General features: G+C 37.4%; 2 protein-coding genes and 3 long non-coding RNA genes across 14 annotated transcripts in view; 2 read left to right on the forward strand and 3 right to left on the reverse strand.

Annotated features, from left to right (window-relative positions):
- The window catches only part of LOC125184590 (uncharacterized), a 6321-nt gene extending 2681 nt beyond the window's left edge, over positions 1-3640 (forward strand). Inside the window, exons 2-3 of the long non-coding RNA XR_007168859.2 lie at positions 996-1070; positions 2352-3640. This is a non-coding gene — a long non-coding RNA (uncharacterized lncRNA). The remainder of the gene's footprint in view (positions 1-995; positions 1071-2351) is intronic.
- Positions 3641-32241: 28601 nt separating this feature from the next.
- MTNR1A (melatonin receptor 1A) lies at positions 32242-77444 on the reverse strand. Of its 2 annotated transcripts, XM_048078350.2 has the most exons (3): positions 74476-75589; positions 72472-72640; positions 32242-33171 (listed from the first exon to the last, which is right to left on the reverse strand). In XM_048078350.2, the coding sequence occupies exon 3, from the start codon at positions 33035-33037 to the stop codon at positions 32303-32305; it is 735 nt and encodes a 244-aa protein (XP_047934307.1). In that variant the 5' UTR covers positions 33038-33171; positions 72472-72640; positions 74476-75589; the 3' UTR covers positions 32242-32302. The 2 variants fall into 2 exon arrangements, with proteins under 2 accessions (XP_047934307.1, XP_066852367.1); XM_066996266.1 differs by lacking the exons at positions 72472-72640; positions 74476-75589 and adding an exon at positions 77067-77444.
- A 552-nt stretch (positions 77445-77996) lies between these two features.
- Positions 77997-120717, forward strand: LOC106035181 (uncharacterized). The gene is made up of 4 exons (XR_010831214.1): positions 77997-78734; positions 80195-80315; positions 94452-94537; positions 120526-120717. It is a non-coding gene; the product is annotated as an uncharacterized lncRNA (long non-coding RNA).
- LOC136790733 (uncharacterized) lies at positions 96939-104852 on the reverse strand. The gene is made up of 3 exons (XR_010831213.1): positions 104713-104852; positions 103678-103838; positions 96939-97494 (listed from the first exon to the last, which is right to left on the reverse strand). It is a non-coding gene; the product is annotated as an uncharacterized lncRNA (long non-coding RNA).
- FAT1 (FAT atypical cadherin 1) lies at positions 108303-217378 on the reverse strand. Of its 9 annotated transcripts, XR_007168856.2 has the most exons (31): positions 216935-217378; positions 206110-209399; positions 181350-181664; positions 160235-160296; positions 156360-156689; positions 155626-155836; positions 153394-153462; positions 151302-151441; positions 143421-143696; positions 142994-143204; positions 136840-140907; positions 136020-136216; positions 134474-134627; positions 132955-133188; positions 131233-131622; positions 128827-129041; positions 128279-128416; positions 127797-127940; positions 125516-125713; positions 120416-121217; positions 119631-119762; positions 119356-119519; positions 118329-118791; positions 117689-117842; positions 117327-117437; positions 116476-117107; positions 116073-116210; positions 115536-115589; positions 113985-114044; positions 110747-110782; positions 109733-109773 (listed from the first exon to the last, which is right to left on the reverse strand). XR_007168856.2 is itself a non-coding variant. In XM_048078311.2 (30 exons), exons 2-30 carry the CDS (start codon positions 209375-209377, stop codon positions 109148-109150), a joined length of 13938 nt encoding a protein of 4645 aa, XP_047934268.2. In that variant the 5' UTR covers positions 209378-209399; positions 216935-217378; the 3' UTR covers positions 108303-109147. The 9 variants fall into 9 exon arrangements, 8 of the variants coding, with proteins under 8 accessions (XP_047934268.2, XP_047934273.2, XP_047934271.2 ...); XM_048078311.2 differs by lacking the exon at positions 115536-115589 and having other exon boundaries at positions 108303-109773; XM_048078316.2 differs by lacking the exons at positions 115536-115589; positions 216935-217378 and adding an exon at positions 215663-215851 and having other exon boundaries at positions 108303-109773.
- Positions 217379-288358: the final 70980 nt, after the last annotated feature.

Genomic DNA, 288358 nt, shown 5'->3' on the forward strand with positions numbered 1-288358 from the left:
GGCTCAAAAGCAGTCCGTAAAATGAAAACTCTAGTGGGCAAATCTTCCAAACAGAGGCACAGGCAAGAATGAAGTACTACAATCACCATAATAAAAGGAACAAAGATTCCATTACAGTACCACAGAAGGATACAAGGAAGAGAGCCAGAGGGCAGCTAGATGGAAATTTTAACATAAATTTTAACACAAGGTGGGAATATCTGCCAAGAAAGGCAAGACAAGGCAAGATTATGATCTAGCCTTGCAAAAGGCAAATGCCTTTTTGCCTTGCAAAATTATGATCTTACCTTGCAAGGTAAAAAGGTAAAATATGTAGCCAATACAATTAGTCAGAAATTCATAAGTAAAGAACGGTGGAACTATAGCTGAACAGAAATGTTGCTGTTTACCAACACATGCAGAAATGAATAACTTCTGAGGGTCTGAACAAGCTGCTGAGAAGAACAGAGAATATAATGATAAACACTGAAATAAAAGGAAATTGATAAATTCAGATATTTGAAGAAATGTCATTAGCCTAAAATATTTACTTGTTATTTGAATTAAAACACTAATATAAGTGTGATCTAGACATCTGTGTGCAGGGTTAGGGTCCCTAATATGTGACTGCTTATTGCAGAAAGTATAAGATGTTCTTCTTTAATTCCTTTTATATCACCAATATGCAATGATTCTTTTAACTGAAAAATGAAAACTGTCTTAGCATCTTTTCAGCTTATAAAAACACAGCAATAAATGTGAATTTGTCCAAGACAGTGAAGCAAAACAATTATTGTCTACCTAACAGTAATTAGCCCTGGTTGTAATTGGGATTGAGGGTTCTTCCGAAACTAGAGATATTGTAATCATACTATTTAAATCAGCCTTAGAGAAACTTAATATCTACTACAAAAAAAAAAAACTTTTAAAAAAAGATACAATATTTTCATCTGAATGAATAATTCATAATGAATACTATAATTAGCTAACTTGCTTATTTCTTTTTTCTGCTCAAGGTTTGTCCAGGAACAGATTGTCACTTTCACACATTTGGTTTTTATTCAGAATGATTTTTCTTAATTAATCCTTGGGTGAGTAGTTGTTTGTGAAAAGTTATCATGAATATACATTTCTCATGAATTCAAATTACTTTTCTTTAATGCTTTTTTTTGTGTGTGTGTGTGTGTGTGTGTGTGTGGTAAAAGCATTTGGTTTCTTTTTGGGTGAGTAATTTTGTGGGGTTTGTATTGATAAGGATTTTAGGAAAAGTTTTAGGTACCTGTTTCAACACTATATGTATTGCACATACTTATAATTAGCATAATAATATTATATTACTATATTAATAATTATTAATAACAAACAATAACAAACGTATGATTATACTTATTTCACATAGTTATAATACAGTAACTGCATAGGAATAGATGCCTAAATAACTAGACATCAGTGATGAAAAATAAGAAATCTGAGTCAAAGAAAGTTGCTTTGATCACAATTACATTGCAAATAAAGAAAGATGCCTTCTGATTTTGATTATTACAGTTTCTGACCTGCATCCACCATTTTAAACACAATTTGTTCTCTATAAATAGATGGGATGGGTGAATAGATAAATAGAAGCATCCCCGTGCAATCACAGCTGACCTGTGATTTTCTAACACCTTCCCAACCCTACTGCCTTGTTTGTGTATTAATGTGAGATGACAAGACTTCACAGGCAGATTAGAGATTAATATTTTGTGGGCATGTAGATACAGATTCACCATATGAACTGCCCAGTATCTACATCAGTGTTTTGTAACTAGTCATCCAGACCTTTTCTTGCTATTGGAAATTCCGTGATAAACTGGGGTGTAACGTTGTCACAAAACACTCAACACCGCAGAATCAATGTTAACTACATTGCAGTACATGACTGCAGCACACTCTGGGTGATTCAGAGGTCCTGCATTTACATAAAAGTAAGTCAATGAAGTTGTCATGAATATTAGTGTAGGCAATGTTAGATGTATATAAATATATATGCAGGATGAGAAACATATCCTGGAAAACTGCTTAGTTTGGTGAAAAGTCCTGGAAATCATGTAACTACAATGCAGACCACTTCCATCTTCACCAGCAGTAATCTTACACTGAGCTCACTAAATAAGGTTGGACCTTTGCCTGTAAATTTAACAGGATTACTTCATTATTTTTACATAGGGGAATATATTTTTCCAGAAATACAAACTCAAAAGAAGTGGAAACAGTTCCATGACTACAAATGAGTGAATGAAAGTTTTCGTAAACCATGACATTTTAAAGGTAGCCTGTCTCTTCTTGTTTGTCCTTCCCTTCCCTTTTTTATTTTTAAATTCTTATTTACAAAGGTGTTCAGTGTCCTGCTAGCTGTGAGAACAAGACAGGCTGGCAGAGCATGATGCTTTTGAAAGTTGTAAGTACTAAATACGCTCTCATAAGTCTAGAAAATCAATTTATATGTGATTCCAAATGAAAGCATAAGACTTGGTAGATTTAACTAACAGAGCTATCAGAAATAAAACATTCACTTTTTAAATGTACTTGATTTAAGAGATATAGCCTGTGTTTACTTTGTAGCAGCAATTAAAATAAGCCTTAAAATAAGACTGCAAACAATTTTCCAATAGATCTAAGTATAACTTTTTTTCTATGTGTAATCATGAAGTCAGTAGATATTATATTTTTCTACTGTGCTGCAATGTTTTCTTACACAGTACAAGAGAGACCAAAAGTAAATGTGTAGCTTTAAACCCTGAACTATGTCCGGTAGAAACAGTGAAACAGTGGAAATACCATGTATTTCTTCAGTAAAATAGCATTTTTTTTAAGCTTCACGTTACATAAATCACCGGGGATGCTTCTGCAGTGCAAAAACACCATATGCCATTAATTCATCTCAAAAAAAAACCTCAGGAGCATTTAGATTACAATGTGGAATTAAGTTACCTTGGATGTAGCATCCAGCTGGAAGACAAAACTGAGACTGAAGCTTCAGAAAGTGACGTCCCACCTACAGGGTCTGACAAAGGCCTCCCTGGTTCAGCATCTAGGCTGTAATAAGGGCTACATCAAACAATTCCTGGTACTGAAAGTTCCTGACTGATCCCAATGTGCACTCTGATGGCCAGAGAACTGAATGTGGTGGACTGGAAAAGAAACAACTGCTAAAACACAGCTATACAATGACAGCACTGAGATGACAGCTCCAATTAAGACTGCTGCCAAAATAGTCCTCCGGAGGTTGGATAATTTGCTAGAACTGTTGCTACCCTGCTAGCAAGATCAGTTCAATCTTCTTTTACAATACTGAAACAAAGGCACATTAACATATGGTGCAGATCTGTATTATCTGTGCAATTCTCAGCTTTAAAAAAAATTAAGTGGACTGGCTTTTGCAATGACTAGGAAATAATGACCTTCAAGGATGAGCTTCCCTTTACTGCAAGATTACCTGGTTTAGGTCTGACACACTCTTCAGAACTACAATGATCAAAAGCCACATCTAAAATACTTCTTTTTCTTCTCTGGAAGAGAACCTTCTCATTCTCATTTGCTAGTACAGGCACAGCTGAGCAGGCTAGTATATAAAGCAGTTGAAGAAACAAACAGAAAACCTTCAAAAATCTAAAAGAACACATCTCTCACTTTATCCCCCCCAACAACTGCATGTCTAAATACCACAGATGTAAGGAGCTTCTACTTAATTGGCGTAACTTAAGACCCATGAAAAATTTGCTAGTAGTGTTTCCTTCTTTCCTTCTCTTTTTTTTTTAGTAGCTGCACAAATTAATTAAAACCCATCCTGATTGGCATTGACTTTTTTTAACTCCTCAGGTTAAAAGAAGTCTGTGGCCACATCTCCCTCACAATCTTTTATCTAGCTGAAGTTTTGCTGTGCATGGCTAATAACTTCCTCCAATGTTAGGAAGACAGCTTTATGTTGTCTCTTTTTGTGAAAGAAGGAACAATTTCTTTATTTAAAATAGTCCCCATAAGCAACATCCTATACCTTCAGAAATTTTCATGTTTATACAATCCCAAGGCTAGCAAGATGACTTGTGAGGGCTGTGTCTGTATGTCTTTATAAATACAAGCAACATATCAGACTCTGTGGGTTCCAAAATATCTCGACATTTTAGAAATTACTTTGCAGCAGCACTTTTTACTTTAATATTAATTTCAGAACTGTGAAAACCATGTTCCTTAACAAGGGGCCTGGTGACTGGTTCAAAAAATTTATCCAAGTGAGTTGGCATTGTTTGTATTACTTTTTCTTCAGTAAAAATACTTGTCAGGGAACATCCTCTCCCATTTAGTCTTTTATACTTAAGGCTTGGGCAAATTTGGCTAGAATTGGTATCATTATAAGGATATCCTTAAATCCACACATACATCTGGAGAACTATTCTACATTTACCAACCTACTGTGAATAGGATAGCTGAAAGTTTTGTTTCTTTGGAAAGTTATTTGCACTTATTTCTCTAGATATCATATGCTAACACCTGTCACATTATCAGGTTTGTTTGGTTTTTGCAGCCTCCTAAAAGCCTCAGAAAGCAAACAATATTCTTTTGATTGCAGAGGCTGCACAGACTTTTTTCCATCTCTCAGCTTTGTGCAAAATCTCAGTACCCCAATTTCTTTCTGATAGTGAGGATATGAAGAGCAGATGGCAGCCTGCCCTTTTCTCATGGCACCGGACCTGCACATCTGAAAACTAGCTGCGTGTGTGCAGAATATCGTGAAAAATTCTGTTCATATCTCCCCTCTGTACAGGGGATGCTATATATGGACAGCATTTGTTTAGTTGACTCCTGCTGACCTGTATAGCACTGCAGGCAAGAAAAGCTTTTGCCAGCTTGTGGTGAGATGGTAAATTCCCAGTGTGGACATATCTCCTTAAAAACTGTATAATTGTGGGGGGGCAGTAGCTCAACCTTAGTGCAATTATAAGAAGGCATCTGCCCCCTACGGCATGAGAGACTGACTACCATTTCTCACTCCCAGTAAGAGTGTCATGTTTGAAGAGTTCTCTGACCCTCAATTCAGGACTCATGTCAGAGGAGCAATGTACATCACAACTGCCAGCCTTGGGATTTTGGTTGACATTTCCATCTTAACACTATTAATACATATTACATACATATTAATTACATACATATTAATACACTGAGCTTCAAAAGTCTAGGAGCAGGCCTGCGATCCAGACTGCAACCTAGCCCTTTTCTGAGACTGGCACAAGGATTATGTTTTGCAGCACTAATTAAGAATATCTTGGGTGGTTAACTCAAAGCACTGCTATGCAACAAAATATCAGTGTAACAAATATCTTTCGTTATATTTGAAACTAGCATGTTGTGCATCATAGCATGTTAACAATCCCCCCCCGGTGTCTGTAACAGCCATGCCAATACAAAAGCGTGGTGTGTAGGGGAGGTTGTGTTGCTGTGGCAGCTGGAAAGGTTCTCCTGGCAGCCTATGCTGCATCTCCAGCAGGAGCTATGCCAGCGTGGCTATACTAGGAGCAGCTTTGTAATGCAGATGTGTTCTGAAGTATCAGTGGAGCATAATGCCTGGAAATCGAAAACCTTCTGAAGTTGGTACTGTTGCTGGCAGAAGAGGGATGCTTTATGTTTTAAATAATATTAATTCTTTGCCAGAAAATGTGGAGCCATGGAAATGACATTGCAGGGCATGCTGGTACAAGCCTCTCGGGCATTGTGCAATTCCATCCAGATACCATACCTGCTGCAGGACAAGTTCACTTTGCAGGGTATGTATGGGGGTGTATATTTGTTTAGGTGCCTTCTGTTTTGAACCCAAGGCAGGGATATTTGCACCATATGGTCTTCTGAAGTCCTCAGTAAGACTACAATTTGGCAGCTGTCCCTTTCTCATTTCCAGAGCTCTTTAAAAACTTTAAAGGAACCTGATACTATATTTCAGATGGTGACAAGGAAAAAAAAAAAAAGAGTAAGGAAAGAGTTCATCATATTTCATGATAAACATGGGGAAACCACATCCGAATGTTGTTCACTAGAAGGCTGAAAAGCAGATTAGCAAATCTGCAAGTTAGCACTGATGTTGAAAACACTGATAAAAAAATCATTCAGAAAATTATCTACCAATATGGATCAAAGACTTAAAACCTTTACAGCCACAATATGAAACATATGCATGCCGAAAAGATATATTTGAAATGACAGTACTTATGACGTTCCTGCCTCAGTCCTAAGACACAGACCTGGAAGATGGGCAAACATAGGTAACAATGCAAAGCCTTTAGCTTCTTTTCAAAAGGGGTAATCTGCAGTTTCATCTAAAGATTAATTTACAACAAATAAACACCACAATTTCTGAGACAAGATGGGAGGATAGGAAAAATTATTTTCTTTCATCTAGGCTTCTTTCCCATCTTCAGCACGCAGGGCAAATCCCCAACAATCTACGTAACATAGTTCACACTACTAAGAGCCAGTTAAATTTTTACAGGGTATATGAAGAGCATGGAAAACTGGAGGCCTATTTCAGACTAAAGGCATTGAAAGGTTGAGAGCTGACAGCCACCTTGCGTGGTGTACTTGTGATGAAGTGGAGCAGGTGCATGGCCTAGCCTCAGCTCAGACATAAGGGATGAAGTAGCAATGTTCCACATACAGGAAGGAAAACCACCTCAGTTGAGTGTACACTAGGGAATATACTCTGTTATCATTTGACATAATTTACTGTCTCCAAATAGAGAAATCCCTTTGCTCTTGCAAATCCCACCTCTTAGCTCATATACAGAACAGATTCAATATGGGAAATAATATGGGGTCATAGAAAAGATGTTGCAACTTGCCTGCTTTACCTTGTATATAACATACAGGCTGGAAGAGCAAATTAAATTATTGTTATGAGATTTCTTACCACTGTGCATAGTTTGATTGGCTTTATTGCCTCCTCCATTATGATTCTGTATGTCTTGCTTTGCTACAGTGTATTGTACGTTCCCAACATACAGGTGAGGCAATTTATTTGGGGAGGGCCAGGACATGGACATGTCAGATGGGACATGTCAGCTAGGAGTACCAAGATTTGTGGGGTCCACAGACACAGCAACTGAAATAAATGCCATTCAGATCCCTGACTAGTAAAATACCCATTTCTTTCAGCTAATTACATAGTGTATATAAATACAAGAAAGAGACTTGATTAAAAAGAAAATTGTACTCCCACTTCTACTTACAGATGTGAAATAAAAATAAATTATTTTAGTCATTTCTCCATGAGTGCCCAAGACACCACACTTCTAACATATGTAGACTTGCAACGAGCACATGTAACTTGCAACCCACATATTGCCACTAAAATCCTTTTCTTTGTACCTGCTGTTATAGCTGTAGAAGCCCAAGAGGACAACGGACACCGTAGAATATGGCTGTCTGAAGATAAGCATTTCTAAAACTGTTTAGGAAGTTTAAGATATTCTTCTATCAGGTGATTTTTTTAAGTTAGTGAATGAATACACAGTATTTAGCACTTTATAAACTACACATACATTAACGATCTATTTGATACAAGGCTATTATTTCTACGCATCAGAATTACATGCTGAAGAAACAGGCTGTGAAATATTGTCAAGGATTTTGTTGTTTGGGTTTTCAGATGAAAAACAGAAGTACATAGTCTTTTTCTCGACTATGGCTTTTTTGCACCAGTATCTAGCTGAAAAATCTAGAACAGCATTTTTCCAACTGCTGCATGTGATTTTCTAGAGCTGCTTTGGTCCACATTTTGACATCCAGAGTCTTAAGAGGAGGATGAGTGTGAGCGTAGGTCTCAGCAATACTGGAAATTGGTGCCATTCTTGCCACAGATCACTTGCAAAAAAATCCAGTTTGGACAGCAGCATGATGTTGGAGTTCAAGTGCTGGTGAGGGTGAAAGAATGTACAAAAAACATTGTCATAATCTCAAAAATAAGAATTTGAAAAACAGTGAAAGAAATGTAAATTATTTTCCAAAGAATGAGATGTCATGATTTTAAAACAGCAGGTTACCAACAACCTCTGACTGAAAAAGTAATATTCTAATCTGTAAATAGCTAGGAAGAATAATAAATCTATTCTGCCTGTTCATGCTTGTCTGGAGTAGTTCTCAGCAGCCCCAACAAAAGGGATAATGTTCTCTAATGATTTCTGGATCCCTGTCTTCATCTTTGCAGAGGTGCTTCACTGTTTTGCTGTAGGAGCCCACACTTTGGCTTCTGCTAGTAACTCAATGCCTGACCTGTGTTTTATTAAAAACAAAAACAAAAACAAAAACCAGAAAAAATGTGTTAAAAACCTGTATGTTTTTTTTAGAAAAAAATGTTTTATTAAAAAAAAAAAAAAGTGTCAAATCAGATCCTGTGAGGCAAAGTCTTGGCAAGATCTATCAAATTATCTTGTCACCTCATTCTTCACTGTTAAGAAAGTTCCAAGTGGAACACCTGGAGGGTCTTCAATCCTTTGCAAGGGATTTCTATTCACTGTGTCAACTCAGAATATATGTAACTGGTTTCTGAGTCTGCCTATAGAGCAATTGGTAGCACTTCAGAACTTCTGATCTTGTAGACAAAGGAGAGAGTAAAAGGATGAGGTAACACTGGTATCCTGTTCGGCCCTGTCTGTGCACAAGGACAGTATGTTTCGCTCTCTATTCATATCAAGCCTAATAATCATGTCTAATTACAAAGAAAAATAACTGTGTAACTGTCCTTAGACCACAGCTAATCTTTGCTTCTGTATGATTCAGTATAACAACAATTTAGCTTTAGTAGTCATTGCCAAATCTGCAATCCTATGTATTCTAGCTGTCAGTCTTTGAGCGAGTCTTGCCCTTTGAGCACTACCACCACTCTATGGTCTGCTGCTACTAGGCAGTCATTTCTTATCTTAGCCAGACTGTATAACAGCCTGAAAAAGTTATCAGATCAGATAAATAAGAAAGTTCAAAAGTAGTTGAAAACTACATGAAATACATCGCACAAAGGCATTGGTAATGCCAATGTTCTTTGTGCATTTATAGATGACTTAATGCTAAATCTGCTGAAATGAAATATTGAAGTTCTTGTGTACCCAGAGAAAAACTACAAGATCCCAGGGGAAGGAGAAAAAAGCCAAGCAATTCCATTATTGTCTGACATGGGACAAGATCTTAATAGAGTTGGAGAAACTACAAAGAAATCCTGCTTTTTGTTGTTGTTTTGCTTTATTTTTCTAAAAAAAAAACCTTTGATCAAGTCAAGGAAATACTTTGTTTCTCTTTGAAAGGGCTCTTATGCAGAGAGGTACAGAAGTCATATAATGTAAACCAAGACTGCATTTTACATGTAGGAAATATAAATTAAGCTAAATCCATGTTATAAAAACAAAAATCTCAGAAAAAAATCTCTGGGTGAAACCTTGCAACACTGAAGATGATGATGAATAAGTGCTGATGTTTCCATGGAGGTGATAATGTCTTTCTAGTTCTTCAGTGTTGTTTTGTTTTGTGTTTTTGCTATTTCCCTGCTGGATACATTAAATTGGTATAAAACAGTATATTGTGAAGAACATAATTACCATCTTTATCAAATGAGATGCTCTTTATGCAGAATTAGCAATATGCATAATTTATGTTCTTTCCTTCTTGTGTTTCTTTTTTATTTTTTTTTTCCAAATGCTGAAAAAGTACTATTTAGTTGTGATAAAAGATTTAAAGCTAAATGTTCCAGATTTACTTTGTTTTTCTGGTTTCCTATGTGGATTTCCCTCTCCCCCTAAATTTCTAGATGAACTTTATTTAGGATAAGTTATTCAGTAGGAAGACGACCTATTCTCCTTAATCACCAGTGATAGGACTCGTGGGAATGGCGTCAAGCTGAGGCAGGGGAGGTTTAGGGAAGTGATTGTCCCCCTGTACTCGGCTCTGGTGAGGCCGCACCTCGAGTACTATGTTCAGTTTTGGGCCTCTTGCTATAAGAAGGACATCGAGGTGCTCGAGCAAGTCCAGAGAAGGGGAATGAAGCTGGTGAGGGGTCTGGAGAACAAGTCTTACGAGGAGCGGCTGAGGGAGCTGGGATTGTTCAGCCTGGAGAAGAGGAGGCTCAGGGGCGACCTTATCGCTCTCTACAGGTACCTTAAAGGAGGCTGTAGTGAGGTGGGGATTGGTCTATTCTCCCACGTGCCTGGTGACAGGACGAGGGGGAATGGGCTAAAGTTGCTCCAGGGGAGGTTTAGGTTGGATATTAGGAAGAACTTCTTTATGGAAAGGGTTGTTAGGCATTGGAATAGGCTGCCCAGGGAAGTGGTTGAGTCACCATCCCTGGATGTCTTTAAAAGACATTTAGATGTAGAGCTTAGTGATATGGTTTAGTGGAGGACTTGTTAGTGTTAGGTCAGCGGTTGGACTCAGTGATCTTGGAGGTCTCTTCCAACCTAGATGATTCTGTGATTGCTGTTTCCTGGCAGGTCATGGGAAGAAGATCGGCTGGCTTGGGGGAGCTTATGTACACGTGGCTTTTAGGCTGCAGCCAAAGTGTTCCTCTAGATCTGGAAGTCTGAAAAGCGTTGCAGTCTCCAAGCTCAGATACAACTACATTAGTCTATTGCTGTCTTGCTATACATATTGCTATCTATGCTATACATATTAGTCTATTGCTATATTAGACTAATTGCTATTAGTCTAAATTGCTATCATAGTTTTTCATCTGTCTAGTCACGATAGATAAAGAATATAGCAATCAGAATTACTTTTATTGACATTAATGTTATTTAAATTTGCTTTTCTGAGATCTCTTCTTTATGTAGGACTTTTCAAAATCTAGCCCCATGACCTCTGACTACACTATTTACTTCAGCTGTGTATAAACTATCACGTATAAATGCCAGGATCCGGATCCTCACTCACTATTCAGGTCAAGGACTGGGCTGAAGGTTTGGGCTTTAATTTGGTTACATGCCTACATTGAGAACTGGCAGAAGAGCTGGCCAAGCTGCTTTCCATCATTTATCAGCAGTCCTGGCTATCGGGGGAGGTCCCAGTCGACTGGAGGCTAGCAAATGTGATGCCTATCTATAAGAAGGGCCGGAAGCTTGACCCGGGAAACTATAGGCCTCTTAGTTTGACCTCAGTGCCAGGGAAGCTCATGGAGCAGATTATCTTGAGGGTCATCACGCGGCACTTTCAGGGCAAGTAGGCGATCAGGCCCAGTCAGCATGGGTTTATGAAAGGCAGGTCCTGCTTGACAAACCTGATCTCCTTCTATGACCAAGTGACGCGCTTGGTGGATGAGGGAAAGGCTGTGGATGTGGTCTACCTTGACTTCAGTAAGGCTTTTGACACCGTTTCCCACAGCATTCTCCTTGAGAAACTGGCTGCTCTTGGCTTGGACTGGCATACGCTTTGTTGGGTTAGAAACTGGCTGGGTAGCCGTGCCCAAAGAGTCCTGGTGAATGGAGTTAAATCCAGTTAGAGGCTGGTCACTAGTGGAGTCCCCCAGGGCTCAGTACTGGGGCCAGTTCTCTTTAATATCTTTATCGATGATCTGGATGAGGGGATCAAGTGCACCCGCAGAAAGTTTGCAGATGACACCAAGTTAGGTGCGTGTGTTGATCTGCTCGAGGGTAGGAAGGCTCTGCAGGAAGATCTGGATAGGGGGGAAGACGTATGAGGAGCGGCTGAGGTCACTTGGCCTGTTCAGCCTGGAGAAGAGGAGGCTGAGGGGAGACCTCATCGCGGTCTACAGCTTCCTCGTGAGGGGGAGAGGAGGGGTAGGTGCCAATCTATTCTCTTTAGTCACCAGTGATAGGACCCGTGCGAACGGTGTCAAGCTGAGGCAGGGGAGGTTTAAGCTAGACATCAGGAAGAGGTTCTTCACTGAGTGGGTGGTCGCACACTGGAACAGGCTCCCCAGTGAAGTAGTCACTGCACCAAGCCTGTCTGAATTTAAGAAGCGTTTGGACTGTGCACTTAGTCACATGGTCTAAACTTTTGGGTAGACCTGTGTGGTGTCAGGAGTTGGACTTGATGGTCCTTATGGGTCCCTTCCAACTCGGGATATTCTATGATTCTAAGACTCGAATGTGAGGAATTAGTTCACCTATGTTCCACTTCTAGATGTCCATATGAATATTTGTTACTTTGAGCCATTCTTGACTGGACATTTTTTGTAATACTTAGGTTATATGATTTTTTGCTAATAGCAGCAGCTTTAGGGAATACCTGTTTGCTAAAAACTGGCTGTATGATTTAATGAGTACTTGTTCAGTTGATTAATTTTACATTTTTAAAGTGAAAGAGAAAAGATGGCATAGATAGAAATTATTACTATAGTTTTATTTACTGCATTTAAGCTGTTTCCATCTGCAGTGTGTTGCAGGGTTTCTCATCTCCCAGTATGAATAATTACGGGAAGACAGAAGTTGAAAAATAAAATGAAATCATGCCAGGTTGCAGGCTACAGCTCTTACCAGTGCTAGAGGGAACTTGGATCTTAGGGCTGGGACCGAGCCTCAGGAAGAGGAGATGAAGAACTACTCAACAGTAATGAGCCACTTTAAGTATTATGATTTGAACACATCTTCTGGAAAGATTCAGAACATCATTTTATACTATCTTTGATGTGCGTGCACATTGTTAAGCCACACGAGAATTGTCCATCAGAAGATGGAGACATACACTCAGCACCACTGTCACTGTCAGAGAAACCAAAGTCTATGGAAGAAAGGAATTGTGTCAAAAGCCCTGAGATCCTCAAGCACAAAAAGGATCTTTTACACTACTGTAATGGATGAAAGATTTGTCATACCTCAGATAACATACCTGCCTCTCAGCATAGTAAAGTGCATTATTCCTAGGCCATAGGAGAAAACTGTAAGGTATGACTACTTTGGGGGCCCCTTTTTTTCTTCATAACGTACATGGTAATACAAGAAATGTTAAATGTAAACTTCAACTTCTCAGAAAGTAGTAAATTATTATTTTTCTTTTTAAGAAGACCATGGTCCATACCACTGATATGCATGAGCTTTACACTATCAACTACTTGTATCTAGACTGTACTCAAATACTTAAGGACATCTAAGATACTCCAGTTGTGGAATTCCTGTGAAAGCCCATCCTTGGTATTCCAGTTTAGCCTCTGTTTCAAAACCAGGTAGGCAAGTTTGAGAAGCACATTTTCATTCTGAATGTCCTGATCCAAATAAAAAGAAATTAATAGTAAATTCTAAACAACACTAAAAATGGGGTCTACAATGATAGTGTTAACTCTAGACACCAAATATAGAGAACAAATTTTAAGAGCAAGCATTTGTTACAGTGATAACATCTGGAAAGTATGCTAGATATTTCAAATAAATGCCATCACGCAAACTCTAAATACAAATCTCCTTATACAATAATAATTCCTGTTTTTATGTAACTTTAGTCTAAATATACATGCACATTTTCAAGTGTTTTCTAATTTTGAACATTTGTAAGGAACCTAATACATTGATACTAAAGGATATGCAGGCAGGCGCATCACGATCCCTTATCCAAGGAGGCCAAATATGCATAATGAACACTGGACCTTTAACTTCTATTAGCCTTAAAATATCCAGTCAGAGTTGGGATTTTTGACAGTTGGAGTGCACTTTCTTTTTGGATTAAAATTGGCAGTACAAAGGTGATCTTCCCAAGGAGATTTTAGGGGTGCTCAATTCCTCAAGCTTTTAAGATCTGATGCTAAAAACAAATGGCAGAGCACAGAGGGTGTTATATACCACAGCACACAATTTAAGAATCACTGGTACTGGGGCTACATTTACCTTTTGAAATTTAGCAATGCCACAGCTTTGAGGAGGTGCACTAGAAGCTATGAAATTTTAAATATAAAACAATCATAAAATCATAGAATCCTTCAGGTTGGAAAAGACCTCTAAGATCATCTGTTCTAACCTTTAACCTAGGACTGCCAAGTCCACCACTAAACCATAAATCATAACATATTACAGACTAAATTTGTGTATACACATCTGCAATATTCTCACAAATGGAACCTGACATAATTTAATGTCTGAAGGTCTATGAAAAAAAGAGAATCAACAGCACATCTGAATCAAATTGCAATATTGATTTTTCTGAACACAGCCACACATCTATTCTCTTAGTATGACATCAGATAAAGACATGACACTTGCACTTAAAGTTTATATTTGATACTCTCCATACGGAAAACATTTTGCAGAAAACATTTTGAAAAAATACCATGTGGCCTTCAAAATGCTGATACTTTTTCCACTGATCCTTTTTTTCTTCACTAAATACAAAGGGTTTGGATTAAAAAAATGACTTGGCAGTCCTTTCTTCAAGAGATTGTTGGTTATATACTTTTGTCTATTTTGGTCAAGGTAACTGTTCAGAAAGTGCAGATGCTCAAAGAGTGATTAATAGAAAATCTGGTATTCTGGTCACGTTCTCAGTAAATGATATGGCACAACTGAGATCCCATAAATTCAGGCTTCATCTTGCATCTAGATTATGAGAGACCTAACTTGAGCAAACCAGAAACTCATAAAATGGGGCAAGACAGCTCCGCTGAACCAGACTTTTCAGCTTAGAAGTCAAGTGGAAAAAACTTTATTAGGTCAACACATAGCAGCTGCGTCTGTAAAGTAGGACAACTGATAAAGCTGTAGGCAAAAGCAAAACTAAGAGAGTTGGGTCTTTTCAAGACTGAGAAGAAGTGTGGTATGTCTGTTAGCACAAACTGTGAACTAGGAAGACCTGGACTGATACAATTACTAAGAATCAAATTTAGAAGTGCTGAACTTGAGATGGAGAAATGGTGCCTTTTCTACATCACAATTTTCTCCTTCTGTTACGTTCCATATCTTTGACAGCATTCCTATTTTTATGTGGATATATGTGATTCTGGACTTTGATCACTCTAATTAAACTCAGACTTTGAATTTCAAGGATTTATGTGCTATTTTCAGGCACCACTGGTATTCATCACAAACCACTCAGCAACCAAAGAACTTTTGCTCAAAACATAAATAACAAACCTACATTCAGTTCTACCTAAAGAGGCAACAGTTTGACTTTCTCTCAAAGAGTGCTGTAGTAATCATCTGACCTCCAAAAACTAAACCTGGGCTGATTTTTTGAGATTAAATGCAGAACCTGCAGAAGCATAAGTGGCCATTTTGCAATATTTGGGAAAGCTCAGTTTGGCTGCTTTGGGACGCTTGGCTAGTTTGAGAAGTGGACCAGGAAGGTAGAGACTAAATGTCTTAACTCTTATGACAGTGCAGGGTTAGAGAAGGTTAGTCTGAGAGTAATGGAGAGGATAGAAGAGGCAAGATGAAAATGACCCCTTGGAGTTTAAGAGGGAAGCTGTACTCTTTTGAAGATAAGGAGAACAGGAAAATAAAATTCTGCTTTAGGGTTTTTGAGTGAAATGGAAGAAAATTTAACACTATACAATTTGTATGTGTTTGGTTCCTGCTGTCTGATTCATAAGACATTTGCAGTATGATTCTCCCCCTTTTGATGGAGAATACAAAGACTCTTTCAGAACTACAGAACAGAAACACTGTCAGACTCAGTGCTGGAAGCTGTCCAAAGAACCTGTGATAACACTCTGGAACAAAGACATGACTGAATCACTAAATACAACAAAGAGCAAGAGGAAACTTAGCATTCCTGGAAACAAATGGCTTTTTTTTTTTTTTTTTTTAATATTTCTGTTATTCATTAACTTTCAGTACATCGATAGATAACTACCTTTGCAGTTCCTTTAAGACAAAAAAGCTACTATAAGTAGTGTTATATTTCTAAACTATAGCAAGCAAAAAGCATCCAACTGAGTATTGATTTTATTGGACATCAGGACTAAAACCTGCTTTCAGATGGAAGTAAGGAATGTGAGCTTGGAGTCACATGCATGGGCTGTTTGACAGAATGACGCGATGGATACGTCCTTTGGTTGCTATGGTGATGGCTCATCTGCTTATATGTCCAAGAAATAGGGCTTTTCATTATTTTTTCTAAGAAGAAGTGCTGCTAGCGCATAACACCAACGTGATTTGTTTTTGCACTACAGCATAGCTACTGCAAACACCATTGCTTGGTTTTAATTTGGGCATTAAATTAATATCCTAAAGCAAATATATGAACAAATAACTTTTTTTATCCTCTACTATTTACTCCTGTAGTGCTTTTCACCACGGCAACTGTTTATCTCTTCAGTGAACCTGCAATAAATTGGATTTCTGGAATAACTGGCACAAGGTCCCAGTGTACTATGGTAACTTTAATAAATTTTATTTCAAAGTGGGATCTGTTTTTTTTTCTAACTCAGATAATCCAGATATTAGAGCTGAACAGATTTTACCAGGGTTTTCTATTTACAGTTTCTATTTATATAGTTTCCTGAATATTTAAGTGAATTCAGTTGTGGTCTATTCTATATCTATCTATTTTCTTCAAGTGCTCTGTGACAAGTCTCTATTAGTGGCAATGTTTACAAGAAGCTCATATGAAAAATGTACATTTGAAGTTCCTGAAAATAGCATTTTTTTTAGAGTACACAAGGAATATTTTCATTAGAAATGCTGCATTCATAATCCAGGACCAGCAATACCAACATGTGACTAATCAGATCAATTTCACATTCAGAAACAACTGCTTGGTAGCACTTGATATATTAAATATTCCATTTGAAATGCAATACTATGTTTACTTAAGAAGTAGCAAAAGCAGTGGAAGAATTTTAAACAATAAAGCCAGAGGAAATTGTGTTCTCTCTGCATGTGTTCCAGAAATTAAAAAATATATATATTAAAAAATCCTCAGTTAAAATTCTTTGTAGATATGTCATACATACTGTAATTAAATTGGGAGTCATAGCACTTTTAATACTCCTCATACTGTTTCAGAAATCAAAATAAAACAAATAGCATGAACAACATGATATGGAAAGTGTTACAGAAATTAGACATATCTGTGGGGCATTGGAGCCATGCTCTCATTCAACTCATTCAAAATCAGAATGCATGACCATGTGATTGTATAAAATTCAGTAGAGGACTCCATAAACTCCAAAAGGTAATTTTTTAGATTAGGATATCAATAATTGCATTATGACACTTATTTCTAGATGTCCCCTTGATAGGTATACCAGATAGAAAAACTAAGATATCTGAAAATACCTGCAAGCCAGCAAGTAGCCTCACACCTGGAGGTACCTGATGTAGGATAAGCCTGTTTGCTTTGTATTAATTATGATATTTGTTTTGAATGATTTGTCCCCCAACTATATTGCATTATAAAGCATGCTATAAATAGCCTTTGTTACAATAATGCATAGCTACATGCTTTAAATAGCAAAATTATTCCTTGATATCACAAGATTTATTTTTTTTTTTAATGAAAAGTGAATGCATGAATTCTTGCAAAGGCCTGTGAACATTAATCTCCTAGTCATCATCTTAAATACTGAGATACTTCATCATGTGATTTCTACAGATGGTCCATTTTATTATAAAGATGGTTCTGAGGTAGCAGAAGATACGACAGCTTTGTGAAAATAGTAATGGTAATGTCACACAGAATAAAGCAATTACTAGGATTTTTAAGAGCAACTAAGGATATTCTGCCAGAGCCATTCCCACAGCAATGCATCTGTGCAAATTCTATAATGTGGTAGGCTGTCCTAGGCGTTGGATAACTTCTTAGTCTTACTTCCTAGTTTATCAGTTATGTTTAAGATAAATTAGTCTGTTGATAAATTTAGGCTTTGCTTTCCTTTTCACCCCAGATTTCTAAGTGCTGGCATAAGGTTTATAATATAAGACTGCTAAGAGCATGCTCTTTCTGCAGAATCTAAATTAACCACAGGTGAATTAATCATCTACTGAATACTTAAAGCAACCATGTCCCACACTACAGTTCCTACCAACTCACTCATCTTCACATCACACTAACTTAACATCTAAATTTACGTGAGTAAATTTAGCTGCTTAAATGTCCCTTGCCATTTAAACTGTCTATCTCATGCAGACTAAGGACTCTGCCAATATAGACGTCTAGTCTGAGTTGAACCATCTTTTGTGTCATCATTGTCTAAATTTCACCTGGTAGTCTAGAAGCAAAGTTTACAATCTGACAGGCAGGCTCTCCTAAGCGAACAAAATATCAACACACTCACCTTGTTTGCTGATGTAGCAGGTGTTGCTGATGCATCAGGTACCTGAGGGTCATCTGCAGTATTGCTTGCCAGTGCTCAGAGGATTCATGCCTGATTCCCAGTGGTGACATTTTGGTTTCTAATCTCACCTCGCTTCCTGCTTTAGCTGAGGTGAAGTCAGTCACTGCTGTCTCATCACAGTGCCTCTGGGCTGCAGCAGGAGCAGGTGTGCTGCTTGGCCTGCCATGTTTTGCCTGAAAGAAAATGCTGGACTTTAATTGAAAATTGCCTTCCTATTTGTCTTCCATAACAGACTGATCTTATCCATTTTTTTTGTGATCCACATGCTTGTCAAGCAGCAGCCCTCCCCTCAGACCTCACAGAAAATTTCAGTAAATAAGCCACTGCCAAGCCTGTGGTTTGATCATGCTTATGCACTTCTCCATGGGCTGCTCTCCTTACTTACCACTGCTCTTCAGCAGATGCTCGTGAATGCACACCACACTTTCCTGCTCCAGCACTCTGGAAAAAAACCTTAGCCTTCATTTTTAACATGTCCTGATATTTTTCTGTTTTGTGCAAACAGCGACTCTACCGGAAACCACCTGGGAACATTTCTGCAACCATCTTAGTCAAGGTAAAAGGTAATGGCTCAGAAAAATGGCAGAGCCATCTGACATGCAGGTGTATGGGATAATAGTGGAATCAGGCATCTGGACAGAGGGCACTGAATTCCTCTTAAAAGACAGAGAGTGTTGAAGTATTATTATTAAAAGATAGTCATCTGGCAGGGGGCTATCAAGGTAGGTCTGGGCCCAAGCCCCTGAGGTCAGCCATTTTGTTGGCCATAGTGACAGAGGCTCCTGGCTGCAGAGGCTGAGCCATTTATCCCTTCCAGGAACTCCAGTTAGGTAAAGCCGGCCCTCCTGAATACCCTCAAACTTTCAGGACTTTCTGAGGGCCTGAAGCAGCTTGTACACTCACCATATGTGGCTGGCATGGGTTGTGGTTGGAGCTGGTGCCATGTAGCTGAGGCACCAGTTGTCATCCAGAAACGTGGTGAGAGACTTCCAGGGGTGGAGATCTGCACCCAGAGCTTGCTCAGAGCACACAGTGTTAAAACACCCAGGTGAGTCATCCCCTGGGGGGTTGCAAAAGTGAAAACAGCCTTCATAATGCTAAATACGTTTACTGGTTCCTGTGTTCTGCTCTATATGTACTTATATTGTCATGGCGTGCATGTGCTGGAGTAGGTAACTGTATTTATCTAGTGGTTCACTCCACAAAAGTAGAGAGACGTTAATGTAGTGGTGGGAAAGCTTAGTTAGATAAAGACCAAAATTTCATTCTCTGCTGGGTGCAAAGAGCTAAGAATACCTACAAAATGGCTGCATTTAGACTTCGAGTCTGTTTCATCATTCTCTTGCCTCAATGTTGTGTTGAAGTAAAAGCAGGGGATGGTTCAAGATAGGATGCTTGAAAAGCAGTCCTTCATACTGTATTGTATTACAGTCCTTCCTCAGGTTTTTTTGTGTGCTTCACCTTATGAATGAAATAAATAAGCTTCCATGAGTTCTTACCAAATTCTGGTTTCCTTGAGAGGATGAAGCCCATGAAACATTATAGTCATATGCGTTTCAGTTCCTGAAGCAAATTTGCACAGTGTAGGCAAACTGACAATGGCAACATGTTCAGTGGTCTTTGAGACCTTCTATGAGAAGGTATACTGATTTTGGTTTTGTTTTTAATTCTTTCTTTAGTTCTAACGTGCTTCTATATTTTTAAAGCCACTTATTTTATGTGTATATGGAAATGTATATTTTTTAGGTTTGCAAAAGTTTAGCTAGCAAGCTAACAATTGTTATGCATATTTTAAATTATTTTCCTGGGCTGCTTTGGTTTTAATTTCAAATCTATAATTTGGAGACAATGTAAAGGCAGTTATAATACAATCCAAATTAAAACTGATAGTTTTAAAACATACTGAAACTTTCAGAGATGGTTCCTAATCCTGGGACTCTTATGTAAGCAGAGTACAGATAAACTTTGTCAGAGTTATAGAATGTTGTAAAATCCTGAATAATATTACAAAAGCAAATTGACAAGATTCTCATGCTGTACTGGCAAACAGGCCTTCTCTACTAGTTGCTACCCAGGGCTGTCCCCGTGAGTCTTCTTGAAGCACGCTCATGCTTCCAATAGTAGTAAATACTTCCTGAAAGGAAATTTCACCATCTCTGTCTAGCAGCTGCTCTGTATTTTGTACTAAAGGCTGTACAGAGCTGTATAGAAGGGGTGTTTCCTCACTGTTTTGCCCATCCGGATTTGCACATGCCTAGTCATGTGCTGGAAGTGATGTATGAGCTGAACTTAAGTCTTTTCTCCAGGCCTTCCAACTGGCATGTGCTCATGACGACCTGTATGCCTTTTAGGATCTATAGGATCCATGATCAAAACCTGTCAATTCTGTTGTACAATCCTATCTATTTTAATATTACAGATATCCCAGGTGAAAAAACAAACAAACAAAAAACAGGATTTGAAATTATCTAAGGGTTAAAAAAAAAAAAAAAGTTGTTGGGATAACATCCTGGGTTTGTTTTTTTATGAGAAGATAAATATATTTCTATAACTAATATAGATGATTTAGGTGAATATTTCAGTAATAATGTTAGTTTTATTGTGTTAGTATTTTATTTTATTTATTTTAAATGCATTTTATTATTCAAATTTCACTTAGTACTGGATAGCAATAAAATTCTCAGTAAAGTTGGTAAACATAGCATGCAATTCATTCCTCAAACTGCTTCATCCTCCCTAGGATTATTTGCAAATGCTAGGTGAAAGGAATGACCAAGTGGATGTGTTAAAAGATAGAGGGATAGATTCATCCACCTGACTGTTCACAAGCTATTTTACATTCAGATAATAAAGCAACAGTGTAGTTTAGTGAAGCTCATCATTGTGTTGAGTATGGGGGAAGTAGATGGAGGGTGCTTTTTCCTGATTTTCAAATATTTATCTCAGTATAGGTCTTCAAATTTCGGTAGGATTGTGATGCGTTTGTTTGTTTTAACAAACAAACCATTACAGAAGAATATCACTCAAGAAAAAGTAAATGTCTAGTCTTAAGGGTTTTAAGAAAAGATTGAATATATGAGCATAATTGCATCTTAAAGACCTAAAAATGGAAGTCAAATAAAACTACTCTGAAATCATATGTATTTTTAATGACGTTCTCAGGCTTCTGTATGCTATTTCATGGTTTCTGAAGAATTAGGCTAGCAATCATGACTTTCCATGACCCAGGAGACAAGTTGCAGTCTATTACTTTGAACTCTGATTAAGTCTCACTGTTTTTTCCAGAAAGAAATTAAATTCATGGAGTGGATTTGATTAGGGAGAATTTATCCTACAACATTTTAATGTAAAAGCATATTGTATTCGATGACTGGTAAGAGGAACAATTTGTGCTGGTCGTGCCATTTGCTATTGAAGTATAGCCATCTTGGGACTGTAATGCAGCAGTAATGCGTATCAACATTAAACAAATTTGAAAGTACGTGAAAGAAAAGATGTACTGGGTTAGCCCTAAAACAGAGGAGGAACTTTTGATCAGGGAAAATATATTTTCTCAGTCTTGAATTAGCACATAACTTACCTATTCCTTTCATGATGTATCCTTTAAGAAGGAAGACAAATGGTGGTGTTCTGATGATACATTCCATCTGAATGAGACCACACAAAGTCCTCTACTCTTCCAAAATAAAATTAGCCTAGTATTGACTATTGTGACTGGAAGAAAATCATTTAGTAACTCTTGACAAGTTTTCATTGCTTTCTTTTGCTTCTTCTGCAAGATCTGCTGACATGAGAGGTAGTATATTTAAAGAAAAGTAATGGTGCTGTTTGGTATAATTTACTTGCATTATATTTCAGTTCATCTCCAGTGTTAAAGTACTTCCTTTTTAAAGCAGAAAAACAGAAAATTCTAAATTTCCACCTCTGAAATTAGATTCACTCTCCATTGTTGCAAGCCTTGAAAATAAGAAAAACTTTACAGAATCTACTGTCATGACTCAGTTGAAATCTATTAATACCTTGATCCCTAGTATTAGCAGTTTAAATTTGCACTCTCTGTTACCTAGGAAAGAAAATGATTAGGACTACCAGTAAAATGAAACAGGGATGGCTGTTACTAGGGAGGTAGTATGCTCCATGCTCACCAGAAATAATCAGAAAAAATAAAGACCATAAAAATCCTTCTGAGTAATCTTCATTGCCCTAAGTGTAGATGGTGCTTCTGCTAGCACCCAGCCCAGCACAACAAGGTGCCAGAACAGGCAGTATTATACCCCGGAGCAGGAGTCTGCTGGGTCTGCAGAGTAGCCACAGCTGTGGTTACTCAAGCTGGCAGGGACGAGCGTGTAGAAAATCAGGCTGAGATAGAAGGGAAACCCACTGCAGGGTGATTTTCAAGGTAGCAGCCATTCTCTTCTGTTTTTCTACATAGAGCAGCTTGTTGTCTTTGGGGTAACAATGAGTGACATTACTGGTTTAGTTTGTAAGTACTGTTCTCTCCCACATCCATAGAGCACACATGTATATACACACATGCAAAATCCAATGCAAAATTTTCCATTAAGATTTCTACCAGCTAGAAAACATTAGTGCTGCCCATGAAATGAAAGGTAGGATAATATGGGAAATGCAAGTCAAATACTTCAGTGTAGTCCAGTTTATTGTTTGGTGTTGACAAAATAAATATAATTCATATGCTTTTCAAATGCCTTCATCGTTCCCTGTGGCTGTTACTTACTCTTTACTGAAAGCAAACTTAATTTTTATAGCTGCCTTCAATTATATATACCCAGCTGTATCCAAACATACTTGGAATGTATTATCAGGGTTCTCTTTGAACATTTTCTTCTGTCAAAGTAGAAGGAAGAATTGAAATCAAGACCGTCACAGACATATGCTAAATTGTATTTTTCATTGTCATGGAACTTTGTCCAAAGGTTGTGTATGAGGTGAGTATGAACGACAACAACAACAAATAGAAGAGAAGAGAATAGTTCAGTTGGAAGAGACCTATAAAGATCATTGAGTCCAACTGCCTGATCTCTTCAGATCTAAGCAGAAGTTAAAGCATATTCATGAGGGCATTGTCCAAATGTCTTTTGAACACTGACAGGTGTGGGGCATCAACTACCTCTCTAGGAAGCCTGTCCCAGTATCTGACCACCTTCACAGTAGAGAAATGTTTCCTAGTGTCCAGTGTGAACCTCCCCTCGCCTAGCTTTGTGCCGTTCCTGCACATCCTGTCATCAGTTCCTAGGGAGCAGAGGCTGGCACCTCCCTCTCCGCTTCCCATCTCAGAAAGTTGCAGAGAGCAATGAGTTGCCTCTCAGCCTGCCTTTCTCCAGACTGGACAATCCAAATGTCCTCAGCCTCTCCTCACAGGACATGCCTTCCAGCCCTTTTGCCAGCTTTGTTGCCCTTTTTATATTGTGGAGTGCAGAACTGCACACAGTATTCAAGGTGAGGCTGCACCAATGTGAAATGTAGTTGGATAATCACACCTTTTGACTGGCTGGCTAGGCTGAGTTTAATGCATTCCAAAATGCCGTTTGCCCTCTTGGCTGCCAGGTGAGGCTGAAATACAACTCTTTCAAGGGGCTACAGATGCTGCTCTGAATCCCATTATCTTCCCATGCTATCATCATTCTGCCCTTAACTATGCTTACATGATCAGTTTGTAGTAACTAATCTTTATCTTCAGATGTGACCCAATGACACTCTGATGAGTTATTTATGAGAACGCTCAAGAGTCTCTTGGCTTGCCTTCCTAAACATACATACCCATCTGTGCAAAACAGTGACAGTTGGCTTCTTTGATGAGTGTGTTGCTGTTTATATGCAAGCTAGGTCCTAAGTAAGAAAAGTGTGATAAATTACTCTCGTTATTTGAAAGTTATTCTGGAGATTTGATCATATTTTATTTCAAGTTTCAATGCAAGTGTGACTCAACTGTTACTTTGACAACCAGTTGATTTTTTTTTATTTTGAATTCTGCTAGTTGATGAGAAATAATTCATTTGATAGTATTAGCTGTATTATGAAAACATTTCTTTGACATTAAGAAAACATTCTGAGAAGAAAAATTAGAAAAAAAAAAAAGAATTGCTGCTTTTCTGTATTACTAAGGAAAGTTCCGAATTATCTAATTCCTTCAGGATGCTGTACTAATTACTCTGAAAACACTTAATTCGTAACGGCAGTGAAATTATTGTGTGAGACAGATTCTGTCTTTTGATTACTGTTTTCCCAGACAACAGTTTCCTAACAATATGTGAATCGAATGCAAGATCTGTCCTGAAGACATAAAACAGAAACAATAAAAGAAAAAAAATAGGAGAACCCTATTTAGTACCAGACTCAGTGCCTTGCCCTTAGCTTCCCCACTAAGAGCAGATACCTGTGTCATATACCTCTAAATCCATTTGGGATTACAAAATACCTCCTCTGTATCTTCATTGTTCCCTAGGCTTCCCATGACAAAAGATGTCCCAATAACATAGGATGTTTCACTATGGGCTATTACTGTTGTGTTTCAGATGCTTTCTCCTGTAGAATGAGGGAGTGACTATTCCACTACTTCCATCAGACATGCTGTTAAATATGAAAACAAAAGAGGGTTATAAACAAATTTACACAAACAGAAGCAGCACCCATTGTGGTCTTTTCCTTCAGGTTTGGAGGTTTCAGTGGCTTTAAGGGTTGCAACAAAACTTTATAACCTCTTCTTCATTCCAACAGAGAGGAGTGTAGAAACAACCCAGAGGTGCTTTGGAAGGATGGGCACAATAACAAGAAAAAGGGTAGATAGTAGGAAGATTTATGTATAATGACTTGAATCATATTGTCAGTGAGGCTTTTCTACAATAATTAGTTGATCTGGACTTGAAGTTAGTGTGGTTGCAACTGGATTAAGAATGACTGTGGCAGTTTTTATTAGACCATTAAAACATTAATTAGACTAGCAATAAAATCTCAGTTTCATATATAAAATGGGCTCCCTTTTTCTCATAAAAAGCTTTTGATGGTAACATAAGGGATGCTTCCTTACTAACTTAACTATTCCTTTTTTTCTGAGCATTTCCTGAAACAAGGTCTAATTTCTTTCCTTAAAAACTTAGGTAACAGTTACTTATCTTCTGTCAAATGATTCAATATTCAGTGGAATATTTAGTGAATTTTATTTCTCTTCCTGTCACAGATCACATGAGACTTCAAATGCTCCCCTTCTTCTAGTGACTATTTATTTTCTAAGTACAATAGCTTGGTTCCTGATGTGGAGTTAAAAATGGGGGCAATAATGGGATCCATGAGGATTTCAAAGAAATAAAATTATTTTGAAGATTGTACAGCAAGGCTTATATGTAGTGAAGAGAGCCTAGTGGGGTTTTATTCATTTTATAAATTAAAATGCATGTATAAATTATTGATTCCTGAGGGTGTCTATTACTGAAACTGTCGTATTTAGTTTGTCTACAAGAAGGTCTTCAATTGATATCAAACTCCTTGTAAAAGCACAAGTGGACATAATGGATCCTTATGGGGCAGGGACATTCTGGGGTCAAGAATTATGGCATACATTCACTGGTACAGACAGATGGTATAGGGACGGCTGTATGGACATCTAAGCTGTTAGTGCATTCAGAACTGAGGAATGAATGCCCAAGGTCTGAGATAGAAAAGGAGGACAGGCTAATTTTTGAAGGCGGTGAATTGCCAGGAGCTGTCCTGGAATATTGCATTAACATCAAAATTGGCTGCAAAAGATGATCTGTGTGAACATAAATATGAAGGAAACTGTTCATATCCTGTAATATCTCTATCTGTCAGGCTAAGCAAAATTTATGATGAGAGAGACATTGCATGTTATTAAACTACTGGGAAAGTCTAGAAGATAGTGGAAAAAATATTGGCATACTAGCCTTTCCTCCAGTCTGAAACAGAATTTTGGGCTTCTAAGTGCATTACAGTTGGTTTAATGTACCTGTAGCTGCTACGTTTCAGTATGTTGGATGTGAACATCTACTTGCATACAGTATCTGTGGGAAGTGTCTTTTTACTTGAAGGTGGTAAGGCACGCATGTGTTATCCATAGATCTATATAACATTTTTATTTAACTTTTTCAAAGTAATGACAGAGGCCTTAATGGAGTTTTTTCCATTTTCACACTTTCCACTGTGAATTTTTAAGCCTCCAATACTGTCTTATTAAAAAGTGATCAAAAGTATCTTTCCTCTTAGTGCAAGTTAATTATGATGCTTTGATTTTCTTCTGGCCCACGTTTTTTCTGTTGTTATGAAGCCTACTCAGATTTAGTAATTTGCTATTTGAGTGGCTGTCCTGTCCTACTCTACCCTATCCTACTTTCCTAGGATCTGACCATACCATGTTTTTAAAACAGAATTTTTATTGTATTAGCAGTTACTGGTTAGTAGCAAACATTATGAGCAGGCATTTTGTCAAAGTGCACTATGTTCGATTAGTTTTGTTGTTTATAGATCATGCATATTAAATCAGATCAAAGGTCCATCTACCTCAGTATCTTTACTGAGGAAGAGTATGTGGACTGAGGAAGAACAGGGCAATACCACAGTGATGCTTGCTCCAGATAGCATTCCAGTAGTCCTTGCTTTAGGGATTTCCTGGTGCTGACATTGTATTTTGGTGCTTGATAGCTCTATTGAGTCTTCTTCCTGTAAATCAGTGCAATTGTTTTTTTGTATGTCTGCTTAGGGATCATATAGGTAGTGCTTTGTGCAAAACATTCCACAGCCTAAGTTGTTTGCAGAACCAGTTTGGTTTGAACCATAAACTCGATAATCTCATTGTATCACCCAGACTTTAGCATACAGTATGAAAACTGAATATTTGTACATACTGACTGAGTGAAGAGTATGTATTTGAGTAAAACCTTTTTTAGAATCTGGAAGCAGACATGCAAAGTAAAATTCGTGTTGCTATTAAATGAAACTGTTGTGCATATATATACAGTGTAAGCAAAGAATACTTGCAGGTACACCTCCTGTGTCTGTACTGAACATGTCTCTTGGTGCAATTTTCTAGGTATCTGCTAAATAGATACTATTAATAGAATTAACAGTGAAGCAGAATAAAAGACTGCTGACTTTATATATTTACTTAGAAAATGACAAATAATGAGGAGAGTTCCACTGGATGAGGAGGTTTATTTTACAGATATTTAGTAGGCAAATTCATATTCTTCCACAACCTGTGCAGCCAACAATAATGGGTTCCTTAGAAATGAAACAAATACTGCTTGTGTAATACTGTAAAATAGCTATTCTCCATATTAATGAAATCTAATATGCCAAAATCCCCAGCTGACACAAATCAGAGAAGCTGTGCTGGTTTATGTGAGCTGAAAATGAGACCTGTTCATTGTCCCATGCCACTGTTTGGTAGTATCTTCTGGAATACCTGGTTTATATATCCATTAATAACATACTTCTCAAAATATGTATATTTTGGTCAGTGTTTGGTAATAGGGATTGCTTGGTGACTAGTATGTTAGTGATTTTGGAAAATATATTTGGTGATCACCATTATTAATATGTGTATTTCTTTGCTGAATTTATTTTTATTAAAAAATAATAATAATCTAAAGGCTATTGACTTGTACTCTGAGTCTTTTCCACCTTACTCTTCACTGTAGTGTGTTAGACATATTTGAGGTAGGAATAACATTTTTAATGAGTAAATTCATGAAACTACGTAATGGAATTCTTACAGGCAAAAGTTGGAAATGCAGTTTATGGGTTATGAGCTAGGCCACTACTTGATTTTCATTTTATTTTTTCAAGAAATTTGGCTTTTGCACTTGCAATTTCCCAAGCCTCAGTGACAAGATGACAGACATTTGTAGTTCTTAATCATTTGTAAACCGTATTAATGATACTTAGAAAGTGCAGTCATTGGAAAAGAATTAAAAAATAACAGTCGATGTATTACTCCAGTTTGTGAACAAGATGTTTATCTGAGTTTCTATTTTAAATTTGGTTACCACATATACTCATGTGCTTGTGTATTATATTTTAAGGAGTTTTTTAATGATTGTTTTTTAAAGTGCAGTTTAAGGTAAGTAACAGTTCCCTTCAACATGTCAGAATTTATCAGATTTAATATTGTATTGTTTCAAAAGTGGTCCAAAAGAAGAAAAAGGTGTGATATTAATTGATTATAGAATGGTGTGTTATACAGTGCAGTAGAGATTGACTACAATAGTATGTTTATTATGGATGATTCAAAGACTTAATTAGCTTCTAAAATATATAAGAAGAAAAAGAAAAATAGTAAAATCATTGCTGTATCTTATGCCTATTAAAATTACATGTATTTGGTTCATATCTATGTGCTTCCATTAGCTCAGTGGAAGAAGAAAATGTGCAAAGCACTCTCCTGTGAGCTATCCCAAATGAAATAACATTGTTGCTTACACTCACAGTTTAACTACAATAAATACCCTGTTAAATAATATTAATATATTCATTAATATTCTCTCTGCTGATGAAAATGAAATAATGTTTCCTTGTCTATAGGAAGTTTGCAATGAAGATGACGACCAATAAAACCATCTGTCTGTAAGGGTTCAGTTTGTGGTGATATAAGATGACATACGGACTGCCAACGTAGTCAAGGCTGTGATTTAAGAAAAATTCTTGTAGGATAAGCCAAGGTCAATCAGGCTGTAAGTCTTCAGTGTCTTGCATACAGGGGGCTCAAAGATCCTTCACAGAGGTCCTTTGGCTTCATTGGGGCTCAGAACAGAGGTGGATAGGAAGCAGTGAAAGGATGGGTCCCTGTGTGCATGGCAGACTGCCGGGACTTGTGGTTTAGGTTTAAATCTCTCCAGGGCTTATGGCTGCAATGGGACAACTACGCTCTCTACCAGACAGAGCTCTAAGCATTGTACGTGTGCTATGCTAGCCTTACATACAGGGGAAAATTTTGTGACTTGGAATGTAAAAAACACGTCATGGCTCATTCACTTGCACAGAAGCAACTAAATTTGGATAAGTTTCTAGCTCCGTCTCACGATAGTGGAAGGAAAACACAATTATCTTCATCAGTCATTTTTATGTTGACCGTAGGGTCTGATCTGGTGAGGGGCTGACTTACACTGCCTTGTACAACAATGACCTGGCAAGGCTGCTCACTGTCTTACATGAATCACATTGACCCCTTTGAGGGAATAGAAGCCGACTGAAAGAAATCATTGCTACATCAGTGTTCCTTCCCTTTTGCAGTGAGTAGTTTTGCATACCCTGACTGAACCGTATTTCAGAATGGCAGTAAATGAAGAATTAATCTGAAGATGGCATCAGGTATTTCCTTTTTTTTTCATTCAGTTTTATTAATTTAAACTACTTTCTAAAGACTAACCCGCTTCTCTCACCCAAAGAAGAACAAGAGATTAATTTCTTAAAATTATTGCTATATTTAGCAGCGCATAACATCACCAACATGCACATTTCTGTGATTTAGATTAAATACAAATATTTCAAAATGTCAGATCTGAAAAAATCTCTCCATTTTTATTACAGGCCTATTCAATAAAATATATACCTTTGGTATAATAGGTTTTATTGCATATAGCAAACCATTTTCATTATCATCAAAAATATACTTTAGCACTTGTGAATTACAGGGGACTTTAATTCCTCAGATAACCCACAATGTTGGATACAGTATATGAATTGGCTCATACATATGTAGACATGATAAGCATGTACATTTTCTGTTGCCAATGGCAAGTGGAAAATCTTTGAGAATTCTAAATTTACTGATGATTAAGCTACTTTAACTATCTGTATGCTACTTTATTAGATGCATCATAAGACATTATTTTCATTGAAAATATGCTTTAAATAAGGCAAGTTTTGTAAGAATTTAGTGTTTTTTCTTACATGAAGAATGTCTTTTCTGATAAGGTGGTCATGCCTCCCTTCCTATTCTGAAATCAGTTCACACAAAGCGATAAAATTACAGAGCTAAGCATCCTCTGAGGATGAAATCACAGTGAAGAAAGCTGTGATATAATTTATGCTGTTAATCAAGTTGTATCATACCACATCATATGATGATACCACTATAGAAGAGAGCTGGTTATTTACACAGTGGTTCTGACTGGCAAATGTAAACAAAGATGTGTCAAACACCTGGGCAATGCACTGACTGGCGAGTTCAGCTCCAGGTTTTTATGATGTTGTTTGCTAGTTCCATTGTCAACTTGACACGACCACGTGAGAACATGAGGCACCTATTTTTAAGGTAAGAAGCTGGTCATTGACAAAGTGTCAGTGGGGTTTTCAAGTAAATACGAAAGTGTTCCTTTCTAGTTCATTATTAAGTCACAGGGATGCAAATCTATGATCAAAGAAAGAAGAGATACTGTTAGATCTGTAGAGTGTTTAAGGAATTAAATAATATAGAGTGACTGTTGGTTTCTAAGCCATATAAGATCAGGAAAATCTCCAGTACCGCAAGTAATAATTCCAATGAATTACTTAGTCCACTTTTAAATATAGATTAACAGACGTATGACAGGCTATACAGAAACTCTAAGTCCAGTTATCCAGAGCTAAATGCTCCTTCTCTTTAAAGTCAGTTTGAAGGTGAATCCTATTGTTGTCAATTGCTTTCCTCCCCCAGAGGAATTTGTTATAAACACAGATTCATTGTCTCAGGAGTCAGCCTGTCTAGCTGTGCTTCCTCCTTTCACAGTGTGCTTCCTCTCATTGAAAAGGCCCCTGCTGTCTGTGGAAAGTCCACGTAGCAGGTCCTGTCCTAGGAGTCATGTGTTCCTCCTTGTTCCAGTGCCATAAGTATCATCTTCTATTATTTAAATGTGTCCAATTGTTCTAGGTTATTAGACTATTTTCATGATTGTGGTAAACACCTAATGATTATTTTGAAAAGCATATCTATGGCAGATAACATAATAATGTACATGTCTCAGGCTATGCTCAGGAGATTGAGTTGAGAAATATGTCACATGCTTGTTCTGTAAATATTTGTCATTTCCCAGTGTTTAATGAGATTAAGATTCCACTAACCAGACAAACTGTCATCCTCACCCACAGTCCCTCTTAAAAACATTGATCTTCTTGCAGAGATTCAGATATTCCATACTGTACATAAGTGAGAAACAATGGCCCTTCCTTGCTTATGTTTCTAGGAGGTTTGTCCCCAGAATCCCTTCTGGGGAACTTCCCAGTTTTGTGAATTTCTCTCTTCAGAAAGAACGGTATTTTGTATTTCTCTCTCCACTCCTCCTACACCTTTTTTCTTCCCCAAATGGCTTAAGCTGACAAATCACGTCTCTTTTCTTTCCTTCCTGTTTAGCCTCCTGCCTCTGTAGCTTTGAAGACAGTGAGTCAGTCATATTTCTCCACCTAAAAACTGTTTTAAAATTGAGAAGTCAATTGGGAATGCCATTCCGAGGAGGGCTGATGAGGTTTAGCCTCCACAAAATGTATAATCATGTCCATTTTAGGAGCAAAGCAATATAGGTAGAGGTACTTATAAAAAAATCCTGATGACTTTTCAACTAGCTTGATTTCTTACTGCACATTTCCTAATACGCTTCCTAATGGCCTGATTTCATCTTTCAAAATAAGTTCTCAGTGGCTTTAGAATCAGGACCATAGCTTGGCCAGAAGAAGCATGCAGAGAGCAGTGGGAATAATTTTGTGGCTTCTTTTATAGAGCCAGGCAATGTGGATATTTCTGTTTCAATCTATGTCTAGTTCTTTGTCTCCATTTACGAAAAGAAAGAAGTATCCATGCATAATTTGTAATGCCGTTAAGGATGTCACTGTGTTATATGAAAGATACAGCAATGTAGAATCAGGTCTGCTTGTCACGGCTCTGTAACTTGGGTTCCCAGATACCATGCAAAGGATTCAATAAAAGTGCCTTCAGTGTAGAATAGATACTTCACTATGATGTTTAACAGTAGTTCCACTAAAACAGATACTTTATTTGGATGCTGTGGAGGGACAATAACAGGGTTCCAGTTTTCACACAGAGTCCACCTTCACTTGATTGTTGTTTGTAAGCAGCGGAGAAGGTTTACTTTTCACCCTGTCTGCTGCATCATTAGAACTGTCCTGGAAAAAAACTTTTGCTGTACAAAAACTGACAATAATTCTCTTGTATTCTCTTCTGAAGTTCTGATTCAGGAGTCCGTATATGATAGCGTTAAGGCAGCTGTTGAAGTATGCCATGTAATAGCTCGACACAAACAACCACTCTGGAATCTTAGGGATTACAGTTTCTGGGTTGACCGCCACAGCAAGGCCTATAAAGTTCAAGGGAGCCCAGCAGACTGCGAACAGTACAAATACCACAAACATGGTTAGAAAGTTTCTGAAGTCGTGTGGTCTCAGTCTGGGGTTGTTGTCTGGTTTAACCCTTCGTCTCACCTGAATAACAAGGATCCATATTCTCAAGTAACAGAAAGTAACTATGGCCATGGGAAGCAGGAAGTGGAAAAACACGACTGCTATTGTATATGCAGAGCTCACTGACTGTGCAAACGTGCATGAGTAAATCCTGGGGTCATACTGGAGAGACCCCACAAACAGGTTGGGCACGATAGCAACAACTGTTAGGATCCAGATAAGAACAACGTAGCACAAAGAATTCTTGTCACTGTACAGCTTGTCATATCTGAGGCTGTGGCAGATATAGCAGTATCGATTGATAGCGATGCCGGTAATATTGAAAATTGATCCAATGACACTTAGACCCATCAAGAAGCCGCTAATCTGGCAGTGAAGGTATCCCAGGTTCCATCCATTGTGAAACACAGATGTGAGGACCAGTGGATATGGATAGATTGCTACGACCAAGTCTGCAATTGCCAGGCTTACCACAAATATATTTCCTGCAAAATAAATATAAAAAGAGAAGTGTTAGCTTCTCATTTGCTCTCTTCAATCACTTCTGCTCTCAAAACATTAACAACCACCCTTAGTGGAACACTTTAATTAATTTCTAGTTTCCAGGTTGAAGTTAATTTTTGCATATCAGAAATGACACTCATTTTTAATCTAAAGAAGATGCTGAATTTAAACATGCACCATCTAAAAGAGAACTGTCTATGGGTTTAATTACCATGACCTACTATTTTTATCATCTCATTTATTTGGATTCTCCTAATCACAGAGACCCAGAATTCAGATCATATTAAAATATTCATAACTTTAAGATTTAGTTTGGCTTTAAATAGATAGTCTCTCTTGAAAAATCAGCATAAATAAAATGATTGCTAATACATTTCAAAACTCACATTTACCTTCCATATTTAACTTAATTCTTTTTCCTTACATTATCTCTTAGTTTTTCCAGTTCTGAAGTATTGTATTTCAAACTTCCACTAAAGTGACATCTTCTTTTTGTATCTACTGGATAGCACTTAACTAAACCATTGCAATTCATACTTTGGGAAGTAGCGTCATAGGAATTTAAAGTAAGAATTTCTAAGTGTCTTGCTGGACACAAACTAAGTTGTCTTTTCTAAATTGAGAGACATACTCTTCAGTAAAACAACTTATGCCAGGCAATGATCAAGACAGTTCCCACAGACTGCCACATTCTTCTTTGTCTCCTAACTGAAAAATTAAGCAATCATCCATTCTCTTAGTTCATTTGTGAATTAAAGCACAGGGAAATTATTTTAGGTTTTCTTATTTTTTTAGACGCCTCTCTGTTCTTCAAAGACAACAGAACCCATCATAATTACATTCAGTTTGAATAGATTTTTTGAGCATAGATAATATATTTTCTTTTTTTTTTTTTTTAAATACTTTAACAATAATCCACCTGAATACCTCCCAACCATTCTAGTTCCTAAGGAGAAAGTCACAAGATACACTGATACAGCTTTTCTTCATTTTTTTAAAAATAACTACTACATGTATATGTCTATTTATTTGCATCCATATCAACAGAAAGCTATAAATGTGTATATATATATATATAGGTATAGGTATACAAACGGATATATGTGTGTATATAAGTATGCTTGTGTTTGGAATCATATTTTGGAGCTCTGAGATTATTCACTAAAGATGAAATATGAGCTCCTATTGCAACCTCTAAGAAAATATATTGCTAGCTTTAGATGACACAGAATTTCATTAATAATCCAAATTAGCTTTGGTGAACTGTGTTATACATTTATCTTAAGCAGACACAATACAAATAAATTAGAATAGACTTTTAAAAAAGGCAAAAATACCTATGAACTAATAGTGCATTTTAGCTGCTATAATTCTCAAAAATAGATTTTTGTATTTTATCTGGAAATTTAATATTTTAAAATATATATTCTCACACTATACTTATACTGTACATGGTCAGGGAGGAATATTAAATCTGCAAACACCTTCAGACAAAAATATAGCAATTATTTGTCTCAGGATGATAGTTGCCCCCCCCCCCCTTTTTTTTTTTAAATTTTGATACAAGCATGAAATACCATGTATGACATTTATACTTGTGGCAGTTAGGATAAATGGCCTCAGCTAAAAGACTGCTACACTAGTTTTCATAGATGTTGTATCTGTATTTATAAATCTCTCTCTATGGTGTCTGTAGTTGTTTCTTCTTTTTTCCTGCAAATTCACTGCCAGACTGAAATATGCTTATCCTAAAGGCTTTGGCAGAATTCCAGATCATTTCAGCACAAACATCAGAGCTCCTTTAAGCAGAAGAGGACAAGGAAAAAAAACATTGTTTTCAGAATTTACCCTTGACATACTGGCAAGTGATACAAGGATGAATCAAGAGACAAGATGAAACTCAAGAGCTCTGTGTTTAGCTTGTGAATTGAGAAGTGGAAAGTGAATGAAAAGTTGCTGTTGGTGAGTTTCCTAAAATCCCTCTCCTCTGCCTCAAATGCTGCAGATTTCAAGAAATGACACTGTATAAACTCTAGATGAGACCCTTATTAAAGAATACTTGAAGAATACAGTTTACATTTGCTTTTAGATTTTCCACTTAGCTGGAAATTTACCACACCAGGCTTTTCTCTGTGACATTCACTGCAAATTCTGTTGGTACTCTTCATTAATATTGCCATTATTATCATTATTAATACACTTGAGACAAAAAGTTCAGCTATTGATAAGCAAAAAGATAAAAAGTGTGTGGTTTTTTCCCCCTCTGTTAAAAGAAGAAAGGTGTCGTGCTTTTCTTTGAATTGTTTAAGCTACCCTATGCTTTGGCAAACAACTGAGTCTCAGAATAGGCACTCTACCTCTGAAACAGCCAAATTTTAGGCTTCTACAAAGCAGGGATCCCAGCTTATCTTTTCAGTAGGCTGCCAGAGAGCCTCAAACCCTCAAGGCCTTGGAAATTCAAGCTGTTTCATAAGGAAGTTGCAGGCTATGCTGGGAGCCTGTCTTAAAAAATCATGAGCAGGGAGACCAAACTCCCTGTCTGTCAGCTCATGGTTAACGTGTCAGGTGGATGACCAAAGTGTTGGGCTAAAAGTCTTGCTGGAAACCAGATACCTGCTTGCAGAGTGGGCTTTTAACTTGCCTTTCAGGAAAGGTTATCTTTAAACTTGAGTTCTGATACATTTCCCTTGTGAACATGGAAACTTTGCCATTAAGACATAACAGAAAATTCAAGTAAAAATTATTTGGGTTTCATATGTTTGCTGTGTGTTTTGAAGGTTGTTGTTTCAGACTCTGAAGTCAGATCTAAAATAGTGTTGAGCTTTCACATGTTTTCTAGTACGTGTTCTAAAATGTGATTCCAGATTTAGGTATCCACTATTAATGGTAAATATTGATATTATATTAAATTCTCATATACTTAATGGCATATTGTGAAAATACAATAATCTCTTATGTTTGTGGAGCACTTGGCATTGTAGTGGTAAATACCATAAAAAAGATTTAGGAATAAATTAGCTTTTATCCTCGGAGTTGGGTTTGAACAGAATGCTACAAATGAAGGCTGAAGCTCCATATTGAACTTTTCCAAAAAAAAACCAAAAAACCCAAACCACCAAAATCTTCAATAACTCTTCCTTGAACAAAAAGTATTCATCCTCTACAGAGAATGAGATTATGTTGCTATGAGAAAATGTGATTTATGTAACTAGAATGCATTACAGTGCATTAACACCAGTTGGCTGAACTGTGAAGGTAGAGGTTGAATTTCTCGACTTTGCCATTTAATAAACTTAAGCAGCTGCTGTGATATGGATGTGTGGGGGAAGAAAGGTAATCTCGTGGTTACCAGCTGTAGCAGGCTCTGCTTTTGGATGCAATCTAAAGCAATGTTCCATTAAATATTTTCACCGCTGTTACTGAAAAGACACCTTTCTGCTCAGCAAACACGTAGCAACATCAGACCTGTCTGCTGAATAAAAAACGGCTTTAAAACAAAAGAAAATAAACAAGTGCTCTCCCAGACAACTCAACTTTTCCAAGAGCAAAAAACAACACAAATTGAATATAAAAACTGTGACCATGGCAGATTATAAAAAGATGTTTGGCTTTAATCGTTGGAATGTCAAAATGAAAATAGCGACATGAAATGAGAACTACATGATGTTTTATCACTGACAGCTAGTATCTGTGTAACATATACAATTTACTATGCAGGTTGTTATTCCCTAGGTATAATGTTAAATAGGTCTTTGTGAATGGGAATTCAAACGTTTCCAGAAATTTCCAGAAACTAAAATAAGTGCAGAATATTAATGGGAAAAAAATATAATTACTTAGTCTAAATGACGCTATGTGCCTCCCATAGACTTAGACTGGAAGGCTGAGCACATTGCCAGATTAAAAAGAAGGACAAAGTTTTTCTTCAATTTCAGGAGCAGAACTGAGGGAAATGAGGTCTGCAGAGCTATTTCCTAAAGTGTTGAGGCTGTGAAGTATTTTGACTCTAAACATTTTTAGCCTGGAGAAAAGTGTATTGTGGAAAGGGAACAAAATAGGATATTTACCTAAGAAACAAAATAGCAACATTGTAAAGCCATTAGTAACTTCAGCCAGAATTTCTCGGTACTAAGTAAATCTGAATGAATTGTAGAGATGTCATTTTGGTGGCAACAATGGTAAAGCTATTATTTCTCCTCCTTTTTTTCAAAGATATTTCTGTACCTTTAAATTTTGGTTGCTAGGTCATTATTTCTGTTTACCTATTTTAAATTATTTCCCATAATAAATAATGTATTGGCTTCTTTTTACAAATGCTTTCCGGACATAGACATCATGTTTTCAATTTGCAGCTACATTTTGCAGTATAAATGTTACATTTCCTGTTCATGCATTAGTTCCTCCCATTGTACCAAATGTAGCTAAGAGATATAGAGTCTTTTTACATACTGGGAATGCTTTTGCTTTTAGGCAAAACTAAACAGTACATGTATCTGTCATTGAAGTCATGTATGTACAACACTTTTGTTTCAGTGGCCATTGACTCAGCTCTCTAATGTTTACTTGTTAAATGTATCTTTATACAATGAGGATAGTAAAAACATTTGCAATGATGGACCACCTATGAGATCAAACTTAATTTCCAACTACCAGTTCCATACCATTCTTAATGACTGTCTTTTTTATTAGCTATGAGATAACTGCCAGATGTGCTAAGTCACCTCCAATTGTTCCATAACTGGGCTTGATTAACAGGATGCTTAGCTATAAATTTAGATCAGGTTTACTAGAAGTTGCAATTTGTTCAAATATTGTGTTGCCAAGAGTTTTATGTCCGTAGTTTCTATATATTTAATGGTACCAAGCTTTAATTTTCATCTTAAAGCACCCACTGGTCACTCTAATACTTTTACTGATTTTCTTCAAGGATAGCTTACAGATTTCACAGCATTTTGAAATGTTTCTCATTAATCCAACCCTGGCTAAGAATGTGAAGCTGAGGCTGTGTGCTGCTAGGTGAACACAAGACTAACAGTAGGTGCATGCTAATGAATACATACAGCAGGAAGGAGGAAATTCAAACATGGTACCTCACAGCCATGACTGAACAGAGCACCATTCTGACAAGTTCACATCTAGCAAAAGTGACAGCACTGATAAAGAGCTGGCAAAATACCTAGCTCAGGAAACTTGTAGCTCCCTTACACCACAGGATGATAGAAGGCGGTGATTCTAGAATACAAGGCATCACAGGAAGTGAGGCAACAGGCTGGTTTATGAAGAAAGTAAAATCAGATGTCTAAGTGTAATATTCAGTGCAATTTGCCATGTTTTGCTCCTAAGAGATGGATTTTCTTCCCTGGAAAGGCATTTTGTTAGGCATACCTGTTGCTCATGCCTCTGCTTCTCTTACATGGCTGTTTCCATGCACAAAATGGTGTCACAATGTCAGATGTCAACACTAGATTCGTCTCATAATCTGTGAACATTTTTGCCCTGAACGTTGTTCCATTAGCACTAGTGTTTCACTTTTAAAGACATTAGAACCAAATACAAAATCAAGGAGTGAAAGCTGTTCTTGTGAGTACCTAATGCAAATTTAATAAAATACTCGTGTTCACTTATCTGGAAACAGAACTTAGTTCTACAGGCACAGCAATGCTTCTCCCTGCGATCTTAACCAGTCATGACCTTAACCAATCATACGGGTTCAAGAAAAGAAAGATCTGTCCAGAATCTTTCTAGGATCAATTCAATATCAGAAATTTGCTGTACATGGCAACACAGTCTGGGATTTCACAAAGGTCATGTGCAATAAAGCTATCAAGTAAAAATATCTGTAAGTGGGGCCAGTGACCCCTGCTTCTTTGGCACAATCTCAAAGCCAAGTAAGGTTACCTAGGCAAGCAAGTGTGCAGACAGTCCCAGCTTCACTGGATTTTAAAGGTTTGAGAAACTAAGAGTCCTTGCAGCTCAGCATCAAAATGGCACAAAACAGCTGAGCAGAAATGTAGGAATAAATATTACATAAGCTCCAGTTACTCCTGGGAGCTTCATTCACTTTACAGATCATAATATCAACTCCCTTAGATCTGAAAAGCCTATTTTTAAACTAAAGATGCTATTTATAAACTTGCCCTAAATCAAGAAGTCCACGTGTACATTAAATTTAAATAGCGTGATGGGCCTGTGGGTTTTTGCTTCTGATTAGCAACTTAACCCACATGCTGCAGGTGGCGATGCAATGAAATATGAATGGCTTAAAGCCCACAATGCACGTTTTAGCTTTAAATGCAGGGAGGAAAACCTCCCTTTCTCTTTCCTTTTAAACTGAAAAAAGACCCTGTGTTATTTAGCAATTTTCGTAAATCCTCTTTCAAAAGTCTCTCATAATGGAAGGGATTTTCAGATCCACTGTAATCTAGTTGGAATACTAATGAAGCCAACTGTGTAATTATAGACAGAACAATTGCCTATAGCTGTAACGATATTGGGATGGTAGCTTGATAGCACTGAAGTGAAAGAATTAAATATTTACAGTTCAGACTCATTAACAGTCTTGCTAAGGTAGAGATTCTGAGTGTCACAGAACTTCAGATGCTGCAAGGACCTAAGTAGCCTCAACTTTTAACTTTAGCTGATAGAAATCCAGGGTGCTGAATGTTACAGGTCTGAACAGCTGGCAAACTGTGTAACAGTATATTTGAAAGATAGGATTTAATTATTATTATTTTTTAATCCATGTTATCAGAACTACCTGTAATACTTTATTCCAATGTGCTATAGGTTGAAGAAAATCTGACATAATCAGCACAGCATGAATGAAAGATCACACTGATGCACTCTGAAAAGAAAATGTTATACTGTATTTAGATTATACTAATTACCATACAGAAACTTCCAGGGAAGCTACAGCAGGTATTTAATTTGAAATGCCTATGCCATCTTCTGGCCAAGAAAATTAGATGCATGGAAGAGTAATTGGCAGAAAATGGCAGTGAGGAATTACATAATGCTCAGCATAAAGGAATGGAGGATTTGGGTGTCAGGTCTGTACTGGCTGTAGCCAAACAGTACGTAGATGTGATTACGTAGTTCTGCAGATATGCAGATGACACAGTTTTCTGTGACTTTATCACCTGCTATCACACCTTTTTCTGTGGTTCCATGGCCCACATGTGAGTGAGATAGCTACTACACTCCTTCTTGCAGTCTAAAAGAATTTGTCAGTGCTATTCTTGGTGCTTCAGTCATGAGAGAAAAGTGATGTGAGTTTTACTGTCAGGCAGAGAAAGGAATTGAGTACATATGCTGGGCGACTGCTACAGACTTGGGGATGTACCTTGCCTCTGGCAGTTCTGTGTGACATGTCAGGGCTGCTTGGAAAATGTCTCTTGTATTGGACCACTCATAGGATAGGAGTGCTTAGCTTGTACTAAGCAGATTTAGTAGGTGCATGGGACATTGAACACAGCAGTGGCGAGACTGAGGTATTGCTGGGTGTGCTGAGAAGGGCAATGTTAGCCACTGGATGAATTCGTGAGCCATGAAATATAAAGCACCCAAGAAAAGAAAAGCAGCAGTAAAGAAAAGCCTGGGCTACCATTGTACATTTAAGCACCTAATGCAGCAGTAGACGGGACTTGACTGAAGTCCTCTTGTGGGTCTAATCCTAAAGATCTAGTGGTGGTCAGGGTTTGGGTCTTTTGAAGAATTTTTATGAAGTGCAGGCTGAAAAAGGATTTTAAATACTAGCAGTCTGAGCTAATACTGAACCTTAAGATACACTCGTCATTCAGTTAAATTATGCAGTGCCATGAAATATTTTGCCTTGGGAGTCTACATAGTACATTCATATCCAAGATACTTTGCTTTAGAAGCAGCAGCAAACTGAACATTACTTTCTGTTCTTATATCTATTCTATCAGAATAACATCTAGCTAATACGCATTTTCTTTGGTATGAAGATTGCATTACACTGCCATTGTCATACACATTTTTAGTTTTATAATCTAGAAGTAACAGTTGAAAGTGATTCTTGTTTTTAGTTTTTTAAACACTTCATTGACAAATCTCCAGTAGATGTTGATAAAATAAACACAGTTTAATTGCTATTTGACATAAGTTTGAAGTGCTGTATGCATATTTCCTGATACTCAGATATCACTGTAGTTCTGTGCTTCATTCAGTGAGTAAACGTGTACTTTGCCAGTTCTAAGGGTGTTCTTCACCTAAATGCATAACTCATGACAATTAATCCAGTCAGATGCAATTCTGTTTAAATCATTCTTAACATAAATTTTGTTCTGCCTACCCAAGCTAGGGAAGAGGATGAGCATAACAAAATATCCAGAAGTCTGGTACAGACATTTAAGAGAATAAACAAACCCTTCTGTCTCACAGGTGGAAGTGAGAAACCAGGGCAAGAAGACATAGTGGTGGAGGTCTCAAGTTCTTCAACCCTGGTTTTGTCACTGTTATCTGCCTGGACTATTTCTTCTGCACTTCATTGGGCTGGTGTGATTTCAAGGTCATGGCATCTATTCCCTTTGAACATGAGCCCCCTTCCCATGATGACAGTATTTCAGAAACCAAATAGATTTGCCTGAGTAACTTATCCACTTTTACAGAAGGGATATTCCTGCTTCTGATCTGATCTTTTCTCTCTCTCATTTTCATGATTCATTTGGGAGGAAAAAAAATCCGACAGAACAGCCTGTTTTCCAACAATGTATTGCCTAGATGTTACAGAACACTGAGGCTGTCATCCCAGTTCAGCGAGCTGTATGAAGCCGATTACAATAACAATACTGCTGATGTCAGAGGATCACACTACTGAACAGCATCGCAGCACCGTAAGGACAGGAGTACATCTTCCCCCTTCAGTTCTATTTGCACTGAAGACTGGAAATAAATGGAAGGACAATAAAATGGTGCTATCACAGCTTAGATAAACAAAACTAATAATGCATTTCAGAGACTAAAACAAAGGGAAAGGAAGAAGCAGAAAATGGCAGAGATGGATGCATGTGAAATATAGTGATGGTTTTTATTTGTACAAAATCTCATAGATCTGTCAGGATAATTGCTAGAAAATGGAATGACACAGCCTTTTCCCATCCAAGTTCATATTTTGAGAAAGTAAGTAGGAAAAAACAAGGTGAAGACAGCCACACAGCTGACAGCAGGCTTCCATACTGTAAATATGAAATCACTTTCCTGAGTCACTTTTGAAAGTCACAGTCTTATGCAACAGGGTTTTATAGCTGAATTTGTAAAAAAAAAAAAAAAAAAATACTATTCATGGGAAGAAAAAGAAGTTAAAAAACCCTGAAGAGTACAAAATAATCCATCTTCTTTCTGTTATGACTAATAACAGTATAGGTGGTCATTCAATCAATCCCATGTTTAACTGAGAGTCCACAGTAGAGAGCAATGCCAATTAAATGAGGTCATAAAACAGTCTTCCCAGTTCTTTCTCCAAAAATCAGCAATGGTGGGACATCTGTCAGGAAACTGGAAAATAGTGTGGAAAATTTGACTTAGACATAGTTAGACTTATGTGTATTTACTATCAGTCCTCTATCCCTTCCCTATTTCTCTGTTGTTTTTCTTCCTTCTCTTATCATCTTCTCTCCTTACCTCCTTAACACAAAATGTACATTCCCAACATAAATCTTTTTCCTCTCTTCTTTCCCCTCCCTTCTTTGTTTTCAAAAGTTTCTTAGAAAAGTTGAGAAGACACAGAAAACTCCTGTATTACTCTAGGCTTAGTGGTTCTAGGCAAGTGGTTTTGGTATAATTACCAAATGACACAATTACAATGCAAATACAAATTACAATGCAAAAATGCAGCTGCCTCCAGCTCTTCCTGCCTCCCTTTCATATCTTCTTTCTGTACTGTGCTACAGTAAAAAGCCAGGAGTGGAATGGTCCCAGACTACATGGGGCAAGTGCAATGGTGTCAGGTATCATTGGAAATTCACTAGAATTAGAATAACCGCTATTTTAATTGCAACAGTAGTGGGGTTTGTTGGTGAAAGTAATTCACAGTAGCAAGAGGATAACTCTTGTATAGCATGGGACATTCATTTAGCACTGGAAACTGAAAGAAAGACCGTGAAGTGGAACTTAGACATGCATGGCAGCAAGGCCAAGGCTATTAACATCTGTCTTCTCTATTGCTTGTCCATTCCTCTTTATGAAAACAAAATGGGAAAACGACAACTCTAGATTATGGGAGAGTGAAGACACCATGATGAGTAGTTCCCTTCCTCTGTAAAGACTTATCACTGAGAAATGTACTCTATAGACCAGCTAGTAGACTGTTCTAATCCAGCACTGAAATACCTACACTATCCTCCTGTGTATGGCCATAGCTTGCCAGAAGAATCCCTTTCTTAGCTTGTGCCTTTGTAATTTGGTGACCATCCACACCCGCTGTAGAGCTCTGCACCTGCCACACTGCGGTGAAAATAGGGTGAGAAATACAAATTAAACCTAAAGTATTTAAACTGAGTGTCAATCAAATTCAAAATATGACAAGGCAACAATTCAGGTTTCAGACAGCTTTCTTAGAAAGAACGTGTTGGTGGGAGAAATCTGTGCAGGATTGCTGCAGCAAGCAATTAAAATGATAGCCCTGACAATTTAAGTGTGTCAAAAGCTTATAAGCAGGGGTATATTTTAGCCCTTTGTATAATTTAAAATACCATGGATTTATATATATGATACAAGATAGGCTTATGAGAAATTGATGGAATTAGGTAGTTTATTCACTATTGCCCTTATTCGTACAGGTGATTAATTACCAGATTTTTAGCACCTCTATAGTATAATTGACTCAGAAACAATGTTTGTTTGCCTATATGAGATGTATTTTTTAAAATAGCTTGTTGATAAAACCTCAGGCAATAGTTGATATTTTACATTGGAGGAGGGGGAATGAAGGCATTGCACTATCTGAAGTAAAATATATTTAAAAAAAATAGGGCAAATAGGAAATTTCTCTGCACCTAAACTTTATTTATTTATTTAGTTTTTGCTAAATATCTAATTTCTAGGGCTCTTACAGAACAAAAATTGATTAAAAGAAAACTTTTTCTCAGTATTCTAATACTATCCCCAGTACTTTTGGTATTAGTCTGCTGAATTTGACAGGTCTTTCCGCAACATAGCATGATGAGCTTATATAATTGAGGTCTGCCTCTTAAAGGGACTTTCCTTCTCTTTGGTAAATACTGCCATACAACTAAAATTTTTCAATAACCTCTTGGTTAGTTAATTAGAAAATACATGACTTTAATGCATATTAGAAATGAAACGGAGTTAGAATTTATGCCATTTATCCTATGAATATTACATGAAATTCTTTACTAAGTGCTCACTTACATGGGGGCAAGCAGGTTGGTGTGATGATGAATTTGCCAAAAATTATATCCTTAGTAGTAAGCTTATGACTAGATACAATTAGCTAAAATGATTTAGCTACTTCTTGTACTGACTTCAGACAAGTTGAACTAGTGTGACTGAGGAAAAAGAAGGTTCTGGTTACTGAATATATCTCATAATTTGACTATTGAATTATTATTCCTCTCCAACTTGTTTTAGTTACTCCCATGTTGTACAGGTTGTTGTATAGTTTTTTTCCTTTTTTTTTTTTTTTCTCTCTGTTGGTTTCATGAATTATAGTGTGGATTCATGAATAATAGTGTGGACTTTTTCAGAAAGCATTTTATTTTTCTGTTGTTTAAGTCTAAACCATCTCTTTATCAAGGGATGTAGTCAAAGGACAATGCGGCCAGGACACAGCTAAATATAGAGAAATTTATAAATATTTCTGAGTGTACCTGTGTATGTCTTTAGAACGTATCACTCAGGATTCCTGCTTAACCTGTAGCGCCTGTCAAGTACAATGAAACACATAGCTGAAACTAATACTTGCTGTCAAAAGTACTGGATTTTGTATTATGGTAATTTCAGTACAGTAGCATATAAAAGCTGTGCTATGATACCTCATCTGAAGTATTGGTACCCTGTGATTATTATTATGACTCAGAAATATCTGCATTTTAGAGAGTCCAAACACAATTTTTAACTGCAATGTAAAAAATATGAACCCTTCCTCTGTGGGAAAATAAAATATATCGGTGGTATAGTTTTCCAAAGCTAATCTTAGTGTCATAATACTATAGGTATAACAACTTGGCTGTTGGAGATCCTTTGCTTTGTTAACGACGATTTGTTCTCGTCTAAGCCTTCCTATCTTTGTTTAACTATGTTAGAGAGAATCTTACAAAAAAAGCTTTTAAGCAAACCGAGCAGCTAAATATAGACAGCTAAAGATAGTATATTTTAATTATTCAGTAAAAACTGAACATGTTCTCTCTCTGAACCTTACTCCTGAGTTCTCCGTCTTTTTTTAGGTACAGGTTTTCAGTGTGCCAACATACTTCATTATTTAACAAAATTTTAAAAAGCAGAAGACAACACTGTTACTTAGGAAGCTTAAAAAAAAAAAAAGGAACACAAGAAAGGTGGGATAATTATTTCAATTTATACTAAAAAAAATAATAATAAGGTTCTGTACAATCTGGATATCAACGATACAGTCTATTTATACTATGTTACAAAACTTGACATGAAGCTTAGTATGAAAAGAATAATAAAAGTAGTGAGCAAGTGGTAAGGCAGCTTTATCTTCAGGCAACACTGAATGGTCTCCTTTTTTTCTTTTCTTTTCTTTTATTGTTTTATTGTTTTATTGTTTTATTTTTTTATTGTTTTATTGTTTTATTGTTTTATTGTTTTATTGTTTTATTGTTTTATTGTTTTATTGTTTTATTGTTTTATTGTTTTACTGTTTTATTCTTTTTTCCTCTCCTCTCCTCTCCTCTCCTCTCCTCTCCTCTCCTCTCCTCTCCTCTCCTCTCCTCTCCTCTCCTCTCCTCTCCTCTCCTCTCCTCTCCTCTCCTCTCCTCTCCTCTCCTCTCCTCTCCTCTCCTCTCCTCTCCTCTCCTCTCCTCTCCTCTCCTCTCCTCTCCTCTCCTCTCCTCTCCTCTCCTCTCCTCTCCTCTCCTCTCCTCTCCTCTCCTCTCCTCTCCTCTCCTCTCCTCTCCTCTCCTCTCCTCTCCTCTCCTCTCCTCTCCTCTCCTCTCCTCTCCTCTCCTCTCCTCTCCTCTCCTCTCCTCTCCTCTCCTCTCCCCTCCCCTCCTCTCCCCTCCCCTCCCCTCCCCTCCCCTCCCCTCCTATCCCCTCCCCTCCCCTCCCCTCCCCTCCCCTCCCCTCCCCTCCCCTCCCCTCCCCTCCCCTCCCCTCCCCTCCCCTCCCCTCCCCTCCCCTCCCCTCCCCTCCCCTCCCCTCCCCTCCCCTCCCCTCCTCTCCTCTCCTCTCCTCCTCTCTTTTGTCTATTAGGGAATAATCACCTCATTTTTTAAAGATTATCCCTGTAAAATATTTTACAAGTGGCTGAATGCGAAAAGACATCAGCAATCAAATTTAAATAAGAGACAGTGAGCATTACAAAGAAAAAAAAAAAGTCTATCTTCCACATCTCATCCAAAGCCTCCTAGATTTTCTTCCTTTATTTTCAGAAACATCTGTATTTAGCTTTGTAGGTGAAAAGATTGGAAAGTGAAAGACAGCTTGAGCTCCTCAAAGCGCCACTACAGACGTTTCCATGTATGAACAGACGTTTCCATGTATGAGCACAAAAATGTGTGCATTAGCAGATTAATGTATTTTTGGAAAGTAAAGGCAGAAAGGCTTCCCCAAAAGATTCTTCACTCTTTCAAAAATTATGTATACCAAGACTAACAGTCTTAATTTGTGTGAAGGAAAACTGGTCAGTGCACGATGCAGGAGGAAATATTTTAGTACCTTTTGAAAAATCCCCTTACAAACTTTTATTGAACTTCTGCATGTCAGCTACAACCACTGATGAGAAATAATAATACTTGCTGTCATTATATTCATTTCCTAATAGACTTGAATTCATATTTTAGGAAAGGCCTGGGGGATTTTTTTATAGGAATTCCAATATCTGAAATACTCAGGACAATGTGAGTTCTTTATGATATTTTAATATTTTATTAACAAGATCAACCTTTCTGTAAACCTGGTAAGGCGGGATGTTGAGCTGGTCAGAGATTAAAAATCTATTTACCTTCTCCTTACAGTGAGCTCAATAAAGAAAACAATTTAAGACAAGGAGGGATAAAAAGAAACCAGGTTCTCTCTGCTTTTTTTCATACTTTCAAGGTGGATCTCTCCTTCCAGGACTGATTTCAGTCAGAACATTTTAACATAATAAGGCTATTGTTCATACATAAAATGGTTTCACTGAAAAGACCAGTTCCTATTTTATAATCTTTTGGCACTTTCTAAATCACCTTGCTCACTGAGACTGTTAATGTTCATAAAAATGAGGAGAGAGAATCCCAATAACCAAAAAGGCAATGGCAGAAGCCTAGTGAAATTCTCAACCAACACATCCCAGATTTTGTATTTCTCACATTCGTTATTGCACACAATTTCTACACAAGACACCTGCAAATTTCCATTAGCAACACTTGCTTCATTTTTTATTTTAGTCACTTCATCCCAAGAAAAAACAACCAGACTAATGATTTCAAAGCAATGCTTTTACAGAAGGTATTCCTGAGAGGCAACAGAACTAAAATATTAGCTGTTGCCTACTTAAAACTTTCAATTCTATAACCTGAACAGATGTTCCTTTTATGAAACATTGAGCTTTTAGAGGTTTACTTATTTTAGGTACTCATAAATCCTATGCTACTGGGAGTTGCAGCAGTACAACAGCTATGAAATTTCTGGCCAATTGTTTTAGCTGCATGTCTGTGAAGTAATCATTTTTATTTATTTGCTATGCACATAAAAATACTATAGTATTTGGGAATGTATTTAAGTTCTATCAAGAGTTGGAATTCTGTTTGTTAGCAAAATTTTATATTGGCCCAGGTTTTATTCTGTATATTAAAAAAAAAAAAAAAAAAAAAAAAAAAAAGAGAGATCCTTTATATAATAATTTAGGAAAAATTCTTTATTTTCTTAGCTATTACTGCTAGTTTGGAATAATTTTACTTTAGCTTCTAAACACTTTCTTTTCATTAAGCTAGAAATGATACAGATAAAAGCTTTGGTTTGGGTCCAGATCTGGATCATATCTAGATACATCTAGATGTGAAATGTGTCTCTAGAATTAATCGCACCAAAGGAAGACTCACAGAATCTTCAGGATTTGCAGTCAGTTTTAAGTTTTTCTGAGACAAAATCATCAAATCAGTCTGAATTTGCATATCTGACAGCAGAGTTATGCCCACTGGTGTTGGCTACTTTTTCACTGCTTGTGAAGAGTTCTGCAAAGAGCCAGCCAGAACCATCATTAGAAATCTGTTTGGTTTAATTCAAGGATGTCATTAATTCAGTACATCATTTTGCCATATGGAAGATATCTGTTGCTTCACAAAGCTTAACGTAAGAAAACATTTTCTTATTGTAAAAGTGATCAGCCACTGGCACAGGTTGCCCAGAGTTGTGGAGACAACCAAAACATGGCTGGACACAGCACAGCAACCAGCTCTTGCTGACCTTGCTCACGCGGGGAGGGGGCAGGCGACTAATGTAAATAAAAAAATTATAGAAAGGAACTGAATTTTTCTGTTTCACGATCTTAATTGTTATAAAATTAATGTCATGCCTTACCTGAGATGGCTTAAAGAATTATGGTCCCAAAATAATGAAAAGATTTTGAAATGAAATGAGCATATGAATATATGCTGAAATATAATGAATCTTTTCATATAATGAAAAGAGCATAAAGTTCTAGGATCTTGGTAACCAAGTGGGTTTGTGCCATATCTATTCACAAGTGAGACATTCTTGAAAAATGAGATTGACTAGACTCAAAATAAACTTCCTGAAAATATCAAGAACCCGCTTTCCTTATAGAAGTACTTCTTTGTAGGAAGTGTTAAAAACAGACAAAGAGAAATAGATTATTTCTATATAAATAGAAAGTCTATGTGACACATTGCTGATTCAGAAAAGAAAGGAATACAGTAGTAGCAATATGAAGAAACTAAGATTGTGGCCAGATCTTTCCTTAATACTTCTGTACTGATCCTCAGCAACAGTACTACCAATTCTCTCAGTAATATTTTGTGCCATTAGGGATTAGCAGCAGTAGTATGAAACCGGAGGCCTAACCCTGAGTCCAGCAGAGTTCAATTTTGTGGAATGCAGGTTAATCCAGCTTGCATTGCACTTAATCTTTATTAGTAGATTAACAAAATATATTTTCGTGTTTCTTCTAGATTACATAGAAATGTTTGTAGAGATTAAGAATTGACATAGCTTAGAGCTCCATAACAAAAGCTTTATTGGTTATGATTTCAGCATAGGGAAAAACACTAATTGCAACTGACAAACTGTCTAGGAAATTGGAAGACACAGCAAATTGGAAGTTACAGAAAAAAAGGAAAAAGAAGGTTTTCCTGAATGTGTACATTTTTCCATAGGGACTTCCCTTTGTTCCCTTCTAGGTCAATGATTTTACAATTTCTCTATATAATGATGCAGCTGCAGGAGAAAAACTTTACACATATATGTAGTCATGCTTACACACAAATATATAGTAAAATATACAGGTACATGATGCCAAATTGACCCTGGTATAAATATAGCAGCAAGAAATAAACTGCAGGTGGCTGTGATAAAGACCTCTATGAATATTAGAGAAGTGTATGTCCATATCAAGTTTATGTCAGAAGCCTGTTTCTATTATAGACCAGCAAACTCTGGTAACTTTTTGAGGTGCATTTACATGACTAAAACTTATAGTGTGGCCAAAATTGTTGAATAATGTTAGAAGACAAAGTGAAAGGATTGTACAAAATTAAGCTATTTAACATATTCAAAATCTTAGTGACAAGTCTCATGCATTAGGGATGCTTTTTGCCCTTGTTGAGCACACATCAGCTTCATTAATATTAACTGGAGTGATTTATGTGTGTTTAAAACTGAAGATGACATTTAATAATTGCATCAGCAATTGCATGGATATGCATTCAGATTACTACTCATTTCTAGAAATCATTGTCTGGAACATTTTAGTCTTGCTAAGTAGTCATGTTTTCTTTATATTATGCGTATTATATATCTGTCCAAAACATATTAAATGCCCCCTTTTATTCAGCATTCCATGGTAACTAAATTACTTTCACATATGTGGTACTTTGGTTCCTCTGATTACTTACACAAGTTGATTAATAGTCAAACCCTTATTTTGTGAGAGGTACTGGAATTTTATTGCCAAGAGAATTGTCAGAAAAATATCTATAAAGTCATGTTTGTAAAAGGTTAAATAATAAAAAAAAAATCTTCCAAATTATTTATAGTAGCTTTATAGAATCCTATATGAACTCTTTATTTGTCTCTCTATATACATGATCTACTTCCAGATGACTAAACCAACTGATTGATCTGTTTGTAGTGCTCTTCTCCTTCATGTTCAGACATGTTTACACTTTAGAATATAACCTCATCAAGAATTTCGAGACTTCTGAAATGTTTGCTGTTCTTTCCTTTATTAAAAAAAAAAAAAAAGGAAAGATGTCAGTCTTCTGCTTGTTATGGTTGTGACATCTTTTTCTCTCCCCCAGCCCAACTCCAAATGTAGTTGCATCCTTGTCTTCTCACATACAAAATGAGTATCAAACAGAAGTTCATATTCTACTTATTAATTCATCTTTCATTAAGTCACCTAGTAGAACCAGCACAGCATCACCTCTCACTGTACAGTAGCACTCAGGCAAGGGGTAACCAATTATGTTAAATAATTCTCCTGGTGAACATTTCTCTTTATCTATCCTCCCTTTTACTCTGTTGCTTGCACTTGTCAAAAAACAGATTAACATGCATCTCTGCCCTACACAGAGCATTCCTATACCTTTTTCTGAAACTAACTCACCAAGATTCTGTCAACTGAAGCAAAGAAATCAATAAGGTAGCAGATGTCTTCATAGCTTGGACTGAGGTTTTAAAATGGGCCTCAGGGACCTGGATGCCCAGATCTCAGTGAAGTTCATTAGGAACCAGAAATCTAGTTTCCTTGGTCTTCTTTGGAAATCTCAGTTACATTTTTCAGCAGTGCAAACAGCAGGTTGTATAAAGCAGTTATGATAGAAGAAAAATATAAAAGTGCTTTTAATACTGTAGCAATTATAATGAATGAGCAAAGAAATAACTAGCTAATATGATTAAACATGTATGGTTCTGAAAACTGGAGATAACGGAACTTAAACTTACAATACCTAGAGACAGAAAGCAGATAACATCCCACTGTTTTTACCACTGTCCTAAAATGCCATATGCCTTTTAGTGTTGGAGACATTCCAACATCTGTGTTAGAATGGGTTTTTGGCATAGTTTCAGGAGTACACTTTCATATCGGTTGTGCTCCCTGTTATCCATGAATACACACATTTGCTTTTTGTAGCTGTCTAGGAGAAAATACCATTGGAATTTTTAAAATCTTCCTATTATTTCAAGTAAATATGTGGATTCTGCAAGGGTCTAATTTTGGCAAATTTCCTTTTCTTCTTCTTTTTTTGAGGGAGGTGGGGGAGCAGAATATAAGGAGTATGTTGTTTGTGAAAAAAGCTGGAGAGCTTGCTGGGAAAAAGGCAATCACACACTTAAAAGAATACTTTGAGCTCATTAAAATTAAGCTATGTTTCCTAGCAAAGATGAACTGCAGTTTCTGTGAATGAATATGTACCTATAAAACATTCATGAGAATTCCATGCATTGAAGAGAATGAAATGAACCCTCGGTCATTACCTGGACAAAATTATTACTGTATTTTAATGGATTCCAGCTTCTGTAAGGATTACAAAATGAGCCTTTATCACACCTTAATACCAGCTGACTGCTCAGTAAAGAATGCTGTTAAAATCCCATGTTCTCTCAGAGCTGAGCTCTAATTCAGTGACTCTACAACAGTACAATCAGCATGTTGATCCTGACAAGGGATGCATAAAATGGAATGCATTACAGTTGGGTTTGCATCTTAATGGTCTAAAAACATGGAACATTTTTTCCCTCTAGTGTCTGGTAGTAGAAATTACAGCTAGTTGAATGGATTTTTGAACAATTACAATATTTAATTTAATTTATAAATAATTTTCTTTAAATTAAAAGCACGTTAAAGTCTTAGTTAGACCTAATGGGATATTTTGAAATTATCTCCTAGTGAAGAATTAATATAAAGCCCAATTCTTATACTGAAATTAAGGAAAGTTTTCTTGTTGAGGTCAATGGGCCTTGAATTTATTTAAATGAGAAATAGTGGAAATGACATATCTCAAGACAAATTTTGGATGAGTTAACATTACACAACTGAGTTAGAGTGGTTATAGCAAATGTACACTGGAACTCATTGCAAATGTGGTTATTTAGTAGAAGACAATCTATACATTTAGGTGTATCAGTAACATCTACGCTATAGGGCAGTTGTTTCGGGGAATGGCCAGCATCTGTTAACTTGCAGTCAGGGCCTCATCTGCTCCATCTGAGCTTGTCTCTGTAGGCTCTATAATCTTAATAGAGGGGAGCCGGAGGTTGATACTGGCACCCATTAGAGCAGCTAAATTCAAGAGACTGAAGAGCAATCCAGAGTGCCTGCCATCTGTATCTGTCGTCAGTCCTTTGTCCAGCAGAGAAAAGCAGGCATGTAAGGTAGGAACTTCCACGTTTCGCATATGGCGCTCTCCAGTCTGTGTAGGGCACTTTGGAGAATGGATGATCAGAAGCTTAATTGCTGCTTTGAATGTCACCACTGCGACCTGATTTTGTCATTCAGTCTGCTCTCTAAATACACCCAGTAAGTAACAAAAAAGAAATCAGACTAAACAATAGCATGTTTCTAGTCATCTACATGAAGCATATACATTCCCACAGAATTTACAATCTATTATATAATTACATTAAACTACAACTTACTGTGTGTAAATTGGACTTAGCTTGGATTTTGCTGCTGCTTGTGAGATTTGGTGAGAAGAGTCTAGTCTTGAACATCTGACCAGTTTTTCCAGGCACTGCTTTAGTGAAATTTATTATATCTTTCCTTTTAATAAAGATAGAACAGGCTCATATAGAAAGTAACAATGAAGAAATTCTGCTATATTTTCACTTGGTATCAAATCAGAAGTGTGTTGACAAAAAAATACACTATACAATAACTAGAAGTCAAAGAGGACTAATGTGTGGTAAATTCTGTAGTCCTAATTAAAAAAAAAGGCTTGGTGTTGCAACAAAGTGTTCAAACTTGATGTGAGTAATTTGAAAGAAAGTCATCAGTCATTTAAAAATTTAAAGTCTGACTATAGAATAAGATTCCCCATAGCTATGATGTTGCTTTATGGTAATGAATTACTTAAAAAAAGTCTGCAGTAATGGAAAATGACTGTCTGTTTGGAGATGCCAACCCCCCTGTAGCTGCTAAGAGTAAGAGTGGAAGGAACTTACTCCAGTTCCAGTTACTTAAGAGCTGGGGGATCTGGGTGGAGTTCCCAAAATAATTTTAAGGAGATCAAAAATAAATAAATAAATAAATAAAAATCAGAAATTGAAAAAGAAGAAAACTACAGATTCTACCTAGCTGCTGAAAAATGCATGGCCTACCAAAAATGCTCTCTATATGCTCACAAGTTACTGGAAAAAAAAAAAAAAAAAAAAAAAAAGAGACCTTTACTCATAAGTAGTTTAGGTATTTTTAAGTGTTATCCATTGTGCTTTCATCTTGTAGATATTTATTTGCAGGTGTACACTATTTCACAAATAGACTGGAGTTTCGTTTTGAATGTTTTACAGTCTGGTCTTCTGTCCAGGTCTTTTACATCTCTGCTGAACTAATCAGTTACTTGGACATTATCATTCCATAAATCTGGCGTTCTGTTCCTGATGAGAAGAGCACATGCACAGCACTAATGTAATACCTGCCTATGGAAGAGAAAAGGCTTTCCACATATACTTCTGCAAGTTAAATTTATTTTAAACTACATGTTTGCTGAAAATATCATTGTACACAGAAATCAAACCAGGGGAGGATGATTTACTACACTTGTGAAATTCATGTACACATTTTATATGGTCAATTTGATCAAAAGCTAATATATCATCTATGAGATTCACAGTACTTCATCGTGAGATGAATAAAGCACTTCTTTTACAGCAGTTAAATATTTGGCCATGGATCACTCAAATTTAATTGTGTGCTTATACCTCTGAAATAAATATAGTGAACTATACTCCCATACACATTCACATTAACAATCTTATGTACTTTAGATGGAGAAAGGAATGTCTGTGAATCTGAGGCATACTGATAACAGTCTGGGGACAGTCTTGGTTTTGCTATGGTTAACACATGAACTGTTAGAAGCCCTCTTATCTTTACATAGAAGAAAAAAAAACAAACAAGCCAAGTGTAACATATCTTTGGAAGACTGAAGTTGGAAGTAACGGACACTACCTTTATCATGCGTCTGCTAAGTATATTCAAACCATTGTTAAAGCTATTTCAAAACTGAAGGATTATTTCAGAGATTCTACAAGCTCAGATTCAATTTATCATATAGTATAAAAGTGACAGGAAAAAAACATTAAGGAAAAGTCCCATGAAATAAATATCCTCATTTATTCCTTAACAGTTTGCATTAACACTGTAGACTTTCAAGCAATGGCAAGAGCAGCAGGAGATACAATTTTCCACATGAATAAACACTAGGATATTTTTTTTTTTTAAAAAGCTAACTACCAAGAAACATACGGTTATCTCCTATTACTCATCTCCTTTTACTTTTCTGCTTTTATTTTCAATATAAAATGTAATCAATTATCAGTAAAGAGCACACAATTGTGTTCACCCTATTTATGAACTATTTGTTGCATGTGATGTGAGAAGAACATTATCAAAAATGATGATTAATTTAAAATGCATATTCTACAGCCAGAAACATTTCTTTATAAACTGGAAGCTCTGAAAAGTCTGAAAGCCTGTAAAGTTTGCACACAGGATTCTAGAGGTGAAAAATAAGAGAGTGCCAGCTTCAAATTTTTTTTCGATCACATAAAGAAATAGTAAGAGCAAAAAGAAGCAAATTATGTCGATTTCCTAAGTTTCTGTCACATCTTCATTCTGCTTTGAATGAAGCAAGCAATTACTCTTCTGGAGTTTATTTTATTTTATTTCATTGTTATTAACCTGTTTGTCTTTCATGACTGTCTTTCATCTAGCGCTTTAGTCTCTTTCTACATTTTGTTACAGGTCGTATGTCTTTGAGAAGAAATAAATGATCTCCTAAAAGTTCCTTATTTTCTTTTTCCAGATCTAGTTTTATTCTTCTTAACTCCATATTCTTCTCTGAGGTTTACTTTCCAGGTTGCATACCTTTCCATTGCTTCCTACCTGTTGAAGAGAAAGTGCTGATACCTTCTTTTAAAAGAAATATTTTCTTTAGCTGCATCCATTGATTTTATAGAGGCCTCTGATAGCGTACTCCTGTACTCCTAACTGAAGTAGTTTAGCTGGTACCCTACAGCAGAAGACTGCGTGGAATGACATTCTAAAAATGTATAACATATCTATGACATAAATCATAGATACAAGAAAATAAGTGCCAAATGCTATCCATTCTTAGTTAAAAAGCAGAGATAGTAGAGTTTGAAGTTGAAAACAAAACAAAAATACCAGTAAATAGAATGTAAGATTAAGATTTTTACCCTGATGTTCAATCTCCCCAACATATTACTCATGTTCCAAATGCATGTAGCTGCCACAGTTTTGGTGTCTATTCCCTTGACGCAATTCTCTATTTCCTCTGTTCACACAACTACCTAAGTATTTGTGGCCTGAAAACATTTGTGAAAGAGGATATAGTCAGGAGAAGGAACTCCTACATATGACAGATTAATTTTATAGTGACTCTTCTATATAGGCAACAAGAAAAAGTGTACAATTTGTACTTATAACTAAACTTAAATACAATTCTGAAGATTATTATTGTTTAAAATGTGTGGCATTGCAGTATAAAGATGAAATCAAATAGCACTTTTCAGTTGAAGAGGATATTGGTCATCCCGGGAGAGGCAGTCTAACAAAAAAACAATCAGGCTTAACAAAAATGAAGAAATTATATTCCAAGAGAAGGTTTCAATGCCCTGTAGCAATTTCAGAAAAATATGCTGTACATACATCAAGGAATGTCTGTTACTGAACTTGTAAACTGAAAGATGCTCCATCATATTATTTTTAGTGTGTTTTAATAAAGATAATTGCCCTAAAGGGAAAAAAGTACTAAAGAGTGTTCGATGCAGTAATCACAAAAGATTTTTATCGTGGTATTTACCCACTGCCAAAATCACTGTGAACGGATTACTTTCAAAATCCCGAGAAGCATGAAATCTTAGCAACCTTGGGTGAGCTGTAAAAATCTGACGTTCATTGAACCTTTGGCTAAATGGTGCCAAAGGAAGTATAAATCAAATACTTTGCTTAAAATGGCTCTTTAACAAAATCCCTCAGAGTTTGCTGAAGATGAATTAACAAGCAATTGGTTGTAGAGGGAATTCTCCGTAGATGGCAAGCTAATGAATTCTGACAGGTTGAATGGTGCAAGGATAATGGGCTGAGCTGTCCACTGACTGTAAAGCAGAAGCTGATTAAGGTTAAGACTTCAGGAAAACACCCCAACTAAACCGGATCAAAAAGAATGATTTAATTGATTTAGGGGTTGAATTGCAGTGGTTCTGCTTCTTTTCTAACCCAGATGTGTTATTTCAATTCAAACATTTGAAGTTTAACACTGATATCACGACTTGCTGCTACATAATTAGTGGTTGTTCTAATATTACCACTCACTCCTCTTTTCCAAATATGAAGGGTCACACATACAATTTATGTCATCATCTCAATAGCACCTTTGAAATAATTTCTGATTCAATTAGATATTGAGTTATGATTGTATAATTTGATAGAAAACTTTTTAAAAACATTGTGCCTACAATCAGACTTAAGGAAATGAATCACAGGATGGTTTGGGTTGGAAGGGACCTTAAAGACCACCTAGTTCCAACCCCCCTGCCACGGGTGGAGATGCCACCCACTAGACCAGGTTGGCCAGGGCCCCATGCTACTTGACCTTGAACACCTCCAGGGATGGGGCATCCACAACTTCTCTGGGCAACCTGTTCCAGTGCCTCACCACCCTCTGAGTAAAGAACTTCTTCCTAACATCCAATCGAAATCTCCCCTCTTTCAGTTTAAAACCATTCGCCCTTGCCCCATCATTATCTACACAAGTAAAGAGTCCCTCTCTATCCTTTTTATAAGAATCCTTTAAGTACTGAAAGGCTGCAATGAGGTCTCTCTGGAGCCTTCTCTTCTCCAGGCTGAACATCCCCAGCACTCTTAGCCTTCCTTCATAGGAGAGGTTCTCCAGCCCTCTTGGTCATGTTTGTGGCCCTCCTCTGGACCTGTTCCAACAGGCCCATGTCCTTCCTCTGCTGAGGCGTCAGAGCTGGATGGAGTACCCCAGGTGGGGTCTCACAAGAGTAGAACAGAGATGGAGAATCACCTTCCACAACAAAATAGCACTCCTGGAGATGCCAGGGATCAAACCCAGGCCCTCCTGCATTTAAAGCAGGCACTCTTCCACAGTGCTACACCCCTTGCCATTAGAAATGCCATGGGAAACAACACTTCCTGAAGAGAATGAGTAGTTACTGCACACATAGATGAAGAGTCAGTCTTTACTCCATAACTTTGTGCACAGCTGCAAGCAAGCAGATTCTGAAATACAGTAATGAATTGACCAGGGAGTTACTTTTTCAGGGTCACTTTGATGGAGCTGATCCTATGGTATGTAGGAAGAGACAGACTTCTTGAAATTCCTAGCACAGGTTCATATCCCACTAGAATTTGATGCTTCCAGTATGTTGAGAGCTATTAACACTTTATTCTGAAGGCATAAGAGACTAAAGTTGAAGGAAAATAAAGGTAGAACAGATCAAAATTTCCAACTAGAAACAAAGTCTCTATATATTTTAAGCTCCTAATCACTTTAAATTATTTGTCTTAAGGTCCTTTTCATGTGTCCCATTCAGAGTTCAAGTGGCACCATAATGTAGGAGATCATTTCTCAGCCACTGCAATCTGACAGGTAAAAAGATCTAACAGCAATCACTGTGGCTACATATTTCCCAAACTGAAAAATACAGATGGGAGATGTTTAGCCATTCTGGATAACTGCAACGTAGCTGCAATATTAGCTAAATAAACTGCAATATTATCTAAAAAGGCTTTCTGCTTCATGCAGGTGTTAATGGTAATCATTGGCAAAGCATACCTGTCAAGCAGATTTGATGTGACCATCCAACAGGTAATAACCCCATCTCTTTTCTGAAAAGAGATTATGTTCTCTTTTGAAAGTCATGCTCCTGAAAATTACAGGAGGAAAAAAATCTGCAAAAAATGCCACTTAGCTTAAAAGACACTATAAGGAAAGGAATCACTGGCACAAAACAGTGAAGCCATTTGTTTGCTGGAAATGGTCAAATTTGACTTTTGCAAACCTTCTATTTGCCTTTAGAAAACAAAAAAATCTATGGCTGATTAATAACATCAATAAGAACTCTCATATGAAAAATACTCAAAGATGGAGCAAAACATATACTAACATCATGTAGAAAGATCATCTGGAATTTTTGAAACAAATAAACCTCAGAAAATTTAGCAATTATGGGTTCTTCTCAACTTTGATTGAGGTTGCTTTGCACAGCTTTGGCTTGTCAGTACTCAAAGAACAGCATCACAAACTTTATTTTGATGAAATGCAGCTGCCTCTATTAATATGACTTTTGTGACAACTCAAGCAGTTAAAGATAAGCCAAAGGGGAATTCAATGTGTTGGAACTGATTTTTATTTTAGATAAAAACTATGGATTTGAGTGACTGGAACATGGGCATACTAGGCATGACGATACAGTGACAAAAGAAATCTTCCAGTTACCATTGCTAAAAACATGTGTCTAAGGAACTTCATTTTGAATAGCTTGTTTATCAGAAGAAGAATCATTTGAGCAGAAAGTGCCTTCAGCATTCGGATAGAAAATAAAATTTCTCTTCTTCTCAAGTGTAACTGGCACTGAAGCTAAATTTTTTTTCTTTCCCTAGATGTTTAATACATCAATCATGCTCTGCTTTTGTGGAGGTGTTGCAACAAGATGAAGACAAAACTATCTGAAGTAACCGAAGTATTTTGGGGACTTCTAAACTTGTGAGAGCATTTTGAGTTTCCTGGATATCTTCCACTCTCAAAAACATTTGACTTCTAAGTTCAGTGGAGACAGGAAAAAAGAAGGGAGACAAAAAAAATCTGTATAATGGCTTTTAGTTCCAAGCATTCCAACATTGACATTCACAGCTGAGCCCCAGATCTGCAGAGCATTTAAAAATAAGCCAGCTGCAGGGGTAAGTACTATATTCTGAGTGAGGCATCCACATCTTTAAAATGTAACATTTCACCATTTTCATGTTGAAATGGAACAGCACCAAAACCAAACCAAACAAAAAAACAACAACAAAAATCTGTCAAAAACAAACAAGCAAAAAGCAGCAGTGGAAACTTCATTTGGGTCCCCTGTGAGGTGACTATATTTGAAAGACAAAGGAACCTAACTTCAGAAAAGTCTTTGCCAAAGTGTGGGTAACACTTTCAAAGTTCCAGCTCTTGGTACATGCCTTTGCCTCTTCCATTTAGCACTGTCACGTGCATATCTTACTGTGGGTGATTCTTGTTTAGAGCTTGCAGCTCTAAACAAAGTTGTCTAGAGAACTGCTTGGCCAAATCTACTGTCCTTTCTGAAGCCTCTGCAATGATCTGAAGTATATTGAAAGTGCGTGAGGAGTTTAAAATTGCACGCTATGCAAATGCTTGAAATACTTCTAGAAGGGAGACCTATCTCCTGATAGATTCCAATCAATTTCTGTTTTGGCTTGAGTCAGCAGATGTCTTATTGTTTAAGAAAATATCATATCATTCTTATGTCTTGACCTTGAATTTCAATAGTCAAAGAACATTACACGGGTGTACAGGGGGTATGTAACATCAGCTACAGCTATCACAGCTGTAGAAGCTGAGAACACTTGCATCAGTTAAAGGTTTGCTTATTTAAAAGAGGTTAAGGAGGAAATGACCAAACTCTGCAAGTGGCACAGACACACTGATGTCGACAAAATGTGGGCAAAATGTAACCAGAGGCTATCAATTCAGTATAAAAATTCAGCATAGCTGAATTCAATGGGGCAAATGACTGGATTTTCATCTGATAGATGAAATATGACACTGAATTGGAAAGAACAGACTAAGATACCTAGGCTGTTTGAGACTGGGTTTGAAGACAAATGTATTGGGAAATGTATTCTCACACACTGAGAGGGAAGAAAATAAGAATCTGCAGCCTAAGGTAATGCAGGTGTTAAAAAATGAAATGGCTGTTGTAAGGTGTGCTGCTCCAGGCAATATGAGATGTTGCATAACAAAGATATATACTTTACGTAGTATGATATGCATAGTATGTATACATATGTATGTACACAAAACAGGCTTTCAGTCTGCCACATCTCTTACACAACTCTCATACAATTTATAGCTGTGACATCTGGAATGAATGACCAGCAGAGAATGAGAATACTGCTGTGATCAGACCTCAAATAATAAATAACCCAATGCATGAACCGAATTCCTAGTTACTTGATTGCAATCCTGTTAATAAGGACCACATTTTTTTTTTGGGTGTTTTTGCAATGCTTACTACATAGAAGCCCAGTCCGTGACAGGGGCAGTATAAATAAGCATGAAATTAGTAAATATTGTTCTTATTATAATTTCATTTCTGTTGTCACAAACATGTCTCATTTTTTTCCTATGGTTTAGAAAGCATTTTTTTAAATTAGTAGATTAGATTCATGGAAATGAAAACGAGACTCATCCTTTACACTGGCTTCCCCCTTACACTGGTCATGATAGCTTCACTATTGAAACCACTGCACATCAGAGGGACTACCCCTATGCTTTTTAGGGAACCTCAGTTTAAAGTTTACAGCTCTATTAACAAACATCTGAGTCAGGCTAGCAGCTCGATTTGTGGTTCACTGTGTGACTTCAGCTTTGTTCTTTGTTAAGAATTCTCAGGATTTCTGATTTGCTGTTAGTTTTAAGAGAATATTTGGCTGCTAATCAGAGATTGATATTTTAATGCAAAAAAAGTTAATTCTGTGATGATTACTTTTAAGCCAAAGTCAGCAGAAAAACTCCAGAAGGTTTTGATGTCTGCAGTTTTTGTGGCAAGACCATAACTAGCAAGCATCACTAGCTGTTGCTGTAGTGATTTTAAAAAGCTATGCCATGCCCTTATTTTATGACTACTCTAGAGCTGTCAGTAGACTTTTCACACATACATAGTTACAGTTGACTGGTATTTCAACCTGCTTAAAAGGACAATTTTATTAGAAGTTTAAAAATTCATAAGCTAGAGGAGACAAATATCTTACTATAAATGCAGTCATTCTGATGCATCTGTTCAGAAATAACCTGCAGTCAGTCATCTGAATGTGGTCATTAGACATGCTGGTCTTACCAGAAAAGAGAGAAAGCTGTATGTAAATAAGCAGCACTGTAGACGTTCCCACCAAGTACAGCAATGAGTTTTTTTTTGCTAAACTGAGGGGCTAATCATTGATTTCAAATATGTACATTTTAAAGTAATAGTAAGTTCCTTGGTATAAGCAGTCTTGGCAAGGAGAAGAATACAGCTTAAGGCTACCTCCTGCTTTCATTAGCATCCAGTACCTTCAGTAAAGTTTCTGATTTCAACAATATCGAAATACAGTGGAAGACATGACAACATTTATTTCACCTTGTAAAATAGAATTTAGGGCAAGCCTTGTAAGTAACCTCAAACTTCAGACACTGGAACAAGAAATGAGAGAAGATGCATTCTAGTGAATATTAGACATTATTTGAACTATCCTTTGAGACAAATAATGGAAATATCCAAAAGCTACTTTTATTGATGCTAGGCAATATAAGGCAAGGAAAGTAAATTAGACATTGTTTTTTGTTTTGCTTTTTTTTTGGGGGGGGGGGGGGGGGGGTTACCCTTAGGGAACCCAGGAGGTGGACTCGATCTTCATGGGTCCCTTCCAACTCAGCTTTTCTATGATTCTGTGGTTAAAGGGACTGACAGATCTAAAAGAATTCACATGAGCATTTGAACTTCGCTTCACTAGTGATTAACTGATATATTTCATTCAATGATCTCCATGATGTACCTAGATTAAAAGAGAAGTAAATGGAGATAAGATCTTTAAAGAACTGAAAGGTCCCCAGAGCTATTATGTCATTTTCTTAACTATTTCTAATCTTTTTTCTAGTCTCATGAACTATTAGCTTTTCCACTTAATAGTTGCCTCTCAAAATGCTATGCTTTGAAACAATTCCAGAAAAAGAAACCCAACCTATTCTATTGTTTATCTTCATTGTATCATCTCATCCAAAAACAGCTGTGCAAACTTACGCAGGAAATTACCTCAGTACATGATCATGAAAGAACATCTAATTACACAGTTCATTTTCTTTCAAGCCAGTTTTTTGAAGGATTATTGGACATATGTTATCTGAACAACTTTTGTGAACAAATGGCATTTATAAGGAAGGTTATTTGAAGAAAATCTCAAGTGCTTTGTTTTGAAGTTATCATTCTTGCAACATATGAGGTACATTTTCAGAATTTTACAGGCTACACAAAAATAATTCAAAAAATGTGCAGGAAGATCAAGACGATCGTACACTGACAGACTCAAAGACCACTCACAAAAAAGCAGGGAGACTATCAATTTTGAATGTCAGAAATGAATATATATATCTACTGAATATATACACAACAATCCATACAAACAAGTCTCTGTACAGACACAGGATTTGAAGTAACAGGCCACAAATGTGAAAAACAAAATCACAATTTGCCACGTTCAGAATAAGTGACTCACCCAAAAGATAAATTCATAAATTTCTGCCTCAACTCTAGAGTGCTACAGAATAAAAAGTCACATATGATGCTTGGAGTTCAGAGACTTAGTATTCTACAGTGTATTTAGGGAATGTATTTCTCAAGCTTTATAAAGGGACTGAAGCTAATATATTGTATTATTTTACATAGTCATTTAACAGAGACAACAGTTCTCCCTCAGATAAAGTAGTCTGACATTATGCATATCATATATGTAATGTTTTCACATACTGTATGTGAATATTTCATAGTATGTGGATCAAAAAAGCCCAAAGTGAGATGACCTTAGTGGAACCAACAGTCTAGAATAAGGAAAATTCTTAATACTTTTTCTTGCACAGTTCTACAATGCCACCGAAGCTGAAAAGCTTCCTTTTTGCAAAGCCCAAATATGCTAAACTACGCATGTTCTGCACAAATGCATCCATCACTGATATCAATCCAACTGTGCAGTGTCTGAAATTCTTTGAGGGGCTAAGGGCATTCAAAAGCATAGTACATCTGTAATGATTCATATTCTCCTTTAAAATACGTAAGTTTCAGAACTACTGCTGCTTAAAGGAATTTATGGGATATCAGGCAAAAAAACAGTTTAGACCCAAACAGCAGCTGGCTGTATAAGTCATTGGTAACAGAGGAAACCTGTGATATTTACAATTTGATTCACAAAACTAACAAATGGGAATTTAATGTGCCTATGTGTTGCAGGTTCAAAATTATTCCACCATTTGCTCCACTGTGACTAATTTCAAGACTCATATTAATCGCTTTTTCCTACAGCCCCTCCTCTCAGAACAGTGCCAGGACACCATGAAAACTTGAAGGCAAAGCTGAGTCATTAAAATAAGTAATCTGTCTGGACAATTAACAAAGCATTAGGTGCTGCTTTAAACAGCTTAGCTTAAGCAGATTTGTTTCAGGACTATAATCCAAACAAGAACTTGAAAAAGCAAGAAGCAAAGAACACTGAACAGTAAGTCTTTAAGAAACTTGTGGAGTAATACTGTATTTAAGATAGTTCAAATTTATTTCTTTCTATATACCATAAAATTATATTTTGATTTTCTTTGACTGAAGTTATGTTCTTGCTGCACTTTTTCAGATATTATTTATTAATTGAAATGCTATCAAGCTTATCTATTTAGAAAAGAGTTCTCTGAATAGCTGAACATTCCTGGTATTTCACAGTGATTTCTAAACTGGAAGGATTTGATTTAGAGGCAGAATAAATGAAGTGCTAAACTGTAGTTTTAAAGTTGTTCCCTAACTGTAGCTAAGGTTTAAAATGATGTAGTGTTTGATGTGGAAAATGTAGGAAAAGATATCTAGGGACTGCAAAAAGCAATAGAAGCCAATGGATTTAGCTATTTTCTACACTGAGTACTTGAAAACCATGACATAAGTAGACAAGCAAGATATATGAGGGAGTCTAGAGAAATGTAATGAATTATAAGCTTTGACTAGGAATAAACATGAAAGGAATGACATGACAGATAGAAGGACCAAATAAGAAAACAGTGCTAAGGGCAAAAGTCCAGAGAACAAGAAATATAGGTCACATGTCCACACATGCTCAGAAATTTACTATTCAACATATTGACACAGACTGTGAAAGACAAAGGTCATTTCTGAACTTTGAAGATGGATACAGAATCAATGAAGTCTACAGAGAATTGGAAAGATGGTTCTGGAAAACAATAAGAAAAGGGCAACTGATGCCCTTTTGATAGAACTTCAATAGAATATTTTTTAAGTCTGATCTTCTGAAGGAACACGAATAAAACATTGGAGAGCTTGCTGCCATTTGTTGTTGAAGAGATGGAAAACAACCTAAAGCTGGTCAAAAACTCCAAATAAAGGCTAAGAAAGTGACAAAATCTGCGTCCAGTTGCATTTATTGTTCAGTACATTAGAGCATACTGGATAATGTGCAGTTTTGTTTTAGGTACAACATGCAAAACATTTCAGTATCCTTGTCGGATAGGGAAGATTCCCTTAATACTGTGATCTAAAATGGTTGGAGTGCTGCAACAGAAGCCTGGTGGAATCAAGACACCTTGAACAAAAAAGCAGGTCCTTCAGAAAGCCTCCTTATGACAAGGATCGTGATGGGCTGTAGCACCATGCATATTCAGTCACAGAGGTAGCCCTGAAGTAGCCATACTGTTCTGCATGGTGGCTGAGAACTCCAAATTGGAGCTAAATCTAAAGTTGAATAATTATTATAACCAGTAAATTAATTTCAGAGCAAGTGAGTCATGCTACTTATCAAAGTTAGGGTACTTATCAAACAACACCAGCTGCAAAAAAATCAACCCAAAATGTTCTGTGCTCTCAAAGGTCCAATTTCTCTTCTAGGAGGCAAGAGGAATCAAAAACAACGTGAGAAAATGACAGAAAAGCACTATTTTGATGCTGCTAGCTGAACGATGCTCTGTGAACTAAAACCACCTTAAACAACTGCAAGTTTGCAGTGATGCCCCTTCTATCCACTGTGAGTACTTCAATCACTGCGGGGGTGTGGAGTTATAATCCTGAGAACCATCTTCTTTAGGAGGACAGACACCAGCCCAAAGTAACCACAAAGTTACACATGCAAAGAGTCATAGCTAACTTCTAATAACTCTCCAGAGTTAAACCTTTGAGTGAAGGTTGGGTTGAGGCTTATTGCTTAATTATTGCCCTGCTACAATTGACATTAACTTTTCAAGTTATACTACTTTCCTTCTTTCCTTACTTGTCATGTCATCTGTCTTCCTAACTCAGTAACATCTTAGTTTTTGAATACAGAAGGTATTCTTTCAGTTTACAGATAGGTAATCATTAGATGGTTATTTCTAGTAACATTCTGATGTGCTAAAAATATCTTTTTTAGTATTTCTACAAGTAGTTGGTCACATACTACATTTCTACTTCTCATATAGATATGTAGAAATGCTACCACAATAAATTCTTAGTCATATCAATACATCTTCAGAATGGATTTCAGCTTAACTTAAGCATATACTGATGCTGCCATACAGTGTTACTACTGGAAATTTTGTTTCTTTGGTTTGAGTATACAAAAACGTGACATGAGTAAATTCATGATTTGGAGATTTGTTTGCAAGGCAAACAAGTTTCTTGTTTTTGAGTAAAGTAGGCAAACATTGAATTGTTGACCATTCCTTGTGATGAGTAGACAAAATGTAGAAAGTGTGACTCATCTTTGTGAGACCTGAATCTGATCTGAAGTTCTCTGAATAAATATGGATACAGAAGATAACGTGAATCTGAATATAAGCAGATCTTAGAAATCAGTTCACTGCTTTGATGATAGTCTATGAAGTTATCTTTGCACAAGAAAGAAGTGCTCAGGCAGCCTGCTGCTAGTCAGCATGCTGGTAGCAAAGCTCTGCCACTGTAAAAGCTTGAGGAAAGTATAGGGAAGACCTGCTCTAAAAGCTTACAGTGATGGGGTGGGTTACTGCTGTGACAATTGGGATACCCCAGTACAGACACTACCAACAAGCAGACTGCAAATTGTCTCCACTGGGATGGTTTCACTTAGCTTATTTGCCTTTTTTATGCATTCGTACCCCTGCACTTACATGTGTCAGAGGTAGCCATATCTTCAGGGCATGATCTAGATAGTGATCACTGCAGCAGTATTAACAGGGTGCAAGTGCAAGCTTCGCACAACTGTATTAGATTGTCATGAAGTATTCATTAGAAATTCTTACCAGGAATAATTACAAAGGAAGTACTCAACACCCTTTTAGAGTGCTAATATTCCTAAGTGCAAGCATACAATGAACAGAAGCAACACAAATTCCTAGGTGCATCCAAAAATAACAGAACAAAAGTGGGTATGCTAGGCAGACAAAATGCTGTTGAGGAGGGCATCTATGAACAAGATATTTATACCACACAAACAAGGAAACCCAAAGCAGGTTTCCAGCAACCAAATTGTTCATAATTGACATTATCAGGCACTGCAGAAATTCCTTGTAGCAGAGTACACTGAATGGGCAAGAGAAAAAGGTACAAGAAAAAATGCTGAGAAAAAACAGAAGTAAACAGTTTTCTAGGAGAAACTACAAAAAAATCCTCAATTATTTACCCAATTAATTCAAGACATGTTTGAAAACCTTTGCTGCAAGGAAGTAGAAGAAAATATGACTGCACTTTGAGCTCTACTTTAGGTATTTAACTAAAACTAATTTTAAACAAATTTGCTTTTAAGACAAATTTGGTTCTACTGTCTTCTGTATACAGAGACAAAAATCCAGTGTACCCTGACAGATGGAGATCACCGTGTTAACTATTATCCATAATGGTTACATGCAGAATAGTTAGAATAAACTTGGCTAGTGAAAACTGTATTCAAGTAGCACTCAGCAATATAAAAATCCCCGTGGGATCCATTTCAGTAAGCATGAATTACAGAAACATTGAAATTGTTCTAATTTATACCATTTATAGCCACCACCTGTGTCTAGGTGAAGGAAAGAAAGGAAAACAGTGCTGTCTTCCTGTCAGACATGCTGAATATTAACCTCCTGTATATGAGAGATCCTTATTTGTAGAGACAGTGTATATATTCACAAGCAATAAACATAAATGAGTTATATGCCGGGGATACTACAGCACTAGAAAAAGGAAAATGAAGATGTAATTTCTGTAAAAAAAAATACAAATAATTAGAGGAAATGCTGCTAAATACATTTATTTCTGCAAATGCATGAAACAAGTATACCATAAAATGGAACTATCTTTTGTACAAGTACCTTGTGCAGCATGGTAAAGAACCATAGGACTTACTTAAGCTTTATATAAAGTAATTCTATACATACCCAGTAGAAAAAGCCAATCCCAAGAAAATTATTAGCAACAGATGCTGAAACATGCTTCAGCATCAGGAAGGGAGAAAAAGGTGGGTTTATGATGCACTGCAGAGGTTCTCAACAGTGGGGTTCCTTAAGTTAGAATAAAAGGAAAGGGGAGAACTGAAAAGGTAGTGGTTAGAGATAGTCACATTGATAAGAAACTTCCAAAGGAATATCAAATATTGATGTAAACAGCAACAGAACCACCAATCTGTACAATAAGGCAACAACGCCCGAATTTTAAAATGTATTCTGCTTAATGAATGTGTTAAAGAATGAGTATTTAGAAAGCAGGGGACAAAATAGCATCAAGGATAAAATGATGTGATCTGACCGACAACTCTAGTACAAGCAAACTGTCCTTGACCTCAGTAACAAAATCCATTTGAGGAAAATAGGAGAGTACAGTATTGTGGTAGTAGATGGCCTTTTGTGTTCTTTATTCCCAGAGGGCTTCTTGAAGTACCAATTATCAGACTCCATAGCCTGCATACCAACTATACATGAAATTGCAACTGGCTTCACATCATGCACCCACATCAGGCTATACAAAAGTCAGGCACTTAAGAGTACAGTGACCCTGATTTGTAATCACCTTTATCACAAGGAAATCGGCAACCAACCAAAAATCCCCTTCTGATCCCATGGTTCTTAAAACATTTAACGAATCTCTGTATTAAGAATTTCGCTAGAGAACATACCTAAAGTTAACATTTAAAAAAATTTAAAGGTAGTCAGCTTACCACAGAGAACAGAGGTGAACATGCATCTTCAGCTTTGGTTTGATGCCAGGTATAGGAAGGGAAGTTATGTAAAAGACTTCACTGCTTACAGCACTTCAGGTTTAAGACTTAGCAGTATTGCAGCCTTCTTATCCCTTGGCAAGTATTGCAGCCAAAGTAGTGAGAGGAGGCCAGTAAGGACCATGGTAAGAGGTTTGCTAGTTGATTTCAGTACAACAAGCATTTTGCTTTTAGGGAAGGTATATTCTGGAGATGAGGCGCATGCCTGGGGGCAGTGCTCTCAAACAGAAGGGGAAAGGTTATTTTGCCAAGAGAAATAAAATTTGATATTTGACTTGGGCTAGAAAGTTAAAGAGCCAAGAGCTGTTTTTCTCACCCTTTATTACTGGAAGAGATGTTAAATATTAAGCACAGTACATTTAGTAAGCATGATACATTTACACAAAAAAACATTTCAGGTATTGACAGCACCCTTCTTGCAAGGGAATAAAAAAAGCTATAACTTAAGGTGAGGACTGACTGAAAGAATTTATATGAATGTCTAGTACACCTAGAATTTGGACTTCATAGTCTAGAAGTTCCCTTTTAATCCTTGTTCTAAGGGAGAACTGATTCAATAACCTAAATTTGGGAAAGGTTTGGAGATTTAATACGGCACAGAAATGAGGAAGAACTTTAATCTTGTAACAAATTAAAATTATGCAAACCTGCATGTTAGATAAATACTCAAACTACAGAAGGCAGACTCAGAATTATACAGCCAGAGATATCTGGAGACAATTAGTAATTATTTACATTAAAAGACAACATATGAATGCAAAATACACAAACCATTAATAAAAAATGATTTTATTTATAGGCCATCAGTTCTTCATCCAAAATGAAATAAAGCACTGAAACATCCAGTTCATTCACATATATGGAGACATTAGTTCTTCATAAAATGTACCTCCCAGATTTTCAACAATATGCAGTCCTTCAAGATAACTTCAAAATAAGTCTGTGGATGCTGTTACTCAAGAAAAAAATTATTCTCCTTCAGCACTCATAGAAAAGGCATTAACTCTTCACAAGTGGCTTTGTGATACTAATAAAGTGAGGGAAATTCACGCAAAAAGGTACCTTTCTTTCAAGGCCTCTAAAATGAAGTTGTCCATACCATGCCTGTATTGAGCTAAGAGCACTTTCATACCCAAGAATGAAATCCCTTCTTTGCTCCCCAACACAGGAAGAACAGGTCCTTAAGAATCAAGGCTAAGGAGCAGAAAACTCATCACTGAATCTGGTGAAGAGGTATACATCAAATGAAATCCATAGCTACTGATATGGGGAGAAAGATCACGATGCTTCCTCCAGCAGATATCATTGCACGCTTCTAGAACTTCTCTGGGCTGTGACTGGATACCAATTTTCAAGGATAATCCCTGTACTTGTGCCCATTCGTGCCTTTGGCCAATGGCTACAGAACTGGCCGTCTTCTCTAGGCAACTAACATAGTACTGACTGTTGCACTAAGCTGATACTCAGGTTCAGCCGAAGTGGCCTAACAAAAGCAATGTCATCACTTGACCTCACAATACCAAGCTACAAGGGAGGAGCTGACCACTGTCAGCACAGTGGCAGGGTGCCTCTGCTTGGTAGCCTCTCCTTCAAAGAGAATTAGTTTTGCTAGCCTTGTATCTGCACATCAAAAAACAAAGTTAAGGTGATAAGACAGAGCTTATATTTCAGCATCACACTGGAGGAAAGTGATCCATGTGAAGTGTACATCATGCAGAATGGGGTTTCTGTAGGCCTAAATGGAAAGGTATATATCCTTCCCAAACAACACAAAGGTAGCTAAAAGGCTGTCTAAGGGTGTAGACAAAAATAGAAGCCATCCACATACCTTTCCCACTATTTAGCATTTGAATTGAAAATTTCAATACTTGCTTATGCACAGCAGGGTTTGAAATTATTCTGTTTTAGACATGGGACCTTAGGAGTCAGGGGAGAGTAAAGAACGAGCAAAGTGTTAAAGGAGTTTCTTACAACTGTAAGAATTGAAGAGATCAAGTTCTCCATGATGAGAAAATGCCTAATTCAAGTATGGTACTATAATGGGACTATATAAGAATTTGATTACAAGTTTGATTATCGTTAAGGTAATAAATATCTTCTAGAATTAGATACATGACCTGGTATATTATTAGGTCATTTATAAAGTGAAGCATAAAGTGAAACAAATGAGCTAGGAATATTTTACTTCTTGTGCAAGGTGTTTCTTCAAGGAAGGGATATAAGTTGGCCTTCTCTTCAGGGATATCAGTGAATACTGTTTAAAAATATAGGACAAACCTTTGTACACTTATTGGTCATGACTACAAAGCTATTTAGAAGTAGCAGAAGTCACTATTTAAATAGTTAAACAGACTTGCTGATTACACCTTAGTTTCTGATCAACTTGAAAAGTACAAGGTTAAAACATGCAACATTCTTACCATATGAATTTAAGGATATCATTAAGGTTTTGTTCTTTTATATCATATCCATCCTCAAAACTATGGGAGGAAAAGATAGGTCTGACCTTTATTTTGACATGTAAGGTAGGAACCTGGATTATCCTACTCAGCTGCAATACTGCCTCTGACTTTGAGGGACAGATTTTGAAAGAGCACTTCTAATAGCAGCATTTGTATTACAATCTTGAGCATTTTTAACTACACATTAAATATGCAGACATTAAAACATTAGCAGTGTTCTCTTAACCTGAAGAATTCTTAGTAACTCATCCTCCTGAAACAGAACTTGGCAATCATTACTCAGGAGTGCAAAATTAATGTGGAATTTGAAGCAGCTCACTGATATGACAAGAAAAACTGCCAAGAGCAAGGGTGGCAAGGTTCTTGAGGTTGCAAAATTAGACTAATGCACAGCACTGAATTAACCCTGCTATAGCAATTGTTATTGCCCTAGGAAAGCAAGCATTATACAAATGGGTTGGACATTGTCCTATAGCATTGGATGCCCACTGTTGGTAGTACTTGGCACTAAACTAGACTTGCTGCTTATGTCATTTGCTAGAAACTCAAGAAGCATCCACAGCAGGATAGGAAAGTAAAGTAAAAAGAAATATAAAAAGGATGAGAGTAGAAGCAGATCAGAAATTGCTAAAAGATTAAAGATGAAAAGCCATCTTAATGAGAAAAGGGAGAACCACTCCAAGAACTACCAGAAGAGACTAGAAGCACTGCTGTGAAAAACTTCAAAAGGCAGAAACTTGCAGAAGGCATAAATAGCTGAATTTGGCAGACATATTAGTAAGAATGGAATGTTATTTGAAATACTTATCTATTGTTGTTCACTGACAGGACAATGTCATTTAAGTAGTTTTCTGAAAAACCCTCAGTTCAGTAAATTATTCATCAAAAACCAGTCTTTGGAACAGCTTTATTTAAACCAAATTTTTATGCTCAGTTCTGTTCAATTGTCCAAGTTCAGCATCTCCTCTAGACATTTTCCCCTCTCCCAGTCAGCTTACCATTTGTAATACCTGAAGTTATGTCTGAAATAATGTCATCAACATCTCAGCTTTCATCAGAACCCTGAATTTGTGCTACAACTTGATCTTCTGTTAGTTATCTCCCTTGAGTCAAATATTTGTCAGGCTACCCATTCTCTCTGGACACAAAAAGAAGTCCAAGGATCACCTGTAACAAAAACAATGATTACATTAGTCTGGATTTACAACAGGAATTTTTATTAAATACCATTACTCTACTAAAAATTGTCTGAACACTAAAAAAAAATCAAGAACAGTCATTCTGAAAAGTTCAATGAGATCTCCAATGGGATTATCAAAAGTTGGTTCCAATGTAAGCAGAAAACTCATACTCTAGAAAATGCACTGAGAAAACTCTTCGTGCAGATTCTTACACTGCTCAGAGTACACACGTTTAAAACAAAGCCAATTTGGAAAGCCTCCAAAATAATATTCTTACTGATGGATCGCACTCCCCAGTTCTGGGATGGCTGTACTATTTAGCAATTACTGTTTTTTGAAAAATAGTACAAAGCAGCTGTGTTCCTTAGTTCTTCCACCAGTGACTTAGTCATAGATAACTCTCAAGCTCAATTTCTTTGAGCACTCAGCTTCCTTTACAGAGCTGTTTGGACCTAATGCATGCTGAATCTGCCTCAGCTGCAAACATTGGTTTCTTCCTTTTCATTTGGCCAAGTAGTTAGCACACTTCAGATTAAGCATGCATGCAGTCCTAGTGAGTTAGCTACATATCACTTTTCTAGGGCCCTGGGGCCTCAGCAACATCAGACTTGCTCTGTGTTCTTCAACAGTACCAGAAGCTAGAGTTTTAGCAACAAAACATTTGTGCCATGAACATAGAAAACTGGGAAAAGCCAGCTACATCTAGCACAGAACAGGGATGGCTGAGAAGGAGAGTGGGGTGTGAATGCAGCTTTCTGCCCTGATACAGTAGGTGCTAGTTATCAGCTTGGCACCAATCCCTGTAATATCCAGCTTTTGTCAAGTGTTAGCCAACAAGACAGACACAGAAGAGTCAGGGTGAAACTACTGGAGCTAACTTCTTGCCTGCTGGAGGTTCCCTTCTGTCACAGAAGTTTGCTGGAGGGGTAATCAGGGTACAGTTGGACCTAGTACAAAAATACCCAGGAAAAGGCAACCCACTGGACCAAGAGACCAGTTTCAAAAGGAATACAAAGAAGAACAAGAGGGACAGTAGCACTTGAACTTTCTTCATTGACCTTAAGAATGACCCAGTCCTGTAATCACTGCATACCTAAGCCCCCCATGGCAAAAACATTGACATTTTAATACACTAAGCTTTAAATTAATCTTCAGAGTCAAAGACTTAGAACTGCTCCTTCACCTTGTTCTTGACGCATTGTTTTTCTTGGTATGGTTAACAGCGAAGGCATAAGGATACTAGCAGTCACTGATAGGAATCTGTACAATCCTACATAAACCACTTGGAATAATCTCTTCTCATTTTTCTGAGACGTTTAGCTCCAGTGCTTAGAGTTTCAAATAAAAATTTCACTTATCACAAAAACTACTAGTATTTCTTTAATCTACCTTTCCTAAAGCTGGTTATTCCATATTTCAGAGTAGAATTTATTGAATGACCTTATTTCTCATCTATGAATGTTTCATTTTCCATTGCTAATATTAAGATGATTTACAGCAAACTTGAAAATGAGCTATCCTCATTCTTTTTCAAATGAATTATTAAAGAAAGCATATAATTTTAAAGTTTAAGTTTCATGAACATACTGCCAAGATATGGGCACTAGAATCCTTATGCCTTGAATGTTCCTCTTGAAATTTCTTTCAAAGTTAAAAGATCAGACATTATAAACCAAATTCAATCCAGCATTAAATCACAACTATTCCCATCAGGACTGAATTGGTGTCAGGTGCTTGTTAGATTGGAAAGTTACCATTAAAGAAACAGACGAGAACTGTGAAACTTATAAGTCAAGTACATTAAATAAAAGAGGATCCTACCAGTTGCATCATCAGCTTCTGTGTCTAGAAGAGCATCTACTGAAGCCATGCTTGTGACTATGAAGGAGTCTGTAGTATCAGAAACTCCTCGCTTGCTGAGACAAACTTCTTTGATACTGACTCCTCTGTTTTGATCAGTGTCTTTTACTAACCTTCTGACTGTCAAGAAGGTTACACTTGTTGAGAAGGTTTTTCTATGCCTTCCTACTATTCCCCAGTGCATTTTTTTAATCATAAGTCCACTGGTTCAATTTGTAGTAATCTTCCAAAATACGTATATAATAGAGTGGGACAGAGATGTGAGATGTATTCCCCCACCAAATCCACCTTTTTGGCAAAGTATAAGTATTCCTCATTTCTGTTAGTCCTTTCTTGCAAAAAAGGAAAGTCTTCAATGACATTTTCTTCAGGAGGTATCTTCTGTTCCTCCCTGACCTTTTTCCAGTGCAATTTTCATCCTGTGTCCTTTTTTCCTCAGTAAAGGTGCCAGCAAAAGACTTAACATAGGCTTTTGTAAAAATCAGAAGTTTCTCTTATTATAGCTCTGTAAAAAGTTGTAACTGTCTTTATAACCAGCAAGTTATGTAATCTGATTTAAGCACAATTTGTATTTGCAATGTTCTCTCTTGCTGAATAACCTGAATTAGTATGAAAAATTAGGAAACTCTTCCTATTCAATAAATATTAGTCTTAAGTGTAACTATTTAGAAAACAGTGGCCTAAGTTTACTCACCTGAGTAAGCCTTCCTTATTTCAATGCCAAATTAATAGTAGCGTTCACTTAAGTGTAGTTATGCTCAGGTATGGGGTTTTACCAGATTAGTCATGAACAGTCTGCACACCTTTTTGAGGCTTATTTTCTTCCCAGAGTTTCCTTTTATCCATGTATATGAATCTTTCCTTTGAGGAAAAGGATTTTTTATCTGCCTCATCAGGAAACTTAAAACTTACTTTTCCTACTTATTTTTCCCTATAGCAGGCTATAAACAATTTCCTATCATATACCAAGTATCTACTTGTTTCCTACACTTTGAAATGAAGGATTTTTGGAAAGTATGTATCTAGTTCATATTCCAGGCTAAAATAACATGTTCAGGAAAATGCTCTGTTCCCCTAGCTGTAGGAGATAACTGTTGCCGGTTTGCTGCAGTTCACTGTGACAGAAAAGGCAAGAATGAGAAATACAGTAAGAGTGAGCAAGCAAGCATGTGCCTTGATTCAAGAGGAATATTGTGAAATGTACAGTACTGAATATGCACACAGAACCAAACAAGTGTGTTACATTTCCAGAAAATAGGCACTGTACTTATTTCAGGCTCATTACCAGAAATGTCTGTAGTGCAACACTCCCCTCCCCCCAAAGCACTGAAGTATGTCTGTATTAAGGGGGAGGAGAATATTACCCCTTTTCCCTGGAATAACCTCAGTAACATGGCCATCTCAACCCTCTCTCCATTAGAGCATCTCACAAGAAACAAAGTTAGTCAAGTGCTACCTTGGTGTTTTGGAGTCTGATTCTTATCTCGACCATACAGTATTGCACACTGTAGTACTGCCAGCTCTAGTGAAAGTAACTTAAAGTAACTTCTGTCAATGAAAGCAAGAAGACACAGCTTCAGGAATTTAGATCAATGGCATCAGGAAAAGTCAGATTGTCTTCATTTTCATACTGTGCTCTGGTATTCCACGATGGCTCAATAAAACTGTGTACCATCACTTGAATTGCCTGACTTAACCTCAGAAAGGTTAAGCATGCCACTGGTTGCCAGAGTCCAGCAGCAGCTACCTTCACTGTGCCAGCTTACAGCAAAGCCAGGGATCAAGTTCCCCCTCAGACGAATTTTAAACCACTAGCTACTAAATTTAGCAAAGTTATAACAAAGAATCTGGCAGCTAGTCATAAAAAAAGCAAAACTAGTATCTTAATTGCTATGGAGTGAGATTCTGCTTTCATTAACAGCCCAGCTCCCCTCACATACTCCTGTGTCCTCTCAATGAAAGATGCAGAGGGCTGGCTGCACAGATTTGGTACACGTGCACAGCAGCTGGCCTGCCATGATAAAGCTGAATGAATCTGAGGAAGTTGCTGCCTGTCGGAGCAATAGCACTTGAGCTAAGAGGGATTTACTTAACACAGACCATTGCAGAATTTATCCCATCAAAACTACAGATTAAGGATGTACCCCAAGCTGTCTCCATGTCCCAAAAGAAATAGCAAGTAGGAGATAAAGCATGTGAAACAAGTGTTTTTTTATTCTGAATCCTGCAGCATCTATAATTTAACGTGTGGCTGGCTCTGAAGCTCTCACCGCAGGTATTTATCACCTGAGACCTTTCTCTACCTGAAAGCAGCTCACCCAGAAGCCCAGCACCCATCACGCGAAGTCGCACCGTGCCCCAGCAGCACCTCTAGCACCGCTCTAAATGCCACCCTCGGAGACTCCCTTCTTCCTCCCTCCCGAGGTGGGAGCTAAGAATAGCACCACGAGGCGGCGGCGGGCGCTAAAAATACCCACAGCCACCCCGCCACCGCAGCGCGGGGGGAGCCCGAGGAGCTCCCGGAGCCAGCTCGTCGCCCCGGCGAGGCTTACCTGCGTTCCGCAGCTTCTTGTTGCGGTACACGGAGAGGACGACCAGCAGGTTCCCCAGCAGGTCCACCACGATGGTGAAGATGAGGATGGCGGCCAAGGTGGAGGTGACCCAGGGCGGGCGGCGCGGGGCGTCCTCGGCCGGCGGGTCCCGCGGCAGGACGGAGCCGTTCAGGACGGAGCCGTTCGCTCGCATCCTGCCCCGGGGCCGGGCCGGGCCGCGCGGGGCCGGCTCCCTCCCGCCGGCGCCGGGGGCTCCACGCAGGTGGCGGGAATGGTGGTGGCGGGAACGGTGGTGGCGGGAAACTGCTGCTAAACACGCGCGTGCCCTGGCGGGAAGCTTTCAGAGCGCCAGCCCCGCCCGGCCCCGCCCCGCCCCGCCCGGCCCCGCCCACTCACGCACGAACGCGGCCGGGGGCTGCCGGGCGGCGGCGTCACAGCGCCCCCCCGCGGCGCCCGGCCCTCCCGCCCCCGTTCATTCATTCATTGGTTCCTCGTCATTCATCGGCCGTCATTCACACGGCGCGCGTCCCGCCCGGCCCCGCTCCATTCAGCCCGGCGGCGCGGCGGGGAGGGGGTTCGGGGTGCTGCCCGCGGCTCGCAGCGCCTGCGGCCGTGTTCGGAGCCTGGGGAGCGGCCGGGGAGCAGCAGCCCCCGTCCCGGCAGCCCCCGTCCCGGCAGCCCCCGTCCAGGCGGCCCCCGTCCCGGCAGCCCCCGCCGGCCGGGCTCAGCCGCTCCCCAAGAGCAGCGCAGAGGAACGGGGGAGCCAGCGCCCAGCCGTGAGGAGGACCCGTGCCAAATATCTGAGCCAGCCGGCCGTGGGAATTACGCTCCCATTCAAGGCAGCAGCGGAGCTGGCTTCACGTCGTGCTCTGCCGAGCGCGGGTTGTGCGAGTGGCTCTGGCGGCCGCGGGGCATCAGCGGGTATCGAAACCCTGCTCCAAACATTTATCGGGCGGCTGGGGGCACCTGAAAACTCGGGGAGGGGGCTGGGGAGCCCGCAGTGGGGGCCCGGCTCCCGGGGAGGAGGGGGCTCCCCGGGGAGCCGGGGCGCTGCCGGGCTCAAGGAGCAGCTCTGCGGGGGTCCCCGGGGCTCTGCGGTGCTCCGCGGGGCTCTGCGCGTCTGCTGCCACCGCTACCGACTCAGGTACCGCGACCTGCGCTTAACCACCCGGCTTTTACAATTTCATAGCTCTAACGGCAGTTCTAGGTGGCGGCTAATTAAAGCCATCATCATGAGCGGTTAAAAAGCTCTATTGCGGGTTTTTCACCCCTCGGCCCTGCCCCTGCCCAGGAGACCTCGGCAGAAATAGCATCGGCTGGTGCAGCTCACACCTCGGGGCTGCCGGCGGCCGCGCTTCCCCCCCACAGGACTGACCCCTGCGTGCAGCGCCCGGAGACCATCAGCTTCTGCATGAGAGCATTTGGTTGCCGTGGGGGAGCGCTGATTTACTTCATCACTTTCTGACTTAAAATTCCCAATATTCCGGCATCCCCCGACCCCTCACGAACAGCAGACGCAGAGGGACATGTGGGCACTGCAGGCAGTCCCTCCAGTTGCTCCCAGGAGAACAAAACCCATCACTGGAAATAGAGAGCAGCCCTTGGCTGGGGAAGTGAGCACACACTGTGCCCCCCACCCCCTGCAGGTGTTCCAGCAGACAATGAAAAGTGAGTCTGTGTGTCCTTGTAGGCACAAGAAAATAGGTTATCAAGCTGGGGGAGAAGATTAAAATTAGGGGGAGCCAGTAGCAGGGGCCGTCAGGTCGAGGGCAGGCACACGTGGAAGCAGACAAAGCTACCTGGTTCTCAGCAGACCTCAATGGATGTTTCACAGGGCAGGGAGGGACAGCCCAGAGAGAGCTGGGAAGTTTCACAAGGTCAGATATTTTTAACCAGAAGGTAGAGTGAAGGTGAGGACCAGCCCAGGATTTAGCTACAAAAAAAGGGAATCTGGACCACGAGGGAGCTGCTGTCCTTTGTCTCGTTGCCGGGATGCTCGGCCACGTGTCTGCAGCTGAGACCCCCAGGGAGGCAGAGCCATCGCTCCCACTGGCTTGTGCCAGAAGAGCACACAGGGCCCAAGGGCCGCTTGTGCTGGTGAGAGCAGTGCTTAGGGAAGGTGGCACCCGAAAGGGAGCTGGGGAGGTCCTGTCAGAAAACTGTGTGGGAGCTAAGGGTGACACAAAGACACCCTGGGGACCCTTGTGCTGTTTATCCCATTTGGGGGCTATAGATCCCTCTGTGTGCTCACTTTGCTTCCAGAAGAGTGGGAACTGACCATGAGCGGGTCACACTCCAGCAAGGCTTCCCACTCTTCCTGGGCTGGCCTTCCCTCACCTTGACAGAGACGTCTTGTCCTAGAAACTGTGCTGCTCCTTGAGGTTGTACAGGTGTTTACTCGCACTTTAGAGAGTTAGACACTTCAAGGTGCCACCCAAGTGCTCAGGCTCTGAAAACTGCAGAGGAACAGATCTAGCACCGTCAGGCTAGTTCACACCAATCACTATTTCAGTCAGTCTTGGAGGCCATTCGTCTGGTACTGTCTGTGATATCCTCTGGGGCTAGTCTCTCTTTTCTCACATTTTCTATGCTTTTTTTTTTTTTTTTGTCCAATATGCATCTTTAAGGTATAAGTAAGTTAAATTATGTTTTACATTAACACAGCATGGAAATGATCAATGCATGAGAACAAGCAAGTTACTAGGACAGTCACCCCCTGTTATAATTGTATAAATCAGGATTAACTTCACAGTAAACAGCAAAGCAAACAACGATCAGAACCAGATTTTAGTGAATCAACCTTTTTCCCCCCTGCAGCAGCTTTAAGTCAGCATAACATAATAAAAGGAGGCCAAACACCATTCACCATATATTTACCTATTTGTTGCTTATAGTGGCTAGAAATGGCAAGAAGCTCCAAGGCAGCAGCAACCGTTCTCAGATTATTCATCTGGAATGGATGTGTTGGGAGAGCGGCACATGTTTGTGTTGCTCTCAGAGCAGGCACGTATGGGCATGGCAGAGCATCACTGAGTCTGGGTAATTGACCAAAAGATATAATATCTAGACATAAATAACCTTACAAAATTTTGTTTAACCTCCTAAAAATCTTCACTGCTATCTTCCAGAGACTCATGGAACTTGAGCAACATAAGCTTGTGCTGAGAATTGTACAGCCTGTTGAGGACGCACTCAGGGAGAAGTGAAATCGAGTTTGGAAGACGGATACAGTAGAAACATGGGGATCTGGTGAGTACAGTCTCTGCAAACATGCTGCAAACAGACAGGGCCAAAGGCTACCAGAATAAGACAGATGAAGAAAGGTACGAAAAAAAAACAAATGAAATCAGGAAGTAAGTTTGGTATTAGGATACAGCCAGTGCTTGGAAGAAGGGAGAGTTGGCGTACGGTGTGAAGCAGGTTTAAGTAGAGGATTGGGAGACTGTGGGCAGTTATTCCCTGACAAGGAATGTCAGGGCCCTGAGGGCACCCTGAGCCTCCACCTACACCCCCTGCCTATGGGCCAAGGAGCTCCAGCCTAGGCCCTTGGTCTCTGCCTGAGTTATGGGTTAGGTGTGCCTGCTGCCAGCCCTGCCTCTGGCCTTGTTTCCTGGCCAACCTTGGGACTGCGTTGTAGTCTTGATTTTGCTCTGTCTCCTGTTGATCCTATCTGATCCCTAACAACTGCTTTTGAGAGTTGATCAACTTAGATTGTTCCAAAATGTTAACAGCCCAGTGGGTAACAATCAGGGCTGCTAGGCACAGAGCAGTCTGTATCAGTGTGCACTTGTGTGCCGAGGAAACAGAGCTGTCTTATCATTTCTGACTGCCTTCTGCCTCCTGCAGTTCTTCATTTTAAATGTTAAGAATAGGGATTTCCATAACATTTTATAGTGTCATGACAACGTGTCACTCCGTTGCCGTGCCTTCTGGGCACAGTTCCAGACACATCCTGGTACGTACCATTTACTTGCGTTAACTGTAGAAGTTGAAAAACTCCTGTAATGCAGTTAAAGTTCTACCAAAAGCCAGAGCACACCTGCACATTCAGATTGTAAACTGGTACTCTTGTACTTCAAGGCTGTTGTCTGCTTATATATTTTGTATCAATGCTTCATTACTTAGCCAACTCTGAAATTCATGCTGATTCCAATTCACCCATTTCTCTGGTGTTCTCACTGTGCTGACCAAAATGCCAGCTGAAAACACATTGTTTTGTTTTGTTTTGTATTGTTTTCCCACACAGAAGTCATATTTCCTATAACAAGGAGGGAGATAGCAGATTCCCTTTAGTGGATCATGCAAAATAGTTTAAAATGGAAATAAAATTCTTTCCAGTTGCATATTTTTATACTTAGCTTTGAATATTCTACTGTTGTGTTTGTTGTTTTTCCTTCTCAGCAGCAATTTTATCATCCGTTTCCTTTAAGTCTCTGTGACTCTTTTCTCAGCCTGAGTCAACGGTTTCTTTGGCTTTCCTTTTGTTTAAAGTATGGCGAAGAGAGGATACATTAACTGACTTGAATTCACTGAACTGGAAAGGGACTGCAAAAAGCATTGACTGCAATAAAACTTCATATATCAAAATCCAGCCAGTGCAGTTCCCACCCAGTAACAGAAAGGCAGGAAGATACATTCAAGCTCAAGAAAATCGTTAAAAGTGAATGGGAAGAAAAGAAGGGACTGATAGTCTCTGCAATGAAGCTAGATGAGAATGAGCTGGCTGGGTGGGCTGCTAAGCGCAGGGAAAAGGAGGAGGTTAAAATACAGTGGAAAAACATGTGATTGTATGTGTGTAGTCAATATGCAGCATTAGGCTGTTAATACTCTACTGAACTCGGTGGAATAAAACTTGATAAAACAGTGGTAACAATTCCATGATGCAATGCTATGGAGCGCTTGGCAACAGGCCCTTGAAGAAATGTGGAAACACATGTGATTAGAATTGATGGAAAAACGCTAAGACAGCTTGATTTGAAATCATCAGAGGCTGTACTAAGTATTGAATGTTCTTGATAATACAGAACTTCACAAGAAAGGAATCAGCATGGTTACAAATACAGCAAATACAGGCTGAGCTGTTTTCTTGAATTAGAATGTCATCAGTAAAGCAAGGAAGAAAGAGGTCTTTAAACAATCTCCCTTCTATGCAGTGATTCTGAAAACATTTTCAGTCTTGAATCTACAAATAACTTCTTGGATTTGTGTTTGTGTTTGTTTTATTTTTTTATTTTTTTTATTTATTTTGTGTGGAGGTGGTGTGGTGGTGTTTTTCATTTGTTTGTTTGTTTTTCCCTCCAGTAAACACAGAGGAGTCTCAGACATAGTTCGTAGTTGAGGATAAAGGTCATGACATTGATTTAGTTTTCTCTCTCTGCCTGTGAAAATGACAAAACTTTTATTGAGTTGCTCTGGTTCTATACCACCGTGAGTGATACCTAAATTTTAATCCTAGAAGAAAGAATACATAAGAAGAAATGGAGGCTAGAGAATCCACATCATTTTGCTTGAGTTGGCAGTTGCTTACTGCTGAGTATTTGCTCATCTTCTCTTTATACTGATTTTTCTTCCTGCCTTCACATTTCACTTAATTTATTTGTCTTTGCTACTCCTTCACTAATAAGCAAAAAGAAATATCATGACAATTTCTGCTGTAACCCGTTAATCTCCTCCCAATGTGATGCACCAAACTACATCTTTATTAGTATCAGTAATTCCTCAGTTAGTTAAGAGTCAAGTATCAATATAAAACCTAGTCACACGGTAAGCCACGGGATCAGCAAAGATTGCTCAACCTTATAGGTGATCTCAAAGTCCACAAATGTGATGGTTTCGTCACATGACTAAACAACATCAGAAATCCTTTAGAAGAGATTCAACACATTTCAGATTGCTCAGTAATCAAACACTTTTCTTTTTCAAGCAAATTCAGTGTTCTTCAAAGAGACAGGTAAGAGCTCTGAGAAGTGTTTCCTATACCTGGGAAAGATGCAATGCAGGCAGGTAAAAGGAATGCTGTCTCTGCCACTAGTGTACCTGAATGTGCGAGAGGGCAATTCTGCCTTCACAGTAAGAGCACAACGTCTTTTCTGAAACTGTAAATCAGGATAGCCAGTGTGATGACAGCTATATTGTAGCTAATATTATTCTGGGCATGCAAGAAGAGACTCTTTCATTTACTATGGGTGTTTAGAGAAAAGCTGGGGTGGCAATAGGGGGCCATAAAACCCTACTGAAGTCAGTGGTCACCACTGCATCATTCTGTCACACTTGGTTCAGCCTGTTCCAAAAATTCAGATCATATGAACTGCATCTTGTGGTTTCTCACACATCCTCTTCAGGGTTAATTGTATTCGTCTGATCTACCAGCTTAGGCATCTTCATGGCAAAACGTATGCATGCATGTGTGCTTATCTAACAGGTAACATCTTGCAGCTTTATTTAGAATTGATGTTATCTGCACTGGCTGGACTTCAGGAAGAGGTTCTTCACTGAGAGGGTGGTTGCACACTGGAACAGGCTCCCCAGTGAAGTAGTCACTGCACCAAGCCTGTCTGAATTTAAGAAGCTTTTGGACTGTGCACTTGGTCACATGGTCTAAACTTTTGGGCAGACCTGTGTGGTGCCAGGAGTTGGACTTGATGATCCTTATGGGTCCCTTCCAACTCGGGATATTCTATGATTCTGTCTCCTTCTACGCATCTCTGTTCTCTTTCTGAGGAATCCAGTTTGCCCAACTTTGTTCCTATCCTCGTGCTTTCCCATGGAGAAGTTCTCTTCACTTTTGAATCAGTCTGACCCTACAATATAATTTCTGCACTTCAGTTGTTTCATTTCACTTCCATCCTTGAAGCCTCAGCCTGGGGTGAGAAAACAGAGGTATTTACTTACAAATGACCTCTACTTCTTCAGAGGATGCATTAGCATGTTTTTTTTTTTACAGCTGTAGAATTATTTCAGAGCTTTTGAAACTAAGTTATACAAAAACTTAAGAAATTGCTTGTTCATGGGATAAGTGTAACCAAATTGTTAATGGATATTTTCTTAATTATCTTTGGCTTTCACAGCACATATTAAACCTTTTTCATGTCTCAGCGAGAGGTGAGGGTTTCTCAGATTTAGGAGTTGCACTCTGTCTATGCATTTTCTTTGCTGCATACTATTGGGAAAAAGAAGAAACACTTAAATTAAAATCTCACACAATCCGTAGGCAATTTACTTTATAGCCCCCATTTTTATTCTTTTTTTTTTTTTTTTTAATCTCTCTCAAATGTTCAGGATGTATAAATAAGTTTGGGCTCAGAAACTGGAATTCTGAAGTTTGCACTGTACTCGTTACCAGACTCATTAAATTTTCCATGCTATAACACTTTAAATGCAAACTGTTCTGTTGGATTTGGTTAACATTTAAGGCAGTCATCTTCATTTTCTTTGTAATATCATTCATTTTTGTAGCTTTTCACTTCATATTTTCTTGCATTTGGAAAAATACCTATTCTGACTCCCAGTGTTTTTCTTCCTAGATCTATAGGAAAGATAGATGAACATTTTTGAAAGTCATTGTCACCATAAAAAAAAAAGGAGATGACACATCCAGAAAGACTTTCTCCCTGATCTCTGATAAACTCCATTAAAAACTGGAAGCACCCCCAAGACAACTTACTGAAATGAGTGAAACAGAAATCATTCTGTTTTCTCAAGGTGTTTAGTGCCCAAAGGATCAAGTTTTGCACGGATTTGCCTTCAGTATTCCTAGTGGGTCTTTTAGGCTTTGTTAGAGGGAATGATGAGCAAAACAGCAAGCTGGGGCCTTCTTCTAAACTCTGAAGTTCCAGTCCCAGGCTGATTGTCTTCCTGTTGAAGCCACTGACTTCTCAAAAACAGACAGTCTACCACATGCTACACAGTGGGCACATTGTGCCACAAATAGTGAATAGCAAGCAAGAGCATATCTGCACTGTGTAACACAAACGTTTCAGATCTTCATCAGTTTCATTAGCTGGGGAGATGGAAATAGTGACTTTGGGAAGTTAAAGTCATAATGGCAATACGGGAATTCTATGAATAATTAAGCCTAAATCGAGCAATTAATGCCTGCATTTTGTTTAATGCTTGGTATTTTTCTTCAAATGTAATATTCTTTCATGACTGAGCATTCGATTTAATTTTAGTTTGATTGATTTGGATAACTTGTAGTAAGCCCATTTTCTGTGGTAGCACTTTTTAAAATTAAGCTTTCTGAATTTTTGCTTATTTAGCATCCTATTATATGTAATTGTTGTAATTTTTTACCAATAACAATTACTACAAATGGATAGTAATTACTTTTTAATTAATGTTTTCAAGTACAATACACTTAGTTTCTTGGAGAGGAGGGGAATCCTGGTCTGAGGCCATTATTTAAAAGAATGACAACAGACCAAGTGTAATACGGATAACACATGACCAGCATGTAAATTTTGCAGAATTACAGTAGATTCTGGCTCCTCGTTATGTCACTGAGGAGAATAAGCAGGCCTCTTTCTTATGGGAAGAACTGAAAGAGATTATTAGTTCAAGGTAAAGACACAAACTTAGAAGCGTCTAAATATAAGAACAGCTTTGCTACACTTAGAATTAAAAAAAAAAAAAAGTAACTGAAGCAAAAGGATAGGATAAATGGAGAATATTTTGCCCATGCAAAGAATCCAGATGCAAAAGATCTATTGAATGGATATTATTTTAGAAGTAAAAGTCCACAAGTAGTCCCTTGTCATTGCCTGTGAAATCATAGATGCTTCAGTAAAAGCAATTCAGTCAAAACAATTCCATCCGAGTTTTGTTTGTAGGGTGTTTTTTTTCCAGCACCTAACTGTGCATAAAACATGCCATTTGTGACCAGAATTTTATTTTATTTTTATCAAGGAGAACTGGCTTAGGAGAATTGCTAAGAAATTATCTGATGTATTCCACTACCCTGTGACAGAGTAAACCTAATTGATTCCTGCATTACTTTCTAACTTACTCTTCCATATGGTGATGGATGCCTTGTAGTGTTCACATGGCATTGAATACAATACCCAATTATCCTTATTGTTGTGAAGATTTTCCTACACTAAATCTTCTTTGCTTTTGTGTGAATTTAAATGTGGACACTATTCAGAGATAGTATTGAATAAAAATCAAGCTATTACATGAGCAGCAAAACTAATGGAGCTTGGTTTCCCACAGACTTGTAAGTCCAATAAGCTTCCAGTAAGCTGTTCTCATCTTTCTTCTGTGCCCTGTGACACTCCAGATGGATAAGAAGCACTAGAGTTGTGGCTAATTGGAGGTCACGCATAAAACTGCAGGAAAACCAAGTATATTAATCATCTCCCTTTACGTATGCTGTCTTCCCAGCTTTTGTGTTGCTTAAAACTCATAGAAAGTGCCATTTTATTTGAAATTGGTAAAGGAGGTAATGTCAGGGAGAGATGTAATACATCTTTGCATAAGCCTTATTTCCTAAGGAAATAAGCTAAAAGTCCTCCCCCCCCCCCCCCCCCCCCGACTCCAGCCCTACATATTCCATTTGGTTTGTATTGCTATAAAGAACTGTTTCTCAAATGTGCTAATAATGAGTGCTAATATTTTATTTTGGCATACTATTGAATTCAGCATATCTCAAATTGGTGCTTGGGATGGGTTGAATATGCCAATATCAAAGAGGCTACAGCATCATACTAAGGATATAAAAAACCTTAGCTCAGGTCTTGTTTTAGCCTGACACTCTATTGTGCAGGACAAGTCACTCGGTCTCTGCATACCTCAGCCTTCCATTAGTAAAATGTAAATAATTATATATCTTCTCTATTACATTTTGAGATCTTTGTGTTTGACTGTGACACAAACAAGGTCAAACCAGGATGTTTAGTTGAGCTTTTAGTTATTCCTTCATCTTATTCAAAATCCAAAACATACAGCAAACCTTCAATTCAGTAAAAATTTAGCTTTAGTAAGGACTAGTAAAAATGTCAGTTTTGCCTGTACTTTGTGAAAAGTAATATATAATCACAACTTCCTTATTGCATCTATACCCTGTGAGACTCTTTTTCCCTTAACTGAGTTCTAATTTGATTTTACTCCTTGGGGATTAAGACCGTGCTTTCTTTGAGGACATGAAGCTCAAATGAAAAAAATACTAATCAGACAAATAAAAAACTTAACAACAACCCAAAATAAAGACAAACTACTTATTTTGATGATGAGATAAGTGGTTTCAGCTTACAGCAAAAACAAGCATAAGTGCTCACAGCTGCACTACTGGAAACTCAATTGTCTAGTGTGTTTTACTCCCCCATCTCTGAGGAAATGTCTGTTTCATCTCAAGAGTATCTGTATAATTTCTTCACCTTTTTTTTTTTAATATTACACTTAGATGCTGTGCACCTGCCTATCAGTAAAATTTTATGAACTATTTTAGTTTCAGATTACTGATGAATACTGAGCAAAGGAAGGCAAAATAAGAGAAGAGAAGCATCTGTAAAACGTCAAAGACAGGCTTTGAAACTGAGCTGCAAATAGCTAATCAGCAAGGGAAGGTGTGGTATTAGCTATGTGCAGGCACATTTCAATTAGCATTACAGCAGCATAAAGATGTATTGAAGCAAGTGTGTGCAGGCACAAAACATAAGCTTTTGAAGGACCTAGACTGTGCTGGTTAGCAGGTGCTACCGGCCTTGTTGAGTGCAAGTTTATGATGAAAGCAGTAGCTGGCTGCATTCATGGTTTACTTTACTCTATGCAAGATAAATCCTATATATCTCATTTGGCTCTTTTTTTTAATTATTATTATTATTTCCCCACCCCTATAAATAGTTGTTTCTCAAATGTGCTGATTGACTACTAATATATTATTTTGGCAAACTATTGAATTTAGCATATCTCAAATTGGTGTTTGGTATGTGTTTGAATATTGCAGTATCAAGGAGGCTGTGGGCACAATAATGACTATTATGTGACTACAGAACATGGACAAGATTCTGTTCTTGCAAATGTGACTAGATGACCTACAGTTAACTGCTGTTGTTCATGGTCACATCTGAAGTAGAAAAAGTGCTGTGGGCCTCTGTAAACTATGCCTAGAGGAAAGTGAGTAGAGCATGGGTTTCTCTTTTGCAAGCATAATTAATGCACTCAAATTATTTAAGAAGACAATGGCAAGAATGAAATGTGTTACAATCATGATATGACCTCTAAATGGGAAAGTCCTGAACTTTAATCCTCTGCAAGTAGATATTGGTCAGCAAATTTGTCTGGATTTCTCCTACCCAAAAAATGAGTCAGTCCCACTGAAGCTAAATTTCTAGAACAAGCTTCTTGGCAAGCCTGTTTTGGGTGATGAGTCCCTAACATCCTCTGTTTTCTGCCTTAGCAACATTTGCTACAGATGTAACACTCTTAGTCAAACGTGAGCAGCTCCAGTTGAAGTAGCAACAAGGATCTGAAAATATCTTCTTCCTAATTCTAACACCATTTCTAATTACTTTTCCTCTATTTCCCCTTTTGCCTCAGCTGATTTATTTAACATGTATACTTTAGCACATGTAGACACAAAGGAGCTTCTGAATTCAGCTTCTTCTATGACATTTAAAGGAGCCAAAACATGTATGCGTGACAAATCCCATTGTCCACCATGCTGCAATTCCTATGCCACTCCATCTGCTTCAAGCACAGCAGCAGCAACCTCACTAAAGTCATTAGTAAAGTCAAGTCAGAAAAATCCACTTAAAAGAAAGAAAATCATGATCTAGTCACTTTAATAAAATCTGTGCTGCAAACAAGAGCTTGTAATAGCTATGTTACATAGGACACTGTGAACTGGTTGGTATTAATGAAAATCTCAATAAAGCAAAATTCCCTAGGACATATGAATTTGTTTTAATGCTTCCCACCTTCAAAAACTTGTTTTTCTTTGTACCCTATTTTGTTATGAAGATTTACAGCCAGCCTTTTAGCTGATGTTAAGGATGTCCACCTGCTTTGCTCATCGGGTACAGCTGAGCTCTGCTTCTGTTGGCAGGTTCTGAAACTCTATATAGCCACCAAATGAGGGTCTCAAATATATTCTAGTTCCTTTTTGAGTAATTATAGTGTGTGTTAAAAATCTTCACACTGAGTATGTAACACTCAGTTATAGTATCTCACTTTTTGGTGACCAGCCTAATCAAAGGCGTATTGTTGTTAGTATTTATTCATCATCTATTTCAAGGAAGCTGGTGTGGCTTAGAGGCTTAAGACTACTCTAACATTTTGTATGAGCAGTATAAATTTGGTGAATTATTTGGTCATTTTTGTAATACCTCTTTCATCATATCCGAGTTTTGACTTTCTGAGTCTTCAGCTATGAAAAAATCTGCAGCAATAACTAAAATATGAAAATGAAGAGGTTTTATTCACAAATAATCTGTGCTGGGTTAAATTATATGCTAGGTAGTGTTCTTTTATCACCATCAATTTCAATTATGTTGATTATATCTACAGTTACTTCGTTGACATGACTGATTAATTTCAGTGGTGATGTACTACCAGGTCCACTGAAGGGATATTGTTCTCTAAAGCTGAAATCTTTTCCCATGTATCAATTCCCATATACTTTTGACTGTGTCTATGGAGGGATGTATTGCTTTTAGGTTTAATTTCATATCTAGAGTTAGGAAACCATCATGTAAAGTTGTCAAGTACTTTTTGTGTAGTCTGAGACATTGACTAAATGCTGTGGCTACGATACCACACATGACATGCATTGACTTTATGGACTATGCCTGAATTAGTACCGAAGGCAGTGTTGTGTTCACTTCCAGAGAATTTCATAGCACAGTTTTGTAGTAGTTATATCATTGTGATTTCTTAGCTGCAGAGGTTCTTTGGATTTATTTTTTGAACAAATTTGCAATTTCGTTGGTGCAAATGGGTGACTGACATTTGACTGATTCCTGTGACATCCTCATATTTATGTATGGGGAGCTGGTCTGTAGTACGACAGTGCAAGGAGTCAATACTAATGATTGGAGGCTGATTGTATTGTTTGTGTAAGAGATGAAGAAACTATATAGAGCCATCAGCAGAGAATGAGATTTCCAAAGTTACATTATGAATTTATTAGTAATATGGTATCAAAGAAAAGGGGGAAATACATAATAACACTTCAGTGGTATTAAACCCTGGAGCTTATTATAAACTGCAGTAGCTGTGGCATTGTATAAATATATCATCTTCTAAAAAGACTCATTTTGCTTATGCTCATTCCATCTGAGCCATTGATGAGTATTCACCATTCCATGTTTTATATGAAATAAATCAGTGCTTTTCTTCTAGTTAATGGAACAAAGCATGGTGTGTTATTTCCTCTATGAAAAAATGGATCAACAGGCTGACCCACCATATGGAGATATGTCAGTTGTTGTGCACTGACCATGCTTATGAAGAACTCATTCTTCTATCATACAAGATGAATTATTTGTTTGAATCTCTCACTTTGATTCTTTTCACACTGGGTCATTCAGGCTTTGGGGTCAGTGATATTACTTGGGACCAGCATATGCTTTATGAAGAGTTTTGTTTGACACAAAGTAACCCAGATAAGTAAAATAATGAAAACACAGTAATCTGTTTTAATTATCTGCAATGTCAGTACAAAGAAAATTGCTAGGAAGATCCATAGCTAGTAAAAAGATACTTTTTGTCTCTTACTGATTGGCTCCTTGAGATAAATTATTACCAGTTGAAAGTACACATCTTCCATGTCTGTTTTTGCTAAGATACAAAAATGTGCACTAATTTAGAGGCTAAGATTTTGCTATTGTTTACTAATGTTCATAATCCTCAGTTTGATGTATCTCTGTGGCACGGTTCACATAAAACAAGTGTCAGGCTTAGTTCACTCCGCGTTTGCCTTCTGCACCATTAGTAATCTTTTTGTCAGCACTGCTGATGTGCCAGCAATCACTAAGAAAGCTCACTGGGTAGCACTGAGCTACCTTAGTGTAGGGACCACCAGAACACTTGTGATATTTGGAAATTTTTAAGGAGAGAAACACAGCAATAGTTTAAATAGAGCAGTGTTTTGAATGACTGTCTCATAAGATACCTCAGCACCGTTATGAATACTGTTATTTAGTTGATGCATACCTTTTCCATGACTACAGGTATATTGAGAGTTGCAGAAAATTAAGCACAATCAATATCACAGTGCTTATGACTGTTTTGGTGGCTTTTATCATCTGTAATGTGATCTGCTCGTAAGAAAATTCCTTTCCAAATTTTGCTGTTACCCATTCAGTGATTGTCATCCTTTTACTTGCAGATAGATAAAACTGCCTGTAGGAAGTAATGGAGAAAAAGGAGTAAAACCTTTATTTTGTTTTGTTTTATTTTATTTTATTTATTTTATTTTATTTTAATATCCTGGAAACCAGAAGCCTGTGTGTGTTAAGTATAATCTCTGCTTCCAACCTAGTGAATTCAGTACACAGAATGCCAATAAGTCTGATGGAATTGGCTACCACATCATGGAACTGGGACTGAAATGTGAATAGCACATAGGTAAGAGAGCAGAGACTTTTTACTTTCTTCCCCATAAGGCTTTTGCAGTAGCAGCAATCGCTATCTGTAAGGACCACTCCTACCATGGAGTGCAGAAAGGCCAAACGGAAAATAGCCAGGCAAAACTGTTATGTTTTCCTTGTCCATCTACCCAGCAGTGGTGAGTACAGAGATTAACTGTGCCTTATTTTTGCTCTCTACATAGGAAAGACAACCTAGATTTAGATGATTAAATATCATAATTTATATATATCATAAATATGTGATATATATGGGATAAATGTGATCATATGTGATATCATAAACATACTTTTCCACTGGTGATAGGCAATTTCTAGTGCTGTTGGTGAAGCTGCACTCTTGAAAAGTCAGTCTTTCTCACTGAGTCACCAGATATTAAATATCTCTGCTCTGTGTAACTTTGTTCAGATTAACCTGCATTTGCATTATCGTGTCAGGTGTATATGTGCCACTGCCTTTAATGAGCATGCAGTGTGTACTTTAGTTTCACTAGTGATTTATTTCAGAGACAAGTTGGAGGAAGCAGCCCAGAAAATATGTTGTCATTGAAGCACAAGGTGAACTTCAGTGTAGCGGAATCAAAACTTATAATGAAGATGATAATGTGAATTTCCAGTCTCCTGGAGAAAGGAGAAAAAAAAAAAAAAGGAAGAGGAGGAAGAATACATAACCTACTGTCTGCACTAGATAATACAGCAGAGTGGGGGTAGGAAGAGATTTTTATTGTTTTGTGTGGTAGTTTTCCTTAAATTCCACCCAGAAGTGAAAGAATTTGAGCAAAAAGAACAGAGAGTGCAACAGAGTTTTGGATGTATACTTGAGGCTAGTAAGTAGAAGGAAAGCCCAGGGCTATACAGAGCAGGGTGTAGGGCCTGGCGCTTGCTGGGGACCTGGGTGTAAGAGGCGTTGTGAGAGAGAAGGTAGGAAGAGGAGAGATTGTTCGGGCTGAGCTCCTCACTTCATGCACTAGAAATGGGTTAGTTAAAGAGTATGGGAACTAGTTCTTCAAAGCAAAGGGTGGCAAATATTTTTGCTCTGCTGTCTTTCTTAGAGTACATTTCATCACCACATACATGTGTTATCTTTTATTTTCTACCACTGACCTCTGAACCTGTTTTTCTGCTCTTCTTCTTTTTTCAAGGGTGACTCATTTTTAATTTATTTTTTTTCTGTATAATCCTTAAAGGGCAACCATAGCTTCAGAATTGTCCTTTTGGAGACCCAGCAACAGAAAAGCACATCTTCTTTGACTGTGACATTGGAGATGAGAAATGAATACAATATACTGAGTATAGCATATAGAGAATAGTAAATGATATTTGAAAACACATTTTGGATGTTAGGCAGTTTAAATGCCAGAGACATTTAGGCATTTAATCCCAGACAGCTATTGTAGTTAGACATTACTGAGGTCCTGAAAAGAAAGAAAGAAAATGGATGACTCAAGGAACTGTGGATAAAGGACCTGATGGATCAGTTACGTGACTTAGCTGCCTAAAGTCACACAAACAGCAAAATCAGGGAGATGAATCTGGTATAAATGTATTTAATCAATAAGAGACCATTTCTATTCCTTATTACCCTGTATGTTATTAGGCTTACATTTTCCACCAGGGCTCGGGGAAATTGAAATGTACAGCAGATGAACCTAAAAGCTTAGATCAATAAGCGCTACAATGCTTAAGAAGAATCTTTAAACTGAGCCTTAACCTTATTGTGATATGTCCTAGAAAAAACACTGTTTCTGTTAGCAAGGTTGTTTGTATGCTTCTCTTAAATTGCTTTTTGTATAACGAGGTGTATGTTGCTATAGGTGACTGTTAACATGAATACTTTGAGGTCATAGGTATATTATTAACTGGACAACACCAGTACACTTTTTCTTTTTCAGTCTGCTTGCAGAACTGATGCGGTCTTAGCATTTATGAATGGCAGCTTGTAGTTATAAGAGTCCATAAAGACAAATAACTTGTATTGCCTTCTTAGTTTTTCAGTCCTCTTATAATGGAAATAAGGTTTTGTCTTCTGGTGAATACAATTGCCACACAGTAATTGGGTCTCAGAAAAAAATCATTATACATATTTATTAAAAATAGTACTGTTTCATTTATCTTGTGAAACACTCAGTTCCTTCTGATACCTTCCAGAACGTGTAGCTGTCTGCAAAGCAGACATAAGCTGATGTGAATTCACAATGGGAAGTGTTAATGCCCAGGTAGCAGAGGCTTAGGAGGGAAGGGTATCCAGGTCAGGTGCTTGTCTGTGAGAAGTGCCAAAGCCAGCAAATACACTCCTGAATCTTGTGGGGTCGATGCTGTTACTGTACCTGCTGCTCAGGTTGGATATCTGCATGTTACTGTGCCTGCTGCAGGTTGGATATCTGCATGTATAAAAAGACGGGCTAAGCAGGCAGCAGTAGTGGTGGAAGGAGCCTGGTGAGTAAGGAAAAGGATGTGGATGGACACGGCTGTGTGCTGGAAGGAATGAAGTCTGTAGGAGACATTCAGTCTATTTGCCTAGAGCGCCCTAATGTCTTGCTATAGTTAGGAGCAAATGACTGTATGAGGATCAAATGAAAAGAGGAACTGATGATCACCCTGTATGATGTTTTATAAACTGATCTTTCCTGTCATGGGCCTCATGTCACAGGATAGGGATCTATTATCTTGCAAAGAAAGTGCATGTAAATTCAGATTTGACTGTGGTGAAGCAACTGATATTTTGCAGATGTTATGTGCAAGGTGGAAGAATACATCTTTTCTTCCACAGTAGAAGAATGTGACAAAGACCTCTCATTAGTTACAGGTTTGAAGGAGGAAGAAGTGCTTGGAATGAGGTAGCGTTGAGAAGAGAATGCATCTCTGCTAATCAGATACATAAGAAAGGTAGGAAAATATTTCCAAAATCTTTGTGGGTTACAAGATGGGATAGCAATGTGTCACTGTTTTAGAGAGTGCCACAAAGATGATGATGTTCATCACAAGGGAAAACAGGAATTTCCCAATGGAAACTGAGTACTTTTTGTTGGTAAGTTCAACTACTGTCTCACATAAACTCCTTGGTCGTGTTCATCATGTTGCTGAAGGTTGTATGAGCACAAGGTAATGGAAAGGTCATGAGTTGGAATTAGCACTGAGAAGTAAGGGGAAGGGCAGCAGAGACAGTTTATGCTGGTGGAGGCTGACTGATGCTCTAGCATGGTGCACTGAGTACATTTGGTGGCAGGGTGACCCATGTGTTTTTGATGGCACATCCAGAGCTGTACTTGTGCTTTGTTTTTTGTTAGTTACCTGGTAGGGGGGCTGGAACTAGATGATCTTTAAGATCCACCCCCAGCTCAAACCATTCTGTGTTTCTATATCACGCTGTGATTCCTGTAAGTGGACCTTCTCTTCAGTATAGCCTTTCCTCCAGCTCTATCTTTGTATTTGCTTTTCAAGGTAATTTTCTGCCTTTACATATATATTCTCTGTGCACCCGTAAGGGTGCTATTGCAATACAGAAAATGGATATACTTCATGATGATACAGCACATTAGCAATTAAAGCAAAGAGCAAAGCACATCCTGAGATGCCTCTCACTGAGCAACAGAACATATTTAAAAATGAAATGAACAAAAAAGCTATTACAGACCAGCGAAATGGCATCATAAGTAAGAAATATTCACTTTTGGGGAGGTAAAAACAACAGAAATATGTTATGTAATATTTTATGTTTTATAAATGAAGCAACCACCTCAGAGAACATACTATCCAAATACTGCCTTTTTATAACTACTAGATTGCTATTTCAGGAAAACTGTTCTGCATTTGGTGTCATGTGGAATGGTACAATGTATTTGGTGCGAAAGAAAAAATATGTTGTTAAAACCAATGAACCATGTGTTTTAGAAGTTAAATCAGTTGTAAGAGAGTTGATACTAAGGTTGCTGAGATTTGTTAGCTGCCAGAGAACTAGAAAATGTTGAACTTTCAACCTGATGATAAAAGCCAGTGTATATGGTGGTGAGTCAGTGAGAAGGAAGGTGAACAATTTAAGGGAACTCTAAACAAACAAAAAATGTGTTGGAAAATGTAGTTATTGTTGTCCTAAATTCATACGAAGTAAATGTAGGAAGAGAATTTATTTAACAAGCTAGATGAGCCTAACAAGAGGATTTGCTGGGGGAAAAATGATAACTCTTCAAGGATAATGTAATGTTGCTCATTGTTCTGTGAAGACTACAAATATACAATGGCAAGAGGAACGCGTTCAACACGGATTAGCCAGGGTGGGAATTCAAACCATGGAATCATGGTTGAAGGAAGCGTATGGAGGCTTTAGGCAGACTGCAGCACATACATTTGGAAGAGGGAAATTAATCTGTCCCATTTTGACATAAACTTTTGTCTGGTCAGGTGACTAGTAAAACAGAGGACTGCACTTTGGATTTACAATTGCTTCTGAGCTGTTTTTGCACAGTCTTAGCGATAAAAGGACTGTTATGTCTTTCGTTTTAAACTTTTATCTACTGAACACACAAGACCCTGAAGGGTGTTGTTTTTTTTTTTTTCCTTCTTCATCAATGTTTCTTCAGATCCCTGGTGAATTTTTTTTTCTTCCTTGAAGGTATGTGCTAAATGCTGCTTATAGGTATGTAGGGGGTTAATAAGAGTTGGCATCTTAGGTGCTCTGGGCTGCACCTGAGGGCTGGGTAGGATTAAGGTTATGAGGCACAGCTGTGGGGAGGGTTGAGGCCTTGACTTAGAAACAGGTAGAGCAGAGGAAAAGGTCTGTTGGGGGGTAGGTCCTGCTGCAGAAGGGCTTTTTGTCTTGCTGTAGTTGTGTGTGATTTGGGAGTGCTGCAAGGCAAGGAGCTGAATGGCTTTGGGGCTTGACTTGAAGAAGCGAAGTGAGCCAGCAGTTATGTGGTGGAACGCAATGATGAACTCACCAAGAGGTAAATCTCTGTATCTCCTAAACCTTTTTTTTTTTTTGATTAGTATTATTATCCTGACAAGGAGGTAGGAAAGCAGATATGTATAAGCATGATTAAGGAATGGATAACAGTACTGGTCTCACTGTGACTTGTTCCTGTTGGGATGCTGTTGACCAAGTCTGGGACTAGGAGTGGATTCAGCCGCACCTAAGCTCCTTACCTCTTTGGTTCAAGGGGTTTAGAAAGCAAGGGGGTCCACTCTGAATCTCATGGTTCATGAACTCAATGGGAGGGTCTCCCAGACATGCCTGACTTACATGTCCTCAATGCAGTAAATAATCAAGTGTACCTTGTTACTTAATCGTAAGTTGCTGTCTTTTTTACAACTAAGCTTTGTTAGTTCACTACCTTATATCAATAAATATATTGCTGCTTCTCTCATACAAGTGAAGTATATAATTTCATGTGTGACAAATGTACTTATGCATTGTTTAATGAAGCTGAATCTGGACTGTGTGTTGTTCCGCCTGATGTCCAACTTCATTGAGTTTGTACTTCAGTCAGCACTGCGTGTGGCAGTTTTAAGACAGGCCTTTAACTTGCTTTCTTGTTTAGGTCTTTGTTACTCCAGAGGAACAGTGTGGTTGCTGTTTTGTGCCTTTTGGTGCCTGGTTCTCTTGGCTCCCTAAAATGGGAGGAGGGCCTCCTCTCTGCACCTGGGCCAGCCTTTGTTGGCATATGAGCAACAACTCGTGCTGAACTTCAGACAATTCTAGCCCTCATGAGTAGTGTGTCCTTCAAATGAAACCTATTTCTCCCACCCAAGCAATGCTGAGCACAATCAAACATGTAGGTGGAAAGGTCAGGTGCAGCTCCTTCAGTTTCTATCCTGAATGGCTGACAGCTCAGCTGGGCCAGCTCCTCCTAAATTGGTAGCACAAAAAACAACAACAAAAAAAAACAGAATAGCAGAAACATCTTTGAATTGATACCTCAAGCACAAGGAACTAGCTGGCTGCTGTGATTGGGAGTTGCAGGAGAAAATTCAGTCAGTTTAAAATGCATTCATACCTTAATTATAGCTAGGAATAAATACTTTTTAGATGCTTCAGAGAACATTTAAGAACCAGCTTCAGAGTACAATTCCTTTAGTGTCATGCTGCTTTGCTGGTATAAATAATCCTAAAAGCAGTATTGCTGTGGGTGTGTCAGACCAGATATGTGCAGTGATGGGTGATGAGCTCTCAGCTGTGGTGTCTGATGTCACCCTGGGAGCTGAAACCCAGTGGTCCCTTGGGTGTCTTTTGTCTGTCCAGTGCTGTTCAATGTCACAGCCAGTGTTTTGGCTGTGACTGCAGTTCTCATGCACATTGCTTTTGTTCCGAGTCTTCATGTGTTCGTTTTCCCCAGGGAAGATTTTTCCTTGCTAATTTGTGTACCAGGCAACCATGATGGTATTGCTGTGTAACACCCAGTTTCACTAATTCGGGCTGGCGTGCCATCTGCACTGTCTAAAGGTCAGTCCATAGTGGTACTTATCATTCTGTGGTTTCTTAATAAACAGTGTAGTAGTGGTACACTGATTCTTGTTCCCTGTAGCATTAAGCCAGATCCTGCACAAAACCCAAAAAAGTACCTTTTACCTGGAAGAAACCTGTATATATTACAGTTTAGCACTTCTCGTCACTCCATTTCATTGCTCTGATCTCGTGGATATTGCTTGATGTTAATGCATGCAGTACTTCACAAATCCACTTATCTTGCCCTAACAGTTAACAGCATCCCCTTGTTATATCAAGAAAAGCTTTTGGCTTTCAAGGTTTCCATGTAAGTAGCATTGGTTAAATTCAGCTATTGCTGAACGGAAGTATGAGTGCTGGAAGGTGGCTCTGCTTGCTACCCGTAAGGTCAACAGCTGTGTTAAGAGAGCAGCATTAGTCAGTGAATTGCAGAAGGAAGGAAAGAGAGAATCCCAAAAATCAGGCCTCTGGGATTTGAAGCAGCAAACTAACATTGTCAAAACTATGCGAGAGTTTTCAAGTGGCAGTGGCTTCTTCAAAGCTTTGTTTCTAGTGCAGGAAATAATCACTTCAGGGTTGTGGTGCCTTAGAAAATTGTAGAAGGAACTTCTCTGTCGGACATAACCAAAAGTATCATCACGTAATAATGGAGATGAAAAGCAAATTCAGGAACAGGGCAGTAAAAATAACTTCTCCCTGATCCAGACAGCAAACTGAAAACTTCATTCAGTACAACGGTGTGAAAGTTACTTTATCTTGCTGAATGAGCATATAATAAAATACTTTGGTGAATTGAATCTTTAGCTCTCTTTTCAAAGAAAAGCATTTTGTTTCTTTTATTTAACAAAATAGTGAGGGAACAAATTTGAAATAATTCACAAAAACAGGGAGAAGGCGCTAGCACAACTCCCTTCTATACCATTATTCAGTACTCCAAGCTGCTAAAACAATTGTCCTTTATGTGGGAAACCTTGGTGAAAACTCTGCTGTGGGGAAAAAAAAAAACTTGATCTATTTTTCACTTTCAAAGCCAGAGCTGGCTGTAGCATAAACCTGTTTTCAGAAAATGCTCATCTGGTTATCTTTGGGTAGTAATTTTAACCTAATATTTTTGCTGAACCTGCATTTCTGTCCCTGTTCTACCTGAACAACAGCAGCAATGTGCAGCTTTTGTCCCTTGATGCTGACTACAGTCCTACCGTCACAGTGCCAATGTGAGATCTGCTTTTACAACAGATAAAACGGAGTGGTTTAGATCCCATTTTGATAATGGGCACGTTGGCAGGTGCTCTTTTGTCTCTCACATGTAAGAACAAAACAAGCATGAAAGGATTGTACAGGGGATGTATAAACACCCATGTTGTTGCTGTGTGATTTGATTCAGCTGTCCTGGTACAAGCAGCAGACCAGACTGCCTGGTGCAACCATCTCAATTTACCTGTTCACTGGTGCTTCTGGTGTTAGTATTGACATTTTTTTCTTAAATACTACTGCTATGAGAACCTGGTGTTTGATTCATCTGGCTCAATACCATGTCTGTAGCCATTCGCGTGGTCCTGAGGCAGTTTTAGTTGGCTCTGTCCCAGGTAATATAGGCAACAGATATGTCAGTGCTTTAGAAGTCAGTACCATATTGTCTTTGATACTGTTTATTTTCTGTTGTTAATCTCCTTAAGACTGTGTGATACTTCAGGTTAATCAGAGAACTCTCACCCTTTTCCACAGTGGACATAGCTGCAGTGGGGAAGACGTTTGTTAGTCTTTAATTCTCTGAGGTTCCTTTTATGCCTTGATCACCCACTAGTTTTATATTTATAGACTCTCTGGCGGAGTTGTTTTTTGCTTTTAATGTGTTTTAAAAATAAACTAATTTTTTGACATCTGCAAACTGTTCCTCAGACATTCTTGGCTCATCTTGCTCTGCACTGTACTTGCCAGGGTTTGTTCTTTCTTACTTTCCTGTTTAAGACTTCAGCCTCCTGAAGGATTCCTTCTAGCTCTTCATAGCTTTCCTTGCTCTACTGCTTTACTACGCCAATCTCCTTTTTATCTTTTAAATCTTGTTAGGATAAATGATACGAGCTTGCTAATATGACATCTCTGTATAAAATCTGTGCTCCATGCAAAGAATTGCCTTTTATAGCTGCCTGTTCTAGCTCTCTTTAAAAAGCTTCCTCACTTTTATGTGATTTGGGTGCTTTTGATCACAGTGGTAGGAAATTTTAGCTTATGATGCTCCTATGAATTTTTTAAATTCAAGCTTCTGTTGTTAAAGACTGCATCTTCAACAGTATCATTACTCATTGGATACTGTGTACCACAAAGGACAAATTCAGGAGCTGCCTTAACTCTTAGGGGTTTGTGGGATGTTTTATGCAGTGACGGAGTCATTGACAAGGCCAGTTTAAAAGATGTTGCACATTGTGAGGATGTATGTGGAATGCCAACACGTGGGGATTAGGAAGAGGAAATGTATTTCCTGAGGTAAAGTGCTGTAGAGTTAACCTTGTGGTAAAGAACGATATGTTGGAAGGATGGAGCAATGAATAAATTAATTGTGAAATACTCAGTTCAACACAGGATCACTTCTGGATTGATTAGGGCCAGATTTTATCACCAAGTTCTGTTTTACTTCATGACTCCAGAAAACTCATTATTACCGTGAATCTCATTTTGCCTCTGTTTGTACATAAACAGCCCTGATTTGATTCACTAAGGTGGAAGACTCTTTCTTTCTGGTTTAATGGGAAGCAAGCTTAACAGCACTGCTCCTAAAAGAGTGGAGCATGGTTGTTTGTGATCCAGACTGATAGAGGCAAAGATCATGTCAACTGTCTCCGTTCTTCTTAATGACAAGGGCTTAAAGTTGTCTTCTTTGAGAATCTGTAGGTGTTTGGCTGTTAATGGTTGCTTGGTGTGCCTAGTTACTCTTAATGGCAAAGCCTAATTAAGCATGCTATAGAAGTGAGATGGTTTTGTCCTTGTACAGTAGTCCCCAGACAAGGGCTGAACTGTTCAAAATACCTTCCGTACACATCACGTCCTTTCTCAATAGCTCTACGGAGGCAGATAAAGCTTGTGTGTTACGAGCTTTCCTTAAGACTCTAAGGTTGTTGTGAGAGATCAGCCAAGTTGGATACTTGTGGTGGTTTTTTTGTTGTTTTGGCTGAAGACCTTCCTTTTCTATATAGGGTCTTAAAATGGATTGATTTAATTAAACAACTTTCTGGTACAGCAATTAAATATGAGTACAGGGGAAGATATTTCTGCATTTTTCTGAGGAATTTGACTAGTCATAGCCAAAGGGAGACAAAACCTTAAAGCTGCCTGAAATAGCATGCTTCACCCTAGATATGGGGAAATAATCCCCGGCATTTAAGGTACAGCATAGCTGATGCTTTTTCCCTGTTGGAGTGGTGACTTGGTAGTATCTGAATCCATGCACCATCTGAACTGAGTGTCAGCCCCTCCTGCGAGACCCTTTCTGCACTTGTTTAAAAGTACATGTGAACACTGACGGGTTCTGGGAACAGGTCAGCCCTCACCCTTGCGCACTGGTGCTGTGGGGTTAAGAAGGGAGGGACTGTGGCTAGTCTGCCAAGGGGCTGTGGGCAGATCAGCAGGGCTTCAGGAGCAGGATTTATTGACTTCAGCTAGAACGGAGGAAGTGGATGGGAAATGAATCTCAGTCCCAATGAGAGACCAAGGGAGCTTAAATGTCAGTCTGCCTCACTTCCTCATAATATTGAAATCCTGAGAGCAAGAATTTTACAATGACCAATGGGAAAATCATGGCAGCAATGCAGTGATACGTATTTATCCTAATAGCCCTGTCATTAAGGAGATTTTCCTTACAAGGAAGACTATCAAGGGCAGCCCAGAAAGCTTTACAACTGCTAAAGTAGGACAGGACTTCAACTTGAGGACCACAGCACCACATCTAGCTCTCAGAAAAGCTTGTGTGCTGAGCATGAATTAGTCCTTACTGAAGTAGAGGAAGCCTCAAGGATAAAAATTTGTGTCTAAATTAATACTTTAAGTATTTATACTTAAACGTTAAGTATAAATTAATACTTTAATATTAAAGTACTTATACTTAATTGTAAATAATTATATAAATATAAAAGATTTTGAAACTGTTGTTGCAATATACTTCCTTGGACTTAAAGTAAAACTTCTTCGTTAGCTGCCCTCTAGTTTCTGTGACTACCTTCCTCTCCTTCCAAAATTTCTCACATTTTGCTTCTGTGCTTGGCTGGCTCTGAACTATTTTTTTTCCCCTTGCTCTTTTTTTTCTTGCTCTTGTGAGCTCAGGACACAAAGTGCATCTCTTGTCTTTGGCTTTTCCCGTTGCCCCAGTTGGACAGCTTTCTGGCTCCCTCAGCCTGAGCTCTTGGGGTGGATGACCAGTGAAAACTGTGGCTTGAAACATTTTAAGACTCTAATCTAATTTGGGCAAAATAAACTTTTCTTCCACTTTCTAGATGTTTCTAAACAGCTACACTGGGTTTGTGGAGGAGAGATCTCTGAATAGCATTTGATTTTAAACAAAAAATTAAAACATACAGCCCCATGCCAGTTATCAGGCTGATTATATTTTTAGCCTTTTTCTCTGTGAGCTGAGGTCTTTTTCCCCCAGTGAAGCTCACAGCAGAAGGTCCTGTTATCTATGTGGCCATTGGAAGGTGCTCGTTGTTTAAATGAGACACATTTGAACTCATGCTAGCAGTGACTCCTGGTGATGGAAGTTCTCTAGAAAAAGATAAGAAACTAGAAAACTGAAACTTTTTGATGCAGCACGATCTTTCCTTTTGGAATTCTTCAAAGTTAAATGCAAACTCTGAAAGCAATTCAGACAGCTTAACATATTTTCAAATTGGTACCCTGGGGATTATGTGAGTGAGTCATGCGATCCTTAATTGGGCCTGTCAGTGCTCTTCCTCAGACTGTGAAAGTTTCTTCTCCAAATATATAAGAAAATATGAAGAAACTGAGAAATGATCTGCAGCACAAAAAGCTTGAAAAGTCCTTTCTTGAAATATGGCTCAGCTTTGATTACAAAGCCATTTGCTCTTGTTATAATGGTCATAATCCCATGTTTTTACTGATGGTCTCAGCTCCTGTGTGACTGCTGCAAAGACCAGATTTTTGTGTGGAGGTTTATTAAATGTGTCATGACTATGATGCTTTCATGGATCAGATTTAGCAATTGAACATTGGGCATTGGTAATTGATAAATTTTTGATTATCAGCAAGTCCAAAAATGTGCTTACCTTGCATGAGGGATCAAATAATTCTAATGAGCTTTCTCATAGGTTTGTGTCTCTAAGATCAAAGCAAAGAGTCCGTTTTCCTGCTTTGCTGTATAGTACTGTCTTGTGTCCTGTGCTTCACAGATTTTTCTCTTCTATCCTGGCTGTGGAAGGAATAATGCTGCCAAAAATGACAGCTATTTCAGCCTGCTCGGATTAATGGGTACTTCTTCATCTGATTAATATTTTCATGAAGGATTGTGGTGGCTTGGAGGCTGTTTAATCCTAAAAATTTACAAGAACTATGAAAGGTAACTGAAGCACCTAACTCTCACCTGTCTGACCCTTGTGCATGGAGTGCGGAGCTTTGCTGTGCAGCATGTGTGGTCTCCTTGTGCCAAGACGTGGGTATCTCAGCGTGGTGATCAGCAGCTGCTGCTTGGTGTGCAGGGCTGGCATCTGGGCAGAGCCGGTGAACGCCATGTCCTGAGCCATCCTAGGGATTTTAGTGACCCACACCTGGTCAGCGCATGTCTTGGGCTGCAGGCAGATATCAGCCGTGCCTGGCGGAGCACAGACTAATCCCTGCAACTGTTTTCAAAGGCTTTATGGGTTCGAGGTGGAGATCATGCATTCCCCCTCTCCAAAGCTCCCCCAGAAGCTGGAATATTTGCGTTTTGCATTTAGAGACTGATTTAATATCTTCTTTGGCTTGAGCTGATTCAGATCTATTCAGATCTATTGCTGCAGTGCAGGAACTCCCCTTCTACATGGGTGCTTGGGACAGCCTGTGCTGCATGGAGGCATTGGACAGAGCAAGAGAATGCAGGAAGCAGTCTGAGTATTTGGTACTTTAGCCTAAAATGCAACTGAATAAATATCCTTGGGCAGGGAGGGAGGCAAACCCTGATATTCCCTAGTCATGTTCCTGTATGTTTATGCATGCCCCCATCTAGAGTTCTCAGACAAGGTGAGAATATTGACTGTAGGAAGTTTTACAGGGCTGTCTGTTATTGTTTCTACCTCATACTGTCAGGTAGAATTTGTTTGTTCTCTGCTTCAAGGCAAAATGAGTGCTTCATGCAGTCCAAATAAAACATACATAGGACAGAATGGCAATAAGTTTCACCTAAATCTTTTCAATGAAGCTGTAATTCTACAAGCTCGTAACTATTTTTATAACAAAACAACAACAACAAATTCACTTCTATGTTCTCCTGTGCAAGAAAGACGAGGACTTAACTGGTGATAGTCCAGCAAAGGGCCAGTAAGGTCATCAAGGGACTGGGGATTCTCTCACATGAGGAAAGGCTGAGTGAGCTGGTACTCCTCAGCATGGAAGCAGTGAATTTACCAATGCTTAGAAATACCTGAGGGGAGGATATGGAGAAGATGGAGCCATGCACTTCTCAGTGGTGAACCATGACAGGGCAAGTGGCAGTCAGCACAACTGAGCTACAGGAGACCCCACTTGAACATAAAAATCTTGCTGGGGGGGGTGTTGGAATACTGAAATAGGTTGCTTAGAGAGGTCTTGGAGTCTCATTGTGATGCGATTGTGGTGCCTGCCAACCTCACCTGTTCTGTGACCAAGGATATTGTTTTAAATATGGACATGCCAACTACTGAAAAGCTGACAGATGAAGTTACTATTTATCTTTAACCACATAAAAATCTCTAAAAAAATCTTGTCTTACACTGTTACAAGATAAAAATGTTGAGTAATCACAGAACAGCTGAGGCTGGAGATGACCTCTAGAGATCATCTAGTCCAACTCCCTACATTTACCTAGTCTGTGTTTTGTTTGTGAACAAACCAGCTTATGAATTTACTGAAACTTTTGTCTAATAATTTCTGAACAGCCAATGTGAACCTTAATGTAATGCTGAATGTGCTGGAAGAGGCCATTTCTATTTCTAGGGTGTAGGTTCACTGTGTCAGTACTCATCATGGGCACAGCACGTGTGTCTTAGACTGCTTATTTTAATGTTTTATACTGGTCTTACCAGCATGCCTTGTGCCAGTTGGTATGCAGGGAATACAAGGATCCTGTAGGAAAAATAATTCTTAATAATTCTTGTTACAGATTTGTAAGTGGCTAAAGATAAATAGGAACCTAATTATTAAAAGAAAGCTTATCTGTATTTGGCATTTGTGCAATCATTAATGTATTGTGTAAGAGTTTATCTTGCAGCAGTGTTGATTTCCAACATGCAGTCATAAAAGCCTTCCAAACTGCATCTTACTCCATTGCTCCGAATGTGTGGTGTGTCTTGCAGAGCAAGGTGTGCTTTTGCTGTGTGACGTGAAAGTGCCGTATGATTAGCTGCTTTCGCTCAGTAGTCCTGGGTCTTAATCCTTGCTAGAAATGTTGCAAGCAACTGTGCTTAAAATAGTTGAGAGGTTTTTGTTTGCTTCTTCTGTTTTATGGTACTGACTGCCTTGAAGAAATGCTACCTGATGTAAAGCTCAAAGTGCCCCAAATATAGAAGTTTAAATTCCCAAATCCTACTGTAAGCCTTCTCCAGAAGCTGGAAGGACAGATTACTGAAGAACACAGACATCAGAACTATTTTAAGGCATCCAAGTCAATGGAGAGCCTTAGAAAATATATGGGAATATTTCCCCTTCTCTGTAAATCAGCTTATGGAAAGGGAATATTCTGTATTTGGCAACAAGTTCCCTTCCCAACAAGAGAACTGAGGTAGGATGCCCTTTAAAATAGCTAGTTAGCAGCTACTAAAAGAGAAATCCAGCATCCGTCCTTGCCTTCCACTTATTTACTGCAGCAACTTGTACCATCCTCATGGGAGTTGACTGAAAGATATAACCCCTGAAAAATGAGGGAACCTTTTCTAGGTCTGGTGGTCTGGTTAATGGTGCTGAGCTAGCCACCATAGAAGCAGACCAATGGCCATAAGTGCACTTCAGGGAAGGAAACAAGGAGGAACTGCTGAATCCACTATGTATGTGGTGGTATCATCCTGTAACACCACTGATGCTAACTTGTGGAATTGTTTTACTGTAGCTTAGACTCCTCGTTACAAGGAGTTCAGTAGTATTTCTTGCATGTTGTATCTCTATGTGGGAAAACACTTCTAATTGTACTAGCTGGACTTGGATTGGGTGATAATAGCTCCTGGCACTTCTACAATGAGAGCATTTGTTTAATGTGGCTTTCCTCACCAGCTGCTAAGCTGTTGTGGAGTTGAAACTGCCTGTTATTTCTCTAAGTGGCTGCTATGATGCTGCCTTGTCTCCTGCAGTGAAATATAAACTTGTGTGTTGCATATTGCCTAACAGCATAGGTCTTGTGGAGAGAAAAAAGGGAATTCTCATAGTTCTTCACATAAGGTTTTTATTGTAAGGAAAATTAGAGTTGTCTTTGCAAAGTAAAGAGAGAGTTTCCTCCATTCACAGTACTGATAAAGCATGCTCAAGTTTGAGGCTTGTACTTCCCATCTCTTAGTTTTAAAAATCTCTTTTCCTAACCTTTCTTCTGTAAACTAGGAACTTTAGGAAAACGTATTTGAAGGACAGGTTTTCATTTTGCCTGGGGGTTATATTAAGCAGGAAATGATGCAAGTCTGCGTATGGCCTTCCTCTTGCTGACTTTACAGGTTCCATTTCTACTGAGAACCAGATACTATGAAATGTTGAGCAGAACTCCCACAAAACTTCACCTTTATAGCTCAAGAAGAGACGGATGTTATGCAGTGATCTAAACTAATATAGAGAGCATTTTACCCTTTATTCAGCTCTTTCTAAGCTATTAAAGTAAGATTTTTTTCTAACCTTTAAATAAGAAAATGTTTTAACCAACAGTCGGCCTGCTGTACAAAAAGCTCTGTTATCAGGGTGTATACTACAGCATAAAGCCAGTACATTGTTTTAAGCTCCCTTTTTACATATGTCAAGAGCTTCTTACCTGCATATGGGTGAGTTAGCACTAAGGAATGGCTGTGCAGTGCTTGGATCTGTCCTGTAATCTACCTGTTTCCATTATGCAGCTTGCCAGGCTGACTTGTTCTGTTTTGTGCAGAAATAACTATCCAAATACAAATCCTGTACCCTGTTCTTCCAGGTGGTGGAAGGCCTAAGCTTAGCTCTCTTGTGCCTGAGAGAATCTGATATTGCACCTTTCCAGGCTGCAGAATTTTCTGAGATAGTAAGAAGAAACAGAGGTAGAGCTGAAAAGATTGCCAGCTATGATAAAAAATAACTGATGTGCTAGGGAATCTGCCCTGAAATTAGTGTCCCTCATGCATGTGGTAGGAGGAAGTTATCTTACTCCTTTAGCTCACCATCAGGACAAATTTACACTGGAGAAATTTGTTAGAGGCTTTGTTCTTTTCTGGTCAGAAAAATAGCTGGGCAATATACAGGCACACTGTATATTGTCTTGATTTAAAAGTAAACATTCAGTGTTAACATAATGCATGAAACTGCAAATGAAATAATAAACTGCTTAACCCCCCCCCCCCACTATGTTTATTGCAAACTCAAAAATTAGCACAAATTCCAGCATGGAAGTGCACAATCAAAAGGCAAATACTAATGAAAATCACTAAGGTAATTTGGAAAGGAAGAAGCTATTTTAAAGTTTGGGGTTTTTCTCTCTAGCTATGTATCTGGGACTTCAGAAAAAAATACTCAGTAATTTACATAACACCTGATATTATATGTTTAAAGAAAAATGCAAACTACTGAGAAGGCTACCAAGTTTGATACCCATCAATCTTTATTCATACTGGCCCAATTACTTTTTAAAACACCGTTAAGTAGACACACGCTGCCATCTAGTGAGCATCTCTGACATAACTGCAGTTTGGTTTCTGAGGAGAGAAAAAGGTGTTGCTTGGAGCAAGTAACTTAATACAGTACAAAACATACACAGACTTAAAAATGCTGCACTGAATGCTTTGTCAATTGTATATCATATAATAGAGATACACAGAGCAAAGCTAAAGTATTTTATTAATAATTTATTGTCAGTAAGAAAGACCAGCTAATGGTAATTTCCAGTAAAAACCTTTACAAGACCATTGGATCACAAATATACAGACACTATAAAAACTGTGTCATGGTGGTTTTGGTTCTAAACTGGTATGTAGAGGGTCCTCAACACACTTTCCAAGAAGGGAAAAAATGTTTACAGTTCTAAAATACAGCAACCCATTTAAGACATTTCCATGTAGCTGACCCAGAAAAATATCAGACCTAACCTATGTACAATTGGAATTGTGTGAATATGCTGAGATTTTATAATGAAATGTCAAACCTTAGTTTTTTTGGGGGAATACATACAGTGATGCCCTGATTATAATAAGTCAGGGTGCTAGTTTTTAATGGCACACAAACACCACTACTTTCAGTGGAAAACAAATTCACAAAATATCTACAAAATCTAGTTAAAACTATTAAAATCAAAACTGTACATAACATTTACAAAAAGTAGGAGAAAATTAATTTTTATTAGAACTATATAAATATGCATCATGCTAACATGGAGAAGTGGTATGTGATTTTTTTAACATAGACAATGCAAGTACAAAAAGCACATTCAGAAATGGCACAGTCAGTGGAAATCTTGGAACAGTCCAATTATAGTAGGTCAGGAAATGGAAACAGGCTGATTTAGTGAAATGAACTGCATGATCCAATGTCACCATGCCAGTTTAACTCACTGAAACAGAAGCATTCACTGTGGCTGGGAAAAAGGAGGGGGGAGGGAAAATAAGATCATGGAAGTTGATCTAGAATTGATAGTTTAATAGTCCAGGCACTTTTGTTGAGTGTGAGTGTCAGACTTCTGTATGTTGCTGGGAATCAAGTGGAGGAATTTTCACATCTTCAAAATGACCGTCATCTCCACTCTCATAGTCACTCATCATGACTTCAGATTCCATTTCACAGCATGCTGACACATCAGAGCATGAAGCTGTGGAAGCATACACAGACATGGACATGTTGTCTACAGTGGGTGCTTCGAAGTCTCTATTGTACCCTAGCGTGTAAGGAGCGTAAGGTTCTCTGTAACTGCCGTTGACACCACTGGTTGTGGTCTGAGGTTCTGACATGTCTGCAGGGTAGTGATGGGGAAGATACTGGTTAAGGTTAAACCTCTGCCTGCTTCTTGTAGAGGAACCCAAGCTACCTACGGCTGGCATGTCTCTGGGTGGCTGTATTGACTCAAACTGGTCGCTGTATTCTGGTGGTAATGGTGGAAGCTCATCAGGTGCAGGGAAGTCATCAGGTGGAGGTGGAAAATCACTTTCTATGTCATAACCGCCAGGGTAATAGTCTGTATCGATGGCATTTGGATCCGTATAGAGGGGAGCTGACTCCTCAACCACTTCGTAATTCGGATACTCTTGGATACCTGGCAGCTGAACACTTGGCATCCAGTCTGATGTATCCCAGTGATAACCTGAAAAGTGAACATTTTTTTTAAAAACCAGTATTAGTATCTTGTCTTCAAGTCAGTCCGAACTGAGAAGTCAAAACGTGTATTAAGACAATGCAATCACTGTGATTAGGATACTGCTTGTTAATTGGAGAACAGTTTGCCCAGTTCCACAGAAGACATTCAACACAACACAACTTTACATTATGCCATGCATTAGGTATTGCATCATTCACACTTAAACTGGTAAATTTTTTCAGACATCTCACCTAACACAGGAAGAGCTGTAGGTCACCTATGGAATATGCTGTCACAATACATAATGGTATAGAATTGTTCACTAGAGAGCAAATAACCAACAGCCTCCCTGGTGCATCTAGACTCTTAGTCAACCGTTGAGTAATTACAGCTAGGTTGCTAACAGCTGCCTGTTTTTCTTATGAATATATCTAGCATGCATAAGTCTTGCTTTTCCTACATGACAGAAGTAACTGCTAACTGGTAAAGTATCTAGACCATTTTAAATGACTTTACCACTTGGCTGAATTATAATTTGAATTTCACAAAACGCTGTTAGCTCCACAGGAACTCAAAAAACAGTTTCTCTCAGTGCTTCCACACCTCTGATAAAATCCCTTTATCTTTGACTATTAGTAAAGACATTCCACATTCAAATACTAGAACAAAATAGCAAAGTCAAGCTTAATCATGCATGAATGACAACTTGATCCTCTTTTGCATCCTTCCCTTGAACAAGTTTTTATTGCTCTGCCGAAAACTAGATGTAAACCTAATCTCATTAAAAATATACATGTATATATTTTTAACCTAGACACTCAAAAGGAAAATAATACAGAATTGGAATAAAGTGCAAATCTAGTAAAGAGTAATCACTGCAAACAAATGCACAGCAAGCAGCTGGTGGTGAGTCTGTGTTAAAGCCAAGTATTAACAAAAATACTTTGGTGAATATCAATGAACTGCATGCAGAAGTCACCTCTTGAATTGCTGAGGTCAGGAACAGCAAAAGATTCTTTAGTTGGCAGAATGAGAAGAAAAAGGAGAAAACATCTGTCGTTAGGAATAAAATACTAGAACCACTGTAAAGACAAACGTAATGACTGTCCTATGATGCTGCTTTTGCCTGTTTTTAATGTACTGTAGACAAATATGCTTATCTATTTAGCAGTACTAAACTTGGCATTTTTCTCCAAGGTTCCTCCTTTAATAGATTTGTAGAATGGCTACTGTGTCAAAGTAAAGCCTAACTGGGACATTCTTTTGTAGTGGAATAATCTGGAATCCATAGTTTGCTGAAATCCTCATTTCATTCTAATGACTTAGGACTTCTCTTAAAATTGGGTAATGAGATTTGATCAGATTTTATTCTTTCCCTGTTTCCCATTGGTTTTCAATACTAAAAAGTATAAATCTATAAAAAGTATAAATACTAAAAAAGCATAAATCTTAATAGATGTAGCACTGTGTCTAACCCAAAGAAGGGAACTTATCTTATTTTCTAGCTTCCAAAGACTGTGCACGGGGAGACCTGCCTGCTGCTGTACAGCAATCCCAACAATTTATGTTTAGCACAGAACTGTTCTGTGCTGTCTGACATCTTAAACCTGTATCTTTTCAGGAATTTATATTCCTGGTACAGGTCTGAAAAGAGGGATGACTGCCTATCCTAATTCCAGAATCTTCTAAGAATTGATCCTTTTATCTATTCTCAGAATGGTCTGGGCTCATCACCAGGGTAATGTTCTAACTATTGATCTACTTAGAAGACAACATTCTTTGGTTTTCTAGCGAAATGGTGCAAATCTGAAGTCAACAGACAGACTGTAGCCTTATACTTTTAGAGCACTTTTAACCAAGAAAGGGGGAGATTTGGGTTCTGTACTTTGCTCCTGAGACCATTTAGCATAAAATACAGAAGTAAGCTAGAACCCAATGTACTCATATTTCTAGGTGACACACTGTGGACTGGCACTGTATTTCCTCTTGTACTCAGCACCGTTGATGTGCAGAGAGCTATAACCTTCCCTGAGGAGCGCTGCAGGGAATGCAGGCCTACAACTGTACTGTGATGAGATTGTGTCTAGCTGTAATTCATGCTTCCAGGATACTTGTTGGACAGAGCCACTTGGGGGGCCTAAAAGAAAAGACCATTTGTCCCAGAGCTTGATCTTGCTGAAAGCTTGAGCAAGGATCTCCGCTGCTCAAACTGGCAGCGTTCTGAGGGTGCTCCAAAGCAGAATTCTTTACCTATGATACTTTGAAAGAAGGAATGCTTGTTAAGACTAGAAATTAGAGAAACAGATGAGCAGGACATATTAATCTTTGTCCTTTCAGAATAGCCTGCAACGCATAAACGTTTTTATCTTAGTGATACTAAACCAATGAACAGTACTTCTGAGTATCTTGAGGACTACTTCCATCAATTTTAGTTTCTATCCATTAAAATCTCAGAGAAAATCTGAGTAAGTTATTATTTCTCATGTTTTGCTGCCTCTAGTCTTGTAACTCACCCTTTCATAAGTAGTTATACATTAAATTTTCCAGCACTGAGAACTACGCTCTATATATAAACATTAATGATACTCTCATGTGATTAGAAGTTTTTGCATGTCTACTTTATAATGTGTAGACATGCAAATGTAGGCCAGCAGGTCTAGGGAAGTGATTGTGCCCCTGTACTCGGCTCTGGTGAGGCCGCACCTTGAGTACTGTGTTCAGTTTTGGGCCCCTCGCTACAGGAAGGACATGGACGTGCTCGAGCGAGTCCAGAGAAGGGCAACCAAGCTGGTGAGGGGTCTGGAGAACAAGTCTTACGAGGAGCGGCTGAGGGAGCTGGGCTTGTTCAGCCTGGAGAAGAGGAGGCTCAGGGGCGACCTTATCGCTCTCTACAGTTACCTTAAAGGAGGCTGTAAAGAGGTGGGGGTTGGTCTGTTCTCCTATGTGCCTGGTGACAGGACAAGGGGGAATGGGCGAAAGTTGCGACAGGGGAGTTTTAGGTTGGATGTTAGGAAGTACTTCTTTACTGAAAGGGTTATTAAGCATTGGAACGGGCTGCCCAGGGAGGTGGTGGAGTCACCATCCCTGGAGGTCTTTAAAAGACGTTTAGATGTAGAGCTTAGCGATATGGTTTAGTGGAGTACTTAGTGTTAGGTCGGAGGTTGGACTCGATGATCTTGAGGTCTCTTCCAACCTAGAAATCTGTGATACTGTGACATACAAAAAGAGGTTGTACTTCAAATAATAAATCAATCTGTAGCTACTGTAAGCATTTTTATGTTCTTAAAAGGGCTTTGTTTCCAGTAGGACTTAAAATGGACTAGAAGACCTTACTTTTTTAATGAGAAATAAGAAATGTACACTGTGGATGTAATTTCAGAAGTAACGTCTGCAGACTGGTAGTGGTGTGTGTGGGGATATAAAGGAGTGAACTACTTAGATATCCTGAAAGTTCTGGTGATATGCAAGTCCATTGAAACGTTAGTGTTTGTATGGGCTCACTGGCACCTCTATTACTACTATAATTTTGTAAAGTTTGTATTTTCCAGAGTGATCACTTCTTAAATGTTAGCAGAAAAAAAATCCAGTGAAAATTGCTACTTTGCCTCTTTCTAACTTCACATACATACCTCTGTGTTTGTGTGTATGTATTTGGAATATACATACACATAAACGCACATTTTAGATACTCCAGTAAGAATAAGTAGCAAGCAACTACTTAAATTGTTAGGGATGTGTATGCCTATATACCTCAACTTCACACTAGAAATCAGCATTTTCCGCTAAAGAGACAGACTGACCTAAAGACTAAGGAAGTGGGTATCAGACTACTCATGTTCTGCTCAGCCACTGCCACTAGGGGTGTGGGTGGGAAAAGAAAAGGAACAGGGAGCACTGGTTTTTCATCTACTTCAATGTACATAACTGCCTTTGATGCTGTCTCAATTCTGCTGGAAGCTCTATTGTGAATAGTGTCAGACAACAGTAAGCACCAAGACCTTTGTACACCAATACGTTTTCCAAGAAATCACACACTGAACCTGTCCACAGAGTAGCCACAGCATTCACATGAAAATATAATAAAGTATATTATTTACTAAAGCTTATCAGGAAGTCTAAGTAAAGTTTGTAACTCCCAGCTGCTAGGACTATGTTACTAGAGAAAAACATGCATTATTCTGCCAAAGCAGTAAATAAATATGAAAACATATATATACCTTCTTTTTCCACCGAGTCAACAACAGCATTGACAAGGTGTATTACAGTCACTACGGAAGCTTGTAAAAGGTATAAAAGGAGCAAATTAAAACAAACCTATAGTTAGCATCACTTTAAACAGCATACAGGTATACAAAAAAATACTGTAAAATTGCAGTTCATTACTATTTTTAAAGCAAGATTATCAGTGGCAAGATTATAGAGATATTCTCTATCTAGAAAGCAATTGCATATAACATCTAAAACACATCTCTGAACCTGACTCTTGTTCTTTATAAACATGGTAAAGTACTTGTTACAATTACTCTTGAAACAAATTCTGCACAAGCACAGAAGTGCTTTAATTGTATTATAATTTCTGGAATATTGCCTCAGTAGAGTGTTTGTATCATACTTCATCTAGATAGCATTTAGAAGGGTCTAGTTTATTGCTTGAGTAGGGTCAATTAAAGAGTAACACATCAGGCTTCCTCTTTTAGGCTGCCAACTGCTATTTTTTTCCCCTCAGTGGAGGGCTAGAATCTTTCACTAAAACGAACTACAATGCTGGAATATAGAAAATATTACAAAAAACACTGGTGCTGACCTACTTGTGTTTGAACAGTGGTATCATAGTAGGAATGTGAAATTTAGGTTGTGACAATTTGGATTGTTTTTAAATAAGAATGATTAATCTTTTAAATGCCTTCACAATATACTTTCGGAAGGGAGAAGGATATACTTTTAAAGGAGTAGGATGAGGTAATCACATGCAATTTGTTTGCAAGGCTGAGGGATAAAATTTCAAACTAATAAATTCAGAATCTACCTAAAAGGGAGGAAGGAATAATCTCTATGATGCTACAGCTATTTCTCTTAGAACGATGTATTACTGAATTATCAATACATGACAAGAAACCAGTAGGCATGTATGAAATACATGGGATGAAGGGGAGGGGAGAACAACATGTACCGCACAACACTTAATACCACAGGAAGAAAGTTGATATCAATTCTACTGATAAAATGATGAGTACTATAAGCATACCGTTTTACTTTCACCAATCATTAACAGATGTTTCTTTCCATGCTTTTAAAGAACAAACCACTCTACCTTTGTTGAGAAGTAGAATGTTCTTTATTTCCTAAGCTAAAGGAATTTCAAATTCTTTTTCCCATACAGAGACAAACGCATGAATTGGAATGAAGAGTCATAGCTTAATTCACTAAGATAAGGTGTTTTGAGACCGCTGTGGTTTTGTCCAATCAGTCTGAAATATTTCCGAATACACAGATGCATTCGTATCATCTGTAAAAGCATCTGTCATCACAATGGAAAAATAAACACTTCCAATTAATAATAACAACAACAAAACCCACAAATAAGTATGCTGAATTTGATGGACTGGAGTTGCAATTAAAATATTTGTATTTTTATAGGGCTTTTTTTCAATGCATGATTTTTTTTAATGAATTCAAGTTTAATCGTGGTGAAAGCCAAGTATACTGCTCTACTGTAATAAAATTCCTTTTTGTGCAGCTTCCTTCATTACTAAAGTAATCAAACTTACAAGCAATCCCTTAAACTCTGCTCTCACTCAGAACTGATCTGATCCATATGGGAGCTGAGGTCGCAGCAAGAAAAAGAGAAGGAAACAAATGAAACTGTAACACCAGAAAGCTTTACTGAAAGCTGAACGTCAAAGCTAAAATTATATTTGTGCAGAGGCTATTTTTTAAATTCACTGTATTCTTGTATAAATTGATAACTAATGATTACCTAGAAGAGCTTCTCAAATCTGAGAATGCATTTTTAACACTGTTTAAGACAAGGCTCCAAACACCTTGTGCTGCATGTTCACTGTTAAAATTCTAACAGAATAAAAATATATATATATATTAAGGTAACTAACATGAGGTGTAAGATAGGCAAAACCCTTTAATACCCAAATCTGTTAGTTTTAAAAATAAATATTAATATATATTAAATAGACTATTATTTAATATATATTAGATATGTATAACTCCTACTGATACTGAGAGATTTAGATGCAAAGACAGAACAAATGAATGTAAGTGGTAGCACGACATGATTATAGTATACGTACCATTGTCATCACATGATTCAGATTGGAAGGAGCTGAGAGACTGGACCTCAGACATGCTTTCTCTAGCGCTATATGGATGGGAGCTCTTTTCATCCAGAGGCTTTTTTGAAAGGCAGGGGTCAAGATCTACTACTTTAGCTGAAAGAAAAAAAAGTCACGTGAGACAATTAACAGACTAAAAATTAAGAGTCAATAAAAATCGAGGGTCTCTAAGATCTATGCATTTTAACAAAGCTTAGTAGTATGAAGCCTGATTAGACTCTCAAACTTGTAAACTCATAATATCTGTTCTACCATAACACAGATGGACTTTGAATTCATAGTAAAACTATACCATAGTCCTTACTCAGAAACTTTATCACTATCTTGAACTGAAAGATAACAAAATAAGAACACTTCTTACTGTCATAGTCAAAATCCCAGCTGGGCTTCTGTATTGAATCGCTGTCTGAAGGAGAGTTGGAGGGAGGTGGAGGTGGCAGGTTTGGTGCTACACTGCAAACAGCTACAGCCTTCCGGTGACCATGTACAGAATCTGGGTTAAAAGTACTAAACTCTGGGTGCTCGGGGATAGCAGACCCCTCAAAAGAATTCCTGTCAAGATTATTCCTGGAGTCACTCGGAATGCTTGGAGTATACGAAATGGGACGAACAGGAACCTGTGGTGGGATGTCAGAATAGATGTTCTTGTTCAATTTTGCATCAAAATAAGGTCTTTGCAAGAAAGCTGTTGTAGCTCCCAGTTGCTTGTCTTCAGGTTCTGGCTGGTGTTTCTTCTTTCTACTGATCACTTTGCGGCAAACAACAAAAATCCCAACTAACAAGAATATTCCCGCGATGAAAACAATAATTCCGATTACTTCAGCTAAGCCAATGTTCCACGGCGTTGAAACATAGTTGTTAAGAACAATGTCTGTGCAGTGTTTCCCTCCAAAGCCACGGCTACAATTGCAGTGATATGAACCGTAAGTATTCTCACAATGGGCACCATTAAGACAGGGGTTTTCTGTGCACTCATCAACATCAGTCAGGCACCTACCAGACACAGAGTAAAGAAACAATGGTTAATTTACAGCAGTAGTCATTGTTGTAGCCTCCTTGCTCTCAACAGTTCTAGATATATTTCATATGTAGTACCATACAGTACCAGGCAATTTGCTATTTTATCAACACTTCAGACTTCAGTCAACTCAAATTGTTAACTGTTAAGTAATATGGATAAAAATTTCGCTATCTGCAGAACACTATACTTACCTTTCTCCACGGAAGCCTGCTTCACACTCACAAACAGGTCCATCCAAACTGTCAATACACTTGCCGCTATTTTTACAAGGATTGTCTTTACAATATGGACCCAGCTGGCACCTGAAAAAGAAAAAAAACAACACTAACAAAAAGAACTATTAACTGTAAGTTCAGTATGTAGTATGGGATTCAAGGCTGCAACATAGGGGTTGGCATTAACCAACACCAGTGGGTTTCAAAGTCTGGGCTTTAAGTAGAAAATAGAGAATATGCTATAAATGTAACAGTTTGTTTTGTTTTTGTTTTTTCTTGATTTCTTTTTTGATCCAATGGGTTCATTTGTACAAAAAAGCCCCACCACACAAACATACCTTTGGCCTGTGTATTGTCCTCGGCATTGGCAGATGAAATCATCACTGACTGGGATGCAAGTACCACCATAAAGGCAGGGATTGGAAGCACATGGGTTGACGCTTACATCGCAGTGAGTTCCCATGAACAGAGGAGCACACTTGCAGTAGTAACCTGAAATCAAATACGCTCTTTTTGAAAGGCACATGTGGCTCTACTGGATTCAAGACAAAATCCTCCCTGCCTGCCCTACTCGTTGAAAGAGAGAGAGGATAGGCATAGAAAATATTTTATCAAAAGATGAATGAAAGTCCAACAGTCAAGTTTTTCTTGAGTATTACTCAAGGTTAACTTCCGCTTGTCTCATAGAACTCAAGCTTGTCACAATGTTTTCAGAAATTTTTAAGCTCTAATGTAGGCAGTTAGAGAACAGACCTCAGGTGTTGACACTGAAGAGTAAATCCCAACTTTGCTTCATGAGCTTTGCCTACTTCCTATCCCAAGGAACCGAGCCTAGACCACAGGCAGACACAGCCTTTCTACCTGGCTAACAACCAGCCTTCTACAACTCACTGGAAAAGCAAGAATTATTCACAAAGCTGTTCTGGCTTTCCAGTGCATGGAAGTGGAAAAGTAGTAGAAGAATCCAGCACAGCTTACCTCCATTTGACAGTGCATTGCAGATGCCTCCATTCTGACAGGGGTTGCTTGAACAACCTTCTGTGGTGGTGAGTAAGCACCCAGGAGTCACATCAACAGATTCTTCCAGGTGTGCATAATTTCGTGGCTTGCTGTTTAGGGGAAGCTCTTGTCCATTAAGTACAATAGAGTCCATGCAGCCTCTGAAACCATTGCTAACCTGAGGACTCCTACCGTGTCTTGTACCTTGCTGCCGAATATGACCACCAAAATACACATGATTATCTAGGTTTAGTGTCCTAAGTGTACCAGGAGCAGTACCAGATGCAGTATGCACCCTGTCCAAAACAAGTCGTGCGTAATTTCCATCCACTTCAAGAGATACTGAATGCCACTGACCATCGTTAATCTGAATGCTCTGAACAGAGACAATCCCAGGTCCACTGCCACAATCAAATTTATATTGCAGCCGTCCATGGTGAATCTATGGAAGAAAGACACATCATCAACAAGTGGACCACACAGTCAGAGAATCCCTGCAAAAGGTAGAACTTTAAAATATTGATACCTATAAAAGTTTTTGTTTGCTGGAGAGACAAGGTTATGGTGGTGTTCATAAAGAGCAGTTTACTGACATTGTATTCCAAACATTCACAGTGACTGTGATTCATTTTATAGGATTCTTTTAATTAAAATGCATAGTACATTTTTTTCTCCAGTAAAGAACTCACAGATCATCATCAAAAGATTGCAGCACTTGAAGATGTGCTTTTAATCTTGTGTTTTAAGTGACTAATCTCCCACATAGTTTAAAAACTTCTTCTGTGTGGACTTAAAGAGTATTACGCACAAATAAATTAAAAAATTGAAAGATCTATTTTAAGTATTAACTTTAAACATTGAAGAAAACAGATTCTTTGTACACATTAAAAGCATTCTGTACAAGTTTGCCACCAGGACCTACAAGAAACTCTACTTTGAAGGCAGTTCTCAACTGTAACAACTCTACAGAGATTATAGTAAAAATAAAAGAGGTTAAGATGTGTACCTCTAAGATACTGTAGTCTGTTCCTCGAGCATACATAACAACTGCATGAGCAGAGTAGGTTCTAAGTCTCATTGTCAGCTTCATTTCCTCTTTGTTCTCATTTTCCATGAGACGGTATTTCACATAGCTGCTCCCACTAAACGTCACAGCAGAGCCAACTGATTCTGAGGAATACAGAAAAGCATGAAATGTGTTAACACCAGACTGGAATCAAATTTACCTTTGGAAAGTAATAATATGGCTTTAGGCAGAGATTTTTAAAGAAAATTTCTCACCAGGACACTGTCCAGCTTTGCTGTCATGGCAAACACAGGTGTATTTTCCTTCCTTTGGATCTCCTAAACATTCTGTACCCTCAGGACATGGGTTTCCTTCACACACACTATTTACTATGGGGCATTTCCCTTCTGTAAAATGAAATACATTCAATGTAGGGAATACATTCATTTAGGGAGAGGAGAAAAGTTGCGTGTTTGAAATAGAAAATGAATGGGTTTTAAATATTTACTTCAGGTGCGATTTCAGCCAGCAATATTAGTTAATGATTTTAAAAAGCAATGATGTTTTCCTAAGAGCGAAAGACAAGTTCATTATTTGTTATAAACCTGTATACCTGTATGTATTTTGATGCATATTCATTTCCCAGTTCAAGCTGTCATTCAGAGCCAAGTTAGGAAGCTCCGTGAGATACTTCTCCAAGCAGAAACCAGGAAATATTTAGGTACTTTGCAAGAACTTTTGTGCATCTAAGACTGACTAGCCATTATTTCAGACAATTTAGAAGAGGCAACAAACAAAGGAACTTCTTTCATAAAATGGAAAATGATGAGGTACCTATAAAAATCCCCTCCCATCAACTTAGGTTATATAAAGTCTCGCTACCTTGTTTTAAGAGAAGAATTACTCCTGACCCTGAATAACATTAGGCAAATATTGTAGTGAGGGTTACAGGACATTCTTACTCTTTGCCCTGTAATATTCATTTTACTCAGTGGATTATGGCTGTTCAAAACCAGACAAATCGTTTGAAGGATACTGTTATCTTTTCTGCTTTCCTTACCTTTACAAAGACAAACTGCTGTTCTGTGATGACGGGGAGTGACAAAACTCAGCCTGGCCGTACTGTGGGTTGACATGATGTTCTCATCCACTGTTACTTTTTCTTCACAGAATTTCAAAGGACAGTCTAGGCCTGCACATAGCTTATGGAAAACATCAATTATCCGGACACCTAAAATCTCCTCTAGGTCAGGCACGGAAGAGTTTATCTTGTGGACCAAAATTCTCATTGGGTGCTGAGAGCTGCCAGATTTTTCAATATTCAGGAGGACATCAAGGTTTGAAGGAGGATCAGAAGGCTGCAAACTAACAATCTGGATGTCGTTTCTCCTCACACCCAAGATGTTTCTTAAAGCTCTCTGGAAATTGCGCCAGTAATCTCCAATGAATTCTTCAGGAGCAAGGTTTGCAAAGCGTATTGCAATGCTGTGATTTAGTAAATCTTGTGTGATTTGTCTGATGTGCACAGTAATATCAGCTGCAGTTGTAAATTTTCCATCTGTAACTGTGACATTTAGGAGGTATTGTCCTACATCTAACTTTTTATGTGCTATTAGTTTGCCTCCGGTACTGGAAACGGAGAACAAGGATTCCATTTTGGGGTCCAGGCTATATGTCAAAGTATCATAAACATCTTGATCAGTTGCATGAATTTTTCCAATGACACCACCTGAGTATTCTTCCCCAAAGGCTGTAATAAAGATTTCCAGAGGCAGAATTGCTGGAGAATAAATGCTTTCCTCAATAACTCTAATATCAATGTAAGTCAGAGATGACAACGGTGGCTTTCCATTATCTGTGACCTAGTGGAAGATGAGGACAGAATTCAATTTTTGCTTTATCTCATCAAATTCTACTGTAGATATTGTGCTCTATGCAGTAGTGTTGTATTTATCTATAAAAAAGAAAACTAAAATGTTCCTACAGGAAAATGCTTTACAAAAAATTCATAAATGCACATTTATGAAAAGTTAATTTTGAAAATTCAGAAAACTCATATTAAGTGCACACACACAAACATGTTTTCACTTCTAAGATTAAAAGGATACAGTACTATTAATACCTGGAAACGCAAGGAAGCCTACTAGCACTTATGGCAAATACAGAGGAAATGCACAATAGCTGATTTCAGACAGCAGATGGTGCTTGAAGCTTTTTTATTTCAAGCATGGAAAAAAAATTACAAATTCAAAATGACTCATGGACTATGCATTTAAAACATGCTTCACCAGAGTTATTAGGAGATGGTCTTGAAGACAATCTGCAGTATACCAAAGAGTACTGCAAAATTAAAACAGTGTATGTACAAAGTTATAATTAATTATGCTCTCTTTGATGATTGGCAATCAGGGAGAGGAAAAAAGCAGCCTGTAATGGTATTTGCTTCAGACAAATAAAGTAATTAATAAAATCAGCCTAATTCAATTTTAAAGCCTTTTTAAACATCATGTCTCCTGCCTTCCACCTTTTTTTTTTTTTTTGACAAAAACATTCATCGTTGCTGGATGAAGAGAGAACAAAAAAACTGAGAAGAGTGAGAAAACAGCATTCCCCTGGGTTTTCTTTCTCTCTTGCTGTTTCTCAGTTCTTGTTTCGCTTCTAGCTTTTTCCCAGAGCTGTTTCCCAGTTTGAAAGTGAGATTACAGAAACAGGCAAAGAAGAACTGGATCAGATGTGAAAGAACTGAGGGAAAACATACTGCACTGTTCAAAAGATTTTACAGTAATTTTACGATGACTACAGGTAGGTGGTACACATTGCAGATCTACGCAGAGAAGCTGCTTTTGATTGTTCATTTAAATTTAAGCAAAAAGAAAAACTCCGGCACAAGATTATCTGCATATATATACATAATTTTAGAATTTTAAAAAGGTAACTTATGTGTCAGAAAACTACATATTTTTATCGGTAACTCCAAAAGCCAGGCATGGCTAGAAGCTTGACCTCTAGTTACCCAAACATAAATAAGGAGAGAGAGAGAGAGAGAGAGAGAGAGAGAGAGAGAGAGAGAGAGCGCGCTTTTGCTGGCAAAGTTTTGTTTTGCCTAGATTTCTGCCTGGAAACAAGACAAGGAAGGCAGTTTAGCTACAGGACAAATGCCCAAGGGAAAACAAGAAAATACTTAAACAGGCAAGCAAAATTGTAACAAATGGACAGCATGAAGGAAAGAAGAGCCCCAGGAGAAAATATTTTTCAATAGTTCAGTTATTTAAAAACTTGCTGTGGTTTTAAACTAAAGACTTCAGAGTGTGGCACAAAAGACTGTATGACTCATAGCTGGAGATTTCACACAGTAATGCTGTGAGACATTTGTTAATGGATAATCTATTTCCTTTGGAAAGCAAATGTGAGTGGCATGAACATGTAGGTGGCTGTTAGAAAAAAATCCTTATTTCTCTTAAAAACACTTAAGTTAAATAAAAGGATCGTGTAAAAGTTTCTTGGTGGTACTGGTTTGTGTATATATGTATTGTAGGGGGAGGATTTTCTCAGTTAGAATAAACCTGTAAAATAAGACCTCTGCCTCAGCAATCCATTCAGAAAGTAATGAAGGTGAAAGCTGTGAGTACGGAAAAGCAGGGGCAATGAAGGTCAGTTAAAAAAACAAAACCAAGCATCAACAGATCATGCACAGCCATCAGCTTAGGAGCTGCCAGAAGAAAACACAAAAATTAAAGACCTGGTAAACTTGAGAAGATGCCTTTGGGGTTAAAAAAAAAAAAGTCATTCTTTTAAGTGGAAAGGGAAAAAATATTTTTCCCAGAAGGTCATGTATTTGTTTTTGTGTGTGTCATTGAAACTGAAGGCTTGTAATATGGAAATGCCTAGTTTTAGTCTTAGATGTCTTCATACTTGTGTATGCTGACTCACTAAAGAAAAGATAATAGCAAATTATAGCACTGTTTCAATTTAAAAAGCTATCATAATAAATGATGATAAATAGCAATTGAAAGACAGTGACATACTTCCAGAATCCAGACAGGGAATATTTAAATCAAAGGATGAGACAGGTACAAAATATTAAGATTGGGTTATAACAGCATTAAAAAAAATGACATTAGTATAGTCTGCTTTAGGATGTATGATCTTTGAAAAGTCTTTGTTCTAAATGAGTATATTTGTTTTAAGATGCTTGTTTAGTTACTGTGTGTCATTAAAATACCCCTTTTATTCATTAGAAACAAAGAAGAAAAAGTCTTAGAAAAAAGACATCTTTAGCATAGCGTTTGAAAAGTAAGACAGATGAAGTACTGACAAGCCGCTTACAGGCACCCTACAGCCGAGGTGGCTTGGAAACAAAAATAAATCCACCTAGAGAAAGGTGTTAGATAGGTTCCTCATACAGGCAGACACGTTAGGAAGGACCAAATGTTCAGGTAAATCATGAAAAGGGACAAAGACAGTGTAAGGCTCCACAGAAGAGTTGTAATTGCAGCTGCATGCATTCACAGGAATATGCTTTAGAAGCAAAATACATAGAAATCAGTTACTGCTCAGAAGAAAAATAAAATAAAACGTACAAATCTTGTATGATACTAAGAGCACATACAGGAAAAACACTGCTTGGCGTTATTCCCTTAGTAAAAAGGTGACAAAAATTTGGAAAGCCCATTACATAAGAGTGACAAAGCCCACCTCTACTGCTGTTTTGGACTCGTGCAGCCTAGGAAGGCCAACAGAGCCATCACTTCAAGGCTAATCTGTCCCATCAGATCGTTACTGAGAAGAAAATAGCTGACAGGGGGACAGTTTATGTTCCTACCCCCTTTTTCCATCCATATATATGGAAACATATATATATATATATTTATATTATATAAGGAATACTCATGTTCCTTATCTAGAACTTAAATGGAGCCTTTATCTATGCTGGTTCTTATACTGATGTCTCCTGATACATTTCAGTGACTCAAGCAGGAAATCACAGTACCTGTGGGATTTTTTTTTTCCTTGCCCAAAGAAAAGAGAGAGATGTGTAAATACACTGTGATTATTACCCCAGTGTGGACAGAATTCGCTATGCCCTGGAGCAAATAGTACTGCTCTAGCACTCTGCACATTTGCTCAGAACTTGTGTGCAATATTACACGGGAGAATAACATGGAGATTTAATGAAATTCCTGTAGGCCATGTAAAAATAAAGGTGAGAAATTTTCTTAAAACATGAATCTAGAAACAAAGTGTAAGAATTAAGGCCAACTATTTTTAGCCTACCAATTTCAAGTTCCCTGGTCACAGTTACTTAATTTATTACTGAATTTAAAAGGACTGGATTTGATTAAAAAAAATGGTTTGAACTTTATGTTAGGTTGCAGAAAGTATTTTAGAGAACTTTGCTATGTACTCTCTGCTAATGTACCTCTCATTTTTGAACATGGCCTGGTCTTTCGGCACAACTGCAGCAACTATTGACAGATATCAGAGCCTTTCAGGGTCGTTTTTGAATTCTTTGCCACTGCAAAATTTTGAGATCTACAAGTGAAGTGCTGTTTATGAGAATCAGACAGCAAGGCTGAATGCTATGTGATACATCCACTCATTTGTTTTCAATTGCCCTTGACAGAACAATGTAGCACTAGAGAAAAACATGCCAGTACTGCTATGACATGAAACTTTCAAAATCCCTGTTTCCATTGTTATCAGTGCAGTCCAGCTCACAGCTTCAAGCATCACAGTGATGGTTGTCAGAGGAAGTTTGCAGCAAATAGTAGGTGGCTCAAGAGACTTATCCTCTGCTGGCTTCTCCAGATAGATGCCAGAGTAAAACAAAATGCATAGGCTGAAAAATGCATCCCATGTGAAAGGCAAAGGGTTTATCAAGAGCACTCACCCTGTTAACATTTCATGCACCTTGCACTTCCACTGAGTTTAATTAAGGTTACTATTACACCTGTGTAGACTTCCATTTAAATCAAGACTGTCTCTGAAGATTCTCCCACAAGGGACATGCCTCAAATAACTACTTAGCATGTCAAGATCTTCTGAGAAAGACAAGCGGCTATCCTCCAAGTAACAGGAAAAGGTGGTGGATTTAGCATGAATGGAAAAAGTTTAGTATTTATAGTAATAACACAAAACAGCTAGACACAGTGTATCCTACCTTAACATGAAGTAAATAGTGATCCCTCACTTTTCGGTTCAGTGCAGCAGTTGTTGTCAGTACTCCTTGCTGGTTAATCTGGAAAGTGTTTTCTTCATTTCCACTCAGGATGGTGAAGAGGAAAGGAGGACCATTGTGAGAAGAATCTTTGTCTGTCACCACCAGCTGCAGCACACTAAATCCAATAGGCTTATTTTCCTATAAATGTATAACACAACCACATCAGTTTTGTTGTAAATGAGGATATACAGTGAGATTGATTTTTCACAACAGAAAAAAAAAAATCACTGTCAAGCCAGTCAATCAGTATCAGTGAAATCAAAATGACAACATTAACAAAAAGCACCACCCTCTGTTTATAATGACAAAAAGAATAAAAGGCAACACATTCTTAAACTTTATTTTTTTTTAACTTTGAGATTGTTAAAAGTAGCTCAGCCTTGTCCATCTATTTCTACTTTTGGTCTGAATTAAAATTATAGTAGATTAATTAGTTAATTGTCAAAGATTTCAAATTTAGCTAAAACACCTGTTAAGAATAATCTAATGCCTTTTTTGGGAGGACTACAAAAGCACACTTCTGTCTAACCCATTGTGTCCCTTATTATTCTGACTACAGCCATGGTCTGGTTAAAATATGAAATCCTGGTTTAAGAGTTTGCATCATAAAATGTCAATTTTGCTTCATGTGGATGCCCCATGTTTCAGACACCTCACGCACTTAGGTTTATCATGCATCTGATACACACATACAACCTTATCTAACACTCATAACACCTCTCCTAGAATATTTATGTTATGCCGTATTTACCAGATTTTTATATATACATATTTTAAATGCAAAAAAAGTGTTATTGCAAAGTACAATAATAATAAAATGCTATTCTTTAATGCTTGCAAAACCTCCTAACAAGCATACTCTCTGTTCTTGAGAGAGTAAGTAGGTGACATTCTGTCAAGTTAATTTTATCAGACATTGCAGCCTTGGCTTTTTTCTTTTTTCTTCCTTTTAAGCAAAGCAGACAAGGACCCATAATTTAAAAATACAAATATTTACATTTTGAGAACTAAGTTAATTTGGTTTTCATAATAGCTTATCATATTTCCAACTGTGTCCAAATTTGTACATTTCCAATGTATCAGGAAATGCAGACCAGCGTTCTTGGGCAACTCCTTCAGCTTCTTCTCTGTGTCCCTCATACTGGGATGGGCTAATATGAATGAACAATAAAACACATCTTCTTTTTTAGTTGAGTGAAGGAAACATTACCAACATTAACTAACATTGGCTTAAGACTGTATTTGGGGAAAGCAAAGTACCTTGGACAACACACAAAAATACAAATCTCGCTTTAAAAAAAAAAATTTCACAACACCTTAAGTGCATACTCTAAATGTGGGGTAGAAATGAATCACCTCGTTCTCTTTTGGAAAAGTACCTTTACAAATCATGTACATGGTCTTGAACAGAAGTAGTACATTTGGATGGCACAGTGTATCAGATAGCACTGCCTGATCCTCATTTATCTGTCATACAAGGCCAGGCACCAGTGACAGCAAAAGGACCCAAGGAATTGAGCTGACTTACATTACCAATACAGAGTTCTTAATGTGATTCCTTTATTCCTTTCCGTTCATTCTCTACTGGATTCAGGAAGAAAAGAAGTACAGAAGCTGTCTCTGCTATCTTTGCTTTAGTAGAGAGTTCTCTGAATCAGGCAAACACTTGACAGCCATTTGAGAATCTAGCCCACTACTAACATCCTAAGGTGTGAAATTAGTCAAAGGATGGTATGTAGCCATACAAAATACCACTCCTGTTTTGTAATTGCCTCTGATCCCAGAAGAGAACAACATGAATTTAACTCTTGAGCTATGTGTCACAATGCAGAACATCTGCTTCACAGTAACATATACCTAAAGTATCTTTTCCCAAGCAGTAACTCCAAGATCAAAAAGAAACAGCAAATTATGCATTATTTTAAGAACATTATACATATTAATTCAATGTATCATTGATATATACACGTACACACATGAAGTAAAAAGGGCACACTATTTGAAAAATAAGTTTTTACATAGACTGCATAACATGGATTTTGTAACCCTTAATACTTGTTCAAGTAGGCAGTCTCACTGACAACATTAATTAAAAACACAGTAAAATAAAATGGAAACATTAGGTTTATCTTATCTTGCAGAATATTTCAACTCACAAATTAACACTCAAATAAAATTATTGTTTTAATTACTAAAACTTCACTGCATGTGTTTAGTTTACCTGGATGATAACGCTATAGTTTCCTTTTGAGAATACTGGAGGATTGTCATTTACATCAGAAACATCAATGTTAACTGTGGTTGTGTTATGTCTAGGTGGGTTTCCATTATCTGAAGCTTGAACTGTCAAAGTATATCCTGAAATCTAATAAATAATAATAATAAAAAAAATAAATTACACATTCACTAAAGAATAAAGACAGAATAACAAACACAGCTTTTCTTTTAAGGAAGAAATATTTTAGCACAACCCTCCATTAAAGCTTGCCTTTATATATTTAATCCTTTCTCTCCCCTTGCAGATGTCCCCTACCTCCCAACCCCAAAAGGCATTGACATAAATAGATACTTTCACTTCTGTTATGGCTGTATTAATTTTGGAATGTTTGAAATGTTAATTTACAAATATAATCCAAAAATGGTGGTCATCAAAAGTAAATACCTAACTAAATCCCAGCTGCTCAAGAAGTATAGAAAACTTACCTTTTCTCGGTCTAGAAGTTTAGTCACTTTTATTTCACCCCTCGTAGGGTCAATTGTAAAAGGATTTCCCTGATTGCCATCTATAATTGCATAGTGAATATAGTTGTTGGAAGGTCCATCAGCATCATCTGCCATAACCTAAGGAACATTATAGGCTCATTTAAAACAGTCTAAGTATACTCTATCATTGTTTAAATAAACTCATCCTGAAGATGATCATAGCTGGTTTGGTCTAACATATTACATAGTTCTCAGGAGAAACATAATATTCAGAACATATTAATACCATTTAATTTTCAGAAGAAATTCAGGAAATTATTTTAAGTCCTGTTCTGATGAGAACAAAAATATATCACAAAATAACATCTACTTCCGCATAGCATTTCATGTTGCTGGTTCTGAAACTTTTTCAAAATATTTTTCAGTTACTCAGTGGCAAACTTATCTATTCATTTATCCCCATCTTCAAATCAATATTTATTCCTTCAAGACTGAAAGTATGATTGTTATGACAGAGTATTTCAAGGGAAAAAAATGACAATACGTACTGTAATGACTGACTGTTCAAGCACAGCATCTTCACTGATTACTGCAGTGTAGGTGTCTTGGCTGAACACTGGAGTATTGTCATTGATATCTGTTACATTAATATTCACTGTTACAACATCACTTAATGAAGGTGTGCCTCCATCTGTGGCTTCCACTGTCAAGTAATACTCATGAGAACTTTCATAATCCAAGCTTTCAATGATAAAAATGGCTCCTATCGGAGAAAATAAAACCATAGAAATTCCACTGTTACTGTAGTATTATATACTGCGTCTTCTGATCTTGTTCTGATGAATACTCAGCTTCTTCAGGGCTCAACTTGTCACTGTAAAGCTGGAGCTACACAGTGAGATAATCAGGCTTTACACAAAAAAAGATCAGAAGTTCCTGCCACTATCACAAAAGACTCTTATAATTTAAAACCACCTGGCTCACATTATATAATTAAAAAAGAAGAAAATAATGAAGAAGTTTAGAAAATGTCCTTTTCAATATTTTCAATTAAAATTAACCCAAAATACAAAAACATCTTTAGCTTGTCTTTCCTTCTGACCAACATTAATTTCAGTTATTGAGAATACAAAGGATACTCCAGTAACAGAAGTGTCTGATCATGACTTTTGATTAATAGAAATATCTGAGTCAAAGCGCGAGCTCATAACCAAATAGTTAAAATAGTTCAGTTGCTAATATATACACTAATTTACAGCTGGAAGAGTGTTTTCCTGGAATCCTCTTTCAAATACGTGAAGAAGTTAAACTAGCAAATTACTTCTACACTGTAACACCAGTGTGCACACTGGAAAAAGCTTTAGGAAGATTTACAATTTCTGTTGCATCGGTATAAATAACTGCTGTTAATTTTGTTTAAAAAATCATGATTTCTACCCAAAAGTATTGTCATTAGTAGGGCAAATTTTTCCAAAGAACCTAAGTGCTTCCAGAGACTAAATCTGATTAACACGCAAGCCTAAAATCTCCGCTGTCACGCTGGATATACGCTTGAATAGAATATTCCAATCTCTCTTTAATGCTGCATCAAACTCCTCTAGAATTACTGTCTTTGTAGGCCAATGAGTATTTTTCCCTGCCAATTTAATTTCTGATCTTTCTTTTACAGAGTCTGGCCACTCATTCTGATTACATGGCTTTTGTAAAAAGACTATTATGCTTCTATCATTACAAAACCACGTCTTTTCTCCCTGGATGGGGAACATTCCAGCTAGGAAACCTTTACTCTTGCCAGCTATATCTTAGAATCATACAATATCCTGAGTTGGAAGGGATCCACAAGGATCATCGAGTCCAACTCCTGGCTCCACACAAAACCACCCAAAAATCAGACCATGCATCTGAGAACATTGTCCAAATACTTCTTTAACTCTGACAGGCTTGGTGCCGGGACCACTGCCTTGGGGAGCCTGTCCCAGTGCCCAACCACCCTCTGGGTGCAGAACCTTTCCCTAACACCCAGCCTGACCCTCCCCTGTCCCAGCTCCATGCCGTTCCCTCGGGTCCTGTCGCTGTCCCCAGAGAGCAGAGCTCAGCGCCTGCCCCTCCGCTCCCCACCGTGAGGGAGCTGCAGGCCGCCATGAGGCCTCCCCTTGGCCTGCTCTGCTCTGGGCTGAACAAACCAAGGGACCTCAGCCACTCCTCATCTTGCCCTCTAGGCCCTTCACCATCTTCGTAGCCCTTCTTTGGACACTCTCTAACAGTTTTATGTCCTTCTTATACTGGGACACCAGAACTGCACACAGTGCTTGAGGCGATGCCGCACCAGCCTAGAGCAGAACAGGACAATCCCTTCCCTTTCCTGGCTGGCAGTGCTGGGCCTGATGCACCCCAGGGTATGGTTGGCCCTCCTGGCTGCGAGGGCAGCCAGGCTCATATTCAACTTGCTGTCAACCAGAAACCCCAGATGCCTTTCTGTGGGGCTGCCCTCCAGCCTGTTGTTGCCCAGTCTGTACATATAGCCAGGGTTGCCCTGTCCCAGGTGCAGAATCTGTTGCTTACTTCTGGTATCTTCATGTGGTTGCTGATTGCCCTGCCCTCTAATTTGTCAAGATGTCTCTGCAAGGCTTCTCTACCCACGAGGGAGTCAACAGCTCCTCCCAATTTAGTGTTATATGGATCTGTGTCTATGAATCTAACACAAATAATAATAAATAACAGCGATAAATGAAGTTTCTATTCTACATTCTATTGCACTCGTTTAGTAGGCATCCCATCAAAACGGGTAAACAGACAGTAGCACTGGTTTCGCAGCCAGGATGGATGATGCACATAGATTATGCATTATATATTTGGATGAATTATTGCAGCACATAGTATAAGCACTATTCTTGGTGAGGCTAACATATCCTTTCAGGATAAACATTGCAGTAAGACCAGTTGCAATCTGTTACCTGTTGTTGAATCAATACTGAATTTTCCATGTTCATTCCCACTGGCTATTGAGTATGTGATTTCAGCATTGGCTTCAATGTCCCTGCTTGCAGCGTAGATCTGTATAACTTCAGTTCCAACCAAAGTGTCTTCTGATACACTTGCACTATATTCCCTATGCTCAAATACAGGTGGATTATCATTTATATCCAAAACGGAAACTATAAGACTACTTGTGGAAGAAAGTCTTCTAGGTAAACCTTCATCTGTAGCCTTCAAAATCAGAGTGTACACAGCTTGTAATTCCCTATCCAAAGGCTTCTCCAACCGGATGATTCCAGAGAATTCATCGATAGAGAACTGGCCCTCTGCAGAGTTCACCAGTGAATAATGGATTTTGCGGTTCATCCCTGCATTTTGAAAACATTGGCAGAGTTTGAATCAGCAGTCAAAATACACCAACATAATAACAGGTCTGATAACTATAGAAATAAAATATGCATATTAAATACTATCATTCATGCTAAAGCAAATTTCAGCAGGAGTTAAAGGCTCCTGTCAAGGGCAGAATGATTTCCAAAAAGATGTAATTAATTTAAAAAAATTAAGCTAACACTTCATTGCACCAATTTTCTGCCAGACAAAAAACATGAAGCATGGTTCTGCTTCAGTCACAGTACTAGCTAATATGAAACGATTAGTAATACAAATCTAATTATAACTTTAGAACAACAGCATCTGCTTAGCAGGCTTAAAAAATAACACAGGAGGATATGGAAGAGTTCGGCAGTATCAAATAACTAGACATCATTCCAGTAAGTTTATTTAAGAACTACAACCCAAAATTAACAGGAACATCATTTCTGGCAAACATTGCTGTAAAGCAGAGCAAACAAAAAGTCTACAGGGTTTTGGGCCAAGTATTTTGCTCCAGAGTCTCAAAGAGTAGTGAAGTGTGAAAACATCTGTCTGCTGCCTTTCAATTCAGCAACCTAGCTATATCATAGCACAAAGCAGGTTAGTTGTTTCAAGAGACTGAGGCAACTATTAATTACATGATTAATAAACTGCTGATATATGGAAATCATACGCTTTTAAATAAAGACTTTATGCTGTTTTGTTCTTCCTTCCAAAAACAAAGCCTAAGAACGAATTCTATCTAATGTCATTTTCAGTTCGTGTTCACTTAAATAATTGTAACTGAACAGTGATGAAAGAGATAGCAAAAATCTTAATGGGCAGCATATGCTTTTAGAATAGAATAGAGTAGTGCAGTTGGAAGTGGCCTTCTTAAGATCATCTACTCCCTATATAAAATTGTAATTGACCGGTTCTCTTTATGGTGTGATCATCAATGGCTTTCCTGAGGAGCACACATTCAAAATCTATGAATAAATATTTACACAAGTATACTTGGTCTTCCTTTTACTTACACCGGGAGTAAAAGGATGTAACTGACCATAACAGCTTAGCACACAAAAAATAACCTAAATTTTGTCTCCCTCCTCCCTCTTCTTTTTAACAGAGAGAGACAAAAGGGATGTTTTCCAAGCTACTCACATATGAAAGTCAGGTGTTACATGATTTAGTAGACCTAAATATATCGTTCAGGAGGCTAATCCTGAGAGGTATTGAACATCTGTCAGTTCCACCGAAAGACTTAACACCTTTCAGGGTAAGCCTAAATAAACATTACTGTAACTTTGAGACCATGACAAAAGTATTGGTCAAAGAATGCATACCTGCATCTGCATCTGTTGCCTGCACTCTTGTCAAAAGGGTTTTAGGCTCTGTGTTTTCAAATACTGTAATGGAGTATGGATCAGCTGTAAACTCTGGGGCATTATCATTCACATCTTCCAGAGTCAGAATAATATTGGCCTGGCAGAATCTTCCTCCTCCATCTGTGGCTTTCACTAGAAGGTAATAAACCGCTTGCTGCTCACGGTCAAGTGGCATTAATGTTTTCAATTCACCTATAAACAGAATAACAAATATAAGTTAATACAAGTTGCAAGAATCAAATATCCTTAATATGCTCTCTTCTAAAATCTTTGTACTCAGAAAAACAAAACAACAATTTTCTTTTTGAGGATAATTTAATCAGTGGCTAAGTCAGCAGCTGTACTGCACTAATAAGTTCCACTTTGGACAAAGCATGTCATTGGCCTGCCTTTTCTGCTTGAAGAGATTAAATACTAAAACCCTTAGCTTTTTTTTTTTTTCCAAATTATTCTGAAAAAGAAATTAGCTAGAGTAAGAATACCCAATAGTCCAGAGACAATGTGTGTACGCTCATGAATTAATATGTTACTATGTAAAGAAAATTAAAATATTAGAACACAGGTTTTAATAAAATGCAAGGTGAAGTCCCGGGCTATTTTGTTGTGTTTCTTCCACAGCTATTGACTTGACCCTCTCCTCTAACATTTAATGAATAAACAGAGCTATTCACACCATCAAATATACTGCTACAGAAAAATTTCTAGAAGTCTAACACATACTTTCTTATCCAAGTGACAGAAAACATGATGACAGGCATAAAGTGTAGTCATTGTCTTCTTTTGACTGATTAAAAAAAGTATTCTGAAATGTTGTTTGCAAGTATTCTAGCCCCAACAATTCTGAATTCATGTAACAACATGCTAGCATAGCACACAGGTGACAAAGTCAACCCCTATGAAGTAAGAAGTGCACATTGCATTGACCTACCTTATAATCCAGAAGATATGAATGCCATGAAAACCAAACAAAGCCAGGGAATTTAAAAGTTTATATTGCTTTTATAATGATTCCAATGAAATTGGAGGCAATTTTGGTATTTACTACAGAAAGTAAATTTGTTGCTCATTCTAACCTCAGCCTATTTAACATACCAAACCAAATGATGGCAAAGAGAGAATCTGAATGAAGATATTCTCAGTTTACAAACTATGATCGCTACTAACAAAATATAAAAAGCACAAAATTCATGGCATGCTTTTACTCCAGTCCCTTCTGCATGAAGTTTCTGGCTTCGGGGCAGTTACCTTATTTACTCTTTAGTTCCTTGTGTTTTAAACACTTGCCTTTTCCCTGACTTCTAATCGATATATTATTAGTATTTGTACTAGAAACTCACAGTTTAAATAACAGTTACATAATAAACTCAACCTTAATGCAAAGCTTAAAATGCTGACCTTTATGCATGTCTTAATGTAATCATATAACATTTTATAAAATGAGATGATAATTACAATTTTGTGTTCAAAGCATTATTACCTGTGTCTGGAGTGAGTCCGAACTTCTCTGCTCCTGTGCCATGCAATGTGTAAGTAATTTCTGCATTGGAACGAATATCTGCATCTGTAGCAGATACCTGCATTATCAGTTTGCCAGGAAGGGCATCCTCCGGAACAGTGTCGGTGTATAAAGCCTGAAAGGTTTTAAAATTTCATTGAAGGACATAACGCATGGAGTAAGTAGGGCTTGGAAAGGGGATGGAAAGAATGACAGATGAGATAATATTCTGTTTCAATGTTTGGGAAAACATGAAGTGAACCGGAGGATGAAATACCTGAAAATGTTAAGGGCTTACGATTTTCCAATTAATTACCTCACATTTATTAAATTATACATAAAGGTAATTATTACTGAAACCACAGAGACTCTTGGGTGTCAATGCATAGTTAAGAACTCTAAACACTTGTCACTGATTAACTGCTAATTAAATACATTCCCAAGGTAGGAGTTCTGAATTTTTGGCAATTTTTTCCTCTTTCAGTAAATCAACTTGTCTAGGTCTGACTCAATCTAGAAGAAACTGATGTCGATCTTTTATGTAACAATGCATGAAATACAAGCTTCCAGTTTAAAAGGCTCTGAGCACTCTAACAGCTCATTTAAATGAGGGATGTGATTTTAATTAGGACTGAGACTTATAACACCAATATTATCAAAGGAATAAAGCTAAAAACACCGACTTTCCAGTTTGTATTTAACTACAATAATTTGTATGCAAGTGATCACTGACTATTAAAAAGAATCAGTCACTGTGTACTTGATCCTTCCCAGGACAAGAAAAGATTTTGTCTTTCTACCCAGTAACATCAAATCTGTGCTCAACAAGACAGCTATGAAAAAATCCAAACACGCTAAAATTTAAAAAAATAATAAAAAAAAGGCTATGAAAATATAGGGCTTTCTTATAATGTAGTCATACTTCCCTTCTTGTTTTTTTTTTTTTTCCTCCTTTTCCCATTCTCTACCTTTCATATCTGTTTTTGCAGACTATCAAATGTGGTAAAGTAGATAGCTTAGTAAAAAGAAAATGTTTATGGATTACAGATTTTTGATGTTGCTGAGTGCAACTGCTGGAAAATATTCCAGTCTTTTCAACTCGTCTACTCTTATCACAAATACATCAACTAAGTGATGGTATGTGGCCTTCTTTGGCTTTGCTTCCTTCAGAAAATAGAGCATATGAACTATAATGGCAGTAGCTTAGAACAATTCATATTGGGAAAGCATGCACTAACACAGGAGAAATGAACTAAAATACTCCTCATACTCTTTAAACACCCAATAAGTGTTAAAATTGCATCAATGAATTGTTGTTGGTTTTTTTTTTTTTTTTCCAGAAACTTGCCCATTGCTTTCTTTGACAGCAGTAGTAGTCCAATACCTTAGTAGTCCAAAGCTCTGTTACCAACATAAAAGGAATACCTATTCGTATCCTGAGAACTCCTGAGAAGCAGTTTCAGTTAAAGTGTGCTTACATTTTACCTACAGAATCAGCTGGACACGGAAGATAGAAGACCGTGCCTACCTTTTCACAAACAGGACTATTATCATTGGCATCAAGGACTTTAACCTCCACCACAGCTCTAGTTGCAAATGTCCCATCAGTCGCTGTAATATTTAGAAGATAATTGTCCTTTTCTTCCCTGTCCAGGGGCTTTTTCACATAGACTTTCCATTCATTCTGTATATTTTCAACAGCAAACTGTCCCAAGGGATCACCTCCTAAAATATGAAAAGAAGCATTTAATTAAAGACAAGAGGGAGAATGTTGCTCCATCAACATAGTTTTTGAAAGAAAAAATCCAAATGCAAACAAGCAGCCACTTTCTGTGGCTTTATATGGAAAGAGCTTCATTTTTCAGGTAGAAATAGTCAGTAGATGCTCATACAACCTAACTGCTGCCGATAGGATCTATAAAAATCAATATAGAAATTCATGTAGCATTATAGATAACATCATAAGACACTTATACAGAAAGAATAACATTAGAATACTCCACTGGAAAGGAACACTTATTTTGTGATATTTCTTTGATTCCTTGTTTAACTGCATCATTGATTTTAGTGTAAATATGTATTTCTTAATAAAATTTGATATATAGGAAGTAAACAAAAAACTTAGGAAAGCATGTTAAGCAAAGAACACGTCAAAGAGAACGTCAAAGACCTGTTTTCTAAAACTCTTCTTTCCCCCCCAAAGTCCTTATTTCATTTTAAGACACACATTCTTTCTCTGCAGCTACATGATTTCAAGTGTTCTTCAAGAATTTGAAGGATTAAGTTATACCACACTTCATTCCAGGACTACTCAAATGATTATTCTGACATTACTCAAAAAGAGTTACCTGTAATGTAGTAAGAGACTTGTCTATTGGCTTCTTCCGTATCAGCATCGGTTGTACTTAAGATGGCGATTACTCCACCAGGAGGGTCATCCTCACTGACTGTTCCTTTATATATCTCTGCAGTAAAGCGCGGAGGATTGTCATTCACATCTGTAACAGTAACTTCAACCACAGCCAAAGAAGACAGCTGAATTTTTTCACCCCGATCAGATGCAACCACTGTTATTTTGTATTTGTCTCGCTTCTCATGGTCAAGTTCTTTGAGAGTCGTAATCCAGCCAGTTTCCATGTTTATGGTAAAAGACTCTATAACGTCCAGTTCTTGATAAGGATCTAAGCTGTAAGTGACCTGCCCGTTGAGTCCTGAGTCTGAGTCAGTGCCTTTAACTTGTATGACTCTTGTTCCAGCTGGCATATTTTCTACGATGAATGCTTCATATGGATTGGACTCCAAAACTGGTTTGTTATCATTTGCATCTTTTACCTGAATGCTTACCTCTACTGTGGAAACAACATTATAATCTTCATTTGTATACTGTGCTAGCACTGAGAATTGGTACCATTTAGTTGTTTCATGATCAAGATTCTTCTCAAGTTTCAACCTTCCAGTCTGTCGGTCAATCACAAAAAAATCATCTCTATTGCTTTCAGGAGTGTTCCCTTTAATCAGACTATATACCAAAGTCTGATTATGCTCTGCTTTGATAACATCTATCACAGTTCCAATTGGAATGTCCTCGGAAACCGTGTAAGAATAAAAAGGTTCTGAAAATTTTGGAAGAGTCACTTCTGGTGGTAGTATTCTAGCATAGACAGGAACAACTGACTCTTTCTGGGGGGATCCACCATCGACTGCTCTAACAAAGAAGGTTAGAAACTCATTTTCTAAACCAATTAAGCTTTCTTTTGTAGTAATGATACCAGACAATGAATCAATTTCTAAATTCTCTTTAACATGTTCAGACTCTGCTTCAATAGCATATGTGATGTCTGCATTTGTACCCTCATCAGCATCAGAAGCCCAAATTTTAATGACAGAAGTACCCCGTGGAACATCAGATCCAATACTTACTTCATACTCTGTTGCTCGGAATTGAGGAGCATTATCATTGTCATCTGTAAGTATTACATTGACTGTACAGAAAGCAACTTTTCCTCCTGAATCTTTGGCCATTAAACTAATGGCAATTACTTTTTCTGCTTGTGTTTCACGGTCAAGCTTTTCAGAGGTAAATATTTGCCCTCTCTCATTTGTATAAAACCTATCTTTGGCAAAATCATTTACAATGTGGTAAGTGATGTGGCCGTAAGTACCAGAATCTTCATCTGTTGCTTTAACTTCAGTCACCAAAGTATGCAATGGAGCATTTTCAGCTAGTTCAACCTCATATTCATTCTGGCTGAAAACAGGGCTGTGCATATTGGCACTGGTTACAGTTATATGAACTTGGGCTGAACTTCTGAAAACCCCATCAGAAACAGACACATTAAGATTGTAATGTGACTTTAGCGTTTGTCTACGTAGGTTTGAGACAGTGATAATGCCAGTTTTACTATTAATTACAAAATTCTTTTGGTCATTGCCTGTCAGAATGGAGTACTCCAGCTTGTCAACATCCGAACTATCTGCATCTGAGGCTTGCACACACGTCACAAAATGTCCATGGGGAGCCAGTTCACTAATTTTAGCTTCATAAAGCAATTGATTAAAAAGAGGGGGGTTGTCATTGAGATCAGTTACATCAACAGTTACAATAGTGTCACTGCTCAAGGGCAGCATGCCACCATCTATTGCCCTTATTAGTAACTTGTGTTGCTGAATTTTTTCGTAGTCCAAAGTTCTTGCTGTGAGAATGAGTCCAGTGCTGCTGTCTATGTGGAAGTAGTCACGACTTTCACTGTTATCCTCAACCAAATGATAGGAAATCCCCCTGTTTGTTCCAGAATCAGCATCTGTAGCGCTCACTTGTATAACAGATGTTCCAATGACAGATGCCTCAGAAAGGGTTGCAGTGTAAGACTGCTCTGTAAACACGGGAGGATTATCATTGATGTCTTCCACCATTATGTCTACAAACACATCAGCATGTGCCCCAGTTAGGGAGTCTGTTGCCCGAATACTCAGCTTGTAGGCTGGATGAGACTCAAAGTCAAGAGGGGCAACAACATTTATAACTCCAGTGCTGAATTTGATAGTGAACTGATTGAAAGGATCTCCATCTGTGATGCTGTAAAACACTTTAAGTCCTTCTGGGCTGATTGCTTGTACATGTACAACAGGACTATGGAGCTGAATGTTTTCTGCTATCTCTGCGCTGTAGAAAGGCTTTTCAAAAACTGGCATAGCTTTATTCATAACTGTAATTGGGACTATAACTTCAGCAGAAAAAGCAGGTTCTCCTCCATCTTTTGCCACTACTGTGATCAGGTACTCCTTATTTAGTGTGTCTGGTTCAAACTTCTTCTTCAGTGAGATTTCACCAGTTGGATCAATTTGGAAATGTTCATGATGTTCTTTAAGATAGTAATGCACCTCTCCATTTCTGCCTGTATCTTTATCTACAGCAGTGACACGTCGAACAACATGGCCTACTTCAGCATCTACTTTAACAACAGCATAATATGGAAGATTAACAAAAAACGGAGCATTATCATTTACATCTTCCACTGTGACTTTAACTACAATATGTGCAACAACTGATGGTTTATGTTCCTCTGTCACTTCTATGACCACATCAAAAGATTCTTGCTGTTCACGATCAAATGGAATTCCTGTTGTTGAAAGGACTCCTGAAGTTGGGCTTATTTTAAATCTGCTGTCTGGATTTAGAATATGGTAAAACAAAGGCTCATTTATTTGATTCCCTATAGCAGTAACCACAGCTATTGTTTTTGCCTCGGTGGAATTCTCCTGCACTGTTGCAGAGTAAGAACTCTGTGTGAATTTCAGCTGGCTTGTCTTGCTTTCTTTCACATTAATTTTTACAGATGCAGTGCTTGCAAATCTGCCATCAGATGCTCTCACTGTTAATTCGTATCTGCTTCGTAGCTGAGTTGTATTTTGTACTGTTATATCTCCAGTCTTAGGGTTTATTGAAAATTTTTCTCCAATGTTGCCCTCAATAATGGAATAAATTAACTGTGAAAAAATGCCTGAATCAGCATCAGTGGCATTTACGCTGATGACTTTCACGCCTCTATAGGTTGGAACCAAAATGGATGTCTCGTACAACTCTCTTGAAAACACAGGAGGACAATCATTGATGTCAATTACATAAATAGTAACATTAGCTGCATATTCTGCATATAAACGTGGTATCCCCGTATCATGTACTTGAACTGAAAAGTGGAAAATGTTTGTCTCTTCGTAGTCCAGACTCATTACTGTTCTAACGGCACCAGTGCTAGAATCAATGGCAAAATACTTACGGACAGATGGTTCAACAATTTGATAAACAAGCAAAGCATTTGATTCTTTATCAGCATCTGTAGCTCGAATTACTAATGGGACATTCTTGTCAGTTAGAACTACACTGTTAATTGAAGCTGATTCACTGATGAGTCCTGTATATTCAGCCTGCATAAAAATTGGCGTATTGTCATTCTCATCGCGAAGATGGACCAAAACTGTTGCATTAGTGGACAAGCCAGCCATGTTTGTTCCTTGCACAGTCAATGTGTAAACGGGCAAAGTTTCAAAATCAAGAATCTTCTGAGAAACAATGACACCTGAGTTGGGGTTGATAGCAAAGGCATCACCTATATTACCATCCTTTATTTCATAAACTACCGAAGACTGACTGTATGCTGTAACCATTCCAACAAAACTGCCAATGCTGGCACTTTCACTGATTTCTGTAGAATATTCTTTGGCTGTGAATTTTGGTGCGGCATTGTCAGAAACTGTAACAAATATGTGCACAGAGGTCACTTCACTCATTGGAGGATCTCCTTTGTCTGTAGCTTTTACTATCAAGTTGTATTCTTCCTGGTTACTACGATCTAATTCTTTTGCAATTTTAATCATACCCAAGATGGGATCTATAAAGAAGGAATTTCCAATATTGCCTGTGAGAAAAAAAGAAAAGTAATTAAGATAAAGGTATATACAAATTAAAAAAAAAAAAAGGTTGTTTATTTGGCCATGTACTAAAACAGATAGAGAAAATAAAGACCGTTAAAATTCTTGATTTTGTTTAACAAACATTTGTAGCCTCTCAAACTTTTCTGTAATGAAGAGCTCGCACTAATTCTAAATTTATTTGTAGAACCATAAAAAAGTTAGTAGAGCTATGCAAGACTTGAAAATAAATGCAAAATATTTGATTTATTTTCCATTTAAAAAAAACTTAAAAGATGGCAAGTACTCTGCAAATTTCAACATTATAAATTATTTATTTTCTTTAAATTATCTTTGTAACTGAGTTTGTGCATAAGCCCACTTAAGTATCTACTGAAGTTGAAAAATTTATGTTCAGAAATTAACATTAGTGGAACACAAGTTACATTTCATGATCTAAAATAACTAGACTGTTCTGAAAAATTGAAGTGTTTTAATGACACTTGTTAATCGTTGTTAATTGTTTATGCAAACATTAAAGCACTGCTTCAAAATTAATCTTTCTGAACTGTATCAAAAGCTGCATTTCTAATTTCATATTAATACATTGGCAAGTTATTCCCTGTGATGAAGTATTAGGAAAAAAAAAAAATACTACCTGCTGAGTATTGCCAGCTGCCACTTGATAAACATTTGTTTTCTTTACACTTCCAAATATAAAGAACACACTGCACACAATATTCAGCTCATGTACTAAATACAGTAAGTTTTAACATTTTATTTCCTTAAAATTTATGTTACTAAAACCATGCTCTCAGCATGGAAAAAATTTTTTTAAGAACTTCTGAGTTATGCATACAAGTAGGCAAAAGATTTTTTTTAAGTGGAGGCTCTAAACACAGTGGCATTCTTAGAATATCCCATTACAAATCTAAGCAGTCATTACAAACATTTAAGGAATGTTCCTTCCATAAGCTTAGAACATCAATTATAATGCTTTAACCTCCCAGTCCTATAAGACAAACCTAACCTAAGTCTTACATTTACTCCTATAAAAAGCTAGAAGAAATGAAGAGAACAGGGTTTAACTTAATTTTAGACAGCATGCATACACATATTTTTCTTACAATGTTTTGGCATTGATAAAACAAGAACTACTAAACTAGTAAAGAAGAAAGTTTCATGAACATTAGTGTCCTGCCTAGCAAAAAAGTAGTATTTTTTACAAATAACAGAAAAAAAATATATTTTAAGAATTTTATCAAATATATTCTTCTTCTTCAAACAATTATAATTGCAGCTTCATTTTAATAGTGTTTAAATGTGTTTTCAAATCAAAATAACATTTTGGAGGAAGAAATGAATAATACTTACAATAAGCAATTTCTATACCTTTACAAAATAACTTACATCAAACAAAAATAAACACTTGTGCATAACACCTTGCACGCAACCGTAACTGAACAAATTTTACCTACTGTTCTGTTTAAAATGCAATTTCTTATGCTTGTGACTTGGACTTTTATTTTAAATCACTTTCTAGATTGAAGGTCGTACAGCGCATAGTTAATGAAATATAAATTACTTTTTTTTTTTTTTTCAGGCATAGTGCCTAAATAGTTCAGGACCTTGGTGATAGTAGGTTTGTACCTAGATTTCATGGGCCAAACCAAAACTCACTTCTGAATGCTAAGTGAACTCAATCAGTGTCATCCCATATTCACACTGTTCAAAATCACCATCATTAGAATGTCATTGTTATAGGCACGTTCAGGAAGACACTACGAAGTGAAAAATAAGTAGCAGCACCTAATGCTCTTCTCTGGCCTGTAACCTGAAGGACTGTCTATGATAAATTGACTGGCTATTAAAGGAATTCTTAAATATTTTATTGAACGAGAATAGCAATCCTAATATAAATCGGCTAGAGGGAACCATGCAAAGCAAGCCCTTCCCTGCTACTTGTATCAGAAAGTTTAACTTAAATTGGGACAATTTAGTGGTTATTTCTGCAGAAGTATATGGATATCGTAAGTATCATCAAATAACATTTTAGAAAGTTGCAAGAATTAAGATGTAAGAATGTCAACATACCTGATTCAATAGAATACACAATTTCTGCATTTTTCCCTTTGTCCTTATCTAATGCTGTAACCTGGAGCACTGCTGATCCAATAGCTGCTGACTCATATACTCGTCCTTCATAAGAAGAGCTGGTGAACCATGGAGCATGGTCGTTCGTGTCACTAACATTAATGACGATCCTAGCATAGTTGCGCTTTACAGGAACATCTTGATCTCGAACCTAAAACAATTAGCATAATACTAGTAATTATCACTAATAACTCTGAAGTTCATCAAACATTAGTAATAATTCAACGTTCAATCTGTGCCAGAGACAAAGCGTGCATACAAATTAAACACACAAATCAATAAATGGTTGTATTATGAGGACAAATTGAAATGACATTAATGAAAAAAACCTTTTATAGGATACAGAACAAATATTGTGCTTATTTACCATTACTGTGAGAATATGCTGGTTCATGGTCTCATGATCCAGTTTTTCTGAAGTATAAAGAGATCCAGTTCCAGGGTCCAGACGAAATTTTTTAAGACTGACGGGATCTGTGCTGCCCTGCATAGTATAAATGAGTTTATTCTTCTCATCTCTGTCCGTGGCACTGACTTGCAAAATTTCTGTCTCCGGTACAGTGTCCTCAGGTATAACAATTTCATATTTTGAAGCAGAAAACTGAGGCCTGTGATTATTTGTATCTATAACTTTGATGTACACCTGAAACGATACAGTGGGGAGGGGAAAACATTGATCATATTTGGGAAGCAAAGATGAAAAGAGAATATCATTACAAATTAGACAATAATGCTAATACAATTCCAATGCAAGCAAAATTTTTATTTTATTTTTATTTTTATTTTTTTCTTCTGTTTTCAGAGAAGGAGAGACAGGTATAGGGACGAGGTAGAGGAAAAAAGGGACTCACTTAAATCCATATCTGCCTCACCTTCCTTAAAGTCAGAAAGAGTTTCTAAGCAGATCTGAAGGATTTTGTTCTAAGTAACAGCAAAAAGACGGCTGCATATAAGTAACAAAGTCTTGCACCAAACCCTGCAGGCACCACAGTACAGCCTCATGAATTGAAGTCAGAATCTGGGAATACAAAGACAGAAGTGGGCGTGGAACTTTTGGGTAACTGTATACAATGGTCTTCCCAAAAACTGGGATGTTACCCACTCTGCTAGCTGAAATAATTGTCACCAGAAATACTATTTTCAATAATTTCCCTCAAATAAAAAAAGGATAGACAAGCACATAAAATGTAATATAAGAGAGCTGAAGAGGGCAAGTGTGCAATCTCAAGAGTTAGAAGCCAGATATAGAATAAAATGCTACACAAGGAATAAAAAAAAACAAGTTTTAAGTTTATTTGAAACCACAAAACAACCTGTGGGTAAACAAGATCACCAGGAAATATAAAAATATTAAAAAGCAATTAAAACACAGGAAGCCTGTGCTAAATTACAATTCTGCTTCAGTTTCATTTACCAAGAAGAACAGGGATCACAACCCTACACAAAACAAAATAAAAATGTGATACTGGTAAAGCAGTGGGGCTGGAATAAGAAGCTGCTAAATGAAATTAAAAAATCAGCATGACAAGATGGGAACCACACACAGATTCTGCTGGATTGCAGGGGAAAAACAAATAGATGGCAATGCTCCTAATGTAACATGCACTGCTAATAATACTGAGCTCTGCTGCCAGGCAGCAGGGGCATGCGCATGTACATGTGTGTGCACACTGGTATCTGCAGCCACAAGCACAGCCACCTAACTATTTTACTCTTAGGCGTTCCAGTGAGCCATAATCCACTATACAGCACATTCTTCAGTGTTTGAAACAGCCTCCTATGACAAATACAAACTATCACTGCTTTTTATAGGAAAATGCTGCCTCCCACAACCTACTAGAATTCTCAGAAAACAGAAGAAATAGAAAATAACCAATTCTTTGGCACATCGATAAAAATCCCTCGCAAGAGGTTGCTATGGAAACTAAGGAGTTTGGCTTCTTTTCTCATTGATTAGAAACTACTTAAAGATGGAAAATAAAAAGAAAAAATACTGATTTCCAGTAGGGAGAAAATTAATGGTAGGTGATCCAGGAGGTCTTTTAGGTCAAGGTTTTAAATATATTCATTAACAAATTCAATTGGAAAATGAACAGCAAGAATGAAGAGAATATGACCTTAAGTATGCAATTTTTTAGATTGTCATGATTAGAGCAACACAAAAAAAAAGTTCTCTCTCTCTCTCTTTTTTTTTTTTTTTAATTCTGTACAAATGAAATACATTTTAATGCATCCTGGAAGAAGAACTGATATCAAATTCTGAATGGTCCACTACAGTCACTTGCATAGCAGTTTAGTAAAAAATATACCTGCACATTGAATACTCACACGCAGGAAAATTAAAAATGAAACCTAATGAAGATGACTAACAAATTAAAAAGCAGAAAACCCCAACCTCAATGTAAATCAAACTAGACTAGTATACATTGTATAAATAAAAGCTTAGGAGACCATATACAACACAATTCGTACACAGATAATGTGCTTTCAAAATCAGTACACCTCAACAACTTTTTATTCAATTCCCACCTTCTAGCAGATTATTAAGTTCAGACTCAGAAAAACAATAAGTGAAAAGATAAAGTGTAAATTTTGAAAAATCTGAATCAAAATCATTAAGTTCATGTGTATTTCTCCCCAGATGAGAAAACATGGAAACTATAGTCAAACTTGGTGGTGAGGGGGAATGCAACTCCAGAGCAACTGTGTTAGATTAATCTGCAGAGTGGAAGACATGGCCATTTGTGCTGCTGGAACTACACAAAACCAATGCAGGAAAGAATTTCTAGAACACAGCACCCAAAAAATTGTGCAAAGTACTAAGTAAAATACCTGGAATGTAGTGACTGTGATGCCAATTAATTGTATTATCAACAAACATATTGCTAAAGAATTAACACAATGACTCAGTCATTATGAGTGGCTTGCTCAGGTATTCCATTACTTGTCAAATTACTTGCTCAGGCATGCAGCTTTTCTGAATACTAGTAAACACAACTGCAAATACACAATCTGATCTATAAGTGTAATCATTTTAAATGCACCTAAAATTCAGAGTTCACGTTTGACTCAGCTGGAAAGGTCTTTTGCCTACACACTTTAGGATTCATTTCTCACTCGCTAATGTTGTTACTTTATGCCTATCTGATGGACAAGCGTAACACAAATCCAAGTGCACTCTTGCAGTAAGGAAGGCTAACCACATGCTGGGCTGCTTGAATAAGGGGATCAGCAGGCAGGGGGAAAGGAATTACTCCCCTCTACTTAGCACTCGCTTGTGGGACTGTAGATCCACTATAGTTTTGAGCCCTGCTGGGCAAAATGGATCTTGACAAACGGAAAAGAAACCAGTTAAAGGCTGTTAAAATTCAGACTTCTCAGAGGTGCACAATGAAAGAACAAGAAGCAACACTCACAATAAGGGAAATTACAAGTAGACGTAAGATAAAAATAAAATTTTCTTTTCAAGAAGGGTTGCCTAACACTGACATAAAAACATGTCCAAAGAAGATATGCTTTAGATTGGATATTAGGAGAAATTTCTTTACTGCAAGGGTTGTGCAGCATTGGAACAGGCTGCCAAGGGAAGTGGTTGAGTCACCATCCCTGGAGGTCTTCAAGAAATGTGCAGATATAGAAAGCAGAAGCATGGTTTAGTGGTGGACTTGTCAGTACTAGGCTGAAGGTTGGACTAGACAATCTTAGAGGTCTTTTCCAACCAGAATAATTCTATGAAGAGGTGGAAGCCCTGTCATCTCAGGTGCTCAGAACTGGACAAGTCCTTGAACAACTTGATCCAACTTTACAGCTTGCTCTGCTTTGAGCCACCAGTCTTAACTAGATGAGCTCCACGGCTTCCCTCCAATCTAAAGTCTTGGACTAAGGAACTAATAGACTAAGGAAAGCCTGCTTTCAAGACAGATATTCTTGCTGATGTTAAGTGACAGATGCTAGATGTGCAATTTCCTTTCAAATGTGAAAAGACCAAATTGTCATGTAAACTGTTAAGGCCTTCATATTAAATAAGAGGCAACAGACGACAAAAGTAAAATCGCACTCTCAGTTATTAAAGACCCACGCAGTACGAGATGGGTTTGTGTGCTTGAGAACAAAGTAACTACATGAAGAGCTTGTGCTACTCTAAAGTAAAATGTATAATAAAAGACAATTCTGCAAATTTTCAATGAAATTATTGAAAGATTCAAATGAATTATATGAGTATTATCACTTAAGAAAGAAGTTTCTTCATGAAGAGGCACACAATAGAAAATTTGACATTAATAGACCGTAATGTTATCTCTGAAATGAAGTAGTGTGGAACTGAAGAGACTTGACTGATTTTGCAGGGCTATGTAAGGGCTGGATTGCACAATTGTTGTCTCCTCACAGATCTCTCAGAGAGCAATACGGTCTGGTGATACAGAAAGAGAACAAAGCAAACCAGGATTACTTAGGGGAAGGACTTGAAATGAATTACTTAAATGACAGGTGAAACCCAAATTTGTGTAGGAATGCATTGATTATTAGTATGTTATAGAGAAGATGTGTGTCACTGGCAAAACATAGTGTGTAATATTTAAAAATGATGTTCCTTTGGATAGTTTTAAACTAATTTTTCATTTGCTGAATTCTTGTTGAGTTTTAAATCTCCTCTCTTCATTCATAATAACATTATAGTTACTTTGATGTGTTTATATTCATGTTCATAAACAAAAAGTTATATTATCCGGAGATAATAAAAATGCATTCTGTTTCCATAATGTCTCTGTGGAGCAGCGTGGTGATCACAAGCAAAAATGCACATTTAATCAATGAAGAACATTCTATCCTTCATTCTTAAATCAACCCCAAAGCATAATGTCCATATAAATTTTGCATGAAGCAACATTAAATATTCTGCAAAGCACAGCAATAAGTAAAATGCTGCAATAAGCTTTACACCATTTCAAGTGTTACTTCTAATGAAAACAATTGATAGTCATAGCAAGGACTAGAAGTAGCATAGCTCAAAACAGGACTTTTATTTATTTGTTTTCAAAAAGTGACTCAATAGTTCATATATTGCTTCTTATATCTTGTGAGTAACCTTTTCTATTTAAGACCAAAACATCAATCTGAAAACATTAGTACACTGATTTGCTTTTCAAATGATATTCCTTCCTAGTCATCTCTAATATCATTTGTCAAACACCACTACTGTAGGCCTGGAATTTGCTTGTCCTTGTTTTGCATCATGCATTTGGCATTTAGATGCATACAAAAATTCTAATAGCCTCCACGCCTACTGCTGCTGTATTTTTCAAAAAAGCTATTTAACTGAAGTCCTGAAAGAGTCAAATGCTCTACAGATGTTAAGGGACCAAGACCAGCAAAAGCCTTCTAGTTTAAAGTCAGATTCAATACGCTACTTGTACACAATGAGATCGATGTTTCTTGTTTCTCGTCCCCCTTCCCAATATCTTGAAAATGTCATTAGCTTTTTCAAGTTGAAATACAAAATTACTTAGTATGCTGTTAATCAAGGCCTGTTAAATTGTTTACTGTATTTCAAATGTTTACTTTGTAAGCTAAAAGCTGCACACAGCATATTGCTGTTCCTAATGTATGCACTCAGTATTCAGTTTTTGTGCCTGTCACTCCTTATTAACTGTTTATCAGCTCTTAGGAGGATCCAACACAACATCAACATTCAAAATTTAATCAGGATTATTTCAGCAGCAAGTAATGGAATGTATATGCTGGTAGCCACAAATAACACCTTCAACTTTGATTTCATATTACCATTTTTTATTTCCCTGAAGTTAAGCCTCATTCCTGAAATGCATCTTCTAAACTACAGTGCTGAGGGCTATGTTAAGAGATTAGATTTGGGTGGGCTAAGTTACAGAAGAGATAAGAGAATCAGGAGTTACGGGGAGAGATAAGAGAATCAGTTGAAATCAGCAGTCCGTACATGCACCAACAGTTTCAGAGTTTGCACTAATCTATGCTTCTCAATCTGTATACCACAGTAACATGAGACTCAAACAGCAACAGCGTAACTTGTGCTTTTCCCACAGGCAGAGGAAAAAGGATGATAATGACAAGGAAGTTTCTGTGCTCTTGCAACAGAAACCACAACCTCTCTTCTTGCCAACTGTAGCGGAGAGAGGAAAGTAGAGACACGAAAGAAAGTCATACAAAAAGCTATCAGAAATAAAGGACTATAAATTCAAGACTACTATTCTAACTCTTCTGTAGAAGGTTATTGTGGCAAATGTTTATAATGTTCACCCAGCTTTACAAAATGCTAAAACAACAGTTTCATTTAAATAAATTGGACAAAAGCTACAGTGTGCACTTCTGAGAAAAACTAAATGAATCACATAACCCAGAGGAAGAGAAGGGGTGAGGGTTAAAGTATTTCTGTGACCTTCCAATTCTTGGTTGTTTCAGGAGACAAAAAAGATTATGGTTCAAATGTGGCAGCTCAGGATGCCTGCTACGTATTCAGCTACATATAAGCAACAGCGTGGATAGAATATCTGCTGTCATTGAGACCATAAATTCATCCTTTACTAATCCCCATGTTACTCCAACATGCTCTGCGTGGTGGCATTTTGACACCATTCTTGGAAAAAAAAAAAAAGGAAAAAAAAAAGCCGCCTGCTGTCTTCTGACTTTCCTGGCAAAGAAAGTTCTCTTTTAGTTGTACTTAGGATTCTTCTATTTTTTTTCAAACTAATCCATACCAACTCCCCGTCATTCTGTATTTGGTAGAAATGAATCCATTTAATATTTTCACTACAACTATGCAATACATTTACAGCAGGATTCTCCAGACCTTTTATAGCATTGCCAGCACCAGCAGCAATGGCACCCTGGTTAGGATAGCAGCAAGTTCTGATTCAAGTTCTACTGAGGGACCTGTTGTCATATTTGGAGATTCGTGGTCTACCATATAACTCACAATCGTCACCATTAAAGTAAAAGCAAGCTCTCGAACAAAACTGCTATTCTTGTAGTCTTCAACTACAGAATTTAGTATATTTGACCTATCAAATGCAGTCATCTCAATAAAGACCCTGTTTCAAATCCTAAATGTTGACAAGCTATTTTTTTGCTCTGGCTGAAAGGGGGAAGACGACATAAATGACATAGGGTAAAACAACAGAAGAACATATATATCATACAAAAGTTGAACAAGAAATTATGTTCATAACACATATTTCTATGTACATAAAAGTACCAACACATTTATTGCTCTTTGAGCTCTGTAACTGAGAAGTAACCCAACTACAGATAACACAGATATATCACCATCTTTATCCAACAGTTTTAATGCAGTAACTAAAATCTTTCTTTTTCCATCTGGAAGAAAAGGAGAACTCCTCCATGCTTACAGCTCCATTCACACCAACCTCAGGTAAACCTTATTTACAACTATAATCAGGTTGTGGGCTGGGGGAGGAAACTAGATGGGAGAAACAGGAGGGATATACATCACAGCTCCTTTACTATGAGCTATTTCCACTACTGTCAAGAAATACTTCTGCCTTACAGATAACTTTCTATTAGCCTGACTGCAAACACTTGCTACTGCCACGGAGTCTTAGTAAAGAAATGATTTAAAGAAATTTGGCTTGTCATATATCGCCAAACACTGTCCAGAAAGCAGCTATCTCTACCTCTACTGAAGGTAAACAATACTACTCAGGAGGATATACAATGATGCTACCACCTAAACCTCATTTCTATAATGCACACCATGCAGAAGGAGCAGCTCAGTTTCATAAAACAGTCATTGGTCACTGTACCATTTGTCAGCCACAGATCTTGGAAAAAAATATAAAAACTTAGCCTGGATTTTAAAGACCACTGTAAGTAATCATATAATGTGGTGATTTGGGAAGAGTAGAATAAAGAGGGGATAACTCAAATAAAAAGTATTAATCCTTTTCTTTTGAGTAAATCATGCATTGAAGAGCTTAGTTTCTACTTTCATTTTCTTAGCTAATGCAGGAACACGATCTAAGTTAAAAGCTGCCAACTCAGACTACAGCATACTAACACACACCTTCCTGGACTGCCAAATGCCATGGCTCTATGAATATCATAATCCACTTCTGTTTTAGACAAAATCCCTAATTTATATAAAGCATACTAATTGTTCAGAATGAAAAAAAAAATACATAGAAAAGGAAACTCTCTCCCCCCATGCAGCTCCATATTCCTTCTTCTACAAATACTTCTTCAGGAAGTCCATTACCTGAGTGCTGATAGATCTGGTTCCATCTGTTGCCTCCACTGTCAAGTTATAATTTGATTTCTGTTCTGCATCAAGAGGTCTAGCGACAATGATAGTTCCAGTGCCCTTGTCCACATCAAATCGACTGTCATAGTTGCCACCTTGTTCAGGAAATGAGGAGAGAGAGAAGTTCATAAAACACAGCATCATTGTTTCATGTTAAGATCATGTTCTTTCTTTAGATGCTTAATGAAGGTGGAACTATATACACATGTACTTATATACACATTTAATTTTAAATCATTTTTCCCCCCCCGGTAATGCAGTATGGTGCTACTTACAATATTTAAAACTGATTAGTTTTGGACAAAGCTGATTTGTCTAGACAGTTAGTAGGATAGATTTTTAGACAAAATTCTCTCTTTTTTTTTTTTAATCAGAATTTTAGGATTCCAAATAGTGGGAAACTAAGAATTACCAGGTGAATTGTGATAGTTTATTTTATGAGCAGACATTCAGGATAAATAGTGAAAAACATACTTTGTATCGAAATAAATGAAAACCCCAAATCAGAAATACTGTCAAATTTATCTCTCTTGAATCAGAGTATAAATTACTATACTCATACATGAATATAGATAAGGTTGAAAAAGCTCCAATACCTCCAAAGGATACTCAGGTCAATGCAGAGTATCTGAAGAACTCATTACCTAACCCCTCCCTACTGAGGTAAGATTTCAGATGAGTGCTAAATGTTTAAATGGCCAATGCCCATGCTTTTTTTCTGAAGCAAGTTATCTTCCTTTGCCTAACTTTCAAATTTCCCTTTGAAATAACCATGGTTAAATAACCATGTGGATCAATAGCTACACTTAGTCATTTAAACATTTAATTGATCATCATCATCAAGCTATTCTGAGCAGACCATTGTGAGAATACAATGTCCATGAAGTCCAAATATTGTTAACGATGATAAATATTGCCATTTATCTACAATTGCTTTAGGCCTCTCAATAAACTGCCTAAAATGGACTAGCCAATTTTTATTTTGGTCAAGCCAGTGCTAGATATGGCAAACCAATTTCTCCTGATTATGTACACGTGTTTTTCTAATTGCATTTTACAAGGATAGCATTCAGATAAAATCTGCATACTCTGTTTATTTGTTATTTTTAAAATAGTTTTTACATGCTATGTTTTGTAAAGCATGGAATGCCTTTTAAGAAAAGCCAAGGCTAGAAGTGAGAGGGTAAAGTTCCCAGGGTTGCAAATTCATACTTAATCTAAGAAAGAACAGTAAATACTGAAATGGGCCCCCATTCAAATGTAAAAGGATTTCACCTTTAGAAGGTTCCACTGCATGACAGACATATCGGGTTGGGAAAGATGGATTGGATTCTGCTTCACTGGATTTAAGATAGTTGGTAACAATTAATGACAAACATAATCACTTTTTTTTTTTTTTAATTTCACTGAAAGCCAGTTTCTCTTAGTAGCTCTGATTCACATGAACAGATATAAACTGAATAGCATGAAACATAGCACTTTTGCTTTGAGCAGGTTTACATGAAAAAAATATTTTGGCTTTGTGCAAGATGTTAACTTCAGAAAATGAGTCTAACTTTTTATAGCTGATATGTGATACCAATTTCTCAGATGGCTAGGAAAGGAGAATTTAGTATCTCAATGGAGTAATCTCCATTATAAGGGAAGAGCAGGGTGAATGAACCTTTTCAGTTTCCCTGATACAAGGACAAGCTCTTCTAATCAACTTTATTTTCTTCCCTTTTCAAGGGAATCACAAAGACATTCCCTAATTTTTTACAGTAGTGGTGGTGGTATTAATCCGCTGAAGCAGAACTCAACCCAAACTTCTGTATCTGGTACACTGAAAGTGTGACAGCAACAGTTTTGGTTAAAACCAAAACTGGAAGCTATGAATTGATGCCGTATAAATGTAATGATGACAAAACAAAACAAAAACGAACCTGTCACAAATGCAACTGTGAGCACTTTGATTTCCGAAGGGTTAATAAAATAAATATTTTATAAATGTACGCTTTCATTTCAGATCTCATAATCTGGTAATAAATTATGTGATCTCAGCAGATACCTTCTGCTGTACAGTTCAGGTCACAAGCCATCTGAAAGATGTAAAATACTTCACTAGCAAGCTTGTCTCCTGGCTCAGCCAAAAAGAAAGAAAGCATGGAAAGCAAGCACAGAACACAAAGGAAAGCTGTCAATCAAATTAATTCATGCTATTAGAAACAGTAAAAGAGGGCAGTAAAGTGATAACCTACAAAAGTAGCTGATAACTCAACAACATGATCATATATCAAACTTTCCAAAACGCTTTCACTAAGAAAACAGCCAGAATAATTTTATTTTTTAGAGTCTGTGGATGAGTCCTGTTCTTTCCCCTTTGGAGTTTTCTGCATTTGTCTTTTTTAAAATACCATCTGTTTACTCTGTTAAGCATAAAATAAAAATACTGTAAATATTCAAACTGTGCTACATGCTTTGAAGCAGCAATTCAAAATAACACTATCATCAATTCTATTCAGATGTACACACTACTCAGAGTGCACAGCAGTTGAAACAAACTAAAAAGATTAGAAAAATACATCTCTAGTCTAGTTAACAAATTCTGCTAATTAGACCCCAGAAAATGCTATTGCTTTACTCGGTAGAAACTCTAAAGACTGGGAGCAAAGGACATCTGAGTCCTCTTCTGTTTACTGTCCTTCATCTCTGTGAACCACTCACCTCTTTCTGACAACATCCCTTTCTTCACCTTTCCTTTAATGGTCTCTATCTGGTCTACAGATGTTCTTGTTTGTTGACTGGATGACCCTGTCTGAATTGGAGCCTCCTCCTCACATTCCATCTTGGCTCACTTAAGCTGTTTTTATATTTTCTGATTTTCTGTTCCTATGTCTATGTGGATGCATGTCTGGGAGAACAGTAAAAGAACTGTCTCAGTTTCAAAATACCTCTACTGTAAATAGCTTTGCCCCTACAAGAATACAAGGAGGCATCTTTGAACCCTTTATTTCCTTTATCAAGTTTTACAGATCTCTTTCCCCACTATTTGTCTAAAAGCAAACTCTTTTTATTTGACTCTGATCTATTTGGACAAAAACTATTTTTTCCCTCCAGAACTGATTAAAAAGAATCAAACAAAAACTCTGCAAGTATTTAATACATTGACAATTTTATCAGTACTGTCACATGCTGTTCACACATGTAGCATGCATTCACGAAAGAGTTCTCTGTTCTAGTGAGTGCTTGAATGTTTTCTGAGAACACCTTCAAATATTTGGCATTTCTATATTCCTGCTGCATGTATCAGTTTTACAAATGTTGTCTTTAACTGTTGCCATTCTCAGAATCCCCTGAAACATAAGTACCAATAAAAAAGATCTTTAAATTGATTAGATTTGTAAGAAGTAATTTTTAAAAAGTTTGCCCCAACAGCTAAGAACAACTTCACACCATAATCATGGATAAAATGTTTAGTTGTAACTAAGGTCCCTTATCTCTCTTGTGAATGTGGTGGAAAATCTGAATCTTACAGGGCTATCTTAAGACCAGAAACAGTTTACTACAGATACCTCTCCTGAAACAAGGCTCTGTTGTTCAACTTGATCCTGAAATGTAACGCAGGTCAGAACTTGTTTTTAGTATCAATTATACAGTGAACACTCTGTGCTCAGTGGTTTAACGAGTAAGTCTAAAATTAAAAAAGTACTATTCATTTTGTCACCAGAGCATCTATGTATAGTCATATTACTGAATAGAATTCCACTTCCAACGGCAGAGATTAAAGTGTGTTATAATAGGAAGAATATGTAAAGAAAAAGTTTGTTGGGGTTAGGAGCACATGAGCTTTCCTTTTAGTACTGAATCCGAGGACAGCAGCAGACTGAGGGGCAGCCCAGAGGAAAAGAAATCAGTGTGAACAGTGTAATCTCTCTTTGGGTGTACTATCCCTATTTGCAGAAAAATGGCATTTTATTTCTTTCCCTATCATATAACCTTTAAGATTGATTTGATTTGTTTTAATTTCACTGACACAATATTCATAAGTCATTTCCAAAACTGCAACACAGCAAATATTTTGCAATGCAATTTTATTTTTTTGATATGTAGTAGCATTGATAAAAACAGTTGTTTTGATTTACAACAAAATAAATCCTAAGGGAAAAATATCTACTGCTGAAGAATGCCAAAACTGCATTACTTAGAAGAGCGGTTAAGAAACCAAGCTGCAATGAGCCCTCCAGTATCTCTGACTCCATGCATTTGTTTCTAATAATAAAAGCCCTTAAGGCATCCTTACCCGTTATGTCAAACCAAAGTGGTGTTCCAAGAGGTTCAACAGCTATTACGCCAATCATGTGAGCAACTGGGTCGCTTTCCATCACCGTAAAAGAAAAAAATGCTTCCTCAAAATAAATGGGCTCTGTGGGTGGGACAGGCTTTGGAATCCATTCTATGTGAAGCCGTGTAGTTGATGATTTTTGTGGACGACCATTATCTACAGCTTTAATCTGTGAAACAGACACAACTTTTAGGCTACAGAGTCATATAAATCTTTATGGCACATAAATGGAAAAGTAATAATAAGCTCCAGGCATGTTTGTTTGTGTGAGATATATCCAGAAGGGCTAAGTGTCTCTCAGAGTGCTACTTGCCCCTCATTAGCTGGGGAGCAAATGGAGAAAAAACATGTAGCACCTGACAGTAGCATAAACTGTTACCATAAATTCACTTTTATTTCGCTTTCTTCCTGAAAGAGAGTCAATGTGATTGTTTATGCTCCCTCATCCTGTTCCTTATCCGTCAAGTTCTGGAAAAGAACTGCAGCTTCTTGATTCACTTGCTCAATACAAACATTTGAAAGCATCCTTTAAAAAACAGTACCAACCCACAAAGCCATACTTCTTGATTTGTTGATGCTTTCCTTCCTCCAGATACTGCAGTAACTCATCTGCCAGCTACTGAATAAAAAGTGATGAGAATACAGATAAAAGAATATTTCACATATTCATGATATATGAGATTTTGACTCACGGAAAGGATATCATATTCCCTCGCTGCAGAAAATTTCTTTGATGAAACCACTCCAGTTTTCGGCTCAATGAAGAATTTGCCATGTTCATCACCATCTTCAATGCTGTAAGAGATCTCCGCATTGGGGCCTTCATCTTTATCTGCAGCAATAACTCGATAGATTGGCTCTCTCCTAGCAGTCCTTTCTCGTTCCGGCTTACCACGCTCTGGAAGCCTGATTTTGTAGAACTTTTGCAAAAATTGAGGCTTATTGTCATTCTCATCTAAAACCTTCACAATCACTCGTGCAACTGTTGATTTTGCAGGAATACCATTGTCTGTTACCGTTACCTGTTTTTATTAAAAAAAGATATGGTTAGTGTTCAATTCAACTACGGTCTTTCTGACAATGCTCTTTTAAAATCAGATTTTCCTATGACTGCAAAGTAATTCTCTAACTTCAGTTACATAAAGACTGTTGGGTAAAGCTATAACGGTGAATATTTAGAAAAAGAACTACAAAGAGTTACTCAGATACTATCTTAACAATATCATGCTTTATGTATGGCATGTAGGAGTTGATATATATTAAATACATTCTGCTATTTTGCAGCATAGCTATATATTAAATCTATTCCACTGTTTTGCAGCACTGTAACTGAAATATTAAATTTCTGAGTTCAGGAACAGCACACAAGTATAGTATCTTTGATAACAGCTTCACTGTAATAATAATATGTTAACATAATTTCAGCCTAGTGTTTCCTTACAACATTTGAATTTAATCATTTGATTTTACATCTCCAAGATGCAATTTATAATACTATAATTTTCAGAATTTGACTGGCCTATGCATTAAAAAACTATACTTTAAGACATAAAATCACTATCTTGTTTGAAAGAAGCTTTAAAAATAGCCTTTTAAAGCAACACACATAACAATCTATTACCATAGCCTAAATGAATTGGGAAAAGAAATGAAATCTGTTCTTCCAGCAATAGTCAAATTTTCTAATAAAAATGCCAGGAAATGAATAAGGAATCTTCTGCAATATTAACTCTAGCACTGATATGACATTATTGATATATGCATATTGAACAAAAATACAATAAAATTAAGATTTCTGTTAATTTGAAGTCAGAAAACATAGAAAAAGATGGAAATGGACCAAACTGATACAAAAACTTATATCATATGTAGCAATCTTACCTTATTACTTGACCTTTTACTATTTAACCCCTTATTGAGTAATATATTATTGGCCAATAATATAATTGCCAATAATTAACCAATAATTATTGGTTAATAAGGAGTTAAATATGTGCATCATGGGGTACAGAATAACTTGTCTGTTAACATAAAATTAATATTGCTCCATTATTGCTTAATTTTGAGCCAAGAAGAAAAATGGCGAATTTAAAGAAAATGAAGCTTGATTTAATGGCAACATGAGTTTTGAAGACATTACTGATATAAAAAACAGAATGCTAAGATATGGGAGGATGACATGAAGCTGATCTAAAATAATAGCATAAAAAATAATCCATCAAATTGGAACTCAGAAAATAGTTACAAATTGGGAATAAAAGAATGGGGCATAGTAATTACCACTATATAAGCAGGAGTGAAATCAAAGATCAATTTTAATAGCAAACAAGGAATAAACTCACCAACCCATCTGGTCGACATTTCAATGCTCAATTAATTAGCCAGATGCACAGCACTTGGCTTGAGTGGCTTATAACATTGCCCACCATTCTGTGCATTTCTGGGTTTCTTTCCAGTCTATTTTCAAAGGTGTCAACATAAAACTAACAAATGGGAAAATTGCTACTTTGGGCCATAGTGCCTGTCACTATCACACTATAGTTCAGGACTTTTGCACTGGATATTTTGCAGACTTTTATTTACAACTTTGCTAACCAGCTGGGATTCAAACTGAAGAAAGAATGAAGAATTATAAACAATACCACCAGGCAATAACCAATATTCCAAACTAGAGCATAAGCAGCTTAATCTGCTATCTTTATAGAGAATGCTGAAAGCATGAGTATTTATGTACCACTGTGGGATACTGCAACCTTAAAACAGCCTGAGTTCTATACATGTCATCTTGGAATAGTTTGCTCAGTTAATTTATCTATTTATTTATTATTTTTTGTATTGCAATATCAAAAGGCAGGGCTTTGATCTTATTGTGTTCACAGCATGACACCAAGCTGGATCCAAAATGCAAGCATGAGTGTTAGTGGACAACTGTCCATACCTTTACACTGCGAGTATGACCTCTGACAAGTTTTTGTCCAGAACAAATAGCACTCTCCCAAACGTTGCCTAGGTACAGTCAGGAATTCACCAAATTCAGGCACCACTCTCAACAGGCAACTTGGAGATAGCCAGCCTGTTCTAGGGATAAGTTATATGCATTCAAAGCCATGCTGTGCCAGGTGGCTTCGGGGTCAGAGAATGATTCACAGCTCATTTTATTTAATGTGTATGTCCAACAGAAAATCCAATACAATATGCATAGGAGCAAAAGTCATTAGATACCAATTTTACAATCAATATACATAGCAGTGGGTCACAGAAATAAGATATAAGTGACAGGAATTGCTTTTGGAAACTGACACAAGCAGATTTCAGGAGGCAATTTAAAAGAGAATAATATAGTGGCTTCACAATTTACAAGAATAACGTGTCTAGTACTAAACCGCATTTGCCAGGTAATTCACTTTGCTATTACTTCTAGCTTAGCCAGTTAATTCACTTAGCTTCTATTACTACTACACACTGCAGAGGAAATCCCACCCTATTACTACTTAAGTGAAAAGAATTCATTCAAATTCTGGTATAAAAGTTAAAATTATGATAAAAAATTGTATTAATCCAGCTTCCAATGCACCTAAGGGATAGAAAAGGCCCAGGAGGACTCTCTGTACCCCAGAGTTTTGCAAAAGAATAGTTCATGCTGTCAAGGTTTACATTCTCCAACAAATCTATACAGTTTTTATGCTTATATTTCTATCAGAAAACCTTTCTACAGGTTTCACAAGTACTGAGTAAGTCCAGATTTGCTCCGACAATTCTGGAGAAAAACTAGAGAAGTTTTAAAGCTAGTTTTGATGACTCATATTGCAGTCCTTTACCTATCATCCAGAAGGAGTGCGTAATAATGGTTCCAGATCTTAGGTACAATGTAAATATCACTGTGAATATTAAGTCTTTGTTGCTGGTGAAGGGCAATGCCATCATATTACATGACAGCAATGAGAAACTGGCGAATTCACAGTTGTCTACATTTCCTTCCAAGTTCTTTGACAGAGAAGGAGAGTATCTATTGCATAAATTCCAGATGATCAATCAAAAGTAGCTAAATAAAAGAATTGTGTCACAAATGTCATCTTCTTAGAATCTGTCATGCACGCTGTCAACAGATCTACTTAAATGATTGATGAATAAGTTATACAGAAAAAGATGTCTACTATCTGTTTGTATTCTCAATGTTGAAAAAAAGAAAACAAATCTGTGTTTCTTTCAGAGGTCTGTATTCAGTAGGGTAATACTGACTGTTTCAATAGAGCAGAAAAAAGAATCACAGTGCTCTTTCTAACAATCATGTCTTTGTACTGTTTGAAATAAAATCTTGGCTTACTGATATAAAAACAAAAAATAGCCTTTATTTGTATCGTAATTCTTAACAAAAATTCCCAACACACTATTTTAATGCATAGCTTTGTGCATTGCAATATAGTTAATGAACACAGAAACAAATTACTTCTGAAATACAGTTCTCTAAGTTCTTCATATGGTAATCAAGTATGGCATACTTAACTTTCTGTAAAAGAATAATTAACTTACAGTCACTGTTTTTCAGAGAATTAAAGAAATTATTTACCTCCAATATGTGTTCTCCCTGCTGTTCTCGATCTAGTTTTCTAGATGTGGTTGTAATTAGACCTGTAACATAAAAGAATAACTCATCAAATCCTCCAAGAAAATAATCTGGATGGGGGTTATGTTAAACCTGTAGTCACCGATATATCCAACCTCAATTTCTTCTTTGGTGGTCCCTTCCATTTTTGCAGCACTTAGCTTTCATTAAAGGAATGGTTGAGGGGTTTCCAGTCCTTAAGGGTTGTGAAAATATTCTTATCTGAAAGCTTATTATTATTGTTATCTGAAAGCTAAGCTGTAGTAGGCCTTAAGACAACAGATGCAGTTCTACTTTCCGACCCATCCGTGCATGCCTTGTTTCTGACAGCAGTGATTTATGTAGTTCTCTCACAAGAAGTATTTTTTCGAAGGGTGCTCATATACCTTATTCAAAGAGTGATTACACATACTACATAAATAATTTGAATAATCAGTTCAGTGGAACATCTGCTTGTATTTATTTTTAACAATATTAACAGAATAAGGATGACCTGAAGAGGTGCACTGATAGTGGGAAACAGGAATTTGAGTATGTGTGCATGTGGACACATCTGATAGCTTGATTTAGCAAAGTTGAAGATTCAAACAGTATTGCTGCTGGCAGTAACACAGAAGAAGGATGAGCTTTTGGTGCAAGATGTTAGATATTGTTGCAAGAGTTTGATACAAATTTGATGCAATATTAGGAAGGTATGATAAGTTTTGCTTTAAATAAGGAAAGTCAAAGAATTCAGGATGAAAAATGAATAAAATCTAAATACAAAAGGAACTTAGCTATATAATTCTCCCTAATAGTAGGCTCAAAATTTTAGCTGTTGAGTTTCATGAAAAGTAAACTCAGTCAACTTTCAGTTATAGCTGAATGGCTTGCCCATGGTGGGGGTTAAATGTGCCAGGCATGCAAATATACAAGACAGAGCTCTGTGCAAAGCCAAGCTGGGATTTACTAGCTCAGGCTAAGTGCCAAGTGAACAGTGATGGCAGTTTGTAGGGCCAACTTGTACCTGCAAACAGTTTAATGGCTTTTGTGTGGCAAAGAAACCGAGCTAACACCACTATTTGGGTTCAGTTCCCAGAAAAAATATGCTCATTAGCTCAGGTGCAGTACTAGTTCTGCCCGACTCAAGCAGTTGTCTCACAGTTGGTAAAAACTGAGCATATAATTAAGAACAGCAACATCAATAAATATTTCAATTTCACTTAAAAGAGAAAGGCCAACAGAAACAGAATTGTACACCATCTGTGCGTAGCTATCCAGTGCTTATGTCAAAACAGAATTGTAGTCTACATATTCCAACAAAACAGACAGCCTGTACTAAATAATATGAACAAAGCATCTAAGACAATATTACAGCTGTCAAATGTTCAACTGTTCTTCAAAAAATAGTTCAAATAACAACCATTTATGGTCATATCTGCCCCCTGTTTTTCAAGCAATTTGACTTGCCATTTTATCAAATCCATCATACACCTAGTATTCTGAACAAATTTCTACCATCTTCTACTTCATCTTTTTATACTTTTGCAACACATAGAAGATATGTATGCTATCCTTGCGATATCTATTTTCAGTATTATGAAATAATTGCCCTTAATTCCAAGGAAAGTATGAATGAAAAAAAAGGGGGGGAAACTGTTGTGGTAGTGCTATGAATTTAGGAGGGAGGGAGGAAAGTATGTGTCAAAGTATTAACATCCTTGGGGTAACATCTTCCCCCAGAGATTACAGAGCTGTGAACAATGACAACTGGAAATATTTACTGTCACATACGCTAAACAAAGCTTTCTCCTTATTTCCTGGCTGAGGCTGGCCAAACCACACCGCTTCTTTTTCACAGGCTCTATGGGGAGCTGCACAGAACCGTTAATTGGAAATGAACAAATGGCCAAGCAGATGCCTCATCTACTTCCATTGAGCAAAGGGACTTGTAGGTGACTTCAAGAAACCCAGACTCTCCTAACCACTCCCTTCCATCAAATACCTCTGGAGAAAGCCATCACAAGCCCTCCCATGAAGCATTAAAAGCATTAATCCCCTAAGACTCACTGGAGTTGCAAGGGAGAATGGTAAATTTCAGCACAGCCACTCAAAGACTTAGCTATTGAATACCTGTGTTGGGGAGGGGGTGTCTCTAGAGGACCAAGAATAAAGAAATTCCAGAAGAAATAACTCATTATGCTTGTGTTTTTCTGAATACACTTCCCATATTCAGTCTGCGCCCTCTGCACGATATTAGATTCCATCTCTCATGGCAGCAGCAAGCAGAGAACTGCGCACACATGAGAGCAGAAAGACGGCACCTTTCAGCAGTTTCCTACCCACTTTTTCCCCAGTGGAGCCATAAGGACTGGAACCACTGCTAATAAATGCCAGCTAATACTTTGGGAAAAAAACTTTTGCTGCAAGCACTCTAAAAAAGAATTCCATCTTGTTCCACTATTCTACATACAGTGGCTTGTTAAAGAAAATCCAATTCCATATATAATTTTTCTTAATGAAGCTGCTCAGTAGAACTCAAAAAGGTAAGCAGATAGATGAGTATCCAGTATGAACAAAATGTATAATGCTTTGATCTGTTAAATCTTCCAACCTTTTCAACCAAGCATGCCACACTGCTGTTAAAACACTTCAGGCCATTAACAGAAGGGCTTAGTCTTCACCATATATATCCTGTAAATTCAGCAGAAACTAGTGCCAACAAAGGAAATGTAACACTTCTGGATTTAGAATCACATACACATGCATGACATTCTTTGCATTTAACCCTTTACTGCTAGCCACTTTCCTAAGTGAAACTTTAGCTTGAGTGAAGTTTGTTTCAAAACAGCTTAACATTATAAAAGGTTTTATTATAGCAAACACTGAGATTTTCCTTTTTTTTTTTCCCCTCAAGTTTTTGTACATTCTAAACACCCAGTGCTGCACTGATAGATTTAATTTGTTGTTAGAGCATTTCAGAGTTACAGCCAGGATAATAAAGTCCAGCATTCCTAATCCAAGCACTATGGCTTTTCTGACTGCCCATTAAGATGGCTGGGGAGAATCTTTGGACTTAAAGTAACTCAGCTCCCCATGACAGGAGCCAACAGTCTGCTCTTTCTACTGAGAGTTAACATTCTCACATTTTTTAGATTGAGTTCCCCCTCTTTCCTGTAACAGTTTGGAGATCTCATTGCCCTCCCTTTACACACATAAATGAATATCCACACTTCTGCATACACTAAATCCCCACCTGACCATTAAATGGCCCCCAATTCCAGCCTCTGTCCCTACTCTCCTGTCCAACAAACATTCAACAAAGCCATCCTTGTCCCCATCATGCTAGTCCTATGAAACTTGCACTGCACTTTCACTAGACTGTATTCGTCATTGTCTGATCAGCTGCCTCTGTTGCCAAAACTGCTGCAAACCTCTAGCTAAGCCAACTCCTACATCTTCCATCTATGGTGATGCTTCTCAATTCTAATAAAATATTTTTAAATACTTGTCTTAAATACATGAAAGAAGGCACCATAACAGGAAAGCCGAACCACTGTCCTTAAACTCACAGCACTGTACTGTATTAGAGCAAATGCTTTACTCTTCTGCTGCTAGTCTGGGGTTGTGGTGAGCCCTGGCTACCTAGCTACCAATGCTGCAAAGCACAGAAGTGACAATGAAAGATGATTTCTAACTAATTTCTGAAGAAGTGTGTAACATAATCACTTTGGAGATCCTTACTACATGGTGTGGAGAATCTGTTCACTGTTGAATGAGAGAAATGACAGAGTGTGTTTGAAAGAGCACTGTGACAAAGCATTCCTTTTTGAAGCAAAACTGACTCACAGAGCATTGTTTTGCAGTCATATTTTCCTGTTTTCCTTCTGCGCCCTCTTATTGCACACTTCTTCTCCACTCTTGTCCCCCCCAGAACACAACAGGAACTATCAGCTCCAGTAATTTCCATCACTGTTATTCCACCTGGGAATCAGTGCACAGTAAGTCAAGATAGGTCAGGCATCCTTGGGAAAACACAAGTTTATAACAAACATTTCTAAGCTAATGATGAGCAAATGGTACCTTTAGAAAATTAATTCAATCTTTGCATTCAGTAATGTTTCAAAACTCACCTCATCAGTAACATTTTCATAACAGCAGCTGTATAATTTAGAGTCTTTGGATAAAACCACAGCTGTTATGCCTCACTAGCTGGAGAAGTACTGTAATGAATTGAAACTAACTGTAAACATCCTTGAGAAAAACAACAATAACAAAAAACCCCACACCAGGTAACAAACAATTGTATTGTTCCCCCTTCCTCCTTAGAGTTTACATTCAGGGGATATCTACTATTTGAGGTCTACTGCAAAATCAAACCAGTTACAACTGTATCCAAATACAATTTGTTTCAGTTGTTCATTTTAAACAATATTAAGCAGACAAAAATGCAAGTACAGCATTGAATTGCATAAATATAAAGAAAACTGCTACAAAAAAAATAGCACAAGGGAGCTGACATTAGTAGGGATTTATTCTATCCCACGTTTTCATCTCAGTGCCTAGTTACATCCCATTACCTCTGCATCTCGGTCCCATATCTGAAAAATAACACCTCAACAACAACTTCCAATCAATACTGAAATAGCAAACTCTAAAAAATTGCTAGGACAGTAGGTAGGCAGCACGCTAAGAATAGTAACGCCACTCTATTAGCCACATGGATCATCTCAGTGATTCTATTGGAATCTATTTTGATTAAGAATGAATTAAGTTAATTTCCCTCAAGTTGAGTCAGCCTTGGAGTGATGGCAGTCAGTATGCAATCCCCCTGTCTTTACCAGGATGAACGACCCTTCTTTGTTTCTGGTTCTCCTAGTTTCTCCTGCATCCCACTGGAGCAAGCAGCTGGGTGGGAGTTTGGCTATTAGCCAAGGCTAATAGCCAAAACCCCAAACCCCAAAATCCAAAAGACTAAAGCAGGTGCCAAGTCTGCTAGCTTCTTGCAGTGAGTTGGAGCTGATATGTTTGGTTTGAATGCAGTGTAACGGTATTTGAACTGTAGTGTACAAAAATAAATACAGCTTCTCTGATCTTTGAATGCATTGGTACTGAAGGTTTAAGGAAATGGAAAGCAGATATAACATTATTATCAACAACAACAGATACAAGACACTGGAATTAAATCTGATAAGGGTAGTCATAATTTTACAGTTACATTTTGTTGAAGAGATTTTTGTCTTCCCTGCTGAATGCAAACCATAATCAGTCTGCAGAAATGTTTTTTTCTAGACTGCTTTAGTACAACTCAATTTAAAGCTTTAGATCAATTTATTTGTAATTATTTACACTTCCATTCCCCCAGTTTGAGTTCCAAAATGGTAAATTACTAATAAATATTAAAAGCTATTATCTTGGAATCTTCTTTACAATGTCTAAAAATATCGATCAGTGTAAGAGTTTAAGTATGGATTTTAAATTTACACATGGCTCTAATGATAACCTAGTTTTGACTACTACATAACACAACCCTAACATACCGGGTCAATTACAGGATACATTCTCTGTACAGTGATGACCAATTACATCTCTTCAAGAAGCTCTTGTGCCCTTAGGTATGATATAGTAGTTTCCTCCTCATGAAAGTACTCAATGTGATCAAGTCACGTCCTAGACTTCTCTGATAAGTAAACACACTGAACTTCAAGTCTCACTGTCAGGAAGATCTCTTAGGATGTTTGGAACTGCTTTTGGTATTTGAACATTTTCTGAAAGAATGGATAAAATGATTAATAATCCATGATTGTTTCAACATGGCCATGGGAAAACAAGTGTGTTTTTTTTTTCCTTGCCACCCCCCCCCCCGTCTTCTTTCTTTCAACTGATTTCAAGTTAATTATGATTTGCACTTAATTTATTTTACAGTGACCATCAGAAAAGGTTCATACTTCCTTTCTAAAGAAATTCTTTATTGTTACTATGTTCAGATATACTTTTGGCAAGACTATAGTCAAACCTTGTCTTCTATGTAAGCCAAACATTGCTTTACAACCAAAGTAAATAAACAGGTTAATAAAAATAAGTCAATGGAAAGCAATAGCAGAGGGATTTTAGATCAGATTTCAGCTTTGCAGCTGATAAAATATAAAGTCCATGTCCCACCAGTCATATATAGATGATTTCAAGCTAGACAGTGAGACTTTGTAACATATCACTATGAATACAGGCTGCTGAGCTGAAAAAAAAAAAACAAAAAACGTAATCAACTATCATACTAGAGAGAGCATACCATAAATAAATGGTACTTTTTTCTTTTATTACACGTCCCTGAAGATTGTTCCTTAGCAATTTGACTTGTTTTTCAAGCTCTTCCTTGACCTAAGCGCTTTAACAGCTCTCAATAAAACCGCTGACAAAACCGTCACCAATAATTTTCAAGTACTGAAAATATGATTATAAGCATACAGTCCCAAAAGAAACTAGCCATACCATTTAAAAGTGCTACACAGTTAGAAATCCCTTTTCTGCTCAAGTGAAGCATTTAAAAGTAATCATTCCTATTATTTTAACAAAAGACTGGTAAGTATAAAAATGAGACCAATTTGAGACTGAAAGCCCAGGTTTCTCCTCCTACTCTGGTGCTTAACCGACTTTTCTAGGCAGTTTAAATCTACTTTGAGGGCTTAAGAAATAGTTTTCCACTTCATGTGTGAACCTGATTCATGCATGATTTGATTATTTTACAGAAAAGGGTTTCACCACCCTATAAAGAGCTAGCTTTAGAAAGGTTAAAACAGAGATGCTACTGTTGTATACTGTGCTGAAATCAGTTTTCCCTTTCTGTTAAGTATAGCATGATTGCACTCAACCAGCACAGTCTTTCAGCATTTAGCTGCTTTTCTGTCTTCATTTCCCACCTGCAGCTGCTGAGGCAAAAGCCAGCAGCCATTCCCAGCGCACATGCAGCAAGGTCAAGGTGAGACTTAAAGGGCTAAAATGCTTCACAGGAGTCCAGACTTTATTGGCTTTGCAGATCACCTTCTTTTATTTAGGCAGTTCCTTACTTCCTATTTCATATGCTGATGCATATACTCTAGATTTCATACACAAAAATCATTTTGTTACACTTACCCCCGTTGAATAAATGTCTTGCCCTTTGAACGGTACTCTATGAAAAGAAACGTAATGAATAACTGAGATCTTGGTTCCACCCAACCCAGGACTGCATTAAATAAGGGATAACTAGCCTAGACCATAGGGGCGTGCTTGTGTCAGCACATTAGCCATTTATTGAGGTACAACTATATCAGTGTTTATAAGTTTGTTACATGTTACTAGGAGGGACTGCAAGCTTTGTATATAGGGTCAAAAAGTAAGTTACTTAAATCTTTGGCAACATTTCAAGTTAATCAGTAGCCAGGCAATTTAATTACTCAAAGGTAAAACTACAAAGTATAACTTCCTATGTGCACCTTGCACTTATTAAGAATCACTTCCCTCAACTATTTTAACAGCATCCAGATACAAAGACCTGGAATTCGCTGATCAGAGTGCTCATTAATCATTTTAGTGACTGCAAGCAGAGAGCAAAGACAGACAACCCACCAAAGATTATTAACATATGGTATACAGAGGAAAAAACAATTTACGTAAATAACCAAGTCATTCAATCCAATAAACATAGTGGAATTTGAGCTATACTTCAGCTGAAGTATAAAATCTGTGTTTAGTAACCATATAATTATAGGAAACTGTTCAAAACGTATCCTATAACATTAACCATGTAGCTTTGCAATTAGTCATGGAGTACTTTACGTTCAGCCTTTATTTATTAAGACAATGGTGTAACTACTTCTGCAATATATATATATATGCATATTTTTAACTAGTAAAACTGTTTGGGGAATAATATAATTATATAAATAATCACACCACTTCCTCCTCCCCCATACACCCTTCCCCATGCACAATAGCTACCCACTGGAAAAACTAACCTAAGTCTAAGATCCATCATTCTGAATGCTTGAGAGCATTTAGTAAGTAGCTGCTTTTACTGGCAATCGTATTCTTTTGTTAGGTTGTTTCTCATGTACTTGAGAAGATTAAAAAAAAAAGAATTGGAACTCATAAGCAGTATAAGGTAAAATCACACACACAAACACACACACACAAACCTAAATAAATTATAAAAATTGTTTAAAATAAATTTGAGTGAAAAAAAAAATCCCAAACCTAAATGTGAGTATTGAAAGGAAGCTAGTAACAGTGATGACAAATTTCCCATAGAATCAACTTTGCTCTTATTATCAACAGAAGACTTTAAGTTTGTTATCTCTTTGCTGACCTTGCAAAAATACTCTTGCCATCAGCCCTATCTGGTACAGTGATGTCACACCCATTCAAAGCCCAAATTCCCAGAGGAATTAACTCTCTTACTAACCTTATCTTCATCACTCTCCTTTATTCCCTCGTTTTGAGATGTACTATCTTTAATAAGTAAGTGCAGAATTATTGCTATAAAATCTCACAACACCTTGAACAACCTTTTCAAACCTAACATTATCTTGCTGCATTTGTAGTGTTTGAACAAAGAAACCTTATGCTCCTTTCCAAACTTGGCTTTTTTTTTTTTTCCCGAGCAAGGAAATGAAGTTTTTAGCTCACTGTGGCTATCGCTTAGTTATGCTTTAAAAAGTCATAATTATTTGAGAGAAATATTTAAAAACAATTATTAAAGGAGAGAGATGAGTTTTGAGGCCACTTCCTCTGTCACAGTTTTGCACTTTCATAATTAATCTCCCTTAATACCACTGAAACATACATATGGATTATGTATGTTGCCAGGAAGTAGCAAATTCATAAAAAAGAAAAAATACTCTTTGGACTTCAGTCTGCTGGTAAAGCTATTAACAGTTGGTAAATACTGTCTCTGAAATTAAACAAACTTTAATCATGACGTTTTTGCATTGAGTTAATTAAACATATTCATCAACAAACAGATTTGGAGTTACAGGTGCATATCAACAACCATAAAATCAGAGCCTTCATGCATTTCAACTACATCTTTCTACACAAACCTAAAATTTAATGAAGAGATTTTAAAAGTTATTACAGCTAATTATTAATTCTTTGAATGACTTCAAAGAAAATACTGGAGCAGGTTTCCATGTTGGCTATTGCCTTGACGTCAAACTTGCTCTTGTGTAATTCAACCATTTTTACTAAGATAGATACCAGGGTCTGTTTTGGTGCAATTATAGCATGTACATCATGACAGCTTCGGTTGAGAACAACTTAGTAACATGACAAAATATTGAACTCTTTTTGATATTTAATAAATTCTCCAAACAGTAAAGTATATTAATAGAAGGAAGAGTAAAGTTTAGTACTACTAGATTTTTTTTTTAAACCATGAGAACTGTTGTTTAAAAATTTCTGAAAAATTATACTGGCGTGTTCCATATTAAACAGGAAATCAAAATGTCTAGTTAAAAGCATTTATTGTATGAAGAAGTGCCTTTCAGGAAAGTAGTTTCCAAATAACCCTATGGGATGCCAGAAAATTTAACAGAAGTACTAGTTTCCTATGTGGTCTCCCTTACTATAACAACCATGGAAACAAAACATTAAAGGGTGGGTTTTGATCTCAATTATTGTGGCGCATCTAAGACTATATTTACACAAATGAGACCACCCACTGGATCTGAATGTGCAAGACCATAAAATATTGCCAGCACAAACCAGAACTTTTTGATGCTTAGATGTAGCTCAGACTTCCATGACACCACCATATTAGTAATTGACACTGTCACAAACAACAACAAAAAACACAGAAGGTGTAAGAAGACACACATAATATAGCTTGTTAACTTTAATTAAATGAAAATATTAATTAATAAAATATAAACTGATCTGTGAAGGTCACTATGTTTTATGCAACTAATATTACATTTTAAAACACAGAAACATGAAAAATAATATTTACTTAAATGATTTGCAGAGAAAGGATATGACACTAACTAACTGACTGTTATGGACAAAATCCAGTCCTTTAAAATTTTGAAAATACAGGTTATGGAAGGGCAAAATTCACCTTCTGAACCTCCATCCATGGATACTTATTATTTTTATCTATATGGCTTATTTATTTATTTATTTATTTATTTGCTTTTCACTAAATCAAATCACAATGATTTCCTTAAGAAAGCTCTCCAGCTGCAAAAGATGGCTGGTCTTGGTTTGTCAACTGTGGAAGTGGCAATCCAATTTTAAAATTACAGTCTTCTACATTTTTAAATGTAGGCAAGTTCAAGAATGTGTCTCCTTAAGAAAGGAACAAACAGAACTATCTTTCTATTAGTAAAATACAGATAGCTTTTGAACAACTTGCAAAGGAAGATTTGAAAAGGAGATTTGGCAGAGGCTTTTCAACCATTTATCACAGGAACCAAGGCAAGAACTATGAGTAGTATGCTGGTAGTAACATCATATGTTCTAACACTCTCAATAATCAATCACTCTCAATATTTTTATTTTTTTTTTGACATGCCTTCTTCCAATTCCAATATTGTGAGTATGTGGATAAATGAGGCACAAATTATCATGTTGAGATATTTCAGGGTTTTAGGCAGCCTACAAATAAACTTCCTGGAATTTTCTTTGGCTACTCATTTCAGTCTTTCAAATGAAAGCAAAGTTCAGGCAACAATATAACAATCCTGTGCGATATAATCCTCCTCATTATCTTCTCCCCATTGACGTTAAGAAGGGGTTAGGGATAATATATGAATTTACAAGATTACCTAGGAAATTGTTGTTCAAATGACACTAAGAGCACTACTGTTATTACACCATTACAGGCTATTGTTTGAGGGCAGTACCTATCTATACAACCAACTCCAAAAATATCTGCTTCTGAGTGAGTGTTTGATTTATACAATGCTGTTGCTCTTTCTTTCTTCTTTTTCTTTTAATTGCATGTTATTTTCTATATTTACAAGACAGAATACAACTATAACAAGCCTGAAATGCCTTTGACCTACAGATTTAAAAGGAACTGATTTTGCAACCGGACTGTATGTAAAGTCCTCCATGCAACACTCATGACAGAGATGATTACGAACTGCTGTCAAATGTCTTGGTTCAAAATTTGGACAGAAATTCTTTAGATCACTTAGCTTTTGACTGACTCGTGAATTTTTTTAGCTAAAATAAATTATAATCACTCTGATTTTGATCTTTTATTTTCATCATTCAAAAAAAATCAAGCCAAGTTCGTTGATATGGGCACTACTTCTGACTGAATAAACATCTCGTAATAGGAAATTGATACTAACGTAGTAGTGTTTTTAGATATACAAACTTCATTACAGTTATGCTACTCAGAGAGCCTATCATGGAAAGACTCATACCTCTGCAAGCCATTATACTGTGGTATGTGCGGTGGTACTATGCAAGTGGCTCATAACACCATCTCACCAAAAACTCTTCCCTGGCCAGAATTGTAATTTCCCACATTATATATTCCATCTCAAAATGGAGTTATATAAAAATTAGTTATATAGTGACTATGTCTCCATCACCATTTCTGCGACATGGTATAGTAAAGGTGAATAATGGAAAGAAAATCTCAATTTCTTTTAAATTCCCACTTCATTACATAGGTCATACAGAGTATGACCTGAAGGCTTTATGTGGTTCCAGGACAGAAAGAGGGAGGGGAAGGACTGCTGCACTGCTAGTTTGCTCCCCCTTTTGCTCTTCCCAGCTTAGTTTTCTAAAGATATAACAGAATATTAATTAAAAAAGCCCTAACACCATCATCTAAAAATTTAAAAGAAGTGATCTCTACATAAGTGCTTGCAAATAGTAATAAAAAACTATCTATAACACAGCAGATTTTCCATCTTTTTAAATGTTAAATCTTTAAAAATTGTATAGTGACTGTGAAGATGTTATTAATAATTTCACAGATACAAACTTGTTTTCCCAGGCTCGGAAAAAAAAAAAGTACGTCTATATAAACTTTTGTCTACTCATATAATCCTCTCTAGTTGCAGAAGAAGTTTAACAAACATTTGGGTTAATTCTGTTCACATATTCAATAAAAGTGAAGGAAAAAAATCTCTTCTACAGTCAATATAATGAAATGCTTTATTTTCTCTGCACGTGAAAGACAGACAAATAGTTGGGTACATATTTGTTGTTACATATGTTTTGAGCTGTGGGACATAAATGAACAATAATGGAGCATGTCATTTGTTGTCAGCTAAAGTAGCAAGAAAAATAATTTCAGTGTTTGGGGTTTTTATTTAACTGTAAATCACACTTGTGTGTAATGTAGTAGTGCTTGTTTTATTTGAATTCTAAACTATTAGCTCAATTGGGATTAAAAACCACACGTAGTTAAACAACAAAGATTTCCTTTGTCAAAATGAAGTGTATACTATTGTGTGGTCACTGCCCCTTCATTTCCTGAGTAATTCTCCAGCGTTATCGGAAACCCATGGAAGTTGTTTGCAGCTGTACCCATTTCCTATTTCACTTCACTCAGTCTCCAACTCAAACACACACACAAGATACTGCTTTAAAGGTACAAACAGTGTAAATTGTTATAAACGTGAGGCAGATGATTTCCCCATGAGCTACTATAATTTTATAAATTCAATGCTCTAATGTTTGCTAGACACTAATAAGCAGAGAGCAAGATCCATAGACTAAGTGCTACCAAAACTTCTATCCCCATTTGATAGAACAAACTTTTTATATCAAAAAAGCATTATATGGTAGGATTGTATATACAAAAAGGTTTTTAACTCAGCTTGAAGGTTGTTGTTAACTTCATAATGTATATTTGAGGTGTGGTATAATTTAGAAAACAAACTGCCACAGTCTTAAATTACTGCAGGATCACTTTAGTGAAAGTACTTTCAAAAACTTTAGATACTAAAAAAGAACATAGAAAAAAAGAAAATATGATCAGAAGTTGAATCAAATAATATTAAATCCTATACAAAACACTAATCTTGAGATTTAGTCACTCAGCTTGGAAATTCCAGAGTCAAGACTGCAAAGTCATCTGAAGTTGACTTTCTGGTAAGTGTGTGTTAAGATACACAGACTCAGGCCTCGTTCAGAGCACAGGACACAGTTATGTTCCAAAATGGGTAATCACTCAATGTTTCTGTTGGAATTCCCTGGATAAGTGAGGCCTTATCTAAATGGTCTAACTCCTGCACCACCAGATTACTAATTTCAAAGGAATGACCATGGAATTCTCATAATACTACTTGAAGTGCTTCATAAATATGAATACCTTCACAACACTCCAATGCAATTAGGTAGTGCAACTATTCCTATTTTATACCTGCAAAACTGAAATACTGGGTAGTGAGCACTCAAAAATAATTTTGTTAATTTCCTACCCAGGTTATGAATCCAAGTCTAGTTTTCGAATTTATGTGCCAGCTCTCATATCAAGGCATGAAGCTCTGCTTTTGCACTCAGCATTCCTGCATGTCTGACTCAAAATTCTTATATGAAGCAACATCAAGTAGCTCCCTGCCTCATTTGCTATTATTGTTTTCAATTTCTGAACTGAGGGATGGCTTCTGGAGAAAATGTTATTTACTACCCAGCCCTGATTCTTTCCCCAAGCCAAATCTAGTCAATACAATAAATGTAGCAGAAGTCCTAGGGGAATGGAAGTAAGCAAATCAATTTGGCAAAAAAAAAAAACAACTCCAAACCTTATTTCGCAGGATGAGAAATTATTTCTGGGGTGAATACATGGACAAGGTAATCAAAAAGAGTGTGCAAGGGTCTTCCTTCATCCTATATATATGGATATCTGATTAGGATCCAATCTTTTGTTCAGCAATACTAAGAAGAGCTGGAACTCCTTTAGCTTTGCAAATGGAGTCTTTGCCATTCCATTGCATATCCTGCCACTTACAAGAAAGCACTACAGGCTTCTTTCAGACACCTCATCTCAGCAATCTTTGACATATTTAGACGAAGCCTGCATCATTGAGGAGTAGCTATCTTTTAAAATAATGACATGGCAAAACAATACTATCTGTGTGAAAATGATACAGAGTGAGGCCTACAGTTCAGTTAGCTGTTTTGTTTGGAGAGTTCAGTTTAATAGCTCTAGCTCTGCAGCAATTAAGGATGTTCTTAGCTCTTATATATCCATGCTTTGTGTTTGACTCTGTTGAACCATTATTGTTGGTCAGTTAAAGCTGAACACCTTTCTTCAAGTTTGCAATCACAGATTCCTACAATGGTTTGGGTTGGAAGGGACCTTAAAGTCCACTCAGTCCCAACCCCCTACCATTGGCAGGGACACCTCCCACCAGACCAGGTTGCCCGGGACCCCATCCAGTCTGGCCTTGAACTCCTCCAGGGATGGGGCATCCACAGCTTCTCTGGGCAGCCTGTGCCAGGGCCTCACCACCTTCTGAGAAAAGAATTTCTTCCAAATATCTAATCTAAATCTCCCCTCTTTTAGTTTAAAGCTATTCCCCCATGTCCTATCACTACACTCCCAGACAAAGTGTCCCCCTCCAGCTTTCCTGTAGGCCCCCTTTAGGTACTGGAAGGCTGCTATAAGGTCTCACCAGACTCTTCTCCCCCAGTCTGTCTTCACAAAAGAGGTACTCCAGCCCCTTTACCATCCTTGTGGTCCTCCTCTAGACTCATTCTAATATGTCCATGTCCTTATATTGGTCTTACAGGTGCAGAGCAGAGGGGCAGAATCCCCTCCTTTGCCCTGCTGGCCACGCTGCTTTTGACGCAGCCCAGGATCTGGTTGACTTCTGGGGCTGCAAGCACACATTCTGGCTCAGGTTGAGCTTTCCATCGACCAATATCCCCAGTACTTCTCATCTGGGCTGCTCTCAATCCATTCTTCACCCAGCTTGTATTTGTGCTTGGGACTGCCCCGCAAGAAAGAATGAAAATAAAATAAAACTACAAAACACAAGAAGCAAGGACAGAACAAAAATTCTGTTCCAGTCCACTACAATGTCACACTGAGGAACTCTAAGTATACATTTTACACTGGGGAGCTGGCTTGCCTACTACCTTTACAATTCCTGCCAGGTACAACAGCAAAAATCATCTAATTCATGCTCCTCTCATTTCTCAAATAGAAATGAAATTACATGTTTCGATTGAAAGCTCTTAGTAAAATGAATACAATAACTCTCTTGAATTGGCACTAACAGATCCATTTCTGAATGATTAATCCAATATAGACTAGCAACGACATAATTCATAAACAGCTTATAAATATACACTTGTATACAATATTATCAGCTATTATTTGTAGATGCCATACTAAATACCCGTTCCACTTTCTAAGAACTACTGCATGTTAACTATCATGCTTCAAATATTCCTCATCAAAAGCAATAAAGCAAATCAAGATATTATAAAATGAAGGAATAAAAGATGGAACAAAAGCATAAATTTGTCCAGTGTAATTGTGCTCATGTCAAAATAAAAATATTAAATGCTTGCATTGAATATTTTACAAAAACAACCAAGGATGTAATTCACTGCGTATAGCTGAAATACTATAAAGTATGATCTCTGTTTTCCAGACCACTAAGAGACTCATCTACAAAACAAAGGAAATAAGGTTTCCCAGAGGAACCAATATAGATTTTTAAGTAGTTTTTTGAAGAAAAGTTTCCAATAACAAGTTTTTAACATCCACATCTAACACAAATAATATATGCAGATATAAAACAAATACTACATAAGCATTCCATTTAGTCTGAGTCTGAAGTCAATATACTACCCCTGACAGAATTTGCATATATTAATGAATAAATTGATAATAAAACACCTGCTGAGCCGACAGACTCAAATTAAGGATGTTACACATTTTCCTCTGCTTACTTTGGGTATGTGAGTACAGTTCTTCAAAAAAGTAGAAGATGAACAGACATGTTTATTAAAGTAAGAGATCTTGTTGAAGGAGAGGAAGATTTCATCGAGATGTAAAATATTTTATTCCCACAAGAGACTGAAGTTGAATCAATGGCTTAAGTGAAACAGCTTATTACTCATTCCCTAACACATACATTTTTTGCCCAATTTGTTGCTTTCTCAGACAAAATGTACCCAAATGTATCCAATAGATAGAACCTGTACTTGTAGGTAGGTAGGATGGATAGTTGTCAAACTCTACCTGTACACAAGGAGCCTAAGAACTCTTAAAGGCATTTGCCATTTGAATGGTGTAGTATCTGAAATTTACCTATAGCAGCAGATTATGAATAAAACACCTAGGAAAAAGACATGTTCTGATGAGCACTCTGACAGCTTATGTTCCTTATAAGATATTTACTGTCGTATAAGCAGGACAATATTATGATAGAACTCTCCATCACCTCTAAAAATGAAAGTTAGCAACTAAAGAGTATTTCGATAATTAAGTTTCAAAATCTTTGACTTTCTTAGAAGGCAATTACAAAATGTAAAAAGAAAAAGAAAAAACCCCTACAAGCAGATGAGCCACACCCACAGTAAGTGAAAAATTACTGTTTTCTACTATACATACCAGAAAAAAAATAACACAGACTGAGTTCTGAAGCACAAAAACCAGAAAATGTTTACTCTGACATAATCCTTTGCTTTAGAAAATTACATGAATGTTGTTAAAAGCACAAATCTTTCCTGATCCTCAGCACAATAGCTCCAGTTTTAAGTGGTAAGATAAAGCACAGTAGCCCCAGGATGTGTTCTGAATAGCTATCAATTTCTGCCAATTCCAACTCCTTCCCAATACCTTTCATATTTAATTATAACCTATTTTGCAAGAAGTTAAGTAGATATAAAGTACTTAGACTTTACATAGTTTCATAGAATAGTCTGGGTTGGAAGTGACTCTGAGATCTAGTCCACTCCCAACTCCCCAACAAGAGCAGGGACAGGTTTCTCAAAGCCCCATCCAGACTGACTTGGAACACTTCCAATGATGGGGCATCCACAACTTCTCTGCACAACCTGTTCCAGTGCCTCACCATGAAAAAATTTCCTCCTTATATCCAGTCTAAATCTACGCTCTTGTAGACATACTAACCTACAGTTCTGTTCAGGTTGACTATGAAAGTTGTGCAATTAGTTTTTGCTCTAATTCTTTCCTGGAAATAATATTATGGCAACTATTTTTATTACACTTAGCTAGCTTACATGTAAAGCAGCTTTTTTTTTCCCCCTCCATAATATGGGAACTCCCAAACTAAAGACAATTGTATTTCATTTACTTCAACCAAAGACTAAGTGTATCTGAAAAGATTGCAAATATCATGCAATGTACTGTGTCATATATCCTGGTCCAAAGAGTGAAATAGCGAAATTTCTGCATGCAAAGAAAAACTTAGCAATGCTTCTTTTCAAGGAAGTTATTTCATAACTTAAAATAATTAAAATATTTTCAAGTGTCAATGAAGATCTATTGGAAACTCAGAAACTGATCACTGTAAGAAGCATGCAGATAGTACTTCAGCTAGTAGCACTTTCTTTCCAGCAGATCAGTTAAATCGATACTTCTTGTCATAAAAACAATCTTTCTGTGACAAATGCACTATCCCCTATAAAGGTCCATGTCAGTTTCTCCACCTAAAAAAAAACATGCTTATTGCACAAATACACACATGCATCCTATTTTAGAGGCTATAAATTCTAGAAATAAACTAGCTACATGCATGAGAACAGACAGCAGTACTTTACTTGACATAAGTTGCATGTAGGTTATTGCTATTTATAACCTATATTACTATAATGTGTGGGAGTTGTAGCCACAGACCATGATACAACAGTGTTTAATTCTATAAAAAGACAGAAAAAGATGGATCCTTGACCTAGAGAGGAGACAATAACATAGTATCAGCTGAAATGTATTTTTAGCACTCACCACATATTTTAAGAACCCAAACACTTGTCTTTGCTTTACTTGGACTGAATGCCATTACAGTCCTTGGCTGCAGAGCCAACCAAAGTAACATACGTAACAGATGCTTAACTTTCACTCTGTCACGTTCAATGTTACAATGGCATACAGTTAAAAGCTTGATTCATATTCCAGACCTATCTCCCTTTTGGCTGGAAGGGAAACCTGGGGCCCTGCAAAGGTTTCTCTTCCTCTGACAAATACCTTAGAGCGTGACAGCCTGACAAGGTCCAACAAGGGTAACATATCTGCAGAAGCAAACATGACAGGATTTGATCTCACTAACTCTGGTCAAATGTACTCTTCAGCTGAGTCCTGTTTTAATTAACTGAGGGGGATAAAATACACTGTGTTATAACTACAACAATAACTGAAATCTTTTAAAGTGATCTTTAAGCTCCTTAACATTGCAGTCCTATTGAAAGAGCTTTCACCCGTAATAAGACCTATCCAGGTTAAACAGATCTGATTTTTAGTAGACAGACTTTAGAAGTAACAAATGTGATAACCTCAAAACTCACCTTGATCACTATGTTACTATCTACTGCAGATTCAGTTTCAAACTGAACATGTAGAAGAAAGAAAGAATACCATCCACTAGATGACATGAAATCTAGTGTCCTATATAGTATGGAAGACATTGTACAAGGGCTAGCTATTTAATTTTCATTGAACTTACTTGAATGTACTCTGGGAACACAACAGAAATCAGCAAGAGTTTTTTCCTCTGCCCACCTCTTTCCCTCCCTCTTGCATTTATTATGTCTATCTAGCATTATAACTGTAGCATTAGTAGACACCAAGGAATTTACCCATCTCTGCTATTCTAACCACCTTCAAAGACAACATTTCCCCCTTTGCTGAACGTAAATCAGAGAGAGATTTTTTTTCTTTGCAGTGCTTGTATTGTACAATCTAATGACTTAATTATTTCCATTTGTTTTTCCCCTTTAATGCAGAGCTGAGCAGTACTCCAGACTGCAATACTTACTTCTACAGTATGTATGCCACAATAAAGGCAGGTAAGAAACTCTCTTGACAGAAAATCTTTATTAGCTTTCTATTAAGTGTTCTTTATCACTTCAACATCTTGTGTGTGGGCTCCTTCAAGCTCTCTTTCTAACATAAATGAGATCACCAGTAAGCTACTGATGTGGAAAACTACAAACTCTGTCTGAAGATAAGTCACAGTCTCTTCCTACACTGATTTTTCTACCCATAAAATAAGAATAAAGATGTTTCTTCACCTCCAAACTTATGTGAAGCAGGCATGCAATTGTCCTTCACACAAAGTTTGGAAAATGCTACACAAGGGAAAGCAGAGAGGACTTGGAAAGGACTGGAACAAAGTGGAAGAGAAAATGCAGTATAGAAGATACAAGGATATAGCACACACAAGCAGATCAGACAATTATATACAGTAAAGAGTAAGTGTAGGTAGAATTCATGTTCACTTGCAGTTTGAGCACCAAAGCCAGTCAAATTCTTTCCAGGTAACTCACAGGTATTTTTTTCTGCCCCCCCTTTTTTTTTTTTAAATCAGTATCACTGATTGAGACAACAAGAAATATCAAAGCAGCAGGCAAATGCTGAATTCCAAAAACAGAAAGAAGGGAGGAGTAAGAGTATAAAGAATAACCACAAAAGTTTTCCTTTTGAATTGTGTGCGAGCAGAGAAAGAAAAAGAAACACAGTTACTGCGCCCAGTTTAGATGATTGGTTTTGAATATTTCTTGTTTTATTTCGTAGGTTGCCTTTGTTGTAAACCAGCATTTCTGTAAACATAGTAGATATAGGCCTTAACAATACTAAACACATTCTCTTGATATAGCTATTTCATATGTGCCTGTTGGCAGCGTCTCACAAGTAGACAGTACACACTAAGAAATTATTGTCAGAAATAACCCAAATAACATACCTGTGTTTGCAGTCAGAGCTTTGCTGACACAGCAATTGCAGCTGATGCAGCATGCAAGTCTTTCATACCCTAAGCTGAAACAACTATGAAACAGAATGAAGGCTATAGTGTTAACACAACCTTCAAAACACTTCTCACTCATAATTTTTTTTTCTCCTCTAAATTCCCTTGAAATTCCATCCATCAATGAGCAAAGAGCTAAATGAATAACAAGGTTTCCGTCATGCCTTTCTACTTACTAGGTTTGTTACAGATTAAAATCACCATCTATACGTCTATAGCATCTCTAGTCTAAAAATCTCTGGATTCTGAGAAATTTGAGTGAATCAGAAAAGTCTCCTGTAATTCGTACTATGGAAAGCTACCTAAAAAGCTGAACCATGCTCTACCCAGCTACCTCTTTTTTAATATCAGGGAAGATTTGCGTTAAGAATATCCAGAATACCTATTTTCTCAGCATGCATTCACAAGGGATGGAGGGCAATATTTATGTTGTTTTTAAACTCTCTCTGCAGCTTCAGTTTAAATGGATTATTTGTTTGCTGTCTCTCTGCCCTACATATACTTCAGTATTTGTAATTCACAGATATTAAAAGGTGAGCTATTTCTTGTATTTGTACTTTCCTGTTAAACCCTCAGTAAGTTTTTCTGAAGTTTTCCAATCAAGCACTGAATTCACACTTTCTTTTCACTACACATCAGCCACACATATAGATTACCTTCCAGGTTTTGTATCTTGTACAGTGGCAACAGTTATGCATACAGCCCCTTGCATTGTCTTGGCTAACACTAGCTGGTGGACAAGATGAGGGGGGCAGGCATTGGCTAAAAAACTATGAATGAAAATTTGAAGAGAGAGACCACTAAAAACAGTTTGGATGAAGCTAAGCTAAAAGATGTATTCTAAGAGCACATTTACAGCACTACAAATGCAAATGGACACTGACTAGTCTAAAGCTAAGCTACTCTGAAGTAAACCTTCCCAAAATGCGCAGGGTGTGGATGTCAAGTACTTTGAACAAACAGTTTCACTCTCAGATAGTCTTCTACAGGTTTGTAAACATTACTGATATTGACAGAGACAAGATACCCATTTATAACTACTGTGAAGCATGGTTACAATATTAAACCAAAGATGTTGATTTTGCCCATTTTATATATTTATGCAAATAAATTGATTCACTCATATTTAAAATAAAACATTGTGTTGTACTTACCAGTTTTGGGGTTTATCGAAAAGAATCCCTGTGGATTTCCACTTGTAATCTTGTAGGTTAACTTTTCACTTGAGCTAGAATCTGGATCAAATGCCTCAATCTGAACGACAGATACATCTTTAGGTGAATTTTCCATGACCTCTGGGTAATAAACTGGTTCTGTTGTCTGAGGAGCATTGTCGTTAACATCACCAACTTCTATGTAGATTTCGATGAAAGATGATAAAGGCACAACACCTTGGTCTGTTGCATAAACAGTCAACCAGTAATATGAAGTACTCTCACGATCCAGGCGATCAGCTGTCTCAATAATACCTGTTTAACAGGACAAAAGATAAACAGAGAACGATCAATAAATATCCAGAAGTGTGTAGAAACAGAGCAAGCAACAAGCTTAGAAAATGAGAAAAAAATCAACAAGTTCAGGATAACTGACATTGATTCTACAAGCTGCGTTTAATATACACACACAAGCATTAAAGCTAACCTGAAAACACCAAAACCAAAATCAATAAAACACTTTTCAACGATTACGTGTTCCAGCTATTAACACAATATATTACTTAACTTCCTTTGCATTGTCTTTTGAGATTTATCAGATCAATTAACACTATTGAAAAAAAACTGTTTTGCCTAAAGGATTAAATATAATGAGTAATACACAATTTTGGGGGGCTTGAATGAACCTCTTTATTAATACACTGTATTTTATAGTATATTAAACTATCTGATTTGGATACCAGACTCTTGATCTGTTTATTGTTACACATATTAATATACTTAAATGTAAAACATTCTTATCTACATGCCCAAGTAAATTATTTAACTGAATTTTCTTAATGTGCATAAGTATTTAGGCTCACATAGAAATCTCACAGAAAAGGAAAACAAAGTTAGACCTCAAGGCAACCTTTGTAGCATTATGACCAACCACTGGCTGCCATTACTTTGATAACAGAAAGCAACGCCTAGCTCATTTTAGCACCCATAAAATGAATTACCATTTAAGGAACAGCTAGACAACTCACAAACCTCATACAGCAGTTTGTCTGAACCAGAACTAAATAAATAATGAGGGGCTCAAATTTTTATCCACTGTGAAGGAAATACAGCCCTATTTTTACAAGCACCTTAGTCTACAATCTACAGTCATAAAATGCATATGTTGTATATCAAAAAATTGTGACATGGCATAACTTATTTGTCAGGGGATGAACATCAAGCAGATTCACAGAGTTACTGCACCATAAAACTGCACTTTTATTTTCTTGATCCAGTTGCTCTTACTGGCTGTCTTATTCAAGACATTTTCTAGATAGAACTTAAAACGAAGCTAAATACATTCCAGAGGAAGGGATAGACCAACACCTTGCAGCCACTCCTGCGGTAATCTCGAAAGGCTCTGACACGGCTCTTATTTTTTCTTATACTGATAAGAAAAAATGTTATTATATACTATAATATTATACCTAACCTAATTTGGACTGGAGTTCAGATGAGCCAAAATTTCACCATGGGTCCCAGTTTTGGGTTTTAGATATATTCACATGATATTCCTGAGCCCAGCTACTCATAAAACATGCATACTGTCAGTTAAATAGCACTTTGATGAACTATGCCACTATGCTTTCACAAGAAATCCTACAAAAAATGAATAACTGTAGATATGATTTCCTTCACATATCCCAGACATTTTTTATTTTTTAAATATTCAGGCTAAACAAAATTAGATAAATATTGAGGAATTACTCATTTACTCATTATTTTCTTTGCTTTTTGGGAGAATGTATGAAGGGTTGATGGTGACCATCTTATATTTTAAGTTGTCAGTAAGACTTTAGGAGGGCTGGAGGTAATAGCATCTAATACCTTAACCTGCAAGATGCCCATATATAGTATTTTAAGCAATACAGTATCCCAGAACTACCACCAGGTGTCAGTATGGAAATTGGTTGTATACAGTCTTGGGCTACTGGGATGAAAAGCAAGGGCAGGTAACATTGCAATTTGAAAAAAATATTTATATGCATTACATACAATATATACAAGTTTTCTTGAAAGCTAACTGGTGGCTTTATAAATTCCTTCTTTGCAGAGGAACACCATCAGAAACCAAGTCAAGGTGTTCACTTTAAGGACACTGACATTTTACAATTCATCTCTTTAGCTCAGTATTTATTTGCATTGTTTAATTGCAGTTTGTTATAGAAAAATCCTATAAAGACGCTGATTTGTGCCGTGGCTAATTGCACCATTTCTCATTTTAATATAAAGAGTGATTTTAAATAGGATACCATGAATTTGCTCTCTCAAAAAAGGAGACCTAGTCTTGAGCACAGTTACCTGGATTCTGTTTTTGTAACTTGCTTATGTTACACCTTTTGCATTTCTCTGCTTCAGCCAGGAGACTTGCCCGGGAGTAAATAAATGTGTTAATTCTTGTGGCCTCATTTCTAAACCTAAATGCTGGATGTGGCATGCAAGCACTTCATCTTCAGTCTGGGTAGATTCCGTGCATGCCTCAGAAAATTTTGTAAAACATTCATGTCCTCCCAAACACAAGCCTAGCCTGTTGTAATTCCCTCTTCGCAGGGCTTCCAGCAATGCTGCTCTGTTGCTTGCGGTCTGTGCAGAGCACAGTGGTCACGCTTACGTGCTGAACTGAGCAACCATTATCATTTTACACCTGCCCTGCATTCCTAACAGTAACTACATCAGAAGTGGCAGATTCATTTTAAGATAGCCTTGCCTGATATTAAAAACAGAGACAGAGACTCTCACAGTAGTGGAGCTCTCCCGCAATCTGCTCACCTGGCATTTACAGATTCTACCACCTTAATTACCAAAGCCTCTCTCAAGGAAAGGAAGACTGAACCAATTATGCTTTCGTGAACTGCCATTTCTCAAGTGTCCGTTCTCTTATATCACATACTCTAAAAGGGGAAAGGGGAGAAAAAAGTACCACACCAAACCAACAACAGTAAGTATTTCAGAAAGAAATATGTAGAAGCATTACTGGGATACAGGGATAGTGACTAATTTTACAATAGAGAAAATGGGCAACTGTATTTTTGGTTCATTTTTCATTTCAAATTAGTTCTGCCTATCTGGCATTACTGCTGCGTATTTGACACTGACTTTTGCAGAAATGCCCAATGAAAGAGCTGTAATTTGTCTGATTACCTGACTACTCAACAAGTCATATAACACAGATTTTTGCCCAGCAGGGTAGCTCTGGTTTTCAGAATTTCTCCATTTTGCTACAGGGTCACCGATACTCTGTGTGCATTAGCAAAAGTAACACAAAATGTTATTCACTAAAAATTACTCTTCCATTTTTCTCATGTTTCTCACCCAACAGACACTGAATTGCTGGATGAACATTTTCTCTGCTGTTTATAACCACAAATGGAAGTTTATACTAGCTAGAAAGAACATGTTATGAGCATTCAGATATGCAAAAAAGGCTACGTAACTGTTTGCATTTATTGTTATTAACAGATTAATTCCTAAACAAACACTTCCTAGAGACAAAGGTTACTTAAAAAAAAAAAATAAAAAATCCTCCACCCATCCCACTTAAGAGTTTAAAATAGATTGAGTAGACAGGTATGTATGCAAGTTGGAAAATGTATTAGATGGACATCACGCATGATAAGTGGATTACTTTGACAATATTAAAATGAAGACCCAAAATAACATTCCTCTGGTATAAAAGCCATGTAAAAGAAGACCTGAGGATATAGAGCAAAAATTTCCTTCTATTGCTTGCATGTTGAGGGGGTGGGGGAGCTCACCACACCTTGTTCTTCTTCATTACTCAGAGCTCGGAGAGCAGATAGAGAAGGCATGACTGGTCTACTAGCGTGACTCAACTTTCTCCACGTTGCTGCCACCCAACAATAAAATGGAGCAGACACTGATCTGGTACACAAGCCTGGGCGGAGGTTGGGAGGGGTGGGGGGAAGCACTGACTACCAAAACCTGAATTCTTCTGGTCCTGCCTCAGCACTTTTGTCAGGAAACACAATCAGCAGAACTTGGATTTTTTCCCCTCTAACATTACTGCACAATCTGACCTCACACCAGTCATTACAGCAGATAATGATGGGAAATCAAATGTCAAAGTAGTAATAAACCAATCCAAGCAAGAGTTAATTTGTTTTAATCTTACAATCAGCTAGATCCATTAAGTATCAGCAACATGTTAATCAGTATCATCAATTTCAGCAGCAAGTTTCGGCTTCTTAGAAGTATTTTTGCCTTTTTCTTCTAGTGGTGCAAATCGCATTTAGGGAGTACAGCTTAAGTGCTTCTATTATATCTTCAATGTGTTAAAGGCTCTATCTCCAACTCTTCTCCCATTCAAAAAAAAACCTTAGTCAGCAAATTTCCTATTCTCTATGCTGAGTGCAAATCAGTAAATTTAACTTTTACAAACCATTTGCTTTTTATGTAGCAAGACAAGTAGATAAATCTTCCACAGAGCTCCACCAGAGAATCTTTAGCATGAATGATAATCCCAAAGACTTGTAAATATTATTGTTCATAAAATATGTTGAAATGAGTATTCCAAAAACATTTTCACTTGGCTGGACATGCAATCTTTAAGCTTTTCAGGTGGTTATGATAAAAATAAATTCATATTCATCAGTTGCTAACCGCCAGAGGGGAGTACAAAAGAGCTCTGATGAAATGCTTCTCAGTCATCTGCAAGACGACAGCTGAGTTTTACGATCTTTGTGAGTATGAAATTTTAGACTAGATATTGCTACTGTTTGATGCAACTGGACTTTTCTGTTGATTTTATTATAAGAAGGAAAAAGTCCTAAGTGAACACTGTACTACAGAAATAAGACAGCATTCAGTATGGAGGAACAGGCTGGTTTAAGAATACAGCAAATGGGGAAAAATTAGAACATTAACCCCACTCTTGCCAAGAACCAACATCACTTCCAACTTTAATCCCATAACCCAAATCACTAAAACCAAAGTCACCCTTAAAACAAAAATAAACATATAAATCCATCTCAAATCTGACAGTCTTACCTATGCCAATTCTATCTGATTAACAAACGCTCAAAGTATAATACCCCCAATTCCCAGGGATGATCCTCCTTAAGTGTACTTATCCATGAGAACTCTCATTAACAATATTAATGATTCTGTAATGGAAATCAAAACCCGCAATCATTTCTCAGCGAAGCATGAAAACGCAGTTTAGAAGAACTTGCCCTGGGAGCGACGTTTGAACCAAACTAAGAGAAATCCCTGGCCTGGAACACGATTTTTGAAATCTGATTACAAACTTAATTAATCTAAATTCTAATAGGCTGGACAAATCAAAAAGCTTCTTCAGCTGCCTAAAAGCCATCTCTGAGGGGAAAAGGCAATATTTTAAGAACTGCAGGAACACAGGTTTTGATCAAATATGACTGTCAATGAACAGCCGATCCCAATTAAAGACTTAAAGAAGAGTAGCTTAAGCATGTTATTACCAACGGCATGCTGTCCCTCAGCGGCACGAGCCTGCATTTACACCAACACAGACTGTAATGCTGGCTTGAGTTCTGACGAAAGAGTAAGTCACTTACTCTTGTAATCCATCACTAAAGTCTATACAATCTTTTCAATTAAAAATAGAATTAGGGGTGGCATTCAGCTTAGTACATATTGCCATTTACTACCTGCATCTCTCTTACCACTACATAGGCTGCATATATTTTTTAGAAAGTTACCAGTATTTATAAAGTTAGTTTTTATGTGGACATGGGTCCAAAGAACCCCATCTCTCAGAAGTCTGCAATTTTTCTGGTCAAATTGCTGCTTTAAGTTTTGTGGAACTTCACTTAGTCGTTTTAGAACAATGAAATAATCACATCAGAGTCCTTGATTAGTGGTTTGGTGTGTTTTTTTGTTTCTTTCTTTCTTTTTAAAGTAAAATCTTACTAAATATTACAACATTATCACGCTTTGTCTTCTAACGATAAGAAATTTATACCATCTTTTTCCCTGAGCTGTATAAATGCAGAGGCTATAACAGATTTGATAGGATGAGAAAAATAAATAAATAAATAAAGAGCAACCAAGCATCCAGAATAGAAGACATAGTGCTTATCTGCTTCTCTGCAGTCCCCAGAGGAGTCAAAGAACATCCATACTCTTTCGTCCTCCTTTTCCCCTTAAGTAATTTCTAGAGGCACAGTCAAACCAGGACAGTAGGCAAGTGCAACCCTGTGTATTATGTATGTTGTTGTTTTTTCCTCCACTTTATGCAAAGTGGTTTTGGGGGAAGCAAAGGGGTGAGGGGAATGAAAATTTATTAACAGTTATGGTGCACAAAATAAAAGAGACTACAGCAGACTGGGGCATACTACTTACAAGTACTATACCTGTCTGTAGTACCTGGTATAAACCGTGATTCTAGAACTAATTATCACCAGTGAAATATCTCAGAGCCTTTCCACTTTTAAAACAATTTAAAAAGTCCTCTAGTCAATTTATCTGTATTTCTGATGGGCCAGACAACCTCTGGCCACCACTATAGTCCGACACTGAAAATGCCATGAAGAAGTAGCTAAGTATGGCCATATGTACAGCCAAATAGTCCTATGTGCCACAGAGTACACTGAAAAGAAAAAGCTTTGATACATAGAACATACTGAATTTCCAAGGGACAAAAAAAAAAAAAAAAAGAAAACCTTACTTTCCCTGTGGCTGCTGTGCTACTGTAACTCAGGTCTCTACAGAGCACCATGTGAAGAACAACTGAGCCTTAAGCCTACAGTTCCTTTACAACAGCATCCAAAGCCAACAAAATTTAATATTATTTGATCAGCCAAATAATAACCACTTAACAAAACCAAAACAAACAAGGCAGCACAATAAAACATTGGTCTTTATACTACACAAACCAACTGTCCTTAAGTACTGAAGATTTCAAGTATGTCCTGACACAGAGACAAGGAACTATTCAGCACTTAAAATGTCAGTTGAAAAGACCAAAATCTCCATCCTGTGAACTTGAAACAATCTCCTTCTGAAGAAGGAATGGAATGAGATTCTTTTTGCAGAAGTGAAATGTCAGCTTGTCCCCTGTATAAACAGGGCAGCATGCCAAAAAAGGCTCTGCACTCTAACTTGTGAAATACTAAAGACCTGCGGCTGGCAGCATGAACTTTTACAAATGATATACAACCTCTCTCTTATAAAAGAAGCAGTATTTTGATAAATAAACTGAACTGGAAAAGTGCTAGCCTTCTTTACCTGTATCACATGTGCACTCAGAACAGGAAGCATCACCTGTTTATGCTTCTATGGAACAAAGTGCAAGAGCCACCCAGAGAAATATGGTTTGAACTTCGTAGTAATTTAAAAACTTATCACTGACAATGCAAGCTACTCACATATCAGATGTAGGAAGTCTGATTCACACAACAGACTAAACTGTATTATTTCAGAATATAAATAATCCTTGTCTACAGCCCTGAAGGAGAGGAAGAAGTTGCAGCATCTATTGCTTGCCTTTGAATCACACATAAATGGGAGGTGTTCGCTGCTCTTCTCTCTCCTCTTTTCCAGGAGCATCTCATTAGGCACACGCAGGAAGACTGCAGCCTAGCAACAAGCCATCAATATTGCATTGTGCATAACTCATGAAGAATTCAAATTACTTGTTTGCAAACATCCGAGGAATATGAATATGCATCACTAAGAATTCAATTTAGTTTGAAACAGTTCCATTGTTTCTTTTTAACAATTCAGTGATTCCTTGATTTTGCCTGAGTATAGTTGAACCTTAAGTTAACACGTTCTGATTTCTTTTTTCAATAACTTGGTGCCTTTACCTTTTGTGTGTATCCTGGATAACTGTTTTCCAAAAATAATATTAAAAACAAAACCTTAACCCTCCAGAAAAACAACTACCTTTGAAAAATTCTGCAGCAGGATATGTTCACAGGCTATAGAGTTAGGATTATTACTTGCAGCCCAAAAGGCTTTAAATAATGTCATCTATCATGTCATCAATATTTCTTTTAACATTTACAGCTTATCACATGTTTAGATTTTACGTAATTATTTATTTAGACACTCAATAGGTTTCTATACAGTGGTTGTATCCTAGTTTTTTCTTTTAAAAAACATATTTCTTACATATGGTATTGAAGATAAGTAATGAAAAATCAGATTTTATAATTTCTGCTTCAGCGAACTCAGAGAATCTCTCTCAGGAGTAGCTAGGGAATAAAAACACTAAAAATAAGCTGAAATTAATACACTGGAATCATAGATCTTTTGTCACCCTTTATAAAAGCAGATACCCAGAAAATTGAATGAAACTTCTGTATTTATAGCTCTTTGACATAGAAAGCTGGATATGTTTCATGTCATCTTGTGTACTACCAGCTGAAAAATCATGCTCAGACGGTACTGTTAAATGGAAAGCAACTCTAGTTACTGTTTCAAGGACAAATGGCTCATTTTCTAACATAAATCACTGCTCAGAAAGTTTCAAATAACTTCTCACAAGCAGTATTAGCAAGCTGATGTAACTGCAATGAATTCGCACCAGTTCTTTAACCGGTAGATGACATTTCACTGTGGAGCTGCAGGAACTTCAAACATGTCATGTCCACCAATGCTTGTGCTCTTTCCAGGGACCAGTTATTGCAAGTTCAGAAAGATGAAAGGGGAAAAATATCACTGTAGGGCATACATGGTCCCTAGTTGTGTGGTCACACACAACTTTTAATACCGTGTAGAAAGCAGTATTATCAGCATTAGAACAGATGTAAGATTTTAACAGAAAAAAAAAAAAAAACTTAAGTAAAGGCTCAGTCATTGTTAAGTTTTATGATTATGATTTTTATCATGAAATTATGAACGTTATTATTTAGGAATTCTAACCTGGTTTGTATCTCAAATTTAACTCCACTGAAATGGTGAAATATAACAAAGGATACAGCCAAATCCAGTTTTCTACCATTACTTTAAGTAAATTTGATATAAGTTTTAAAAACTCCCAAATTCCATAAAATAATCTACTGTATGAAAAATGAAATAATTTCTGCCTATGACACTAATGTAACAACAGTGAGACTAGTTGTTGGAACAGCCAAAAATTAGCAGTGTCCAGTCAAACCTGGCAGACTCACCTTCATAAATGCATAGAAATTCCCAATGCATTCATAGTAAAACAGTATTTTGGGACAAAAACTTGGCATCCAGAGAGCCTCAGCATATGGTCAAACCCAGACCTTGACATAAAGCTTAAAACACGGAACAGTTTATGCATCGCTTCTGAACTATGAACAGATGGCAGCAGTTTGAATTGTGTTGGAGAGAAAGGGTCACTATTGATCTCCCCTATGTGCAGCTTACAAATGAGATAGATACAGATATTTTAAGAAGAAATACAGAACATTCAATAGCTTAGAGAGCAGCTATTACTTAATCAAATACCTAGAGGTAGTATGAAGACCTAGGAGAAAGATGCGCACAGTTAAAACTCTACAACAAACACAAGACTGTATTTTAAAACATTAAGAAAACAGATTTTGCACATCTTAGTTAAGGAGGCAAAGCAGAACACATTAGGGTCCAAGAAAAAGATTTATAAATAATTAGACCCAGCAACATTTTGGCTTCCAGTTCTTGCCACATTGCTTTCAGCACATTTGTACAAAAACAAGTCAAATGAACTGAAAACAGTGTTTAGTCTGTTCTAAAAAAGTTCTAAAAATAAGTTTCTAAAAATATGTTCTTTAAACTGTCTACATACAAGATTATGCCCAGAAATTATGACTCCATATTAAGGTAGTCTGGGCTAAAAGTAATAAATGTGCTAAGATCCCCAAAGATTGTGAACTTGCTTTCAGGAAGTCAGGGGGTGGCGAGGGGGAATTTTTGCAATTAGAAGATCCCTGACGGGGTTGCCTTAGAACTCAGCTGATTACTTCCAGTTCAGAAAATCTTTTGGGACAATGGCAGACAGCTCCTATTGTCAGCCTCATTTACGGTTATTTTAATAGCTCCAGCTTATTTCTGTCAGCTAGGCTCCTTGTACGTCAGGCTTTCAGACACGCACTATAATTGTTATATGGGGAGGAACAATTCCATATTGCTGAAGCTCAGTGTAGAGGGACAATCTCCACCTGATGACTTACACATTAGGGAAACAAAGTGTCAACTCCTATGACAATAAGAAAAATTATTGTAATACAACAACATACAAACTATATTTCTTTGAAGAGAGAGCGTGTAAAACAAGCTTTGTTACTGATGCAATCAGTCATTCATTATTTGAGAGAAAACATGCTGCAAAACATGACTCCACCATGGAAGCCACATCAGCATTACAGCAGGTTTGCGAAATTTTGTGAAATATTAGTGAAAACAGAAACAGCCAGCATATTGTGGGCCAAACGCTGCTCTCAGTATCCACAAAAGCAGTTCATCTTACTCTCTTGTATGAGCAAACTTTGCAGAAATGTGATGCACATCATAGTCCCAGTTGTCCACCCCCTTACTCAGGGCAAACTCTTATCTTCAGCTAGACGCAACTGGTTTCTGTGTCCCAAGAAATATAATTACACAGCTGTCAAAAATTGGAATAATTCACTATATTTAAACAAAAATACTTTGGGATAATATCGGCTACACTATTCAGTTACCTTTAAATCCTGCTCTCTTAAACACAGGTCACGCAATTGTAGAAGTTTGACTGAAGCTGTCTGAAATTTAGAAACAAATGAAGGGTTGTACAGGCCTAGGACTTGTTTATCTAAAAATGAAATGTTATTTCAACAAATTTTTAGTGTGTGTGTATGTACTTGATTGTGTATAAGCAAGTTTGTAAGAATGTGTATATATACTCACATATAAATAAGCAGGTACCCTTAAGAACTGCAGCTTCACCCAGTAAAAACCTTAACTTTGCTGTCAGCCTTCCCAGTACTAAGGAATTGTTGACAATGTGAATAGTTGTGTTACCACTCCAATAAATTTAACTGGGAAATGGGGAGCCTCTGAAGGGGAAATTCCTCTGCAAACAGCCTCAGGAATTTCAAAACTAACTGGAGTTGACAGATTAACCTAGGCTCCCCCTTAGGCAGAAGAAGAGGCTACAAGGAAAATAACGAGACACATGGGGAAGCCAATTACACACAGGAAAAACACATTTAATTGTACAGAAAGTGGTTTGTTGATCCAGAAGGATGTAGTTGTTTAGACCTCTGCAAACTATTAAAATACCTTGACAGTTCTACAAGTAGAACGCTTTTTGTCTGTAGATCTCAAAGTTCAACAACTGTCCTAAATAAGGAAAATTGTCTTAAGCAACCCAAGAATCTTTCTCCTGCATACAGCATATTTCTCTCTAATTCCCTTTTTGGTTGCAATTTGAACAATTGCAGTCTACCACATACTACTTCCATAAAAGTGATTTTGAAAGCCTAACAAGTTATGCAGAGCAGTCCCATTGTGCAGTAAGAAGCAATTACAGCCGCGTTTCACAGCACCACTGGCTCATGACTTTTTACATGCAGGAACAGAAGTTTAGCACGTGCGTGGTAGCTATACTAATTTGTGTATTGAACTACTGCAATTTTGCTTCAAGCTTTCAGTCTCCAGACTATTTTCAGGTGCAGAAACTGCTCGGGAACAGTGACAGTTGCCAGAGCAAGTCTGTGCTAGAAAGGATATTGATACACATGAAAAGGCAAGAAGCATGCTGTGAAAGTACTGCAAACCCAGGCTGCTACTGCTTTCATGTTACTACTCCAGGCAGCTGTATGCACAACGGCACCCTATTACTGCCAAAAACACTGTTCCTAAACAGCTTAGTGTGTACGAAGAAGAGCTGATGTACCTGTGGGTATGGGAGTGTTAGAGAACAAAGCAAATCAATGAGGTCATGAGATTAAAGCAGCTGGGATCCAGTGACATCAAAAGACATTCATCCTCATTCTGACAGTGTTTTATTAACCTTAAAAAGTACCCATTTAATTATTCAGACTTTATTTCTACTTGTGTATCTAGAGGGGATCTAGTGTCGATCAGTACTTGCCATACTAATTTTATTTGCCTTTGTGTATGATTCAAAATAAACAAAATGCCATTCAAAGAAGTGTTTCTGAACTTGCTTCTGAGTGAACACTGACTACAGGAGAGAATAGATCATTCATGAAGACAAAGAACTTTGAGATTTGAAAAGAGTTCATTTTCTTTCGTTACAATGATCATAACAAGAAAATGAGAAATTGTCCACATATAAGCAAATTATTACACATACACTGAAGAATCAATACTTAAAAACTAAAAAGTACAGTTACACCTAGAAAACTAGAAATGACTTATTAGATCTCAAGTTTGCTTAATTGCAAGTTTCCTGGTGTGATTTTTTCTGTTTGTTTTCCTTCACATAAAACTCTGCAGGCAGTTATCCATTATTTATTAGAAATTTTCTGGAAGGAAAAAAAAAAAGAATAACTAAAGGTACTAGAAGCTAATGCAAGTTAACAGTCTAAAAAATTAAATAATCTATAGATTTCATTTGCTCCATATTTATTGCTTAATAATAGAACTTGCAAGCATTTGCATAAACCCAGAGCATTTCTGTTGAATTTCTGCTGGAAACCTCCACTAGTTACTCTCCGCAGAAACATTTTTCAATTAAGATGATTCTGCACCTTTAGTAAAAACACCAAAGAGAATGAGTTATGTGAATGAAAAACTCTTGGTCAAACAACAAGTTAAACTGTCATAAAATCATGATAAAGCCTTGATCAACTCCTTCTATACTAGAACACAATGTAAGTGAAAGAGCACTATGATACTGTAGGTAACTGGCAGACTATTTAGGCACAAAATGTATTTTGCTCCTGGACCACTGAAGGTTTTTCCTTGTTTTAAGTAATTCAAAGAATATGCAGAAACTAGAGATGGAATTGCATCAGGTGACTTCCTCAAGTCTTCGTATTTGTGCAGAACTGTTCTCAAAAAATGCTGGCCATTCTTGTGTTTGACTAGACTGAGCTACTCAATTTCCAAAGGATTTTTAATCACCTCTGGAATTACAGACATTACACGGCATACATTTCTAACTCCATTTGCTCCTATCATCACATGCTAGGTCAATATTCACTCCAAATTTAATCCACATAATCTGCAGTAATCTTGTTCTCACTGTAATCATCATTCCCTTAACTTATTAAGAAACAGTGTACCTCAAAATTGACTTGTCAACTTGACAACTCATCTTTTTTTCCCTAATACTGTAGCACCTGTATTTATTTTTAACACTAATTTTAACAAAGGCATTCTTCCATGTCAGATCTTCTAATTACTTCTTTTTGCTACCATCATTTGGAAGATTTAAGTCAGTCCAAAATGTCACCATTCAGCATGAATATTTAATGTACGCAAAAAACTAAATTGAAAAGTGCAGGTTCCAAGATATTTTTTAGCAAGCACAGTTCTTGATCTCTGGGCTTCCGTCCTTACTTGACACACAAGTCCCACTTTGGAAAACTAGTCAGAAGTGGTATGAAGTAACAGGGACTAAGAACTGGTTAGGTCTTTATTATTTCCCCTCCTCTCCTCCCAGAGCCATGTTTTCCCTAAATGCATACACAAAACAATCCTGAGGACTTCTTAGCAAGTTGTCATTTCTTCTTACACATTTTTTACTTTAAAATGTTCTGCACAAAGCCAGGCAACCCAGAAATATTCCTGTCCTAGCTAGTAGCACAGGTATGGAAGTACATATCCAAACAGCCATTGAAGAGAGAGACATACGTAATTTTCCTCCATTTCTGATTAATTTGCTGGAATTGGTTCTGTAATATTCAAAGTACCTTCAAAGTGAACTATGATACCAAACATCCTTATGCAAAGGCATAGTCATCTTTTTTTCCCCCACCCGAAGTAATTAACATTCCTTGCATGGGCAGCTGGACATTTGTTAATCATTAACTGTTTGTGTAAAAAAAGAAAAAAGCACAGGGAGAGAAACTGTTAGCTGTTCTTCACAATGTTACACAACAAGAAATCTTTAAGACAGAAGATGTAGTGAATAGTGTAAAATTATTTAAAGTAAAAACAAATTGTTGTATTATCACAGCATGCTCAATATTTGACAAGAATATCTGTCTTTTTGACACTTTCCAGGTTCAAAGCTGAGTAATTAGCACAGGAATTTAACCAATAAAAACAGCACTTTAACTAAAACAGAAAAAAGGTGTATTTAAAAAGACGAACTATGATGTTCTTGGGAAGTAAAATAATACATATAACCAAAATTGTAGCACCAAATATAATAGAGGCATAACCAATGAACACATTCCAACCTTATCTAGAATCACTTTGATTCACTCTACCTTGCTTTCATTACAGGAAGGGCACAGCAAGGGCATTCCTCTCAGATCAAACAGAAAATTCCATAGACAGAAGTTTCCACATGTCTGATTCGTTGCAGATTAGACCCTTATCATTAGACAGCAATCTCTAATTTTCATAGAGACAGGATATACCCTGTCATGGCAAATCTACAGGCAAAGGATCGGGGGGGGGAGGGGGGGGGCAGGGGTATAAATCTGTAGAATGGAGATATATTCTCACTGAAAAAGCTATGCACCTCACTCTCACAACTTTAGAGAAATGGAGGGGACAAGGTATAAAAATATATGATCCCATACATAACTCCATTCATGCATTCCATCATAGCTTCTTTATAGGGCAACTCTTTCAAGCTGAACTACCAAGAACTCTCTCTGTGCATAAATACAACTGGGACTACAGGCGACACATGAAAATTCTGTTCAGTTTTAGCACATTAGGTTACCAAATTCTTCATTTCTTTACCCATACAACTGTAGCAGTTCTGTAGTGCTCATACACATTAACATGACAGTCAGTGTAAAACGTATAGGTAACAGAATAGCCTTCTGAGAATTTTTAATATCATAATCTCCTAATCCTTAAATCCTGTACAACATATTAATTTTGTATAAGAATTTCTGTACAAATATTTAATTCCAGGAATATTTTTTTTGTTATTGTTTGTTCTTAGTTTACCATGTAGAGGTGGATTCAGGCTTTTTACATCAGCAAAATAAAAATAGTCTTTTGTATAAATAACCTAAAGCTTGATTTAGGAAACATGCAGACTTTGGAGCCAATCCGTGCCAGTGAAGATTACTCTAAAAAGTACACTGGGCCTTAAAACAACGCAACTACAAAATGTTCTGTGTGTAACGTCACCTGTCAGGCAGGCGAGATTCTTTTCTGGCGTCAGTGATGCCACAACTACAAGTCTGCACAGACACAGCTCTAAGCAGAAAGAACTCAAATGATCGTCTCTACTGGTAGCTCAAGACAATTTATACCCACTAGCTCAGCAGTTTGCTCTTTAGCCCTAATGTCTACCAAAATTAGGCAACTCTTTACAAAACCTGCAAATGTATCATTTATCCTTGTTCACAAAAATTAAAATTAAAAAGAAGCAGCTAGTAGAAGCATGGATAAAACAAAGCAGGGAAACCTCCTTTCTGACTAAGGAAATTATCTGTTACAGTCCTGTGGCTAGATTCTTTGGCCACTTTTGGTTTTCCCCAAATTCCTCTTTGATGACACTGGAATGCTAGAGATTTTTTTTATTTTTGTTGGGCCCCACAGAGACTGCTGAGCTGGAACTTTATTCTTGGTCACTTTCAGATAACTAGAGCAATTAAATCACAGATGAAACACAAATTACATAGAGATTGTAAAATGGACCTGCAAACTATAGTTTCAGCAAGGCCAAAAGTATTTTTAGGTCCAAGATCTAAAGCTGCAATACCGCTTGTTATGAACTGTGGAAGTTTGCCAAGTACTCATGTAGGTTTGTCCTTTGTTAAATATGTCCAAATGCTGTACGATTAAAGTTTAAAATCTTCAAAGAAAAGAATAAACATTACGTAATCATTTTCAAGCTCCTCTCTTTTGACCTTAATATGTACTTCAAAAGCTAAGCAGATGCTTAGTAGGAAATAAATCCCCAACTCAACAGATGTACCAACAGCGATATGGCAAGATGCACCTTCCATAGCTTTTGGCAACCCTTTGCTTTTATTATTCCTCTGCTCACAAGTGCTTTTCAAGTCAAAGAGAGGCCTAAACAAGTTAATAGACCCTTAATATGTACTCCGCTGCCTGAATTGATTGCTGCTTATAAGGTAATCTTTGCAACCACATGTGGCTCAGCCTCAGCTCATCTCCTACAGAGAGGCAGCCCCTAGGCAGCTCTGTTTTCATCAGGCTGAGTTGTAGCCCAATCAACACCTTGCACAACAAAGCAATCCCTCACTTTCAGCAGAAGCAGAAGAGGATGGGAACCCAAGCTTTTGTATAGATTCTCTATTTGGCAGCTGAGGTGATGTTTTGCTCAGCAGGATACCTAAAACAACTCTCAAAGTAGTTTGGAAGATCCCCCTGCCAACAGCAAAACACAAGATGAATATGTTTGTCTAAAACTAATTTAGCTTCTTCCAAAAGCCACCTTGTCAAATCCACATTAACAACCTAATAGCACTCTGTGATTTAGCACCATCACAAATGCAAATCATACAACTTCATTCGAGCCTAGGAAAGCAAGGTAATCAGCTAGCTCCAGGACAGATAGGACCTCGGTGACCCTAGTGCAAACCTGGGCATAATCCAGGGCTCCTTAATGACTGCCAGACAAACTCAGTATTAGCTCCAAATGCCATGCTCTTCTCTAGCACTGTTTACCCATCTGAACAGTAACCCAAACATAACAGAATCATCCCAAAATTTACCCAGCTGCACCTTCACTGCCAGATCTTAGCTCAAATGAACATAATTAGGCTTTAAATAACTGCAGGCCGGAGTTGCGACCAGACTATAAAATTAACCAGGTAATCCCTTCTGAACTTGGGTATTTACATGCACAACTAAACGTGAGCACCTGGCTAGGCTATAGGTACCAGCAATAATGCAACACAACACTCACCCAAAGTTAGTTATCTCCTAAAGAAAAGCTTTCTGGATTGCTTTTTGGATAGCAGTGAATTTAGGACTTGTCCTCAGTCTAGCTGACAACAGGTCTCTGGCTCTAACCTTTACTTCTTTGAACAAACACAAGTTGTGCTGAAGTGGTTATATACATCTTCAGAAAAAGTTTTGAAATTTCTCGTAATACTAAAAGGGATTTGAAGATAAAAGTTATTCTTAGTGAGCTTCTGTTACAGCTATTTGTTCTGTCTAGTAAAATTAAATCTGTGCCAAACACTTCATTTTTAAAACCATAACAAATTGGTGGAAAATATATTTTAGTTGCATGAAATTTTAAACAAATGTTTTTGAACTCAAATTATTACTCAATCTAGGCACAAAGTATACAAATATGTGGGGTGTTTTTGTTTTTTTCTTTTTAAACATAACTACTTTTGCCTTGCAGAATGGCCCCAGTTTGGCTCAATGCCACTGAAGAAAAATTCTGTACGAAGAGTGAAGGCATGCAGATCTTCCTTGAAAATAAGAGTGAAGATTATACAGAGATGATGCTGAGCACACTCAAACCCAACACATATCATTACCTGGAAAGCAGAAGATATCCCATTCTAAAAATAGCCTACACTAAGATAGCTGTAATCAACCACCTCCACATTATGCCTCCACAAATTAAATGGCCTGCACACAACAGACAATAGTCTCTCTTGTCACGCAGACTAAACTAGGCTTTCAGCTCTGCTCTACTACATGTCTACATGTCTGACTATCATTGAAGATTCTGGTATGGAAAATAAGTCATCAAAATATGGGATAAATGCTTTAAAAGACAAATTATTGACTTTGGGTGGCCATAATTTGCTAACTGCCTTCAATATTTATTGCCGCAACCACCCTTTTCTTCTGCTGGGCTCTGGAGAAGTTTGGAAAGGACTCACAAGACTACCAATGGAGGAGTTGAAATGGGCAAACCTTGTCTCTCAGTTATATTAATTCAACTTGATCTTATGCTGCTGCTCTTTCCCAATTCAATATCAAAGCTAGGGAATGCCCAGCTACAGCATAAAATAAACATGCCACTGGAAAAAACACTGAATACATCAGCATGAAAACGTCTTTCAAGAGCAGGCAGCTACAAAATTTGTCTTTGCTTGCCCCTCTTCACCTTTTTAAAATATTCTCTCTCTCCCTCTCTCTCTCTCTATATATATTATTTTATAAGCTTTCCATAAAAGTAGAGTTTACAAAGAGAATGTCTTTCTGACCTAAACTGCTTCCTGTTTCCAGAGCACGGACAGTTGCCTATGTTTGTTTTTAATAACAACTCTGACACTTCTACTACTACTAAAAAAAAAAAAAGAGAAGGCATAAAAGACATCTATCACAAACTCAGAAAATGTCCTTTGAATTCCTTTAAGAGCTTTAATCATACCCTCTTCAAACAAATAAAAGATGCCAGTTCTTATATAATTTTCCAAAGAATGAGTTTAATAAGTTGCACTTGAGTTCCAGGTTTTGACCTGAAATTCTGTTCCAGATGCCGGTGTGGCAGCTGACCGATCAATCCCAGAATCCAAGGAAAAACCTCCATAAATCCTGTGATTAAAAGAAACTCCTCGTCCTCTCATCTGAGTGGAATTTGAATTTCACTCAAATCTCCAGCGTACATACTACAGTCAGGTTTCAGCTGTCAGATGTTAACTGAAGTGCTGACACACAGCCCCTTACGGGAAAGATTAACCTTCCAAATCAACATCCATAGTCCTAAGAGCCTAATTTTAAATTAGAGTTTATAGAACCAAGTCATTGTTCCACAAGACTTTGTTTTGAACAAAATGCTTCACAATAATCTTAGAAATTCTGAGTCTGGTACATTTAGACCTCAGTCACTGAAGGAAGTTAGCTGCAATAGCTACATGGGCAGATCATTTACCATAAGTACCACTAGCAAAGTAATGTGGCAGTACAGAACTCAGTGGGAGGTTGAAAAAACTTCTGCGAAGCTAATTAGATACTTGGGAGATTAGTCTGTGCTCTGAGCTTTATTGACTTCAGTACCTGAACTAGCTAGGACAAGAATTTCCTGTGCAAAAAGCTGCAACCATTTAGTATTCTTCAGGAGTAGAGCACCTCCTAATCCAGCTCTCTCTTCAAAAAGAGTGGAAAGAAGCATTGAACTTTGCAAGTCGAAAACACTGAGAATCCACTCCAAGAAGGTCTTTTTCCCATTTACTTCTCATTTTTACCTAGTCAAAATATTCACATAAGAAGTTTTAATGTCAAAACCTATGTGCTGATGAGACTGTAACCGTGAACAGAAGCTAAGCTGGAAATGTCACTGACAAATGTAAGCAATCAGGAAATTTTAAAGCACATCCTCATAGCCTGCCATATCAAACCCACCAGGAATATTCTTTCCTGGCTATCAACATCAACCTCATTGCAGTTTTTAATCTCATGTTTAACTGTTTCTTATAAAACAAGATTTGTTCAACACTTTCTCAGGTCATAGGTCACTGAAAACTATTAACAATCAGATAGATCACAGAATTACAGAATGCAACAATTCCGAATAAACAGAGCATATAGTCACCACATAGCTTTGACAGCAGCACGGCTGGAACACGCATAGTAGAAATTTGGAAATTGTTAGGAACCCCTGGGGTTTGTGTTTGTTTTAAATTTAACCTGCACGAAATTAAGTTGTTACATATACTGGTGTTTATGACTTATACAAACAAGGTAACAAACAGAGGTAAACAGAAGGGAAAACTTCAACATGAGGCATTCACTGAAAGTGAGAAGAAAGTCCCATATTTGTAAGGCTGCTGAACTCCAAGTATGAGGTTGCCGAACTACAATTAACTTAAAACCAAAGTCATACCATTCTCAGTTTTTATTAAAAACACCTCTTCCACCTTCACATGGTTTACGACTGTATTAGTAAAACAAACCTAGAAAACGTTCCCAGGCATTGGAAGTTGCTTCTCTGTATTGCTAAACTGCTTTTGGCCTGTGCCAGGCACCGCTCTCCCAGACAGTGCCAGGACAGAGCTAGGAACTGACGAGCAGCAGCGACCATGCCCAACAGTCTGGGTGCAGCCACCCTGTTTGGAAGGTACCACAGTTGTTAGGTCAGACACAGCCCATTTGGCTTCTGTTCCAGAAAACACCACTGGTTTAGTAGATATCCAAAAGGTACTTACGCGTTCTGCTCCACTGATGATCACCGTATCTAATATTTGCTAATGCCTGTATTCATTGTTAAAACTCAAAACCGGCGAGCGGTAGGATGATTAAAAAAAGCTCAAAAGCCAATGAGTGCTGAAGATACAGAATTTGAAGTTGTCCCTTAGGTGCAAATGTAAACCCTACCCTGCCTTTTAATTAATGCAATTTTGAGAGCACTACAAAGAAACGTTAACATGCTTATTACGTGTTAGCAATACTCTGTACCTTTTAAGAACATAATTCAGTACTTCGCTCTATGTAGTTAAAATCCTATTCATTCTCCTTAATGAATTACTGTCTTCCCTGCTGGAAATAGTTCTAGTAATATTAAAAAGTGTCTCATAGCCATTAAACTTTATTGATGGTATTTTGTGCACAGAGATAGTGTAGTAAAATGAGTTTTCCTCCACATTCCCCCCCTTAATATTTTTTTACTTGCTCCCTTAACATTCTTTACCAAAACAAATAATCTTTCCTTATTAAGGTAGTGAGGTTACACCCAAAAATTACATGACTCCAAGGGAGCACTACACAAGAAAGAATCCACTAACGGCCACTGAATATTTGCAAGCCCCACCTAATTCAAGAACTCCATAACAGAAAATAACCAGTTTGGGAAACTATTAGAAAGAAGTACCACGTGTCTGCTCTGTTCTAGTTCTTTCTTAAACTGCTAGAGATGGTGTATAAGTTTAAACAGACCCTTGTTCTAATTAAGCACAGTATTACTTGTGTCTTTTCCAGTCAACAAATTAGTTTGATCATCTGAAATTTTTGTTATTGTTAGAATTGAATTATTGTTCTGTAAGCCTCACACACAGCAACTTAAACACAGGTTACTGAAGGAACCATACGATTCCTGGTAACAGGTAACTAAATTACGGGATTCAAGACCAGTACAAAGGTTATCAGGCACAAACTTCAGACTGCCACATCACCCTTGACACCATTCTGGAACTAAGCTATGCTCTGGAAAATATCCACAACTGCAGAAACTGAGAAAACACCTGCTGGTGGTAGCCTTGCCAGTTGACCTACATGGGAAATTTCTGATAAAGATGTTTGTAAAATTATCCATGGTTTATTAAAATAGTTCAAATAAATCATCAGTAGGGAAACTTTACTGGGAGCACAAGTGCTCAGAGTCCAGCCACTCCAGTACACATAAGGTTAGACAGAACTGGACGCAAAGGAATTCAGTTTGAAACTTCCTTCATTTCTGAACAGCTTTCAAGATGGGCTCCTGTTTTCCACAAACACTGCAGTGTCCTAGGACGTCTATACTCCCAAAGTCTGCTGACTCCCTCAGCTGTCTAGATTTTGAGCGCTAGAAAGAAAACCAAAACCAAAAGAAAACTCTGAAACGAGATAAAAACTAGCTCTCAGTAATAAGCCAGAAGCCCTGGTATCTTTAGGAAGAGAACAGCCTGCTTAGCACAAATTCCTTGGAGAAGGACAAGCAGATACTGAACAGAACTAGTAATGGTTCCTCTCATTTAACAACTGAAAATCTATGTGGAAACTAGTTCACCAGATGCTGCTGGTCCTATAATAGTGTCACATACACCCCGGTGGGTGACACTGAATGGCCTCGTTCACCTAGCCTGTACAACTGGAAGAAATACTAGCAGTTCTTTCCAACACCTTTTTTCACATACTAGAGCTTCCATCTTTTATTTCACCTTTGAGAAGTGCAAATACTTAATGAAAACGCTCATCCTTAAATGTAACTACAACAACAAAAAAGACAACAATAGAAGACATTTTCCCCTACTGCCTGCTGGTATGGTATCTGGGAGGAGAAAGAAAAAGGTCTCAATGTTGCCTTAGTACCATATAACTTCTGCTTTAGGTTCTCCTCCAGGCATTTCTTCTGTCATTTGTTAGATTCACTCATTTGTTGTAAAACTGAATTGTCTGACTCAATCTATCAAATCCTACACTTGCTTTCATTTCTAGCAGCATGAGTGAATGTCAGCAACCCTCCCTGACACGCTCTCCCTGTATGACCTCCCACTTTAAGTGGTCTCTGGAGATGGAGTTTGCTAAACCCCTCATCGACTACAGTGATAACCAACAGTTTCACTTTAATTATCTCAGCAGGCAGTCTGTACGAGTGACTCATAAAGCACCCTAAGATGATGTGTACAGCGAAAACAGAAAGGATTTTCCATCTTCCTCATCTCTGAAGTGGCAGTGAAAACAGGAAACACTACTTTTCAGACATCCTTATGACCACCTAAGAACTTCTGTAACACGACCTTTGGCTCAGTGCCCTCCCTAGAAGTAACAACCCACTGATACTTAGTACAAGGATAAAAGAACAGGTCAAGTATCGAATTATGGTCTCCTTCCTCACCCACTTGGCTTCCAATTAATGACTTATAAGCCAGAGATAGCATAAGGCTGAACCTCAAAATAAACTCATTAGTATCGTTTATTTACTTTAGTCATACTTTTGGTCTCTATAACTTCCTGGGGAAATGAGCTTCTTGACTTTATTACACCGCATGTGAAAAATACTTCCTTTTCGGTTGGCTGCATGTTAACTGTGTGCAACCATTTCTTACATTGTAGTACATAGAAAGTGTGATGGGGAAGGTGCTACAGAAAGTATTGCAATTTTATAGGCTATCAACTTGCTCTCTACCTTTCCCTACTGTTGTCATCTTTATGAGCTAAGAAATATTTATTTGAAAGCTATAATATGACCACCTACCAATTCATTCCTAATGCACTTTTTCTGCGTCATCTTGAAAAGCATCACAGATTGAAGCAATTAGACAACAAAGTAATCAAAGCAACTCCTGAATTTAGCAGTATGGGCACATTAGGACCTCCATTCAGATATTCACTTCTAAGAGTTTGGACAGAACTGCAGACAGTCAGACAACCTATGAAAACCAGCTGGCCTAAGTCAATGGTAAGTCTTAAAAAAAAAATGCTCAAAAATAAGTGGCAAAGTTATATTAAGTTCTCTTTTGAAAAATGCCAGAAAATTTCAGAATTTCAGAAGGATAAAAATACCAAACACTAATACAATTTCATACCTTTTGAAGCATAGAATAAAAAGAAAAACTACTAACACGGAAACAAAAGCTTGAAAACCAGCAACAATTCCATGCCTAGGACTAATTGATGCTTCTAACACCATCAGTCATCTATTATTTTTTTTTCTGCAAATGTGACTGTTGTCCTCAATTCCTAGAAGCAGGGGATAAAACAATTTTTTAACCACTGAAAATAGTAGACTTCCAAAATCCAGTTAATCAAATTTTGAACTGGAAGTGCAATACGATTCTCTCAGACAGCAGGAAGCTTAAAAGGTGAAGTCAGAAGAGCCCTTTACCAAGCTGAATAAGTCAGCTTCCCACATCTCATCTTTCCACAAATTCTTTAATATGCTTTCTTGGATAATTATCAGTCTGCTCCTTATATCAAGGCCAGTTCATTTTGTAAAGAATGACAAATATTCAGATAGTTAAGCACAAAGAGTGCCTTCTGTAACAATTCTGGTGATTTCTTAGTTAAAAAAAAAGACATTTTAAGCTACATTGTCAAGCTTTTTAATGCTCTACATTCTTTCACCAGCTTCTTGGTTTAGATCAGTTTGAAGACAAACACATCCACCAAATGCTAACAAATTCTTCCCCACTCTAGTGTTTAAGATGGAATTTGCTCCCTAAGATTAAAAAAAAAGCAACCCCTCTTCATACCCCCACCAAATAGTAGCATAATATCAATGCTCTTTATCTTTATGAGATATGTAAAAGAACAGGTAGTTACAGAGATGCGCTACTAGAAGTCAGCATTACATGTATTCAGAAACCATCGTTCTGCTTTTTTTCTGAATACATGACATTGGAATAACACGAAGTTGCTCCTCAATTTATGCATCACTAATGAGGTAAGTCAACGGTTCAGTCTGCTTGATTTATACAAGCTTTTTAAAGGCTGCATCAATGCTTTCTTGACACGAGCCTTTCCATGAAGAAAGTACTGATTACTACCATAAACATGAGCACCTATAACCATAAAAGGTAGCTACAAAAACAGCAAGTATGGCAGTATCACAATGATAAATACATCTAGTAAATGAAGCACCAGAGCTGTAGTTTAGGAATGCAAAGCATAAAAATGTCAGAATTCAGTCCTTGGACAGAAATCAGTCTAACCCCTCAATTTCATACCCCCCACAGTCCACAAGACAACTGTTTACATGAAGCAGACTTTCATTTTATATCAACAGCATTCTTCTTTTTGCCACATGGTAGATATTTTAAGATCTAAGAATGGATTTAGGTATGCTGGGTGAAAATGAGGACAGAGGAAAAGTACTTATCAAACACATACTTACAATTTCACTAGAGGCAGATGGAACTGTACTCGTTATTGCTGACTTTTTATTTTTTGGTCCTAACAAAGACACCTCTCTCAACAGTGACAATGCAGCTTTTCTCATCTCTTTGCCAGCATATCATTTTACTTAGCACATAAAGATAACAGAAAGATGCCTTACCTTTTTCTTCATCTATGCGAAAGACTCCTATACCAGACCCATCTCTGATAGAATATCGAATCTCCCCATCTCGTCCTGTGTCTTCGTCATAAGCAGATACTGTCATTACTGAGGAGCCAACAGGAGCATCTTCTTTTATAAAGCCTTTATCTGCAAATATAGAGAACCGTGGCGGGTGCAAGTTTTCATTCACATCAACTACCTCCACTTCAACATAACATGTAGAGGACAATGAAATGGGTTTTCCTTTGTCCTTGGCCCGCACAGTCAGGTTATAAAGTTGTTTCTTCTCATAATCCAGTCTTTGTACAATACGTATTGCTCCGCTTAGTTTATCAACATCAAAGGTGCCATCTCCACTGTCCAAAAGACTGTATCGTACTTGACCTGACTGGCCTAAATCAGGATCATAGGCTTCTAGCCACGTAATAATTGTTCCCTCAGGAAGATCTTCTCGAATTTTCACATGATAATTTGAAGGAATAAATTTAGGAGGATTATCGTTAACATCTTCTATAGACACTTTCAAAATAACTGTTGAAAATAATTGAGGTTCTTCAGTAGGTTGGTCCCTTGCCTCTATTTTCAAGAAATAGACATGCTGTTCTTCACGATCAAGAACCCCCACAACTTTCACAACTCCTGTCACAGCATTAATAGTAAACTTGTCTGTATCTGTAAGAAGAGAGTATTTTACTTCTCTATTAGCCCCCAAATCTTTATCAGTAGCTTCAATTTGAATAATTTCACTGTTCAGCTCTTTGTTTTCACTCACTTCTACAAAATAGCTGTCTTGTAGGAACTCTGGTGGGTTGTCATTAGCATCCAAAATTCTTACATCTAGAAGGTGCCAGGCAGACTTCTGTGGTATTCCAAGATCGTAGACAGTAATGTTCAGTGTATATTTATCTTTTACTTCCCGGTCAAGGGGAGACAAGATTTTCAGCATTCCACTTTCCATGTCAACAATGAAACTACTATCTTCGTTACCTCCAGAGATAACATACACTAACTTTCCATTGAAGCCAGTATCAAGATCAGTAGCATTCATAAGTATTATGCTGGAGCCCACAGGTTGGTCTTCTCTTACCTCAATGCTACTGGGGAGCGTACTTCTAAATTGAGGTGCATGCAGATTCACTGAGTGAGTGTCAAAGAAAACATCCTCAACTTCTCCACGGCTGTGCAATTTATTTGCTTGCAAGAGCTTCTCTGCGAGCATTTTGGCAACGCCAGTTTCTTCACACTGCAAGTTGACCGGTTTGCGACTAGTAGCTACAGTTATGTTGATATACAATGGTTTTGCAAAGTTTTCTCCATCTGTAGCTGTAATTTTCAAACTGTGAAAAGAAATTTTAGCACCTAGGCCATCTGTTAGTGACTGCTTGAGGGAAAGTACTCCAGAATTTGGATTTAGGCTAAATAAATCCAGTTCATTTCCAGATTCAATTTGGTATCTCACCAACTGAAGCTCATCAGCATCAATGGCAGATACGGTTGTTATTTGTTCTCCAACACCAAGATCCCTGGGGATTGTTCCCTCACAATTTATTTTCTCAAACAGAGGTATATTGTCATTCAGGTTATTTAAAATAATAGTAACAGGAACTTCAACTTCTCGACGATATGGTATACCCCAATCAGAAGCTCGAATCCTTAAATTGTAAAGCCTTGGCATCAATTCATAATCTAATTCTTCTGAGGTACTAATAACCCCACTGAAATGGTTAATCACAAATGGCAAAGGATTTAGGTTTGCGATGCTGTACGTCACGTAACCATTTTCCCCTTCATCAGGATCTTTTGCGCTTACTCTCATGACACTAGTACCTATTGGCATATTCTCATCAAAAGAAGCTTTATAGGATGTCTGAGTAAATTCAGGAGGATTGCTGTTCATGCCTAGTACCTTAATTAATACTTTTGCAGAAGCTCTTCTGTCACTTGTCACAACTTCAAGTTCAAAATGGGATGAGTATTGTGCTTTTATGGGTTCTGAAGTGGTAATGAGACCAGTGTGAGTGTTTAAATTGAATTTTACTTTGCCAGGTGTGTTTTTAAATATATATTTTAAATGGGGGTAACTAGGCAGAGCTTTTACCATTATCACAGGTGTGTTTGGAGGAGCAAATTCACTTATTTCAGCTCTATATATCTCTTTTTCAAATCTGACAGGACCAGACTTAAACAGTGGTGATGTCACATGAACAACTTTTACAGATGAAAACTGCTGAGGATTTCCTTTATCTTTAGCTTGAAGGGTAAGGTTGTATCCAAAGGGGTGGCTCTCCCAGTCAATGGGACCAATGGCTTTGATTCTGTATTCTTTACCTCCTGGAACAGACCTCACTGTTCTGAACTGCTGAAGTGGATCACCTGCAACAATATTTAATGATGCTATTTCTCCATTTGGACCTTGATCGTTGTCCTCTACAGTTACAACTGCATAAGTTGGATCCTTGTCTGATTCTGAGGGAGTCAGTGTAACAGCTGTAATAACAGGCGCATATTCATTTGCTTGCTCTACGTGCACAGTTAGTTTTGCCATACTGCTGATGCCACTGCTACCATACAGCTTCAGTCCACGATCCACTGCAAGAATTTCCATTTCATAACGCTTAGTGTCCGAGTAGTCGAGTCTACCAGTTAGCACTATCACACCACTAGTTGGATGAATAGCAAACACATCTGTTCTTTCTTTAAAGCTATAATAGAACTCTCCATTGGTTCCTATATCTGCATCTGTTGCACTGACTCTTGCGATGCTTGTCCTTATTGCTGTGTTTTCAGGCAAGGAAACACTGTAAGATGTTGGAGAAAACAAAGGTCGCAAGTCATTTGTATCCAGTACCTGTACCCTGACCTTCGTGCGTGTTTCAGCATTTGTATTTTTCTCAACTGCTTTAACAGTCAGCATATAATGGTCTTTTACCTCTCTGTTAAGGATAGCTGTGTTTCCTCCCTTGGTCCGTATTCTCAAAAAGCAGAAGTTTCCAAGAACATATTCTTCAGCTTTAAACAAGTTCTCACTGTCTCCAGAAATAATTTTGTATCTTATGTCCCATAATGGATTTGTGATGTAAATGCCCATTTTCACTGGATGCCCAACATAAGTCTTGGCTGCAGAATTCTCATACACAGTGGCATTATACTGTACTTGTGTAAATTGCATTGGTGGAGCATGATGTGGGATTTGATTTCCTTCACAGTTTCCAAAATGCTGCACCAGCAGCATCAGCAGCAACAGCATAGTCAAGTATCTTCCCATGGCAGCAATTACAAAAAAAAACCTGAAACAAGAGAAAGAAGCGTTAAGGCTTATGACTGTTCAAATACTACTTAGATGACCTCAATGCTTAGTTTAGAACACACACTTGCAAGAAAACTATTAGTTATACATCTACGTTACAACCATTTTTGCTGAAAGTTTCAATATGATTTCCAGTAACAAAAAAGCAGCTAAATTAAAATCCCCCCGAATTCTCAATCCTTAAAACCAAATTCTAAGAATTACTATCGTGACACAAGGAGAATGCACTCAGTTAACTTCATCTGAAACACTTCATGAAGCAACACTGTTAGGAGAAATATGCCAGTGCTGTCTACTACAAGTGAGCAAACTCGATCTGCATGAATTTGCAGTACTGAACTTTCTCTCCAGTCCTCTAGTTCTAGTTTTCTGATAGAAAATTATTCTCGCTCATTTCACTTAGATTGTAAAATGACTAATATCCAATGATGCAGAAGTAAACCGCAAGATATGGCTTAAGATTACCGTGAATTTTCTCGAGTATTCAATGTATCCTATAAACACCTGTTCCAAGAATTACAAAAATTATAAACAGGGAATTATTCCATACCTGTTTTATTCTCTCCTGTCTGAGTACCCTGATTAGGACAGTTGATAGCATTTTATTTTATTTTTTTAAGTCAAGCTCATCACTAAGCTGTACGACCATCAATAAAGAATGAAGCATATTCCTTTATTCCCCTCTCTGAACAGATCTGAAAAATGAGGATCAAGAGCTACGGGAACATGAATCTACCAAAATAACTGGAAGATCTATTGAGATGTGTTTCTTTTAAACACACACCAGAAATGACAGGGAAAGAGCCTGAAACAGCAAGACAGACATGGAGACATGCCTCATCAGCTCTATCTTTTGAGGAAGAAGTCAGTATATAATTTCCAATGCCTAAATCCAGGCAAGACTGCAGCATAAAGAAAGGCAGAAACCTCAGGAATGAGATCCTTCAAAACCACCCTCTTCATCTGGGTTTACAGCAAGAGTTGTTACTCCCAGATGTCTCACAGGATGATAAATCAAAGCTTTCAAAAAAATTGGGGGGGAGCGGCAGAATTTCTTTGCAGCAAGTAGAAAGCCATTTAACTTTAACTTGATTAAGTAGCACACATTCTTTTCTTTTACCTTCCCCTATTTATCTTCAGCATTTTTCCCTTGCCTCTTCTTTACTCTCTCCTTCCCTGGCTGGTCTTTGTCATACAACTTGCGTACTAATTCCCAACTGTACCCTCCTTTCATTCTTCCTGACCTTTTCTCCCCCATTTTATCCCTATTTTCCCCCTCTCTACCTCTGCCTGTCAGACGCTCCTCTGTGCCTATCCTCACACTGGTTCTGCTCACCTCAGCTCAAAGGGCATCTCATTCTGTTGTCGTCTTCCACCACTCATATTTTCTCTTACTGCTGTTTGTCTCTCCCTTAATTCCCACCTGCTTGATTAGATACCTGAAATACCCTATTGGCTGAAATTCCATGGATCATCTCTGCCCACTAGGAGATATTCGAGCAAATTAACCCGCTTGTGATAACAGTTCACTCCAAAGCCTCAGAAGCAGATGATTCAGTCAGAGCCATTATTAAATCAGCAATATTGAGAAACAAAGGACTTAGGACTCAGATTCACAAAGCTAAAGGAAATATTAGAGAGGAATAATAGAAACCCATCCGGGGAAGAAAAAAAGCAAAAATCTATGGTCTGTCTTCCAAATCTAGCAATTAACATACTTGATTAAGGCTATAACCATAGCAAACAATAGAAAGTAAGTCACTAGCTAGAACCACTACTTAAAAGGTCTTAAAGCTGGAAGAATGAAAGGTTGGGAAGGCAAATGAGCGAGGTTGCAACAATCACAATTTCAATGGATTAACAATATCATTTCTCTCTTCTCTACTGTTTTTCCTAGGCTATGGTTTATCCTTAGAATAAACAGACACTTGGGTCTCCAGGACTTCATTTTCTAAATAAATGAATATTTTCATCACAAAAATTACTGCAATAAATAACCTATATCAATACCTCTAAAATTCCAAGCAATTTAAGAAGTCATTATACCACACTAAGACACATGTCAAAAGTGATTACATCATTTGAAGTAATCAACAGAAACAACTCTCCCTGTGGAAGTCTTGGGACCTTCAACTCTGGCAGGTGAAAGGAGCTCTGCTCTATCAAATAAATGAGAAGGCTCTCCATGAGAGCCTTCCAAAAACTGTGGTACTTCCAAAACCATACACTCAGGGAAACAGAACAGAAGTATAGTCAGGGAAACAGAAGTTACTCTCTAGTCTTTCCTACCTATCAGAACATTTCTCTGTGAACGTCTTGTATTCTTCTCAGAGCCAAGGTAGCTCCTCACAAGTCACTTCAACACAATTCCTTAAACTTCCACCAGTCATTTTGCACTCTTGTCAAAACTGGACACATTTTAGGCCTATAATCTATTAAAATTCAGTATCAAAGAGCATGAACTCTGATTCTGTATTTATGGGGCTGCTATTAGCTCTTTTACTCCATTTGTTGGAATTTTAGCAGCTCTTCACTACCAAAAGCTACCTTATTGATCAGGTCTTAGGCTGCATAGTTTCCCTCTTTTCCTTCCTCAGCTGCACTAGGATGTTTTTGTTTGTTTTTATTTATGTTAAAATCCAAAACCCCATTTGTCTCCTGAAGCTATAGCATCCTGTAACTCACAGCCCTTACTTACTAGCAGTTGGCAATAAGCTGTCAGTACTGGTGTGTTTATTATGTAAAACACTATCTGTCTGCATCTTTTATCATTTGCTCCTCATATCTCAGGCACATTAGACTATGATGCATTAGACTGCATTAAGATATCCAAGCTCCTCATTAAAATTCTAAGCTGAACATATGTGTAGGTTTTACTATTACATAAATATTTTTCTGTGCCATAATACCTTAAGTACTCGTTGCTTATTTTCTGTAATAACTGCTCAGAACTGGCAACAGGCAGGCTATTAAACGTGGTTATGCAACTACCAGTAAGAGTCCATTCTGTAGCAGCGATCTCTAACGTCTGCTGAGTCACACCATACAACTGAAGAGCATCCCTCAACCGAACAGTTAACCACACTAAATAAAAAGAAGTTAGATACTTCTGTTACCTGACGTTTTCCCCATCTTGTGCCATAATTTGCAGAGCTACCAGAAATTAAAAATTGTTGAACCAAGACTATTATCAACATATAATGTGATCTTGATAAATATCTAAAGCATTAAACAATGTAAAAAGTTATCTACTAAGAGAAAGTATGAAAACGTTAAGATAAAGTGGTAACGTCTTAGATACAAACTCAGATGGCTCATTACAGTGAGCCAGAATGACTGAATTTCACAAACATTTTAGCCAAGGGCTACACTTTGAACTATTATTTTTTTTTAAATAAATCTTTGGAGTATCACCACTTTAGGATTTTCTGCATCCATTTCCAAAACGTAAAGCAACTGTTTGCTTAATAAAACATCATAGCCCTAGGTTTACAAGAAGTACATCGTATTTATTGTGGAAAGGTAATCTCTAACAAAATCTGATTTCCTATTTGGAAGGATAACTATTATTTATGTGCGTATTCATAACAATGATAGTTTTACTATTTAGATATTGCATTAACAAAATGATTTAACTCAATGTCACTCACATATGGGGAAAAAAAATACTAACACAACTTAGAAATATGAACTAACTTCACAGTAAAGGCAACAGAATCAGAGAATCAGGTGGGCTGGGTGACCTTTTACTGAAAACTTCCAAATATTGATGATTTGGATAAGATACAAGTTATATACATGTTTCTCTTTGAGGAATGCTTGCAGTACATAGACTTCAACCTGTATAGTTTGAAACTTGCAAGTTTTAATCATCAAACACAGTATGTAGCAACCTCAACACCGAACAGGCAAAACAAGCTTTGTCTTCCACAAAAGGTATCAATAGTGAACCTACATTGTGGGAGTTACTCCCCAGCCAATCACATAAAAATCACGGGCAGAAAAAGCCCCTTAACTGGGCCGGACAGGCTGTTACTACGAGCCTCAGTGCCATTGTTATACCCTTTCTACACACAAGATCTGCCAGTTAAGCCCAGAAGGACTTCCTGCAACACTTCGTTACATTGCTTGCCTTAGCCAAACCAGACTCTGAGCACAGCCTGTGAACACTGCACTTCGGAAACACCAGGGACCATTTTGGGGACTAAAATAAGTCCTTTAGTGCTGTTTGCACCATGATCGTCTTCTGAAAACTTTTACTAATTTCTAACAAATGAGGTAGCACTTTGCTTTGTTCTCTATGTTTTTTTGGCACATGCACACCACCTTCCCTGATTAGCAACTTTACGTTATTAACGCTAAAATGTCTCTACCAATCAAAACATCGCCGATTTACTTTAAAGGTCAGTTTTGATCATCACGTGCAAGTGATGCCATTTGACACAAACGCACTGTGAAAAGTTATTACTGCAGTAACTAAACTGTCATGACAGGGTTCCTATTGTAGAAGTCTAAGGGAGATCATGTGGCTTTGTGGATTGTACTAACTGTACAGTTACACCTTCTCTTTCAGCTTTTTTAAAAGCAATCATTTATGTAGACCAGTCAGGAAAAAAAGTCAGGTTTAACCGTTTCAACTTCCTCAAGACTCCAATCAAAAACTTAATAAATGTCTGATTTTCTTTTGAAATAAATACTGAAAGAGGTTTTCGTTGATTTTGGGGATAGGGGGAAGGGATAGGGACAACAGTGGGGGGCGTCTGTGTGTTGGTAGACAGAAAATTAACACTTGATGAAAGCATATACTAAAGTAACTTTACTAAAGATAGTAAGTTATTCAAAAAATGTACAGTACCGTAGAGGTTAACTTAACAGTTCCAACTTGTGACTAAACTCCAGCAAGGTTTATGTTTATATGCCCCACGGTAGGATTTAATCTCATGAGGTACTTTGATTTGTGCAGTTGAGATCTCTGCTGTTAAAGGAAACGCAGCTGCTGTATTCAAACAGCACGCAAAGATTCCCAAGCCTGAGCAAAACAAAGATTCACACCGACAATTTTTCTATTTACATACACCAGTAACTGCCGTGTGTCTAATACTAAACTCATCCATTGTACACAGAAAAGCAGATCTTTGGGAATTAAGAAGTTGGGTTGAAATTCAACATGATGACAACTTTGCGAGGACCAAGAATAATTTTACTGAGGTTGCACTCAGCTTTAAACTAAAATAAATAACAGATACAAATCTTTGCTGTTTTAGAGCTTTGCTTTTTCTTTTGCTTCCTTGCTTTCACTGAAACCAGTGATAACTTGGCCATATAAGGTTCTTTCTCATGCTAAGTTATAAAAGCAGTAGCCTATCGTACTGCTGCAACTACTAAAGCTCACCTTCCAGTGTCCTAAATGCAAGATTTCAGGATCTCACAGAGAACAAAAAACTTTGAAATAAAGTCTTATTCAGCGTTAAAACAGGGAATTTTACACACTAAATAGCTGAATAATATAACCACATGTTTAGACAGGTAAAAAGGCAGTATGCAGCGAGCAGGAGGCACAGCCATTACACACTATTCCTTTCTTTCACAGCAAGACAGCAGGAGCAGTATTTCCCATGCGGCCGCCTGGGAACAACTTGTAAGTAGCTCAAACTGCAGGAAAAACTGCTGTTAGAAGTCAGCGTTGATATTTTTTAAATTTCTTAATGCATCCCTCCGGCTCCCCCCCCCCTCCCCCCCCCCCCAAAAAAAAAAAGTTTATAAGCATTGGCAATGGGAAGCTCCACTGCCACTTGCTGACCCCAGGAGACTAAGCACACCTTTCCAACAAAGCTTGGTTTTGTCTGAGCTGCCAGAGAAGCCAGGAGGAGCGAGGCGAGCTGCCGGGGTCTCCGAGAGCCGCCTCCTCGCCTTCATCTCGCCGAGGAATCCGGCGAGGGGAGCACCGGGAGGCGCCGCGCTCCAGCGGGAACAAAGGGAGAAAATCACCCCGAGACACTTCTTCGCTGCCAGCCTCTCCCCTTGGCTTACCCGGGAATTAAGTTCACAATGGCCCATTAAACACATCCCAAGGCAGACACCTTGCCTCCAGGGGCAAAATATGATCACCACCTTTTTTTTTTTTTTTTCCTCGACATAACTTCGGATCAACCTGCCGCCTCGCCTTCCTCCCTCCCCCCCCTCCCCTCTCCTCTCGGCCGGCAGACCCCCAAAACTTCTCCCGACTCGCCCGGCTGACCCCACCTCAGTGCCCGCGGGGCGGGGACCAGCCCCGCATGGCGGCCCCGGACCGGGCCGTTCCGCACCGCGCTCCGCTCGCCTTCCTCCACCGCTGGCCGCCCGTCCCGCCGCTCGCTGCCCCTCGGCGCCGGGCCGTTCCCCCCCACCCCACGCCGAGCCGCCGGCTCCGTATTCCTCCGCCGCGCCGGCCGCTCCGGATCTCGTTTGTGCCGACGTTCCGCGGGAGCGGCCCCCGCACCCCGGCCCCTCCGCCCCGCCCGGGGCCGGGCCAGGCGCGGGGTAGGCGGGAGCGGGGCCGGCGGCCGCTCCCCCGGGCAGTGAAGAGCGGCCGGGGGGGGGGGGGGGGAGGGGGGAGGCGGCTGGGAAAGTTCGCCCGGGCAGCGGTGGCTGCAGAGGGAAGGGGAGCTTGAGGGACGGCGCCGGGACGCGCAGTCCCCGCTCAGGGCGCTCCCCGCAACGGGCGTTTAGCAGCCGCTGACCCTCCTTGGCCACCAGCAACCGGCGCCCGCGGGGCTCGCAGACGAACGCCCCGAAGGAGCACTCCCTGCTCCTTCAGAAGCGATCGCGCTCGGTAGCGATCAAACGTTCGCCGGGGAATCCCTCCCGGCTCGGCTGCGGGCGGGAGGAGCCGGCGGGGGCGCGAGTGGGGCGCTTTATTAGCCCCGTAAATAAATAAAGCCAGCTGTGCGGAGGAGGGGGACCCTCCCTCAGCGGAGCCCTACGCGCACCGGGGCTGGAGATCAGAAGAGAGCGGCGCCTTCAGAGAGCGGCCCCTTCCCGGTGCCCTCCCTTCCCTCGGGGAGCGGCCCCTTCCCTCGGGGAGCGCCGCTCCGCTCCCCTCAGCCGCCCTCGCGCCCTCCCGGGTCAGCCCCCCGGAGCCCCCTCGCATCCCCCGGCGGCGCCGCAGTTCCGCAGCGGCCGGCCAGGGGGCGCCGCGCCACAGCGCACTGGAGGCCGGGCACGCCGCCGGCCGCCAGCCCACGGCCCGGCGCGGAGCCCCGCGGAGCCCAGCGCGGCTCCCGGGTCGGTCCGGGAAGGCGGCGGTGGCGCCTCGGGTGCGTCTAGGTCAAGTCGGCGTGCCTATATAGATATATGCCCGTATATACGTGGGTGCATATATAGAGGGATATACGCACACGACGGTTTTAAACTGCAGCAGCCGGGGGCTGAGGCGCAAGCCCCCCGAGCGCCGCCGCTGAGCAGCGCAGCGAGCCCCACGTGAAGCACCTCTGCAGGCGCCCCGCTGCGAATAAACTCCTCAAACAAAGAACTCACCAGGCCAGCTGGACTCGGCGCTCCCCTCTCAAAGTCCGCTCCAGCTCAGTTCATCTCCGCGCGCTTCCTTTTCCCTCCCCTCCGGTTTTTTTTCTTTTTTTTCTCTTTTTCTTTCTTATTTTTTCCTGGCCTTCGGCGAAGGAACGAGAGCAGCCCCGGCGGCCGCGCACCTCTACAGCGGACAGCCGGCCGCGGCCCCGGCGCTCAGCGAGCGCGGCGCCCGTCCCCATCGCCACAGCGCGGCATGTCGGCTCCCCCCCATCGGCTGCCTGCTACTGGAACGGCGGTGGGAAGGGGGAGAAGAGATGGGGAGGGAGGGAAAAAATAATAAAACGAAAAGGGAAAAAATAAAAAGGAGAAGGAAAAAAAAAAAGGAGGAAAGGAAGGCGAAAAGGAGAGATCCAACTTTCTCAAGACATGTCCAGGCAAAGAACGGGAGAGTTGCGGAGTTGCAGCGTCGGAGAGAGTGAGTGGGGAAGCTGCGACGGATCGCTGGTTCCCTCCCTCCTTCCCCCGCCTCCCTCCCTCCCTCTCCCCCTTCTCTCGCGCTCCGTCCGCCCCCCGGACCCCACTGCCGGCGGCACCACCCCCTCCTTCCCCTCACCGCTGCGGCGGCGGCGGCGGCGCGCACCCCGCCGGGCTCCCCTCGGCCGCTCCGACACGGCTCCGCGCGGGGCCGCTGCCGCGCACCTGGGCCGCGGCCGCCCGCAGGTGAGGCGGGGCGAGGCGGCCCCCTCAGCCGTCCCCCTGCCACCGCAGGACCCTGCCGCGGGGGCGACCGACCCTGCCGCCGTCGCAGCGCCGGCCGGACAGCGCGACCCCTGCTGCACAGCGGGTCCTCGGCGGGGCACTGCCGCTGGAAGGGACGGCTGGCTGCCGGTGGGCCGAGCACGGGGATCGCCCGCTCTCCCCCAGCCACGCCAGGGCTGGAGTCTTCTCTTCTCTTCTCTTCTCTTCTCTTCTCTTCTCTTCTCTTCTCTTCTCTTCTCTTCTCTTCTCTTCTCTTCTCTTCTCTTCTCTTCTCTTCTCTTCTCTTCTCTTCTCTTCTCTTCTCTTCTCTTCTCTTCTCTTCTCTTCTCTTCTCTTCTCTTCTCTTCTCTTCCTCTTCCTCTTCCTCTTCCTCTTCTCTTCCTCTTCTCTCCCCCTTTTCTTCCCCCTCCTTTCTCCCCCCCCTTTTATTCTACCCTTCTCCTTATCTTCTCTCCCCCCTCCCCTTTTCTTTTTCCCTTTTCCTCAGGTGAGCTGTATTTTTTAAGAAACAACAAAGGGGTTCCTGTTTGCCTCCCACCTTGAAAAAATAAGAAATAAAAAAAATGGCAGTTCCTTCTCAAAAACAGTAAAGCACAACCAAGCAAGGCATGTTTATCATATTTACACTGTGGTGCCCCCTCATTTTGAATGACCGCTGATCAGTCACTCTTGATACAGACCTGGAGAAGTGGCACTGTGAAGTGGTAGTGATCAGCTGGAAGCAGGGGGTGGGTGAGTCAGTACTGAATGGTGGGGATTATTGAATTTTGGAGAAATTACAGAAATGGCTTTAAAAGCAGCTCACCTGAGAGAGAGAGAAACATTAAATTTGTAAAGCACTCTGAGATTCTCAGAAAGTAAAATCTTATTTTGTGACACCATTTATCCCTAAGGACCCAGAAGTTTGGACCTTCCTCCAAAACTCAAATTGACTTCTGAAGACATTGGGTCATTGTTTCCTATAAGATACACCAGTGAAATCTACCAGCCAAATGAGCATGCAGTACATTCTGTGTTAGGAAGAGCAGATACATACTGCAGTGCATAAATACTAAGTACATTTCCAAATAGTGCATGCAAGCCAATTCACCCTGGGAATGATCACTTTGAATGAACCTGTCTGGAAAGTTTAATGTCAAAATTCTCTGGTCTTGTAGATTTCCACAACAAACACAGCTGATTGATTTAGTGAGCATCTCAGAGGTACTTTCTGAAGACCCTAAATGGAATTATACTAAGTCCTTATCCAAGTGCTACTGGGCCAAATGATCTTTCCTTCTGTGAGGACTCCTTCAAAGGGATCTTCATAAAGTAAACTGCACTGAAAATAGCATTCCTGAAATGAGCTAGAAAAGGGAACATTTTAAAGACTTCATAGTTGAGGGCTAGAAACAACTACTCAGTAAAGTTGCAAATACTTCATATTTTCAGAGAATGAAATTAGCTATTGTTCAGATTCATAGCCATGTTATAGCTGATTTCTCAGATGAGTAATGAAGGTTAGTGGTTAATTAAACTAACCTCCTATAAGTGGGGCAGAAGCATCTTTCAAAAGTATCTGGTAAAGTTAGACAAAATATAGGGGCTTTTGATTTGGATTTTCTAGTATATTCATGCTATGCTGACAATAAGTACTTTAGGTGAAGAATAAAAGGATATGCTGTCATTCTCTATCAGTGGGCAGTGGCTTAGCACTTCAGATAAACATTGGAGCCAAGATGTCCAAGCAAGTGCATACATAAGTCTTCTTGATATATATAATTTTAACTTCTGAAACAGGTTTCTAATGTCATGAATAATATTGACAAAGCCATTCTGATAACATAGTTGCTCGATATTCCATTTTCTTTTCCTGTTTTCTCTGCTCTCTCTTTTTTTTTTTTTTCCCTCAGAAATAGTGTTAATAAAGATAGTACAATCATTGTTATGCTTTTAAGGATGAATCTTCCCATAGTATTTTTTTATATATATAATGAGCTAAATAAATTAATATATTCTGTGGATAGGTATGCATTGTGCTAATCTATAGAGCTGTTATGAAAGAGAATACTTGAAATCACACTTCAGTGCCTAGGGCTCCATACGCTGCTGTAAAAAGCTTCCAGTCTTACAACCATTGTGGCAAAATATGTTCTAGACTTGGTGTTCGCTATGATCTATTAACATACCCTTGTTCTTATGATACTGTCTAAGATGAAGCAATTTTTGGCTCATTTTGTAAATGGAAAATAAATACATACAGTTCTTTGGATTAGATAGTTTTCTTTTAAGAGACATATAGATACTTCAAATTCAGGCTTAGTTCCCAAGAACTGGAATAGAAATCTGGTATCAGACTGCCAGTGAACAGTTGTGTTAGAGAACCTTTGTCATAAAAGAATAAGAAAATCAGAAATTACATTCCCTCTTAATTATCCTCTCCCTGTAAGACTTTGTAGCACTAACACTCTCACTAATCCACCTCAAAGCCTAGCATCGTAGATCTCAACTCTTGTTTGCTATGTATTTAACAAACAGGAGCTGATATATGAACTGGGCAAGTCAATAATTAGGAAGTAAATACTGAAGTCGAGTGTCCTCCAGCCCCACATATGAACACGGGAATGCTATCTTGAGTACTTTGGACTGATCTCCCAGCTCCCATTTTGGAGAAGAGAAGTTAATCTCAATGTGTAGGGACTTTAAGCTACATAAAGCATTAAAGATTGATATCAGTACTTTGAATTGTACCAGCTCAAATTGATGGCAAAGGCAAGGATAATTATGGCTCGGTCTCTATGGGGGAGAAACAGTTGCAATTGCTACACCAAGTGCAGCTTAAAAAAAAAAAAAAGGCAAAAAAAAAAAAAAGCAATCAACAAACCAAACCGCTTCTGAACACAATAGCAGCCTGTGACTCAGGGGCAATCAAGGGCCAATAAACATTGAGCCTCTGTGGCAGAGGGCAAATACATCTTCTTAGTAATGGGGTCAGGCACAGTTTCAAGCAAGTTCTCAGTCAGTTAAATATGAACCAATCTGACATTGGTTTTACAGTAAAAATAAAATTCTCTACTGTACAAGAAGCTAGCATAAAACCTGTACCCTATCTAAATTTCATTTACACGGAGGGAAGAAGGCTGATTAGTAGAAGCTCTGCTCCAGCCATTCTTTTCCTCATCTAGCCCCAATCTTTTATAACAGCAATTTGGGAAGAACTTCCAAGCATCTCAATTAGTAGCAGTATTTGGGAAAAAAAAAATAAAAAGGAAAAAAAACCCAACTTTTTAATCATCCTTTCATTGTGCTACAGCAAAGGATGTATATTCCTTTACCATTCTGTATATAGATATATACATTTTTTTTTTTCTTGTAAATGCAGACCTGGGGAATAAAAAACAATTCAGCCTGTTCTTTCTGGCTGTTCTTTCTCCTACTCTCTGCAAACTTGAGTTGAACCAGACTGGTCCACTTTCCCCCCCCCCTTTTTTAAAGGGGAAAAAAAGGGCAGTTTGTATAAGGTACACAACTGAGACAATGCTGTGCTTTTTCTACCTAAACTTTTTCAAACTTCCTGAAAATCTTTAGGATTGCTTTTGATTGCACTTCTGTACCTGGCAAAATTTGAGCAAGAATATTCACCTTTTCATAGTTTAATTATTTTTATTGACTTTCTGTTACCCTAGAGAGTTCTCACAGTGTAAAATAACATTGGCTATTTGATTAGGTACCCTTTCATTTTGCTTTTCAAGACTTTCAAAGCAGCAGTGTCAAAATAATAGTCATATATCAGTGTCAGTATAATGAAATGCTAAACAATCTCAGCTACTTGACAATCTGTTGTATGCCCTGTGAACCTAAGGAGCAGTTTACTGGGGCAACTCAGTCATTAGACCTGTGAGCTACAGCTATTTGTGGATATCCATTAAATACACACATATGCAATAGTAAAGAAAGCCTGGAGCAATTCCAGAAAGGAAAAAAAATGGAAAGAACTCTTAAAAGATTATTTACAGTTTCTAGGTACAACTAGTTCTTTGGTGAGGACTCTGGGCAGGGCACCCAAATATTTGAACAGTTATTTTTTGAGCCTTCAAACAATCTGATCTGTAAAGGAATTTATTTTGTTATTATTATTGTTGTTGTTGTTGTTATTAAAAATAGCAGGAATGAGAAATATGCCATCTAAACAAAAGTAGGCTAGGCAGCTTCATATTTACAAATTTTTAATCCTACAGATTGCATCTATGTATCTCATCTTTTGAGAAGCATTTTTGCTTCACTTCAGAAACGAGACACATTTCCACATTGCACTTTTCTTCACCAACCTGTCTTAGGCTAAAAGCTAGCCAAATAGATTGGTTTAACCAAAAACCACCACATAAGTGAAGTCTGCTTTCATGGCATTTATCCTTCTCTGTGCCTTACTGGTAAACTGGAATGAAACCAGCTACAGAGTTATGAACAGCCCTGGTATTTTTATTCGAGGTCTGGACAGATATTAGGATAATGGTTTGTGCTAGTGTATGCAAAACCAAATTGCAGCATCCCACTTATCTTCGGTGTTCCCAAAGTTGCAAGGTATTTAGGTGGCTTCAAGCTCAGCTAAAGCACTGTACATTTCTATATTTTAGACACTGATACTTCAAATCTAGTCAAGACTAGGAGTGAGCCTAGTAGAAAAAAGGGTCAAGTGCCCATGCGACATATCCATACTTTTTAGGAGGGAAAAGCATAGGAGGAAGGCTGGTCTGGGGAAAATGAAAGATGTTAGAGCCCAGCTGAGCTGAATTTTCATAGTGGTCAAAGAAATAAGAGCAATGGGGAGTCTCTCTCTGCAGGACAAAAAATCTGCTCTCCACTGGGTCTTAAACCTCCTGTTTTCTTGAGCTGGGCCTTCCTGAGCTATAAATTAAGCAAGTTGAAGCTTAAGGATTTCAAAACTCAAAATGTTGGAGTCTAGTTGATGTTAGTATATCATAGTGCTAAAAGATGGTTATAAATAGGGAACATAGCTTTCTCGGCTTTGAGCAGTCAGAATTAGTCTTCCATGTTCTGCTCCAGAGCTGGGGGAAGTTCAGAAAATTAAAATGTTAAGAGCTTCAGTATTACATAGGGCTGATTGAAGTAAAAGAAGAGCTGATGTTTGTTGTGGTTCAACCTGGCAGATAGCTAAGCACCACACAGCTATTTGCGCACTCCCCAGCCCCCGCAGTGGGAAGGGGGAGAAAATTGAAAAGTGCAAGAACTCTTGGGTTGAGATAAGGACAGTTCAATAAGAAAGGGGTAAAAAATAACAACAAAAAGAATAAACAAAACAAATGATATGTGATGCAATTTCTTACCACCAGCCACTGATGCCTAAGCAGACCTTAAGCAGCGGCAGTCCCCCGGTCAACTCCTCCAGTTTTATTGTGAGCATGAAGCCACATGGTGTTGGACATTCCTTTGGCCAGTCTGGGCCAGCTGTCCTGGCTGTGTCCCTTCCCAGCTCCTGGTGCACCCCCAGCCTCCTCGCTGGCAGGGCAGCACGAGGAGCTGGAAAGTCCTTGGCTCTGTGCAAGCACCACTCTGCAACAACTAAAACATTGGTGTGTTACCAGCATTATTCTTATCCTAAATCCATAACACAGCAACATACCAGCTACTAGGAAGAAAATAAACTCTATCCCAGCTGAAAGCAGCACATGTCAAAATACAATGTTCTGTTTTATAGTGCAATACTGATCCTTCTGGTTCTAAAACTGGTCCTAAAACTAGAATTAGGATTTGAAGAAACATAGAGAAAAACAGAGAGCCTCTGTGCCTGTGGTACTAATAAATGTGAGGAATAAAGCTGATTGCTGCATAAGCCATGAACTTGCTTAGTGTTCATGGATTGGTAGCTCAATTTTAATTTAGTCTAGAATGATTAATGCTGGACTTCAATACTCTGAATGACTTAAAAATTCTTCAAGTCATAAAGAAGAAGGAAAAGCATAGGTCTCTACAGGGACTAAGTCATTATTCCCCTTTTATTGTGGTCACTTGTCCTTTTATAAACACTGGTTTTAGAGTCACAGCTTATAAATCCTTTGCATTTATATATATATATATATATATATATAACTCTGAAACTTAATTGACTACAGTGTACTGTAGGCCTCAAAGAGATTTTGATTGAGCTGGTGTCTACAGTATTGTAAGCCTCATGTTTCTTTAGAAGGTGTGGCTTTCTCCTCTAGCTTTAATTAATCTTTGGTTATGCGTTGGTTTAGGATTTGCAAATCAAAATAGTTAAAAACTTAGATGACTTCAGGATTTTGAAAAGCGGATGGTTAAAAGGAAACTGCTTTCACTAAGGTCCATTGTTTTATTCTGTAGGATGGAATACTGTGCCTGATCCTTCTGCTACAATTAGTGTAGACTAATGTCTAAGATCAGGGTTTTCAAAAATAAAGAATTGAGAACCTAGTGAACACCTGTATGCTGCAGAGGTTTATTCTCCTGTGTGTGTGTGAATATTTATGTTTTCTTTTACTGTAGGCTCTGAGCCCTTGGATTTAATCACAATGAAGATTCATGGTCTTTATTGATGGTTCGATCCCATTTTACTAGTGTTAGGATTCATTTCCAAGTATGTGTTTCGTACATGGATCAACCTTCTGGAGTCCAATATATTTGGGTATATTATTTCTTTCTGTGGAAGAGTGGAAGGAAAGACTCTGATGAATAGACATTTCCATCCCATGTGGCATCTTACCTATTTTAAACTGGGTTGCCTGATTCAGAAATACATACGTACAAAGGCCCTTACTTCATTTGTTACGTGGCGTTCTCTGTATTATTAATCAAAATCCAACTTCAGTCAGTGAAAGGAATCTGAGTTTGGTGAATGACTACTGGATCATACAAGTGCAGGAATACATGATTAACCAACAGAAGGTTCTCAGCATGACAAATCTGTTCTCCTATTAGCTGTCTAGGCCAGGCACAATGTCATAGCAAAGAAACAAAAGTTGGTTCTTTAAGGAGAGTTTGCTGGAAGGAACAGACAGCAGATACTGAGCTGGCTGCCAGGGGTGTTGGAAAATACCAGAGGGCAGCTCTTTGCTACTCAAAATGTTACTCAATTGGTTGAAATAAACCCTGAATGGGAAACTAGGATCCCTTCTGCAAGGGCACAGTGGGCAGGGAAAGAATCATGAACCCTTTTTACTTATTTATTTATTTCTCTGTTTACCATGTCAACTCTTCTACTTTAAATGTTAATAAAATTTACGTTTCCTGTACTTGAAAGTAATTTACTATTCTTTTTGGAAGGTTGGCGTAAGAAAGTTTTTGGCCTACCCACTTGAAACTCACCCGATCTGGGTTTCCTTCACTATACTCCTCACAGAACTGCAGCATTTCTTTTCTGGTATACACAAAGGAATTGTGTTATCAAAATCTAAACTTTAAAATGAAAAGGTTAATATATATGTTCAGAGTAAGACGTACCTATTTGTTCTCCTTTTCCCATGCGTTCTGTATTACTGAATAGGATTTGACAACCTGTTTTTTTCTCTTACTTTTTCAACTCTTACAAAACTTCTGCTTCTGTTTTGTTATAAATGTAGATAACATGGTTTGATGCCTTCTTTACCCCCCCTTTCTTTTTTTTTGCAGAGCTCTACATTTTACATAACTAAATCATTAGAAGCCTCACAGAGCATCTAAGATCAATCTAACGCGCTATCCTCCATAACAAAGCAATGTCTTATACTTAAGCTTTAATCTCTCTGTACTATCTTTACTACACTATACCATCTTTAGTACTGTTATGGCACATCAGATAGGGTTATTTCTATGTAAATTATCCAGATAATGAATACTGTGGAAGTGTTCATTCAGACCAATATTGTAACGCTCTGAATGCACTGAAGAATTCAACACATTCATATAAATGGGATCACATAAAGGTCAATGCCTGTAAAATAAAAGCATATATCAAAATAGGATCTACATAAGAATCAATATGAATATATCCCATTTTCACGTCATCAGCCTATATAAAATTGTCAGTCTCAAGACATATATCATGTCCTTTTCTGTTCGTAATTGCAACATCATCTTTTGTTTACCTAGAGCAAGTTACAGATAATGTCTTCAGGCATGAATTGCTCTTAAAATAAAATTCTACTGTTTTGTTATTTTATATTGGCAATCTTTATAAAGCTAGTATCTCAGAAACAGGCCATGTAATAAAACTTGTACACCACCTACGCTCAACTTCTCAACCAGTTTCTTTAACTTCAGAAAAAAACTTACTCTTGTTTTAGTTCATACTAAATAGAATGACACACGTCAATAAGATCTTACTTGGAGAGCAGAAAGAAGAAAGAGAAGGCGGATGGTGAGGTGGACTGGGTAGAGTTTGATAGATGGTGCATGAAAAAGAAAGAATTTTTTCACTTTCAGAAGAAGTACTATGAGAGCTACAGAGGTGACATTCAGTAGAGTATTTCAAACTTATCATTGTACCAGGCAATTTTTGCATGTTTTATGCATAAACATATATATATTTTTTGATAGGTCGATATAACTAGGTCTAGATGTACCTTCATAGCATGATGTGAACAGTAATAAATGCTTGTGGTGACATATTCAGCTATATACATCTCACACAGATGGAATTTTTCAGACCTATGAATAGAATTTTAGATACATTGTTCAAGGCTGTTGAGTCAAAAACCCTACCAAGCCCTTTCCAATATTCTGAATAAATCATGGTGCTGCCCAAAAACTGGATTAAAGAATACTTCAACATGGATTTTATCCTACACAAACTTATTAATTAATACCCACAGGAAAATATATTTCAGTTACTTTGAGAGCAGTCTAGTGAGACAGAAGTATGAGGGGAAATGTTTTAAATTTTACATTTGGCATTTCCAAGACAATTTATCAAATGAAATAATTTTGAAGAAAAAATATACCTGATCCCACCTTTCTTTGGTTGGCATTTTATTTGTATTGTCTCCCTCCTCCTCATTTTTTATCCTGATTTTAAGAATATTTCAATTAATGCTGTCTTAACTTTTCTGTGCACTTACCATCCCATGATGGTAATAGAAATCATGATCTGAGTACATGATAGAAAGCTGGTGAGTACATGATAGAAAGCTGGCTTTGATGATAACTCCTTCTCTGCTCTCAAATTATTGACTTTCCTCTCTGCTCAGTTTTCTCCCCTATTACTGTTACTACCTTAAGTGTTTGGGAATGGAGCATTCCACTGAGCTTTCATTTGAACTTTTACTGAAAATCTACCCAAGATCAGCAGAATGTCTTATCTAGTGTTTCCTCAATATAAATAGGAGACCTTTCTGTTTCAAAAGGTCTTGGTTTCAAAACTTTCTTCCCATAAATGCAGCAAATCCATTTTTTTAACTGTTTCTTTGCTATAATGAAAATCCCTTTTGATATTTGATATTAAGACACTATTTAAATGAAACAATTTTAAGGAAAGGATGTATTGAGATAGAAACATTTTTAATTTATGATCCAAAGAAAGTCAGATAAAATAAATGCTAGAATGTATCACCCATACTTCCCTGTCAGGGAATCCCAAGGTATGTCAAGGAATCAAAATCAACTAAGTGTTTGTATCTCATGAAGTCACTGCTATAATGCTTTCATAATCTTTTACAAAATGAAAGGAAAATGAACACTGGAAAAGACTCAACTACTTTCCCAGAAATAGAATAAGTTAGTATATTCAATAAGTAACTATGTTTGAGATGGCAGGAGATAAATTTTTACCTCAAGTACTTGAAATATTCCTGTTATCTTCTTATTTCATTATTGGGCCAGGGAGGCAGGGGAAGCAGAAACTACATTTTATAAACTTTATATATTGCTGTATACAAATCTTCTCATTTCATTGAATTTAAACAGTCAAAGATATTATTAAACTAAGTGCTTAGGCTAGGTGATGACATGGACTGTGAAAGTATCTTACTGCATAAATGAAAATACCCATTACAATGATTTTGATATAATTTTCCTGGCCTTTCTGATGAAAATGTGTGTTTTCTATCAGGTAGGCTCATTGAAATAAGATTCTCCATAATTAAATTACTGTGGCTGTAAGAGCACTTTTTGATTGCATTATGTTAACTGCAAAGTATTTGTAAAATGTGCTATGAAGATTTTGCCCTTTTGTAAAATGTGTATATATACTTGGCAACTTTGACTGTTGCCTTCAGTTCTGATTAAAGTGTTTTTCCAGCATATCTTCACACACAGAGGACTATATTTCTTCTCCTGTATTTTCTGCAGTTGTGTTCTAATTGCAAAGATCACTGCACAGAAGAGTAAAAGCTCTGACCATGAAAGAGTTTTCTGCATTTTGATGAAATATCAAATATAAAAGTTAAATTGCCTGTATCTTACCAAGCATCATAGGGTACTTCTGAGTTTAGTGAAAATAAATAATTGCAGAGTAAAAAGGCTATCTGAGATGATGAATGCTCGGGGGAGCAAGAATGGATTTTTCACTGCCAGGTCACTGGCTTGAAGCTGACCCATTTCAGTGGAGACTGAACACAGTTACCTTCTGATAGCTCATTGCTGGCTGTATGAAATTTGTGGTTTATCTAGTTCTGTGTAGATATGTGTTAGGATGCAGAAAAGACATGGTACCCATTTAAAATTTCAGAATAAAAATGGATACTTCTAAAGACTTTGTCATAAGACTAACATTCTAGCTGAAAATGCAGATATTAAGTGGCTAATAGCGATATAGTGAAGCCTGTACTGTCATGCCTCTGTGTAAGCCTTGTGGATCAAGGACTTAAGTTTCTTAGACTGTTTACAGATTACTACAAGCAATAATTATTTTAAATAATTTATTTTAAAAGATAGCTTGTTAAACTTAAGGACAAATTCTGTAACCGCCACTGAACAAAACTGCTTCCATAAGCAAAATTCAGTGTAAGCAACTGTTGCAGAATTGGATCCTAAGCAAAATTCAAGATCTAAAAATGTTCACCATTTTGTATAAGAGTACAGACAGAATATCTGATTAAAATAAATTCAGGAAAAATGTCTAACACATAAATCCAAGGAAAACTTTCCCATAATTTATTTGTTAGGAATTTACCTTTAAGATTTCCAGTTGAGAATTAGGCAGTAATCAAAAAGGAACATAGCCAATTACTGATATTTTTTAACTGTTTTTTTCCCTTTGGTTAAATTTTTGAAATATTTCTTCAAGCTAGTCTGTGTAATATGGTCTATTCTAAATGAGATGTCCATAGTTTATTTATGTGTGCATTTCATTCTGCTGTTAAATAAACATTTTGTTTTCGGCTTCTTAATACCATGTGGGAAGAAGTCAGAAACAGTGAGATGGTGCTAGTCAGCTAGAGTGGACTAAGTATCACTGTCAGTAACCTAATTTTTGTCAGGAGTATTGTAAACACTGGAGACTTCTGAGGTCAGTTCAGAAGGATTTTAACAAGATATTCTGAAAACATACAGGAGAGGCTGATCTTGTGGGCCAGAGAGTGTTCAAATAAACCACAATGCTAGACATTTTAATAACTGAACAGTTTATGTCCTAAAGATACTTACTTGAAGAATGTCAGGGGATGGCTGTCCCTTGAAATCATTTTCAATGTGTTGTGCTGTGTTGTCTGTTTCCAGATGGCAATATGGGAATGTCTGTAAAAATAACAACACTAAATACAATTTGAAAATGATTGTACATCCTAAAGTGCTAAAAATGATCTCTCCATGATTTCTGCCATGTGTCTGCCATTAAGGTGCAGAAATGACTTATGAGAGATGAACTGAGAGGAAGAAAACACCACAGCGCTGATGAGAAAAACTTTGCAACCAAGTTCAGAACATGAATGTTTTTGTTAAATCGGCACCTCTGCTACACTCAGTGGTCATGTCCATTCCCCTAACCGCCCCCCCCCCCCCCCCAGCCCCAAAAAAACAACCAACCAAACAAAAGTTAGTATTAACTAGTCAGCCTGGGTGCCTCTCTTTGCTAACAGAGTCAATATTTTCCTCTGTATAAATAGAAGTTACTTTTTTTTTTTTTTTAATCACATCTCGATTGACATTCTATCCATTTTGTCTTTTTTTTTTTTTCTGTGACAAATATGAACTACAAGACCCTTAAAATAATTGAAATGCCCAGTTCCAGTTGGTTTATTTCATTCTTTCTCATAGTGTTCTTTCTAGATCCAAGGCAATGTAACTCTCTTTTCGTTGCTGTCATTAGAATCCACAGGGATAGATTCTGAATCATAGAATCATAGAATGGCTCGGGTTGGAAAGGACCTTAAAGATCATCTAGTTCCAATGCCCCTGCCATAGGCAGGGATGTCACCTACTAGATCAGGTTATCCAAGGCCCCATCCAGCCTGACCTTGATCACCTCCAGGGAGGGGGCATCTACAGCTTCTCTGGGCAACCTGTTGCAGTGTCTCACTACCTTTACAGTGAAAAATTTCCACCTGATCTCTAGTCTAAATCTGTCCTCTTTTAGTTTAAGACCATTCCCCCTTGTCCTATCATTATCTATCCAAGTAAAGAGTCCTTCTTCATCTTTTTTATAAGACCCCTTTAAGCATTGAAAGGTCACAATGAGGTCTCCCTGGAGCCTTCTCTTCTCCAGGCTGAACATCCCCAGGTCTCTCAGCCTTTCTTCACAGGAGAGGTGCTCCAGCCCTCTGATCATCTTTGTAGCCTCCTCAGGACTTGCTCTAACAGGTGCACATTTTTTTTGTGCTGGGGGCCCAAAACCTGGACACAGTACTGACAGAATGTCTGAAGTTGGAAAGGACCTCTGAAGATCATCTAGTCCAACCCCCTGGCCGAGCAGGATCACCTAGAGCATGTTGTGCAGAATGGCATCCAGGCAGGTTTTGTATATCTCCAGAGAAGGAGACTCCGCAACCTCTCTGGGAAACCTGTTCCAGTGCTCTGTCACCCTCACAGTAAAGAAGTGTCCTCTCATATTGAGCCAGAACTTCCCGTGCTTCAGTTTGTGCCCATTGCCTCTCATTCTGTCACTGGAAACAACTGAAAAGAGACTGGCTCCATGCTATCAACACCTTCTCCTCAGATATTTATATGCATTAATGAGGTCTCCCCTCAGTCTTCTCTATTTCAGGCTGAACAAGAGCAGTTCTTTCAGACTGTCCTCATACAACAAGTGCTCCAGTCCTCTGAACTTGCTCCAGTAGTTAGTTCTATGTCCCTCTTGTACTGGAGAACTCAGAACTAGACACAATGCTCCAGGTATGGCCTCACCAGGGCTGAGTAGAGGGGGAGGATCACCTCCCTTGACCTGCTGGCAACACTTCCGAATGCGGCCCAGGATACCATTGGCCTTCTTGGCCACCAGGGCACATTGCTGGCTTGTGGTCAGCCTGCTGTCCACCAGGACTCCCAGGTCCCTCTCTGCAGAGCTGCTCTCCAGCAGGTCAGCCCTCAACCTGTACTGGTGCTTGGGTTTATTCCTTCCTAGGTGCAGGACCCTGCACTTGCCTTTGTTGAACTTCATGAAGTTCCTCTTGGCCCAACCCTCAAGCCTGTTGAGGTCCCTCTGAATGGCAGCACAGCCCTCTGAAGTATCAGCTACTCCTAAAAGATTTGTGTCACCAGCAAACTTGCTGAGGGTGCACTCTGTTCCATTGTCCAGGCTGTAGATGAATAAATTGAACAACACTGGACCCAGTACTGACCCCTGGGGGACTCTGTTAGCTACAGGCCTCCAGCTAGATTCTGCACCACTGGCCACAACCCTCTGAGCTCTGCCACCCAGCCAATTGCCAATCCACCTCACCATCCACTCATGTCGGCTGCACTTCCTGAGCTTGTCTATGAGGATGTTATGGGAGACAGTGTCAAAAGCCTTGCTGGAGTCAAGGTAGACCACATCTACTGCTCTCCCCTCACGAGGGCAGAGTAGAGGGGGACAATCACCTCCCTTGACCTGCTGGTCACACCTCTTTTAATGCAGCCCTGGACACAGTTGTACTTCTGGGCTGCAAGCGCACACTGATGGCTCAGGTCAAGCCTTTCATCCACCAGAACACCCAAGTTCTTCTTTCTCTGCAGGGCTGCTCTCAATGAGTTCTTCTCCCAGTCTGTACTTCTGCCTGGGATTGCCCCAAACCAGGAGCAGCACCTTGAACCTGGACTTGTTGAATCTCATGTAGTTCACTTGCCCCCCTCTCCTCCAGCCTGTCCAGGTTCCTTTGAATGGCATCTCTTCCTTCTTTGGTTTAAACCGCAACACTCAGCTTGATGTCATCTGCAAACTTGCTGAGGGTGCACTCAATCTCATTGTCTATGTCATTGATGAAGATATTGAAAAGCACTGGTCCCAAGACAGACCCCTGAGGGACACTGCTCATCACCAGTCTCCACCTGGACGTAGAAACATTAACTGAGTATGTTACAAGACTTGAATATTTTCAGAGACCGTGTAGGTATAAGAAAGTTATCTGGTTAAGAGAAGCTCACATTTTGGTCATTTTCTGTGTCTGACTGTACAGAGCAAAATTTAAGAACTGAACTTTTAAATTTATTGGCTAATTAGATAAAGTAAATGCATTTCAGCGGTATGCCATTGGGCACTATTGGCATTTGAGATTTATTTACTTTACAGGAGAAAAGTAAAAAGTATAGTAAAGCTATCCATCTAATATAAATTAAGTCATTTTAGTGTGAAACTGTCATATGAATTACAGAATTGATCTATCTCAAAATCCAGTGCTAAGAGTCCATGTAACGACCATCTTACATTGTCCTATAAACATTGCTTACTTCACAAGTTCAATGTGTTTCTTTTTATAATAGCCCTTTGTGGTTAGAAGGCTTTAGTATATTCATTTCATACCCGAGGAAGAGAAACACAAAGGAGAGCTTTTATTAATATACCCAAATCCTATTTTAAAATTACTTTGATTCCTAGACGTGAAAATCTCAGAGTATTGATATTTAAACACCTAAGGGCCATATCTTAAATTATTAGCTGTGAAACATTGAGGCATCAAAAATAGGTTAATAAAGTCAGAACAACAATAATTAAAAATGTATATGGCACAGGATCAGAACCAACTCCATGTTGCTATACTCTCTTTAGCTATTACTGCTGGTGTTCTACCTGAACCTAAACAGTGGGAACAGTGGAAACTGTGGTGACTCTATGTACTCTTAAAGCTACTGTGTAAGACTGGAACTGATAAATAGCTTCAAATCAAGTTTTTGTTTTGTTTTGTTTTTTAATTTTATTTTTATTTATTTATTTATTTGTTTGTTTGCTTCACTCTCAAGCATATGACCACCATTTAAGATGTCACACATTGTGCTATTGCACTGTACGAATATTCTGAGGGAATTTAATGTGTTTTAATGTGTGCCCACTGGCTTTTGTTCTGTCAGTGGCCACCGCTGAGAAGAGTCTAGTTCCTTCATCTTCATTTCCTCCTATATAATATTAATACACATTGATAAGATCCCCCCTAGCCTTACCTTCTCTGGGCTGAAAAGTCCCAGCCCACTCAGTCTCTCCTCCCATGAGGAGTGTTCAGGTTATTAATGAAGATATTAAATAACATTGGCCTCAGTATCAGCCTCTGGAGTATACATTTGCCTCTGGCTGGACTTTGTGCTGCTGATCAAAACCTTCTGTGCCCAGCTGTTTGGCTGTTAACTTATATTAATATCCTTGCTTAGGCACCTCTGTTGTCCACTATTAGAACACAGAATACTGGGCTACATGGACCCCTTGTGACCATTCTTATACTCTTGGTTTGGTAACAGAGGTAGAAAGAGATGTATTTTAAAAAACATACCTCCAGGACCATCTGCCCTCCCAAGCACCCAAAAAACAAGAACTGCCATGAAGAGATTTTCTATAATCATATTCCAAGCATATAAAGAGAACCACTTGGACCAAAGTTCCCTTTTCTTGATATTAAAAAAAATAGGATATCGATAAATCTGTGCTGTTTTAAGTTCCCTGGCAAAACAAACAAACAAGAAAACAAAAAAAAAAAAAAACAAAGACAAAAGCTACAACCTGAGGAAATGGCTTGAAGCTATGACGGGGCAGTTCAAGCTGGATATCAGGAGAAGGTTCTTCACTGAGAGGGTGCTTGGACACTGAAGCAGGCTCCTCAGGGAAGTGGTCATGGCACCGAGCCTGACAGAGTTCCAGGAGTGTTTGGACAATGCTCTTAAACACATGGTCTGATTTTTTGTGTGGTCCTTTGGGGACCCAGGAGTTGGACTCGATGATCCCTGTGGGTCCCTTCCAACTTGCGATATTCTATGATTTTATGAAAAACAACAACAACAAAAACAACAAAGATTACTTGAATATCCTATTGCTTTTTATTTAATGTTCATGCTGAGCACCTATGTCCTTTACATGGCCTTGACAATTCTAGCGCATGAACAAGGTCCATAGAAACAAATGTATGCCTTTCTGAATGGCCTTCTTTACCATAATTTTCTTTACATTTCATAAGGAATAAATCAGTGCAAAATTTCTTGTTTAGCTTCAACATCTGTATGTGTTGCATTAACTCAGTGTGAACATCTATGGTCACATGTCTCATGCCATTTTATTATTCTTTGCTGGCATGAAAAAAAAAAGACAGAACATTTAGAAATATATTATTAAAAAAACATCAAAAGGAATGAGTAGCTTTGATCCTCACATCTAATTAATTGCACATTGGATAGATTTAGCTCACAAATATGGGATAGTTACTTTACTGTAAATGATTAATAACAATGTATGAACAGGTTTTTTTTGTTTTGTTTTGTTTTTGTCATGCCTTACAAATGTGAAAACTTGGACACCTACAGTTCAAGCATCAGGAAAGAGGTTAAAACAGGCTATATCTGATTTCTCAGTTATTTATTTACACTACGCAGGGTCTGAGAAGGATTCATCTTCCAAAAGCTTTTCAGTAATTCAGCTCATAAGCAGGTAGAATATCTATGTGCTTCTCTGAACATCATTTGTAAGTCAATACAGATGCTCTCCTAGAAATCAGTAAAACATGAACAGTTGTAATTTATAAAGTCCAGTGTACCAAGATCCATTTATCATACTTTACACCTATACAGCAATTGATGTATATTGCCAATTCCTTTGCGATATGTGAAAACCTTGGGGACAGGCATAATCTTATTTAGAATCATGAGGCACATCACAAGTTTCTTTGATCTAGGTATAAAAGGAAGCATAAAATAAACCCACTTTTTTTTTTAATGAAAATTTTCATGTAACTACCAAATACACTTCAACTTCTTTCACTGTATTTAAAATTTAAAATTGTAAAGATATCTTTTACATTATAGTCTGTGATATTTACATATTCATATATATTATTACATATTACGTAATACATACATATTACATTATTCATATATAAAGTACATTCACTTTTTTTTTCAATTACTCTTCAACAAAATCCTGCTTTGTATAATCCTGTTTTTTGTGTGTAACACGATAGAAATGAATTGTCTGAGATGAGTGAAATTTTACCTTTGGTTACACAGCAGTAACTCATTGTTATTACAGAGTATGATTTCACAGCAAATGAATTACTGAAAATGTCTGCTGATCTATGCTCTCAGTATGTTTGAGTGTGTTTGTGTGTGTGTATGTATAGCTCACACAATTCTTTTGTAGCTCTGGATACTCTGCAATTTCTCTGGGATGGCAGACATTAAGAAAGTGAAAGGTGCATATTTTCCCAGCAGGGATCAAAGCAGAAAAATAGTACAACTTAGATAACCTTTCTGCCAGGCTCCCTTCACAGTGGAATTCCCATTTGAACATCTTTCCCAGAGCTGCATCACCTTCTTCTCCCTGCTTTACTGTTTCTACACCAATGGCTGTAAGTAGGAGGTGCAGTGAAAGGTGAAACCAAAATGTTTTGATGCTGGGGGCTTTGATCCTTCCTGCTCTTTTAGGATCCCTTGTATCTGAAGCCCTCAATCAAGTTCTGAGAAACTTCTGGGAGGAAGGACGGTCTTAAAGAGTTTTCATTCCTTTTTTGTTTCTGCAGTTTTTCCCACAGAAGGGCGTATTCAGATTCCTAAAGAAGGCTTTGAAAGGGATCCAGCAAGGCAATCACATGCATGTGCAACTATTTTTTCACTAGGCAAGAATATATGGAATGTGAATGGAGTTTCAGCATAGCTCTGCAAGTGTGAGTATGAATTGAAACTGTGTGGGCAAATTCCATTAAGTTCTAGGTAAATTAATGTGCAAATAGCCATTGAATTACTAACTTTGTGTAATTGAAAGTGGGAAAACCTGTCTGCATTCTCTTGTTAATATAATGTTTAATTAGAAGGAAGATCTTTAAGGGTGAAAGGTAGCATTGAACAGCACAGGCTTCACAGTATCTCCAGAACATGATTCTGCAAAGTACCGGATTTCTGAAGAAAAAAATGAATGTTAGTTACGATTTTCTTGTAAAAATAGTAATATCTGCAGTCTTTCTATCTATAGATAAATCCTAAATATTTCCTAAAGACTAGGCAATATATTATTTCTCCTCAGGGAAAAAGGTGTAATTGAGATTTATGTAACATATAAAGTCTTCGTAATGTAAATTAGTTCAAACATATCTGATTTTCACATTCAAAATAGTTAGTAGATGTAAGAACATTTTTTATTCATTATCCTCCCATTTTAAAAATTTCCTGTCATCCAGAAAGACAATAACAAAAACACCATGTGACTTTAGTGACTACTGCCAACAATCCAGGGAGACTGACCAAGCAGACTTACAAAGAACTTACTGCTTATGTCAACAGTTTTCCAGCTACAGATCCATACCTACGAATTAGGGATACAGATGCAGCTGCTAGGATTGATTGTTGGATAACACAGAAGCAAAACCATGATACATTTATTGGATTCATCCTTTGCTGTGGAAAATCACATCTATTTGTAATTTACTGCTTACACAGTAGTTTTAAGATAAAACGTCCCTAAATTTGCCTTCTGTTATTTTTATTACCTTAATTCTATTTCCACATTTTTACTTCCTAGGAATGCTGTATAAGCTTGTATTTGAGGACCCAAGTAGAATGTCATAATCCTTTTAGAAATTTGACTAATTAGTGCTCCTCAACTGAATTGGTTTTATGCTTCTGTCTAAAGGATATAAACACAGCCAATATTTAGAAAAGTACACTAAAGTTATCGTTTTTTTTGAAGGATGTTTGCTGGATGTGTTTTTTAGGGCTGTGAGTAAAGCATGACCCATTCATGTTTGCTTGACTTTTCTCAGTGTAGTGTGACCCAGCATTGTTGGGTTTGTTGTATCTTTATTTAAACTTTGTTCCTCTGTGAGGAGCTGTGGCTTCTGTATTTCTCAGCGTCACTGTACCCCATGGGTGACATTTCTCTCTGATCTTTAGAATGCTGTATTTCAGATGTTATATCGCACCTCTGAAGACTAGCTTGTTAAGGAAAATATAGCTGTATTTCCCTGAAGGAACTGAAGCTGCATCGGGTTGAATTTCACCCTCTAGGTTATTTAAGCACAGTATGATATTATACAAACTGAAAACAAAGGGCAAAATCCTGCCTGTTACTGAAGAGATGTCACTGAGTTGAAAAAAAAAAAGCAAATAACTTCCATCCATCCCCACACCCTTTCCATGGATATCTTAAAGGCAAGGTTTTCATTTTGCAGCCATGGGAAATAAAATTTATTTCCAGGAGGCATGTCATACAGATAATTTGGCCCTTGCTTTGTAACTCAAGTATATAAAATGAACAGTTTACAGTATCTTGGTCTGATCTGGTTTACAGAATGTGGGCTAAGGGTTTTTTGTTTGCCTATTTTATTTTTTTTTCTTCTAGTTTCAGCTGATTTTAGATGCCATTTCCCTAGTTTTTCATTAGGCTCAGATTTCTAAGCTGTATGGGACAGTCTGGCTTTACATTATGGACTTTTTTTTTTTTTTAATGGACATTTTTTACACTCTGTGTATCCTCTGGGCCTGGTCCATCTTCGATTCTTTTCACCTGCACTCTTTCCAGTGCTCTAGATCGTCTATATTTGCTATGGTGATCTAGATCAAACTGCAGTGAGTACGCAAGGGATCAGTGTGTGGCAGCAGCACTGCAGAGATGGTGTCTGTCTCAGCAAGTTGCAAAATGTCTGCATGGGATCCTGCTGCCCCATGTGCATAAATGGCTGGGAAGATCAGAAGTGAGAAAACATAGAACTGTAAGAAAACCGGAGAAGCAAATATGAATCCTGTTTCAGGTACTTCAGCATCTGAGTTGCATAAAAAGCCATAGAGATCCTGTTGGAGCAGTTTCCCATGCTGACATATATGAGAAGCTGTATAGGTCAAATTCTTCCATACTTAGGTGAATGCTCAGTCACTTACTGATGATATTTGTTCCTCTTCAAAATAACCAGCTTAGTCTTTAGCCTTTATTTTCCACAGTAGTTCTACTATTCCTCTGCTGTAATCAAACCATGCTATTCCTCATTATGAGCAGTAAAGTAAGTGACCTGTTCTGTTGTATTTAAGTTGTATCGCCTCCTCTTCCGGTAGATACTTGGTTGTCAGAAATGCGTCATGCATATCTTTTACTATAGGTGTGTGTATATATATATATATACATGTATATATATATATAAATGTAGAGATGAAGATATAAAAAGTCTTTGCATATTTCTTTATGTTCAGAAAATGAACACTAGTGAAATTTCTTACAGTAAATAGAATCATAGAGTCTCCCGAGCTAGAAGGGACCCACAAGGATCATTGAGTCCTGGGTCCCCAAAGGACCACACAAAAATATCAGGTCATGTGTCTGAGAGTATTGTCCGAACACTTCTTGAACTCTGGCAGGCTCAGTGCTGTGACCACTTCCCTGGGGAGCCTGTTTCTGTGTCCGATCACTCCCTCCATGAAGAACCTTTTCCTGATATCCAGCTTGAACTGCCCCTGTCGTAGCTTCAAGCCATTAGTATATAATGATAGAAATGTATAAGGTACATTGTTTCCAAACAGACTGAGTTCTTTAATAATTTAGTATAAGTATAGTTGAATAAGAGAAGCAATCCAAGAATCTAAGTCTGTGCATTGACTACAAAAGAAATTAGCAAAACCCAAGAAGTTCAGGACTTCTTGTAAGTATGGTTAACCTGTAAATATGGGTGTAGGGTCTAAGAGCTGGTTAATTGCTATTCAGGAGTAAAATGACAGATATTTTCTTTTTCATCCATTGCTTTCTCTAGGACAGAACACAGGGAAATGGTTTTCTTCGTTCTTTTCTTAAATAATTTTTAAGTTTTCAAACTCACTGCTGCAGCTCTGCTCCCCTCCTTAAGAGGGTAGGTTGTATTTATACTCACCCTCTTCTGCATCTCTTTTGCAAGCTGCTCTTTTTCCACCAAAAAGCATTGTGACATATTGAAGAAAAAGGCTTTGCAAATTTTTATCTGCTACTTTCGTAGGTATCTTCAGCCATCAGAATGCAATCTTCTGTCTGTTCCTTTCAAGAACTGTGCCCCCAGCACATAACACCATGAGATGAAAAAATGTCCTAACAAATGCTTTAAGACATTACTCTGTATCATTGTTTCACAGCAGCTTTTTAATACAGTTATAATGTTGTATCTTCCAGTTAGCAGGAAAAGACATAATTTGTTTGATGATGCTAATACTGTTACTAGCCTTTCAGAAACTGCAGAAAGGGCTTTAAACATTTGTTTTGAGCAGCAACACCATGTAAAGTAGTATTGGGTTTGTAACTGATAAATGTTTTGTGCTGGGCTTGTCTTTCCCAGATCTCAGTGTTTTCCTGTTTAATGTAAGGTGGAATTCATACAATACAGTGCTTTTACCTATTGTTCCCATTCTAAATATGTCATACGCAAAATTTTCAGACGTCTCTTTCTGCCTCAAGAAACTTTAATCCTTTCCCTTTTCCTTCCCCTTTCATGTCTGTGTTCATCATTTTAGCTTATGCGTATGGTTTATATTTCAATTAAGCAATGAAAGTGGGTTCATTCTTGGTTCACATCTTCGCTTCCCTCACCAACATTTCATATAGTTTTATGCTATTAAACCTCTCCTCATTAAGTCTTTTTTTTTTTTCCCCAATATAACATATTCTGCTCCTGATGATTTTAGATGAGGCCTAAACAAAGTCTTGCATAATGTGATCATTATCTCTCAAGGTTTAAATTTTAAGTTAATTCACAAACTGCAATAACATAAAATGCCTTAAGATAGGTGAATAGATAAAGAAAGGGTTGGGCAAATAAGCACACGAAAGAATGGGACAGATCAAAAAAAAAAAAAAAGAAAATAAAAAGAAAAAAGAAGAAAAAAAGAAGCACCCTGCAAGTATAAATCAAAGCAGTTCCAAGTTACTGCTACAACACCAGTATCCTCTTTTAACAACTGCAGTTCTGGACCTGTGACTATCAACCCCATATCTCATAACACTACGTGTACTGAAACCCATTGCATATTTAGTTTGGCTTACTATGATCCTTGATATGATCCTTGACCGTGAAACTGTATTGTGCAGCATGATCCAGAACACCAGAAGTGCCCCTCCCATCCTGTGCAGTACTGTACCAAAGATGTCTCATTTAATGTGTTCATGCAAACAGTGCTACACAGAGCCAAGTTAGATGCTACCCCATGGACTGGAAGATATGCAGATTTGCCCCAGGTTATCACAGGGGAATTTGACAAAAGGCAGCATCATATTTTCTCTCCTTCTCTTCACCGATTGACAGGATTAAGTAGGGTGCAACATCATACTGATGGAGCTACACCACTTCCAGTTTTGGAGATACTGTAGTTGGCACTAACTAGATATCTCCCAGCAGCATTACACGGATAAATGTAGACAAGTTCTACAGTTGTAGGCCTTTCCTCAGTGGTTGAATGTGGTTGGAAGTTCCCTGGATGCCAAATGTTCTTTGATTTTCAACTCCAATTTATTTAGTCATTCTGCTGATAGTGCCTGCTGACAAACTATTGTATTATCATAAGTGAAGGAACAGTGTTTTGTGGTGTGGGTTTGTAAACAATTAACTTCACCACTGAAGAACAAAATGTAACGTCTACAGAATGTTTGAATTCACTGTTTTCCTGAATGTCCCAAATAATCTTATCCTTTTTTACTGAAACAGCTGAACTTTTGTATTGCCCAATTTGATATTAATGGAGTGAAAAGGCATCTGGGATGAAGTTTACTGCCCAACGGACAAGGCATAAGCATACACCTTCTGAGAACCAGATGCAAGAAACTTCTCCGAACTGGCCAAGGATAAAATTTTGAATGTCCCAAATGATTCATATTAAATTGTCATAGTTGCAATCCCTCTGTCTTGCTCTGTCACAATAGAGATTTATTTTTTTTTCCCCCCCTCTGGAGAAACAGGTTCAAAAGGAGAAAATGATTTTTTCCCCTTTCTATTTAAATAGCTTGTGGAATGAGCACTCTTCCAGAACAGCTAGGGTTTCATCTTCAGGAAAAAAGGACAAGCTCCAAGCTATTAGATAAGCACTTTACCTCACATGTTAGCAAAACCAGTATTACTTTATTATTTTGGAAAAAAAATAGTTTTCTTTTTTCCTGATTTCTTTTTTCCTGAACTCCTGATTTCATGAACGTCATATGGACTGAGCACCTGAAGATATAAGGTGCCCAGATTATGGATCCATGTCTTATTTAATGTCTACTAAGTGAGGGACTCTGAAGTGTCAGGAACTTCTGATTGCTGATAAACAGAACTTTAGGTGTTTGGCAAATATTGATGTCCAAGCTTCTGTGACTACGAAGCTTTTGGCTTAGGCAGACCTGAAAAGGAATCACGGTTGTATTTCTGGAAATGTGTAGTCTTTTTGGGCACACTGCCATGCAGTTCATGAGAAACTTATCCACTTAGCTCAGAGCTCAGGATTTCAATAGACAAGGAAGCACCTACAAATGAAAAATTGCCATGAAAAATTGCCTAAATAAGACTGAGTCTATTGCACAGAGCCAGACCTGATTGCTATTGATTTCAGTGAGAATGGGACAATTAACTTAGGAACTTTTCAAAAAGTAACCTACATTGTGAAAATCCTAAAACTTTAGAGGATTCCTTAGAGAGTTGCTATTAATTTTACAGAGAAGAATTACATTTTTCCTTAGAAATGTGCTTTTTAGATTTATTTTTTTTTTCATGCAGGCTTTCTGCTTTCTTTCAATATCAAATGCATTTAAAAGTGGACAGCTCCTTTATTCCTACAAAATATTCAGATTTTTGTACACACTGTTTATATGTGCATGCACATATTTGGAATAATGTGCACATAAATAGAACATTAGCCCCAATTTGCACAATTGCTCTAATGTAGATACATGTTAATTTCTTTAAAAATTAACTGTTTTTACCACATCACACTTTATTACACAGCTTCATAAGATGTCTTTTGGGAATTTAGTCCTGGTTGTCCTTCTTAAGACATAAGAAGAGATTAAACTTCATATATCATCTTCTTTCTCTTTAGATCTTATTAACATCTAATCAAGATTAGATATGTGGTCAGACTTCTGGGGGAGGTCTGTCAGCAAGCAACAACATGTGGAATACAGTGTAAAGTGTCCAGTATCTGTTCACCATAATTACAGTGGCAGAAATGTTATATGGCTGCTGGAAAGTAAAATCTGAAAGAAAACCCCAGAAGGGGTTCTTTTCATGACTCTGTCATTCCTTCAATGATTCACTTTTTTTTTTTTTTTCTTCAGGAAGTCAATCCATCAAATAGCAAAGGTGAACTGCTTTCTCTAAAATATTATTGTTATACAGTTTTAAAAAACTATATATTTCTGATTTGATTTTTATCACAAAATAATCCCCCAAAGAATTCTGATTACTGAAATTCTGATATTTACCAAAATATCTTTCTGAGTGTTGTGGTTTAACCCGGCTGGCAGCTAAACACCACACAGCCGTTCGCTCACCCTCTCCCCTCCCTCTCTGGGATGGGGGAGAGAAACGGGAAAGTGAAGCCGGTGAGTTGAGATAAAGACAGTTTATTAAGACAGGAATATAATAATAACAATAATAATAATAATAGTGATAATGATAATAGTATTAATAATAATAATGTGTAAGAAAACAAGTGATGCACAACGCAATTGCTCACCACCCGCTGACCGATGCCCAGCCTATCCCCGAGCAGCCGGCCCCCCCACCCCGGCCAGCCACCCCTATATATTGTTTAGCATGACGTCAGATGGTATGGAATACCCCTTTGGCCAGTTTGGGTCAGCTGTCCTGGGTCTGTCCCCTCCCAGCTCCTGCTGCACCCCTAGCCTGCTCGCTGGCAGGACAGAGCGAGAAGCCGAAAAGTCCTTGGCCTGGTGTAAACACTGCTCTGCAACAATTAAAACATCAGCATGTTATCAGCGCTCTTCTCATCCTAATCCAAAACATAGCACCCTACCAGCTACTATGATGAAAAATTAACTCTGTCCTAACTGGAACCAGGACACTGACCTAGAGAAGTTGTAAAATATTTAAAATGATTTTTTTTTAATTTTTTTTTTTAAGATTATCCTCATGTTCCTTCTAAGGATATAGAAACATGCTGTAAATAGTATAGAACCTTTAAAATGGTCTTACGTTTGGCATAAAATTTCTTGACCTAGATTTTTCTCCATTTAGGGGGGCTTATTTCATCTACTGATTTCAGCAAGAGCAAGAACAAATCCTCACTTTGCTAGTACTCTCTCCAAACATCTTTTTTAATAACCATATGGTCAATGCTTTAAAAATAAAACTTTCTTACAAACTGTGATAATACATAATTCTCTTTCCTACTAAAATCCACACATTCCGTTTGATAAAGGTTTACCACAAAGCCCCTCTTAAATGTCTATAATCTGTAAGGAATGCACACATAAACGTTTTATTCTTCTCTAGGAGCTTTCTTTATAAACTGCAATATCCTTAACTAAAAACAAAACAAAACAAAACACACCACCACCGCCACCAAAAAAAACAACAACAAACCCAACAATAACAAAAAAGCCTGTGCAATCTTCCTTTCTCTTACTGTTTACTTACTTATTTATTTTATTTGATTTTATTTATGCTTGCATCAATTTAGGCATTATGTATATTGACAGATTTGAAAGGTTGTCTCTAAAAGGAAAGTGTAAAGTTCTGTAGATCTGCAACTACATGTAGCAGGGAAAAAAAAGTCATACCTAATATTTATTTCCTGACACACCAGGTATGCAATAAGTATATATATGTATATTATGTACATATTTTTTAATGCTCTTGTTGTCTTGTGTTCAAGACAACTAGTTCTGTCATAAGGAGAAATCTTAAATACAAAATCTTTTGTACTTATTGACCCAAGCCTCCTCTGTAAAGTATAGTGCTTTTATCATACTGAAGATAGTTAAAATTATTTGATCTTTCTTCTATACACACTATATCACAGACAAATAATAGGAAGTAAAAGTAATTAAAGAAAGATCAAAATCTGTAACATTCACTTGCATTTTTTGTGCAAAACACAAAATGTGTTAGCTCCTCAGGGTGTTATCATTTTTAGATATCCTTGCATCACTATGACAGGCAAGTCATAATTTATTTGAAAGATATGATATGGTTGTTTACTACCAATCTATATTTAATCAGCTACATGTCTTGAATCAACAGATCACCTGGACAGATGAATACACCACGTGAAGAGTAAATACAAATCACTTGTTGAGAAAACCATAATACAACTTTGATTTCTCTTATGGCATATGAATATAACACAGACTAAATGGTATTTAAATTATGCAGAAATAAATAAAAACTAGAGTAATCTCAACAACTATTTTCTGTAAGCCTTACTGCCTACACATTTTCCTAACTGCCCTTGAAAAATCTTGTCCTGAACTGACTTTAATAAAAATATTTATTCCAATTTGGTTTGTTTAACCTGTATTGAAAATTGAGTAAAACAATTCTCTTATCACCTCTGCTCCACATAAACATACACATCATCTTGACAGGATGAGGGGGAATGGTTTTAAACTAAAAGAGAGATTTAGATTAGAGGGTAGGAGGAAATTCTTCACTCAGAGGGTGGTGAGGCACTGGAACATGTTGCCCAGAGAGGTTGTGGATGCCCCATCCATGGAGGTGTTCAAGATCAGGTCAAGACCCTGGGCAACCTGATCTAGTGAGTGGCACCCTTGCTTATGGCAGGGAGGTTGGAACTAGATGATCTTTAAGGTCCATTCCAGCCCAGGCCGTTCTATAATTCCATGATCTGATATTTCTTAAAATAGTACTGTGGCATCCTGTGTAATTTAGAAAATTAAATTAAGTATTAAGGCATTATTTTTACTGAAGTCTCTGGGTCCTATTGATTTATTTAGCATTGGCAGAAAAACAGTTTAGTACAGGTAAAAACATTTTGAGACAGGAAATACAGAAAAAAGCATGTTTGAACTATATCAGAATTTTAGAAGTCTACGCATTTGCTTCATTTTTATTTCTTTCCTCACTTTGGGGTCTTCCAGATGAAGGCTCCAGTACAGAGTTAAAACTGATTTGAAAGTGATTCCAAAAAAAAATAATAGAAAAGGTATGACTCTGAATAGAACACTGGAATAATTTTTCTGTTTTAAGTCGAGTAATTTGGTTTAATTGTTTATTCTGTAATTTCTCTTGAATAGCAGAAATATGCTAACTAAAATTAGATCTGTTGTTGTAATCTTATAAATGTTTTATTTGAAAACAATGAGCACCATTATTAAAGGTGAGTTAGAGTGTACTTATCCTAATAAGTTTTTGATTTCCACCAGAGTCTCCAAACAAATGTGGTGGAGTAAAAGCAAACACAGACCCAATAGTAAAATATCTACTATGGATAACAAATTATCCTAACACTGTATATTAGCTAGGGGATTTAATAGTCCAGGGCTATTAACAAAGAGTGGAGTTAGCTTTCTAATGAAAAAAAGTTTTTATTTTCAATATCATTTTTGCAGATGTTCATCTTAATGTCAGGTAGCATAAACGTGACATTTGTCAGTAAATATGATGTAAATGTGACTCAGAGTCGTATAATTAATCATCAGTTCACTTTAATTTTTTATTTTATTTTTCCAGATTATGGGAGGAAAGATAGTAAAATTCAGATCGATTTTGGATCAGCAGTTGTGGCTGCTGATGTCTTAGATGTCTTAAATGTCTTAGTTTTAAAAAGATATTCTACTGAAGATTTCCCATATATTCATTTATAACTGAAGACCAGAAGCCATGCCAATTCAGCTTCCACCAAAAAAGAATAAAAGATGATTTTACCTGACATACCCAGAATCTGAGGTATAACATAGTGTCTCTGTATCTATCCTTTGACTCTTGTATCTAAGAAATCCGGACAGAGGACTCTCTAGAAATGAAGCCATAGTCAGATATTCATTACAGAAATAGATATGCCTTTTTAAGATATTACCAGTGTTGCAATTCTTTATTATTGCCAGCCTGCTGGAAAACTGAAAAGCTCACACAATTGCATCATCTTCCATGCAATGGCAGCTGAGTTTGTTTAAACACTGTTCCCCATGTAGGGTAAAATAACTGGGCTGACTTTTAAAAGAAACCAAAGAACAATCGAACATTCCTGATGTCTTTGTCTTCTACTCAAGTGACTCTAGTATTTAAGGGACTCCAGCTATCCAGCTATTTTTTAACCTGAATAACAGACACATGAACATTATTTAATGAACCTGTAAATAATAATTTGATTAACTGAAACAGCAAAAATAATGTAAACAGTGTTTTAAAAGACCAAAATATAACTTAGAAAAGCTTAACACTGTTTCCCCATTAAAATCTAGTGAATAATGGAATGCTCATTAAATTATGCTCATTCACACCTGAGGAATCACAATGCATTGAATGACAGAGATGAAAATTCCTTTCCAAAAATTGTGGACAACTGAAGTAAGAAATAATACCAACCATCTAGTACAATGCCAAATTGTATCATTAAGAGAAAACAATCCTCTAAGCATATGCGTCTTTTCACACATATATTTGGTCAACCAGAGAAACTATTTCAGCCACTCTCAGAAATTAATTTGAGCCTATTTTGTAGATTTTAAACTGTATGGCAGTTGTGTTAATTGCAACAAGAGCAGTAAGCCTCAAATCAAAGGTTTACAAATTCAGTATCAAAATCGTATATTATATCGCTCTATATTGATTTATTTAAATACTAAAGTATATGCATTTAGTGGGCTCTAGGAGGCTTTTATTTATGACTTGTACATATCTTGGCATTGGGGTGCTGTAATTTATGAAATCTGCTGCCTAAGTATATCCTAAAATATCACAGTATAGAATGTTGCCTATATTGTTATTGGTAGCTGATTTATAATCAATAATAGCTTGCAGAAGTGGGCATTTAGCTTAATAAAATTTTGAAGTAGAAATGGCTAGGGATTAATTTCACTTTCAGGAATCTTGATTAAAATCTCTAAAACGATGTAAACGGAAGCCAAGCACCTTTGATTGTACTTTTTTTTTTTTAAAGAGGGATTGTAAGTATGGGACTGGACTATTGTCTGCGGTGTCTTTTCTTTCTTGAGCAGTATATTACTCTGCAAATAGGTTTAGACATATTTACTACGGGAGCTCTCAAACTTCTAAGTATTATTCTTCATAAATATGATGATACCAGTAAGTATGAAACACAAGCAAGAATGCCCATATCCACAGAAAACATGGCCTGCAAGCTTCCTTCAAGGAAACAAATAAAGCCCACAAAACTCCTCACATGTGCAATCTGCAGAGGAAAGGTGAAAATGAATTAACCACACACAACAGACACTTTCACCCACTGGGCATTTGTTCACTAATTTAAGAAGCAGGGTAAAGTCTCTCATTATTACTAGCTAGAGAACTGAATTACTTTTTAGCTATCAAGGTAGGTTCTATCATAAACTCCTGCAATATCTAACAATACAACATATGATTGCATCTCTTTATCATAGATGTGTTTTTAACTTTTTAAGTATATTGCATTTACATTTTATCTTTAAACTCTACAAAGTGAAAATTATTTACTCAGACTTCTTGAATGTTTACAGTTTTATGTTTTTTAACATCTAATAGTAGATAACAAGAGAATGTCACTTTGAAGAGGCTAACAGTAAAAATGAATGTATATATATTTACATGCATGCAAATAATTCTTAATGACCCTATTTCGTACTCCCATACTTTATCAGAATTATACCCCATGTATCAGTAAGTAATGTGACAAGGGAACTTCTTTATGCCTGATACAAATCAATGATTGCTGCCTAAATTTAAAAGATGAGTGATGATAAGATGCTGTGACTCAGTAAATCTGAGCTTCTAATATTATGCAGAAGAACATAAAACCTGTTTGTGCTTTATAATGTGGTAATAATGTATCCCTTCCTAATCACTGGCATACCTATTTTTTCTAGCTTGCCTATAGCATGTATAATAAAATGTTTGCAGAATGTGAAGAAATTCTAATTCTCATATACCTGCATTATGAAACCCTACAGCTATAACAAAAACAAACAAAAAAGTTTAAATCCTTAAACGATGAGGATAAAATACAATTTACAGAGTACATTTTCTTATTATTGCCTTTGAAGATAGCATCAGTTGTCTACACAGACCTATAAAATGTTTTTAGGGTTGAAAGATACACCTTAATGCACTATCTTTCCTTTTTTAATAAAACATAAAACAACAACACTCTCTGAATGATAAATAAACAAAAGCAAACAATAACTTACTGCTTGCCTAAATTGACCTCAGGTTTAAGAATCAAGGACTGCTTTTTGTTGGCTCTGGCATTAGCTAAACTAAATCCTAAAACATTATTCTTAGATGGTGTGAGTTAGTCTAATTGTATTCATGTGAAGTACTGCTGGCTTGCACTCACTGCAGATCAGGCCCCTTACAGGACTAACCACCTGCTTGTGTTTCAGAATTAACTGGGGATGTCTGATTGTTTTGTAGCTGTTCGCAGAGGATTGGCTACTGATTAGTTCTTTTTGACCTCGTCTCCTAGTGCAGATACACAAGTGGGAAAAAAATAGGGAACAGGGAAGGTGGGCCAGGATGATAAGGAAGCTGTGATGCAAGAAGTACAAGAAATTAGTCATTTAGTATATATTCAATATGAAGTTTGTGATCTATGGGCAATGTACGCGTTTCTTTTAGCTTTCCAGAAAGACAGTCCCCTCAACATCAGCTGGAAAAAGAGAAGGTTCAGATTATTGTAATGTATCTGTGAGTGAGAGGGAGAGGGGTATTTTACCCTAAATTGGAATCACTTCACAAAGAACATTTTTAGAGGTTTCTTAAACATATATCATGCCTTTCTAGTTCAAAGTAACAAATTCAAACAAACTTAAAAAATATACAAACTAGTAAGTTCAGGATGCTAATTTAGATATGGTTGTTTACATTCTCACTCCATTTTGCAAAGTGTGAAATGTTGAAAGCAATTGTAGATACCACAAGCATTTTGGTCCTGGCTTTAAGTAAAAGAAAGTGCAAAAAGGGAATTATTTCCTAACTTAAGGAAAGATTTTGCAATACCCACATTTTCTTTTGAACAGAAATTTCACACACTTAAAAAAATGTTCATTAGTGGTATAGAATATATATATTTTTTCAATAGAAGTGAATAAAGGATCTCATAAGTATGCTTACAGCTAATGTTTACAAAATCTGCTAATGATCTCACTAATGGAAGTTAGATTATGGAATATACTTTGCATCTGGTTTATGCCTGAAGCATCTATTTTAAAAGGAGTCCTTGATAAACATTAATTTTTACTTTTGCTTCTGTACTTCTTCAGTTAGAAGAACACATATTATGCTGGGGAATTAATCTTTCAGTGGATGCATTTACATTATTATTTTTATTATTATTTTTAAATTCTTTGAATCCTCTTTCAAAATGCACATTTCAAAAAAAATAGTTTTCATGATTTCAAGCTTAAGCATGTAAAATCCTTAATAGAAACCAAGATACTAGTTTTTCTTGGTGTATGATCCTAATCATTTTCAGTGTGTTTGTATGATGAGGTACTCTTCTACCTTTAAATACCACCTGTGACATTGAACAATTCATCTTTAAATCAATGGTATAGATAAATAATCCTTTTTTTTTATTATTTTTTTTAGCACAGTAGTTTAGCTGAACAACATGACTGGTGAAATATTCATATCTGATATTTGTATGAACACATTAATAGAAGAGAGATAATAGAAAGTATTTTACAGCAGGTTTGCTTAGAGGCTGCAGGGCCTAGTGTTGGCACTGTTCAAGACAATGAAAAATTTCCAATTAATTACAGTGAAGAGAACACCAGGTACAGAATGACTAACCTCTGTTAGATTTTATTACTTCCCTCTTGGGATGTTTAAGACACACAGTAATTTTCCATTTTTCCCTGCCCTCCAGGGTAAGTATTTGCAGTGTTCACCCTTGATGAATAATGCAGGCAATCAAGGACCTGCAAACTTTCCTCACTGGTTCTGCTGTGAAAGAATTACATATTTGGGTTACAAAGCTATCATTTTGAGGACATCAGCAGTGCCAAAATGGAGAAAGTAAGTTTTAAAGCATAGAGAAAGATGCCTTGTTTTCTGACTGCTCCCATCTCAATATTATCCTTCTGTTTAATGTGAACAGTAACAAATTGTGTGGATCTTACTCTAATTTCATGTAATTTAAAACTAAATTACTAAAAACTCTGGAGCTCATTTTAAGAAAACTTTGACATTTCATGTTCTAGACACTTAACCTCATTAGAAAGAACTGAGATGACTAGATATTGATATCTAATATTAATGACATTAATTACAAAAACAGATATAAAATATTAATTAAAACATCAAAGCTACAGTATTAAAGATACTCTTGGGTGGGAGGGGAGATGTTCTGAAATCTAATGAAAAGATAGAAGCAGCAGATTTTCAAACTTCCCTTCATTATCTCAAGAATTCTGATCATTTGAATTTTTACACTTTCTATTTTACTGCCAAAAAAAATGCCGTCTGTGATACAGGTAAATCCGTGAAGCAACTAGAGCCCTGAATTAACTTTGAACCAATGACCAGCTATCCATCAGTCAGAAAAGTTTTGGTTTTTTTGAAAGTTAGGCAAAATTAAATAAGTAATCTAGAGGTTTCAGTGGGTTTTATTTTTAATTTGGAATCCTTTCCTTTTGCATATCTATGAAAGTAAATAAATACTAGCCATGAGATATTTTTTCAGTTATATATTCTTTATATTAATTTTACTAATTATAAAGTACATATGGTGGTTTTTTTTTGCTTGTTTGTTTGTTAGTTTTTAGAACACCATCTTATCACCCTTTTTTACTAGAATTTTAGAATCATACCATATTCAAAAACAAATATTTATTCTAGTCATCCGTGCTTTATTACTCTAAATATTGCGACAAACCTTGGAGAATTAGGTGTTCTTTGAAAAGGAAGTACAAATATTAAAGCTACAAATATAGAATGATAGAATGAGGTAACTGTAAACCTGCAGAAAACAAAGGTAATGGAATTAGAAGAAATTCAGCTGGGATGCAAAAATCATTTACATTAGTAAGTGAGGAGGAAAAGGAAGGAAATCACTTCTGGGTAGATTTTTGAGACATTTTGTATATATAATGGAATGTTAACTTCCTGATAAAATTCAGGCTTACAGTGTTATATATTGCTAGCAGGGTCTTGGGAAGCATATATATATATATCATATACATATATATTAATCTTCACCTATTTGATTTAGTTTTCTGTCTTCTTACGATTCTGCTCACAAGGCAGTTCTTCTAAAAATTTGTTCATCTAAAATTTCAGCCAACCTTGGAGACAATTTGCTTATCTCCATCCCTCTTGAAAGCCCACAGCCAGTTTGTGTATATCAGACAGTGGGAAGTCAAAGAAACATTAGATAAATGGCTGAACAAAGTCATGTTTAGTTGATTTAGTTGATTTTAGTTGATTTTACCAGCTGTCCAGAGATCATGGGACAATCCCTTTGAAGTTTTTTTTTTTTTTTCTGTTTAAAGAAGAATGACAAAATGCCACAAAACTTAAGTTTTTAAGCTTCATTAACTTCTGTTTACTTTCTTTTGACACCGGTCCCAAACTAACCTGTTTGTACAAGGAAACATATTTATGTTCCTAGCATACACCTTAAAAGATAAAATGAAATGTTAGATAATGTGAACTAAAAAGGATGAAGGAAATAGAGACTTAAATGAAAATCTGTAAGCTCCAACAGTAAAAATATACCAGGGAATTTACAGTATTATAGTATAACTATATGTTCTTCATCCCAACTTCATTAAATACCTACAGGTTTCCGTGTTCCATAAAGGTTCCATAAAGACTCATAAACACAAACCTACATTTTTGCTTGGTGTTAAACTTCACTTTTTTGAAATCATCACCATTCTCTGAGGGATTCCTTTGCAACAGAAAATCTACCAATAAATATTTTTACAGAATAGTGAAAATCAACACTTTTTTTTTCTTTTACTTCTTTTATGATGATTTATAAAAAATTATTTATTTCAATTTATACTATTTATAATATATATAATAATATAATATTATAATCAATTTATTTATTTCTCATGTGGAATCTGCACAGCAATTAGCTGTTCATGTTTCTGTCTGTTTTCTCACTCTCTAGTTTTCCTTTTCAGTAATCCTTTCAGCCTTAGCAGGATTTAACATATTTCTTCAAGGACCTCTGGAGTTGCAGATATGAAAGGAAGACTTAACACTACCATAATTTGTTCTGTCTGCCTTATTTCAATAAAACCAATCTAAACATATATGGGAAACTAAACTCTTAGGGTCATCAGTGATAAAAAAGATCGTTTTGAACGTACACGTGTTTTATAAAACTCAAAGATTCAAAAGTTCAGATATACTTATACATGCCTATGTACAGCAATTAGAGTCAACAGTTAGAGGTCAGACAGCATTATCATTTCAACATATGTTACAATGGAGCTGTGGTTAAATGGTAAGCCATATATTTTCTAAAGGTATTCATTTAAATATTGCTTATATATATATATTTTTTTTTTTCAAAAATCTACTGAATGTTTACAATTTTGATTGATTTCATTCTGTATATTCCCTTAGGAGATCATGTTAATTTTTCATCCATGTTGTGTTGACAAATCTTAAGCTTCTTAAAAGTGTTTAATTGGAAAACATTACAGTGGAGCCTTTTTACTCTTGGTGAGGTTGGATTGACCACACATCCCCTGATACAAGTGCAACCTTTTTGATGAAAAGAGGAGATGCAGTATGGAATTCATAATGATAGTGCCTTATAACAGATGGGAACATTGGCCAGAGAAGAGGGATGAGTACCTGAGGCAACAAAACTGCTGTTACCATATCCACAGCAGCAGCAAATCAAATAAAATGGTTTGGAAGACTAAGTATTTCAAATTGCTGGACTAATTTTTTTTATGAGAAACTGAAATTTTTACATCAAAGCATATTTTTGTATGGAAAAAAGTATGAATTGCTAATTTCAGAGGGTTTTTCGAGGTGGGGGGGTGGTTGTTAGTAGGGAGAGATGTTTGGTTTTTGCCACAGAACTAGAGTGATGCACATAGGAAAAAGTGGAGTAATATGCTCCTAAACAAACAAACATATATGTTCAAAGTGGCCTGTTATATGAGAAATTGTATTGCATAGGCAGGTAATGGTGTAACAAAATGTATTCTTTCCTCAATAAGAAACAGAGGTGTGTAGGAACTTCTGTAAAGTCAGCTCACAAGTAAATATGGCTGGAGCTATGAAGAACCAGGCAGAATGCACCAGATGGAGAAGCAGCTGGTTCATGTTTAGTAGGAGAAAGGTGTTTTGTTTTTCTACTTGTTTTAAATTCTTTATATATATATATATTTGTGTGTGTAACTAAATACTTAACAACATGCAATGAATAGTAAATGTTTCAGAAAACATACATCTTAATAAAAAACACTTTGTTTTCCTAGTAGACAAGAGGAATCAGTTTCAACGGTCTACATGCCCTTAAGTGCTTCCTGTGGATCTGTGCCCAACATTATCCTTTATTATTTCTGATACCCCCGGTGTTCAAGCAACAAGTATGTAGCAAGATGGGTGCATATAGTAGCTATTGTTGGTTCAGAGGATATAATCAGATGCAAATATGCATTCCCTCCCTAATCAGGGACACTAGAGTATACACACAGTTGCCAACTTCGAAAAAACTGATGACATCATTATGATATAGTAAAGGTCCCAACTCATATGGATCACAGCAATGTAGATACATGTAGGTTTGAACATAAGAACCTATATACTAAAAGCAACAGATTGTGGTTCATAACCGCTTTCCAATGTTATGATACATCAAGAAAATGTAACAATCTCTGATAAGCTAAGTCAATATTTGCAACAGGAAGAAAACAGAGAGAGAATGGATAATAATAAAGTGATAAAAACTGGAGATGTGATCCACTCTTTACAGAAATGCCATTGTTATGATTTAATTCTAGGAGGTTGGCAAGGAAAAATATTTCAGAATTGCTTCAATAAATGCCCTGAAGCTTGTAGCCTCACATGCCTGACATGTGTCATTAGTATGAGCTGGTACCACTACAAAACAATTAAGGAATTGTGCCAGAAAAGTAGGCATCTGGGTCTGATATTGTCAGGGAAGGAAGACAACCTGCTTAGCTGCATTGTACTTAACATTGAAAGACAAAGTTGTTCATGATCTTGCAGATTGGAGGCCATCTGGAAAAGGCCAGGGAATGAACAGATAATTAGTCAAGTTGAGAAATATTTCCTCTTTATAGAAGCCATTGCCCTTCACAATGCACTGTAGTTCCATCACTGGTGAGAACAAATATACATGTACACTGAAAAGTAAAGCTGGAAATGTTGAGCCAAGCACATTTGCTGGGGAATGGAGAGCTGAAATCCTGGCAAGTGAGCCATCAGCTTCAGCAGACATGGTCTTTAAAGCCAGGCAACATTTGTCATGAAATTATAAACAGAGCTGAATTTACAAGGTTGCTGAGCCCTGTACTGTGAAGCAAACAGTTACTTTATTTTAATAAATTATTCTTTTCTATCCGTCTATCTGCCCCTCAGTGACATGTTTCCATTTCCTAGGCAGAAGGAGTAGGAACAAACACAGAGACAACTCTAAAAACTAGGCATGTGGTTTGCTGTGAAGGGAGCGAGCCAGCAACAACAAAATGACTGTGGTTTATGGCAGTGTCCTGGAAAGCCAGCCTAGTTGCTGGTGCTGCTCCTGAGATGGGTAATGATGTGGCATGGCATCCTGCTTTGCATAGTTAGAAGTTGATGGCAGAAACCATTGATCTTCTACTACCTTTTAGCAGTCTTTTGTTTCAGCTGCTTCTTTTCCCTTCTCATGTTCCCAGATAGGAGTGACTCAATGGTAGCCAAGGCCTTGTCACTGGGGCAATAAAATTCATCTTTGCCCCTGCTGTTCAGAAATCCTTGCTCCACTTCTCAGTGAATACAGGTCTTACTTGCAGTGACTTGCAATGAGGTGTGTTAGTGCAATACCTACTTCAGTTACACTTTTAACTAAGATTTGAGACGGAAAAGCGTGTTAAGTTGTGGTACTGTAACCTATTTTATTTTGCAGCCCATAATGGTGGGCTAATAATCACCAGAGGGGCACAAGGAGACAGCTGGCAAACCAGAATGTCTTAATAGGCCACAGAGATTTTGTTGACTGTATCATGTCAGATAACACAAGCTGAACACCCCCAAAAAGAAAAAAAACTCTAAACAAATTACATGTTTGGAAAACTTAAGGAGCTTGATGTAAGCACCTTCTTTCTTTCTTTCTTTCTTTCTTTCTTTCTTTCTTTCTTTCTTTCTTTCTTTCTTTCTTTCTTTCTTTCTTTCTTTCTTTCTTTCTTTCTTTCTTTCTTTCTTTCTTTCTTTTCCATATACTAAAATATTTGCAAAACTAAATTTTGGCATTCTAAAATTTACATGTATTTTTGTTAGAGTAGTCTTTCTGTTAATTATTTTTTTAATCTAAAAACACACTTAAATATCAAAGTTAAAATAAATCCTTTGCTATTCCCACAGCAATTTTTTTTAATTTTCAATTTAAAATGTTAATATTCCACATTTATTCTGGGCCAGTATTATTTTTCTAATTTCAAAATAGCTAATAAACTACAGAATCAATTTCTTCCCCCACTATAGGACACTGTTGCAAACACTGAAGGAACAGTGAGAATGAGATAAGCTTTTGGCATTTTAAAATGTCTTGTAGCTTGAATTAGAATGCTCTCACAACTGGCACAGAAGTCATAGATGTCATTGATTTTCGTTTGTCTTTCAACATGGACAAACTTGATTGGAAGTTTCTTATTTATTTATTTTATTTTTGTTTCAAGGGAAGTTAAAAAAAGTTGTCAGTAATTGAGAATAATGTCATGTCTAGCACATAAAACTTTTAAGGAATCATCTATTTTTTTAAATGGGAAGTTTTGGTCAAATCTAAAGAAAACGTGCCCTGGGATCTGCCCTATTTCACACAAAGTGCTGTAATGAAACTCTTGCTCTTCTTATGTATTGTAAGCAGGAAACCCAACAGATAATTTCATACACAGAGAAATACCCGTAACTTTTGACATTTTCTGTACTGTTCTTCAATGTTTATGTTTTTTTCCTTGGGAAAAAAATTATCTTAGAAACCGCAGAAAATCACAAGCCTCAAAAAACACAGAAAAGGACATGGCTATGAAAAACTGAAGGCACAGTGATATATTAAAAAGGCAACAAAAATTAAGTGAAGTAAAGAGACTATTTAATTGCTAATTAAAAAGATCCACATTTAAAGGCCAAGAAATGGAATCCCTAATGATGAGGAACTTTGTATGTATGAACAAATGCAAAGAAACTAATAGTATGTCTAGTTACATTTCATCTAATTAGGAATCACGGTGACTTTAAGGTATGCGTTTAGAAAGAGATACAGCTAAAAAAACTTGAAGCATGCACTCTGACCAATGCATTAGATTCAGAATGAATAAAAGGTTTTCTGAAGCCTTTGTGTAAATTAGCTCTCAAATGCAGAACAGATCTGAACACTGTTTTTCCTTTGTGCAAGAACAATTCATAAAAAGAAAGCTGCTGAAATGAATGTTAACACACAACAAACAACACACAGTGTAACGTTTTAATAAAGGAGGAGCTATGTTTTAATTAGATTATTTTCTGTTTACTTACAAAAAAATAAGGATGTCATTCACTGATCTATGCAGAAAGATACAAGACTAAGTAGGAGCATTGATGTTTTTATTCACTTAGTTTTACAGCGATAGTATTTTTTTACATCATTAATTAAGTCAATACCTGTGGTGCAGCACTAACAGAGAAAGTGGGAGGAAATATTTTTGTGGTCAATGTCTATTTCACACTCACTATACATTCTCTGTAAATAGGGAAGAATCTGGCCATCTGAGTTTAGATGCCTGGGCAGAGCCAGGGTAAAATGCATGCAGCTTGGCAGATAATCAAGATTAATGACTACCAATTTACAGGTGTAGTTTTTTTTTTTTTTTTTTCCCTTGGTGTGTGTGTTTTATTTGCTTGTTTGCTTGGTTGGTTGGTACTTTTTCTCACTGTTTCTCTTTTAATTGATTTACAAATTATTTTATCTGGGATAACCAAACATTCTCAAAGAATTAAAATTAAAATTCAATGTGCTTAGAAAGTCTTCCATCTTAGTTTAGGGACAGAGATGACCCTTAAGAAAACATTTCTCTTACTCATTTATTCTTTCATCATCTTTCTAGTACTCCTAGTTTGTCAGTGATAATACTACCTCTGATATGTGTTGCATAAATGCATAGCATCCTTTCCTCAGAAGTGGAAAGTTATGTCAGTTATGAAGTATGCTACAGAAAGGTCAGATCAAAATTAATGTTCTTGTATTTTACCATTAAAACTGCTTCTTTCCACCAAAAATGGGTGACGTCCTGTAGGAGAGCTGTGAATAGGCCTGATCTTTCCAAAGACCCATCCTTTCCACAACCTCTCTGGAGAGCAGTGACTGTTTTGATGAAGGACGGATGTGATTTTAGGAGCAGCTCTGGAGTCACAGGGGCCTGGTTAAGTTCCCAGTGCTGACACAAGTGGCAAGTCTTGTAGTACATAATTCTTTCACACCTAAGTCTCCTCTCCAAGGAAGGTGCATAAAGCACATCTCACTTCAAACCAATGCTTGGAATTTACCTTTAGGATTAGTGAGAATAATGGGGTGATCCAGAAATGCTGCCAGAGAGGATGTGTACATGTGTGGGAGATACGTGTACATATGTGTACACATGTATGTGTGTGTGTCTGGATGTGTGTATATAGATGCCACAAGGAACTTTCACATCCTTAAGAATGAGGAAAGTATACAGTAAGGGACCAAATTATTCTTTAATTCATAAATGACTTTGGATTCACTTTGTGTGTCTTCACTGCCATGCAACACTGGGTAGATGGTCCTTGTTTTTCTAAAAGATTCAAAGTTTTTTTTTTTTTTAATTATTATTATGAAAAATAATTTATCAAATGTGATAGACATAAGCAAGGAAGCTTGTACTTGAGCAGCCAATAAAAAATAATTTATATTGCTAAGGAATATAGTATTTTGATAGTGGAAAAAATGGAAGAATATTTAGGGCCTTCTTAATGAAAAATTAATTGACTGATAACGTTTTTTTGCATAGCTACAGGGAAAGAGTACAAAATGTACCATTTCTCTATTTATCAAACTGCATTTTGATCTGCATATAATAAAAGTTGACTACAGTCATGAATAGGAAATTATATCAAAAAAAAAGTTCATTTAAACATAAAAAACAATAGATTTCTGGTAACTTTTTAGTGAATGCAAAATTCTTTCCTTTAAATATATATTTTTTTAGTTAATAATCAAGTTGTTTAAGAGCGTAGATATACACCTGTCAATGGCAATACCCTTCAAGGATATGCCATGAAGAAGAAACACGGTATTGATTTTAATAATTTAAAACAACAGTATTATGTGTTATATTGGTTGTAACATATAGCTATGGTGTACAACACTATGTTAATAGAGCAATCGGAAAAGCAAAGTTCCTGCTACAAACAGCCCTTACTGAGCTCCATCACCAGTGTGCTGTCTGATAACACATCAGCAAGAGCAGTGTATCTGAATAAAAAGCATAATATAGCCACCGTCTTCATATGAAGTAAAATACCAGTTTAGACGTTTATGAAATTTTAGGAAATATTAAATATGCATAAATGACTGCATCTGGACTTCTGAACCAGTGAAAGTCCTTTATGACCTTCAGCTGAATGAATTCTCAACAGAATGTATTTCTTTACAACATTTAACTCTGAGGAAAAAAAAATGTTTATAGAGATTCCCTATGTGCTTACAAAATCAAAGTGTATAAATGCTTTAGAAGCCGGGAATGAATGTTTCTTTTGGATTATTATTATTTATATATATATATATATTTACAATTTTAACATCCGACTTGAAATCATACACATATGTGTTTTGTAAGGGCAGTTGCCCATGTGGGAACAGTTAATTACAGATAGGGGTGGATATGAAAATAACAAAGGCATTTTTAGTCATGCCACAGCACTGGTTAGACCCTCATGGGATTCTGAAGCATTATCCCCATGTGTTGCTAAGGCTTTCTTGAGCAGGCAGTAACTCACTGGACACAGGTTCCCTATCTGCAGCTCTTCATTTCTCGCATGATTTCCAGAGCTACCAAAGATACCTGGGCTAAACAATACTTATGAGTATGTTCTTACAGAGTTTTTAGGTGTGCTCGATTTATAATTCATTCTCCAAGTCTTCTGTTAGCTGAAAGAAGACATCCAGATTTTCTTAGAGACTTTAACCACAGTTATCCTTTACTTTAAATAGCACAGAAAATAGTTGTAGCCAAAACAATAAACATGTCATTCTGCATGGTTTGGTCTGTCAGGAAATTGGTCAGCATTTAGGAAATGAGTCAAAGTCCTCCAGTAGTCTTTTGTGCTTGGAACACCATTTCTTCCCTAAATCACAGAACTAGAGATGTTCAGCTCTGCACTGATTACCCCTTTGTTTTTCTGTCCGAACTTCCACAGCATAAAGAACACTTTATTTTATAATTCCTACATATACCATTATTTTATGTTCCTCCAGTCACCTTATTCAGGTAATTAAGTTCTTTTCTCACATGCTGGCTACCAGCCCACAAGGCAGAAGAAGATTGATTTATCTACAGTACTGCACAGTTAAAAGTATTCAAATGTCATTGAGCCGAGATAATTCACTCTTCCAACCTAGACCTGGTTGTGTGCCATACATTAGTCCATTGACTGCTTTCTCTTAAACTCCTGAGAGTATATCTGAAAAGAAGTTAATTCCTTGAAGTCAGTTTTAAGCAACCAAGATCACACAGTTACACTAAGCCAGACTTAATATTTCATACAGATTCTGTAAAAAATCCCCTATGGTCTCCTACGGCTGACATTTTTTTGAATAATTTATGCCTCGGCTTCTAAAGGTATAGCCACATTCAGTGGGGAGAGGTCTGCCCGCATGAGATTTTAAGCATATTTTGTCTAATTCAGGCACCTTTAAACATTTCTCAAAGGCTCTAGGTTTACCTGTGAGCCCATCATTTCTACAGGATTTGGTAGTCCAGTGATAAGTAATGAATTGTTATAGTATATTCAGCGGTGAGAAGTGCAGTCTTAGGCTTATTCTTTTCATCATGCTTACACTAGCTGTGTTGTAAAGAATGAATTTACATTTCCGGCTCTTTCTGTGGTTGTGTTTTTTTGTGAAGTCCACTTGGCTTTTAAGTCCCAGTCTGTATATTTTCTCTCTCCCACACCTCTTTTACTTTTCCCCATTTCCTCAGTACTAATTTTACCTCTCTCTTGCCAGTACAGGTCGGGCAGATAGCTTACTATGACATGAGGGTTAGTAAATATGAAGGACCTCTCTCAAAATAACATGCTGGTTCTGAGAAGTATAGCCTGGAGGCTGTGGTCTTGTAAGGAGCTGGATGACCATACGAGCCTTCCGTTCTCATCAGCCTCTCTGAAGAACAGTGTGACAACTGTAAAAAGAGTAAGCTGTGAGACACAGTCTTGGTGGCTTAAAAAGACAAATAATTGGGACATCAGACACATATTCCCATTATAGAAATCATCCCAAAACGTGGAATTGTGGGAATCTTCATTCAGAAATGATTCAAAGTGATGAGTAGGACATACTGAGTGAATCGATCCCCTTTTGTAGCACCTCAATATTATGAAACACCTGCTCAGGTACATCCACACCCCAGCATTACCTAGTTAGAAATTTTTGGAAGCAGAAGCAATAGGTAGTGTTGGAATGTATTTTGGGTATCATGAATATGAAAACATATATCCAGTGTTGTAATCTTTGGAAGAAAACCTGGCTTCATTAAAATTAATAGCAGCATTTCTGTTGGCACTGATGATGACAGAATTCACTTTTTCTTGTCTTTCTCTCTTCAGCAGAAGAAGACATGGTGTTTAGATGTATTTGTGGTTTTGTTGCATAATAATCTGTCTGCATAGAAAAAAAATCTATATTAAATTTTAAAAACACTGATTATAAGGACATCAAAAGTACATGACAGTATCTATTTATATGGACCGTTTTTTTTTTTTTTTTTTTTTTTTTTTCCTCCTCCAGTGACTTTGGGCAGATTTCAGAAAGCGGAAAGGATAAATAAAAAGAATGCGTGTCTTGAGCTACACCTGACTTTTATTTTGTAATATCTAAAAGTGATGCACCAAATTTTTGCTGAGTCAAAACCAGTCTTTTTCCATACTGAGGCAAAATTAAAGTAGATAATGTTGAGTAATTCCAATTATTTGTATGAAGAAAATTAAAAATTATGAATAATAGAAGAAATATTTTATTATTTTCAACTTTTTTTGTGTCAACTGAGAAAAAATGTTTTATTTATTGAAGGAATTATAGCAGAGAAGAATGACTGAATTGGGAACACCTACTACCTTGGGCTACTACATCAAAGGAGAATACCTGTGTTTACCTTTAGTTTTACAGATGTAATTGTTTTTGAAAATCCAACATTTTGCCATTTTCCCCTTACCCACTTTCTTGTTTTTTAATACTGGTCAGGCTGCTTTATCTCATCTTCAGTAGATCCTGGAGAGAATCCAGGGCCACCCACAAGTTATTCTGAAGCCAAGAGAGGAAAAACCCTCCCAAAATAACAACATTTTCTAAAACTGAAAAGTATCACTTCATTATTTAGGAATCAAGAACTCTAAATGGGGAATTCTGAAATGATAAAGCAAAGACAGAAAGGAGTCTGTTGCCACAAATTCATTTGATTTCTAAAAGGGAAATAGAAACAGATAATATTCAGAAAAGTTGTCAGTCTCCCAGCCATAGCAGAAATTTTCTTCCCAGATTTAATAGTAGGGACAAGCATAACCAATTCTACATGAATTTAAAAGAAAAGGAGTAAAAAAAATTGTATTTTAACCCCTTCAGGTGAGGCACCATAACAATAGGAACTCTTGAAACTTGTGATTGAAGAAGGACCATATAAATAGAATTCAACAGCTTGTCAATACCCTCCATAAATTACCATATAGCAATTTTCATCCTCTCCCATTAAATCAAAACAAAACAAAACAAAGAAGAAAACAAAGGAGTGAATCCAAATAAAATACAGGCAAGTGAAAGGGGACAGAAGTACTGAAGAGAGAATAAATAGAAAGAAAGGTAGAAATGAAAAAATTGCATATTATTTTCTGACATATTAAGTAACAGTACTGGCACATTGTCAAGTAGTGAGATTGCATGGAATATAAACATGAATAAGCTAAAAATATACAGGTTTTGTTCTTGGTAATTCTTATTGCTTTTAATTTAATAGCGCAACTTAAAAGTCTAGAAACTCCATGTCTGCATGTAAATAGCTGTATCCTGCAAAAATGTGCTTACTATGAGGTATGCTTATGTTGGGCTGGCTCTGTGTCTTGATTTGCAGAGAAGTTTGGTTGACCCATAAATCAGCTAATATAAACCAAAAGGATGTGACAGATAGCATAATTTATACAGAATACCTTTCTTTAGAGAGATGTAGGGGTGGAGTTGATATGCAGTGCACTCTGCCTAGGTGCTGTGCAAAACTTGTCTTGATCTGACAAAAGTTTGAGTATACTAACTACATAATCACCTTCAGGTAAGGTAATCATCCACCAGATCTTCTCTAAAGGCTTGGCATTTAGTTTGAAAGTATGAGGAAAATGTATTACAAGAAAAGACAATCTGACCCTGCAGCCCTAGCAACATGTAACTCCATTGCCAAAGCATGGATTGCCTGCTACTGTGGGCAAGACAGTTTGTAGGAGCTTTGAGATACTGATCCTTAAAGCCTTTACCTTCACCTCTCACTTTTTTGTTGCTTGAGACTTCTAGTTTATCAGGTGCACTGTGTACAAAACCAGCAGCTTTCATGGATGAAGGTCCCACGGGCTTGAACAAAATACTTGGGTCTATTTACATTCATTCTGTGATTTGAGAAAAAACCTCACTTGCTTTGCGTGCACTGTCAAGTTACGCACTTGCCCTTGGCAGGGAAGGATTTTCACAAACATCTGAGAACGTAGGCCCCTATCTGGAAGCAAGGTGAATGGGGTCAATCTCTCACTCAGGGAACAGCTTAAGTCTGAGTCATAGTCAAGAGGTGATTCCAGCCCCCCCCGAGCTGACTGTTGAGACCTATTGCTACATGAGACAGACTGGTCACAGCATGCAGGACATAAAACCACTGAGAACCAGCTTTCCTATTTATAGAGGGCCAGGTCATCTGCTGATATAAATCAATATTGCTCAATTAACTTCAGTGGAGCTCTGCTAATTTATGAGTAGGGAGTTCAGTTTTAAATCCTGAAGAGTAAATGGGATTGAAAGAGGTCCAACATGTAGGTTGTTAGGCCTCAGACTAAATTTCCAAGAGCAAATAAAACAGTCAAAGTCATCTTTTGACAGCAGGACAAGAAAAAGAGAATCCTCTTGTTCAGACACATTCAGAGGATAGCTGATATAGAGAAAATGTTTCAGCTGAGTTGAGTTCAAATCTTTGTGTTTATTTCCAATCTTTTAACTCAAAGGTGAGCCAGGTGAACAGAAAGGTATGCAATACTAGTTGAAAGTTATGATGTTAGATTCATTTTAATCCATATAGTATGTCTGTTAGATGAGTAATGCTTTGGATACTTTAAGAAAACTTGATTAATTAAGCTGTCTAACGGCATTCAACTGTTTCTTATAAGTCTAATTTTGCTTCAAAGCTAACAGGAGATGAGCAGAGAACTGAGACAGTCTCTCTTCTGGGCTATGTTACAAACCAGTTACAAGCACAACATGCAACTCAAAATGACACAGCGGTTTTGCAATTATGCAAGCAAGTATTTCAGTTAATTGTATAAGGATACCTAAATTACTGAAGTAGAGTGGCATTCACCTGTTATATTCCAGGAACCAAGTAATAAAAAATATGTCAAATTGTGTAATTTTAGTGTATAACTGGACAAAGAGTTGAAAGAGACATAGTAATCCTTAATTAATATCAAACTGGGCTGAGTTATCTTTTCTGGCCATTACAAATTAAACTCTTGCAAACACTTATCAGTCATTATTTTTCTCTCTCTGCACACTTCAAAGCTGGTAGCCTACAGAGGTGCTTTAAATGTAATTATTATTACTTGGCGGAACTCAAACATTTTTTTAAACCAAAAGTGGTGCTTCATCTTGCCTCCTGCTTGTTTCACGTTTCTGTTTATGCATTCAGACGATCATTTCTCAACTAACAGCATTCCTTCCTCTTTACAATTTGTCTCCACCCATAACAGCAATAGTCCCTGCACAGACAACATACAGCTATAAGAAAATGATGATAAAGCCCTGAACACTGTGCATTTGTTTGGCAAATATCTTTTTTCTTAAGTACAATGATACTACTTTTTTTTTTTTTGCCTGTAATTTTGCTATAGGACCAAATATAACAGTTTCTCATTGAGAAATCTTGGTGGTCCAAAGCCCGTGAATCTGTAGGCAAATTTGGCTGTTGCTATAACATAAAATCAGTATATATATATATAGAGAGAGAGAGTGAGAGAGAGAAAGAGATAAATACTATCATTACACTGAACCGTATATTTTGGAAATGTTTGGAATGGCAAGTGCTAACAATACTAGAAAATATTATGAAAGTAAAATCTTGTGACTGTCGTGAAACTTCCTGTGGTAGAAAATGTCTTTTTTTTTTTTTTTTTTTTCAATATTCTCTTGCAGATCATCACACTAGAAGTGGTCCTGTATCCTGACCAGGAGGAAATAATTGTTAACTGCACAGAACAAAACAACTGTTCCATTGCAACAGTTCTAATTAGCAGTGATCAGGTAATTAATTAGATGCAGAAGCAAATAAGCTGTGGAGAATTCAAATGAGCTGTTTGCTCAATTGTATTCAGAATCATCAACAGCTGAATAAAAATGTGGTATCCTGAGACAGGTGCATGGGCATGGAGTCTTCAGTAAATATAAAGATATATATATATATATATGAGGGATACTTAGTCATTCAAAGCCCCTGTGTCCCCTCTTGAGCCAGAAGGTCTGCACTCACCAGCATATGTGGACAGTGCTGGCTCACTAGCTATGAGTTTATGGATGGACAGATGAAAGGAGAAGAAATGAGGGGTATAGTGATTAAGAGTATCTTCTCTTCATCCATTGCTGCTGTGGCTCCTATAAATTCCTGGCACTGTATAACTTAAGAGCATCTAGCAACATTAACAGGACTTCTATCATAGAGGCAAACCTCAGGATTCAATAAGGCTTGAGTGGTGCTGAGGGGCACTGTTTGTACCTAGCAAGGTGCTTTATTGCTAAGTGGAAGGAACAGATCAAAACAATGTGACAGATCATTTTACTATGGGGTATCATTGTCATATGTAGGACAGTTGTTCTTTAGTAAAAATAAGGTGCTTGTATCAGTGGGATCATTCAAAGAATAAGTTCTGTTGAATAAGGTGTTGCTATCTGGCTCCATTCTAACTAATGTAACCCACGAAGAAATGGCTGTCATGAAACAAGCAGATGTGTCAAGAAAATTGAAGCTAGGTTCTGGTCAGACCTATGCAACTTGATTAGCATTGGCAGAGTTGCATGGGAATAAGTGAGTGAAAATAAACTTTGGGTCTCTTTGCTGCAAAGTTCAGGTACTTGGGCAGAATTCTGGATAAGTTTAGCTCTGGCTTAAATAGTATACATTTTCAGTATGTAAAGTGGAAAAGAACTTAGCCATTTGTAGGGAAATGGCTGCACGTGGATGCCAGTCTATTACTACTGAGCTCTAAACACTGCTGTGTTTTGCTGATGTTTTGATTCATGTACGCTGCTGTAATGTGCAACAGCTATCTCCTCCAAATTGTTGCTATAATTAATGAGAAGACTGCTATGGTTTTAGGTTTGAATGAGGAAGCTGTTATTTCAGTGACAGTACCAACAGATTTGGAAACAGTAGTATTATCTGATGCAGTGTATGAAGAACAAGCCCAGCTGGAGAAGCTTTGAAGCAGTCTGAGTAGGAGAGTGAAGTTCTGTTATATAATTAGGGTGGAAAATAAAGACAGTCTGAGTCAAAGATGCTATCACACTTAATCATTTCTGTTGTATTTTTATCATATATCACTGAAATCTAGAGGAAAAGCAAAGAAAATCACTGCCTGAGGGACAGATTCTGCTGCCATTCATAGAATCATAAAATATCCCAAGTTGGAATGGACCCATAAAGATCATTGAGTCCAACTCCTGGCACCACGCAGGTCTACCCAAAAATTCAGACCGTATGACTAAAAGCATAGTCCAAACACTTCTTAAACTCCAACAGGCTTGGTGCTGTGACTTCATCCCTGGGAAACCTGTTCCAGTGTGCGACCACCCTCTCAGTGAAAAACCTCTTGCTGGTGTCCAACCTGAACCTCCCCTGGCACAGCATGACTCCATTCCCTTGGGTCCTATCACTGATCACCATTCTTCAAACAAAGCCTCTATAGACCTCTGTAGGCATTTCCAGTGGAAAGAGATGACAGGACAAGGAATTTCATGATGCTGGGCAACAGAAGAGTTAACACCAGAGACCTCTGACAGTCTACTGATTCAGCCACATCACTTCTGAATTATCAATAAACAACAGTGTTGAAATCACACATGATGTTTTACTCTTGCCTCTACCGCAAAGCAGTAGGGACCACCCAACTCAGCATTTCAGTTCTGTTGAATGTATGAATATTTGAAAGAAGTCATGAAACAATTTAATATGAAATGCATTTCAGAACATATGCTTCTATTATAATGACACTTGGGAACTATGTAATAGGATGAGTGGTAAATGGTATGACTGAGTGGGAAGCTGCTCTCAGCAAAATGCTCTGTTAAGAAGAGGTAAGTTTGAAATGTAGGCCTATGAAATCCAGAAAATTACCAAAATGTTTCGGGGTATGTACTGAAACAGAATGGGGTGAATAGAAACTGAAGAAGATGATAGGGAGGGGATCACAAAAACTGAAGGTGAAATAAAAAGCACAACTGTATAAAAATCACCAAACAAAAGTTTACTGTACTAAAAGCAATAAATATTACATGGTTAATCAGTGAACAATCAAAACAAAAACATAAATCAGACTTTTCTCTTGTTGCACACTTCTTGTGTACATTTTAATTGTCTCTTGATACTAAAAGCCAATACCTTTCAGTGTTAGAAACTGAAAGAAGGAAAAAAAAAAAAAGAAGAAGAAAGGAACCTGAAGATGCAGATGAAGTACTCTATGAGAAACAGTAACTAAACAAAGTACAGCTAGACAATCCAAATGTGACAGAACCATCAGTCATTTAGGTTTTTTTTCTGGACTGTAAGTGCAAAGCCAAAACAAAACAGAACAAAAAAGGAAAAGAAAAAGAAAAAGAAAGTAGTTCACTGGTTCACTGTAGGTTCATTAGAAAAGATCTATAACCCTTGAAAATCATATTGCAAGGTCAAGGAGACAAACTATGGCAGGAGATTGACCTTGTTATTTAGAGAGTCTACTAGGATTGCAGTGGGGAGGGATGAGCTATCATTGGAATTTGCATGGGCCAATAATAAGCACCCCACATTGTTTTGTACTAAAGGAGTGGATGAGATTCTCAGACAAAATTAAGATCTTATCTATATCATCAGTGGTGTGATAGTGTAGTTGTAGCTGCAATGGTCTGAAGCTATAATTTAATTTGCCACCTTGTCTCCCCCCGCTCCAGCTATATCAGTTTCACCTAAAAGATATACTACTTTTCCTGACAAACTTTGCATGCTCTAGATCAGTCATGCGCCGATTTCCTCATATTTGCAAATACGGGCTGTATTTAATCATACAAGAAAGACTAATTCCCTGCAACTCTGGGATAGTTATATGCATCTCAACTTTTGAGATGAATTATGTGCTTACTGTAACATTTTTTCACATCCTCTTTCTCAATCAGTTTGTGCTTTAATGGCCACACAGATTGTTCTTTATGTACATCTTCCTTCTCAAGGAGTTGGTGGGGAGGCTTTGTAGTTCACATCTGTTTTTACACATTCTGTTTTTTCTGTTTCTTTCATATCAAAGGAACATATGCATCAAAATAAATAAATGAAATATCTTTGCATCTTGTTCTCCCTTTCTTTTCCAAATACCTCCCTCTGCTCCCGCCCCCCCTCCCTCTTTTCATTAACATTCAGAATTGTTACTATCCAGATGATCCAACTGGATCAATGTTGGTGCTATCAGTTATATATCCATGTATGTCATGGATTAGCTCTCTAGTCTTGCTCAGATTTTGTAAATAGACCAAATGCTCTTTTCTGCAGGAAGTGGCAAGTCAGCGAAATGAAGATGCATTTACCTATGTTGAATAGGGTTTGCCTGACAGCTAGTAGACTTCTGCCCTATGAACCCATCCCTGACTATGAGTATGAGTTCAGGCATTTAGGCTATGTGACAGGGTGTGGTCATGCCACAACTGAGGTTTCCTTAGCAACATTATAGCTGAACCCAACCTGGACCTCTATTGTCTGAAATCTCTACTAACTGAAAAAACAGCTACATTTTGGCTTGCATTACAGAGGTTTCTAGTTCATTCCACAGTCTCAATATATATATATATTTTCTTTTCTAGTATATCCCATATATATATATATGTTATGTTATATATCATATATAATACATATTATATATTATGTATACATGAATTTTATATTTTTATATAAAATATTCCATTCATATTTATACTTGTGGGTGTTGATATGCGTTAAGAGACTGACTCAAAATCAATTAAAGCCATTGGTGATTGCAGTGCATTTTTAGTGCACGGGCTCTAACTTAGTCATTAGCATTGCATGTAAGCGATGTGCCTCTCCAGATCTAACTACATCAAAGAAGGGGGGCAGGTTTTCACCCAATCTTTTTCTTTCACACTTTATACAAATGAGTGGCTCTCCACATCAGCATGCTCGTATCTATGGATGTCATTCTTCAGTGCATTATACAGAAATAATGAATATTCTGTTTATGGGTACACATGGAATTCTTTATTAAATAGAACATCTCTAGGAGCCAAGTGTTGCCATGCTTGGTTGCCTGTGTGGATTTAGCTAGAAAGGACTTACTATCATAGAAAAAAATCAATACAAAGTTGGTAAAGGGAAAGGAAAAGGACTTTTTAAATTATAATTTCTGCTCTGTTACAATACGTATTCCATAATCATAGTCCCTCAGTTTTATCTTAAGCATTTTTTAATAACAACATCTTTCTTACTTCATGGAATACTTCATCTGTATTTGTGTCTGTGTATAAATATAACAGCTATAAATGTTTCTTGATGACGAAAAGTTCTTGAACTGGTAAAGCAAAGCACGAATCTTGACTGAAGAGCAGTTCTGGGTAATATGCTAATATAAGTCATTTTACTGTTGGATAATGGTGAGAAAAGTGTTTAGAAGAGAAGAAAACTTTTTTTTTTTTTTCCATATCGATATGAAAAGCTAAATGGATAGGTGTATATAAACTTTACCTTACCCCCCATCTTTACTTGACATGATAATTTAGTCAAAACAGAACTGTCGTCTGTGTAATTTCAGCATTGCAATCTGAAAAAATGGAAACGAAGAACTGAAGTGTAAGTTGAAAGAAACCATGTGAATCTTTCGCCTCTTCATAGTACTCTTTTACACTAAAAAGATTCTGCTGATTTAAACAGCTTTCCTGAGAAATTGTTTTTCAAGTAGAAAAAAGAAGAACCCGAATTAGTGCTTCTTAGTGAAAACTTTACCTATTCTTATTCACAGGGATGGTGTTAAAATATTTTTGTCATTTTCATCACAGAACAAGAAATGGTAACAATTTTATTAAGAATAAATTGTGCAGCTCTCAAAATCATGATTCCCATTTTACTCATCTCCTTTAATGAGAACAGTATAAATTGCCTTTTAATGATCAAGCTCACCTATGCACTTTAACAGCATCTTGAAAGATCACCCAAAAGCAGTGTATATTTTGGTCCATAGTTAACTTTCTAACAGTAAGATTTGGGGTCACCTATTTTTCTCCTTTAAGTAATATTGGTACAACTTATCTTTTTTATTGAAACATTACTATTGGGATTTCTATGAGCAAACTATTATTGTTCTGAGCCAGTAACAAGATTTAAAGTCATATGAATATTTAAGTAGCTAGTTTGAAAATGAAAGAGCCTTTCATTTTTTGGGTCTCCCCCCCCCAAAAAAAAAAAAAAAAACCACTTGAAGGAGGAAGCCTTCCAAATGCTGCAGATGCTACTTGCAGGATGTAGTGCAGGATGTAATGTAAGACGGCTTACATTACGGTAAGGTAACTATGACTTGTTGGCTGGTGCAGATTTGAACAGCCTCTCCTCACATCTCCAAGGCTTAAGATCTAACTTAATCTAGAGAAGCCTAAAATCTATACCAGCAGAAGCTGGACTGGGTTAAGAAGTCAGCAGCAGATATTTTATGCAAATTCATTAGTTACATTTAAATATATTTCTTCTCCTTCTGCAGAATCCCACTCACCCTCCACTGCCTGTACATGTGGCACAAGCCCATCAGAAGAAAGGGCAGAGTTAGTCCAAGGGTTGAGAGTGCTCTCTTCACTCATCTCTGTCAGTTTTGATTCAGGTCCTAGTTTTGAACAGTCAGTGGTTTGTATGAGTTTCTTAAGACTAACTGCCATGCAGATCTAAAGATTTAAATAGAAACAGGTCTGAAAAAGGAGCAGATATGTTTAGGATACTGTGTACTCAGGTTTATGTTTGTGGGGAGAATGTATAGAAACAATTTTCAATTTTGGGCAGTAATTTTTACCAGTTGACTACATAACCTATGACATGTAGAGTATTTGTAGAAGACAGAGGTTCATATAAACTCACAGTCCAAGTATTGCAAATACTGGCACCTTTTCTATTGAAAAATAAATTGTTGCAAACAATTGCTGCAAACAAGCAGGTATTGATTTTATTTGAAAACAGCAACCCACCCACCCCCCCCCCCCATTAAGACAAGTAACTGAAAGTACAAGATAGGAACTAGAAATTGTTGATTTCCCATGGAATTCGTATGAAAAGAATGAAGAAAGAAGATCTTAAAACCAAGTAAGATTTATTACAGAGATGAAGATAAAAAGACTCTCCGGAACTATTGAGGAGAGAATGCAATGTGGGATGGAGCACAGCAATGACACAGACAATCTGCAATATCCACAGTGTGTTTAGATGACTTAAAAGCTGCAAGGCAGCAGGGCCTGTGGTTGTGCCTGAGTTATCCTGGACAGACGCAAGATTTCTGAGGTATGAGATAATATGGCCTAACTGCCACAGAGGTCACACATTGAACCTGTTTCCACAGATTAACATACTACAGTACATCCCTTAAATCATGGTAACTTTCCCTCCATATAGTTATAGCTTACAGCAGATTTGAGTTAAACTGAATTCCTAGCTTAAATCTTAACTGACACCAAGTACCTGTTTTGCTGTGGAAATTTTTTGTATATCCAAATCTCATCTTTTTCCAATTGAAGCCAAAACTAAAATTCTGTTCTTCAATGAAATCATTTTCATGCACATATTCATTAGATACACCACTCAGGGATTTAAAAGAATAAATATGAAACAGGTGAATCTCATGTACTTACAGCATTAACTCTATTTCCTAGACTCAGAAAATTTGTTCCTCTTTGCTTAAGGGAAGTACTCCAATCACAGGTTCTGATTTACTCTCAAAATAATATTTAGCTATTCCCAAGGCTGGTATATTATTTCCTCAAAGCCTGAGAAACCTTTTCCATTGGGAAATTACAGCTATTCTGACTGAGCTGAAAAGTAGCCATGAGAAAAGGGATTTTGCCAGGGAAGGGCTCAACACCTTATCAACCTCTTGTAGCTGATTGGTCTTTTTTCTGGCAATATAATGACTAGCTGTTCCAAGTAGCAGTCAAGAGTTAACTCTACACAGAGCAATTCATAAAAGGTAGCCTGTAATGAAGTTTGTACTTTGTCCTCTTAAGTTAAACTAGTTGTTCTTTTAAGGGTAATTCGGGATATGGTCAGCTGATATCAGTAAGACCATAATGTCTAGTATCAGTATACTCAGTCACAGTATAAAATTTGTTAGGTTGGTGTACCAGGTTTTCAAAAGAGACAGGATCCATAAAAAATGTCCAGCCATTAAGAATCAAAACACCAAAAGAGTTTTCACAGTGGAAACGCAAATGTTGTAAGTAAGCTGTGACATACCTATTCAAAATAAATTCAGAATAAAAATCTGATTTTGGACTAGAAAAAATCATTTGTAAGTTTGTAAATATCACATTTCATTTTCCTTTATTTTGGAAATAAAAAGTAACTTTTTCTAGTGAGCTAAACAAACTTAGCTTCTAAGTCTTGCTTAGCTTCTTGCTTCTGTTTCCTTTGAAGATATGACTCATTGAAGGGAGTTTATAAAAGAACCTGTAATTTTCACTGGAGTATACCTGAAGACACTCTGGATCAATCACTTAAAAAACACATTAACACAAAAAAAAGCTAGTTTAATATTATAAACTACTAATTAATTAATAGACTTCTGTTTAGAAGAAGTTTAACAAATGAGTCTAATAAGTTCACTGTTATTCCCACCAAATCTGTTGATCTGTGAACTTCAGAGCTGAGGTGATCTAAGCAGCCCTGGCAGATAGCCAGTTGACTCACCAGGCTGAAAACCTTAAGAGGACAAAAGCTTGGGTGAAGTGAAGGGCTTGGCAAAATAGAAGCTGCACTCAAGTTTTAATGAATGTACAAGTGGAAGGTGGTAGAGAATCAGGCATTCTATCTTAACATGTATAAATATTGTCTCATCCGGTGCTCCCAGGTATTTGGGAGAGTCTTTTGAACTCATTAAACAAATACACTGTAGTTCAGACTTTAGCAAACAAGCATTTATGGCTTTCATTGAAGTCAATAGCAGTTTTACTCTGGCTTACAGTGTAAAACTCAGGAAGAGGAATGGGCTGTAAATAGCCTGCAGTACTTGTTCCACAATGTCATGACATAATGGTTGTCACAGTCCTCCCTTTAAACTGGTATTGCTGTTTCAGAGCTCTGTGATTTCCCAAGCAACCTGCAGGAAAATGCAAAGAGGAGCATGCATTCCTGCAAGGCACTTACAGCTGTCGTTTTATTTCTTAAGACTTATGAATGAAGGTATCACTGAAACCAGCTGTTGTGTGAAGAAATTTAAGCTAGATATTACTGCCTGTGGCATTTGTGCTCAAAACACTTTGAACACTGAGATTACTGTTTGTGGAGGTAAAAAATAGAGGATACATTTGGTCTACTAGCACATTAATTCAGTTTATTGCTCGCTCGGTATTTTTTACAGGACCACCATTATTCCTAGCTATGCATTTATTTATTTGTTCATCCTAATCTATCTGAAAAAAATGAAGAGTGTATACATATATTTTCTAAATATAGTGTGTCCTGAAAATTTTAATCTGAATTTAAAGAGAATAATAGGAATAATAATATGTTTCCAGGACACTGATAATGATTTATTTTCTTTGTCTTTTTTCTCCCAGAAAAAAATAATGTCCTACTTAAAACAGACTTTGAGAAATGCAAGCTAAAAGTGGTAGAGTAAAAACAAAGCTTGAAATGACTGATGATATAGTTCACAAGCCTCGTTTAACTGCATCTGTATATCCTATCTGTAATGTTAGTTGAAATACGGAAAAATTAACTCTGAGGTCAAACATCATTCAGTTTCACAGGAACCAAAAGCCCTCTGGTATACCACTATTCAGCTGCTTACACTATATCTGTTTTCAAGACAATGCTGCATGAGCTATGAGAATACTCTGAAACAAGAAAGGAATCCTTTCCTCCCCTTTCCATAATTCATTATTTTATTTTATTTTATTTTATTTTATTTTATTTTATTTTATTTTATTTTATTTTATTTTATTTTATTTTATTTTATTTTAAAATTCAGGAGGAATTCTGAATTAACAAAGTAGGAAAGATGGCTGCAAACTTCTCTACAGATGGCATAGTATTCTATGAGAATGACAAAGAAGTAGAAGGGCTTTAGTGCAGAGACTGAGACTTTAAAGTGTTTGTATTATTTTATTTGTTTATTTGTTTATTTGTGTCTTTAGACTACCTAACACCAGGAGCTTGTGCAGTTGCATCTAGAAGAAAAAGATCTTTTACAAGCATTGTCTTTCACACTTCATGAATGAATTGCAGAACCATTGCCCAATGGATTTTATGCTCCTACTTTCTGATTATTGTTTGACAGAAACATCTGGTTACTAGTTCTAATATTTCCTCAAGCACAGAAGCTCCCAGACTGCACAGAATGGGGGTTCAATCTGTCCTCATCTCTGAAATGAATGCCTGTAAATGTCTACAAAGGAGGACTGGGAACGGATCACTTGAGATTTGCTATTAGATCTTGCTGCTAAACATAACTAAGAAATGAGTATGCTGTCAGAAAATGCAATTTGTATTTCATACCCTAAGTAGCAATTAAAAAATATATATATATATATATTATTTTATTTTTTTTGCCAAGGTTGTGTCTTGTGTTCTTTCTACAAATTGTACTTCTCTTTATCTGAGTAGTAGGTTGGAATGTCCAAGAAAATTATAGTACTGTAAATCATTAAGACAATATGGGGAAACATTACTAAAGCAATTATGACTACAATCTTTAACTGGTTATACAGGGATTAATGATGCAACAACTTGCAATATTCTTTTTATTACTAGCAGGACTTCTTAGCTTCCAAAGGAAAAGACTTTTTTCAATGAAAGAAGAATATTTATATTTGCTAAGTTAGATTTATGTTCAGATTATTTAAAGAAAAATGCATCAGTGAAAAAATTACATGAATCTGCTGTCATTAATAGTTTCTGTATATTAATATTATAATTTGTTTCTGCACTTGGTCAAAATACACTGAAAAGATGTTATTCATACTTACTTTTGACTTAATCTTTTACTGGTTAAATGTCTTTGAGGTTTTACCTTCAATGATTCACGTGTATAATACTTAGTGACTAAATTCTGCACGGTGTTTTTCTAGTCATTGTCATACAGTCTGTTTACTTTATCAGTTTCAATTTGCTAAAAATCTAATTAGAGATGATGTGATAGTATTATATTGCTGAGATGCTAATGTTAATTAGGTAGGTTAGGAAGTTTTTTTTTTTTTTTTTTCTTCCCTCCTATATCCTGAACAGTTCTTATTCCTGACAGGGAATATTATAAGATAACACCTTTTAATTCTGAAAAAAAAAAAAAAAGGAAGAATCCTGTTATACCTGTTGAGCAATGAGAAGATAATTTAGTCCTTTAGAACATGCTTTGACAAAGTCCTTCTTGATAGAAGAAATATGCCTTGTGAAATGGCACATAGCAAAGGTAGAAGAACTTGTGTCCCAATATGTCTTTCTTATCTGCAGTTTAAAACTGAAACAAATCCAAAAATACTACTCATTGTTAACTGTTTCTTTACAATTTTAGCAAGAAGCTGTGAGAAGATATCGAAAAGGAATCCAAGTAGGAGAAGAGAGAAATAACTTCTCTACTAGTAAGTGAAATGATGATGAAGAAGAACTAATGGAAAATGGTTTATTTTCAATTTACATTCTGTTTCTATTGTAAGATTTGTACTTCACACAAGAAGCGAGGAATGAGCAATAGGGAGCCACACTCTATACAAGAGAAGAAAGAGATTTTTTTCTTGTAATGACCTCAGGAACATCTTCCGATGCATTCAAAATATTTTTACTCAGCAGCTCAGGCAATATTAAAAGCAGAAGTAATATTATAGTTACATAGTAAAATCATTTGATGATTCTGTCTGAAACTTCCACATTGCGATTTGTTCAATTACACTGCTCTTTCTTTGCATATTAGGATGTAAAATTGAGCGAAGTGTTTTTTTTTTTTTTTTTAATATACATTTCATGTGTATCTCAGGCCAGGGACAAATGGGATTCATTAATGTGATCATTCACATGGGAATACATTGAAGAATGAATGCACTTCTGTTTAAAAGGAAAGGATTGGAATAATATATATTCTTAGTGTTAAAAAACAAAAACAAAAACAAAAAAACACCAACAACCAAACAAAAAACAGAACAAACCCACAAAAACTGTGTAGCTTGTAACAGATTCTCCCTTGCTGAATTGGAGAATTAAGGTCTGAGGCAGGGGACCACGGATCTCTGCAGAACCTGGAATCACTCAGAGTGTTCAAGACTGACTGGGATCTTCCCACGCGCTGAGGAATTTCAAATGGATCTGGGTGGAGCTCTTCAAAACAGTGACACATGGAGGCCTGTAATTCCTACAAAATGTTCACATAAAGCTCACAGGAAAGTTTCTGGCATGCAGTTTTTCAACTGGATTGAGAGTGGGACAGATACACATCAGATACAGTGTTTATAATCACATTTTTTATAAGTTTTTACTGGACCAGCTTACAACTTCGCTTTGATGTAGACTGACTTCTGCTTTAGCTGCAGCTCCATGGATCGAGTGATACTCATTTTTTTTTAAACTCTTTTTTTTTTTTGCAAAACTATCTCCAGTCCCTTCCTTTCAGCATTTCAATGCCTCTTCCACCTTTTCTAAACTGCTTGAAGCCCATGGCTTTTGGAGGACAACTGATTTGTCACCTTTTCATTCAGAACCGGGAGACTCAAAGTTGCGGAAACACTGAAATGAAAAATGTTGGGAATCTTGTAATACTTATTCTGTACAAGAAGATGTGGAAAACGGAATATAAACTAGTTCTCACCAGTAGGAAGTGATAATGAGAAACAAAACAGCCTTTAGCCATAATTTGGGCAAACATTGCATGGCTTATTATGGAGGCACAATTCTTCTCTCACTGCTCTGGTTGTAGTGTCACTAACTCACCTAATTTATATTCAAATGAACAATGAATGAAGACTATAGGGAAGATGATCTTTCTTCCAGGAAGACCACAAAGACAATATAAAACTTCTTTTACAGAAAGATTTCCATGACAAGATTATTATAAAGTTGAAAATACCTGTGCACATTGTGAATGACTGACACAATATATTACTGCTGCAGGAAGTCATGAACATAACTTTTACTTTTTCAGGACAGCATCAGGAAAACTAATTAGTTACTCCAAAAACAAACAAACAAACAAACAAACAAACAAAAACCAACAAAAAAACCAAACACCTAAATTAATACTAAGAAAGCAGGCAAATTGCAAATTATTTTGCAAACAATGGAAGATCAAAATGATGAATATTAAAAGACCAGTTCAAATAAATGCATTTCTTGGTGCTGTTACTTCCGTGGCCTTTTTCCCAGGAGAGAGTTTTATATTAGAAATCTGAGTTCCCAAGCAATTCATGAGTAAAGTAAGATTGACATTTGTAATAACATGCTGTGTGTATAGCTGCTGAGTGTTAAACAATTGGGAGGTTGACTGAGTCATTAATTCTGTCCCTGAGTTAAGCAACCTGATGCCTCTCCTGAAGACAATTGCTTATGTCTTAAATACAGTTGGATGAAGAACCTCAATTTTATGGTCAGAGCATTTGACCTAGAAACACAGAAATCTTGGTTTAGTATTTCCTTATTAACTTGAAGAATTCAAACCCTCACCTCTTATTTGAAGAAATTTGGGACTTTATGGGTCCAAGAGAGAACATGTTGCCACAACATGGTAATTTGGGTACTAGACTAAGAAAGTGAATGATCTGGAGGCAGCAAACACAGACTTGTGTTTAAAGGACTGGAAAAATTCTAAAATCTGCTCAGGGAAGAAGGCATCTTCAGAAACTATCCTAGGCACTAAAATAGCTTAGGTGTGTCCTCTATCATTTCCTATTCCTTTTCTAGTCTTACTCACAGAAAGAAAATAAAGAAACATCCTTTTAAACTGGGATAAGAAGGGACTGAGCTAGAATTTTGTATCTTCATGATGAAGAGGACATTTTAAAAGACTGTAGTTACTTGCAGCTGCATTTGAACTGAAAATAAAAGATTGTGTATTAGATATGCCCTGATGATGGCTCTCAAGTTGATTTATTTGGAGAGCATGTGAAGGAAATGACATAATTTTGGATCCTAACTTAGTCATATAAACAAGGTGTGAGCAATGCATTGTGAGCTGCTCAGCTGTGTCATTTATAGGTATTTCTGGAATTTAGCTTTAAAACATGAGTCAGTTTGGTAGTTTGGATGGCAGCACAGTAAGGGTTTTTCTGAGTACTCTTTGGACTTGATTTCTAAGCTATATTGCACACTAGGTGCCTCATTCCTTTGCTGAATTTGACGCCTTGCTGGTTTATTTTCAGGGAGGTTATTGCACAGAGGACAGAATGTTGGTTTGCATTGTATAATGAGAGTAAACATAGAAATGGATTCAGTTGTGTATAAAGCCACTTAAAATGGCAAGTTTTCTCTTTGGCTCTTAAAGTATTAAGGTATCAGGATGTTTTTTCTTTTAGTTGAGATTAAAAGTTTATTGTGCTTTTGTATATACAGCAGGAAGATATTGTAGGCAGCACAAAAAGGGCATTGTTCCTGGGCTATTTTTCATTGTTTTGTTAGAGCATGCCTCAAGATAATTTTCTTCCTTCCAATTAGGAATCTGGCATGTTTCAGAAACATGGAATGTACAATAATTATAATCATCAAGTAGTTGAGTGTTTGAATGTGTGCCTAAAGTATATGGGTAATTGGTGTAAAATGTGCAAATATTTGACTAAGTGCCCTGAGACACTCTTTGCATCTTAAAGGCAATTTTATGGTATCAAGACTTCATGCAAATAACATCTTGTATGATATTCTTTGTTCTTATCTATTACATAGTTACATTTAAATAGTTCACCGACTGAGTTTTCTTGAAGTAACTGCTTTAGAAATATTGACTAGTATAGGAACGTGATTTTGTACTGCATATGTCTATCTACCTAATCCTCATTATTTTTTTTTCTGTTTTTCTATGTTGTGCTGAAAGCAACATGCCCATTTTTGTGCACTGCTTATCAAATGAATCATCTGAACCATCACTGATACCATCTACCTGGACCTCTGTAAGTCCTTTGACACAGTCCCACACAACATCTTTATCTCTGATTTGGAAAAATATGGATTTGAAGGGTGGACTATTCAGTGGCTAAGGAATTGTCTGGATGGCTGTAGCCAGAGAGCTGCAGTCAATGTCTCTATGTCCAGGTGGAGACCAGTGAAGAGTGGTGTCCATCAGGGTTCCATGTTGGGACCAATGCTGTTTAATGTCATTATCTATGAGACACTGGGATCGAGTGCACCCTCAGCAAGTTTGCGGTTGACTTTAATCTGAGTGGTGCAGTTGAAGTCATCCAAAGGGACCTGGATGTGCTTGAGAACTGGGCCCATGTGAATCTAATGAGGTTTAACAAGTCTAAGAACAAGCTGCTGCATCTGAATTGGGGCAATCCTAGACTTGAGTACAGAGTGGGGAAAGTCACTAAGAACAGCCCTTTGGAGAAGCACTTGGGAGTTCTGATAGATGAAAATCTTGACATGAGCCAGTAGTGTGTGTTTGCAGCCCAGAAGACCAACTGCATCCTGGACTGTATCAACAGTGGTGTGGCCAGCAGGCCGAGGGAGGTGATTGACTCCCTCTGCTCCGTCCTTGTGCGGCCCACCTGGAGTGCTGCATACAGGTCTGGGGCACCCAGCACAAGAAGGATGTGGAGCTGTTAGAGGAGGTCCAGAGGAGGGCAATGATGATCAGAGGGCTGGAGCACCTCTTCTATGAAGAAAGGCTGAGAGAGCTGGGGATGTTCAGCCTGAAGAAGAAAAGGCTCTGGGGAGAGCTCATTGTGGCCTTTTGATACTTAAAGAAGGCTTATAAAAAAATAGAGAGTGACTTTTTACATACCCAGATAATGATAGGACAAGAGGGAATGGTTTTAAACTAAAAGAGGGGAGATTTAGACTAGATGTTAGGCGGAAATTCTTAACTCAGAGCATGGTGAGGCACTGGAACAGGTTGCCCAGGTTGTGGATGCCTCAAAGTGTTCAAGGCCGGGTTGGATGTCGCCCTGGTCAGCCTGATCTAGTGGGTCACAACCCTGCTTATGGCAGGGGGTTTGAAACTAGGTGGTCTATAAGGTCTAATCCAACCTGATCCATTCTGTGTTTCTATGACCTAGCTGACCTTTATTTTCTCCATTAGTCATCATATGTTTTTTTAGCTTATTTTTTTATCTACTTTGCAACATCCATATTTTGAGATTATTCAGGTTATCACATCTAACCATCATACTGTTTGAGAGTTAACTGACTAGTCTGAATAATGTTATTGTGCTGGTCCTGCCATTGAAGTCTGCCCTTTGTCAGAAGCTACATTCCCTTAGAAAGATTTTTTTTTTTTCCCCTATCCATTTATTTGCAAGCTTTACCAGAACAAACACAGGGAAAAGAGGAAAAAAAATTCTAGCACTTTGAAGAGGAAAAGTAAATTGTAACTAATGCACCTGAAAAACTCATAGAACCAAATGCATGAGATTAAGAAAAAGAAGACAGACAAAAAGAATTCTTTAAAAATGGAAGACAGGGTACTTCCTTGATTAAAAACATAAGGTATATTGTTTTTTGATTCTAAATCTTTCTGAGGAGATATCTTTAGAATTAATTATTTCAGTACTTTCCAAACCTTTTAAGTTATGTCAGGATGGTTGGATGACTCCTGCCAAATAACTCTGAAAAGTTCTCTTTGCTTTATGTAAATACCATTTAACCGTGTTCCCTCCAGAAATGAAGACTCCTGAGGGAGAACTTCACTGAGAAACACTGTTGTAAATGCATATAAAATGTCCTGTGTTTTTGAAGGTGTGATGAAGTTTTGCATGAAACTAGCTTTTTTATTTTTATTTTTATTTTCCAAATTAACTTTATTTCTAACTTTAGAACTGCAAAAATGAAATCTTATTTTCCCCAAATAATAACAAACCAAGAAATATTAACTTTTTCTTTGGTCCTTTATGCTCAGTGGATTCCCCCCCCCCCCCCCCCCCCCCAACCCCCGAGCACTCTGTGCAGTTTGTGAGAAAGAGAAAGGTTTAATGATAAGTGTGCGCATAGCATGACTATTCATGGGGCTGTAGGACAGTCTCATTTTGAACTTGCTATCTATCAGCCTAATTCTATCAGGTTAAATGAAGGAATCTGTGGCCTGTCAAAGTATACATGACATCAGCTTTGCAAGCTCCTTCCCTGAAGATCTTAATATTGAATATTCTGTGACAGTATGGTGACAAGAGAAGTTATAACGATGTCATGAAGCCAGCTATCTCTATGAAATGAAAGAAAAATCTGTAAATTAAAAATAAAGAATAAGTGTCAATATATTTGTTATAAGATAAATATCACATATAAAATAGACACTGGATATGGTTGCTGATTATTGTCTGTCTTGAGGGCTCCTTCAGTCCACAGAAAATAAGAACAATGTAGTAAAAGTGGAGAGGAAAACACAAGAGATTTGGTATCTTTGTACAAAGAGAGAATGGAGTAAAATAGCAGATATAGGAAAGTTAAGAGGTCAGATTACATTCAGTGGGGGATAAAAAGCATTTGGGATAGGATCAGCTAACTGCCAGAAATAAAAAGGTTACACTGGTTATAGCCAGACAGTGGGAGGTTTAGGGCTAGAGTGATAACAGACAGCAGCAGAGACAGCAAGGTGATAAAACTGAATGGATGAAATAGGATTAAGAGAGGCATAAATAAATTAAATCAATTAAAGCCTTACTTTGTTTCTGCCATGTAATTATATGCAGTTATTTTAGTGATCACAAAGCTCAGAAGATTGCAACCATTTTCCACAAGCCACGTCCACATGGAAAACAAACCCACATCAAACAAACAACATACACATGAATACAAGAAATATAAGTAATTTTCTTGACCTGTCTTGAAATATCTTCTTCATTATAAAGTGCAGTGAGAGGAAGTAGCCATTCTGGGAAAGACATCATATTGTGCTGCTCAAATGATTTTCATAATAAGAAAATTTCCTGAAGAAAGCTGACTAAATCAAAGAGGTTTATTTTTATTTTTTTTAGGATTTTTTTTTTTTGAAATCAGGTATGAGGAGACTATCCATATCCACATATTTTATATTTGTGATCTAGTAGTTAATAGTAGGTTTTAATAATAAGTACAAATAGTGAGATTCATCTCAGATAATTTTAAATGGTTAAACAGGCAAGTAATCTATCTCAGTGCCACTTATCAGTCAGTAGAGAGGGATATACCTCCGAAGTGCAGCTCATTTACTCAATTCTACACAGAAGGATTCTAGGCAGCTAATTTTTGCATGGCTAAGTTAGCTGTAAGGAATATCACCCAAAGTGCCACAGAAAGACTGTTGTAGGCATGGAGGGGCAGACAGTGGCACTCCACAAGAGTCTGGGTCCTGGAGAAGGTTTTCAGTAAATTATCATGCATTTTCTAAAACCATTCTCATGTTGACTTTGTTCCTTCCACTCACCTCATGCTTCCTAAAAGATTTGTTTTTCCAAACTTATTAGCAATATACACTTAAAAAGGAAATAGCATGAATAAAAAGGATGGACTAAGCTAAGTTATAATAGTTATCAAAACAAAAACAAAAAAAAAGAGAAAAATTAAATAAATCATAGATTATTGGGTGCTTCTTCAAAGTACAGCAACAGTCTGATCTGAAGCTCAATTGAATTATTAAGCTGCTAAGAGGTTTTAAAGAAGACCTTAGTAACTTTCTAGTGACCTTGTTAACAAGTTTGGTTTTCCCTGAAAGTTACAGATGGTTGCAAATTTTCTATTGGATCAGCTAGGGTCATTGCTTTAAAATATAAATCCAGCTTGCTGTTGAATATATGGGATTTGATTTGCTTAGTAGAGAAAAAGATAGTTAAACCATCCAAAGAAAAGCCTGGATTGCTGTTCTGATCCATATTATATCCTCCTAACATAACAACTTCAGCACTTTATCTATTTTACTGGAAGGAGAAAAGCCTACAGAACTAAAGATTTTAAGTCTGAATTAAAGAGACAGATATTACATAGAAGGATTGATACGCTATGAGGAGTAGACAGTAAAAGATTACATTCTAAACTCATATTTCATCAATTAAGAGGGCAAAATACAACAGGTATTGATCTCTGCACATAGGTAAACTGCAGTTTCAAATATAAATTGCTATTTCACAACACCATTCATGCAATACGTCCCAAGAAGCTTTATTTGCTATCAATAATAAACAACAAAACTGCTACTGAACTAGATAAGCCTTACAAATCAGATGTCTTTTAAGCAGTATTAAAGTCAGAAAGCCGGCTGCTTGGGCCCAGCCAAAGGCTGATGCAGGATTTGAGAAAGGGAAAAGCATCTGTCTTTAAGTGACAATCTTATCTGGGATTGGCAAAGGCCAGGTAATGGCTTGCTGCCAGTAAACCTACTGTACTGAGATGAGGAAAGGGACAGATGGAACAGATTTCTCAGAAATTCTCCCATATTTTCTCAAGATTCCTACCAGGGGTCAATGTCTTTTTGTGTTACCTAAACTGTTAGAGGCATAGGGAGAGGGGCTAAGAATCCAACACCTAAACAAATGTGGTATGAAAGAGAAGCAACAGTCCCCAGGGTGGAGTGAAACAGAGAGTGCTTGAGGGGCCATACCAGGTCCCAAACCATGCTAAAGCTCCTTTGCTTTGATTGGCAAGATGTTGTATGTACTATAAAAGAGTTTTAACACCCCATCTCCCAGGCTGTTGCTGTTTAAATATTGTTTCACCAACTTGTATGAGCTTTGTGTAATCCATCAAGCCAAAAAGGAAAGTGAATATGTACATAAGGGATTTTGCTTGACTGAATAGAGGATTTCCTACATCAAATGTAGTAGTACTCTGTCTATGAGGAAATGCATCAGATCACTGGTAATCAGTATTGTCTGGTCTTTTTATTCTTTTGAGTGGTCACAGAGTGACTGATAATTTGTCCTACTTGCTTCCTTTCTTACATCTGTCACTTTTTTTTTTTTTCTCCTTTTCTGACAATTTACTTTCATTCACATTTCTTTCTACTTAGGTTATTTTCTCTTAAGTAAGCCTCAAATACAAAATAACACATATATACTTGCAGACCAAGATGAAATCAATGTTGACAAGTTTATGTGTATGTCATACTTGTTTCCTTTTTTCATGTTTATCTCACCAGTTAGATGAAAGCTATTGAGGGCATAGACTGTCTTGTCATGCTTTTACACTTCTGTGAGCACCACTTTTCAGTTGGTCCCCATTACTATATATCACAGTTATTATACTGTGTATAATGGTGTTTCCCATAATTAATATAATTAATAATTCTGAGTTTAGAGAAGTACCAACATTACATCAAAAATGAAAACTGTGCAAAAGTTAAGAAAGATATAAGGCTATAATATTAAAAATTAACAAGCCAATAAAGAATTATCAGGAATATAGTAAAATGAATGACTGTGAGGCAAGAGTATAAATTCAATCAGTCACAGAACATTATGTATTTAGCAAAGTAGATATTCTAGTAAAATTTATGTTTCTGAAACAAAACATTCATTGTATGGAAAACAAGCTTTCAAAAATATTGCTTTATGAAAAAAGCAGCTAAACAATAGTCAAATGACATTGACACCAAGAATATTTATATATTATTAAAATTGCTTCAGGAAAACAAAAATCCAATTGAATGTCATTTTTAACAAAAATATGTACCTCACGTACCAATTTTCCTAAATACAGTGGAGACCTATGCAGTTTACAAACCACCGTAGTATGTGAGATCATCACAGAGCTTCATGTCTTCATGCTTTTATTTCTCACTTGACATAGAACTATTTTCTGTATACATTTCAGATATAAAATGAAAGACTTTGCAACTTGTCCAAGTCATGTTAGGTGGCTGAGTTTGGGCAGTGATACAAATGTCAGTTTCCTAATTTTCTGATTAGTGCCTTGTCAGCCTATTTGCTCTACAAATCATCATTTGCACTACAGATCTAAACAATATTTGCAGTTATTCCTATCAAAAGGAAAAAAATTATTGATGAAAGATGCACATTTATCTTCCATAACATGCAGAAGCTTTCCATGAATTGTTGGTTCTTGAGGGACCTGAGATCCCTGTGCAAACATCTGAGGTCAAACAATTTGGCATATAGATGGGTGATATGCCATTTACATAATACAGACAGAATAAGACTGTTAAATTGTAACCTCCCACTTGTTTTGTGAATAAAGTTTTCATCACTATTTCTTTGGTAATCCCGTTAGTTGAGAAAACCCAGCTTGGAAGTAGTTCTTGGTGGTAGTAAAAGCAGTGACCTCTTAAGATAAGCAATATGATTTGGTAGGAGGCAGGACAGCACTAGACAGGTAAATGGTCCAGGGCCCTTAAGAATATTCTGTATTTGCTACCCATGTGGTCACTGCTTTTGAGAAGAAGTAGCTTGGAAAGGTGAGTGTAGAAACTGCTAGGCTAAACAATTGGCTAAAAACAAACAAACAAACAAACAAACAAACAAAAAACACACACACACAAAAAACCAGCTTATTTTATTTGACCAGCTAGTCCTAGGTGATGAAGAAAACTTCACTGGATTATGAGAAAACTGGCTATGGTTAAGTGATTAACTATTATTTAATGTGATTGGATATTATATATCTATATTATTCAAATTTGGGGTCAAAATTCTAGGAAATCTTGGGATGAACAACAGATAAGAGACCTTCTAAGACTTGCAAGGGACATCTTAAGGATGATCAGTAGGTTTATTCCTTTTTTTGAAAGTGTCTCAATCTTAGTGTAGCAGAGGTGATGGTGACAGACAAGTGGTATTGTCTGTTAGCCAGGTGAAGGTATTTAATAAGAGGGATATGATGAAGAAGAAAGGTAAAAGAGGTAAAGGTTAAAACTGGAGCAATTTTAACAAAAGAAATAATTTGAACACAAAGACAAAAAAATGTGCTCTGCAAATAAAAGAAAAAATACAAAAAGGAAAGGGAGTAAGAGTAGAAGTGGGACAGATGAAATAGTAACAAAAAAAGCCTTTGAGGTTGATAATACTTGAAAAATTCAAATACAGTAGTGTTACAAAATAATTTGTTTTAAATTGTTATTTTTGATAGAATAATACTGTACTTATGACTCAAGTTTCCAAAACTGACTGGTAACATCTGCTTTTTATGAGTCTGTATCCCTAAACAACAGCATGTTACATGCCGTGGTGATTCATACTTACATTTGTAAGATCCTGGTTACTTCCCACATGCTGCCAATTCTGAATTAGCTATGCTGAGTAGAAAATTAAAGGAGAAAACTATTGGGGAAAAAAAAAAGGAAAGAAAAAAAGTGGTACAAAAAAAAAATCTTCCATTGTAATAATTGAACTATGTCAAATTATATCTGAGAGAGAGAAAAGTTCTACCATCTTGTCTGTTCTTAAGGTTACCTAATGGTATTCCTTATGAGTCTTGGTCTCTTAAATGATGGATAGCAACCAAAATTAATACAAATGAAAATCCCTTTTTCTTAAAAGGAAATTTCACACACATGCATGAGGTTGTCCCTGTGAGTCAACTTAAAGATAAATATAAACACTACTGTGTTTTTGGATACAGAATATCAAAGCCTCCAACTTTGGCATAAAAGAGGTCTTGAGAAGTTCATCATTAAAGGTATGTGTGTGTATGGTTTTTTGTCCAGGTTTCCTTGCTGGTGTGTGGCAGAAGCAACAAGACATCTGAGCAGGACTGCAGTCAGGATTAGAAGCAGTGCTCAGAGATGAAGGCCAAACCACAGGCAAAAATAGGGTTTTGGAAAGAAGGCAAGTCTGCTGGTGTTTTGCAGTAGGTTGCATTGCACAGATAATGGCTGTGTAGCCTGAAGGATGTTATGTACTCCATAGCTTCAACAGTGGGAGCTTTGATAACCATTTCCAGCAGCCATGCTTGTGAATTGTTCCTGGTGAACTGTGATGAATCATCACACAGTGATGTGTGCCAAAATAACAAGACCAGTTTATTTCATTGTAAATTTGTGACAGGTTATTGGAGTTAAAAAGTCAGAGAACCAAATAGAAAAGTTGTCTCATCATTACTTTGTCTGATGTTGGCTTAAAAATAGCATAATGTAAAGGCATAACCTGATGAGATATCTATTGCTTATGCATATTTTTTACATTTTTTTGAAGAGAATTATTCATGTATGAGTTATTTAAAAAAATATTGATCTTGGACATGTGATCAAGGCCTTGATATTTTCCATTTATAGATGATGATTTAGTTTATGTTGTTTTATAAATAGGAATCTGAGGAGAGAAGCAAGTATCACAAATCTTGAATTCCAAAGCTATTCCAATTCTATCCTTTTATAACCAAATATAAATTAGTGTCTTTTTGGAAAACCTGCTACGTGATTCTGTGTATGGGCCAATAAATAAATAAATAAAGCAAGATTTGTACATGAAATTATTTTCTCTGTGACTTTATATGAAACAAGAAAGTATTCAAAAAGTCATCTGCTACCTGATGTACAACCTATTCAATTCCTTCATTACTGCTATAAAGATAAAATTTTTTGCCAGAAGGCAGAAATATTTTTGAGAAGACATGTTTAGGCACTGGGTCTTTGCTTTTAAGGGATCTATTGACATCTTAAGGAGCAGTTTCGTATTAGCTGTGGTATTTTCTTTGCTCTTTGTTATGAAATACAGTAATCATGCATATTTAATTGGCCTTTGAAAGCAGTAGTTTTCAAGTGGTAATCTACAAGGAGGTTTAGAATCCTAAAAAATCTGAAGGTTTCTGATTTAATTATAATGGCCACT

This window comes from Anser cygnoides, chromosome 4, assembly GCF_040182565.1.
Source record: "Anser cygnoides isolate HZ-2024a breed goose chromosome 4, Taihu_goose_T2T_genome, whole genome shotgun sequence".
NCBI classification, from domain to species: domain Eukaryota; kingdom Metazoa; phylum Chordata; class Aves; order Anseriformes; family Anatidae; genus Anser; species Anser cygnoides.

Bases quoted from the DNA above. Each gene is read 5' to 3' on its own strand.
- MTNR1A (XM_066996266.1), bottom strand. From the start codon at position 77,259: ATGCGAGCGAACGGCTCCGTCCTGAACGGCTCCGTCCTGCCGCGGGAC. The intron at 33,172-77,066 runs GTAAGCCTCGCC...TTTATTTTGCAG, and splicing joins CAAGAAGCTGCGGAACGCAG to GAAATATATTTGTGGTAAGC.
- FAT1 (XM_048078311.2), bottom strand. From the start codon at position 209,377: ATGGGAAGATACTTGACTATGCTGTTGCTGCTGATGCTGCTGGTGCAG. The intron at 129,042-131,232 runs GTAACAGATTGC...TTTCTCCGATAG, and splicing joins CAGTATTGATTCAACAACAG to GAGCCATTTTTATCATTGAA. The intron at 117,108-117,326 runs GTAAGTATAGTG...TGTGTCTGGTAG, and splicing joins GCAGGCTTCCGTGGAGAAAG to GTGCCTGACTGATGTTGATG.